General features: G+C 45.6%; 1 protein-coding gene across 2 annotated transcripts; it reads left to right on the top strand.

Annotated features, from left to right (window-relative positions):
• Positions 1-49,801: 49,801 nt before the first annotated feature.
• LOC144770593 (tetraspanin-4-like) lies at positions 49,802-261,967 on the top strand. Of its 2 annotated transcripts, XR_013598946.1 has the most exons (10): positions 49,802-50,903; positions 50,948-51,231; positions 165,732-165,810; positions 195,789-195,980; positions 213,425-213,499; positions 221,166-221,267; positions 239,099-239,227; positions 251,053-251,136; positions 259,200-261,725; positions 261,767-261,967. XR_013598946.1 is itself a non-coding variant. In XM_078655250.1 (9 exons), the coding sequence occupies exons 3-9, from the start codon at positions 165,742-165,744 to the stop codon at positions 259,266-259,268; spliced, it is 720 nt and encodes a 239-aa protein (XP_078511376.1). In that variant the 5' UTR covers positions 49,802-50,903; positions 50,948-51,231; positions 165,732-165,741; the 3' UTR covers positions 259,269-261,967. The 2 variants fall into 2 exon arrangements, 1 of the variants encoding a protein (XP_078511376.1); XM_078655250.1 differs by having other exon boundaries at positions 259,200-261,967.
• Positions 261,968-288,358: the final 26,391 nt, after the last annotated feature.

Raw genomic sequence — 288,358 nt, 5'->3', positions numbered from 1 at the left:
AGCAGGCTGTCAGGCAACACAGGCATACCATCAGGGCCAACAATGACACCATCCTCGCCTCTCTGGCGACAACCAAATTTTCTCCGTCGTTCCTTTTCCTTTGGTGTCACTGCATTCTGTAAATCTTTCAATTCTTCCCAGGTAGGCACATCCTCAAACACCATCAGTTGGCAGCTGTTTCCATATCCCCCAATTTGATATTGACAGACATTCGATGTCTGGCACAATGTTGGGCTACTTGGTCAGCATATTTATTACCTACTGTCACATTGTCATTGCCAGATTTGTGAGCAGCACACTTGACCACTGCCAATTCTTTTGGTAACTGGATTGCGTCCAGTAATTCTTGTACAACTTTCCCATTTCTGATAGGAGTACCTGAAGAAGTCAGAAACTCCCTTTGCAGCCACAATTGGCCGAAGTCATGCACAACTCCATAACCGTACTGACTGTCAGTATATATGGTTACTCTTTTATTTTTCCCAATTTTACAGGCTCTTGTCAATGCAACCAATTCAGCTACTTGTGCATACTTTACTCCAAATAGACAGGATGCTTCTATAGTGCGTGATACCGTGACTACAGCATAAGCAGCACTTAGGCCTACAGTTTCATGTCTCAGACATGAGCCATCAACAAACAGCTCGTAATCTTCTACAGGCAGGGGCATTTCCTTGATATCTGGACGTGGTTTGGTACTAAATTCAGTCAGGTCAATGCAGTCATGCTCGACCTCTCCCTTTGCTTCAGCAATCAGTGACTCAGGTAATAATGTTGCTGGATTCAATATGTTACACCGAGTAATGACTACATTTGCAGCACCTACTAGAATCCTCTCATACTTAGTCAGCCGACTAGGTGTGAGATACTGGGTCTTTGTTCTGGTCAGTAGGATTACAACTGCATGTGGAACATACACAGTTACATGATGTCCCATGACAATGGATTCACTCTGTTCAAGACTCATGCAAGTTGCAGCTACTGCTTTCAGACATCCAGGTAATCCAGCAGCCACTGGATCCAAAGTAGCAGAGAAATATGCTACTGGACGTCTAGTTAAACCATGCTCTTGAGTTAGGACTGACAATGCACAATTATCTCGTGTGTCACAAAACAGTGCAAATTCCTTTGAATATTCAGGCATTCCCAATGCTGGAGCTGTACATAGACATTCTCGTAATTTAGTAAATGCTGTCAGGCTTTCCTCGTCCCATTCCACTGGGTCTTTTGCTCCTTTCTTTGTCATTTTTATCAATGGTTTTGCTAGGACTGCAAATCCCACAATCCATTGCCTGCAGTATCCTACAACTCCAAGGAACATTCTGATTTCTTTCTGAGTATTAGGTAACTGCATGTTTCGAATTATCCTAATTCTTTCTGAAGTAACTTTCCTGACTCCCTTTTCTATCTGGTGCCCCAGATATTTTACTGAATTGGTACAGAACTGTAGTTTGTCAGGGGATACTTTGTGTCCTCCTTCACCTAAATGGTTCAGTAGGGCAATAGTGTCAACAACACAATCTTTCTGACTTTTAGACGCCACCAAGAGGTCGTCTTTATATTGCACCAAAACTGCATTTCCAGGTAAGACTAGGGATTCAAGGCACTTTTTCAGAATCTGATTAAAGATTGAGGGGCTTTCTGTGTACCCCTGGGGGACACGATTCCAAACGAACACGTGACTGTCGAATGCAAATGAGAAAATAAATTTGCTGTCTGGATGCAATGGGATCGAAAAAAATGCGTGACATAGGTCAATCACGGTGAACCACTCAGCATCCCAGGGAATTTGATACAGGATCACTGCAGGGTTCGGAACAATAGGACAGCAAGGAACAACAATTTTGTTTACCTTTCTCAGGTCCTGTACTACCCTGTATTTGCCACTAGGTTTCTTGATTCCAATTATGGGTGAGTTACATGGGCTACTCATCACTTCTTGTATGATGTTGGCTTCTAGCAATCTTTTTATTTCAACGGCCACTCCTGCTCTCACTTCTGCACTCATTTTGTATGGCTTAGTATTGGGGTAAACTGCATCTTTTTTTATGGCTATTTTAATTGGGTCTACATTTGCCATTAGTCCTACATCTTTTCCAGTAAAATCCCATACTTCTAGTTTCACCGTCTGTTGAAGTTCTCCAGGTAAGTCTTGTATTGTCAGTCGTTTAATTTCTGAGTCAGGTCTTATTAACATTAATTTGTATATTCCATCTTCGTCTGGGGTTTGAATTTCAACGTCCTAATAAGTTTACAGGACTGGTATCACAGACAACAAATCTATCCATTTCTTTGAAATTCCCTATTGTAATCTCCATGGGTTCAGTAACTGGGGTACTAATCAATTGATTAGATACACCCACTACTTGGATTGCTTCTCCCGAGAGGGGTAGGTTTGGAACATCTGCTGTTCTTACAGTAGACCGGGTAGCTCCAGTGTCCAACAGAAAGGTGACATCATTGCCTTCAACCTTTCCTTCAATGTGTATGGCCCTGACTAGTCTACCGGCAAGGAGGCGCCAAGTACGCACTTCTTGTCCTCCCCCCTCAGGCACCGTCAGTAAGGTTCATCACAGAGGAAAATGTCATTCAACAGAAATTGCGAAGTTGCTGCATTTCTATCCTCCTTACCTCCCCAAATTTCTATGTCTTCACCTTGCGGTGTCTTTCCCTTAAAATTCGGTCTAGGTGCACGGGGCAACTGACTCGCTTTTACCTGTTGCTGGTTCTTTCTTGGTTTTTCATTCTGCGTCTGTGGATTTAAATCAGGGGTTTGGGGGTTATTATCTTGTGCGTATGGACACTCGTCTCTCCAGTGCCCTATCTGTCCGCACCCGTGACAGGGGAATTTCTTTTTGGCTTCTTCTCGACTCATTTTTACTCTGGGCTTCCCTCCACCCCCAGAACCTTGATTTTGGGAATTACTATTCATTTTACCCAATTGTTTTTCTTGTTGTTCAGCTAGTTTGACTTGTGCCCACATAACCTTTTCCTTCAAAGCCTTTCGCTTATCAGCCATCTCGTCTTCGCAATACTTTGCGTATCGCAAGACTTCATCTATTTTCTTAGACTGCCAACAGATTTTATTGTCTTTGATCCATTGACAAATTTCAGGTCTTAAACCATTTAAAAACCTGTAAATATAGTGGGTCATATCCTTCATCTCAATGTTATCTATACCGCTGTATGTTTTAAACACCTGTAACAGTCTTTCATAAAAGGAATGCACAGTCTCATCTCTTTCCTGTGTAGTTCTATCTATTCTGGTCCAATCAGTTTCCTTTGCAGGCACCTTTCCCTTCAGGTATAACATTACTTGCTGGTATTTTTTCATTACCACATCAGAAGGTGCTCCCGTATTAGAGTCCCTCGGGTACTCCTCACTAGGCCAACCAATGGCAATTTTACAGTCTGTCCATAAATCTACGGGAACAACTATATCGAAAAACCCATCCAGATCTTTCCACAGGCATTTTTGTACTTTCACAAACCTTTCTACCTGCCTGTACCAATCCACTGGTTTCTCTCGTAGTTTTGGAAAGTCATTAGTAAAGGACACAATATCCTGTCTGGACCATGGAACGTGCACATACTTCCCACCTGGCACTTCTCGCATGGGGTATAACTGTTCTGGTTTGTCTGCTTCCTTTAAAACAAACTCAGAAGTCGTCTGTTTGGATCTAACCTCTTCCTTTTTCTTTGCCCACCTGGCTTTCCATTTTTCCAAGTCTCCCCATTTTTGCAACACGGTCAACAATTCTTTGATCTGCACCTTTTTCCCTGACACATTCATATTTTCCAGATCTTTGTCTAAGAACTCAGCTCTATAGGGTTTTTGTAATGGCTTTGATTTCGAAATATCTATTCCCATACTAGCTGCAGTGTCTCTTAATTTCTCATGGAGCACTCTGGTATTACGGGTAAGACTCTTGCAGATGAACAGCAGCTCTTCCTCAGAATAAGTATTTAATCTGTCTAACCCCACATTTCCAGCCCTCAGTTCTTCCATTTCTATTCTCAATTTGTAAATATCTAATGGTTTTGTCTGAGGAGTTTGCCTCTCTAGTTCTCGACTCCATCTCTCAATTTCTTCAGGAGTCACCAATGTGACACTTTTGGTACCTGAAGTCGATTCCATTTGAATCTCTCTCGTATTGAAAGGATTATGTCTCTTCTGCAAACTCCTTCCTGAGTCCCTAATCGGTAAATCCATTAAAGAAACTTCAGATTCACATTCACTTGTCTGATCATCTACAAATAAGGGCTCTTTTCTTGGCTGCACTACAGTTGGGGTAATGATCGGAGTCTTTGGACTCCCCTGTCTATCCCCATACAAAGGAACAACTGGTCCAATAGTTACTGGGATTGTCAAGGCTTCGGGGCTTGTATTTAACTGGGAAATTTTCTGAATTATTTCGGTTCTTTGTTTGGCTAGAGCCTCTCGCTCTCTTTCCTGCAGTATTCTTTCCAGGCGTATTTCAGGTACTATTTGAGGAGACAATGTTGGGGCAGTTGGATGCGTTATACTTGGTCCTTCACCATAATTTGGTTTTGGGAACAGGCTTCCTGTGTTTAAGGATTTCGGTTCTTCCTCATAAGGAGGTCTTGGACAAAAGTCTCTTTCACCTGAATATCTTGATTCTCCACTAAATGGTGGTCTTAGACAGGTGTCTCTGGCACCTATGGGTCCTAGGCCCTCATTATAGGAAGGTATTTGACAACTGTCTCTTGCGTTCACAGATCTATTCCCTTCCTGACACGGGGGTCGTTGGGAAGTATCCCCTACACTAGAGGATCTGGGTCCTTCATTATAAGAAGGCGGATTTTTCATAAACATATCATCCAATAAATCGTCATCTGAATCCCCACTGGACACCCAATGCTTGGTCTTTTCGGTCTTTTTCTCTCCCGCAGGACCACCCATTGGCATCATTGGATACAGTCCTTCTACAATCATATTCTGTCTCCACTGTTTCATTTTTTTATCTCGGGTCTCTTGCTTTAATTTCGGATACCATTTGGTTAACCCTTTATCCATTCGAGGCTTATCTCTTTCAAAAGCCTCTATCTCCCACTCCTCTAATGCTTCGTACTGTGTCAATCTAGGTCTGGGATGTAAATCATTCATTCACGTTCTCAAATTAAATAAAATCCTTCCATTAAATGTACCTTCTAACGGAAAAGCCAAAATTCCGTCATCCTTTGTGTACTCCGCCCAATTTTCCAACCACACACATGAGTGGTACCCTTTATCAAACATCATAAAAGATGCAGGAGTATTAGGTGGCGGTATGACAACACCTTCTCTGGTTTTGATAGGTTTATCCTTTTTGAAATAATTCTTCACTTTATTTACAAGGGACAATTTTCTCTTATTTCCGTACATAATGCTGGTGTTATGACCTTTCCACTGATCGTTCTCAAATCCCAAATGTCTTGGATCAGGTCTAGTTACTGGCCTATACGTATGCCACATATAACTTCCTACAAGCGACTTTGTTTACAAAATCACTCCCAATCCAAATGCGGCTTTTATTTTCGTGCAACCAATCAAATGCACGGTTTCAAATAATCTCGACCAATGGGTGCGCGGCCTTTTCGCGAGACAGGTTCTCACGCTTTGGCACTCACCCCTCCTTTACAATTCCAGCTCCGCTACACACCCGCTGTTTCGACCAATACCAGCGCGGCACAGAGTGACGTCAGAGCAGCTCCGCAACTGACTCCCTCCTTCACAAGGTAACGGAAACTTAATTTCTTTCTTAAAGTGCAAGTGCTTTAGTTATTTAACAACGTGAACACATTCGCCACTGTACTCGAGTGTCTAGAAAGAAAAGATACTTTCACTACAAGTAAACTACTTCCATTTACTACGAGTAGAACCCTTCTGCCTACCCTTCACTCAAGCGCTAAGGAACCTGCTACTTCTTTGACTCATCCACTTCTTTTCGGGATATATACTGAGTCTAAAGTTTCACTAGCGAACCCCTTTGCTATCACCCAAGCTCAGACGAACCTGCTGCTCCTCCCGTGTGACCCTTACTAGGTTATATCACAATAGAAGTTTTGTCAGTGAACTCTTTGCTATCAGTTATTCAAACATACATTCCGAAAAACCCTAATTAGTGCTTCCAGTTCTGCCTAACCTGCACCAATTTTCCTCTAGCCAGTGACCTCAGTACGGCGTGAATTCTCCTCACCACCCGTTATTCATTTCCCCGGGGATTCCAGACAACATATAACATTCACTAACAAGTGGATTAGTACATATATCAATATAACAGCAAGAAAAACAATTTAAAACATTTCATAATTTTCAAAGCAATAAAACAATTGCAAATGCGTTTAGCAGCAAAAGTTTCACAATTAGCAGCAATAACTTTTTAGCAGCATCCGACCTACCTAGCTATCTTAACTAGTCCCTAACCATTTCTTTAACTAGTCCCAAAACCATCCTCTGCTACCAGAAAAATACTGATAGAGCGCGCAGGTCACCCGACCAACCAAATTTACCATATACGTTTCGGGCCCATATATTTCAATTTACCATATTCATTACTCAGGTAACCTTACGCTCTACTACCAGTATCCCAGTTCCTTCCTATATATTTCTCTTGTACCCGACTTACCAATCCACCGTTACGGGTACCTAATGACCATGATGAATCAGGGAGCTAGCTGTGAAGAAAAGGCTAACAACACAATACTAACTTTATATCCTTCTGTATTTCATAAAAACCACAGACTCAGGGGAAGTTTTAAAGATTTTATCTAGATTTCAGATTCGGAAAGCATGAGATTTATAACAAGTAAACAATCAATAACCAAGATAATAAAGAGTACATATCCATAAAGGAAATAGATCAAGCTGATCATTTATGAGTCTAAGGAAAATTAAGAACAGGGAAACTGCTTAATCGGAAATCTCAGAGTTAGTCTTTAACCGGGAACACTAAATATGGGAAAGAATTTTAGAACACACTATAATGTCACAAGTAAAAACCCTATACCTGGGATAAATGGAAATGTGAAAGAACTTTGAAATTTGAATTACTAGAGCTCTAAAATAACATATACCTATGGGAGGGGAAGAAGTGGAACATACTAGAATTTCAGAACCATCATTGAGTCAGCTTAAAGGTAAAGATCAGACACATCTATATTTAATGAATGGTATCGAGAAAATGTACTTAAGGAAAAGGGAAAAATAGGAACATGCTAGATAACAACAATAACGTATGAGCTTTTCATTCAGTTGTTTGCGAAAAAGCATGGAAAATCAATATATGCAAAGATATGTCTTTATTAAAGCAAAAGACAGAAAAATAGAAAGGTGCAGTATAGAGTTTCAGCACTATATTTACCTAGAATGGTGTGAAGACCAACCCTGGCCACAGGTCAGTTAAGAACGGGAGGGACCCCAAAGGAAACCCGTCATCAGTAGGACAGCGGGTGCAGAATGGACACCCCAGGACAGGACAGGAAACCCAGATTAGGATCAGGACAGGACCACCAAGGCAAGACCAGCACCCGCAGTTTGGAAGAAACGCCTGCACTCCACCCTCTCTGCAGCTATCGGCCAGAACCCCGATTGGGTTATCGATTTCCCCAGCAAAGTGCTCCGCCAGCACTTAAGGTTTAAAACCTCTCGAGTCTATGGAAATTTCGAACAGAGTGCTCCGCAGCCCTCTGTATCAATCACCTATTGAGTGCGTTGGGTCAGTGACAGGTCAGCTATTCAGACAAGTCGGACAATTTCTCTAGCTAAACTTAGGCTAGTTATACTGTTTTCGGGTCAGTGTACCACCCCCCAAATGTTGCAAGTGTCAGAATCCCCACTTTCGATTGGTCCCCAAGTAGGATAGGTCAACACACCAATCACATTTCAATTCTACAAGCCTCTATTTACATATTCTGGGACCGCCTATTGATTTTGGGGTTCCCATGACATGTTCTACTGAATACAATGGATAAATTACAAATGTAGCATTTGCAGAACAGTTCAGCTTCTTCTGCTAGGTGAGGGTGCATCTTCCCAGGCACATTTCGCTGAGACCTCTGGTTGCTAGGGATTCAATGCCACTGGCAGAAGACTGCCATGCGCAGAAAGGCTGTTCAAGATGGATTCACGAGTGTCTCTCAAACCCTCAAGAACGCAGTACATGAAAAGTAAGCGAAAACAAATTAAAACACAGAAATAAATGATTACACTGTATACCATGAATAGCTACTCTATACCCCTTACTTTATATAAACTATTGGCATTAAGGTTTAGTGCAAATAAACTACAATACGAAAACATCAGCGCAAGCTTCACCATGTGAGGACACAAAGCAGCCATCTTAATGCAAGTGCGCAAGCGCAAAGGTTCCCACCAGAACTGCAAGTACGTCACGTCACATGAGTGTGACTAACGCATGCGCAGAAGAAACCCCGCCAAGCAGCGGCCATTTTTATGGACAAGCGTTATTTGAGTTAGTAAACACATAGGCAAGCGTCTCTAGGGCGTTCCCAATGTCAAAACAAAAAGGAAATTAGTAAGACAAAACATGTTGGGTTACTCTGTTACATGTTATTCGAGGTTCGTGAATTCAAGCAAGTCGCGTAACGTGCGAATCCTTGCTCCATCAGTGTCACATGACTGAAGATCTCGACCTTGTGTTTTTTGCCCAAAACCTCCAAGCACATCAAGTGGACCACATACTGCATGACTTCCCCCATCTATTTCAAGGACTTGCGTACCTAAAAAGGGCCCCCGTACAGCTACACAGCTATATAACAGTGAAGCCAGTAGCCCTGCACCACCACAGAATACCATTCCACCTACGGTCCCTGATTGAAGAAGAACTGGACACGCTTGAGTGACTCAGTGTCATCGAGGTGTCAGGCCCCACCAGAGGCGCAAGCCCCACCAGAAAAAAATTCGGGGGGGCTGAACCTTTTATTAGTAGGCAGAGTGGAGCTGCAGGGGCTCTTAGATGGGGTGAAACAACTGGAAGGCCTAATTAACATTCAAATGGTCTGTTAAAGACCTGTGAAACGTTCGGGTGCGGCTCTGTGTGTGCCCGGGATCTGTCTTATCCCGGGCTGCCACACACGACGGGGGGGGGGGGCTGAAGCCCGGTGAGTCCAATGGGTGTTGCGCGCCTGGGCCCCACTCCCTGGGTATCACGGCCACAATAGGCTGCCATTCCTAGGAAGCTGCACACCTCGGCATTTGTTGGAGTAGGCGCTTGTCTGATTGCCTGAGACTTGCGAGGGTCAACCTAGATGCTGTCTTATGTGAACACATACCCAAAGAATTCAATTTTGTTTTGAAGAATGAACACTTCTAGTCGTGGAGGGTCGGTCTGTAGTCACTGAGGCGTTTTTTTTTGTTGTTGTAAAATAATGTATTTACATTTTGTTATTTTACAAGGTTCACATTTTATGAAATCAACATTGCAGATGGTTAGTACATTAATTATAAGCATTTTTTGTTCTCGGATTGTATAACATTAACTATAAGCATGAGGCATTCTTCTTTGTATCTAGGGGTGAGGTACACGTAAAGCCCGTGCGAACATATGTTGTCCTCTGTCGGATGTGCTATTACTCATGTGTGGACCTTTTACTCTGGTGCTGCTGGGTAACACCGACTATTCTATTTTCTCATAATATAAATATAACTCTTCAACGTGGGTAATTTGAACTGGGATTCACTGTATAGAGGTGCTCGTGTGTTTATGAGGGCTAGGTAATCCAATGTGTGGCGTCGGTCGCTCGGTTCTGTATGGCAGGGTGCGTGTTGTGAAAGACTATGTGGAGGGTGGCGGCGGCCTCCTATGGTCAGATTGAGGGTTGCATGACACTGAGGGACCAATTTAGGGGGGGTATCCTGTGTGTCCTCCTGGTGTGCCCCGTGTACCAGGGGGATAGTGGCCTGCGTGGGTGGCTCAGCCGTTCCAACTTGTGTGAAGGCGTGGAGCAGTCAGTGTCGCCCATTGCATGGAAATAAGATGCTTGGTGTGCCTTGGATTTCTTCCGAGCCAAGCACCTCTTCCTCAGAGGCCCCCACTTTTTACCTGCGCCTCGCCATGCCTCATCGGATGCCCCCCCTGACGCTCTCCAATACATGGCTATGCATCTCTTCGCCAGGAGGATCGCCAGGGAGACAAAGCGTGTTTCCACTTTTTGGTGCTTTCAGCGTTTGCCTATGCCCAGTGCGTATAATAACTTGCTCCAGGCATCAGGTACGTTCTTAATTATTTATTAGCAACAGTAAATCAGCTTCCTAATTCACTAGTCCATAACTATAACTGACTTGTACCTACTTGAAAATTCCCCAGCCTTCTATTCTAGAATTCCTTACATCAGAGTGTGCATGCATTACATCACATCATCACATTTCGCCCCCCTCCCCGGAAAGAAAAAAAAACCCAGAAAGAAAAACACATTTAGCAATGTTCAATTAAGCGAACAGGTTTCTAGAAAATTCTTTCAGATCTTCTGCTTAATTGTTTGTCTTGAGAAGTATTTTCACATCCAGTGAAATTGGCTTTTTAACAGAATGTCTTATTTCTTGTTATGGTCTTGCTTTCATTTTCTGCAGTTAGTGCTGTTCCACGAACTTTTGTTATTTCTAATGGCATTGGGTGAAATCTACTTTGTGACTTTTTTATTTGCTGTTGTCGAACCAAAACCAAATCACCCACTTGGTATTCTTGGCTGTGACACTTCCTTTTACTTTCTGCATAATATTTCATTTTTAGGTCTCGCCTACGCAGTGCATAGGCGCTGCTTAGGAGACCTTTAGCCGTCGTGCATCTCTTTTTCAAAGCACATACTAATGCTTGTGGCGGCATACCGCTTGCGGGAGTGCAAAGCAGCGCGTCACAAGCACGAGTATGTGCTTTGAAAAAGAGCAGACTGCTCTCCCCAGCAAGCGCACCACTCGCGGGTGCATCCCTCCGCCTCTCTCTCCCGCTGCAGCCTGCAAGTACAAGCAACTTGCTCATAGTGTCAATCAAGTTAACTGCTTTTCCCACATCACATCACGGCACCCAATGAAACAACCGTTCGTTCCCTTAGCCCGCCTACCCATCAGCAAACAGCCTCTGCTGAAAGACTACGCGTGGCGCCCTTCAACAGCAGAGTCATGGCATCACTCGTTTTCAGGATGGGACTTGCAAGTCGCAGGAGCTTCTTGTGAGTTTTCATATTTGACTGACAATTGTGGGTGGAAGTGATGCTTTACTTTGCCCCTGATATTGGCCTCATCTCTCATACTGTAAAATTTGCGAAATACAGTTGAATCTCGCAGGGTCGCAGTGTAAAACACAGTTTACGACAATCTGTTTACACTGTACAGTGCTTCAAGGGGCATGGTTCTAGTTTGTGCTTTTCTGCCCTACAGGCAGGGCTACGGCTCACGCAGGCTTTGTCAAAAGACCAATAGAATAACCTTTAATGTAGATGACATGAAGTTGGTGTAATTTACAGCAGCATCACTCAGCACCACCACAGCATCACTCAGGGCCACCACAGCATCACATAGCACTACCACAGCATCAGTCAGCACCACCACAGCATCACTCAGTACCACCACAGCATCACTCAGGGTCACCACAGCATCACTCAGCACCACAACAATATCATTCAGCACCACCACAGCATCACTCAGCACCATCACAGCATCACTCAGCACCACCACCGCATCACTCAGCACCACCACAGCATCACTCAGCACCACTACAGCATCACTCAGCACCACCACAGCATCACTCAGCACCATCACAGCATCACTCAGCACCACCAAAGCATCACTCAGCGTCACTACAGCATCACTCAGCGCCACCACAGCATCACTCAGCACCACCACAGCATCACTCAGCACCACCACAGCATCACTCAGCGCCACCACAGCATCACTCAGCGCCACCACAGCATCACTCAGCACCACATCAGTATCACTCAGCATCGCCTTTGCACTAGTACACCACCACCACTACCACCTCAGCATCACTCAGCACCAACGCAGCCTGCTCTCGGAATCTGGCATCTGTTGATTCCCCCCAAGCGTCTGGCCGCTGCTAGTGTTATAATACAGGTACTAGTTCCCAACCTTCACCCTCCGATTGTTTATGCCCCCTCAAAAAAAAGCGTTAACAAACAACCATTGGAATAGGCAGAAACAAGTTGGCAGCATTGCAAGAACAAAAGAAAACTGTGAACATTTTTACATAATGCCTTCTTGGTCATATATAAGGTAACAAAAATGCTTCTGACACTTTTTTATTATAACTTTTCAGCATGCTGCACAGCAGCCACGCTTCTCTACAGCACAGCTTGAAGACATTGGCAAAGTCTGGCTAAACACTTATAAGGCCCTAAAGGCGAGACCCATTGGCTATGCCAATGCTTGTTTCTTTTGACTCCTTGTCTTTTTTTAGCACTTCACTATGAGTTTCTGGCGGGTTTGCTGGCAAGTGCGGTAGACGAGTATGCCTTGATTGTCCAAACATTAATTGCGATGGACACATTCCAGTAGATGTGTGGGGAGTATTCCTATAGTCTCTTAACACTTGGCCTCAAGCTTGATTTATTGAGAATTGTGTTAATTTCGCTCTTTGCACAGCTTTCTTAATGGTGGCCATTAACCTTTGTACCATTCCATAAGCTTGCGGCCACATAGGAGTCACTCTCCAATGCACAATCCCCAGATAATTCATACTTTTTTAACACACTTCCACTGAAAGGAGGACCATTATCGGTTTTTAACACATTGGGTATTCCCCACGTAGAGAAAATTTCATCAAGAACTGGAAGCACTAATGAAGTCGAAGTTGACGATACCACTTTAACAATGGGAAATCGAGAATACTCATCAATTATGGCTAATAGATAATGCCCTGAATCCAAGGGGCCATAAAAATCTGCTGCCACATTAGCACATACAGCATCTGGCAATTCTGACATATGAAGTTCTTGTGTTTCTGTTTCTCGTGATGTGCATTGGCATATGTGACACGATTGAACTACTTCTTCCACTTGCTGGTCCAACCTTGGAAACCACATTTTCTCTCTTAGGAAGTTTTTAGAGGCGGATATACCTCTATGGCTTTCGTGAGCTAGATCAATAACTTTCCTTTGTAAGCAAACTGGGACAACTATTTTGTTTCCTCTCAGCAATATGCCAGAAGAGGCTACAGATAATTATGCTCGTAAATTTTTATAAGCCAAAATATCATTTTTTTTACCATTTGGCCTAAATTGCTTGCAGTATTTATCAGTCTCCAGTTATTTTTATGTATACTTTTGATTACTTCTTGAATGGTATCATCTGAATATGCGGCTTCAATCAGTTCTTTTTGCGAGACAACTTCAGTTATTGGTAACTTTATTATAAAACAGATATATTCTTCTGCCTCCAATTGTTGTCTTTCCTTTGAATCACAGATAATCTGCAGGATTGTATTCTTTTCCAGGTTTATGAATAATTCTGAAATCGTAATCCATTAATCTCATTCCCCATCTTTCTATTTTTGGACGCATCTTTGTTTTTGGATTCCCGAAAATGGAAATGAGGGCTTGGTGATCGGTTATTAGTACAAAAGGCTTCCCATAGATGAAATCATGATAATGTTTGCATGCCCATATGACCGCTAAACTCTCTTTCTCAGGCTGAGAGTATTTTTGTTCAACCTCTGAAAGACTTTTGCAGGCATGAGATATTACATATCTTGGAGTTTCTCTTTTAGGCTTATGTTGTATGAGCATAGCACCTAGCCCTGCAGGACTGGCATCCACTACCAATTCCGTACATAAATTTGGATCAAAGTATTTTACATTTGCTGCCGTAGTTATTTGTGACTTTATTTCTTGGAACACCTGTTCACAGCTTTCATTCCATTCAAATCTTCGACCCTTTTTTGTTAAACTCCCTGAGAGGCGAGCTTAGAGTTGCAAAATTATTAACATATCTCACACAATAACTGGCCATTCCCCTGAATGATCTCAATTGTGTTATGTCCTTGGGTTTTTGCATTGCGTTCAGCGCAATTATTTTCTTAGGATCAGGCTTCATTCCGTCATGGGAAAATATATGCCCATAGAATGTTAGTTCAGTTTTGTTTAGTTCACATTTTTTTAGGTTTAGAGTCAATCCATCTTTAGGAAGTTGTTGACATACATTATCAAAGGTCTGATCATATTCTTCTTGATTTTTTCCAAAGACTAAGATGTCATCATTATAGTTCATGCTGTTTGTACAGGCCTTATGATGTTTTTTATAATTTCGTGAAATATTTCAGCAGCAGAGCATGTACCAAAATTGAAGGGTTTATATCTGAAAAGACCCAGGTGTGCTGAGAATGTTGTAATGTATCTCGATTGACTATCAATTTCTAGTTGATTATATCCCTTACATAAATCAAGTTTCGAAAAGACAACTGCACCATTATTATTGCTCATCATATCATTTAAATGAGGGCCTGGGTATCTCTCTCGTTCAATTGCAGTGTTTGAAATTCTCATGTCCACACAAATTCTGATGTCCTCAGTGTCTTTTTTGGGAATAATCACAATGGGAGATACCCATGGCGTTGGACCTGTTGCTTCTTCAATTATGTCTTTGTTTAATAATGCTTTAATTTTATTTTCAACTTTCACTTGCATGTGAACAGGAACTCTTCTGTGAGACTGAGCTACATGCTTTATTGTTTCATTTATATGTAGGGTTATTGCTTTGTCCTTCAATTTCCCTAAACCATCGAACAGTTTGGGATATTTTCTAAGAATAAAATGATCTGTTGTTAAATTACAGGTGACTGCTGGTTCCCCCATAAATTGAGCAGTTAAATTACTCAGTAAACATGGCCCTGGAACCTCTCCTTGTAGAACATGTATTTATTTTTTACTGCTTATTTGTTCATGTTTTAGAATTTCTTCAAATTTTCCTAGACAAGAAACAGGATGTTTTGCTCCCCATTAAAAAAACACTTACATTTGATGGTTTGAGGGGGGGTTGTTCAGTCATTTTTAGGTCTCGCCTGTCGATGTGCATGCGCATCGAGCTTGCGAGCCTATTGCGGCTTAACCACTCTTTAACTAACAAGCAAGGAATCGTGGCGATTCCTTGCAGTGCCCGCGACTTTTAAGCTCAATGCGCATGTGCATTGAGCTTAAAAGCGCGTGCACATCAGTTCCCTCAGCCGCAATCGCCGTCTGTTCCCTCAGCCGCATTCCTCCGACACCTTTTGAAGTGAAGCTTAGCTTCACTTCAAAGGCCCCGGCTTCTTCACACCCACATGCCGCTCTCCCCGCTCCGCCCCCTCCCCTGCCCGCCGTGTGCATTTCTCCTCCACCCCCTCCCCACAGCAATGCCCTCCCCTTATCTGCCTTTCCCTCCGTCTTGTTTTTTTTTTACCCGCTCCGCCCCCTCCCCTGCCCGCCGTGTCGCATTTCTTTTCTCCTCTTTGCGCCCCCCCCCACCAGGCTCTCCCGCCCCCATCCGGCTTCCCTCCGCGCAGCCATCTGCCTGCCACACTTCTCCCCTCGTTCGCATTCCCGACCCCCCCCTCTCACCCCCCCTCCCCCCCCCCCTACGGCTTTCCTTGTTTCGTTTTAAGCTTTCTCCTCTTCTTTGGGTACAGCTGCTTGGACGTCGCGCTTTATTGGCCGCTTCATATTTACAAAAAGCTCTCACTGTACACGCCCGCTCCCCATCCTTGGCTACAGCTGCTTTGGATATTGCACATTATTAAACGCTTTTTATATTTACAAAAAGGGCATGCTGCGACATCTCGCTCTAACTTAAAATATGGTGGCCGCAACTCTTGTGTGGCCGCTTTATATTTACCAAAAAGCACTTGCCTGGACGTCGCACTATAACTTTAACTATTTTGTTTTTATTTTCAATGCGACACAACATGCTTTAGATTTAACATTTCAGCTGCGCACCTTACTTTTGTGCTGCGCGGCTCACCTAAATCCACTTTTAAAATATTCGTAATTCTTTTCAACAGCGCACCTTGCCTTGCTTTAACTTTAACTATGGTACACTTTAACTATGGTACCCATGCGTCTATTGTCAGCAGCTCACCGGCCCTTTACGATGCATGCTGTCCTCAAGGCCTGCTCCTCCAATTGGCCACTGCCTGGGCTTTTAAATTCTGACTTACGTCCTGCTGCAGAGACCACCCACAGCATATACCTCTTCGGCTTTTCAGCATTTTCAAAACCAAGAGCTTTAACTTTCACAAATGCGACACCTATGCTTGTATTTGTAGTGACTGATCCAACACAGATCGGTAACCAAAATTAAACAAGTATTTGCATTGAAATAGGTCTGCATTAGTGAAATTTCAACATGGCGGGCGCCTGCCTTCACTTTCTATTTTTTAATTTGTATAGCATTGACGGCACCCCGCGCTTTAGCTTTAAGCATATAAAGTTAAAACGCGGCACACCGCAAAGGCTATAAAACCACTCAAAAAACGCTTGTCCTTGTGTAAGTCTTTCCTCCTGCACTCTCTGTTGTTCTGTCACCCACCGGCTTCACCCTGATTCCTCTCTCTTGCGCTTGTCCATGTGCTCTATCCACGGCTTCCACCACCGGCGCCCTTTGTGCAACTTATCACCTTGTTGCTTCCACATACTCTCCACCTCCCCCCTTTGTTGCTTCGTTCTCTCGCCCCCCCACCCATCACGTTCGCCCTCAGAATCACCCATCCACTTTAAAAATGAAATAAAACCACTTTCATATGTTTTCTTCTATTTTTAGTCACTGATCCGACACGGATCGGTAACCAAAATGTAACAAGTATTTGTAATGCAATTGGTCTTGCATTAGTGTAACTTTGAGCTATTGCCATTGCCAATGCTAATGTTTTTTTGTTTTGCTTTTTACGACACTGCGTAATTCTATTTCCATGTTAGGTCTCAAGGAAAGGGTGCAGTACCACAGGCTGTTACTAGGTGTCCCTGTAGAGTTGTGAAGTACTGCACCCTTAATGCAAATATAAACAGATACATTTATTAGCAGTGACATTTTTGTTAGCTTGTGTTTTGAAAATGCACAATTGTTTTTATTTAACTTTATTTCACAAACAAAAATAAATAAACAACAATTTTGCATTTTCAAAACGCCACTCACCCACGCAACGCCACTCACCCACGCAACGCCACTCACCCACGCAACGCCACACCACTCACACACGCAACGCCACTCAAACACGCAACGCCACTCACACACGCAACGCCACTCACCCACGCAACGCCACTCACCCACGCAACGCCACTCACCCACGCAACGCCACTCACCCACGCAACGCCACTCACACGCAACGCCACGCCACTCACACGCAACGCCACTCACACACGCAATGCCACTCACACACGCAACGCCACTCACCCACGCAACGGCACTCACTCACGCAACGCCACTCACACGCAACGCCACTCACACGCAACGCCACGCCACTCACACACGCAATGCCACTCAAACACGCAACGCCACTCAAACACGCAACGCCACTCACCCACGCAACGCCACTCACCCACGCAACGCCACTCACCCACGCAACGCCACTCACCCAACGCCACTCAGACGCAACGCCACTCACACGCAACGCCACGCCACTCACACACGCAACGCGACTCAAACACGCAACGCCACTCACACACGCAACGCCACTCACCCACGCAACGCCACTCACCCACGCAACCCCACTCACCCACGCAACGCCACTCACACATGCAACGCCACTCACACACGCAACGCCACTCACACATGCAACGCCACTCACCCACGCAACGCCACTCACCCACGCAACCCCACTCACCCACGCAACCCCACTCACCCACGCAACGCCACTCACACACGCAACGCCACTCACACACGCAACGCCACTCACACACGCAACGCCACTCACACACGCAACGCCACTCGCCCACGCAACCCCACTCGCCCACGCAACGCCACTCATCCACGCAACGCCACTCATCCATTTGCAAAACGAAAAATGTTAAACTCTTCTATTGCGAGACCTATTGCATTTTCAATGCTTGTTGTATATTCAGTCACACACATTATATTGCAAGTTGCTCCACTATCTAAGACAAAAGGTACTTTTTGAGAACCTACCAAAATATCAACTGCGGTTGTCTTTTTAATGTCTTCTTTTCTAATCATGTTTAATTGCTGAATTTCATCTTTTTCTTGCATCATGTATAATCTCTCACTATGTTCAAAATCTTCTTCAGATTCATCTTCTTTCTCAATTGCTTCCATTTCTCTTATTTGTTTCACGTTTTCATTTCTTTTTTCTTTATTTAATTTAAATTGTTTATTTCCATTTTCTTTTCTTGTCCAGTTTCCTTTTTTTCTTTTTTAAATCTGCACATACTTGAGAAATTATTATGTCTGCCACATTCTTTACATTGCTGTCCCTTAGCTGGACAAAATTTTGGATGAGAAAATTGAAATCCACATCTATAACATAGTCTTTTCTCCTTGTAATGTGTCCCCACTTTCTTTTCACTGTTTATTTTTGATGACATTTGTCTCACTTGTTCTAGAGTTTTTATTCTTCCTTCTTCCATGTTTGTGGCATGTTTTTTAGCTTGTAGTTCTGTTCTTGCCATATACGCAAAATTTCTTGAAGATCCTATATTTTCTCTAAGAGTTTCTTTCTGAATTGTTTTGAGCAACAGCATTGTATAATTCTCAGTCTTATTGCTTCTTCGTTATTAAATTGATCAAATTCACAAACTGTTACTAGTTTTTTAAGTCTGGTGACAAAATCATCCATTGTTTCATCCTCTTTCTGACATTGTAATATTCCATCTTGCACGTGTCACTTAGAATTGTTATGATTCATTGCCATCGTCACATTCTTAGATGTAGAGTGTTGTAGAGTGTTCTATCAAGCTTCAGTTGAGCTTGTGGATTTATCCATGGTGGTTGTGTAAGCTGTCTTCCACGAATAAACCTCCTTCAAGAACTTCCTACATTTGTGTATTTACTACACAATTTGGCGACGATCGGGATATTCGAGCATTTAACTCAGAAAAGACCCGCGCTTTATTTACAAAACGAGGTTTGGAGACAGCGTTCACCGTTTCCAGCGAAGACTATATAAAGGTATTTCTTAAAAATTCTTTTAAGTGTATATGATAGCACCAGCGGCAGCTTTCACCACCCTATGTGCTTTGATTGCACCTGCGGCTGTTCCCTAATTGCAACTTTTATTAGTACCGGAGCTTCCCCGCTCTAACTGTTCAACTAATTTTATCAATTTTTACATCTCTGGTTCCCATATAACCACGCGAAGCCTCGCTTCGTTCTCGTTTCATTCCTCTTGTGGCTATGATCGCTGTTTACCCGTAAGTTATACGAAGCATTTTTAAAAGAAAAAGTAAAAAGAAACGGTAACCTTTTCTTCCACACGAACATTCTCTGCTGAACATTCCCTGCTGCTGAGCGCACAGACACCGCGCACTCCACGATCCAAAGCGCATTCAAGTCACGGCCGCTCACCTCATCATAACGTCCCACAATGCAATTGCCTAGCGTGCTTACCTCATCACGCAACGCTGCGCTCCAGCAACCATCTTAATCCCCATAGAAACGGAAATCGAGTCGGTCTAGTCCTTATCGATTATTTTTCTAAATGGCCAGAATTAAAAATTGTTGACAAAGTTGGGTCAACTCAAGTGGTCCAATTTTTAGATGAAGTCTTCTGCAGAGAAGGCATACCTGCAGAAATTGTATCGGATAATGGACCACAGTTCGTTAGCAAGGAATTCACCTCTTTTGTTCAGAGATGTGGCATAGTGCACAAAAGGGTGTCCAACTACAATCCTCAGGCCAATGGTCAAACAGAACGCTTCAATAGGGTCATCAAAGAATCCATCCAGTTAGCTATTAAGAGTAATCTAGATTGGAAAAAAGCTTTACGTTCTACCTTGTTGTCATATCGGACCTCGCCCAACTCGGTTACAGGTGTATCACCATTTGAGTTACTTAGGGGTAGGAAACCTGGTTCAAAACTTCTTCCCTGGTGGATGAAAATCAAGTTTCCTAATGAGTCCTTAGTGAATCCTGACAGCGTTAAAGACAGAGTACTAAGATACCAAGAGAAAATGAAAACTAGATTTTTATCTCAAAAAAGTTCAGGCCAGAAGATCAAGGTAGGTGATTTTGTACGAGTCAAATTAGGCAGGGCCTTTGATAACAAGTGGAACAAGTGGTCAGATCCTTGCAAGGTTACTGAAGTATTTTCCAAAGCAGTGAGGGTCGCAGATGGGAAAGTGTGGAACTTCAGGAGGATTTCTCTGTATAAGGGTTTAAATCATTCATCCTCCACCAATGATCATCCAATTCCAAAATCTTATGTTTCAGTCGAACAAAATGATGCATCTTATTCTCCACTGTTTGACACTTTTAGTCATGAAAATCAAGATGTGAACAATCCCGTTGTAAATGACAATGAATCACCTAATGCTTTGCAAGTTAGAAATACTGTAATTAACGAAAATGTTCCTATGCAATATCCTGATGTTTCAAATGATAATTCTGTTCAAAGGAAAAGTGTACGAGTTAAATTTGCTCCTGTTAAACTGCGTGATTATCTTCTCTAAGTTTTTTTTTTAATTTTTTTGTTTTTTTTAAAGGGGGAAGGTGTGTAATATTCCATCTTGCACGTGTCACTTAGAATTGTTATGATTCATTGCCATCGTCACATTCTTAGATGTAGAGTGTTGTAGAGTGTTCTATCAAGCTTCAGTTGAGCTTGTGGATTTATCCATGGTGGTTGTGTAAGCTGTCTTCCACGAATAAACCTCCTTCAAGAACTTCCTACATTTGTGTATTTACTACACAAATGCCATGCTAAAATTGTTTCTTTCAAAGTCTAACTTTCTATGAAGATCAAATTTGTCATTTAGACATTTCATAAGTCCCTTACAGGTGTTTCGTTCCTGTTGAGGAAATGTAATTATAAGGTCTTCCACTTCATCTCCTGCTAAATTAAGTAACAAGTCATTTGCCTGTTCATCAGTGTGATTTTTGCACGTTGCATTTAAAAAATGCTCAAATCTCCTTGTGCATTTCTCCCATCTTTGGGCAACATTTTGTTGTTCTGAAAGATCTAATGGCAGAGGTCTCCTAAAAACAGTACTTGATATTTTCCTGCGTCAATTTCTTCATCATTGATATCGGAATTCATACTTATTATTGCTTCTCTATCTGTTGTAATAGTTGTTGTTGTTTGCTATATGTTAATAAAGGTTTATTATTCCATTTGTTTACTCATTATTAATGAAATGCTTATTTTCACTTATTTATTGATGTACATATAGCTGTGTACATCAGCGTTGTTAACTATTTAAAGTTGCTGTGTGTATCAGTGCGTTAGATACATCATTGTTAATACTGCCCACACAGTTTTTTACTTGATTGTATTATAACGATATGCCTGACTTTAAAATGGCCGTACATCACGCACGCGCATTTGTTTGGCCGAAATTCAAAGTCCGATTCAATTTTCCTTTTTATGCGCTTCTATACGCTTACTTGTCCTTACTTGCCACAGGCGCGTATCCACCGAGCGACTGTGCTCTTCAATTCAAAAACAAAATTGGAGCATCACTCACCACATTGAAGTCGTAATTAAACGTTCAAGAGAAACAGTGCATCTCACCGCCTTCAGCTCGCCGTAAGCCCGGTGATCTCTAGTAGAGTTGCGTGTTTTGCTGGACAATCCCAAATCTCAGAACATGTGCAGTAAAGAGGCCCCGGGCATCTACGGCAGGTGAAGTGTGAGTTGGGGTAATAACGCTGTAGCATTTCTGGGGTCAGACATGCCCGATGTAGCATGCGGTATTGTATGTTTTTAAAACGGTAGTTACGGGACACCTTCTTTGGGAACTCAAGGGGGCATTCCCACTCTTGATCATAAAGGGGCCATTGGAACTCCACCTCCCATTTTTCCCGATCGTAGAGCACCTCCGGGCACTGACCAAAGATAACATGAAGCGGATCTGGGGCCCCATGGAGGCGAAGTCTTTTGAAAAAGTCAAGAACATATTACTTGGCAACATCACAGTGGCCTTCTTTGACCCTGAAAAACTGACAGAGCTAATTGTAGATGCTAGTCCCATGGGGCTAGGTGCAGTACTGACCCAGGAAACTCAGCCTGGGAGATGGGCACCCCTCGCAATCGCCAACCAAGCTCTTACCTCAACCTAGGCAAGGTCTGCTCAAATTGAGAGAGACGCTCTCACCATCACATGGGGGTATGGTAAGTTCCATTTATACCTGTGGGGATGCCTGCTCCGTATCATCATTGTCCGTGTTCAAGGGAACAACACCACACTCATGCCTCCCATCGAATAATGGGCCATACAACTGCAACAATACCAGCTGGAAGAGATATACAGACAAGGGTCAAGGAACCCGAGCGACATCTTATCATGCTATCCTGTGCCGATGGAAACACACACCACCACTGACAATGCACAGACAGAGGAATATTTGAAGCTGGTGAGCCAGGGAGGCTACCCACAAGTGCTGGTCCTGCAAGAAATAAGCCACACCACAGCGTGGGATAGTGTCCTTCAGAAAGATGTCAGCACCCTACAAGAGGGCACTTGGTAGATGTTGGTGAAGGATGCCATCAGTGGGTCAACCCTGAGAGAGACAAGCTAAAACAACTATGGAGGGTCATGCAACAAGCTAAGTACCACAGCTGACGACAGGTGCGCAACACCCATAGGGCTCACTCGGCTTCAGCCCCCCCCCCCCCATCGGGTGTGTCAGCCCGGCCGAGTCAGCTTCTTGGGCTTGCGACCCACTAATTGCAGTCGCACCCGAGTACTTCACAGGTCTTTAAAAGACCATTTACTTGTTAATGAGGCTTTTGTTGTGTTTTCACACCTTCTTAGAGCCACTCTGCCTACGGCTGAAAGAATTAGCCTCACCCCTCCCCCTCCGAAATCTTTTTCAGCTCTCCATTCCCCCAAATTTGGCTCCAGATGCCAGCCTGGCTGACAGGTTAGTGTTGAGAGGACATCGGCTAGTAATACCATCTACCATGACCCAAAGGATCTCCGAGCTAGCCCATAGCGCGCATCAAGACGCCGCCAAGAAGAAACGCTATTTGAGCGAGCGCGAGCTGCCAGCCAACAGTGAGTGCAGCTGGGTGTTCAGGCAGTCTCAGATTCATCTCCGGATCGAGAAGAGGTGAATTTACCATGCATGACAGGTCAAGGGCAATGCGAATATGTGGTGCAGCGGTGACCAAGGCTTCCAAACGGGATTTGTACAGGCAGAATTTCGGGAATGTTTTCTCTCCCTAGGCCTCTGTTCACAACTTACTGGGCCACAATGTTGTCTTCCCCTTCAGAGTTGCTGTTGAGGATTTCAATTTTGAAATAACAACGAAAAACTGTTCGCTAAAGTTGTTTTGTGCAGCAAATGAGGTGTGAAAGGTCTGTGAGTTGCCACTGGGCATAACGGTTCATTCATTTGATCATTTTTTCTAATATAATGAGACATGGTTTGGCTACTATCATTGTGACCCTTATTGTTATGATTTCTTTAAATACCTATGAAAAGGCTGGCTTGATTTTTATAGGGTTTCATTTAGTGTTTTCTCTAAGAGGTGCATGTTTGCAATGCCTTAAGGACTACAGTTTATTTTCACGAACCCTTCGTTCTTACCAGACTGAGGGTGCCAGTCTGCGTAGCAGTTAATAGTGGGTTTATTCTTTTCACTTAAATACTTGTTGAGTGGGATATGTGAGTGTTCACGATCAGCATGTGGAATACAAAAAAATCTACGATGTGGCACTTTTTTATGAGGCGTCAAAGCACTTTTTCGGAGTGTAGCACTCTACTCGGGAACCCAAACAGGATTATTGGGAATTAGTATAGGTAAATATGAACGCTGACTTGTATAATCTGTTAAGTTTCTGTAGGCGAAGTTTTTCTTGATTGGTGTTTGTTTTGAGCCAGGCAAGTTGCAGTTTTCTAATTTGTTGTTTATCTCTGCATTTCTCCAAGGTGCCTGTTTACTTTTGTTGTGTTGTGTAATTTTTAGTGGTATTAGGATATCAAAAGCTAACTGTAGCCACTCAGATAGTTTTTTTTTACAGAATGTATTGTGTCTAGATTGGTACTGGATGTTAGTTTTGTTTCTAAGTGTTCCAAATTGAGTTTGTTCCATGGTCGATAAGTGAATGCACGTATGGTGGTTTTAGGTGTGTTGCTTTGGTTTGGAAAGCAAGCAAATGGTGGTATGACCATGTGACCAGAGTCATTGTTTGAAAGGTAACTAGTTCTGTATTTGCAAAAATGACATCTATGATATGTCTAGCAATGTGTGTGGGCTTGTGGACGATCTGATGCAGGTTCAGACCGTCTAGGCCAGTGATGATTGTTTTCGGATGGGGCAAACCAAATGTTGAGGTCACCCAGAATGCATAAGTTGGAGTGTAGTGTTATCAGGTTTGAAACAGTGTCTAGACATGTGTCTGGGAATGCTACATTGCTTGGTGGAGGTCTGTAAAGGAGCAAGAAGTTATAGGAGGAAGATGGTGTCGGCTTGCATCTGGTGAATAGGGCCTCACAACCTTATACGGAGATGCCGTCAGCTTTAGTGATGTTTGGCTGAACACAACAGCTAGGCCACTTCCTCCTTTACCTATACGATTTTGCTTGATAGTTTGATAACCTAAAGGAACGGCTTCATGCAGGACTGGAGCCATATCATCTCCCAACCATGATTCAGTTATGAAGAGTTTGTCAGGTTTTGTGTCACTGAGAAGGTCGTAGATGTGATGTTTGTTTTTAGAGAGCAAACAAGCATTTATTAGTAGACAGTTTAGAGAATGTGCTTTGGTGTAGGTGTGACTTTGTTTTGTAGAAGAGTCAGCAGTATTTTGTGGGCTTTTAGCAGGTGTGTATGAGGATAGCAGTCGTGTAGATGTCTGTTTTGTATTCCTTGTCCAGCAGGTTAAGAAGGCATATTGATGGGTCTGCATGTGTAGGTGGTGGAGATGGAGGTTGAGAGTGAGTTGGTGAGCTGTGTTGTTTTTGTAGTGTAAACTTGTTGTGCAGTAGACATGGAGAAGCGAAATTGTGAGGAGTGTCATATTGCTTATTTTGTTTGCGTCTGTTTAACGCGGAAAGTGTATGAGTTAGGGGTGGTGGTGCAGCATGGGTCATGTAGTAAGGTTCTAAATTGTCCAATGGATGAGAGGAGGTTGAAAGAGAGTTGATGTGTTACTGTATATGTGTTAGGTGTATGGGAAGAGAGAAAGCTCGGCATTGGAGTTTGTTCATGGTGTGTATCATTTGTGTAGTCTAGAAGGTAGGAGTGGATGCATGTTTGTAGTTTGTCATGGAAAGTATTATGTGTTGTGCGTGAGAGATTTTGTTGAGCTGGTGTGTATGTTATGTTTTGTTTTTGAGGAGTAGTGAAAGGAGGTGATGATGTATTTGTTTTCTGAGAGGGATTTGTATGTAAAGTATTGTAGGTGAGGGGAAGTTGTAAGTTAAAGGGGGTGGTGATGTGTTTGTGACTAGAGTGTGTGGGGTGTGTAAGAGGGGATGAACGAGAGCTAAGAGTTTGTGTTAGATTTGTTTGCTGAAAGAGGTAATGTGTGTGGTGCAGTGGAGTGTAAGTGCTGTGTGCTTGTGTTATTGTGCTAGAATGAAGAGGAGGGTGTTGGTGGCTGTAAAGATGGAAGGCTGAGTATAGGTTTGTTAGTGACAAAAAGGGGTCTGTTAGGAGTAATTAGAGTAGGGAGTGTATGTCTGGATCGGCTATAGTTATGTATGGTGTGGAATAGGGTTGTGTTAGTAATGAGTGAATTGGTAAGTGATATAGGATAGAGTTATGTATTATTTGTAAGTAGCTGGGATAGAAGGGTGTATAGGTGTGGTTTCTGGGGGTTTGTAGTGGGTGCTGAGACATTGACTTTTGTCTAGAGTACGTTTGTAGTAAATGAGTAGAGTACATTTGCTGTGCGTGTGTTAATCTGGTTGTGGATGGGGTAGGGTGGGTGCTGGTGAAAGTATATTTGAGCAGCATTTCTGGTCCTAGTCCTGACCAGGCTCGAACAGGCTCAAACAGGAATTTGCCCATGGCCTCTCCACCCTTAACCTTGATGCCCATGTCGGGATGCCTTAAACTCTAGTAATCAGCGGACCCCTTCGGCCAATAAGAACTCTAGCCCTAACCCTATCCAATCATACCACTAGCCCTAAGCCCTGGGATCAATAGGAGACCAGACCCTTACAGGCAATCACAGCCCTAGTCCCAGCCATCAATCAGAAACCAAACTGTAAGTCCAATAGAAACCAAATAAAAACCATAGGCCCAGCCCTAGTCCCAGCAGCCAATCATGCACGAAACCCTAAGCACCTGATCCAATAGGAACCCTAGGCCTGGGAACCAATCAGCAACCCTAAACCTATCCAACAATAGGAACACTAACCCTAATCCAAAAGAAACACCAGATACAGCCACCAATCAATGCACAGATGTAGCATCCAATAGCAGCTTATATCAGGTGTATGTGACCTCATTCACAGGTTACTAGGCAGGGGGCTGGAAGCTGCTCCTCAATTCAGAATCTCCTAGGAGACAGACAGTCTCAATCCACACTCTGGAGTTCTGCAGGTAAGGGTCTAAAACTTTGTTCTCTAAAAATACAGTTTTTTCAAAACTTAGCTCACTCTCCTAGCCAAAAAACGAGTGTTACATTCCCTTTCCCAACACAGCTTAAACGTTTTTTTTTATTTCTTTATTGGCATTTTGAACATTGAAATAGACAATGCCAACAAAGTACAATATTTACAAATGGTAGTGGTGGTCTTATTGGTAGCACATCACTCTCAGTGTGCATTATCCATTAACATCACAGTATTGGTGCCCTCAAGGTTAGAGATTTACACCCCATTACCTAAGGTGTCAACCCACTGTGGCCCCAATGAACCCAGTAGTAATATCAAAACATATACATAAACCTCGGCACTCTAATCAATTTAAAATTGATTCATAAAAACTTCTCAATGTAGGTCAATTTGAAACACCAGCAAACAAAAAGTTTTTTACTTGCTGTTCAATTTAATATACAAATGGAACATACAGATTTAGGCCATATAATTGGAAGCAATAACATTGTATTTACACGATGGAAGGCTTGATACAATGATCCTTCTGTCAGGCGTTAGACCGGCAGCCAACACGTGTTTCTTTTCAAATAAACTTTTTCAAGGCCTCAGTAAATAATGGATTACTTCCCAAAGTATTCCATAAACATTCAGGTCTTCCAGTAGAGATATTCAGTCTCTATTCAAAATAGTATTTTCATCTGTAACAAAAGTGACGCCCCTTGTATTAATCATAGATTCGTCAGCAAAGAACGTCGGGCTATGATATGCCCCTATCTTTGAGCATTCCGCCGTCCACCGAGGCCGTTCCGAGTAGGTCAAGGCGGAAAAAAACATTTTGTTTGCTGGCGTTTCAAATTGACCTACACTGAGAAGTTTTTATGAATCAATTTTAAATTAGAGTGCCGAGGTTTATGTATATGTTTTAACACCAACAAAGTAGCTAGCTAGTTCCAGTCTCAGTACAATCCAGCTATTTGTGAATTATGACAAAATATCTGTTACAAACCGGAGTCTACACATCTCCAGTGCTAGAACACAAAACATATTATACATTGTACATCCAGTTAACAGTTGGTATTAGCTCTACCGATCAAACACCATTGCCCTTGATTTTTTTCCCAAGATAAAGCCCATTTGTACTTTCCAATATGAACCTGGATCATTTTACAACGACCAAACCTCTATGTAAGCTCCTTATTTGCCCTTAGGCCTACATAGGCATGCCTACTGGTCGACAGGTGCCCCTGAGGGGTCTGCTATCTCCTGTTGATGTGTGAGTGCCCACTCGAAAAAAGGTCCCCATATGTCCCTTGGCATGGATGCCGATGGCATCAGCTCCCAAAAAGTGGTCAATTGTGTGTGGCTGAATGTTAGATCCTGAATCCATTCGTTCATGAAGGGGGCACCCCTTCTCCCCCAGTGCATAGCCACCCGCCGCTAAGCAAATAGCAATAACATGGCATGGAACTTTCGGGTGCCAATTGGCGTGTCTTTGACATATCCCAAAATTCCCATGAAGAGATCCGGGTCGCCAGCAGTGCCAATTATCTCATATATAGTAGTAAAGATTGTAGACCAAAAAGTGGCTAACCTAGGACAACCCCATGCCATGTGTAGGAATGTAGCTGGGGCGGATCTGCATCTCCAGGAGCCATCATCGGCCTTGATCCCTAATACGGTGAAGCTGAGAAGGGGTCCTGTAGAATCTATGGAGACATTTAAAATGAATCAGGTGCAGCTTGTAATTGGGGGACACAGTCGTTAATTAATTGCAGCAAAATGCCCACTGTTCCTCAGTTAGCGGAGTTGGCAATTCAGCACTCCACCCTTGAAAGGCCTTGGGTATCAACAGAGGTGCGGAATTCTGCATATTATTATAAATCCTTGTAATGAGTCTACAACGGGAGTCAGTCTTTAGCACGTACTCAAGGGCAAGCAATGTAGGGGGAGGGTTGGGGAATGTGTTGTGCAGTGCCCTACATGTGGCCCTAATTTTTGTGTTAGAAAAATAACTTGGAGAAGGATATAGCGCGCTCTTCGGGGGGGAGCTCTGAACACCTCCCCCGGGTAGAGGTCCGCATAGGTTCGTATTCCTATCTTCTGTGCCAGTGCTCTGCTTGCACCCTCCCCCATGGTGGGCAGCATAGGGTTGTGTGTTAGGGGAATGGATGGGGCATATAGAATTTTGAGCTGTGCTCTTTCCCGTAGTTTATCCCATGCCCTCCTCAATGTTTCCACCGTATCAATGTCTATGCGAGGTCGTTTACAGGTCTGACATAGGGCCACCTGGAGAGGAAATGGAGCCTCTACATCCATCTCCACAGCCGTGTGCAGCTGAAAAGGGGTTGGATGTGCCCAAAAATGTAAAAACTGTGCCTGTGCACTGAGAGCGTACAGTTGGATGTCCGGGGCACCCATACCACCCTGGTACAAAGGTAAGGTCAAAAGTTCCCATGAAGTCCGTGCCTGACGGCCTGCTCAGACCAAGGAGATTAATAATGATCTAATGGAATTTTTAAAAAGTTTACGTGAAGGGAATTGGGATATTGACAAATAGATACAATACAGCAGCTTTGGCAGTACCACCATTTTAGCAATGGCTATTCTCCCAGCTAGAGACAGGGGAAGCCCAGCCCATGCAGTAACCTTATCTTCCAGCCACAACACTGTACACCCTTAATTCATGTCCCAAATTTCCTGCATGTTTCTGCTAAGCCAAACTCCGAGATGTTTTACCGGGCCAGTGGCCCATTTTAATGGGTAGTCGAGAGGAAAGGGCGTGGTAGCATCAGTCAGGGGGAATATGGTGGACTTTGTCCAGTTTATAGAGACTCTGGACAGACCACCAAATTTAATCAATTCATGGAGTATGGGAGCCATATTCGTCTCCGGATCGCAAATGTATAAGGTGACATCATCGGCATATAATGAAATTAAGAGGCTCCGCAAGCTAAATCCCAAGCCTCTAGCCGTGTGATGTTGCCTGATTCGAGCCGCTAATGGCTCCATTGCGATCGCAAAGAGTAAGGGAGACAACGGGAATCCCAGCCTCGTGTCCCGCGAGATAGTGAACGGGTCCAATAGCATTCCGTTCACTCTGATCCTAGCATAAGGCCTCGTAGAAAGCAGTCGCACAAGACTGAGAAAAAGGGGACTGATCCCCATGTGGAGAAGTGTGGCTTAGGGGTTAGAGGCGGCAGACCCGGAAGCTGAGATCGGTCCCGGACCAGGGTTCAATTCCCCGCCTCGGCGGGTCTCGGGCTCAAAAATTCCACGGACTCGACAATTCTCGCTCTGGTGCCTACTCGACTCACGGGTTCACACTCTGCGACTCTGGGCAATAGCTTGCTTAATCTCCACAACGGCCCCTCGCGGCGGGATGCCTGCCTTTCACCTTGTGGATACCCTGCCGGGGTTATCTCACAGGGGAATACCAGGATGGGTTCCCTAAGCAAGCGCTTAGATACCGACCTCGGTTGGTGATTTGCGCTATATAAATACATGTACATTTACATTTACATCCTCTCCAGGACCGCATAGAGATATGTCGACTCAAGTGTGTCAAACGCTTTTGTAGTGTCCAGGAAATCCGCGATGGCCTTCGAGTCCAGATGGTGATAATGCACAACAGAAAAAAAGGTCAGAAGGTTGTGAGATGTGGAATGCCCGGGGATAAAACCTGATTGGTCTGGGTGGGCGATCAGCGGGAGAAGAGGCTGCAGTCGATTGGCGACCAGTTTAGCCAGAATTTTAACATCCACATTTATCAGCGAAAGTGGTCGGTAAGAGTCGAGTTTGTCTTCGGGTTTCCCCGTCTTAAGCAGGGTGATTAAAATGGCCTTTCACATTGAGGGTGGTAGTATACCTGTGGTTTGAGCCTCCGCGTAAAGCATTATGAGACGTGGGGCCAGTTCCTCTGCATACTCTTTATAAAAAGCAGTGGTCAACCCGTCTGACCCCGGAGCCTTGTCCCATGGAATAATCCTAATCACTTAGATCACATCCTCCACTGTAAAGGAGACGTCCAAGTACTCCCTATACCCCCGTCCCAGCCAAAGCAGCTTGAGAGAGTCCAAGAACGGCTTGAGATTGTCCTGCACCTAGTCATGGGTTGTTGTGTATAGTGTGGCATAAAACTGTGTAAACGTATTCAATATTTCCTGGGGGCCTCTGGTCACTTGAGGGGGGTCACCCCTGACCTCCGTAATGTAATCAGTCGTACGTGGGGCACAAAGCATAGTCGCCAGGGTTCTCCCAGGCCGGTCCGCCTGACTTGTGTATATTTGCCTAGAAACCTTACTTCGGGCTGGGCCTCCTCTTCAAACTCCAACAACTTCTTCTTCAATTTCGCCACAAGAGTGGAATCATCAGTGGTGTAAAATTGTGTTTCAGTCTCCTTAATCTGTTTCTCCAAAGATGCCAGAGCACCCCAGCTTGCCGAGCTATACATTGACCCCTAATTACCACCGTAGATGCCTCCCATAGGGAGGCCTGGGTTGAGACCGAGCCAGCATTAAGAGCGAAGTAGTCAACTATGTCCCCTCTTATCTCCTCCTGAAAGGCCTCATCAAGTAGTGCATTAGGGGGAAGCTGCCAACTGACTATTTTGGTGGGGGAATCTGGCAGCACAAGGCATAGTAGACTTGGTGTGTGGTCTGACAAGGACCTTCGGAGGTGAGACACTGCACATGTCGATGTCGCAACGTCCCTCGACACCAACCAATAGTCCAGCCTAGACCAGGCCTTTTGGAATTCTGATATGCAGGTACCTTCCCTAACTAGGTGGTGGTGATGACACCATATGTCTACTAGATTACCATCAGATATGATAGCATTTAGTGTAGCACTTGCGTTAAGATGTAGGGTTCGGGACTGTCCATTCCTGTCTAATGTATCATCTAGTATCGCATTAAAATCCCCCCCAAGATGATGGTGTCGCACTCCGTCGCACTCACCTTGGCCCATATACCCTGGAAGAAAGCTGGCGTATCCACATTGGGCCCATAGACTGCCACTATAGCCGCCCGGATCCCACCCGAGGCGTCCAGTAATATGGTGTACCTGCCCTCTGGATCAGCGTAGGATTAGCTCTCGTTCCAATATAGTCCCCGTCTCTCGAGCACCACCACCCCACGGGAGTAGTTAGATTATATGGAGGAGTAGACATGTCCCCAACGTCTGTGTTGCAACCTAGTGGATGGTGTGGCATCACATTGATGTGTGCAACAAGCACAGATCAATGTGATGCCTTACTAGGTAGGAGTGGACTAGACGTGTCTTTCTATGATCATTTAAACCCCAAATGTTCCAGGTTAGAAAACTTAGACTCATCATGTCAACATCCTTTTGGTCCAATGAAGTTCCATGACATGGGCCCCATAGGCATCAGTCCCCCTAGGAGCAATACGGTGCAATGATATATTGCGCCTGGTCGGATGCCAACCATCTGCATTTATTATTGGGTACTGGAGGAATATAGACCTCGATGCACAAGCAAGGTATTCTAGACTGTGAAGCATTAAGCTGGCCAACAACAAAACATTAACCTCCCCCCTCCACCCACTCCAACCCCCGAAACAGGTTGTGTGAACCCCTTCAACATTTACGAATATAAGTTGCACCCCAATTAGGGCAAACCAGCAAATGGGAAATCTCACTCAGGGCGCACTGTCGCCGGCTTACACCCCCGCCGAGAGCAGGGTGGCCAAGAATAAAGCAGAGGGTCAAATCAATGTAACATAGCAAAGTGCACAGTTCCTCTAACAACTCGCCGCAGACATTGCACAAACTAAATGTCCGACCTCAACAGTAAGAACAGTGCTGTATCTGGCTGGACCTAGAGAGGAATAAACACCTTTAAAGACTTAGATAGACCCTGCCCAAACTAATCATTGTCACTCAGCCTGTCACCAGATGCCTCCTCGGCACAGGGACCTTGTGCCTCCTTTTCTTACCCCCAACATGTTTAGCAAATTTTAGTGCGGATTTGGCGTTCGTAAAAAACTGTGCTGTGCCCTCATAGGACACCGTGAGCTTGGCTGGATACAGCAGCGAGTAAGGGATCTTGGCCTGTAGCAGAATACAGCTTAAACATTTAACAGCAGATTACTGAAGTCTCAAAGCACACTCTGCTCTGTCTCAGAGGTATAGGATGTCTTTTTCTTGGGTGGTGCAGTGTTCAAACTGGTTTCACTCACTTACTAATACAAAACAGGAGCTGGGGTGGATTGCTTAACACACTGTTCTGAGCACAGATTAAGGGAGAAACTAGGAAGTAAAATCAGGTTGTCACGGGAAATTGCAAAACAACAGATTTTGGACTATAAAACCCACAATGGTAAAATGAGGTAGGACAGGCAGGTAAAAACTTCAATATTTAAACTGTAACAATCACAAACAAAATAGGTGAACATTATGCAGTCACAGGTAGAGATATGGCATCTTTGGTGGTTGACATAGATTGAAAGGTTTCCTAGAAATCGTAATGGAACTTTCAATTCTATTAAGGACAAGGAGGCAAGGACTATTCCCACCCAGGCAGGGCCGGCGCTCGGCATGGGCAGTGTGGGCAGCATAATAACATGGGCCCCCGTTTCGTGTGAAATACCACACTTTCACAGGCAGCCCTCCTTCTCCCGGAGGCCCCCCTCCCCAACCCGATCACCTTGCTAATGTATTTATAAGCGAGGTGTCTTGACCTCGCTGTTCAGGGCATGGTGGCATTCCTGGGTGTGAAAGGTGGGGGGAGGGTAAACAAGGGGTAGAGGACGTGAAAGCAGCAAAGCCAGTAGTTACCTCAGCATTCTGGAACAAGGGCGGGGCAGCACCTCTGTTAAAAACCTGTGGTGAAGTACTTGTCTGCCCTTTGTGTATTTCGTCTCCAGACGACAGAAGGCCCTTTTGTTTCCAGGGGGGCCCTGTCCTTGGCCTCGCAGCACTACTGTTAGATTATTCATTTTTATTTCCCAGAGAGACTAGCATGTTTGCTTCCCAGTCTAGGCCACCAGTGATAAACCTGAACGGTTGTCTAGTAAATGCAGCTAAGTGCGTACAAATGGATTACCATCCAATTTCCCCAGCAGGAAGCTCCGTGGCCCCTCTTATCGCGAATGAAGCAGATTGACTGCTTTGTGACACACTTTGAGCCCCTCACTTATGTCAGAGTGGCAGGGAATTTCTTGTCCATTTAATTACTTGTAGGGGATTTCATAGATATTGTTTTGACAGCCCATGTTTGTGCTGCACCTGGGTCTTGTTTAGCAGGGCAGGGAAGGTGGGGTGGGGTGTTGTGGGGTAGAAGGCAGAAGGGAAGTACTGTAGCTGGACAAGGTTTCTCGTTGTGAAAGAGTGTGACACGCTGTCAGCTAATAACCATGAAAACATCTTGTCTGCCTTTTCAGATGTAGAAATGACAAGCAACTTCATTGATATTATATAAGTTCAAAGACATTGAAAAACCTATTCAGTGTAATGTGCAAAGGAATAAATGTATTCCGATGAACTACTCCCGTCAGAGCACCCTTTATCCGTAGGCCCTTGTCCCCAATCAGTTCCTCAGAAAAGCAGCAAGGGTCCTTAAACATCCATCTTTTTTAGCTCTTCCTTTTGATCTCTGAAGATAGCAAAATGTGGCTGCGCACGTGATTGTTGAAAATCTTTTAGTGCTACTCTGACCCTTTTTAGGGTTGTGCCTGCAAGAGCATGCGCTACTGCATGCGTCTTGCTTGCGAGACACTGTTGTATGCATAAAAGGGCTTGGAATCTGCCCGTTGCTTACCACATTTTGATTTGCGTGGTACTCTTCTTTACAGCCTCATAATTGGTCAAGGCAGATCTAACATCACTTCCTTTACTCTCTGTGGAGGAGGGACCAGGCACTGATTAATTCAACTTAATCAGTGCCCGTTTGCTGCTCCGAATGTGATTGAGGTACTATTTTATTCTGTTGAACTTTTAGTGTCCTGCAAACAGAAGACGAGAGACCGGTAAGAACGTGCCCAGCAGGACAAACAAAGTTCCAAAGAGTTATTTTCTATAGTTACGTTTCTTTTATTTTGCCTAATCTTCTTTTCTTACTTTTCACTAATGTTTTCTTTTGTTTTTGCTTGTGTACGCTGTTCTCAAATATTATTGCAAATTGACAAGGTTTTGTTCTTATGTGTTTTTTTCTGAAAAATGCTTTAACACATAATAGTTCAGTACACCTCCAATCGGTCCCACTCTAATCCACGCCAATCCATCCCACATCACCCCACACCAATCCATCCTACTTAATCCAATCCACCCTAGACCAATCCAAACCACTCCACTCCGCTCCACCACACTCCAATCCTCTCACCCCACACACCAATCTGCCCCACTTCAATCCAAAACAATCTGCCCCACTTCAATCCAAAACAATCTGCCCCACTCCAATCACCGAACTCCAATCTGCCCCACTCCAATCTCCGGACTCCAATCTGCCACCCTTCAATCTCCGCATTCCAATCTGGCCAATTCCAATCCAAAACAATCTGCCCCACTCCAATCCAAAACCATGTGCTCCAATCCAATCAGCGCCACTCAAATCCAAAACAATCTGTCACACTCCAATCAGCACCAATCCAAAACTATCTGCCCCACTCCAATCTGCACCACTCCTGTCTGCCCCACTCCTGTCTGCTCCTCTCCAATCCAAAACAATCTGCCCCACTCAGTTAAATCCCTCTCCAATCCAATCCGCCCAACTTCAATCCAATCCACCCAAATCCAATCCAATCCACCCAAATCCAATCTACCCCACTCCAATCTGACCCACCACACTCCAATCCAAACCACCCCAATTCAATCCGATCCACCTCACCCCACCACAATCCAATTCACCTCAATTCAAGCCACCACACTCAATAAAATCCACCCCACTGCAATTCAATCTACTCCACTCAATCCACCCCACCCCAATCTAATTCACCACAACCCATTCCACCCCACCTCACTACATTATACCCCACTCTAGTTACCCCCACACCACTCCACCCCACTCATGTTCACTCTTCTCCACTCCAATCCACCCCACCCCAATCCAGTCCTCCCTTCCCATTTTAATCCACCCCAGTTCAGTCTAATCTACCACATTCAGTCCACCCCTCTCCACTGCAGTTCAATCCACCCCACTTTACTCCAATATACCCAACTCTACCCCAATCCAATCCACCCCGCCCCAGTTCAGACCACCCCACTCAGTCCAATCCCTCCAGCCCACCACACTCCAATCCACCCCACCCCACCCCACCCCAAACCAATCTAACAGAACCTACTCCAATCCACCTCACCCCATTTCAATCCATACCACTCCAATCCAATCCACCCCACCTACCCAGTCCAACTCACTCTACTCGCTCCATCCCAATTCAACCCAATCCACCCCAATCTACTTCAATCCACTCACTACCGCAGTTCACCCAACCCACTCCACCGATTCCACCCTACTCCAATATACAGCACTCCACTCTATGACTCTGAACTTGATGACACTGCACTCTATGGCACTCTCTGACACTGAACGACTAAACTCTACTCCGCTCTACTCAACTGTATGACACTCTACTCCCCCTATTCCACTCTACAACTACTACTCTAAAAAATCCAGTCAATTACACTCTATTCCTATCACTTCACTCAAGGACACTCCATGCCACTAACTTTTAACCATGCTGAAAAACAGCCACACTGGTGTACAACACAGCAACTCAACATTGCCAAAGCCAATATTTGTTCTAGGCAAGACTGATTGGCTTTGCCAATGCTTGTTAATGGTGATGTTATTCTGAGCCTTTGCCTAAAATATTTAGCATGAAAAGAGGCACACAGCACATTGGATATTAACCTAGTGGTGAAACGCACAATACCTATGTGGTGGTGTGGCAAAGGTATTTTTAGCTGTCATTTGAATTATCCCGTACATATAAAGGTGTTTCATTCCACTTTTTCTAAGGAGTTACTATTATATTATTTATTGATGCTCAGATAATGGATCCTGGAAGAATGATTGTGTCTTGCATAGATTCAAACTACTGATCAGCAGTTATACAGCCAGGGTGCAACTCACAAAACTATTATGCTATCAACTGTGAACAAACTGAGGCCTTTGCTTGCCTCCTCTCCAGGCTTTGTTTGTCAACAGATTTACTATCCAATCCTAGGCCCCAATTATTAGCAACAACACACAATGATAAAGGCCCGGCAAGTATTTAGCCATGTTTGTTGAATGTACTGAGTACAAATCCACTTTACGGAGAGATCAGAAAGAAGATAGACATTGTGCAAGGGGTTCCTATTGTCCTCGCATGTAAAGGTGTAGCCATAGTATTGCAATGGTGCTCACTAACTCATTCCTTAATCCCCATCTTCAGAGTTTGGTTTTGGTACATTGGCAAGATGGCAGCCATTTGGAGCTTTCCATTTCAAAGGTTTATCTTTGAGAAACGTAATTTGTAGTGTTGCGAAAAGCATACATTACTGTTACCAAGTTTAAGGATACGTTAATTGTAGGCTGGACAGCCTGTTAAGTGAGTAATTAAATAGGTACACTTCTGAAATTCTACATGAAAGGTGAGAGGTCTGAACTTCCATGCCAACCTTATGTCAGCTAGCCTGCTCCAGGTTGCACACTGATTACAAAAGACATTACGTTACCCCACCAAGCAGCCTTTTAGATTAACATTCAATGCTGTGTGATCCACAGCAGCAATTTGGAAGCATTTCTAATTCATTTGAATGGGATTTTAGCTTTTCAAGTGTCTTACTTCGATGTGTCCAATTAACATATTGTATGGTATTGTAGCATTTGTTTAGTGCTTACTATTCATGTGTGAGGCGCTGAAGCACTTACCAACATAGATACCAAGCTACAACATGTGTGTGGTTGGAAGGGTGTTGTGTTGTTTTGAGCTTATGTGTAATGTTTTTATGTCCTGCTTGATGGTACAGCTTACTTTATAGGACGCAGCACCAGAGGGTGAGGGTATGTGAGAGGGAGACTCACAAACTGTAATTATAATAAGGAATTCCCAGCTTAGCCACAGTGATAGGGAATGATGTGTGCCTGTTCCCCAAAAAGGGTGATAATCATAGAAGGCCCAGTAATCCACATGGCGACATGTACCTGGAAGCAAAGGCTTTCAATGAGTAAAAAGATGCCCTAATTGCTAGAAAATATTAATTGGTGACATAAGCTGTAGCCATGCACTATTTTATATATTTATTTATTTAGAGGCAGAGATACGGCCTAATGCTAAAAAAGTACACCTAATTAAGGAGGAAGGAAGCTGAAGAGAAATCAAGGCTGACAACCTCAGCAGACACAAAACATACTTTAAAACATCCAAATTCCACCGAATTCTAAGGGCCGAAGGAAGCCAAGATTTTTAGCAGGACTTCACACAAGCCTCTCTCAAGCTGCAGAAGGCTGTCAAACGCAGATAGTCACCAGTTGGACGGGTCTTATTTGGATTGTGGTTCAGACCTCAGACACACTGGTACCCTGCGGGGATATGCTGCACTAGGATCAAGTGCTCTCACACACCTGTATGCGTGTCATGCTTCTTCATCGGGGAAAGCTCCATTTCAGGTCAGCACTGCAATGCCCAATGGGCACCCACAAGGGGGTGCTTTACCGGAGATCTTTTCATAGAACTTTTGGATCATGATATATATGGAGCATGTATGCTGGACCTAACCACACCTAACACCTTGTGATGTCACAAGCAAATTAGAGGGGCCTCACATCTTCACTTTCGCCCAGGGCCCCACAAGTCCTAGGACCGGCCCTGCACCCAGGTTTCTGTAAACTTCTAACCCGGAATGGTTCACTCATAGAAAATGTGGTCAAGAAGGTTGGGATTGTGGGTCACTTGGTCGTAAGGTCTATGTACAATTGTTCTTCCTTACCTGAAAGTTCTGTGTGTTTTGCATGCTTTCCTGAAATTGATTGTTCATCGTTTGCATTGCAACTTTCATTTGGTCCCGATGTATGAGTTATGGCTCTTATTACTTCCCAGGTTCCAAATTAACTTAAGTGGAGTAACGATTGGTACTGGAAAGTTTTGGTCGCACTCAAGAAAGAGGGGGTTGAACAGGACACAGTCGGTGCCATGGACGTGACTCCGGCTCCGATAGACTGAACCTCTGCTGCAGTTCTCCCCGGGGTTTGATGGGAAAGGTGGTCCCCAAAGTTGACCACTCCTTGATCGAACAATAATCTTCACAGATATCTTCTGCTATGTACCTTTTTTGTTAGAAGCCGATATTTGTAACCTGTTGGTGGTGCAAAGATCGTGTCTAGGCAATAATTGTATTCTCTACTTGTTTTATTGTTTGTATAAGGGTCACAATTTTTAGTGTTGGAGGTTTATGCAGGAGAAGTGTACTTTGTTCTGTTGTGTGAGTGAAATGTACAGGAGCTCGCAGGAAGAGATTGTGGTAGGAAGGGTAAACCTCTTATTGTCTGGTTGGTTGTGTGGTAGTTTTTAAGACCATAACAAAAGAATTACATTTTTATTTATTTATTTTTTTATTTTTTTATTTTATCATTACACAAAGGGGGTTATTTCTACAATGTATTTAATCATAGAGATGTAACTACTTCGTTCTTCTAGCGCTAGTATATCACTCGGCGTGTCACACATAAGGCACCAAAATGTCATACTAAGCACCCTGAGAATATGGAAATGTCACCCTTATGCAAAGCAAAAACCTGGCAGCTATGTACATGCCAACATGCCAATCCTTTTCCTACAAAATTGATATGGGGACTTGGTTGCTTAAGATTCTATTGTATTCCTAACGAATTTCACAATCAATTGAATTCACAGTGTAATGTGTGGTATTTAACTGTAGGAGCATTTTTCGACCCTCCGTGCATTTGCAGCCCACTAAATCAGAAATCTAGTTAGGGATGCTGAGTCCATGGTAAAGAAAATGCAAACTTCACAGTACACCCTTATGCGCTGTCTTATTTGTGTGGATGGTACCTAAATCCCTCTACACAGTGGTGTGGAATGTAATAAAATATCTACTTGTCTATGTGACAGGTTGCTTCATAAATCTACTTGTCCTGTAAAAAAAATCCACTGTCCCTTTTGCACCTCGTAGTGTGGTGATAAGTTAAGGCAGCAATCTCATTATATAAGTGCTCTGATAATAGCCTGTTGCCTATGCCAATTCTCATACAATAGTAGTACAAAAGCATGAATTCCAGCAATTCATGCTTTTTGCCACCTTTCCATGGATCTACATACTGGGGCAGGAGGTAGGGTTAACCAATAGTTTCAGGGTTGGAATCCACTTTGGTGTCTGTGCAAACTAATAACGTGCATGTTTTAGGGGTTTTCGCCAGCTCTTTTCTAAGAAAGGTTTTAATTTACTCCTGACAAGTTCTTCCACGGTTGGCAAAAAAAATAGTTGGAGGGAAAAGCGAACTCGTAAACGCTCAACAGATTTTCGCATGAGCAAATCTACCCATGCATATTTGCTTGTGCTAAAATGCAGTACACAAATAATTTGTAGGAGTACGATTTCCTGGCCTACTTCTGTGAATTATTGTGAATTCAGAAAATCTGTAAATCTGCAAATCTGCACTAATGCATGGGCATACACAATGGATGCAATGTTGTCACTTATTTAAGAATTGGGCTCTTATGTAGGTCTTGAGTTAACTAAAGCCTTTTGTTTTTATAAAAATTCTGTCCCTACGTACCTACCTACCTATAGATTAGCTTCACTGTGAGTGATGGCATTCTGCTTTCACAAGGAGCATATCGGCACACCTTTTTCTTTGTTTTTTTTTTCTTTCTTCATTGCCAGAGACTACTGTGGCAAGGTGTGATTTTTGAGAGCAAAACGTTATTGCTTTTTGCCAGTGCTTGTTATAATGGTGGAGGCCCAGCAGCTCCCACAACAGCTTTAACAAAAACAAAAAGCTTACTACCAATGTCAGACGTATTGGCTTTGCAAAGGATTGTTTATTTTCATGTTTCCCATAATAAACTAGAAGCACGGTTTCTCCATAATGATTTTTTGTTGCGAATACTAGCATGGATCAACACATTTTGCAAGATGATTTTCCAAAGAAATGGTACTTAAACTTTAATTATAGTTTAGTGAAACATTTTTTCCTAGTTGTGTTTTATGTGTACATTTAATTTGAAAGCAAGGACTCGTCAATCTTGCTTTCAAACTTGTGCAAATATTTGCATCTAATCTGAGAGCATTCTGTGAGCATTATACTTAGCCTCATATTGTTAAACTTTTCAAACGTGTGTAGATATTTTTATAGTGGGGCTGCTGTCAGCAGTGCAGTCTAAGCTTACAGGTCAGCTCGTCATGAGCTACGCGCTCCGGTGCTCATGACGAGCTGAGCTCATTATGGTCACACCCGTTCCCATGGAACGTTCAGCACTGCAGGGGAATCAGCCCAGCATGCGAGCGTTCCAGGGAACGGGCGCGGTCATGACGAGCTCAGCTCGTCATGAGCACCGGAGCGCCGTTGCTCATGACGAGCTGACCTCGTCATGAGCATTCAAGGGGTTAACAGGTGTTTGCTGCACTATCAATGGGTCTGTAAAAGGAGATGTGAAGCAAATTTCCTGTTTCTGACTCGCAGCTTCTAAAATAGCATGTTAAAGAGACAGGGGTCCTTTAAGTGTTTAAAATTACTGCAAATCACAAATTATTTTGGCGTTTGTGTCACGGAGGTTGTGTTTTGGGTGATGTGAACGTATTGTTGTTACTCTAGTCTTGAAGAAAGAGGTTGGCTTTTATTTGCTCTAGTCTTGTTACTCTTAACTTTTTAGGTTTCGCCCTGGCGTTGCAACTGCGTAGCAGTTGCTCCGCCCAGGGCGAAATCTAATGTAATCTCAATAGTGGGGACTTGAAACCGCCCCTTCTTCCATTGGCTAGCTCCATAAATGGAGGCTAGCCATTGGAAGACACAGTTGTCCATCACTCTTTCCCGGTCAGAACGCGAATCGTGGGTGTTTCTGAGTCTTTTTTTAAGTCCCGCCCCTTGTTGCCGTGTGTCCCAGGCCGCGCTGTGATTGGCTGCCGGCCCGGGACACCCCCGTGACGTCATTCCCCGGGCCGCGCTGTGATTGGCTGCCGGCCCGGGACCTGACTTGTTTTTCCTGTGGGCTCCTCCAGCGCTGTGCCACTATGGGACGGTAAAAACAGCACTGCGTAAATACTAAATAGAATTTCTAAAAGGTTTTTTACTCGGGTCTCTGAAGCCTTCGCTCCTCGTGGCCCTTCCAATATGTGAGCCATCTCCCTTGTTTAAGGGACTATTGCTTTTACTAGTGTATCTCGCCCTCCTACTCCTACCCTTTAAGTGGTGTGTATTATTTGCGATGACAACTAAGGGATCGTGAAATGGGCGAAAGGATGGCCTTTGGGGGGTTTTACTCGTTGTTCTAGTCAACGTTTCTTCATTTCTGTCCGCATTGCATTGTGGCCCTCTTAACAGAGAAGTGCATTAAGCCCTGTGACCCAGGAACAGTTAGGGTACTGAACTACCATAAACCACGGAGCAAACCCAGTTGCACTCTTTCACCGGCTTCGGGAAAAGTGTAGATTATATACTGATCTCGGCAGCAGGAACGTTAATCACTTAAGCTGCCTTTTCGCTGTTACTCAGCGTCTTCTGTCTTGCTATGTACCCTGCTAAATAGACTATGTGGATCAATTGCGGCCTTTCGCAGAAAAAGGTCGTCAATTTCCCAAAAGGGTCCGGTACTTTTGACCTCACTCCGATCGTCCTCTTCCTACTTCATTTTAGGTTTACTCAACATGGCTGGGGTGGCGTGTTACATAACCTCAGATGCCCTGTTATACTATCCCCCGCCCCAGGGAGTGCTGATGAGCTCCAGTCCGGGGCCAGTGGTACTGTGCGTGGTAGTTGGGGTAAGAAGTCGGAAACAAGCATTTTCAATGCAATGGTTTCGCCTTTGGAAAATTTAGAGCTATTGGCATTGTAAATGTCAAAATTTGAATTTATGTGTTTGTTTTGAGAATAGCAAAATAGATGGCATTGTCATTTACATTGCCATTAGCTATAACGTTTCCAAAGGCGAAACCATTGCATTGAAAATGCTTGTTTAAAGATGAAGTCTCTTTTAAAGAGCATCTGAACCACCACTTGGATGTCTTTGTGTGCCATTTAAAAAAAATATATATCACAGCAAAACTGGAAAACATTGATTAAACTAACTAGTAAAACATTAATATCGAAAATGTAAAGAAAGGATTGAAGAGAACACATTACATCTGGTATTTGTGGAAGAGATGTGTATTTAAATTTCACCTGAAAGTGTCAAGCATGGGTAAAAATTCTGATGTTACAGGCTAAGAAGTTCGAGAGATTTTTAAGTTTTACCTTCTGGCCAATTCTTTTAACCACAGATTCCCCACCTTCAAAATATCCAAGTCATCAGACTGGATCCAGAAAGTTCTCCCAGCATTGACTTCTGCAGGTGGTACAGTGGCAATCTTGCACGCCCCAGAAGTGAGGGGACTGAGCCACATATAGTGTGCTGATGTCAGTTCTTCTCTTTCAATACCATTCAACGTAGATCTGCTCTGTTTTCTGATGACTCTCAAAATAATTTAAAGCCAATGGATGATGTTTCAGCTGAAAATGTCAGGATTCTAATGATGCCAGGAGTTCAGAAAGCAAATGTCTCACAGACTTGAACAACCTGTGCGTTAGGTGCATGGGCTCCAGGAACTTCTCGAAGTCAAGTGAAAAGTGTAACATCATGCACCTGAAAGTTAGCAGGGAGTGGGAAGCATGGCTGTATATCACTGAAGAGAAGAGGTGGTGTTTGAAGGGTAAATGGTCTATATATCGATTCCAAAATATCGAGTAACCTAAATATCGAGTCCAAAATATAGACTGGACAAAATATCGACTGGACAGAATATAGTCATCCAAAATATCGTTTTGAAGGTAAGTACTGTAATATCGAATGTAAAAATATAGACAGTCAAAATATCGAAGTACATAATATAGGTGATTAAAAATATCGACTTTTTAATAATGTCAATTTTTTTAAAGTGTTTTATATGTTAGTTTATGTGTGAAAAGTGTATATTTATTTGTAATTTATTGTAAGTAATTAATTTTATGTTATTTAATTTTTGCGTAATTTAATTCTGTAGCGGGTTGTGGGTTTATAGGGGAATAGGGTGGGAAGTAATTTAATTATAATTATTTAAATTAGTTAATTAATTAATTGGTATTTATTTTGAATTAATTGTTAATTAATTTTTAATTGATAATTAATTAATTGTTCATTGATCATTATTTTTTATTAATTGTTTAATTGGCAATTATGTGAATAATATTATTTTATTTTCTGTAGCGGGTTGTGGGTTTATAGGGGAATAGGGTGGGAAGTAATTTAATTATAATTAATTAAATATGTTAATAAATTAATTAATTGGTATTTATTTTGAATATATTGTCAATTAATTTTTAATTGGTAATTAATTATTGTTAATTAATAAATATGTTTTATTAATTGATTATTTGATAATTATGTGAATAATATCATTTTATTTTTAGTAGCGGGTTGTGGGTTTATAGGGGAATAGGTTGGGAAGTAATTTTATTATAATTAATTAAGCATATTAATTAATTAATTGGTATTTATTTTGAATAAATTGTCAATTAATTTTTAATTGGTAATTAATTGTTAATTGATAATTAATTTTTATTACTGGATTAATTGATAATTATGTGAAGAATATTATTTTATTTTGAGTAGCGGGTTGTGGGTTTATAGGGGAATAGGGTGGGAAGTAATTTAATATTATTAATTAAACATGTTAATTAATTAATTGGTATTTATTTAAAATAAATTGTTAATTAATTTTTAATTTGTAATTAATTAATTCTTAATTGGTAATTAAAAATTATTAATTGATTAATGTATATTTATGTGATTTATATTTTTTTTCACTAGAGTGGGGATATTAAAATTTACCTCTATGCTATCCAACGCTTTCCCTACTGTTGCACTCTCCGGAGTGGGAATAGTAATTTTTACCTCTACGCTATCCAACGCTTTTCCTACTGTTGCACTCACTGGAGTGGGAATAGTAATTTTTACCCTTACGCTATCCAACGCTTTCCCTACTGTTGCACTCACTGGAGTGGGAATAGTAATTTTTACCCCTACGCTATCCAACGCTTTCCCTACTGTTGCACTTACTCGAGTGGGAATAGTAATTTTTACCCCTACGCTATCCAACGCCTTCCCTACTGTTGCACTCTCTGGAGTGGGAATAGTAATTTTTACCCCTACGCTATCCAACGCTTTCCCTACTGTTGCACTCACTGGAGTGGGAATAGTAATTTTTAGCCCTACGCTATCCAACGCTTTCCCTACTGTTGCACTCACTGGAGTGGGAATAGTCATTTTTACCCCTACGCTATCCAGCGTTTTCCCTACTGTTGCACTCTCTGAAGTGGGAATAGTAATTTTTACACCTACGCTATCCAACGCTTTCCCTACTGTTGCACTCTCTGGAGTGGGAATAGTAATTTTTACCCCTACGCTATCCAACGCTTTCCCTACTGTTGCACTTACTGGAGTGGGAATAGTAATTTTTACCCCTATGCTATCCAACGCCTTCCCTACTGTTGCACTCTCTGGAGTGGGAATAGTAATTTTTACCCCTACGCTATCCAACGCTTTCCCTACTGTTGCACTCACTGGAGTGGGAATAGTAATTTTTACCCCTACGCTATCCAACGATTTCCCTACTGTTGCACTCACTGGAGTTGAAATAGTAATATTTACCCCTAAGCTTTCCAACGCTTTCCCTACTGTTTCACTCACTGGAGTGGGAATAGTAATTTTTAACCCTACGCTATCCAACGCTTTCCCTACTGTTGCACTCACTGGAGTGGGAATAGTAATTTTTACCCCTACGCTATCCAACGTTTTCCCTACTGTTGCACTCTCTGGAGTGGGAATAGTAATTTTTACCCCTACGCTATCCAACGCTTTCCCTACTGTTGCACTCTCTGGAGTGGGAATAGTAATTTTTACCCCTACACTATCCAACGTTTTCCCTACTGTTGCACTCACTGGAGTGGGAATAGTAATTTTTACCCCTACTCTATCCAACGCTTTCCCTACTGTTGCACTCTCTGGAGTTGGAATAGTAATTTTTGCCCCTACGCTATCCAACGCTTTCCCTACTGTTGCACTTCCAGGAGTGGGAATAGTAATTTTTACCCCTACGCTATCCTACGGTAATAATATTGTGTATTTTTTATTAATGGTATGTTTATATATATATATATGTTTTAACAGATATGATTGTATTTTTTCTTTTTTATAAGTTAAATTAATTATTTAATAATTTTAAGGTAATTTAAGTATTTTTAAGTATATTTTAGCTATTTATTTTTAATAATATTTTAATTTTACATTATTTTTAACAAATTCGATATTTTTACAATGTATATATATATAAACGATATTTTGGACTCGATATTTTGGTACTTACCTGTTTGTAGATAGCAATTCGATATTTTGTCCGTCGATATTTTGGCGTCGATATTTTTGGTAGTCTATATTGTGTCCGTCGATATTTAGTCAGTGATCCGTTTGAAGCTGTGGGCCCATTCCAAGTCATGGAACCACTCCTGATCATGAGGCCGGGCCAGAGCAAAAGTCCCATTCTCATTCAAAGTCTTCAGGTAAGTCGAAAACATACAACACAAGAATACCAAGTTGGGATCAATTCCATTCCACCACATGATCTCAAATGAGAGATTAGGAGGGTGACACTCAAAGGGTCCTGCAAATCCAGTGTCTTCTGACACTGATCCAGTCCCTCAGCTAATCCTAGCATGCCCTGAATTTATTTCCCAGGCCATTCTGAGCCCTGCAGTTGATGAAGGCCCCTCTTGGACCTCTCAGCTGCCTTTGACATGGTTGACCATGACACTCTATAACAAAGACTCTATGAAGCCGGAATAGAGGGAACCGCTCTGGACTGGATCATGTCCTACTTTCAGAACAGAACTAATGTCATCCATACCCCACTTTTCTCGTCAAAACCGTACTCCACAAAAGCAGGGGTCCCTCAAGGTTCTATGATCTCGCCCATGCTTTTCAACATCTACATGAAGTCATTACCTGTACTGATCAATAAATTTCACCTTATGTGCTATAACTATGCAGATGACACGCAAATACTCCTTCAACTAGAATGCCCCAAAGAAATTGGAAAATCACCAATTTTCAGCTGTCTCAGAGCCGTGGATCAGTGGATGACTTGGAGCCATCTCAAATTGAATGCTTCAAAAACTGAAATACTCATGTGTGGTGAATGGAAACATTACAACCCACTTGCCGTATGGCCTAATGAACTGGTATCGAAGGAAGTAAGAAACCTCGGAATGACCATGGACTCCAAGCTGTCGATGAATGCCCAAGTGAATAAACTAGCAAGATCAATCTTTGTCACTATAAAACACTGCAACAAATTTTCCCTCATTTGGGATTTCCACACAAGGTCAACAGCTACCATCTCCCTTGTTCTGTCCAAACTCGATTACGCCAATAACCTCTACCACGGATCACCTTTAACGACCATAAAAAGACTACAACGGATTCAGAACTCGGCTGCCAGACTACTCTTGCGTATCAAACCGCGAGACCACATCTCCCCTGCCTTGAAAGCCCTGCAATGGTTACCGGTTGCCAGAAGATCTACGTTCAAGCTGCTTTGTATCACCCACAAAGCAATGGAACCACTCTTCATCAGGAATAAAATCACCAAACACATTCAACAAAGAAACCTCCGCTCTTAAGGAGCATCTCGCCTCAAAACCCCACCATACAAGAAAAAAACCATGGGTGGCACATCCTTCTCTGTTCAAGCAGCCAAACTATCTAACTCTTTACCCCCTTACATAGGGTCCACCAACAACCACCTTTTCTTCAGAAAACTACTAAAAATGTGGCTCTTCCCCACATAAGCACCATACACAAACAGAAATTTACAGCATATTCCTCTGTATATAATCATTTGTGTTCACTATAGATATGTACGTATCTTTGTGTACTACTTTGTATAAACATGTAAAATAATTATGTTGCTGAGAGAATTTTTTTTTAATAATAATAATAAATAAATAAAAATCATCGTTGGTCTACATGTACATACTTTCATTGTGCATCTATGTACCTTCCATGTACTGAATCTGTGTTTCTTTTCTCCTGAAAAAGCATATTCAATGCACTACCCTATTTCTCATCCTGTGCCTCCTATCAATATTTTTAATCTACATATACTTACCTCCTTTACGTATCTATATACTTTCAATGTACTTATGGATCTATATATTTATCTATTTCTTCTAATTTGGCATTTCCAATGCATTACCCTATTTCTCAGCCTATACTTCGTTCAATATATCTTCTAGCCCGACCTTCTGACTCATCTCAAACTTCTTTCTACTACTCTTTCCAATGCACTCCCCTATCTCTCATCCTATACACCTATCAATATATCCTCTACATCCAGACTCTAATTTATCCCAAACCCCATACCACTACTATGATCGCCAAAATAACCCTTTCTACACTCTTTTATCCCTCCACTATCCTTTTCAATCAAGATTAACAGACTAACATGTTCACTTCTCAAATTCCATATTCAACTATACTAATTCACCACTAATCCTTTATTGGGTTCCAGAGTAGCGTGCTACTCGCCAATAAAGAGTCTCAACACCCCATCAGGGTTACAAGTGCTATATAAATGCAAACCTTTTTCCTTTCCTACCACTCCCCAACCCTTTTTAATCCAAATAACTGAATAACATATCCACCACTAAATTACTCTCATGTTTCACCATACTAGTTCAACACTAATCCTGATGGGTTCCAGAGTAGTGTGCTACTTGCGCTTCAAAACCCCATCAGGGGTAGCAAGCGCTATATAAATACAAACCTCTTTCCCTCTTCTATCCTGCCACCTCCCTTCTCTACCCAAATAACCGAATAACATATTCACTACTCCAATTACTTCATATGTTACTATACTAATTTTCAACACTAATCCTTTATGGGTTCCAGAGTGGCGTGCTACTCGCCAGAAAAGCGCTTCAACACCCATTAGGGGTAACAAAGTGCTATATAAATGCAAACCTTTCTTCCCCTTTTATCCCTCCACTATCCTTCTCACTCCAAATAATCTGACTAAATATCCACCACTGAAATTACTTCATATTTCACCATATTAATTCACCACTAATCCTTTATGGACTTGCTGAATAGCCTGGGTCAACAAGCGCTATATAAATACAAACCTTTTCCCTCCTCTATCCTTCTGCTATCATTCCAAATCCAAATAACTGACTAACCTATCCAACACTTAAAATGTACTTGCACGTTTCACTATACTAATCCTCTGTGGGTCCCGAAGTAGCGTGCTACTCGCCGAAAAAGCGCTTTGACGCCTCGTCAGGGGTAGTAAGCGCTATATAAATGCAATTACAATACAATAAATAATAATAATAATAATAATAAATAATTTCCCCCGTCGACTTCTACTGAAGCAGAGGCAATTTTAGGCGGGAGAGCTAAAATATAGACATTTTTGGCTTCAAAAGTCGGGAGTATCCTGTCTTCTGAATTGGGTATGTTGACATTTATGCCTATAGGACCTGTGCATTTATTGTATACCACCCTCAGAAGAATGTGCGCGCACACACTATAAAACTATTGGAATGCAGAGGGTGCGCATGTATAGCATAATACTCCTGCAGCACAGCCTGTGCACGTGCAGGTTAAAGTTCGGGCACAAAGTGTGCAGAGAGCCAACATAACACAATGTACAGGGTTTATGCATCCGGTTCCAGGACAGTTTACAGTAAGAAGCCCCCGCCCGCGCCACCCCATCCCCGGACATCACACCCGCAGTCCTTCCCAGACTCCAGCCCTCGCATGTACCGCTGTAAAACTCCCCCACACCGCACCCCTCCCCCGCACAGCCAGCCGAGGGATGCACACATTTTTCACATTATTCCAGCGCCGCCCATTTCCTCCCTCCGAGTCACATGAGCCCCGGACCCCCGAGTGGAACAACTTCAGGAGAACGGAGCAGAGTCGGGAGCTGAGAGGGACGGGCAGCGAGACAGACCATACTGGCCGAGGCTCGGGGGCAGACGAGGCTCGGGGGCTGAGAGGGACATCCGCGGAGCCCCTAGAGCTGCTGAGGCACGAGGTGGAGTGCGAGGGACAGCGCTGCAAAGTAAACTCGCGGCAAAAACACGGGCTTGAGGCGCAGGGGCACCGTGGGACGGTGGCCATTTCCCAGAAGCCCTTGGGCTCTGAAGAGACAGCGCATAGACAGGGCCCTTGAGACAGGAGTCTGTTGCGGCCCTGGTGTCTTGAAGCAAAGAACGCAAAGCGGGGAAGACCTGAAATTTAGAACCCTGGGGACAGGGGAGCTGAATATCTCGGGCCTCAAAGGTACACTGCCGAGAGTCACTCTGCAGGGAGGAGACTGGAGTCAAACCAGTGACCATTCAGAGCATCTCCACATGCGAAGGAAGAGTAGCTCCCACAGCTCTGGTCACGTAGGAGAGTGGGAGTGTGAGCTGCAGACCCCTTCCTGGCAGAGCTCAAAACAGGACAGACAACCTGTGACCCCCACATGAGCTCCTCAGGTCTGTAGCAGGGTCGGGAGGTTCACTGAACACAGAACAGGACCTGGAAATGTGAGACGCCCTGGAGCTGGTCGTGCCAGAAAGGACAGAGGAGTCTGAGAATCTACATCAGAGCTGAGCAGAGTACATAAGGAACTTTGAGACTCTATCTACAGCTGGGCCGAACAGAGGACAAAATCATCGTTGAGACTGCAGCTGGGCTGAGCAGAGGACAGGCGGATCTGGGGCTCTTCAGATCGTCTGATCAGAGGGTAGGAAAATCTCTGAGAATCTACAGCTGGTCTGCCAGAGAGGACAAGAGAATCTGAGATTCTACAGCTGATCTGAGAAGAAGAAACTATATTGCAGTCTGTCCCCCCGACGGACTGGAGAACTCAAGTGACTGTATAGCTGGTCTAGCACAAGAGGACAGGGGGGCCCCCACAGCTGCTATTGAAGGCCAGAGAATTCTGTAAAACTTTATCCTGGCTCAGACCAAAGAGCAGAATCGGTGAGAATCTGCCGCTGGTCAGACCCAAAAGGACAGAGGAATCTGTGAGACTGTACCACAGGTCAGACTCAAAAGGACATAGGAATCTGTGAGAATCTACCGCTGGTCAGACCCAAAAGTAAATAGGAATCTGCTAGACACCAGGTCTGATCTGACCCAGGAAGCCAAGAGAATCTGTGAGATTTCAGCTGGTCTGCAAACAGGGCAGGAGAACCTCAGATTTCGGAACTGAATTGAGGGGAAGCAAGTGGGTGCTTTTTGTGCAGGTCATACCTAGGGCCCCTCTGACCAGCAAGAAGGATCCACGCGGAGCCCACTTCAGTGTCCGTGGGACAGTCCAGAAAGGTGAGCTATGTTCCTTTATCTTTCTTGAGCCTGTGGGGTGGATGACTCCTATGAGTTTGAAAATGGAGGCCAAAGCTGGATGGAGTTGGAAAGGTCGAAGGGGTTATCTTGATTTCTTGAATGGAAATGGAGCTGTAGATGTACTAGACATGCACTTATGCAGGCTTCTCAGTTATATTAAACTCTTCAGTCACTGACTTAATATTTCTTTGGGTCAAGCAACCCAGACGCTTAGAATGCGGCCACTGTGTGCTGCAGAAGTCTGGTTGCAGGGTGGAGGGTGTTACGTTTTCTCAGGAAAGCAAATGATAATGCAACAGGAATTTTGGTATCTGTGGAACTTCTTTAAAGTTAGGTACTTACCAGGAAATATGAGCATCTTCAAAATAACTGGTCTGATTTACAACTTTTGCTGACTCTGTGTGCTTACTGTGTATGCAGGGGCTTGTATCTTGAAACGGGCTGGTTGTGGTGAAAAGGGGCTATGGTAAGTTAGCTGGAGATGGTAAGGCCTACCGAGAAATCTTTAAACTTAGTATGGCAGTGACCACTGGTAGCGGTGGAAAGATGCCTTGAATGGCCAACCTTCTATAAGTATTACCAAACTGGGACACACCAGAGAGTGCCCACAAGTAAGACACAGTGACAGACCCCCAGGAATGGGGTGGTCTTCCCTGCATTCCTAAGCACTCTACAGTGTATAGATGACAGCCAGGACTGGCAGTGGAACAGCATGAGGGCTTTGCCAGGTATTCACAAAAAGAAGAGAGTCCTCTGTGGATAGTGCCAGCCTCCCATGCAGCGTCGGTGATAACTGCAGGCCCACTTGCATGCTTGCCATGGTGTCACAGTTCATTGGAATCCACCACAGCTTGGTCCCATTGGTACTCCTGATCTACAGAGCAGCACAAGTAGGTGCCCCTTGAATCTTGATGGCTGCCTGGGCCTCTCTGGGCTTCGGTCTCCTCCAGGTGGATATTTGGCAGGCTTCTGGCATCCCCTGGCTTGGCCATAGCTGGCAAGTGGGACACCAATGTTCCATCTCTCAAAGAACATCTCAAACTAGTGCTGCAGGTCAAAAAGTGGCCCTGTCTATATTCTGTTTTTGGAGCTAGATAACAGAGATTTTTAAGGCATGGGCAAAGTGGGATCTGGCCGGGGCCACAGCTATTCAGGGGGCCCCCAGATAGAGCCAGCTGTGTTCTACAGAGAGTCTTGCCCTGAAGACCTTGAATAATTCTTAAACAGATTGTTTTAAATACTGTTTCCCTATAATTTATTTTTAATGTGGGTGATGTGTGACAGTCTATTACAGACAATTTGCAGAGAAATTATGTGTTTGTTTCTTGCAACAGCCATAAAAACGTTACTTTAGATCAAAACAGAATCTGACATATGAGAAATGGGAGGCGTTCACAGAGATTATTAACAGTAATATTAGTGAGCTGCTGCTGCGTCACAGTATTGAAAACATATCACAATCCCTGAATATTAGATGTAAACACATTTTGTCTCTGTGCACTGTGAGTGACATGGACAAAGAGGGCATGAAAGAGCAGAAATTGGATCAAAAGAAGAGGGGCCCCCAAAATACGTTTGGCCCAGGGCCTCCAAAATCCTTAAGATGTCTCTGGCTAGACACATGTGCAGCTTCAAGTCAGTCACTCAGTTACAGAGATCCATGCCATGTCCAGTTATACAGTACTCACAGGATTGGACAGCTGGCAGTACAGATGTTTGTCAGGACGCACAGATCTCGGAAGCTCGGGCTTCTGACAGCAGAGTGGCCCTTTCGGCTGTATCTATTGCAGACTCGAGCATCTGGCAGCACAGCTGTTTCACAGGATACCCAGATGCTTAGGACAGCACGGCTTTATCTCAGTTCACAGAGATTTTATAGGCCCAGTTTCCAGCTGTAGTACTAGTCTCCAGTTTACAGAAGTATTTCGGCCTCGAGGCCCTGACAACAAAGCAGTGCACAGATGTTTGAGGTTGAAACTCTGGACAGCAGCCTTATCCCTCAGCATGTGGAGAGTTTACAGAACAGGGTCTAAAGACAGAAGAACTAAGGTACACAGAGACACCTCTTATCAAGCTGTTCTCAGGGTACACTGATTTTACAGACAGGGGGGCTTCTAGCCGCACAGCTTCAGGTTACTGATTTGCAAAAGTATCTAGAATCCTGGGAGATATGTAAACTGAGTGGGAGATAGGTATTGTAAGTGGAAGGTGTGTATTGTAAGTGGAAGGTGTGTTTTGAAAGTGGGAGGTATGTATTGTAAGTGCGAGGTATGTATTGTAAGTGGAAGGTATGTATTGTAAGTGGGAGGTATGTATTGTAAGTGGAAGGTATGTATTGTAAGTGGAAGGTATGTATTGTAAGTGGGACATGTATTCTAAGTGGTTGTCAAAAGGTACATGTAAAGCGCGATTCAGGGTGGCAAGCTTTCAGAGGCGTCGAATAATGACAAAGTGCAATTGCTACACTACCAAAACTCCCTGAGTAATAATAGATGTAAAACAAGAAGTATTCTAGGTCCAACACATTTCACAAATTTTACATAGTGAGTACGTACGACTGATATTGAGAGTCTTTAGCAGTAGAGGCAGCCATAGACACTGTTTTGTTTCTATTTTAAAGCAGACACACAACGAGCAAAGTCAAGTTTTTTTAGTTACTAAAAAGTTGTGGCCGTGGGCTTCACCCCCATTGGCCCATGCATGCTTAAAATGTCCTTGCGTCTAACTCAGTCTCTGTTCTTGTTTTGTGAAATGTGGAACTGATAGTACACTCACCAGCGCTGCTTTTCATTCGAGTTTGACCTTGGTATATGAATCTTTTTTTGTGTGTGCTTAGGGAAGAAAATACATGACGTCCAAAATAAAAGTTTCGTTCTGCAGTGCTCTCAGCAAAGCCAGATGGCTGCAATGCACTCCGTAAAGGTCACAGAAAAGACACGCTGAACTAAATGCAGTGTGCAGCAGTGTGTGTAGTACTCTCTGGATTGACAACCGATATCAGGGATGGGGGGCTGAGGGGTGGGGGCGGGAGCTAGTGGCAGGTCCAAAGTCTAGATGAAGACTCTTGGAATGGAAGGGGAGTTACTTTATACTCTGATGCTCCGACTCTAAAACCTATCAGACACATATAAAGTGCAAGTTCATCCTAGTGCGGCCCCCTGGCAATATAGACGTGTCATAGATCTTTAATGTTACCCAACCTAAAGGTACTCGTTTTATTGATCTTGGAAGGATGAAAGGCCGAGTTGATCCAATGTGATTCAGATGTGTTACTCTGTTTACAAACACAGGTCCCTGCAGTGGATGCATTAATCCACTTAACCATTGCACCCAGAATATCCCCTGTCAACAGTTAAGGGGGTTGATCGGTTGTCGCTCTGGTTAGTATAGAAGGCACTGGTTGAAAGTAAGACTGTGTCTGTATCTTGTCTCTCTGATGTAATTGTCTGGAGCGTTTTGAGACTTCACAGATGTTAACGTGCTACAAGAATTGCAAAATAAACGTGTAATAAAGAAACACGGAATTTTAACTGTCACACAGTGTGACTCACATTTTAGTGCCAAAAGGTCTGTTGGTTTTGTTCATAATCTTTACAGAGCTCGCTTAGACCTCTTTTTGACTTCCCACTCGAGTCCTCGCCCCCACATTTATTTTAATTCGTAAAAGTCCAGGGCTTCTGGTGTCAAACGCAGAATCCTCAAGCTATTTGATAATGGAAAGATAGATGCTAGATATTGGTGATGTCTCTGTCCTTGTAATTCTTGAGCTCAGTGGCTTATGACACTGTTGACCGTAGGGCCCTTCTGTTCACTTTTGCCACCCTCATGGGCTTGAGTTGGGTCATAGATTGTTTTTCTCTTTTTCTCCTTGGATGTGCCCATGAGTTCTTCCAGTTCTTCCAGACATATTGCTTCTGATGGTTGCTTTCACGACCTGTACTAATCTGCGCGCTAAAAGACCTGGAGCCAGGAGGAAGTAACTATTGCAGGACTCATTTAGAGTTTGGTGGAAATTGATAGATATCTCTACTCCACACTAGCCTCTCCCTGCCTCATTTTGAGTGGGAGGGACTGCTAAGTTTCTGGTGAAGTGAAGCTTCAATTGGCTCTGCCACCAGAAACTCTTATTTGGCGACCTCCCCTCCAATGGGCCTGTGGCTTTTCTGCACCCTCCTTAGTGAGGTATTTCCGCTCCTCAGGAGGGCAGAGCTTTCCATAGGACACAGTGGTAAAGAACAGGAAAAAAGACAATGTTGCCCACATGCAGGAAGAAAACGCCCTGTGTGTCAGCGCATTACTGTTTTGTGTTATGGAAACAAAGACTTTCCTCAGGAGGATGTTTCCTTAAAACAAATACAGTTCCAAGCTGCCCATCATGATAAATGAGCCCACCAAGCAATTCATTTTTCTCCAAAGTGGGAGCACTTTCAGAAAAACATCCTATATAGTATTTTGGATCTTCTCCTGCCTTCGCGGTTTGGCAAAACCACCCGCTGTCCTCTAAAGGACACAAGGGCAGGAGTATTTCTAAGAGAAATGCTTTGTTTGGGACGGCGGAGCCCTCTCAATTGAGGCAGGGAGGACAGACATCAATCTATTCAGATGATTATGGTTCTCTTCAGGAAGACAGTGGCCTCTTTAAAGCGAGGGTCTTTATATGAAAAAAAAGGTTCATTTAAGGGGGTCAGGCTGTCTTCAGGGTGGGAATGACACACTGGAAGAGGGCAGAACTCTCTTCCACTGGACAGGACTTTGTTTACAAAGACACAGTCCTCTTTAGGAGGGCACAAGTTCTTCAGTAGGACAGAGCTCTCCTTTGAAGGACAGCTGCCTTTGGGAGGGCAGTAATCGTTTTAGGAGGACTGCAGGACAGAGCTATCTTTAAGAGGGGTTGGGTTCCTTTAGTAGAACAGAACACTCCTCAGGAGCGCAGGTCCCGCCTTTTGACGGCATCGATACATTTAGGCGGACAGCTGTCTTTGGAAGCACCGTAATCCTTTTAGGAGAACAAAGGCCTCGACAGGAGGCAAGAGCATTCGTCGGGAGGACAGAGCTATGTTTAGGAGTGCGTGGATGCTTTCAGGAGGAGAGGGCCCACCTTAGGAGGCTATGTATACTTTTAGTAGCAAAGAGCTCGCCTCAGGAGGACAGTGCTTTGTATAGGAAGTCATGGTTACCTTTAGTTGTACAGAGCAGTCCACAGTAGGACAGCCTCTTTGGGATCCCTTTAGGAGAACAGAGATCTCTTTAGCAGGGCATGGACCCTCCTAGGAGGATAAAGCCCTCCTTTGGAAGGCATGGATCCCTTTAGGAAGACTGAGCTCTCCATAGGAAGACACACCTCTCTCTAGGAATGCATACATCCATTTCAAACGCCTGAGCTCTCCTCAGAGAGCAGAGCTCTCTTTAGGAGTGCACGGGTCGATTTAGGAGGACAGAGCTCTCGTTAGGAAGGTGCGGATCCATTTATGATGGCAGAGCATGCTTTACAAGGGCATTGATCCTTTCAGAGGGCATAGCACTCTTTAGGACAACAGATTTCCTTAGCAGGGCAAGGAACTCCTTCGAAGAGTGTGGATTCATTCTGTAGAACAGAGCTGTCTTCAGGAACAGGCTCTCTTGGGAAGGACATGGATCTCTCCAATAGGGCAAAACTCCATTTAAGAGGATATAGGTATCTTTAGGAGGGCATGGCTCCTTTAACTGCACTGACATTATGAATGTATGAACCCTTTTAATTAGACAAAGCGCTCCCCAGCAAGACAGCATTCATTTTAAGAAGTCATGCTAACCTTTAGAAGAACAAAGCTTTGCTCAACAGGAAATGCATAGCTCTCTTTAGGAGAACAGAGTTTTCTTTAGGATTGCAAGGATCTATTTAAAAGGACAGAGCTCTCTTTAAGAAGCTCAGATTCATTTTGGGCAGCAGAGCACACTTTTCAGGGGCATGGACGCCTTTAGGAGGATAGAGCTGTCTTTAGGTGGACAGCGTTCCTTAGGACGGCAACAATCTCTTTAGACGGGCATGGATTCTTTCAGAAGAATAGAGCTGTCTGCAGCAGAGCAGTGATCGCTTTAGTAGAGCTTAGCTCTCTTTAGGTGGGTATGGATCCCTTTAGAAAGCCAGATCGCTCTTTAGGAGACCATGGATCCCTTGATAAAGACAGAGCTCTCCATAGGAGAACAAAGATCTCTTTAGGAAGACAGAATTCTGCGTAGGAAAGCGAGGATCGCTTTAGGGTGACTGCGATCTCTTTAGGAAGAACAGGAATTTTCAGGAAACGCTGGACTTTCTTTTGAACACCATGGCACTTTTTAGAAAGACAGGGCTCTCTGTAGAAGGCAAAGAGTGACACTTTCTAGCTGGCAAGAATCTCTTTAAGAGCATTATGCAATTTACAGGAGAGTAAAACTTTCTTCTAAAGAGCACGCGTCTCTGTATCATAGCGGGGGTTTCTTAAACAGGGCCCAGTTTGCTTCAGAAGACAAAGACTGTCTTCAGGCCGGCAGGGCTATCTCGAGGGAACTGGCATTTTTTCAGCCTGGCAGTGCTCTTCGTAGAAGGCTGTTTTTTGTTTGTTTTTTTAAATCTTTTTTATTTTCCAATAGTCAATACATTCAATAATCAATATTACAATCATTGGTCGCATAGAAACCCTGTCCTTTTCAATAGAAACCCCTGCCTTCCCCATGCTGTATGTTACATTTGTTCAATACCATTGCTCATCTCATATCCGTTACACTCCCCTGTGGACCCAGAAATAAGGATAGACTGGGAATCTTCACCAGTAGGGCGGATCTTCGTTGTTTACCCTATGTTTCCTTTGTGTATTTTGTGACATGGAATGTGTCATATCATCCCACGGGTCAAGCCCAAAGTGTCGTCTCCACAGACCCCATATTTTGTGATTTTTTTTTTTGGGCCAGCCCCTACTTTGGAATGTGGTGCGATCAGTGTCCGTATAGAGGTCGATCCCATTTGTCCATTCCTGGACCGCTTGGTTCCCCGTCACTCCCCACCGTCTAGCCACATCTCTCTTAGCCACCACTAATCCTAGGGAGGCGAAGATCAGTTGTGAAGACTGTGGTTTTGATCACCGGGGCATGTCACGGCGTTCACTGGAAGGGCATCTCTGTCTTCTCAATGGCATGAGTATCTTCAGAAGGCCATGACTTGCAAAGGACATGGAATTCTTCAAGAGAACAGTCTCTCTTGAGTTCTTGATCTTGTGAACTATCCGAAGTAGTATCTGTGAGTGCCTGATGCCTCCAGTAGACCGTGTCCATATTCTCATGCCCGGCTCCATCTGGATCCCTGGCCCACGTGCGCCCGGATTCCTCCAGCCCTCATCCTTGACTGTGTGCACTGTCTCCTGTTGGATCTGTTGATCCCTCCTCCTTCACTGCTGCTGATGCTGCCTCTAGCCAGCACATCTGGGATGATGGTTAATGCAGACTAATATTGATGTTCCAGCTGCCGCAGGGTCCTGGATGCCGCTAGCCCCTTGGCCAGTCTCCCTGGAGCCAGAGCTCGCTGGGCTGCATAGGTCTGTGCCAGTGGGCTGCAGTGAGTGGAAAACGCGGGGCTCGTCAAATATCTTCAGTATCTGCTTTTTGAGTTAAGATGCTGATAAAAAGTTTCTATTTTTTTGTACTGTTTTTCATCGTAACCCATCATGTGACATGTGCATGTTGAAATTGCATTCCAAAATGTTTTTGGAATGTAAGTCTCTCTTTGACCTGCCTCCATTTTCCTTCAGTTAATACAGGTTTGACTGGTTATGGATCAATCTACCTCCATTTGTAACATTGACGAATTGGGCTTCAGATTATCCAATATTTGTTTCGACAGGGCCCTCCAGGCGATCCCACCTCATCCTCCTATTTTATGCTTAAGTTGGGGTGTGCAGAGAGGTGCATACTCCAGTGCACTAGAGCCAGCACTTACAGAGGTCACGAGACCAGCATTCCAGTGCTGAGCCTTCCTTCCTGGCGCACGCGCAGTCTCAGAACAGCGGGTGTGTGGATCTGTGTCTAAGCATGAGGTTTGCTAACAGTGGCCACATATCTTTATTCGGTGTGGCAGCAGAATATTGTAACCAAAATATCGTCCAACAGAACTGTTATGTCCTTGGTATCAATTACGTCATTTATAGATCTAAAAACCAGTGACTACTTTCAGGTGGTCACTGATCACATCAGAATGACGGCAGACAGGGGTGGTGTAGGACCACGCTTTACTAGTACGCATGCGCCAGTTGTTGGAACACGAGGAGGGGGACTTGAAGGAAAACATCATGGGAATGTAATTTCCCTCTTAGCTTGCGTTGGAGTGAGAGAAGTTTTGAGTGGCAGACAGCTAAAAGAAGCCATACATTTTAGGTTAAAAAGTCTCCCGTCTAAATTGAGAGTGTTGGCATGCATTCTGCTGGTTGTCTCGGTGGTGCGGGTGAGTGCCGGGTCTCCTGAAACGGTTCTGGTCTTTTTCTTATTATTTTATTAAGATGTGACATTTTTGCTCTGCCTTCTACCCTAAGCTGGGGTTCCCAGGCCTTGTGTGTATTATCGACTAATTAGCGTGTATGGCAGTGCAACAGCCCTCTCCAATTCTTTGTGCTGTGAGGGTGCGTGAGAGGGGTGAAGCAGGCCTCTGGTTCTCTTTTTGCACCACTTATATAGTCTACACTTTACATTTAGGGATATTAGGAAATCCTATACAGTGAGTCTGGAGAAGCAGGCCGGTCATATACTTTATACATTTAAGGTGCTTGTCAGGAGAACAGAATCCCTCTCTTACACTGTGCAGCAGCGGTACCTCAGATGTGCAGGGGTGGCCTCTCCTGGCTGCACCTGAATAGTATGTGTGTCTAAAGACCCTTTCAGCTTATTCCCCATGCGTTCTATATTTATTTATTTGAGAGTTTTATATAGCGCTAGCTAGACCCGAAGGTATCTATCCCACACGCGTTCTACATTTATTTATTTGAGAGTTTAATATAGCGCTAGCTAGACCCAAAGGTATCAGAGCGCGTTACCAGTTCAACTTAACCCACAGGCATTCTATATTTATTTATTTGAGAGTTTTATAGAGCGCTAACGAGACCCAAAGTTATCAGAGCGCTTTACCAGTTCACCTTATCCCACACACGTTCTATATTTATTTATTTGAGAGTTTTAAATAGCGCTAGGTAGATCCAAAGATATCAGAGAGCTTTACTAGTTCAGTTTATCCCACATGCATTATTTATTTATTTGAGAGTTTTATATAGCCCTAACTAGACCAAAGGTATCAGAGCGCTTTACCAGTTCAGCTTATCCCACACAGGTTCTATATTTATTTATTTGAGAGTTTTATATAGCGCTAGATAGACCCGAAGGTATTAGAGCACTTTACCAGTTCAGCTTATCCCACACGCGTTCTATATTTATTTATTTAGTTGAGAGTTTTATATAGCGCTGGCTAGACCCGAAGGTATCAGAGTGCTTTACCAGTTCAGCTTATCCTACACGCGTTCTATATTTATTTATTTGAAGTTTTATATAGCACTAGCTAGAAACGAAGGTATCAGAGCGCTTTACCAGTTCAGCTTATTCCACATGCGTTCTATATTTATTTATTTGACAGTTTTATATAGCGCTGGCTAGACCCAAAGTTATCAGAGTGCTTTACCAGTTCAGCTTATCCCACACATGTTCTATATTTATTTTTTTGAGAGTTTTAAATAGCGCTAGGTAGACTTAAAGATATCAGAGAGCTTTACTAGTTCAGTTTATCCCGCATACATTATTTATTTATTTATTTGAGTTTTATATAGCGCTAACTAGACTAAAGGTATCAGAGCGCTTTACCAGTTCAGCTTATCACACACACGTTCTATATTTATTTATTTGAAAGCTTTATATAGCACTAGCTAGAAACGAAGAGCGCTTTACCAGTTCAGCTTATCCCACACACGTTCTATATTTATTTATTTGAAAGTTTTATATAGCACTAGCTAGAAACGAAGAGCGCTTTACCAGTTCAGCTTATCCCACACACGTTCTATATTTATTTATTTTAAAGTTTTATATAACGCTAGATAGACCCGAAGGTATTAGAGCACTTTACCAGTTCAGCTTATCCCACACGCGTTCTATATTTATTTATTTGACAGTTTTCTATAGCGCTAGCTAGACCCGAAGGTATCGGAGTGCTTTACCAGTTCAGCTTATCCCACACGCGTTCTATATTTATTTTTTTGAGAGTTTTATATAGCACTAGCTAGAAACGAAGGTATCAGAGCGCTTTACCAGTTCAGCTTATCCCACACGCGTTCTATATTTATTTATTTGAGAGTTTTAAATAGCACTAGCTAGAAACGAAGGTATCAGAGCGCTTTACCAGTTCAGCTTATCCCTCACATGTTCTATATTTATTTATTCGGAAGTTTTATATAGCTAGCTAGACCCAAAGGTATCGGAGCGCTTTACCAGTTCAGCTTATCCCACATGCGTTCTATATTTATTTATTTGAGAGTTTTATATAGCACTCTCAAGACCCGAAGGTATCGGAGCGCTATATCAGTTCAGCTTATCCTACACGCATTCTATATTTATTTATTTGAGAGTTTTATACAGTGCTAGCTAGAAATGAAGGTGTCAGAGCGCTTTACCAGTTCAGCTTATCACACACGCTTTCTATATTTATTTGAGAGTTTTATATAGCGCTAGCTAGAAATGAAGGTATCAGAGCGCTTTACCAGTTCAGCTTATCCCACACGCTTTCTATATTTATTTGAGAGTTTTATATAGCGCTAGCTAGACCCAAAGTTATCAGAGTGCTGTACAACAGTAAATGTTCACACCAAAGATAACAAGTGTGCACAGAGCTTCGTTTTTGCAGCTGTATTCAGTGCACACCTGGCTTAGGTGTGTTCGAATGATGTACAATGGATGCTAATGGCTGGAGTATCTGAAGGTGTACAGCAGCGCCTCCCCGGCAGTGTGTTTGCAGAAGATACGAGTACGGCTGGGCTCTACTGCACCGCCACCGTTTGGGTCTCAGCGGTAAGCTGAGTGTAGAGTTATGTAGTCCGAAAAGAGTGCATCAGGCCTCTGCTGCACGCGGAGAGGTTGGTTCGAATCCCCTCAGACGTCCTGTGCATTCAGCATGCAGGAAAAGCCTGCAGCAGTCTGACTTGTAGGGTGCACGAGTTGACTCTGAGGCCTGCTGCACCGCTGAGCCTTAGAGTGTGCACGAGATGAGGGCTGCTGTGCATTGGGCATGATTGAGTACCCTGGGCCTCTGCTCTGCAGGTGTGTGGGGTCTGACATGAGCCTAAAGACCTCTCCTGCTCCCTGAACGGTTGACTGCGTTAGGTTCAGCAGGCCTCTTCTGGGTACAGCAGGACTTTCCTGTTATACAGAAGCCCTCTCCTGTGTACAGCAGACCTCTCCTGTATAGAGTAGGCCTCTCCTGTGGACAGCAGGCCTCTACTGTGTACAGCAGGCCTCTCCTGTATAGAGTAGGCCTCTCCTGTGTACAGCAGGCCTCTACTGTGTACAGCATGCCTCTACTGTGTACAGCAGGCCGTTCCTGTGTACAGCAGGCATCTTCTGGGTACAGCAGGCCTCTACTGTGTACAGCAGGCCTCTCCTGTATAGAGTAGGCCTCTCCTGTGTACAGCAGGCCTCTACTGTGTACAGCATGCCTCTACTGTGTACAGCAGGCCGTTCCTGTGTACAGCAGGCATCTTCTGGGTACAGCAGGCCTCTACTGTGTACAGCTGGCCTCTCCTGTGTACAGCTGGCCTCTCCTGTGTACAGCCGGCCTCTCCTGTGTACAGCCGGCCTCTCCTGTGTACAGCCGGCCTCTCCTGTGTACAGCTGGCCTCTCCTGTGTACAGCCGGCCTCTCCTGTGTACAGCTGGCCTCTCCTGTGTACAGCCGGCCTCTCCTGTGTACAGCAAGCCTCTCCTGTGTACAGCAGGCCTCTCCTGTTTAGAGCAGGCCCCTCCTGTGTACAGCCGGCCTCTCCTGTGTACAGCAAGCCTCTCCTGTGTACAGCAGGCCTCTCCTGTTTAGAGCAGGCCTCTCCTGTGTACAGCAGGCCTCTCCTGTGTACAGCAGGCCTCTCCTGTTTACAGCAGGCCTCTTGTGTGTACAGCAGGCCTCTCCTGTGTACAGCAGGCCTCTCCTGTGTACAGCAGGCCTCTCCTGTTTACAGCAAGCCTCTCCTGTGTACAGCAGGCCGCTCCTGTGTACATCAGGCCTCTCCTGTGTACAGCAGGCCTCTCATATGTACGGCAGGCCTCTCCTGTGTGCAGCAGACCTCTCCTGTGTACAGCAGGCCACTCCTGTGTACTGATGCGTATGGAGCCTGTGCACTGAGTTGTGTATGGAACATGTGCACTGAGATGTGTATGGAGCCTGTGCACTGAGATGAGTATGGAACCTGTGAACTGAGATGTGTATGGAGCCTGTGCACTGAGATGAGTATGGAACCTATGCACTGAGATGCATATGGAGCCTGTGCACTGAGACAGGTATGGAGCCTGTGCACCGAGATGCGTATGGAGCCTGTACACCGAGATGGGTATGGAGCCTGTGGACCGAGATGCGTGTGGAACATGTGCACCGAGATGGGTATGGAGCCTGTGCACTGAGCTGTGTATTGACCCTGTGCACTGAGATGGGTATGAAGCCTGTGCACTGAGATGGGTATGGAGCCTGTGTTCTTAGATGAGTATGGGGCCTGTGCACCGAGATGCGTATGGAGCCTGTGCACTGAGATGCGTATGAGGCCTGTGCACCGAGATGAGTATGGAGCCTGTGCACCGAGATGCGTATGGAGCCTGTGCACCGCGATGCGTATGGAGCCTGTGCACCGAGATGCGTATGGAGCCTGTGTATGGAGTATGTGCACCGAGATGAGTATGGAGCCTGTGCACTGAGATGCGTATGGAGCCTGTGCACCGAGATGAGTATGGAGCCTGTACACCGAGATGGGTATGGAGCCTTTGGACCGAGATGCGTGTGGAACCTGTGCACCGAGATGCGTATGGAGCCTGTGCACCGAGATGAAAATGGAGCCTGTGCACCGAGATGAAAATGGAACCTGTGCACCGAGATGCATATGGAGCCTGTGCACCAAGATGGGTATGGAGCCGGTGCACCAAGATAAGTATTGAGCCTGGGCACCAAGATATGCATGGAGCCTGTGCACCGAGATGTGTATGGAGCCTGTGCACAGAGATGGGTATGGAGCCTATGCACAGAGATGTGTATGGAGCCTGTGCACGGAGATGCGTATGGAGCCTGTGCCCCGAGATGAGTATGGAGCCTGTGCACCGAGATGCTTATGGAGCCTGTGCACTGAGATGCATATGGAACCTGTGCACTGAGATGCGTATGGAGCCTGTGCACTGAGATGCGTATGGAGCCTGTGCACTGAGATGCAATGAGATGGGTATGGAGCCTGTCCACTGAGCTGAGTATGGAGCCTGTGCACCGAGTGCGTATGGAGCCTGTGCACTGAGATGCGTATGGAACCTGTGCACTGAGATGCATATGGAGCCTGTGCACCGAGATGGGTATGGAGCCTGTGCACTGAGATGCATATGGAGCATGTGCACTGAGATGAGTATTGACCATGTGCACTGAGAGGAGAATGGAGCCTCTGCACTGTGGTGAGTATGGTGCCTGTGCACTGAGATGAGTATGGAGCCTGTGCACTGAGGTGAGTATGGAGCCTGTGCACTGAGATGCGTATGGAGCCTGTGCACTGAGATGAGTATGAAGCCTGTGCACTGAGATGAGTATGAAGCCTGTGCACTGAGACTAGTATGGAGCCTGAGCACCGAGATGCGTATGGAGCCTGTGCACCGAGATGCGTATGGAGCCTGTGCACCGAGATGCATATGGAGCCAATGCTCTGAGATACGTATAGATCCTGTGCACTGAGATGTGCATCGAAACGGTGCACTGAGATGCGCATGGAGCTTGTGCACTGAGATGGTTATGGAGCTTGGGTACTGAGATGAGTATTGAGCCTGTGCTCGGAGATGCATATAGAGCCTGTGCACTGGGATGCCCATGGAACCTGTGCGCTGAGATGCGCATGGAACCTGTGCACTGAAATGCGTATAGAGCCTGTGCACTGAGATGCACATGGAACCTGTGAACTGAGATACGCAAGGAACCTGTGCACTGAGATGCATAATGAGCTTGTGCACTGGGATGGGTATGGAGCCTGTGCACTGAGATGAGTATTGAGCCTGTGCACTGAGATGGGTATGGAGCTTGTGCACTGAGACACAGCGAGATGGGTATGGAGACTGTGCACTGAGATGAGTATGGATCCTGTGCCCTGAGATGAGTATGGATCCTGTGCCCTGAGATGAGAATGGAGCATGTGCACTGAGATGGGTATGGAGCCTGTGCACTGAGATGGGTATGGAGCCTGTGCACTGAGATGCATATGGAGTCTGTGCACCGAGATGCGTATGGAGCCTGTGCACCGAGATGGGTATGGAGCCTGTGCACTAAGATGGGTATGGAGCCTGTGCACCGAGATGGGTATGGAACCTGTGCACCGAGATGGGTATGGAACCTGTGAACCAAGATGCATATGGAGCCTGTGCACCGAGATGTGCATGGAGCCTGTGCACTGAGATGGGTATGGAGCCTGTGCACTGAGATGAGTATGGAGCCTGTGCACTGAGATGCGTATGGGACTGTGCACTGAGAGGTGTATGGAGCTTGTGCACTGAGATGGGTATGGAGCCACTGCACTGAGATGGGTGTGGAGCCTGTGCACTAAGATGGGTATGGAGCCTGTGTACTAAGATGGGTATGGATCCTGTGCACTGAGATGCACTGAAATGGGTATGGAGCCTGTGCACTGAGATGCACTGAGGTGAGTATGGAGCCTGTGCACTGAGATGCGTATGGAGCGGTGCACTGAGATGCACTGAGGTGAGTATGGAGCCTGTGCACTGAGATGCGTATAGAGCCTGTGCACTGAGATGCACTGAGATGAGTATGGAGACTGTGCACTGAGATGCGTATGGAGCCTGTGCACTGAGATGCGTATTAAGCCTGTGCACTGAGATGCGTATGGAGCCTGTGCACTGAAATGCGTATGGAGCATATGCACTGAGATGCGTATGGAGCCTGTGCACTGAGATGTGTATGGAGCCTGTGCACTGAGATGCACTGCGATGAGTATGGAGCCTGTGCACTTAGATGCGTATGGAGCCTGTGCACTGAGATGCACTGAGATGAGTATGGAGCCTGTGCACTGAGATGCGTATGGAGCCTGTGGACTGAGATGCATCTGGAGCATGTGCACTGAGATGCGTATTGAGCCTGTGCACTGAGATGCGTATGAAGCCTGTGCACTGAGATGAGTATGGAGCCTGTGCACTTAGATGCGTATGGAGCCTGTGCACTGAGATGCACTGAGGTGAGTATGGAGCCTGTGCACTGAGATGAGTATGGAGCCTGTGCACTTAGATGCGTATGGAGCCTGTGCACTGAGGTACACAGAGATGAGTATGGAGCCTGTGCAGTGAGATGCGTATGGAGCCTGTGCACTGAAATGAGTATGGAGCCTGTGCACTGAGATGCGTATGGAGCCTGTGCACTGAGATGCGTATGGAGCCTGTGCACTGAGATGCACTGAGATGAGTATGGAGCCTGTGCACTGAGATGCATATGGAACCTGTGCACTGAGATGTGTATGGAGCCTGTGCACTGAGATGTGTATGGAGCCTGTGCACTGAGATGTGTATGGAGCCTGTGCACTGAGATGCATATGGAGCCTGTGCACTGAGATGTGTATGGAGCCTGTGCACTGAGATGTGTACGGAGCCTGTGCACTGAGATGGGTATGGAGCCAGTGCACTGAGATGGGTATGGAGCCTGTGCACTAAGATGGGTATGGAGCCTGTGTACTAAGATGGGTAAGGATCCTGTGCACTGAGATGCACTGAAATGGGTATGGAGCCTGTGCACTGAGATGCACTGAGGTGAGTATGGAGCCTGTGCACTGAGATGCGTATGGAGCCTGTGCACTGAGATGCACTGAGGTGAGTATGGAGCCTGTGCACTGAGATGCGTATAGAGCCTGTGCACTGAGATGCACTGAGATGAGTATGGAGACTGTGCACTGAGATGCGTATGGAGCCTGTGCACTGAGATACGTATTGAGCCTGTGCACTGAGATGTGTATGGAGCCTGTGCACTGAGATGCGTATGGAGCATGTGCACTGAGATGCGTATGGAGCCTGTGCACTGAGATGTGTATGGAGCCTGTGCACTGAGATGCACTGCGATGAGTATGGAGCCTGTGCACTTAGATGCGTATGGAGCCTGTGCACTGAGATGCACTGAGATGCGTATGGAGCCTGTGCACTGAGATGCGTATGGAGCATGTGCACTGAGATGCGTATTGAGCCTGTGCACTGAGATGCGTATGGAGCCTGTGCACTGAGATGCGTATGGAGCCTGTGCACTGAGATGTGTATGGAGCCTGTGCACTGAGATGAGTATGGAGCCTGTGCACTGAGATGCGTATGGAGCCTGTGCACTGAGATGCGTATGGAGCCTGTGCACTGAGATGCACTGAGATGAGTATGGAGCCTGTGCACTGAGATGCATATGGAGCCTGTGCACTGAGATGTGTATGGAGCCTGTGCACTGAGATGTGTATGGAGCCTGTGCACTGAGGTGAGTATGGAGCCTGTGCACTTAGATGCGTATGGAGCCTGTGCACTGAGATGCGTATGGAGCCGGTGCACTGAGATGCGTATGGAGCCTGTGCACTGAGATGTGTATGGAGCCTGTGCACTGAGATGCGTATGGAGCCTGTGCACTGAGATGTGTATGGAGCCTGTGCACTGAGATGAGTATGGAGCCTGTGCACTGAGATGCGTATGGAGCCTGTGCACTGAGATGCGTATGGAGCCTGTGCACTGAGATGCGTATGGAGCCTGTGCACTGAGATGCACTGAGGTGAGTATGGAGCCGGTGCACTGAGATGCGTATGGAGCCTGTGCACTGAGATGTGTATGGAGCCTGTGCACTGAGATGCACTGAGGTGAGTATGGAGCCTGTGCACTGAGATGAGTATGGAGCCTGTGCACTTAGATGCGTATGGAGCCTGTGCACTGAGGTGCACAGAGATGAGTATGGAGCCTGTGCAGTGAGATGCGTATGGAGCCTGTGCACTGAGATGAGTATGGAGCCTGTGCACTGAGATGCGTATGGAGCCTGTGCACTGAGATGCGTATGGAGCCTGTGCACTGAGATGCACTGAGATGAGTATGGAGCCTGTGCACTGAGATGCGTATGGAGCCTGTGCACTGAGATGTGTATGGAGCCTGTGCACTGAGATGTGTATGGAGCCTGTGCACTGAGATGCGTATGGAGCCTGTGCACTGAGATTCATATGGGACTGTGCACTGAGAGGTGTATGGAGCTTGTGCACTGAGATGAGTATAGAGCCTGTGCACTGAGATGCGTATCGAGCCTGTGCACTGAGATGCGTATGGAGCCTGTGCACTGAGATGGGTATGGAGCCTTTGCACTGAGATGAGTATGGAGCCAGTGCACTGAGATGGGTATGGAGCCTGTGCACTAAGATGGGTATGGAGCCTGTGTACTAAGATGGGTATGGATCCTGTGCACTGAGATGCACTGAAATGGGTATGGAGCCTGTGCACTGAGGTGCACTGAGGTGAGTATGGAGCCTGTGCAATGAGATGCGTATGGAGCCTGTGCACTGAGATGCACTGAGGTGAGTATGGAGCCTGTGCACTGAGATGCACTGAGATGAGTATGGAGACTGTGCACTGAGATGCGTATGGAGCCTGTGCACTGAGATGCGTATTAAGCCTATGCACTAAGATGCGTATGGAGCCTGTGCACTGAGATGCGTATGGAGCATGTGCACTGAGATGCGTATGGAGCCTGTGCACTGAGATGTGTATGGAGCCTGTGCACTGAGATGCACTGCGATGAGTATGGAGCCTGTGCACTTAGATGCGTATGGAGCCTGTGCACTGAGATGTGTATGGAGGCTGTGCACTGAGATGTGTATGGAGCCTGTGCACTGAGGTGAGTATGGAGCCTGTGCACTTAGATGCGTATGGAGCCTGTGCACTGAGATGCGTATGGAGCCGGTGCACTGAGATGCGTATGGAGCCTGTGCACTGAGATGCGTATGGAGCATGTGCACTGAGATGCGTATGGAGCCTGTGCACTGAGATGTGTATGGAGCCTGTGCACTGAGATGCACTGCGATGAGTATGGAGCCTGTGCACTTAGATGCGTATGGAGCCTGTGCACTGAGATGTGTATGGAGCCTGTGCACTGAGATGTGTATGGAGCCTGTGCACTGAGATGTGTATGGAGCCTGTGCACTGAGATGCACTGCGATGAGTATGGAGCCTGTGCACTGAGATGCATATGGAGCCTGTGCACTGAGATGTGTATGGAGCCTGTGCACTGAGATGTGTATGGAGCCTGTGCACTGAGGTGAGTATGGAGCCTGTGCACTTAGATGCGTATGGAGCCTGTGCACTGAGATGCGTATGGAGCCGGTGCACTGAGATGCGTATGGAGCCTGTGCACTGAGATGTGTATGGAGCCTGTGCACTGAGATGCGTATGGAGCCTGTGCACTGAGATGTGTATGGAGCCTGTGCACTGAGATGAGTATGGAGCCTGTGCACTGAGATGCGTATGGAGCCTGTGCACTGAGATGCGTATGGAGCCTGTGCACTGAGATGCGTATGGAGCCTGTGCACTGAGATGCACTGAGGTGAGTATGGAGCCGGTGCACTGAGATGCGTATGGAGCCTGTGCACTGAGATGTGTATGGAGCCTGTGCACTGAGATGCACTGAGGTGAGTATGGAGCCTGTGCACTGAGATGAGTATGGAGCCTGTGCACTTAGATGCGTATGGAGCCTGTGCACTGAGGTGCACAGAGATGAGTATGGAGCCTGTGCAGTGAGATGCGTATGGAGCCTGTGCACTGAGATGAGTATGGAGCCTGTGCACTGAGATGCGTATGGAGCCTGTGCACTGAGATGCGTATGGAGCCTGTGCACTGAGATGCACTGAGATGAGTATGGAGCCTGTGCACTGAGATGCGTATGGAGCCTGTGCACTGAGATGTGTATGGAGCCTGTGCACTGAGATGTGTATGGAGCCTGTGCACTGAGATGCGTATGGAGCCTGTGCACTGAGATTCATATGGGACTGTGCACTGAGAGGTGTATGGAGCTTGTGCACTGAGATGAGTATAGAGCCTGTGCACTGAGATGCGTATCGAGCCTGTGCACTGAGATGCGTATGGAGCCTGTGCACTGAGATGGGTATGGAGCCTTTGCACTGAGATGAGTATGGAGCCAGTGCACTGAGATGGGTATGGAGCCTGTGCACTAAGATGGGTATGGAGCCTGTGTACTAAGATGGGTATGGATCCTGTGCACTGAGATGCACTGAAATGGGTATGGAGCCTGTGCACTGAGATGCACTGAGGTGAGTATGGAGCCTGTGCAATGAGATGCGTATGGAGCCTGTGCACTGAGATGCACTGAGGTGAGTATGGAGCCTGTGCACTGAGATGCACTGAGATGAGTATGGAGACTGTGCACTGAGATGCGTATGGAGCCTGTGCACTGAGATGCGTATTAAGCCTATGCACTAAGATGCGTATGGAGCCTGTGCACTGAGATGCGTATGGAGCATGTGCACTGAGATGCGTATGGAGCCTGTGCACTGAGATGTGTATGGAGCCTGTGCACTGAGATGCACTGCGATGAGTATGGAGCCTGTGCACTTAGATGCGTATGGAGCCTGTGCACTGAGATGCACTGAGATGAGTATGGAGCCTGTGCACTGAGATGCGTATGGAGCCTGTGGACTGAGATGCATCTGGAGCATGTGCACTGAGATGCGTATTGAGCCTGTGCACTGAGATGCGTATGGAGCCTGTGCACTGAGATGCGTATGGAGCATGTGCACTGAGATGCGTATGGAGCCTGTGCACTGAGATGCGTATGGAGCCTGTGCACTGAGATGCGTATGGAGCCTGTGCACTGAGATGTGTATGGAGCCTGTGCACTGAGATGAGTATGGAGCCTGTGCACTTAGATGCGTATGGAGCCTGTGCACTGAGATGCACTGAGGTGAGTATGGAGCCTGTGCACTGAGATGAGTATGAAGCCTGTGCACTTAGATGCGTATGGAGCCTGTGCACTGAGGTACACAAAGATGAGTATGGAGCCTGTGCAGTGAGATGCGTATGGAGCCTGTGCACTGAAATGAGTATGGAGCCTGTGCACTGAGATGCGTATGGAGCCTGTGCACTGAGATGCGTATGGAGCCTGTGCACTGAGATGCACTGAGATGAGTATGGAGCCTGTGCACTGAGATGCATATGGAGCCTGTGCACTGAGATGTGTATGGAGCCTGTGCACTGAGATGTGTATGGAGCCTGTGCACTGAGATGTGTATGGAGCCTGTGCACTGAGATGCATATGGAGCCTGTGCACTGAGATGTGTATGGAGCCTGTGCACTGAGATGTGTACGGAGCCTGTGCACTGAGATGGGTATGGAGCCTGTGCACTAAGATGGGTATGGAGCCTGTGTACTAAGATGGGTAAGGATCCTGTGCACTGAGATGCACTGAAATGGGTATGGAGCCTGTGCACTGAGATGCACTGAGGTGAGTATGGAGCCTGTGCACTGAGATGCGTATGGAGCCTGTGCACTGAGATGCACTGAGGTGAGTATGGAGCCTGTGCACTGAGATGAGTATGGAGACTGTGCACTGAGATGCGTATGGAGCCTGTGCACTGAGATGCGTATTGAGCATGTGCACTGAGATGCGTATGGAGCCTGTGCACTGAGATGCGTATGGAGCATGTGCACTGAGATGCGTATGGAGCCTGTGCACTGAGATGTGTATGGAGCCTGTGCACTGAGATGCACTGCGATGAGTATGGAGCCTGTGCACTTAGATGCGTATGGAGCCTGTGCACTGAGATGCACTGAGATGCGTATGGAGCCTGTGGACTGAGATGCATCTGGAGCATGTGCACTGAGATGCGTATTGAGCCTGTGCACTGAGATGCGTATGGAGCCTGTGCACTGAGATGCGTATGGAGCCTGTGCACTGAGATGCATATGGAGCATGTGCACTGAGATGCGTATTGAGCCTGTGCACTGAGATGCGTATGGAGCCTGTGCACTGAGATGCGTATGGAGCCTGTGCACTGAGATGCGTATTGAGCCTGTGCACTGAGATGCGTATGGAGCCTGTGCACTGAGATGCGTATGGAGCCTGTGCACTGAGATGTGTATGGAGCCTGTGCACTGAGATGAGTATGGAGCCTGTGCACTTAGATGCGTATGGAGCCTGTGCACTGAGATGCACTGAGGTGAGTATGGAGCCTGTGCACTGAGATGAGTATGAAGCCTGTGCACTTAGATGCGTATGGAGCCTGTGCACTGAGGTACACAAAGATGAGTATGGAGCCTGTGCACTGAGATGCATATGGAGCCTGTGCACTGAGATGTGTATGGAGCCTGTGCACTGAGATGTGTATGGAGCCTGTGCACTGAGATGTGTATGGAGCCTGTGCACTGAGATGCATATGGAGCCTGTGCACTGAGATGTGTATGGAGCCTGTGCACTGAGATGTGTATGGAGCCTGTGCACTGAGATGGGTATGGAGCCTGTGCACTAAGATGGGTATGGAGCCTCTGTACTAAGATGGGTAAGGATCCTGTGCACTGAGATGCACTGAAATGGGTATGGAGCCTGTGCACTGAGATGCACTGAGGTGAGTATGGAGCCTGTGCACTGAGATGCGTATGGAGCCTGTGCACTGAGATGCACTGAGGTGAGTATGGAGCCTGTGCACTGAGATGAGTATGGAGACTGTGCACTGAGATGCGTATGGAGCCTGTGCACTGAGATGCGTATTGAGCATGTGCACTGAGATGCGTATGGAGCCTGTGCACTGAGATGCGTATGGAGCATGTGCACTGAGATGCGTATGGAGCCTGTGCACTGAGATGTGTATGGAGCCTGTGCACTGAGATGCACTGCGATGAGTATGGAGCCTGTGCACTTAGATGCGTATGGAGCCTGTGCACTGAGATGCACTGAGATGCGTATGGAGCCTGTGCACTGAGATGCGTATTGAGCCTGTGCACTGAGATGCATATGGAGCCTGTGCACTGAGATGCGTAAGGAGCCTGTGCACTGAGATGTGTATGGAGCCTGTGCACTGAGATGAGTATGGAGCCTGTGCACTGAGATGCGTATGGAGCCTGTGAACTGAGATGCGTATGGAGCCTGTGCACTGAGATGCGTATGGAGCCTGTGCACTGAAATGCACTGAGATGAGTATGGAGCCTGTGCACTGAGATGCATATGGAGCCTGTGCACTGAGATGAGTATGGAGCCTGTGCACTGAGATGCGTATGGAGCCTGTGCACTGAGATGCGTATGGAGCCTGTGCACTGAAATGCACTGAGATGAGTATGGAGCCTGTGCACTGAGATGCATATGGAGCCTGTGCACTGAGATGTGTATGGAGCCTGTGCACTGAGATGTGTATGGAGCCTGTGCACTGAGGTGAGTATGGAGCCTGTGCACTTAGATGCGTATGGAGCCTGTGCACTGAGATGCGTATGGAGCCGGTGCACTGAGATGCGTATGGAGCCTGTGCACTGAGATGTGTATGGAGCCTGTGCACTGAGATGCCCTGAGGTGAGTATGGAGCCTGTGCACTGAGATGAGTATGGAGCCTGTGCACTTAGATGCGTATGGAGCCTGTGCACTGAGGTGCACAGAGATGAGTATGGAGCCTGTGCAGTGAGATGCGTATGGAGCCTGTGCACTGAGATGAGTATGGAGCCTGTGCACTGAGATGCGTATGGAGCCTGTGCACTGAGATGCGTATGGAGCCTGTGCACTGAGATGCACTGAGATGAGTATGGAGCCTGTGCACTGAGATGCGTATGGAGCCTGTGCACTGAGATGTGTATGGAGCCTGTGCACTGAGATGTGTATGGAGTCTGTGCACTGAGATGCCTACGGCTGCCAGCCTCTGCCTCTCTAGTCAGGGATGCTTAGACAAACCAGATTTATAACACAGGTCCTGTGACTCTCCCCTGCCTCTTCACAGGTTGTCCTGCCACCACTGCTCTTCTGAGACGCCGCTCCTCATCTGTGTTATAGTAACCAGAGCGTGGAGCAGTGGAGGAGTGTGGCTCAATGGTTAGAGAGGCAGACCCTGATGCAGAGGTCTGGCCTGGGACCAGGGTTAAATTCCCGCCTCGGCGGCTCTTGGACTCAATTTCCCCGGACCTGATAATTCTCGCCTCGGTGCCTAGTCTAATCATGGGTCCCACTCTGTGACTCTGGGCAATAGCTTGCTTAATCTCCACAACGGCCCCAGCAGCGCTTGGATGCCTGGCTTCACCTTGGGGGTGCCCAGGAGTGGACATTTCACAGGAAAGCCAGGATGGGTTCCACAGCGGTATGAATACAGCGCTGCGAGACCTCTGGGTAGAAGTGCGCTTTATAAATACAAACACACATCTTGGGCCTCTGAGGCATAGGTGCCTCTCCAGTCTTGCAGAAGAGTGGCCTGAGAGTGGCAGATCACCGGACAGCACAGTACAATGTAAAACTAAAGCCGCTGGTATGGAAGGTTCCCCCAGCCTACACCTCTTTCCTGCCACAAGCAGCATATATAGGATAAAGTATCCCTGGCCTTCAGCTGCGGTCCAGGCAGGTAACGGCGGTGGGGCCTTGTAAGGGGGGATTCCGAGGAACGATGCAGAGGGAAACATTAAAGACATCATTATTTTTCCCTCTGCACCGTCCCTCGGAATCCCCCCTTACACACCCCTGCCCCCCACCCCCCACAACCCCACACTCCCGCCCCACCGCTGTTACCTGCAGAGACTGCTGTTGCTGGGCTTACATTATAGGGATATTCCAAGTCACCTTTAAGGTATGTGACCATACAGAGGAATGAGGTGTGGTGTGTCTTGCAATGTCATACCTTCTTTATAGGGTCAGAAGTGGCTTGCAGTACCCTTTAAATAAATATACAGCAGAGGGTATTTTATTTCTTATGATACATGGTCACATAGGGCCAGATGTAGGTAGCCAAATACCGGTCGGTAACGGCCGAATTCGGCCGTTACCGACCGGTATTTGGCTTTTGACATGTAGGGGGAAGGAAAGAGGCCAATTCGGTAGTTTTACCGAATCGGAAAATATACCGGTCTGTAAATTTACCGACCGGTATTTTTACAGAATCGGTAAAATTGAGATGTAGGTGGGACTCTTCTGAGTCCCACAAGCCCTACAAATTCGGTATTTTACCATCAAATTCAATTTGATGGTAAAATACCGATTCAGGTGTGCATGCACATGTGTGCATGCACACCTGTGCCATATGACAGGCAGACCTGCCCTTAGGGCAGGTATGCCTGCCACATGGCCCCCGAACCTTTTTTGGGGGTGCTAGAGGGTGTCAAAGTGACACCCCCTGCACCCTTGTCAAAATCGGTATTTACCGATTCGGTAAATACCGACCGGTAATGCCCATTCATTCCTATGGGCTTCAAAGCCCATAGGAAGGAATGGGCATTACCGGTCGGTATTTACCGAATCGGTAAATACCGATTTTTACCGATTCGGTAAAAGGAACATCTGGATGTTCCTACATCTCCCCCCTTCTTATTTACCGATTCTTATTTACCGAATTGGTAAAATTCGGTAAATAAGAATCGGTAAATTTTCCCTACCTACATCTGGCCCATAATCACCTTTCGAAAGATATTATAATTAATGGGGTCTTGCTCTTTTATGTGAAAGAGATAGGATGGTTTTAGACATGGGGGAAAAGGCCAAATCTGTAGTGCGAAATTAGATACATCAAAAAACTGTTTCATGTAAAGCCAGTTCACATTTTATTATTAATTTTGCAGCTGTAATTATGCTCTGTGTTATGCTCTGCATATGTAAAAAGTACAGTTGTGAATGCAAATAGGAAACATAAAAACACAAGCAGAGCTACAAACACCGGCAGACGTCTTCCTTCCCTCTTCCCAATCCAACTCGCCCTTCCAAGGTGTCGGAATCCGAGTGCTGCGGCTTCATTCGCACCACTTCGGAAGTGCTGCGGCTTCATTCGCACCACTTCGGACTACTTGGAGTGCCCAACTTTGCCAGCTTCTCACTGCTCAGCAGTGCCAGTTGCTCACTCACCATAGCTGGTCTCCCCACCAGTGACTGCTCTCTAACTCTGCCAGCCAGTGCCCACTGGTGCTTGGTTCTCACAGTACCAATCCGTGCCCACTCTTTGGCTCCAAAGATGCCTACTTTGGGCGGCAGAGCCTCAAATAGGGTGACCAACCGTCTGTAAATTTCACGGACAGTCCGTAATTTTGGCCGTCTGTCCGTTGTCCGTGAAGGATTCTTTAACGGACGCCATTTGTCCGTCATTTTAGCCGGCACCGGTCGCCTCACCCTAACACCGGCACAGCTTGCCCCCACCTCCCTTCTTGACTTCGATGCTGCATCAAAGCTCAGATACCCGCAGCATTGGAGAGGCACTGTGGAGTGGCACCCCTCATACCTCCAGCCCTTGATGACATGTTAAGAGGTGATCGATGGTGACTGAGAGGGAGGGGCTGCAGGTTCAGGAGCAGCGACATCTATTCAGATGCAAACAGCCCTGAATGGTCACGTCTCTGCAATTTAGAGGGGCCTCACACATTCCCCTCAGCCCAGGGCCCCAAACATCCTAGACTCGTGGTTCTCTTCAAGGAGCTTAATTACTGTCACTAAATTGTAAGCAAACCTCAGTTCTTCAAACATGCAGTCTATAATGTAATAAAATTAAGAAAAGGCACAATCGCACCCACACTGATTAACAAAGTATGGAGGACAATCAGTTCAATCAGTTCTCTTAGAGTATCTCCTGTAAGTACTGTACATCACAGTGGGGGGTGGCATTTTGGACAGAGAGCCCGTCTTCCTTGTCTTGTGCAGGAGGGGGCGAGGAGCCCAAGATGATACAAGAATACTGCATGCCCTCCCCTGTGCCCACCCTGGTGGATCCTGTTCCCCCTCCTCCCACCTGTGATGGCTCCTGTCCCCCCCCTGTGATGGCTCCTGTCCCCCCATGTGGTGGATCATGCCCCCCCGCCTGTGATGGCTCCTGCCCCCCCTGTGGTGGATCATGCTCTCCCCCCCCCCCGCCTGTGATGGCTCCTGCCCCCCCTGTGGTGGATCATGCCCTCCCCTGTGATGGTTCCTGCCCCCCCTGTGGTGGATCATGCCCCCCCGCCTGTGATGGCTCCTGCCCCCCCTGTGGTGGATCATGCCCTCCCCCCCCCCTGTGATGGTTCCTGCCCCCCCTGTGGTGGATCATGCCCCCCTCCCCCGCCTGTGATGGCTCCTGCCCCCCCTGTGGTGGATCATACCCTCCCCCCCCCGCCTGTGATGGCTCCTGCCCCCCCTGTGGTGGATCCTGTCTCTGCCCTGGGTGGCTTCTGTCCCAGTCCTGGAATGGCTCCTGCAGCGAGGGTGGAGTTTTCGATGCGCCTCTTCTCAAAAGGGCTCAGCTCAAAATTAATATGGAAATGTGGGTGAGTAAGTAAGTGAAGGGATAGGTGGATGGCTGGATGAATTAGTGAAAGGGTGAATGGATAAATGAAAGATTGAACACATGGATAATGAGAGAGGATGGATTGATTGAGGAGTGAGGGGAAAGATGGATGAGGGGAAGGATGGATGGATGGATGGATGAAAGGAAGGATGGATGAGGGGAAGGATGGATGGATGAGGGGAAGGATGGATGAGGGGAAGGATGGATGGATGAGGGGAAGGAAGGATGGATGAGGGGAAGGAAGGATGGATGGATGAAGGGAGGGGTGGGTGAAAGGATGGATGGATGATGAGGGGAAGGATGGATGGATGGATGATGAGGGGAAGGATGGATGGATGGATGGATGATGAGGGGAAGGATGGATGGATGATGGGGGGAGGATGGATGATGAGGGGTAGGATGGATGGATGGATGATGAGGGGGTGGGTGAAAGGATGGATGGATGATGAGGGGAAGGATGGATGGATGGATGATGAGTGGGTGGAAGGATGGATGGATGGAAGGATGGATGGATGGATGATGAGGGGAAGGATGGATGATGAAGGGAAGGATGGATGGATAGATAATGTTGAGTGGGTGGGTGGAAGGATGGATGGATGGATGATGAGGGGAAGGATGGATGAATGATGAAGGGAAGGATGGGTGGATGGATGATGAGTGGGTGGGTGGAAGGGTGGATGGATGGATGGATGATGAGTGGGTGGAAGGATGGATGGATGGATGGATGGATGGATGGAAGGATGGATGGAAGGATGGATGGATGATGAGGGGAAGGATGGATGGATGGATGATTAAGGGAAGGGTGGATGGATAGATGATGTTGAGTGGGTGGGTGGAAGGATGGATGGATGATGAGGGGAAGGATGGATGGATAATGAGTGGGTGGGTGGAAGGATGGATGGATGGATGGATGATGAGGGGAAGGATGGATGGATGAATAGGGGAAGGATGGATGGATGAGTGGGTAGGTGGAAGGATGGATGGATGATGAGGGGAAGGATGGATGGATGATGAGTGGGTGGGTGAAAGGATGGATGGATGGATGGAAAGTGGGTGGGTGAAAGGATGGATGGATGGATGAGGAGTGGGTGGGTGAAAGGATGGATGGATGATGAGTGGGTGGGTGGAGAGGTGTGGCGCCGCGGCCAGGGCGACTGACGCTGTAATCTGGGGACAACGGTTCGATCCCCGGCTCCGGCGGCAGGTTAGCCCAGCACCATGTGACTCTGGGCAATAGCTCGCTTAATCTTCCCGACGGCCCCCAGCGCCTAGAGACCCTTACGGGTGATTGTGCGCTTTACAAATGTGGACTTTACTTTACTTTATTAATGGATGAGTGGATTGGTGAATGGTGGATGGGTGAAAGGGTGGGTGAAAGGATGGATGAGTGGATGGGGGGATGGATGAGTGGATGGGTGGGTGGGTGGGTGAAAGGATGGATGAGTTGGTGGGTGGGTGGATGGTTGGGTGGATGATGGGTGGGTGGGTGGATGAATGAAATGATGGATGGATTGATGGATTGATAAGTGCAAGGGTGAATGAATGGACGTATGAGTGAAAGGGTGGATGTAAGGATGGATGAGTCAGTGAAAGGGAGGGTAGATGCACAAAAGGATGAATAGATGTGTGAAGGAGTGAAATGATAGATGGATGAGTGATAGGGTCAATGGATGGATTCATGAGTGGATGAGTAGATGGATGGATGGATGGGTGGGTGGATGGATGGATGGAAGGAAGGTTGGCTAAGTGAAAAGGTCGATGGAGAGAGAAAGGGAGGATGGATGACTAAAAGAGTGGATGGGTGGAAGGATTAGTAAGTGAAAGGATGGCTGGATTGGTGAAAGGGTAAATGGCTGGATGGATGAGTGAATGGATGGATGGGATGAAGAGTGGATGGATAAGTGTACAGATGGATAGGGTGAAAGGGTGGATGGATGGATAATGGATGGATGAGTGAAAGGATGGATGAGTGAAATGATAGATGGAAGGATACATGATGGATAGGTTTGCAAATGGTTGAATATGTTTGCAAATGGCTGGGCTTACTTATATACTATTGCGCGACCTCTGATGTGTCTGTAAAACTTACCTATTGTCCTGAAGTTTTGTCCTGAATTTTGACCTCCTGTCCTGAATTTGTGTCCTGAATTTTGACCCTTTGTTCTGAATTTTTACACTCACTGTCCTGAATTTGCACCAATGCCAGCCTCAAACAGCGGTTCAGGGCTGCATGACCAGAACGGACATTGAGCTGAAAGGACTGTAGAACGAGATTGTGCCCTTGCATCCCAGCAGGCCGCGCGCTTCAGCGTTTATTGGCCTCAGCCTGTGTAGTAAAGAGCCTTTGTTCTGCTTTCCTGTTGGCTCCAGGAATCTCTGCAGCCATTTCCCCTAAGGCCCAAGGCCTCGGGCTGGAATGTGAAACTCTGTTCGGCTTGTAACCAGTCTGCGGCGCTGCCGTAGATGGCTTTGTGTGCGCGCATGCGTGCTTTACATCTGAGGGATGCCAGGCCATCTCCACAGAGAGGAGTCTGCTCTAGCGCCTGAACTGGGAGCATGTAGCGCTTTATGATATAATTTTGGAGGTTTCTATCAGACGTTTTTCAAATGGGAAAAGGTTATTTTATTTGAGAGTTTTACGGCAATTTTAGAAATAGAGCGAATCCCATATAGCAGTTTTTAAGCCACATACAATAGTAGGGCTGCCTACATTATATTACAATAAGCCGGATCTTATTCCATTTATTGTGGGGCTTTCTGATTTCTGCTGCTGCCACTCAGGCAGCAGCAGAAAATAGTGATGGACAGGGCACTTTAAAGTGCGCATTTATTTGTGACTGGCTGTCTTGCGATGGCCAGTAAGACATGCACATTTTAAACCTCTCTTACCAGGCTATCTTTGACAGCTGGGTTAGTAGACACAGTATAGTGCTCCAGTGTTCTCAGGAGCGCCAAAGGAAGCCGCTCCCTCCACTCCTGGTGCTCTTTTCATGCTGCATGAGAGCAGCGCCAGGATTGGTTACTGCAGTTTCCTGGGGCCTGCCTGTCCTGGAGAAGGCCAGAGTGAAGAGGACGTCGCAACAGGAAGCTAAGTGGATTTTTTTTTAAGTAGGTTTACTTTTATTTTTGTCCTTCCCAGCTCACCACCCACCTCCCTCCATGCATGCAAGCCGCCACTGCAGCTGAGAAGGTTTAACTGAGATGGGATGGTACGTCTTTCATTAATTTGGATTTATAGATGCTGTTTTCAGCAAGAGTGTTGCTCCAGCTTTTTCTAATGAGCCAGAGATGGAACCAGTTTGGAACGAGCTATTCATTAAATCAATGGTCATCGGATGAAGATTGTCTCTTTATTCTGTGATAAAATTAGCAGAACAGGCATCATCCACCTCGCATCCTCGGGTGTGATTTTATGGAATTAAAAGGAACAATTGCTTCTGAATTTAGCAGGAGTCTCTTTTCGTTTCAATGGTACGAAAGACCCGCGGTCACATTTTCAGTGGAGATCTTTTTCAAGATGTTTACTGTTCTGTTGGAAAATAATTTTGCAACCCGTGAAATCATTTGAATTAGCTGAATACCATCCTAGCCCTGTACAGGGGATTTTCTAAAGTTTGCTAAGTTTTCAACAGATTTTGCAGGTATTCCAGCCTTGAGTAACACATTTTTATGGCCCTAGTAATCGCTGTTTAGTACTCTTTATAATGAGTACATTTCCACAGCGTGGCCATTTGTTTGCAGGGAACGCAGACATTTTCTGTGTTTAGCAGTAGGTGAAGGTGATGGTACATTTTCCAGTCGAACCAGAACAAACGCAAGACGATATTGGGACAGTTCTCAAGAAAGGCTCTCACAGATCCTAGGATCTCCGGCTTGTGCCTTCATCACAAAGGGGACAGGCCTCCTGTGAGCAGCAGAGCTTCTAGAATGTTAGATAAGTTGAAGAATAGAATGGAAACAAAGATAGTCAACATGCCAGATCTAAAAGTACCGTACTATGCTCAAGCCTGACAGTTTTAGTTCCTAAAAAACCTAGTAATGACACACGTGGGTTATTGTTTCCTAATTGATGCAATCAAGACTGATGTCCATTCCATAAAGAGAGAGATATGAATTGCTGGATCAGTTATGAGTGGTGGTATTCCAGAGTATCTTTGATATTGGCAGCGGATAATGACACCTTTCCCTTACTCATGGTGCTAAGCGAGACATTTGCACACCAGTGCGTCTCTGCCAGTTTGTTTGTTTTGAGTATTGCGTTTCAGATAAGCAACACCTGCCACTTTCTGGTCACCCGTGTTGTGCATCAGCTGCCTCATCCTACTCAACCGCTGCACCTAACCTCCACTGCCATATGTGGTAGACCTCGGGGTGCTGGCCCAGCCTTCTTTATGCGTGTATGAGGATGAAGGAAGTGTCCCAAAGCAAAGGTTTAAATTAGCTAAAACCAATTCCATTGGTTCCTTGTGGTTCCTTTGATAGCAAAACATAAGCATGGCGGGAGGATGTGCGTCTTCCTACTCAATGCTTGTTCCATTGTACCCAATAGCCTTTGAGCCTTTCGTTGAACTTCTCAACTATACTATTGGTTTGAAGGTGATAAATAGTTGGAAGAATTTTTCTTCAACCTCATCGCACATCTGAGATGTTGGAGGGGATCTTTGACAACAGGCATTGATAGATACTAGCCCTGCTTCCAAGGGATATTTGGTGCTGTCCTCCTCTGCCTGAAATAGAAGGATAGGTGTCTGTGGATGTCTGGTTAAATTCTACCAGTTTCTTTTCATGGTGTCCTACTCCGCACACTTGTAGCCACTGTCAAGGTTAGGTTTAGATACTTTCCCTAACTCCTTTTACAACTGGCGTCCTGCTGAACCGACCCATTCTACCTAGGCTTCTGGGAATTAAATTGACCACGCTTAAGGTTCTGGGCTGGTTGATGACTTTTGTCTCCATTTGCTTTTAACAACTGAGAACCATGCCCCTTGGGAGCTAAAAGGTACCCTGAAATGCAGCCATGCCACATTTTATCATAATCAAACCTCCTACAATTACTGGATTGGAGAAAGTGTTAACACATTTCATGAGGCAACATGTCCCCCGCCTTAAGGCACCTCCCAAAACATCAAAAACTATCAAAATACAATCTATTAAAATAGATTACATTGAATGAGCAATCAATAACTGATTTTTAGATCAATGAAAAATTAAAGGGTTTGATGACAACATTTGAAAATGAGTGGTACAGAATCAATACCATGAAGGCTCTCAATTGCAGAGTTACACAGAGTGTGCAAAAGCCAGGAAATATTTGCAATGGGCAGGGAAATCAGAAAGACAGCATCCTTAGTAGAACAGGAAAGTCTTCTGGCTCACCCCCATAATCTAGGGTTTTTATACAACATTCTTTCATAGAAAATAAGAACGTTTGCAGAATCATCATGGTGTGAGTGAATGTATCATTTCTTCAGCAAATCAGAACACAAAAAATAAAAGTTGCATTACCTTAACAACTAAGCACTATCCCATTGTATTGAATTATTCAAAATCCTCTGTGCGAATACCACCCAGAGATATTTGAACGAACTAGGAACAGTAACAGAAAGACTTTCATCGCATGAATAGATCTAAGTGAAGAAACTCAAGATGTGGTTACATGTTGCAAATTACATCCGAACTGTGGAAGGTTCACCATGAACAAAATAACAGCAATAAAATGTATCTATTATGATTTCAGCTTGACTGTGTTCTGTGCAGCTTTTGGGGAGAGGGTGTGTGCAGTGGGACGAGCATAGTTGCGTGACAGAGATAACTTCCACCTTAGTTAAAATGGCGATTGCATAGAAATGTGGCCTGAATCAAATATGTTAGAAAATACACTTTTACGCATGATTGAAAACTTGTTTCAAAAGCAGTTCTATGAAGTCAGTCTTTAGAGACGAAATCGTGTGTGAAAATGCATATTGCATATTGTTAATGATGCACAGAAATATAAATCCATAAAATGATTTTACTCCCTTCTGTCTCACCCACTTCTCAGCTTTTGCTGCAGGTTTTATGGGTCAGTCATCTGCGAGTCAGTCGAGTGATGTGGCAGCTCTGCTGCAGTAGCACTTGGAAATACCCAAATTAAATCACCATCTAAAGTGGTTAACTTGTTTCCTTTCACTCAACAATCCAAACTTTTGTTATGAGATCATGTTTCCTATGAAGCATACTTCAACTTCTCACCATTCATAAACTTATTACAGTATTGGGCTGAATGATCCCGTCCCTTGGACTCACAGCCTCACTCATGCCAGCAGACTCCTTCTGCTCCCCATAATAGTTGTCATTGATAGATTTGACCCTCAGCAGCACACTACTCATTAGAGCAGCTGCTTTTTCCATCATTGTTTAGTTTGGCAGGTCACATGTTGGGTCAAAGGACCTCAGCCACACTGACAACCCAGCAATGTAGGTCCACTGAGTTCTTTGGGGGCCTGAGAGGGATAGAGCTTGCTCTGCACAGGTGTGAGATATTCCAGTGCTGAATATTTTAACACAAGGAGACTAAGGGCCCAATTACGAGTTTGGCGGTGTGGTCGCGGATCCCTGGTGGTTGCGGCTGTCCCAAAACGGTCCTACTGCCGAACTCCTAATACAGCAGTCAGAACACTGGTACAGCGGTCCCCAACCGCCACTGCATGTCCACCACGGTTTTGGCGGTCCAATGGATCGTCAAACTCATAATCAGTCCCTGGAATTCTCTTTCTGGGAGTTTGGGGTGTTAGGCTGGCAATCCTAATCCCTTTTTGCCAAAGCTATTTTTGAACTCTTTACAAATCGGGGTTTATCCCACTCAGACTCCCTCCGCTGAGCGGTCACTACCTAGGGTATTCACATCCCGCTAGGTCATTATGTACATTGTATCCTGGCCTGAACTTTTCATTGACTAATTCTTGAGTTCAGAAGTATTAGTGTACTTAGTTCAGGTGAAACAAACTAAGACTACAACACCCAGAATGCATTAGGCGATGACACAAAAGACCAGTGCTGGAGGGAGGTGGTCACCGTATCACTACCTCTTAGTCATCTGCATGCCAATCAGGTTGTATTTTTACCCTGCAGTCACAGTTGTCTACTGGAACGTTATCTCTATGCATGGCTTTAACCTCTCCTGCTCAGGCGTTAATATTTAATGGCCATTCATCAGTACTACTTTGCATCCATGTGCAAGGAGATTATTTTTATAATGTTTTTCCAAGTCTCATACTCAAGCTTTTAGAGCTCCAGAGCAGTGCTTTCTCCTCGTTGTACAGATACAGTGTAAGAAATGGTGGCCTGTGCATTTTAATGAATGAGTTTAGTCTATCATTAATTAATACCATAACAATTCAATTCAAATAATCTTTATTTCGATCGTTACAGATCCTAAAAGATATACACAAAATCACACCATAAAATTTATAAAAGAGATTCGGTGTTGAAAATTTAAAAGTTCATAATTACAGTCTAAAAAGGCATGTACATATTAGATTGGGATTAAGAATTAGTAGAGCGTGCCTCATTGGAGTCCTTTATGATTCTTGTGCGAACTCTCCACATTTCCGCCAAAAATTTCGCCATTACAAACACCGTTGGAGCTGTTGTGTCTGTTTTAAGCACTCTGTAGGCTGGGGCATAAGTTCGAAAACCCAGATTCCTTAAATAGGGGACCAGCCAATAGCTCCTAATCTTGCTATATGCTCTGCAAAACAGGACCACATGAAGGTCACTTTCCAGTTTGTAGTTGCATGCTGGACAGTTGGCCAACTCCAAGTTACCATCCCAAGATTTAGTAAAAGACCTCAGCGGAAGCGAGCCGTATCTCCATTGCAGAAAAATCTTTCTTACATACACGGGGGACATGGCATCCAAGACATACTCAGGGCTATAGAAGTCTTTCGCTTGGATAAATGTGTCCTTTAAGGAGCCTTCCCGAGTTAAGCTCAGAGATCTCTGAAACATAAAGCTATAAAACAGTCTGGAAAGTTCTTTCCTCGGAAGCCTAGTGGACATCACTTCCGGGTTACACCATAGTTCAGGGACTCCAAGGGTCGTACACATGTCCCTAATGTATTTCAGCCAAGGAATTTTGGACACATGTATTGACCTAAGTAGCTCCTGTAATTCGCTTCTGTAGTGGCCCAGGTCCTGACTGCTCCACAGACGTCTCCAGTATGTCAAAGGTTTGAGGCCCAATTCTTCGGTGATAGGGCGAAGTGCCAAGTCCATTCTTAAGGGAAGAAGAGGGCTACTCAGTGGGAGGGCCGCTAATTGTCTAATAAAGTTATTTTCTGCGACCTGTATAGTCTGGAGCGGTGTATGTCCCCATAACTCGGCCCCATAGGTAATACCTCCTCGAGCTTGTGCTTTGTAGATATGTACTGCAGGAGTCAGAGGGCGCAAATAGGATTTATTGGCAATTCTCATAATAGCACCAGCCCTCTGAATTAGTTTAGTGGTTGCCTTTGTTTTGTGTGGTAGCCAAGTTAAATTCTGGTTCAGGGTTATACCCAGGTACTCAATTACAGAAACTCTTTCTAGGGATACGGATCCCAAGCGGGGATTTGGGCAACTTTTGGGTTTTTTGCTAAGAATCATAAATTTGGTCTTGGAGGGGTTTATTTCTAGTCCCCTTTCAGTACAAAACTCCAAGAACCCATTCAAAACCCTCTGTAGCCCCATTGGTGTTTTTGACAACAGCAGGGTGTCGTCCGCGAACATAATCGCAGGCACCCTGCTGTTGTTTAATTGTGGTGCGTCAACATTAGGGATCCTGCTTAGATGCTCTATTACCCCGTTCGTAAATAGACAGAAGAGGGTCGGGGCCAGCACACATCCCTGCCTTACTCCTCGTTGGACAGGGAACCTATCTGTCAGCCGACCGCCCTTTCCATATCTTACACAGGCGTAATTGTCTGTATGTAGCCTAATTAGAATCTGGAGTATGTCCCCGGGTACGCCCATGTCCGCCAATACCGCCCACAACTTGGCCCGGGGGACCAAGTCGAAGGCGGCGCGGAGGTCCACAAAGACCGCATACAGTGATCCACCTTCTAAATGCGTCGTCTTCCAATACAGGATGTTTAATCTAAGTATTTGATACCATAACAATTAAAAAATATGTAATAAGCCATTAAGTTTAAACAACATGCAAAAAACTTTAGTGTAGTAATAATAGGGATCAAGTGTCTATGATTAAAGCACGTTGCCTATGTTACAGAAAGTAAAAATTGAGTTAGTCATAGCGGCCTCCAGGTTCAAAATCAGATCACAGCAAGTTACTAGTTAACATTAAAAAAAAACAATTTCAATAAAAATGCCTACAATCAGGTACCTGTATAAAATAAATGAATGATGCTTACTGACGTAATACCAAGTTGGTTCTTATATAACTGATATTGGCTAAAACCTCTACAAATTGGCTTAACAGCAGCAGGCTCTCGTTTTAGCTGAATCAGTATGTGACGGGTTACATTCGGGTGAGCGCCTAGACTGTGCAGTACCAAAAGCGCAACAGGTTCGGACCTGCTGTACTTTCTTGTCTCTGTGTACCTCAGGGTCAAAGAGACCATGGTGTATTAGTATGTGACCTAACTTAACAACCAAACGATGGAGCTCAGTAGGTGGCAGTGTTCATAGTAACTTTGCTACACAACGTTGTTGTGCATTCTGATTCCAAACTTAGTTGAGTAATTTGCATATGTTGTGGCTAGCACCTGCATTTAGAATGTAATTTTTAAATTATTCCAAAGAAATACCTTGTTCCCGGGTTGGTCTCATGCTAAGTTGCATATCCAACAAGCATTTTTAATGCAATAGGTCTCACGTTTGCGAGCGTTTAATCTATTGGCATTGTAAATGACAATGCCTTTTATTTGTGTGTGTTTTTAGAGCAACACATATATAAAAAGTATTTTCATTTTTAATGCCAATAGCTCAAACTCTTGCAAATGCGAGACTACTCTCTTTCTTTAGATGCTGCTCGCTGTATTCAAGTTACAGCGAGCAGCGTGTAAAGAAAGGGGCGCAGCCAACATTAAAGTGAAAGCTTGTATAGTGCGCTTTAACCTAAAGCGATTTTGTTTTTAATTTAAAAGGTTCTGTAGTGTGGCTGCTAAAGTGAAAGCGGCCCGCACTGTTAAATAAAGGAATAAGTGTGGCCGCTAAAGTTGAAAGCTGCCCGCGCAGTAAATTAAATAATTAAGCACGGCCGCTATAGTTAAAGCAAACCGTGCTATCATTTAAATACAAATAATATGAAAGCCGGTTGCCTGCTGCAATGTCGTGGGTGGAATAGGGGAAGATCACTAAATCATTAAAGAAAATAGTGCTCACCAACTTATAAAGCAGACCGTGTAACTACACAATTAAAAAGTTAACTCCAAGGTAACTTTGCCATCTTTCACAGCTAATTTTAATTTTTGCCTGCCTGAGTAAGAGCGCGCTGCGCGGTAGCGCATTTGATTCTCTGTGCAGTATTTAATATTTTATTTGCGCCGTAGTTTTGGGTTTGTTTTTTAGTGAGACCACTTACCTGCATTTAAAAAGGAATTTCACCGCTGTTTGGCGGGTCCCGGGTCCTGGGAGACAAATCTGGGTGGGTGACATCTTGGGGGAGGAAGGGTCGTGTTTGGCCGCCATCTTGGTCAGCACTCTAGCTCTAGCGGGTCTCGCCGGACGCTTCACCGCTACATAAGATGGATTAGAAGAGGGCTCTTCCCTCCAAGGTAACTTTGCCATCTTTCACAGCTAATTTGAACTTTTGCCTGCCTGAGTAAGAGCGCGCTGCGCGGTAGCGCATTTGATTCTCTGTGCAGTATTTAATATTTTATTTGCGCCGTAGTTTTGGGTTTGTTTTTTAGTGAGACCACTTACCTGCATTTAAAAAGGAATTTCACCGCTGTTTGGCGGGTCCCGGGTCCTGGGAGACAAATCTGGGTGGGTGACATCTTGGGGGAGGAAGGGTCGTGTTTGGCCGCCATCTTGGTCAGCACTCTAGCTCTAGCGGGTCTCGCCGGACGCTTCACCGCTACATAAGATTGATTAGAAGAGGGCTCTTCCCTCCAAGGTAACTTTGCCATCTTTCACAGCTAATTTTAACTTTTGCCTGCCTGAGTAAGAGCGCGCTGCGCGGTAGCGCATTTGATTCTCTGTGCAGTATTTAATATTTTATTTGCGCCGTAGTTTTGGGTTTGTTTTTTAGTGAGACCACTTACCTGCATTTAAAAAGGAATTTCACCGCTGTTTGGCGGGTCCCAGGTCCTGGGAGACAAATCTGGGTGGGTGACATCTTGGGGGAGGAAGGGTCGTGTTTGGCCGCCATCTTGGTCAGCACTCTAGCTCTAGCGGGTCTCGCCGGACGCTTCACCACTACATAAGATGGATTAGAAGAGGGCTCGGGGGGAGGAGCCAAGATGGCGACCGGAGCGGACGCGTAGGCTCCCGGCTCCGCCAGCCCTTGAGCCCCGTCACGCTATCCTGCCTACCATCCTGCCCGACCCGTCGACTGCTTTGACGGGGGCGAAGCGCTGCATTCGCCCGTGATCCGCCGGACTCTCAGCTCGTCCGGAAGGCTTAGATAGCCGGGTGCCCGTCCCGACGCCATTGCCCCAGCGCTCCTCGCCGCTCACTACCGGACCTCGGCATAGTGGGGACGAGAAACCTGCCTGCAGAGCGCCCGCATCCTGACAGTGGCGGCTTTCCCTGGAGCGTGGTCGACGGCATCCCGGATGCCGCAGAGTGCCACACATTGTGATCGGCAAGCACTGCAGGGATGACCGCACGGCACTCCGGCTCCTTTGTTTCGTGCTGAGAGGGGGTGACTCGAATCCATTGCGGGACTCTCCTGAATCTGGCTGACCGCCCGTTTGCCCTGAATCTGCTGACGGGGGCTCCTCACTGGCGACGCTATATTTTAACTCGCAGCGGTGGGAGACGGAGTGACTGCTGCCCCGTGTCGCACCCCCCAGGCTCCTGCTACTGGCTTGTGGGCGCCATGGATGTCCCCGCTGATTTGTGGGACGGGGGTGGCCGTCCGCCATTGCCCCTTGCTCGTGATATCGTGGCTGTGCCGGGGATCGCCTTGCCTGCTCCCACCGGTGTTATGGGCAGTGGGGGCGCGCTGCCTACTCTGTCTTATGGAGATGTCCTGTCGGCCCTGTGTGACCTGCGGGCGACGCTACTGCGAGGGTCCCAGGGGTTAAGTGACACGCTCGACGACATTGCCTTGGACCTGGCGAAGATTCGGAAGGGCTGCTCTCGTCAACCGCTGATCGCTCCCTTGATGATTCCTGCTAATGACACTGTGTTGCCAAGTGTTTCCAGTTGGACTGAGTTTAGTTCTGCCGTGACTGGCGTTTGCGGACGATCGCACATCGACTCTGCCTGTGACACATTGTTCCCACAATTGGCTGCGGTTTCATCGCCTTCGCTGGTATTACCGGAGATGGGACTGCTGTCTGTTCTACTCCTGGCCCCCTTGAAAACTATCTCGTCAGAGCCTCCGCCTTTCCCACTGTTGTATCTGCTTTCTCTGAGTACTTTTGTGACTCTTTTTGTTGTGAGCGATACATTCGTGGATGTGTGGCGCCGTCCATTTTGTATTCGTGAGTCTACCCCCTCCTTTTTGTTTCCATCTTATTCCTTTGTTGTGGAGGGGATCGACACTCATGGAGGGCTATGTACTGGAGGGCGTCTGAAATCGGGCCAGGGTTAGGCGGTCTCTTTGCTGTACTGTTCTCTTACCTGATGGGGGTTGGGTTCGAGATGTTGTAAGGGGTGCTGTGTGACCGCACGCAGAGCGCGCCTTGATTTTCCAGCTGGTTGGATGTTATTGGTTATGGCTCAGCTCTCGCTCGCAGTGCATCCATTCTACCATAGCACTCTTGTCTGCGGCGTAGTCGGCGCTACAACGGGTTATCCTGGTACCTAGCGAGCCGCCGGCTCTGTTGCAATAGTTTTGGGTGCCTGACTTGCCGGCCATGTTCCGTGGGACGGGGGGTTGCCTGTACAGGGTGGCGTCCATTTTATTTCTCTTTGTCTCTGCACTGCCTGGGGCGGCCATCTTCCTCTTTGTTCTGGCTGGGGCGGGTTTCGGGCGGGTACCATGGTGTGGTTATCGTTTGCGACTTATATAGGGCTAGGGGGTTCCGGTTGTTCACTTGCATTGGCCTATTTTCTGTGGTTTATAACTGTGGCGCCTTTTTGGCGCGTTTCAACGCTTCAGCTCCTCACATTTACTTTGCTTCTTGTCTATCCTGACACCTTCGACTGTGGTTTGGAGCTGCTCATATCCTGTTGTCTACTCTACACTTGGGGTGGTTTTTTCTAGATCCGGTTTGCGCTCTTGTGTACCGCGTTTGTAACCCCCTTGTTTTTTAGGCCTTTGTCCTTTTTCGATTCTAATGGCGTATGGGTCCTTTTTGGCTGGGTGTCCGGGAGTTCTGTTGTATTGGCTCCTCCCCCCCCCTCTTTAATGGGAGTTCTGGGACTGTCCTTCCTTGCTCCCTTTATCACTTGTGAAGGTTTTTTCTTTACCTTTTCTCCTCTTCATGAGTGAGAATCTTTATTTCTTTTCGTTTCTTTCTTCTCTTCTCTATATTTCGGGTTCTTTAGAGGGCGACAGGCACTTTACCGGGGGGGGGTAGGCCGTAGCCTCCGGATTGTTGTAGGGCGGGGGGATGGATTTAGTTTTTCTTTTTAGTTTCTATGGGCCTTGTTTTTTCTATCGTTTCTGCGCTTTCTTGTTCTTTTTCTGCTCTGGGTCTGACATGGGATTAGTGGGGAGTGGGTGGCGCCGTAGGTGGTGCATAAATGTGTACTGATACTCCTGTTGTTTTGCATTGTACTGCCATACCATGGGGTGTTTATCTCTACTGTTGCTTTTAAATATGCTGCCTACCCGAGTTGTGAAGCTACTGTACGGACTCAGCTCTTCTTGAATCTATTCTTCACTGATTTCTATTTAGATCGTATTTAAAAAAACTTAAACCTCATTGCTCCTATCCTTGGCGACCTGTTCCCGTATAGTGTAACTGCTACTAATTGATGCTGTATTGTCTGATGCCGCTGGGGAATTGCATTGTTTCCATCTGTGCCTACAGTATCGTGGCCGGCCTGCTGGTTGTAGGCCCGTATTTGTTCTCCTTTTCACGCACAATAAAGGTTTTTGAAAAAAAAAAAAAAAAAAAAAAAAAAAAGAAGAGGGCTCTTCCCTCCAAGGTAACTTTGCCATCTTTCACAGCTAATTTTAACTTTTGCCTGCCTGAGTAAGAGCGCGCTGCGCGGTAGCGCATTTGATTCTCTGTGCAGTATTTAATATTTTATTTGCGCCGTAGTTTTGGGTTTGTTTTTTAGTGAGACCACTTACCTGCATTTAAAAAGGAATTTCACCGCTGTTTGGCGGGTCCCGGGTCCTGGGAGACAAATCTGGGTGGGTGACATCTTGGGGGAGGAAGGGTCGTGTTTGGCCGCCATCTTGGTCAGCACTCTAGCTCTAGCGGGTCTCGCCGGACGCTTCACCGCTACATAAAGCTGCCAATGCTTACGCGCAGCGTTTGCGCGCAGCGTGCGAGCCATAGGCGCGCCGGAGGCGAGCCCATCTGCGCCCATCCGCGACCAGCCGGGGCCTGGGGCCAGGACCCCTGGATCCCGCAAGCTGTACACTAGAGGTGAGCTGCTGGACATAAATCAGGGGTATTTATATCCTAGCCAGATATGTATAGACGTACTTAGCCAGGAAGGTCTGTTGAAACGGCATGGTGTTAACATAGATCCTAACACAGATTGCCCGGCACAAGATAGATGAGCAGGGGCCCCGTGGTACACTGAATCCCTTAGGGGGAAAAAGAGGGCACTGCGTAAAGCGGAGAGAGCATGGCGGAAGGGCCACAGCCTCAACGCACGGAGCATGTACGTGCAGGAGCTTGCCTCGTACAAGCAGGCGATCCTGATAAGAAAAGCTGAGTTTTTTACGAGGATAGGATCTCTAGGGCCTCAGACCCACAGAGAGAAAATTTTAAGGTCCTTAACGAACTTAGGAAAAACAAGGAGCAGAGTCCGGATTTTAAGCAAGAAGATTGCCAAAAATTCCAGGACTATTTCTCCAAAAAGATTGAAGATCTCCTATCGGAAATTGCCATCACGCCGATTTTAGACTGCCCCTTACAGACAGTCCCAGTCATCCATCGGGTTGATGACCCTTTGGTTATCCTGCCCTTGATTACAAAGGACAGACTGACTAATCTGGCGGGGCGGGTTAAATCTGGCTCTCGGGCCGACCCTTGTCCCCCGGAGGTCTTCAAATTAGCCATGCCAGGCATTGAGGAAGAGGTCCTAACTCTTCTTAATAGCTCCCTGCAATCAGGTCAGGTCCCCCCCCTCCTTTAAGGAGGCCCGGTTGATCCCCCTGCTGAAGAAGCCGGGGCAGACGTAAAGAACCTAAAGAATTTTAGGCCGATTTCTCAGCTTCCATTCTTGGCCAAGGTCTTGGAGCAGCACGTCCTTACGACTCTTACTGACCATATGGAGAAAAACGGCCTTCTTGAGCAAAATCAGGCTGGGTTCCGTGCACATCACAGCACAGAGTTAGTGATGTTATCCATCTTAGACGAGCTACGGAACAGAGCTGACAAGAAACTCCCTGGGGCCCTGGTGCTATTGGACCTCTCCGCGGCTTTTGATACCGTATGCCACAGCCAATTGCTGTTGCGGTTGAGGGACTCTGGTATCCAGGGTTCAGTACTTGTCTGGCTATCCTCCTTTCTCGAGGGGAGAACTCAGAGAGTTCAATTGGCAGACTTGTCTTCTACCATATTGCCAATTACCTGTGGTGTTCCACAGGGCTCTGCCCTTTCCCCCATTTTATTTAATGTTTATTTGCAACCTTTGATATCGTCCCTCAATCAGATGGACTGCCAAGTCTATAACTATGCCGACGATACCCAGATCGTTATACAAATGGAGGACTGTCCGGACGCACATGCAAGAATGCAGAACATCCTAAGATACACCACGAATTGGATGTCTCAGAATTCTTTAAAAATTAATCCGGACAAGACAGAGGAGTTGCCAATTACAACTGCTGGCAACCCATGGAGCGACCGGTTCTGGCCAGAAGATCTTGGTACACCTCCAGAACCCGCAGTAGTTGTAAAAAGTCTGGGTATCTCCCTCGACGGCAGTTTGTCGCTGCAAAAACAAGTGTCTGGGGTGGTGGGCACCTGTGTAGGCCTGCTGCGACAACTCAGGAAAATCTCTCCACTCTTGTCCTTTACCACCTTAAGACGTGCTGTCTCTGCCATGATTCTAGGGAGGATGGATTATGGAAACTCATTGTATGCAGGGCTCCCTCAAAAACAGCTGAGCCGTCTTCAGATCGTTATGAACGATGCGGCTAGGCTGATTTTTAGGAAACCTCGGAGATCGCACGCCTCCCCGCTATTGCGCGAACTCCATTGGCTTCCGGTCAAACAGAGGGTCCTGTTCAAAGGGCTTTGCATCACGCATAAAGCCCTGTACGGGAAAGCACCAGGGTACATCAAAGCTTGTCTGGCCTTATACAAACCAGGCAGACAGCTGCGCTCCACAGATGCCTTTCTGTTAGCTCAACCGCGCTACAAACTATCTACCCTTGGGGGTCGCGCCTTCTCTAACATCTTTCCAGCTGTTTAGAACAATCTACCCACTGAATTGCGCAAAGAATCCAACTTGCTGCCATTTCGAAAGAAATTAAAAACAGTGCTTTTCCAGCAAGCATGGAGTGTGAGGTAAATCTTGATGATTGTCTGTGGAATTTGGGTGGCCTTATTTACCAGGAAAGCGCTTAGAGACCCCGGGGTGATTATGCGCTATATAAATTTAATAAATAAATAAATAAATAAAAAGTCCAGTCGTTATGGGAGGTTACAAATGCAGACAAGGTGGTACCAAGGAGGGACTACTAAGCCTAGTCACAAATGAAAAGCAACCATTTCACAAGGACAGTAACAGGAGCCAATTGAAAAGATGGGCGGGAAATGGGCAGAGCTTCTATGCCGTACCTCAATACAGCATGCCTCGCAGAGCAGCGCATGCGCTGCCTAGGCTCGACCTAAAATGGCATAGGTGCGCTCCATCTGGGCGATACAACATGGCATCCTCTTCTTTAATATTCCCATGCAATACCACTTTTATCCCTGTACTAGGACTAACACTTCGCACTGCCCTTTCCATTTTTGGCTCACTGTGCCCACGGTATTGTGTTTCAAGGCACCCCACCACATTCTTCTCGGACCTGACCCACTCCATAGGATACCTTTTTTCACCCACAGTTAATTCAACATTACCAAGTCCTCTTTAATGTTCTCCAGGAAAGAGAGGCCCAGCAGTTCCATCAGGTAATTTTCCCCAAGATGTATTGTAGTAAATGTAGACATCCTCTGATCACCTCCGGCAACCACTGCCCCCCCCACTTCTTCCCACTCATACCCCAACAAAACACCTCATGTCTGCTGCTTCATAATCCAAATGAGCGGCCATATGGATGGCTGTAGGGGGCGGCGTACTATGCTGCCCTCCAAACCAAAGAATGCCCTACAATAGACTTCATGATGGGACTTGTACACACCCAAAAATGCAACATAAAGTACATAACCAAATCATACTATGCCTTCAAAATCAGACAATCCTACCCCCTACAAATGTACTTGCTATGTGCTTAGCCAGCGCCGGTAGTGTGAACACCATCCACTGCAACCACAATTCTGAATAAATCTTCCCCCCGATACAGGGCTTGTCTGCAATGATGCGCAAACGGGTACTGAATTCCTCATTGTATCTATCCCATGCTAAGCCCCGAAATCCTGCTGTGCTTTCCGAATAACATCAGTGTGGATGAACAAAGCTACAGCTCTATCAGCGTAACTCTTGCAGTGTACACTAATGTAAATTAAAAACACTGACGTCCATGGTTCGATATTTACAAGGACTCTGGATGCCTGGCCAGTTCCCATTCTTCTTCCTGTGATCCTCTTTCGCTTGTGTCTCCAGGCCTTGAAAAATCAAAACAATGTACTAGACCTGCAGGTCTAGTGACTTAAATAATCTACTCAACCTAATTGTAATGCTCTTGACCCATAAACTGGTTTCATATGATGGGATCCTGGGAATATATTTTAATTCACTCAGCAGCAGATATCTTCTCTATCACATATGAGTTCACCTTAAAGTATGAAAAGTTCAGCATGTCTGCTGTACAAAACAAGCATTGGCATAGCCAATAGGTCTCGCCTTTGGGACCTTATACGTGTCATCAAGTGTTGCATTGCTAAACACTTGTAAGGTCCCAAAAGTGAGACATATTGGCTTTGCCAATGCTTGTTTTTAATGCAAGCATAATCCTCTATTAGTGGATATCTTTTATTCTAGTTTTTTCCAATGATGATGCTTTTCACAGAATGTTCTTTAATGGGACCGCCTGAGCAGAAAATGTCGTGTGCTGCACGAGCAGGGTTTGCAGCAAGACTGTGGAAAGCCTATGAGCAATACACTGAGATGGTACATCCAATGTCACCTTTGGGATTGTGGGGGCCCCCCCAGCAAGAATAATGTTGAGGCACCCATAGAGAACAACTACGTTTTATTACCCAAAACCTTGGGATACCAAACAATATTTACTTATTCAACACGGTTGAGATATAGAAAAATAATAGAAGAGAGAGATGGAGACACATTTCGATTTTACAGGGACCCCTTGGAAGGTGAGGGCCCTCGGCAATCGCCCTCATTGGACACATCTCTGGGTATCTTGCCTACAATTTGCACACTAGGCCATATCTCCGGTACAATTGACAGGAGAACGGCACTGCACAAGTAATAGCAGTATACCGTGAACCTTACAAGAGTTTCTCACATACTAAAAGCAGAAGTATTTAATTTTACAGCCAGGATCAGTGAAAACATGGTACTATTTGACTGAAAAGCGGACGTCTTGATTCAGGGCCTACAGCTCGTACTGTGAAATTGTTACGTTACAAAGCAAAAGGGAATTTGGCACACTAAAGAAAATAATTATGACTTGGAAATAGATTAATGCAATGTGCCACTAGATTCTGTAGCCAGGTACAAGGATACCGACCTGGCAAGTCACTCACTTTTACTTATTGCAGCATTTTATGCTTAAGTGAGAAATGAGAATTCAAAATACAATATCTGAAAAGGATTGCTTACATCAACGACACAAAAAGAAACAAGTTCCCGCTTCCCGCCGGGCCGCCGCGCTGCCTGCGACGACCCGGAAGCGGTTGGGCAGCCGGCCAATCGCAGCGCGGCCCCAACCGGAAGTCCCGCCCCCATCGCGGCGCGAGAGAGAAGCCACTGTCCGAGGAGCCCCGAGGGCTCCTGATCGAGTCCCGGTCCCGAGATGGGGGACCGGGTGAAGAGCGGCCGGGCGCATGAAGAAGGCGGGGCTCTCATGTGGTGAGAGAGCCCCGCAAAGCGCAACCGCCGCCCGAGAGGCACGCCGAGCACCCCCAGAACAGGTGAGTGTGTTGCGGAGGAGGAGGGGTGAGTGGGGGTGGGGTGTGCGCGTGTGTCTGTTGTAGTGTGTCTGTGCGTGCGTGTGTCTGTCTGCGCGTGTGTCTGTTAAAGGGGGGGTGCGTGTGTGTGTGTGTGTATGCAGTGTGTGTATGTGCGCATGCGTGCGGGAGCCTTTCTGTGCATGGGAATAGCAGGGACGGCGACGCGACGTGCGCACTCACGAGATACAATCGCCAGGAGGACAAGCTCATCACAGTCTGCTGTCTACATTCCCCGGAATCCCTGGAAAGTGGCGACATAAGTTGTCTCCCTAGACAGCAAAAGCTTCGCTTTTGCTTTCGTCTAGGCGAGACCTAAAAACTCTTTTGTTTGATTTAATAGACTAAACTTGTTCTCCATGTATAATACAAATCTAGCCACATATAGAATACGCCTCTTAGTTCATTAACAGCATTGTCACCAGGGCACGGGCAAGCATGTTCTTAAATTATGTTTAAAACCTATCACTTTTAATAGATGCACAACTAAAGCATGACGTGGTAGCACACTGTCATTTGCAATCAACAGATTTTACATTGAAATGGCCGCAACATTTCTCACTGACATGCCATTTTACTGATAAAACTATATAGTGTATAAACAATAACATTTGGAAATAGAGTTTCTGTAAATATGTTTCATTAGCACATCACCAAGTAAAGTGTTCTGATTTGTTTTGCTCCTATTTAAATATGTTTTGCATCACACTTCTCAATTACAAAAAAGTGTGCTTTCATAATTCCTGATATATATTGAAATATTTGTACTATTCATTTACAATCTATTTAAATGTAATGTGTTAGAACAAAAACTGGCATCTTATAGCTTTTTGTTTCACAATAATTGTCAGACAGCTCACTTGACAAAAACCTCTAACTGTAGCAAGAGAAAGAAAAATAAACTCTGTTTTCCAAGAAGCAATTAATAAAAAGACAAACTGACATTGACCTCTTTCCTTGAACAGACAGCAAATGTGTCAAGATAAAAACAAGATTTAAAGGCATCTTTATTGCTCATCCACTTTCTGGATGAAAAGAACACCTGTTCCATTCCAGATTATGTTCATTTACCAGAATGGACCAGTAGGTTCTAAAAATAGCGTGACCTAATAGAATCTGACTTGCCATTGGGAGTGGGTGGGTAGATTTTTCTAGCAGTGGGCGAATAGATTTTTCAGGCCCAATCTCCCTGTGTAATAAATTGTATAATCCACAAATTCTCCCCACCATATCTTCTCCTTCGTTTTATTCGATAAATGCACTACCAACGACATTGTTAGTGCCATGTAAGGCAACCTATTTTCTTTCGCATTCTTCAGTACGATAGCTCCGGTAGCCCCTTTCTTGTCTTCCTTCCTATTGTGCTCCCCAAACTTCACCTTTAAATCTCATCAGTGCCTTTTTCAGTCTATCTCCCTTGAAATCACTTACTTCTCCTGGCCCCCACAGATGTTTCCACTTGGCCATTTTCTTGGTTGTGATAATACCATCATTAACTCCAACCAATTTTCATTTCACACCCTCTCTACCTAGACACCCCAACATCCATACCCACCACATTTCCCCCCACTTGCTTCAAAGGCATTTTTTCTCTTTCAATCCCTTCAGGTTTGGAGGATACTTGGATTTGCAGTTGATCCTGGGAGCAAAATTCTAAACGTATTTGATCCTGTGTTGTTGATTGAGAGGGAGTGAAAGTGTTTACATTATATGAGCTAAATCAAGCTTTTACATATCCCTGAGGGCTAAGAAGTCATATTAACATGGTCCCTCTGTGGTTCATAGTGATGTTTTGAGCTGCCCTGTGTTACCAAGCTTCTTTATGGTGGCTCTATGATCTGGTACAATCTTTAAGTGATTACTGAAAGATTGTCTTTCTTGTGATAAAATATCTTTAATGAAAATGCGACGGCACTTATTAGCCATTGCCGTGGTAGTTCTGTAAATGTTGACAGCCAGTAAATGTATTCCTGTTCTAGACAGGGTTATATGTAGGAGGCTAGAGCCTCCTACATGATGATGCAGTTGTGCTAAATACATTCTCTGCCATCTCAGCCTGTCGTGTAGTAGCTTAGATGCAGCCTCAACACTTTATGTAACTTTCTGAGCTCTAGCACCACCTTTCAGATTTCCTTTTAGATATTGGTTTCCCATTCTGATTATTGGCTAGATGTTGGGTGAGCTCCATTTTACTGACTTCTATTGTGTGATAACATGCAGAAGACTTTAACATTGAGGCACCGTTGTTATCACTGGTGTGAGATCTTTTCTTCAAATCATGTTAAAATCAGTGATTTCCTATCAGTCTTTGTGTGAGGAACAATGCAAATGGGAATGTCCTAGTATTTTTTGGTGTTGATATAGGACCTCAAAAATTATTATAGGGTGTCACCATCAAATGCTACCAACAGTATGAAAAAAAGTCTTTACATGTCCATAAACCAATCATCCAGGACTTTTCAGTAAGATACCGGACTTGAAAAGAGGCCGACCATCTAATGATCTCAGATGTGTATTTTGCTTACAAACATCCTCGAGTCCCGGCTTCTGTTGCTGGGACATTCTGCTCATTAACACAAGAAGACAAGACCAAACATATGCTCAGTGAGCCTGTTGTGGCTTTCAGCTATGAATTAGCAGCCCATCGCCACACTGAGAAAAGCAATACAGGGATAGAAAAAGAGGGTCCCTTTTGGGTGCAGTGTGCCTGGGCACCAATAGATAGGCTTCTTAGAAAAGAGTACAGGGGAAAAGACTGACAAGCTTCTATCAATTATCAGTTTCTGCACATCACTGTCAGCTACTTTATAAGGCTATGGGGCCGTATAATGGATGGGAGTGAAAAGAACACTTTAGGTATTGTGTAAAAAACGATGAGGGCTTATTCAGTCAGTGAAAAAGATATATTGACATATTGTTAGTCAATTGAAAATGTAAAGTGTTTTTGTGAGGTAGAAGATTTGATGTTAAAAGAGATCACACATACCTTTGTTTTTTTCTGAAAGGCAAAGTTGCCCTCAATTATATTGCGGGCTTCCTTCTAAAATATTACGATACCAGTTTGATGTAGATTTATTCCCAGGCAGGTGAAACATGATGCGCATTGTTTATCATGTTTACCTGGGGGCGTAGAATGTGAAGCAGAGAGTGAGTTGGATGAGGAGTCTTTAGGTACATCTGAAAGTTGAAGTCTGTTTCTGAGCTTGATTGGTTTTCACCTATCAAAAAGGATAAAGATGTATTGGTGGTGAAAAAAAGTTGTGGGTCATTAGATGGCCACCTGGAAAGTTAATTGAACAATGTATTCAACTCCTTGTAAACATTAATGAAGTGAAGTCGATTGAAAATAACATTGCCTTGCCTAAATTACAAGTTTGTGTTGCCAGTGGCTTTGAGAGGTAAAATTGTTGATCTTGGTCACAAGAGTCACTTACAGTTAACTTTGACAAGGTGCTGGGTGGAAGCAGAGTATTGGCTGTCCCCAAATGGCCAAAGTATTTCGAGAATGTGTTAAAAATGTGTGAGTTCTTTAATTAGTGATATAGATGTATGACTGTGGCACCTTAACAACCGCTTGAGTAACCAGAAAACAAATGGAATGAAAAAGCACTTGATTTCTTAGTCCCTTTTAGTGTATTGCCTTATCATCAAATACATGCATTGGTCTTAGTATATTATCTCACCAAATGGTGCTGGATCATGTTTGTGTCAAAGCCTAATTGTATGCATGTGTTTTTGCTGTTGTATTTAGATACCTGTTAACAGTTTGTATCCTGAGAAATACAAGGTTTTGTGGAAGAATGTAGCTTTTGACATCGATGGTTGGCTTTGTACCACTCTCGAACTAATGGGTAAATGGAGAAGTTGAACAGTATTCTGGTTTATTGAGTGTAGATGGCAAGAAAACTGGTTTGGTGTTCTTGGAACATATTCAAAGTTTGTTATAAGCCCATAGAATACCTCTGACCCCCTCAACCCGCTAAAAGGGATGCAGAATTGTTTCACTATGTGTCCTAGTTGGATAAAGTGGGTTGATTGGAAAATAGTTATAAACGAGTTGGGTGCACAAAGTAATGAAATATTCGAGCAGGATAGATTAGTCTAAATTTAGAGAATGTGTTGTGGTGGAAGGTGTCAGTGGCAATGCTGTTATAGTTCTAGATAGGGGATGGTGGAATCTGCAACAAGTTGTTAAGGTGGAGAGAAAGTGATGTTAACAATTTAGTCAAGGTGTAGGTGGACATTAACACAAGTTTAAAGGATTTTGAGGACAATTCAGATAGTTAGATTATAGGACTAATAAGGCAAAAAAGATAAGTATAAGAGTTTGTAAGGTTTCAGTTAGATTTTGTTGGCTGAAGTTGACTGCCTGTGGGAGGTTTGGTGTTTTGCCTATAATTATGTGAAATGGGGTATCTGTGTCTGTCTCTTTTTATCTTTGGCTCGTGTTTGTGTATTCCATGTCTCCATGGTGTTTTTGTGCCATGTGTGGGGTTCTGGAACTATGGTATTTCAAAGTTTGTCTTTTTAACTGTTGACGTTTGTGATGCACTTTTGATGAATAAAGACTTTTGAACAACACATTGCCCAATGGGCATCACAGGACACTAGTACAGCCATGGTAACCGCTATTCATCTCTGCAGGATAAATCCTCCTAGGAGGGAAAGTGGTATTCTTGACAGATCCATTTCGAGTGCCTTTTATTTATAGTTCAACCTAATTTAACTCACTCTTTTAGGAGAAAAAACACTTTCTTACTAAATAGCCATCCTATCAAGTCAATGTTTTTTAATGGAAAGTTTACTCTGAGTTCACATTTTTGTCAGATTGAGAGTTAATGATCACAATGAAAATGGTGTTATTTGGAAGTCTCGAAAGGCCCAAACTAAGGCATTGGTAATGCAACAGCAATATCTTTTTATTATACAAACGTCAACACTATTGACTGCTTTGTCAAAGAATGTGTAATCTTGCTTGTGTTTTCCGGTTAACTGTTTTGCCCTCTCTGTGGTTATTTCCCCAAGATTGATGTAGAGTTTTGCCTTTTCTGATAGACTTCACCTAATTGTCTTTGCATTTGTGTAGAGTTGATAAAGTATCTCTCAGTTCCTACTTCTTGTAGGCCACATAATTGTGTGTTTCTGTTCGAATTGAGGTTTTTGGTGCTATCTGTAATGTGTAATCTGAATGTCCATTCTGTGGTTACTTAGTATGTATTTGTTGAGTATTTGCATGTGATTTGTGTTCCCGAACCATGTACCATTCTAGTTTGTTGTATTGCCCTCACTGCACCACCAGCAGACTGTACAGTGGCTGTATTGCTTTTTTTGGGTTCCTGGGAAGTCTCTCTTCCCTGGTGTGATTACATTTAAGTAATGAAAGGGTGGCTGATAGTGGGTCTTTTGGACTCTCTGGTTGGTGCCTCTGGACAGTAAGAAGTTGATATTACTCTGTGCTCATAGTTTGCACAATTTCTCTGCATATGTAGCAGAGTACAAGAGGTGCAGAGTTTTCCAAGTGTTTTTCCAGTCCAAGCATTGTATGTCTAGTCAAACTTGTCATTTCCTAAGGTTAGTCCAGTGGCAAGCATGAGACGAGTATATATGTATATAATTTAATGTTATAATAATCCTAAATTGTACAACATGGCTAAAAAACAAGCCAATAGATCTCGCAAGGATAGAGCAGCAATTCAAAGAATAGCTCTACTCTCACCTACCGATGGTGGATAACTCTACTTTTTGTCCGGAACAAGAGGTTAGTCCACTGAGCAAGAAATTGCTCTGCCAAAGGCGGATAGCCGTGATGTCTGTAGCAAGTGGGGGACAGCTTTGCTGACTTTGGCCAGTGAGGGGCAGCAAGAAGATGAAGAAGGGACGGCTCCGCTGTCTGTGGCAAGTGGGACATTTGCACTTTTGTTCCTGATTCTGCAGGGGGGGGGGGGGCAGTTCCTTTCCTGTCCCTATGGTGTGTTCTCAGAACTTTACCCAGACAGAATGCATGGGTATGTAGGGCTTCTTGCTTCCCTCACTAATTGGTGTATTTATTAGCCCAGAGTTGCAGAGAGAGTTTGTAAGAGGGGAAGCTAATGGTGTTTCACTTGCTCATTTCCCTACAGAGTTCTTGCTTCAAGGAGGAGATGGACACAAGGGTTTGAGACTTGGGTCAAAGTCCAGCTGTTGAAGGATGGGTTGTGGCAGTATCCAATGTCGGGGCATCGCAGCCTTGGCTGCTAACAGCCTTGCCCTGACCCTAGGGTGCAGGTGTGACTGCTCCAGTGAGTGAGTTGTTGCCTAAGCTCGATCAGTGCTGTACATTGTTCGGATGTGATAAGAACCAGGTTCAATGTAGGTTTTCGGAGACGACAGATACCCGTACCGGGGGGGCTGCCAGCCTCCAGTGCTAGAGCGTCAAACACACTTGTACAGAGACATACCTGCACACCTACCTCCATTCCTAGCCGGCTTCTTCCAGCCCCAAGTGTGCAGCAACCGCCTCTCCCACCATTGTTATTCTTAGACACCCTGGGATGTCTTCTCCAGGTGTCAATATTAATCCCATAAAGTCTCTCTCCAGGTAGCTCTGACAGTGCTGCAGCCATAGTGATTTTACAGACACAAACCAGCCCCTATATTCTCCCAACTGCTCTCATGATTCATAGAGTGATGGATGGCTCTTCCTATGAGCACCTCCAGGCCTGCGGTGCTTCGGTGAGCATCATTCATTCCCCCCCTGTAGCAATAATGTACAGTCAGCCCTGTGTGTCGTCTGTGGATCGAGCAGTGAACATCTGTTCCCTTCTGTGCTTTTAATACATTGCCATGGCAGGGTGAGATGTGGCAGCAGTTCACACATCCGCAGGGAATTTCCATTGCTTTGCTCAAGAAGAAACATTCTTGGTGGAAACGTACATCAAATCTGCTGAGAACATTCCTCCACCTCGTGTGTTCATTTGGCTGGAGTCGTGTTCTGCCTTATCAGTTGTGAAGGAATTCTTTCGGGCAGCGGTCTCAGCTGTCCAGGCAGCAGATGTGTTTTATGATCAAGTAACGTGTTGTACTCTTGCAAAGATTGGGTAAGCCCTGGCCGCCCCGGAAGCCAGTTTCAAAGCACATGAATCACAAGCAATGCTTCTTCTTCCAAACTGATTGCATCTGTAATAAACAACATTGCATTTCTAAGATCATGAGTAATTCTCCTAACATTTCTATAACAGTGCAAATAGATTGTCACCCAGCCCTATAAGGGTGTTAAACCTCTATTTATAATTACTACCCCTTCTGAGCTAGCGGTAAACAGCCATAACAATGCAGGCATTACCCCGCGCTGCTATTACAACGCTGCTTTTACAACGCAAGCCGTTACCACGACTTGCACTGGAGGGCGCTGTTGGATAGGGAATAGTTTAACTTTCTATTCCAACACCTTCCCTACTGTAACGTGGGCTTGAGTTGGAATAGAAAATTAAACTATTCCACTATCCAGCGCTTACAGCGCAAGTCGTTGTAACGACTTGCGTTGTAAAAACAGCGTTGTAATGGCACGCGGGGTAAAAGCCCGCGTTGTAATGCCATACAACCAAGCTAGCCCAGTACTGCCAGTAGATTGGAGAGCAGAGTCCAAGGCCCGGGGTCACCACCAAGGCAATTCAAGGCCTGGAGCGGTTGGTTCACTGTCGCCTTCCTCTGTGGGAAGGGCCATAGAGCGAGACCCTGAACTTATAGCAGATGCTTCTCTTTAAATGACCAATCCCCTTCAATGGAGCGAGCACCGGCTGCTGCCTCCCATGGCCCTCCTTCTTCAGGAACCTGCATCATAGGGCCCACTTGTGTCATTCCTTCTAATGGCGCCGACCTTCAGCAGAACAAGATCTAAGACCTTCATTTTCGAGTGACTCAACTGTTTTAGCAGAATGAAACCCACGATCTATGATTTCTCATTAGGATTTGCACCCTTCTACGCAATAAGACCGATGACAGAGACGCAAGACCTCTCCAAGCTGATTTGTTATTTAATCTGCATAACACCCATGCCAGCAAGACCTCTCCAAGTTGATTTGTTATTTAATCTGCATAACACCCATGCCAGCAAGACCTCTCTAGGTTGATTTCTCATCTAATGGTGTACATCATTCTGCACAACACCCATGCAACTACACCTATCCAAGTTGTTGCTTCTCAAGGTGCATGTTATTCTGCACAGACGGACACAAGAGCTCTCCAAGTCGTGTCTTTTGTTGGTGCATGTCTTTGTGTGTAAGATTCTTTGCCTCTCCCCTGTGTGTTTTCTTGTAAATGTGTGCCTCCTTGTGTAGACCAGATCAGTCACCTATCCCAGGTGAAGCTCCTCTTCCTATAACAGAACTATGAAGCAGATCGGGATTGGGAACCCATCCCAGTTGTGTCTTCCAAAGGCAGACTTCCTTCCGCTGGGTAAGTTCAGTGACCTATAAGTGACTTCTTCTAACCTCGATAGAAAAAGGCAGATTACATCATTGAAGGAAGGAGGGTGGAGTGAACGGAGAATGGGCCAGTGGAGTCTGGGCTGTGGACTAGGCAGGGCTTCTAAGCTCCCAGACAGATGAGGTGCATGTCTCTGGCAGCAGGTTCAGCATTTCATGGGGAGGCTGAGTAGTAGCAGGGGGTGCAGGACTTCATCTCACAACTACTTTTGGTTGTATTTTCTCACTGCTAGTACATACATAACCAACAGACCTGATTCAGATGGGAAGTTGTCTTATACACTAGGTTTTCGCTCACTATGACCATTTTCTCCATTCCTTTCTCTTGGTTTTTCTCTGTGGCCCTTTTTAGGGCTCGCCTGGCGTTGGAGCGCGAAGCGCTCCCGCCAGCGAGTTCTATAGTCGCCGTGTTCAATGCCAAGGGAGTCTAGAGCTGTGCACGAGCCGCTACTGGCCTGTGCACGAGCCGACTCAGCTCTGTGGACGCGCACGTCTCCGGAAGACGTGCTGCGCCCGAGCCGCCTCCCGCTTGTTTTATGACAGATTTATATCCCGGCGCCCTTAATGTCATGGACTAGGTTAAGAAGAAACTCAGCTCGGAGGCGAGTGCTTCATCGAGTGAAAGAAGTCCCTTGATGAGGTAAATATTTCAGATTCACTCACAAACGAAAGGTACCTGCATACACTGCAATGCGAAAGTGCACAAAGTTCGTAATGCACATCATTTTGGGGCATAGTGCAGCATCACTTAGGGTTTTAGTTTCATTTTTGCGTTAAAAGCCGAAATTGTTGCCTTTCAGAATATTTGCAGCCGGGCCTGGTATTGTTCTGCAGCTGTTGTTTTCCAGTTTGAAGACTATATTGACATCTCAGTGAACCACAAATTAGCGCGCACAGCTGCTCTCAGTAGGGCCACTTGAAGGCCCCACAATAGCACTTGTCAGCAGAATGGCGGCCATGGTGCAGTCTCGAAGAAATAAAGTGGTATATGTCTTCTTGTTGATATAGCTGGCGCTGTAGGATCTTGTGTTCAATGCGCACTTCTGTTTCATTCATGGAGAGGATTTAAACTGGAGTATTTCATGTGACTTTGGGTAAATAGGCGCTGTGTATACCAGAGAGATGTAGTTTAACTTAAAAATTCTTAAAATTGTAACACTTTCTCTGAGTTAATCCAGATTCAGTAATGTTTTTCCTCGTCATGAAAGCTAATAGGAAACTGCCAATCAAAGTAACAATCACAGGACATGTGCAGGGTAGTTAGCTTACGATAGTCACAGTGGTCTCTTATTAATAAAATAAAATAAACACTTTAAGGTGTCGTTATATCTGGCCATTATGTTTAGGGGCCCAGTTAATTTGGTAAAATCTACCAGCGCTCACAGAACAACTTTCTTCTACAAGAGATCAAGAGTGAATGTGTCCCCAAAAGTCAGTGCACTTGATGCTCTTTTTACCTGATTTTTTTCTGCCGTTTATGTCTCCTTCCTTCTTGCCCTGAGGCCTGTCTGGAATTGTGGGTGCAGATTGTGGGTGCAGATTGTGGGTGCAGATTGTGGGTGCAGATTGTGGGTGCAGATTGTGAGTGCAGATTGTGGGTGCAGATTGTGGGTGCAGATTGTGGGTGCAGATTCAGAGTGCAGATTGTGGGTGCAGATTGTGGGTGCGGGGTCCGGTTCCGAGGATTTTTGAAGGTTAAAAAGCGGGTTGTGAGCGCTGAGGGCGATGTGCCAGGCAGGGTGCAGATTCAGAGTGCAGATTCAGAGTGCAGATTCAGAGTGCAGATTGTGGGTGCAGATTGTGGGTGCAGATTGTGGGTGCAGATTGTGGGTGCAGATTGTGGGTGCAGATTCAGGGTGCAGATTCAGAGTGCAGATTGTGGGTGCAGATTGTGGGTGCAGATTGTGGGTGCAGATTGTGGGTGCAGATTCAGGGTGCAGATTGTGGGTGCAGATTGTGGGTGCAGATTGTGGGTGCAGATTCAGGGTGCAGATTCAGGGTGCAGATTCAGGGTGCAGATTGTGGGTGCAGATTGTGGGTGCAGATTGTGGGTGCAGATTGTGGGTGCAGATTCAGAGTGCAGATTCAGAGTGCAGATTCAGAGTGCAGATTCAGAGTGCAGATTCAGAGTGCAGATTGTGGGTGCAGATTGTGGGTGCAGATTGTGGGTGCAGATTGTGGGTGCAGATTCAGAGTGCAGATTCAGAGTGCAGATTGTGGGTGCAGATTGTGGGTGCAGATTGTGGGTGCAGATTGTGGGTGCAGATTCAGAGTGCAGATTCAGAGTGCAGATTGTGGGTGCAGATTGTGGGTGCAGATTGTGGGTGCAGATTGTGGGTGCAGATTGTGGGTGCAGATTCAGGGTGCAGATTGTGGGTGCAGATTCAGGGTGCAGATTCAGGGTGCAGATTCAGGGTGCAGATTCAGAGTGCAGATTGTGGGTGCAGATTGTGGGTGCAGATTGTGGGTGCAGATTGTGGGTGCAGATTGTGGGTGCAGATTCAGAGTGCAGATTCAGAGTGCAGATTCAGAGTGCAGATTGTGGGTGCAGATTGTGGGTGCAGATTGTGGGTGCAGATTCAGAGTGCAGATTGTGGGTGCAGATTGTGGGTGCAGATTCAGGGTGCAGATTCAGGGTGCAGATTCAGAGTGCAGATTCAGAGTGCAGATTCAGAGTGCAGATTGTGGGTGCAGATTGTGGGTGCAGATTGTGGGTGCAGATTGTGGGTGCAGATTGTGGGTGCAGATTGTGGGTGCAGATTGTGAGTGCAGATTGTGAGTGCAGATTGTGGGTGCAGATTGTGGGTGCAGATTCAGAGTGCAGATTCAGAGTGCAGATTCAGAGTGCAGATTCAGAGTGCAGATTCAGAGTGCAGATTGTGGGTGCAGATTGTGGGTGCAGATTGTGGGTGCAGATTGTGAGTGCAGATTGTGAGTGCAGATTGTGGGTGCAGATTGTGGGTGCAGATTGTGGGTGCAGATTGTGGGTGCAGATTGTGGGTGCAGATTCAGAGTGCAGATTCAGAGTGCAGATTGTGGGTGCAGATTGTGGGTGCAGATTGTGGGTGCAGATTGTGGGTGCAGATTGTGGGTGCAGATTCAGAGTGCAGATTGTGGGTGCAGATTGTGGGTGCAGATTGTGGGTGCAGATTGTGAGTGCAGATTGTGAGTGCAGATTGTGGGTGCAGATTGTGGGTGCAGATTGTGGGTGCAGATTGTGGGTGCAGATTCAGAGTGCAGATTGTGGGTGCGGGGTCCGGTTCCGAGGATTTTTGAAGGTTAAAAAGCGGGTTGTGAGCGCTGAGGGCAATGTGCCAGGCAGGGTGCAGATTCAGAGTGCAGATTCAGAGTGCAGATTCAGAGTGCAGATTGTGGGTGCAGATTGTGGGTGCAGATTGTGGGTGCAGATTGTGGGTGCAGATTCAGAGTGCAGATTGTGGGTGCAGATTGTGGGTGCAGATTGTGGGTGCAGATTGTGGGTGCAGATTGTGGGTGCAGATTCAGAGTGCAGATTGTGGGTGCAGATTGTGGGTGCAGATTGTGGGTGCAGATTGTGGGTGCAGATTGTGGGTGCAGATTGTGGGTGCAGATTCAGGGTGCAGATTCAGGGTGCAGATTGTGGGTGCAGATTGTGGGTGCAGATTGTGGGTGCAGATTCAGGGTGCAGATTCAGGGTGCAGATTCAGGGTGCAGATTCAGGGTGCAGATTCAGGGTGCAGATTCAGAGTGCAGATTGTGGGTGCAGATTGTGGGTGCAGATTGTGGGTGCAGATTTAGAGTGCAGATTCAGAGTGCAGATTCAGAGTGCAGATTGTGGGTGCAGATTGTGGGTGCAGATTGTGGGTGCAGATTGTGGGTGCAGATTGTGAGTGCAGATTGTGAGTGCAGATTTGGGTGCAGATTGTGAGTGCAGATTGTGAGTGCAGATTGTGGGTGCAGATTGTGGGTGCAGATTGTGGGTGCAGATTGTGGGTGCAGATTGTGGGTGCAGATTGTGGGTGCAGATTCAGAGTGCAGATTCAGAGTGCAGATTGTGGGTGCAGATTGTGGGTGCAGATTGTGGGTGCAGATTGTGGGTGCAGATTGTGGGTGCAGATTCAGAGTGCAGATTCAGAGTGCAGATTGTGGGTGCAGATTGTGGGTGCAGATTGTGGGTGCAGATTGTGGGTGCAGATTGTGGGTGCAGATTGTGGGTGCAGATTCAGGGTGCAGATTCAGGGTGCAGATTGTGGGTGCAGATTCAGGGTGCAGATTCAGGGTGCAGATTGTGGGTGCAGATTGTGGGTGCAGATTGTGGGTGCAGATTGTGGGTGCAGATTCAGAGTGCAGATTCAGAGTGCAGATTCACAGTGCAGATTGTGGGTGCAGATTGTGGGTGCAGATTGTGGGTGCAGATTGTGGGTGCAGATTGTGGGTGCGGATTGTGGGTGCGGATTGTGGGTGCGGATTCAGAGTGCGGATTCAGAGTGCGGATTCAGAGTGTGGATTCAGAGTGCGGATTCAGAGTGCGGATTCAGAGTGCGGATTCAGAGTGCGGATTCAGAGTGCAGATTCAGAGTGCAGATTCAGAGTGCAGATTCAGAGTGCAGATTCAGAGTGCAGATTCAGAGTGCAGATTCAGGGTGCAGATTCAGGGTGCAGATTCAGGGTGCAGATTCAGAGTGCAGATTGTGGGTGCAGATTGTGGGTGCAGATTGTGGGTGCAGATTGTGGGTGCAGATTCAGGGTGCAGATTGTGGGTGCAGATTGTGGGTGCAGATTGTGGGTGCAGATTCAGGGTGCAGATTCAGGGTGCAGATTCAGAGAAAACTCAGCAGCACCACCACCACAGCATCAATCTGTGCAACCATTCAACAACAACTGGTTCAATTATGTTCTCTCAATGTTTCAAGCTTTATTACAAATGTCACAAAAAGATGTTATTTCACTTCTGTTCTTGGATTTTCATCACAATAAAATACACTGAACATAATCTTCACAAACGTTATTTACAAAAGTTTAAGCTATTGCCAATATAAATTACAATCACTTTTATTTAAGTATTAATTATTTAAAAAAATTAAATGCCGTTGCTATTTGTAATATCAATACATCTAAGTCACGTAAATACAAAACATGTTGCATTACAAATGCTATAGTCGTCACATGTGCGAAAGTTATAACTATTGGCATTGAAAATGACAAAGCTATTAATTTAGCTATTTTCAAAATCAACACATAAATAAAAAAATTGTCATTTACAAGACCAATAGCTCAAACTTTCATAATGCGAGACCTATTGCATTGCAAATGCTTGTTTTCTTCTTTTTCATCATGCCAGTCTTTTTAGGTTTCACCTAGAGCATGGGTACTCACAAACCTTCTCTCAGGGGCCAAATTTACAGTGTGGTTTGTGGCCGAGGGCTGCACTGGTGGGGGCGGGGTCAGTGAGAGAAGGGGCGGGGCTAGAGCAAGAAAAACAACTATGACCATGAGGTTGAACACAGGCCCCTGCAGCGGATGTCTCCAGATCCAGCATACACACATATCTCTCTCTGTCTCTCTCTCTCCCTCTCTCTCTCTGTTCCTCTCCCTCCCTCCCTATCTTTCTCTCCCTCCCCCCTCTCTCCCTCTCTCTTGTCTCCCTCCCTCTGTCTCCCTCCCTCTCTCTGTCTCCCTCCCTCCCTCTGTCTCCCTCCCTCTCTCTGTCTCCCTCCCTCTCTCTGTCTCCCTCTCTCTGTCTCCCTCCCTCTCTCTGTCTGTCTCCCTCCCTCGCTGTCTCCCTCCCTCCCTTACTCTCTGTCTCCCTCCCTCACTCCCTCTCCCCCCCTTTCTCTCCCTCTCTCCGTCTCCCTCCCTCTCTCCATCTCCATCCCTCCCTCCCTCTCCCTCCCTGTCTCCCTTCCTCCCTGTCTCCCTCCCTCTCTCCCTCCCTGTCTCCCTCCCTCCCTGTCTCCCTCCCTCTCTGTCTCCCTCCCTCTCTGTCTCCCTCCCTCCCTATCTCCCTCCCTCCCTGTCTCCCTCCCTCTCTCTCTCCCTCCCTCTATGTCTCCCTCCCTCTCTCTGTCTCCCTCCCTCTCTCTGTCTCCCTCCCTCCCTCTCTCTCCCTTCTTCCCTGTCTCCCTCCCTCACTGTCTCCCTCCCTCCCTGTCTCCCTCCCTGCCTCCCTCCCTGTCTCCCTGCCTCCCTGTCTCCCTCCTTGCCTCCCTCCCTGTCTCCCTGCCTCCCTCTCTCTGTCTCTCTCTCTGTCTCCCTCCCTCTCTCCGTCTCCCTCCCTCTGTCTCCCTCCCTCTCTCTGTCTCCCTCCCTCTCTCTGTCTCCCTCTCTCTGTCTCCCTCCCTCTCTGTCTCCCTCCCTCTCTCTATCTCCCTCCATCTCTTTCTGTCTCCCTCCCTCTCTCCCTCGCTCCCTCCCTCTGTCTCCCTACTTCTGCCTCCCTCCCTCCCCCTACTCTCCCTCTCTTTCCTTTCCCTGACTCTCCCTCTCTCCCTCCCCTGACTCGCCCTCTCCCTCCCTCCCTTCCTCGCCCTCCCCTGACTCTCCCTCTCTCTCACTCCCCTGACTCTTTCCCTTCCCTGACTCTCTCCCTCCCTTGACTCTCTCCCTCCCTCTCTCTCCCTCCTTTGCCCTCCCCTGACTCTTCCCTCTCTCGCCCTTCCCTCACTCTCCATGCCTCCCTCGCCCTGCCCTGGCTCTCCCTCTCTCTCCCTCCCTCGCCCTGGCTCTCCCTCCCTCACCCTGGCTCTCCCGCCCTGGCTCTCCCTCCCTCGCCTTGGCTCTCCCTCACTCTCCATCCCGCCTCGCTCTCCCTCCCTCTGACTCTCTTCCTACCTCGCCCTCCCCTGATTCTCCCTTTCTCCCCCTCCCTCACCCTCCCCTGACTCTCCCTCTCTCTCTCCCTTCATCGCCCTCCCCTGACACTCCCTCTCTCTCCCTCCATCGCCCTCCCCTGACTATCCCTCTCTCTCCCTCCTCTGTCTCTCCCTCCCCCGACTTTCCCTCCCTCGCCCTCCCCTTTTCACACTGTTAAAAGTAGGTTGTGAAGGACAGCCCTGCCATCAGCCAGGGGCAAGCAAGCTTATGTATGTGACCACCAGAAACCTGCGTGCCAGGTCAAAGCCCTGTAGGAAATATATGTGTCACATACAGGCGTGCAACACCCATTGAGTTTAAAATCGCCCCACCCCCTTGTCAGCCCGGGATGAGACAGCTTGCCTAGCGCGTGCAGAGCCGCGCCGGAGCATTTCACAGGTCTTTAAAGACCATTAACTTTTTAATGAGGCTTTGTTGTGTTTCACCTCTTCGGAGGCCCCTGCAGCTCCACTCTATGGCTGGAATCTCTCGGGCCCCAGAGAGCAGAGCCTCTCGGAGTCCAGGCTGCTGCAACCAGTGGTGTTTACTGACACTCAAGATTTTTTTTTTTTTAAACTGGTACATGTCTGTAAGGTCCGCAGGCCGCCAAGGAAGGCTTGCCAGGCCGCGGGCGGCCCGCGGGCCGTACTATGAGTACCCCTGACCTAGAGAGTGCATGCTCTGTCTCTGCAAGACTTGTTTGCATATAGTGGGCCTACAGCCCGCTCAGAGCTTACCATTGGTTAGCTTCAGCGATGCGCTCATTTGTTTCGCTCCAGTTTACCACGACATGAGGGCGTCATGTCCACTTCTTGTGCCAGGCCCTCCCCTGGAGAACGGACCAATTACTTTTGTCCATCCACTTCTCCTTTTTTTGGAGCTACTTTTCTCTTTGTGTTCAAGCACTCAATTTAATTGCTTGTGTTTTCATTCCGTCTCCCATATCCCCGTTCATGTTGCTTCTATTCCCTCTCATTTGTCCCCCTTCCATGTTGCACTTTTCCCTCCCACACCCTAAGATGTACTGTACACCACTGCACTTTACGATGCTCCACTCTTCACCACTCCATGCCATTGACGCTCTGTTCTGCACTACTCTACTCTATGCCATTGCACTTTACACCACATTACTGTACTCTAGAGCCCAAGGACTTTACACCACTGCATTCTGCGTCACTCCACTCTATGCCATTGCACTCCACTCTACTTTGCATTACTCTAATGTACGCCACTTAACTCTGCATCACTCAATGCTACTGCACTCTACGCAACTGTACTCTACTTTGCCCCACTGTATTAAGCGCCAATGCACTCTATGCCAGCGCATTCTACACCACTCTACTCTGCACCACTGCACTGTACGCCACTGCAATCTACTCCACTGTACTCTACGGCACTCTACCCCACTGCAATTTATGCCATACTGTTCTACTCTGCCCCACTCTTCTCTATAGCACTGCACTCTGCAACGCTTTACTCTGCACCACTGAACGGTACACCACTGCAATCTAATCTGCACCACTCTACTCCACTGCACTCTAATCTCCATCACTTTACCCCACTGCACTCTGCTCTGTGCAATTCTACTCTGCACCACTCTACTCTGCACCACTACACTGTACCCCACTGCACTATAAGCCACTCTACTCTACACCACTCTATGCCACTGCACTTTACATCATTGCACTCTACTCTGCACCATTCTATGCCACTGCATTCTATGTAACTGCACTTTACCAGTCCACTCTTCTCTACGTCACTCCAATCTACTCTATTCCACTTCACTCTGTCACTCTGCTCAATGTCACTCCACTCTAATCCATGCCACTCTACTCTACCCCATTTCACTCTCCCAGACTTCACTCGATGCCACTCTACTCTACGCCACTCTACTCTCTGCCACTCTACTCCATGCCCCTCTACTCTATGCCACTCTACTCTATGCCACTCTACTCCAAGCCACTATTTGCCACTCTACTCTGCACCACTCAGACCAATTTGAACTCCATTTTTTTAAACTGGATCTCAGAGACCGATTTTTGTTCACTTGAGTTCAACCTAGTCTCCAAATGAAGTATGACTTTAATAGGTTTGGTAGAAGTCATTGGGTTGAAAAAAAGGCCTAGTGTCTGTACAGCATGAGGCATGGCGAGGCTTTTCCTGCAGTATGGTCAGTTTGCCAGGGATGGAAAAATATGGGTCGAGCCACATAACGAGTGATTTAAATTCACTGGCCAATGAGGGGTGAATCCTTAATTTGTAGATCATGCAGCTATTTAGTTTTAGTTTTAAGTCATGTGGTCTGCGGATTAAAATACATTCCGTTTTTCCCGGATTGTGTTTGAGAATGGCGATCACATCCAAAGATTTAGGAGTGAGAGTCACTTCAGAGCACAAATGTCCTGGATTGATCCCCTTGCTTACCAGAAGGCTCTACTCACCAGATCATTGCTCCAGCAAGTGAGATACGTAAGTAGGAATGAGCTAGCAATTCACTACTCAACAGCCTTAGGTAGCTCAGTCTCCTGGTCTGTCTGCTGTTGTCAGCATGATGATCAAAGAGATTGCTTCCTGTTTTCGGGACCTCCCTGGAGACTTAAACATTTTTTGCAGAGCTCACTGCTCGAATGGCACATTTCTTCCAGACAGTTTCCTCCTGAGTACCTCTTCTAAGCAAACCATATTTAGGGATATCTAGATCTCACCTTTAGTTAATGTGTGCTGAGCTCAAGGCTTACAGTGGAGGGTGAGGGGGGGTCAATGCAAGGAACAACTAAAATAACAAGGCAGTTAATTAAATATGCAATGTAAGGTGCAAACAAAATTCATTAAAAAAGATGGTACCAGGTAACTCCTGCACGATTAAAAATGATAAAGGGAAGCTTGGGAAAATAAGGGTAGCTCTACAAAGGTGAATTTGTTGGCGTGAGTATTAACATTGAAGACTTCATTGTATCGTGTGTGAAATAGTTAAATTGTCACATGACTAGTTTATTTATTTATTCTATAAGTTTTATAAAGCACGAACATGACCCATACGGATCTCAGAGCGCTGTTATGACTGTGTCCTTTAAACGGGGCGTTGGGAAAGTTAGGATGACTTGTGAGAGTAACCAGACCACTTAGCTGTGGTACTTTGGCCCACTTAATAGGACTTCAAATCTTCGGAAATTTTGCAGCCTATCAGCTGAGGTGGTGGCGCCACTGCTTCCAAAGAGCCAGCCACAGCCTTTTTTGAAAACGACAAAAATCAATGCCCTCATTTGGTGGGAGTTTATTTTTAATCTTTAAAAAGGGCTGATTTATTGTTGAAAGGTTTGCTGTAAAGATGGTGGTCTTTTGACGCTGTCCCATCCGGCAACTGCTGATCACGCTGTTCTGATGGCGGACTGGTTTTGGGCTCTTCTTTGGACTCAGTGTCACATCACTTCTAAACAAGGTTGCGGGGTCTGAGAGGTCGGCTAACACATCTGTTACTTTTTGGTGGATGCCCATTACGCCTATCCTTGAGTGAGGCCATCGGTCTTCTTTATGGACCTCGGTCCTTGCTAAACAGAAAGACTCAAGTCATTTCTCCCTGGTACAGTGGCACTCTGAAAAATGCTTCATTTGTTACCGACACAGTTGTACTGTGATGTTTTGTAATCGTACAAACCACACATTCAGCTTCAACAGTATGTCACACATTTGAAAGGTTCTACTCTCACTGGTGCCCATTTCTAGCAACAAAGATACCTTAATTCCCTAGGCACGTGCACACCAACTTTTACAATATTGTGGCATCACCAAATGTTCATAGATTCGGTTGGAACCTGTCCAGATCACATAGTCAACTCCCTTTCAATTCTGACACGATACAGGTCTTTCTTTTTGGCAAATCCTATTTCTGTCCTTCGAAGGGAATGCTAATTGATGAGTGGGAAGAAGAGGATAGCCCCGCTATTCCAACAGAACTTTACAAATTTGCTGATCACCATTTGAGTACGCCAATTTAGGACGGGCCCATACAGGTATATTTGTACAGGATCTTTAGTTGCAATTTAATTTAGATTTAAGATTTTCACAAAATACATTCAGATGTATGGGTGTAAAAAAATCGAATTATTTTCCTAAATAAGGTATTTTTAAACTATATATTATTTAACCTGCAAGTTTATCAGTAGCAAGGACTGAAGCGTTCAGTATGTTCCATTCATTTACGGCCAAAACGTTGTGGCCAGGCACATGCCGTGAGGGCAAATTTCTCTCTCCCTGACCATTTTAAATGTAGCTTATTTTTATCCACATGCTTGCAATCTCTTTCTAAGGTACACTTTGCATACAAAATGTGCCTCTGTATTCAGATAACCTCACCTCACTCATTTTACAAGTGTGGTTTCACAGTCGTGAAAGTAAGGTCCATTTGTCAGGCGTACGTGAGATGCGGAAGCATAGACCTCAGTCCTCGCCGTAGGTCATAAGGAGAAGCAGAAATGCAAAAGGTGTAGGGATCTAGCCAAGTTTTTGTGGGATGTTTCTACCATTAGTTACAATAAAGAATAAACAAGTTGATCTTGAGGCAGAAAATAGACTATGTTTACTTTAACTACACACTAAGAATAGCTATACAAGCAACTGTACCGGTGCTTTCCAGTTCCAAGCCTTATTGGAGTTGTCAGAGCACCATACTTCTTATCCAGTACTTTGTAGTTGGCGACTCATAACACTTAACTCCATATGTGTTGGTTGGGTTCAAACAGGACGGTCAGACCTCTCCACCGACTATTAAAATCGGATTATTAAAGGGTTTGACTCCCAGCTATACTCCAACGTTGGTGGGACACAAGGTCTCTCGCTTCTGTAATCTCTGATTCACTAGTGAAGACTAAATAAAAAATCCCTGAGTTTTGGGAAGTTAAAATTACTGGATGATGATTGTGAATCAACATCTCATGATAATTAAACACCAGAATTATTTATATATAATATATATACTAAAAACATACCATGTATTTTCTCTTAGGTGGCAAGTCCTACATGAAATTACGTGATACACTGTTCATGTTTTTATCAGCTGAACATGTGAGGTCTTTATTGGGGTCATATATTAGAGGATTGCATTATGTTTTTTGTATTATGGTTGTTATACAGAGTTCAGAGGGTTCCTTGCTGGTGGTATGAGCATTTTCACAAGTGTACGTTTATTTATTTTATTTATAAAGTTTTGTATAGTGCGAACATGACCCTAGTGGGTATCAGAGCGCTTTACATGACGAGGAGTAGGGTATAAATTGGACTGGTAAACAAAAGATACATGTGTGCATGACAAACATATTACGAAGGTACATAGAATAAAAAGCTTATTCTCAATTAAAATCGGTAATAAGATGGTCAATCGTCATAGAGAAGTTCATATGGTTACATTTACATAGACACAGATAAATTGTCTTAGGGTAAAAACTTAGTCAGCAAAAAAGATTTTGTTTCTTTTTTGAAGGTGGCGGTAGAGGAGATTAGGCGAACCTCTGGTAGTAGAGAGTTCCATATCTTAGGAGCAACAACAGGGAAAGCTCTGGCACCCGTTTTCCTTTTGTAGTTTCGTTGGGGTTTCAGAAGCAGGGTGTGCGCACTTCGCAAGGGTCTGCATCCCCCTGATTTTCTAGCTTTTTAACCAGATATCTGGGGGTATTGAAATGTAGCGCTTTATGTGTCAAGCATACAATTCTTAATTGGATTCTTGCTTCATATGGTAACCAGTTCAGGGATTCTAGGGCTGGGGAGATATGTGTATTGCTTTTTGTTCAGGAGACAAGTTTTGCTGCCGCATTGAGGGAGGCTCTTAGAGGGGCCAACTTGTATCGAGGTAAGCCACATAGTGTGGCACTACCATAGTCCAGTCTGGGCAGTACAAGAGCTTGGAACGCTTGTTTTAGGTCTTCAAGTGGAAGGTAGGGTTTAGGTTTTTGCAGAATGCTCAGTTGGTATTTCGCTACTTTGGTGGCAGCATTAATGTGTTCCTGCATATTCAAATGTTTGTCTAATGTAATACTCAAGGATCTAGCAGAGTCTGTGATGAGAGTGGAGTAGTTAAGGGCTGTAAGATGTTTCTACCAAAGCTCGATCTTGGGGAAGTCATGCGGCGGTGAGATGAGAAGGAATTCGGTTTTGGCAGTGTTAAGTTTGAGATGATTATCCGTGAGCCAGAAATGTGTGTTTTGCAAGATGAAATTGAGGGATATAATGTCCTCTGGGTAGGCGATTTTGAGATGCAGCTGAGTATCATCAGCATGCATATAATAATGGATGTTAGCAGATTTTTAGTGGTTTGCTAGTGGTTCCAGGAGTACATTGAAAATACCTATCCATTTTAAAAATGAACCCCATTACTCCTAGCAGGGTCATCTTCTTTTCTGTGTTGATCACCAGCATGGCCGCCATACCTTGAGCAGTTTTCATCTTAAGCCGGGGACTTGCCACGAGGCACCACTCCTCCAGCCAGTGGTGGCCATCTTTGGCCTGCCGCTGCTGGACCGCTGTGGGCCACAGAAGCTCCATCCCAGCTGCATCTTCTGGGTTTGTTGCAGCGCAGCTTCGGGTACAATGGACCATCATTGTGATCCACATCAACCATCATCTTTCTCAACACCATCATTTATCATCATCACCATCACCTTGAATGGCGCTAAACCTCCTGGATGGCTTCTATGTGCTAATGGCTTAATACAGAACCAAGGAATCACACTCTTACAAAGGATTTAGCACCTTCTGTCAGCTGATAATACTCTATTGAAGGCTAGCTGTTCCATTATCCTATCTGAGACTCTTAGCCATTGTCCTCTTGTACCTGATCTGAGCACCAAGAAACCACTGCTCGGCGATTTATGGCCCTTTAAAAAACTATCAAATTTAAATAAGTAAACCCGGAATAATATTAGGGCGTTTTAAATGTTCATCTGATGACTTCTACGCTTGATGTACAAGAATTAATTCAATATTTTTGTTGGCAGCTCCCTTTATGTCTGAGATGGGCTAACAGAATTTTCCACTTGAGCCCAGTGTGGAAAAGTAAATTTTGCCATGTTATGTGTCCCTACGTGTTCCCCACTTTATGTTATATGTGCATGAGTAATATGCATATGTATTCCCCTCTGATCGATTAAAGACGCAATTATAGTTGTGTCCAACTCTAGTATGCCAGTTTCCAGTTCTCGTGAAAACAACGAGTATAAGGCCTATGTAAACCTACGTTGCCACATTTCACAGTGTGCACGTTAATTCAGTAAAGGTCCCCGTTTCTAGGCCTCAAAAGGGCCCGGACACCAGATTCAGCTCCTGTCTCCTGAACCCTTTCCAAGGAGCGATACAGCCCCCACCTGCATCCCTGACCCTTCACTTACTTCCTGCCTCACAGTGCCCGGCTCGGCCTGGCTCTGCCTCCCAGTCTGCCAAGAGTATGTTATGTTTCTAGTTATCAGTCCAGCCCTCCTTCTCTGCATTCCTAAGCTACTGAATCGCATCAATAGTTTCAGCCATAGTCTAGCCTTTCCGTCTCCATGTAAGAGAAATACTGTATTATATTCATAGAATATTCCTCGCACACGCAATACATGTAGAATAATGCATGCACCAGTCTTAGTGTCAAGTAGCCTTTACCCTGATAACTCTTGGATTCTATCAACATGTTCTCTAAACACCAGATACCAGATAGGCTTTAGGTACATGTCGCTCTGACTCCGCAGACTTTAGTCTCCTCTTCTAGCGCAGAAGTCATAGCCCCCAGTTCTCCCTGGTAACACGTCATTGCCCATTTGCGCGCACCACTAGGTTAGAGGTCCCGGCTCCTCAGGTAGCCCCCTCCATGTTTCCGCCCCATTTATGACACTTCTGTTACGTTCACATCACATGTCTATGTATACGCCCTGTACACGCCTCTTGTTACACCTACTCTCTGCCTTATCTTTCGCGACTGCTACTAGAAACGCCCACTGCTACGCCTACTGTATTGAATGTAATGCAATTGTTTTAGTATATATATGTTATGCACTGTTATTAAAAGTTGCTAGCCATTCCAGATCCTGCCCCCGGCAGCTGCCATCCTATCCCCATGCAGGTTGTCCTGTTCCTGTCCTTTATGCTTTATTAAAACCTGCAGACTCAAGATACCTCGAATCCTGACTCTTATTTATTGAGCTATCTGTTAAATATGAGAATCCTGAAAAATAGAACCGGTATTTAATTATTTATTTACCACATAATGGCGCCCAAACAGGGACTTGCCCTTTCCCCACGCGCCGGCGAAGCCACGCAGGCCCCCTGATCCTCTGCAGCCGTGACGGAACCATACCGTGCACGTGCAGATATTTCTGCTTCAAGTATCCCTCAGGCCCACGGAGGAGACGGAGGTTGCGGTCCAGCATCCAGACGAGGCGGTGTGGAACGCGGCGAGTCCCGACCAGAGCCCAAGCCGAGAGTACAAGGTCCGAGGTATCCGGAGGCCCACCTGTAACTGAAGTCCGAAGTTCGTAGTCCGTCGTCGTAGCAAGTCCAGTCCAGTCCGAGGCCTTCCGTTCTTGCTGCCCGGTGAGTACCGTTGCTGGGGTAGTATCTAGACAGGGTCAATTCATTTGTCTCTGGTCCGTGGGTTTGGGTACGCAGATCCAACACGAAGTGTCCACCTAGGTGGATGCGGGTCCTGACGTGTCTCTTTATGGGACCGGTATGTTTCGTACTGTTTTAGCAGTGCATCTAGTAATTCTAGTAAGTTCCGTTCTCGAGAAATTCATGTGTTCTGTTCTCAGTATTCCAGGTAATATTCTGTTCGAACTGTTATTTTAAATGTTATTTCAATGTGTTTTCAATGTCGTGGTATGAGTGATTTGTTTTTCAAGTTATTATTGTGCTTATTGTGTATTGTATTGTGTCTAGATTCCAGTCTAAGTCATGCCTTTATTCTCTAAATTACGTCAGTTAAAGACTAGAAAAGGGCTGCTCGAGGAAGCAGTCCCTGTCCCTCCTAGGGACAGTCCAGGTCATTTTATGTATCATAAGCATGGCTTAAGTGCCATAATATATCTAGACTTATGGTCAGATTATACTAAAGATCTCGAAGAGAAATATAGATGGCCTGTATCAGGCACATGGGATGCCGAGTGCATCATGCGAGTAGAAGAAGCATTATGGAAAAAGAAAGCCAGACAGTCCCAGAAAGATGCCATCGAGTTATGGCGCAAAGAATCTCATAGAAGAACGGAAAAAGAAATCAGAAAAACAGAATTAAGTAGGGAATCCTCAGAGAAAGCCCAAGAAAGGGAATTAATCGAAATAGGTGAACGAGTTAGAACAGAACAGTCAGACAGACAGAGAAATGCCCTTATTAAGGGTATGTATCCTCTTCTTGCCGAGGGCTTGCCAAAAGCAACCCCGGAAGCATCCAGTAATTTTCCGCCGCCATTAGTTCCGATTAAGCTACGTCACAAACAGACCGCAGCTGATATTTTTCTCTCGTCCTATTTGGACGACACAGTCCCAGAATACGCCAATCCTGTTCCGCCAGCTCCCGTAAATAATGTAATTCCTGTTCCTCCAGCCACCGGGGCACCCGTTACAGCACCTGTTACGGTACCCCCGGTCCAGCCTACAGTACATGTACCCGCTACATCAGTCACTCTCCCAGCCCGTACAATACCCGTCGACGATTCTAGTCAAGGGGCCTCGGGGGGAAGTCCTCCTGGAACCCCGCCTCAGCATAGACGTGTGACATTAATCGAGCTACATGCCCGAGCGTTACAGCGTTCGCCCAAGCATCAGTCCGTTGCAGATATCAAGCGAGCTCTTACCGAATGCCGTTATGATCCAGTCCCAGGTGATGATAATATGGTCATATATTCACTGCGTGTAAGACGGGTGACCGAATATTTGGACACCCTGCCCAATATGAAAGGTTATCTAGACAGAATATATCGTTTCATCCGTACAGGAAGAGATCCAGAAAGTATTGGCGACACCATGGTCCAAAGAAAAGTCGAGATTCAGCTCATGATTTTAAAGTTTTTAATTAACTGTTTAATAAGAGAACAAGATTATCCAGGAAAAGATCCAGAAGAAATGAAAGTCCTGACTAGGTGGAGTGATCATATAGCCGAGGGAAGACACAAGACCCAGAACTGTATAGAAAGTATGTACAAGAAAATACGTAGGGAAATAATAAAGTTACACGAGAAACGAGAAGCATTACAAGCAACCGAGAAAGAAGACGCCTCTGATACAGAAGAGATAGATAGCGAGAATCCCTCCAGAATAGCGTATGTAGGTAGAACTAGACTTCCCGACCGACATTCACGCCTAGATCACAAGAAAGTTTTTCCCTCTCCAGCACCAGAACAAGGTTCTCTAGAACAAGTATTCCAAGCTACCGATCACATTCTGAAATCACGAATAGGTTATAGTGAACTTAGTACCATGCATGAACAAGAACTAGCCCGATCAGCAGTCCGATGGACTACTGATTCTACCACTTTTCTAGACAAAATAGTGGCACAAATGTTTCTGAAACTGCCCCCAGCCGAACAGCGACTGGTGGGTATGTATATGATCCAGCACCTCATCACACTGTATGAGGGACAGCATTCTGATCCAGGTCCACTACATGATGTATTAAACGAGCTACTACAGTATAGATGGAAAGGTCTAGGTACCGATTTGATTAGTATCATTCTAGAACAGCGCCACAAATATAGAACGTTTCTGAATCCGCATTTGGCTCATGTCTCACCCCCCGAAAGTAAACCATTTTACATAGATAGACAGCATCCGTTACGAGAAGTACACCCAGTTAGGACAACGGGTGGTGATCTAGAACGAGTATTTGTTTACACCCCTATTACAAAGATGGAACTCTTAGAGATGAAGAAATTAATTCCCTGTCATGACAAAGATCCAGCAGGGTTCCACCGTGAATTAAAAGACATGCTCCGTATGGGAGAATACACGTATCCTGATATCATTAAAATGTTAAAGGTCCTGTTGCCTGCGGGCATATATGAAAAACTCAAGGAAAAAGAATGGGAGGTGGGAGAGAAAAAGATAGATTGGACAGCTCTAGAAGCTGAAGACACTACACGAGTACCAGGTACCGGTCTTGGAGATAAATGTAAAGAATTGCCCGAACTGTTAATACAAGTTTTGCCAAGATTACTAGCCACGAAAAAGGAAGACTGGGATGCCATCTCAGCCTGTAAACAGAAACAAGATGAAGATACTAGTGATTTTTATTCCAGATTCGAGAAATGTTTTATCATTAACAGTGGTTTGAAAACAAGTAGCGAGTCATACCCTCATCTTTTTGTTACTAAACTAGTCGAGAATTCAAGTCCACAAGTTAAAAACCGAGTCCTGAAAGTCGAAAGTACCTGGCAAGCTAATACTCCGTCACAAATGCTTCAAATGCTCCAGTACCACCAGAACAGAATCAGGGAAGAGCAAGAACACGAAAGGAGACGTATGAAAGACACGAAAATGAAAGTATTAGTTGCACAATCTGTTCCCCAAGACAGTCAGAAGAGGGGTCCGAATCAAGTCAGTCATCCTGCAGCTCCCGTTAAAGGGACCTGCAATTACTGTAAACAGCCAGGTCATTTTATAAACGAGTGTGCAGTTCTGAAACACAACATAGCTACTGGTAAGACTAAAGAAAGACCACGTCCGCCTAGACAAGAACAAGTTACACAGACTTCTCAGTCACCACAGAATGCACAACAGACAGTTACAGTACCGCAGCCTATAGCTGCAACACAGCATGTTACACAGCAGATGTACCAGTATGCACAGTCCGAGTATCCAGATTATCAGCAGTATTCATGAAACAGCCTAGAGAGGGAGGTAGGCTTGCCTCTCATCGAGATACCTGTAGATCAAGAGGGTCCCTACGTTCACAGTCAAGTATTAGGGAAAGACAGAAAGTTTTTGATTGATACAGGGGCAAGTAGGACTACAATCAGTCATGACGAGGTTCCAGGGGCTTCGCTCTCAGGCTCTAGAAATGTTTCCCTTGGATTTTCAGGAAAGCCTATTGTTAATGAAATTTCGAAACCAGTTTCTCTAGAAGTTGGTCCATTGTCCCGAACTACTGATTTGTTACTTACGAAGTCTTGTCCTGAAAATTTGTTAGGCATTAAGACATTAAAAGAATTAGGTACAATTATATGTTGTTCCCCAGAAGGAGTTCGTTTGTTCCTTAGAGACTTTAAAGGTCATTATGTATTACGTGATTTTGATCCAAGATTATTGAATGTACCACAGCATTTATGGGCGCAAGGTCCAACTGATGTAGGATGTATGCAGATCACACCCCATCGTGTGACTCTGAAGCAAGGTATAGTTTTGCCACGAATCCGACAGTACAGATTGCCACCTGAGGCTGTAGCAGCCTTATCCAAAATTATTGACGAGCTTATTGCTCAAGGAGTGGTTGTAGAAACTGACTCCAATGTATGTAATTCTCCTATCATTCCAGTCATGAAACGTAGCGATCCAAATGCACCTCCAGTATATCGATTAGTGATTGACCTTCGAGAACTTAATAAATGTATTATTCCTCAGTACCCAGTAGTCCCAGATATTTCATCCCTATTGACAGCCATTGATTCTGAAGCTACGTTCTTCACAGTTATCGATCTCAAGAACGCATTTTTCAGTGTTCCCAGTCATCCAGACAGCCAGTACCTTTTCGGATTCTGTTTAAATGGAAGGAGCTATAAATTTACACGAGCTCCTCAAGGTTTCACAGAAAGTCCTAGCATTTACAGTCAAGCACTTAAGAGACAACTAGACAATATTCACATGCCAACTGACACTGCCCTGCTCCAGTATGTCGATGATCTACTGATCACAGCCCGTTCTGAACGTGACTGCGAACGTGCGTCACTTAAAGTCCTGTATTTTCTGGCCGAGATGGGGCACAAGGTGTCCCCTTCCAAATTACAATTCTGTGTCCAGCAAGTGGTCTACTTAGGACACTTACTGTCCAAGAGGGGTAGGCAGTTGACACCTGACCGTATCCAGTTAATAGCGAGTCTTCCACAGCCCAAGACCCAGAAGGAGGTACGAGCTTTTATCGGCCTCACTTCTTATTGCAGACAATGGATTCCTCAGTATGCATTTCTAGCCAAGCCACTGATACAGTTAACGACACAGGAGGCAGCCGTATCGACTGTCCTCCCTTGGACCCAGGAACATACACTTGTTTTTAATGAGTTAAAGAAAGCCTTATGCCAAGCACCTGTTCTAGCAACACCGAACTACAGTAAGCCTTTTACACTTTTTGTCACAGAACGTGATGGTACTGCATTATCCGTTCTCACACAAGATCAAGCAGGACAATACAAGCCCTGTGCTTATTTTTCGAGCACATTAGATCCAGTGGCCCAGGCTCTGCCTGCGTGCCTCAAGTCAGTTGCAGCCACAGCACTAGCTATCAGACAAAGTGATTCCATAGTATTAGGACACTTCCTGACAGTACAAGTTCCACACTCCGTGGAAGTTCTTTTAAACCGAACACAGACTCAGCACTTGACAATTGCACGTTTAACAGGTTATGAACTGACACTGTTCCAGCCACACATAGAAATCAGACGCTGCAACATTCTAAATCCTGCTACACTGTTACCGTCAGTTACTTCAAATCCTGCCACACATGACTGTGTGGAAGTAGTTAACACCATGACTAAGCCAAGACAAGACTTGACAGATATTGCATTACCTAATCCCGACCTGACACTTTATGTGGATGGTTCATGTATGAGAACAAGTACAGGAGAACTAGTAGCCGCGTATGCAGTGACTACTGAAACCGAAGTTATAGAGACACACCGTATTGACACCCTGTCCGCTCAAGCAGCAGAGCTAGTCGCTCTGACCCAAGCCTGCATACGTGCCAGGAACCTGAAAGTAAACATATATACAGATTCACGTTATGCATTCGGAGTCGTACACGACTTTGGAGTGCTCTGGCAAGAGAGAGGTTTCATGACTTCTCATGGAACCAAGATTCAGCATGGTCTCCTCATTCAAGCTTTGTTAGATGCAATACATTTACCGACAGCTATTGCTATCATGAAGTGCAAGGCACATACGAAAGTCACTGATATCATTTCCCAAGGTAACGATCTAGCCGATCGAACAGCCAAGCTTACAGCTCAGACTCCAGACGTTCCAGTTAACATAACACTGACACACACTCCAGATCAGACTACTTGTATGACTGTTAAGGACCCTACACAAGATGTCATAGACATACAGTTACATGCTACTCCTGAAGAAATCAAGAAATGGTCCGAACAAGGAGGGGTCCAGACAGATCAGGGATGGGTGACGAAGGGAAAAGCCACATGGTTTCTCCCCGACTCTATGGTTCAAGTCATTATTAATACCGCACATAGTCCAGCACATTTAGGAGAAAAAGCTATGTTAGACAGTATCCAGAACATTTGGTTCAACAAGCATTTACGAGCTGCAGCCAAGCAGAAAGTCCGTACCTGTATGATATGTTGCCAGTTCAATCCAGGTAAAAGTGTCCCGGTGGAACAAGGTGGTTTCCAACCTCCTGACCACCCTTTTGAAGTCCTCCAGATGGATTATATTCAGATGGAGCGATGTCGAGGTTTCAAGTATGTCCTCGTGGTTGTATGCGCTCTGTCCAGGTGGACAGAGGCATATCCAGTCCCAGAGTACACAGCCGCGACCACTGCCAGGCAGTTGGTTCGTGAATTCTTTCCCCGTTATGGACTCCCTAGGGTCGTGTATTCAGATAACGGCCAGCCATTCTCATCTGAACTTATGAAACATGTTTCCCTTCTGTTAGGGTACCAGTGGAAGTTCCATTGTGTACGCCATCCTGAAGCAGCCGGTCTCGTAGAGAGACATAACCAGACTCTGAAAATCCGAATTGCCAAAGTATGTAAAGAGAAAGGTGTAGACTGGCTAGTTGCCCTGCCAGTTGCTCTATTTTATATGAGGATGGTTGCACATTCCAGATCAGGTCTGTCCCCGTATGAGGTCGTATTCGGCCGTCCCCCTAATATGTGGGGTACACCTAGACCCCGAAAGATTACCGATGTTTCCAGTAATATGCTGACAGATTACCTAGCTTCCTTGATGTCTGCCCTACACTCTTGTCGTTCACAGGTTGCCGCCGCATTTCCAGACAATACCGAGGTGAAACCGCATGAAATCGTTCCTGGCACCCTAGTACTGGTCCGCAATTTTGATCGTTCAAGTCCGCTGGAGCCCCGTTGGAAGGAGCCTCGTCTAGTCTTGCTTACAACAAGGACTGCGGCCAAGCTGGAGGGAAGGAAAGGATGGATCCACCTGTCCCACATAAAGAAGTTCCACGGAGTGCGAGAAAAGACATTTGCTAAGGACTGCCGCATTTCTAAAGACTGCCTAAAAACAGACTCTGAACTCAAAGTTCCCCTGTCAGAGAAAACTCCGCAGCAGGAGTATAAACAGAAACTCAGGTCTAGTAAAATAAGTCAGCCAGTTTAATTGTCTAAGTCCCTCTCGGGTGAAACGGTTAGACAGGTTTCTGACATGTATGAGATAGACCCCCACAGTGACAGAGTTAGTCAAAACTCTAAAAGTTGTATCGTTATTTTATGTTTTTTGTTACTCTTGAGTCTAATGGTTACCTGCACAAGTTATGCTTTATATTTATGTTTTCCAATCTCACATGTACATATGTTTTCGAATACTACAGTAGAGCACACATTTAGTGATCTGCCTCCTCACGAGTTATCCTATCGTCTTGCTATGCGAAATAATACATTCATCAGAATGTTACACTATTCACACCAGACCAGCAATGCTACTAATTGTTGGGTGTGTGGTCGACTCCCCCCTTTCCAGACACCAAAGGGAGTTCTGCCACTCTTTCCTTATCCATTTTCACATAATGGTTCATGTGGAGCGTGGTCCACGTTCACGTCATCCTCAACTGACATGTCCCTTCTGAATAGAACATGTTTCCCAGACAAGCAAGGTCTCACCCATAGAACAGGGTTACATCTAGAAAATGAAGTATATGATTTAGGTAATTATTCTTCGAATTTCATGGTCCTGAATGTTCAGTCCGATACTACTCCAGATCTGCCTGCTATATCAGTACTACCAGTCAAAGGCGAATTATGTGTCAGAAAGAATGGTTCCGCACATGTAGGACATAGTGATTGTACTACTATTGTCAAGTATAGTGACAGTGGGAAATCTATTTTCAAAGCCTCACGTCATTCTTATTTTGTTTGTGGTCAGACCGCATATGTTCGTCTGCCCCTCGATTGGGATGGAACATGTTACATTGCCTTCCTACTGCCACCAGTTTTTTTAGCCCCATCTGATTATCATAGAAACACACATCTAGTACACATTAGACATAAAAGGGAGATCGAGTCCCCAATTGTCGATCAAACTGAAACTGCTCTAGAACAGTATACAGACTTCAATAGAGGTTTCTTCTTCTTTATAGGACCTATCCAGAATAGTAAGTTAATACGTAGGTTAACCAGAACCCTTGAAGCAGTAGTGAATGAGACTACTTCTGCTCTAGGTAACTTAACCGAAGAGCAATCTGCTATGAGATTTGTCGTGCTCCAAAATCGTCTCGTTCTTGACGTCATACTGGCCGATAGAGGAGGAGCATGTAGAGTAATCGGATCTAGTTGCTGTATTTTCATTCCTAATAACGCGCCGTCTGTTTATTCAGCTATAACCAGACTTCATAAAATTGCCCATCAGTTACACCAGAATCCAGGCACCTGGACATGGTCCGGTTGGCTCTGGAGTATTATTTCTGCCTGGGGATGGAAAGTATTGTCATTCCTAGGTATTGCAGTAATGATTATATTCAGTTGCTGCCTCTGTTTACAATGTGGCCCTGCGATTTGCGGCATTTGTGCTACCTCTTGTATTCCTAGTCCTAGTCCTAAGTCCCGTTCCAAGACAATTCGAGACGAGCAAATGATGCTATATGAAATGATAGATGGTATCATGAATATTGATGTTTCCTGATGGAAACGTAGGGCACAAGGAGGGAATGTGGAAAAGTAAATTTTGCCATGTTATGTGTCCCTACGTGTTCCCCACTTTATGTTATATGTGCATGAGTAATATGCATATGTATTCCCCTCTGATCGATTAAAGACGCAATTATAGTTGTGTCCAACTCTAGTATGCCAGTTTCCAGTTCTCGTGAAAACAACGAGTATAAGGCCTATGTAAACCTACGTTGCCACATTTCACAGTGTGCACGTTAATTCAGTAAAGGTCCCCGTTTCTAGGCCTCAAAAGGGCCCGGACACCAGATTCAGCTCCTGTCTCCTGAACCCTTTCCAAGGAGCGATACAGCCCCCACCTGCATTCCTGACCCTTCACTTACTTCCTGCCTCACAGTGCCCGGCTCGGCCTGGCTCTGCCTCCCAGTCTGCCAAGAGTATGTTATGTTTCTAGTTATCAGTCCAGCCCTCCTTCTCTGCATTCCTAAGCTACTGAATCGCATCAATAGTTTCAGCCATAGTCTAGCCTTTCCGTCTCCATGTAAGAGAAATACTGTATTATATTCATAGAATATTCCTCGCACACGCAATACATGTAGAATAATGCATGCACCAGTCTTAGTGTCAAGTAGCCTTTACCCTGATAACTCTTGGATTCTATCAACATGTTCTCTAAACACCAGATACCAGATAGGCTTTAGGTACATGTCGCTCTGACTCCGCAGACTTTAGTCTCCTCTTCCAGCGCAGAAGTCATAGCCCCCAGTTCTCCCTGGTAACACGTCATTGCCCATTTGCGCGCACCACTAGGTTAGAGGTCCCGGCTCCTCAGGTAGCCCCCTCCATGTTTCCGCCCCATTTATGACACTTCTGTTACGTTCACATCACATGTCTATGTATACGCCCTGTACACGCCTCTTGTTACACCTACTCTCTGCCTTATCTTTCGCGACTGCTACTAGAAACGCCCACTGCTACGCCTACTGTATTGAATGTAATGCAATTGTTTTAGTATATATATGTTATGCACTGTTATTAAAAGTTGCTAGCCATTCCAGATCCTGCCCCCGGCAGCTGCCATCCTATCCCCATGCAGGTTGTCCTGTTCCTGTCCTTTATGCTTTATTAAAACCTGCAGACTCAAGATACCTCGAATCCTGACTCTTATTTATTGAGCTATCTGTTAAATATGAGAATCCTGAAAAATAGAACCGGTATTTAATTATTTATTTACCACACCAGACACCTGTATTTTAGTTTTTGCTTCAGATATCTTAGATTTGGAAGCCATCCTAAGATGTAAAGAGTGAACCTTGCCCTTCGCAGACAGCCGGTGCCCAGGTTAAAGGACAGGTGTGATGAGATCTAGGTGAGAGGTCAGACACTGCTCTGCTGTTCTATTTTCATCAACCTGATGCTGCCTTTTTGCAATATTGTGGTGCACATCGCCAGTTCATTCACTTGTGATAGCCTTTTAGAATTGCATTCTATGCTTGTGCCTAGTTTGACCTTAGAAATAAATGTACTTTGTATATTTTGCAAACTTTTGCTTTGCTAGAGTGTGCGGTTTTATTTGATAATGTTGACTTTTATATATCAATGTAAATTATACTTGATAAAAGTTTGTTCTGGCAAGTCAGTAATTTTTTTAAGGGGTTTGTTCTGCCCACAGTATACTTTTCTTGATAGAGGTATATTCCGTCTCCCTCTTTTTTTCACCTCTATTTTAAAAAAAAAAAGACTTTCATTTGTGTGTTTTTAATGTATTTTCTTGCAAATCTGACATTTTCCCGCCCTCAATTTTAGCATCACTTGCAGTAGAAACTGTACTTTATGTTTCTGATGTGCAACTGAAGCACTTCTTTGAGTGTTGAACAATATGATGTAAGAAAGTGATTGACGTTTTAAGGTCTCGACCTCCAGGCATATTTGCTGTCTAATATCTGCAATCCACTATACACATAGTGGGCTTCAGTCAGCTCCTTGCCCCTGAGCGGATAGCTTTCTTGTCTTTAGGTCGAGCCTGGGCAGTGCATGCGCTGCTCTGCAAGGCATGCTGTATTCAGGTATGGACTCGAAGCTCCACCCATTTCCTGTCCATCTTTTCAATTGGCTCCTGTTTCTGTCCTTTATAAATCGTTGCTTTTGATTCATGAATAGGCTCAGTAGTCCCACCTTTGTACCGCCTTGTCTGCATTTATAATCTCCCGTAAGGACTGGGCTTTTTACTTGTGTTGTTACATGGTCTCCTTTATCTAGTCTGTGAGCACTATTTCTTTAATGATTTTCCCCTTTTCTACCCATGACATGCTTTTCTATAATGCACTCCGTCCGCTTTTATATTTTTAGGTCTCGCGTCTGCGTTGCAGTGCGCAGCATTGCTCGCGCAGTGCGAGACCTCTTGTACGGGGTTTACAAAGCTACCCACACGCTCGTGCGTGTGGGTTTGCTTTCCCCATCTGGCATTGGCTTGCGCGTGCATTTAAAAAAAGAAAACGGCACGTGATTTGACAAAGGCGGGACAGAAACGCCCATTCCCAACCGTGGCCAGCACGTGCAGCAGCGCACGTTCGCCTCGCTGCCGCTGCCGCGCTCCCTCCCCCCGCCCCTCTGTGATGCGCACGCACCACTAGTTTAATATTGAAACAAAGTTATCAAAATTAAATACTTCCTTTCAAATACGACAGGCGGAAAATAATGCAAATTATTGGGATTTACAAAAGGAAGACTCAGCTGCATTCTTTAAAGGACAAACAATACCGTGCTATTTTTATTCATTTCAATTTAAAAAAAAAAAATCAAAAGTATTTATGCCTAATTACCTCAAAGGAGCGGGACTTTGAAACGTTTTAAAGTTGTGCGTTAACAGAGTGTCCCACCTCCCCGTTGCTAACTGCTGCCTGCAGAGAGACTGGACTTTGCTTTCCCATTTCTGTGACATCTTTTAATTACTCTTGAACGCTCGTCCTAACTATTCTTTATGCCTCACTTGCGTTGCAGTGAAGTTTCTTCCTTTGTGAACAGCACTACCGGCGTGGCTTCCACATGTAGCGGTGTCTTCTGGAACCGTAGAGGCCCCTCCAGTGCAGGACTATTCCGGTCGGACCCCCTGCTGCCAGTGGCATCCAGCGCCCCCACCCCCGGCAGCAGCAGCGCGGTGAGCGGCATTAGCACCAGCGGAGGCAGCAGAAGCCCCAACCTGCTCCCCAGCAGCGGTGGCATCAGCGGCGGCGCCTGCACCCCCGGGCTGGCCGTAGCCATCAGCACCACCTCTGCGGCCGGTGGCGGCGCCGCCCCTCCCGAGAAGCCGGTATATTCTATCCCGTCGCCAAAGAAGAACACTCCGCAGAACAATGAGTGCCGCATGGTGGAGCTGCACGGAGACAAGGTGGCCTCGTTCACAGTGGAGGGCCGCGAGCTCATCTGCCTCCCGCAGGCCTTCGACCCCTTCCTCAAGCACCTAGTGGGCGGCCTGCACACCTTCTACACTAAGATCAAGTGGCTGGAGATCACCCCAGTGGTGTGCAACGTGGAGCAGGTGTGCATCCTGCGCGGGCTGGAGGCCATCCAGCCTGGCTTCAACCGCTGCAAGATCATCTCCCGCCGCGACTTCGAGATGCTCTACAACGACTGCACCAACGCCAGGTAAGAAGGAGGCGCCACTGCCCAGAGCCTGCAAACCACCCGCGGCATACAGCACCACACCTGCCCTTCAGTAGTAGACACATCAATACCCTGCAAACCCACAGTAACCTGCATCACTGCCACTCCAATGTCAGCAAAACTAACACAACCCCAACCCCCTGGTGCCACTCAATAACCTCAGCACCTCCATCGCCTGTAACCCCGCCAAAACATTCACCACCCCCCTTTGCACCACCACAAAACCACCCTTAAGCCTTCAGCGCCACCTCATATCCCGCACAACCACTCCATGGCCTTCAGCACAAACCCATAACCAGCAGTACTATCTCAGACTACCAGGCCATTTCAGGGCCCGTAGCAGAATGTTTGTGGTACCGACACCATTCTACAGTGCTGTAAAGCCATATTAAGGGCACATGTGCGCTACAAAGTTTCTGATAAGACAACAGAGAACCCACAGCACTCTCTTGTGCTAGGACCCTTTAGTCTTTAATTCCACCTAAAGTCTGTAACACAGTCATGGAGCCCGTAATGCCACCTCGGTGCCACCCAGACCCTGCAGAGAAGTCCCAACGCCTATCCTTCAGTATCACCCAGAGCCTTCAACTCCACCTCAAACCTCACAGCCACAGCCAAAGTACAACCACCGAGCTTACAATCATATTCTAGAGCTTTCAGCATCTCACTAGATTTCACAGCTAAGTTCCAGAGCCGAAGTGCCACCTCAGAGCTCACAACCATATTCCAGTGCCTTCAGCATCACCTCAAAGCTCATAACCGTTTCCAAAGCAGAAGTGCCACCTCAAAGCACAAAACCTTATTCCAGAGCCAAAGTGCCAACTCAAAGCACACCTTATTTCAGAGCCGAAGTGCCCCCTCACAACACACAAACATATTGCAGAACAGAAATTTCACCTCCAAGCACACAACCGTTTGCTAGAGCATTCAGCACCACATCAGAGATCACGACCCTATTCCAGAGCCGAGAAGCACAGCCTTATTTTAGAGCCCTCAGCACCACCACCGGGGTTGCAACCTCATTCCAGAACCGAAGTACAGCCATCGACCTCACAGCCGTATTCAATAGTCTTCAGCACCACCTCAGAACTTATTCACATGGCCGAAGTACAGTTGCCTGGCCTTCTGCATTCTCCCAGCCAACCCTGTCATAAGGTGCACCGTCCACTGCAGCCTTTCAACTGGAGCACGCGTGCGTCCCATCTTGAAGTCGCAAATTTAATGCAAAAAAGTCCAACCTGCTCCCGACATTTTCACGCACCATCCCATCCTGAAAGTAGCTATGCGGACCCACGTGCTTACCTCTCACTAAGTTAGGGTGACCAGGTATCGCGGACTTACTGGGATAGTCCCAGTTTTCATCGGCTGTCCTTGCAGATTTCTGCACATTTGGCTCATTCCCCAGTTTTCACAGAAGATCGACTTGAGAAAGTGTGAGGCAGGTTCTGAGTCCCTCTAATGAGAAGCATTCATTGAATCATCGCAATAAACTCCACCACTGTCTAAACAAGCATTTGCAATGCAGTAGGTCTCGCATTATTAAAGTTTGAGCTATTGGTGTTGCATTATTTAGCAATGCCAATAGCTCAAACTTTAATAATGTGAGACCTATTGCATTGCAAATGCTTGTTGTTAGTAGTGGTGGTCCATTTTAACTATAGCGGCTGCGCTTCTTTATTTATTTAATTTGTCAGCACGGTCCGCTTTATCTATATCAGTATTTTTTTTGTCAGCGCTGTCTGCTTTAACTTTAGTGGGTGTGCTACGGAACCTTTGTTTTTTTTTATTTTTGAGTGAAAGTGCCCCATACGGTGCTTTCACTTTAATGATGGCAGCTCCCCTTTCTTTAGACGCGGTCCACTGTAACCTGAATACCGTGAGCAGCATCTAAAGAAAGAGGCGCGGTCGCTATTAAAGTGGTCTCGCCAGTTTGAGCTATTGGCATTGTAAATGACACTGCCTTTTATATGTGTGTTGGTTTTCAAAACACATAAATAAAAGTCAATGTCATTTACAATGCCAATAGCTTAAACTCTTGCAAATGCGAGACCTATTGTCTTGCAAATGCTTGTTTCAGTTCCCTACTCCTTATTCTATGACTTGCCTCTGCATATTTTTTGACCCGCTTCTGGAGCATTCCTTATTTATTTCTGATAGGTTGACCTATAGGCTTCTACTGCTGGCGTGAGGTGTTTTTATGTTATTTAGCTTTCAGCATTCCATGGCAATGCAAGGTTTTGTCACTACTCTCCCCAATTTCAAGATCACCACCCCCATATGTTTAATTTATTTATTAATCTATCTTCAATTTATTTTTTAGTATTCAATATTTTTATTGAGCAAGAAACACAGTACATGCATCAACAATCAAGAGGTCAAATCAACCGTATCTTCCGGAGCTGGGGCTCGATCTCATCAGAGGGGTCGGGAGTATGCAGTATGTCGCAATACGAGATTATACACAGCAAGCCGCCTACAACCCATGACGGGCCGGCCGCGTTTCAAACAGTGCGACGGTATTCAGGGGAGTTCCAAGTCCACTTGCTAGTTCAACCCAACCCTCGCCCATGTAGAATATGGCACACCCCCACAGCTCGGTCTTGCAGGTCGCCAGCACCCTCTGAAACTTTCACCCACACCCCCCTTGACCTGAATCAACCTACCCCTCCCCAATTCCCCCTCCCCAACAGATCCAACCCCCTACCCCAACCCCTTCCGCACCCCTCCCTTCTCCCCCCCCCGGTCCACAGTCTCGAGTCAGTTGATCCCACCTCAACACTACCCCGATGTAGGGATAGGTACGTTGTTCCCTTCTTTCGGAGCTGGCTCTGTCAATCTCAACAGGCAGAGATACCTCGGACAGGTGACTTCTACGAACTCCGAGGACAGGAGAGCTAAAAACGGCTGCCACAGCTCAGCATACTTTGCCCCTTCCCCCGCTTTATATAGGGAGAGCCGTTCCATACCCAGGACCATCCACAGACGATGGAGCCAACCCTGATATGTGGGAATATGGGTCGTGCGCCAATGTGTTGTGATATTTTGTATCACCGACCCTAGAGCTATGGCTATCAGGCGACCCCTTCGTGAGCGCAGTGGGTAGGTCAGCGCATTTGGGAGCCCCAGGATGACGTAGGAAGGAAAGCGTGGGATTTCGGTGTCAAAGGGCTTGTCCACGTCGTCCAGAACACGGCCCCAGTACTCCTGCAGGAGACTACATTCCCATAGTGTGTGTGTGAGAGTGCCTAGTTGCCCGCAGCCCCGCCAGCACAGGGGATCCCTGCTACTGTCCATTTCGTATAGTCTTTCAGGTGTGTAGTACCAGTAGGTCACCACCTTCGTCCGAGTGTCAGTGAGCCCCATATGATACGCCGAGTGCCGAGCTCTATAATATATATCCTCCCACTCCTTGCGCGCTAAGGGCCTCCCCATCTCCCTCTCCCAGCGGGCCCTACTCGCGCTATAAGTGTAGTCGTGTTTGTGTGTGAGCATCTTATACAGGTCCGAGATTAGCTGCTTGTCCGATTTGCGAGTGATCAACCAATATTAAAAATCTGTTAGGCGCCGGTCCGCATCCGCTCTGACTGTCTTGCTGAGGGCCCAGTGCCTGACTTGGAAATAATGGAGCCTCTCGGTCTCCGGGAGGCCGAAGTCCTGGCGCAGTTGCGGAAAGGAGAGTATCCCCTCAGAATCATACACGTGGCAAAGGGATCGACAACCGGCAGACTTCCATCGTTCGAAGGCTTTCTCGTCTAGCCCCGGCTGGAAGTCGGGGTTGTCAAGGAGCGGGGTGAGAGGCGAGATGGTAGTGGTAAGACCGAGCTCCAGACCAACCCGGTCCCAGATCTCAAGGGGGACCCGGGTGATGTAGGAAGCGTACAGGTTAAGGGGCCTGTGTATCCTGCGCATGAACGGGATTTCTTGCAGGGTGCGCCCCGCCACCGCCTGGTCCTGGAATAACCAGTGCTTCCCGGACTCCCATTGAACCCACTCCGCCAGAAAGCGTAGTTGTGCCGCCTGGAAGTAGGCAGTGAGATTCGGAATCCCGATCCCTCCCCGTTCCGGCGCGAGCATCGCGATCTGGGCTTTCATACGGGGCTTCCTCCCGTTCCAAACAAATCGTGAAAGTTCCGACTGCATCATTTTGAGCCAACCTTTCGGAGAGGCGAGAGGTATATTGCGAAAGACGTAGAGGATCTGAGGTAGGATCGTCATCTTGATCGCCGCCACCCTGCCCAACCAAGACAGCGGGTAGTGCTTCCATTGTCCCAATTCCTGCCTCACTTTCCGCCGAAGTTGATCGTAGTTAACGTCCACCGTGGTTTGGAGGGAGGCCGCCAATCTGATTCCCAGGTATGGGACCGCCTCCGTAGCCCACTGAAGTGTAAAGTGTGACTGTAATGAGGCGCGCGTGTCCGCGGCCAGGGATAGGTCAAGGGCCACCAATTCCGTCAGGTTGACTTTGAAGCCCGACACGCTACCGGACCTATCAAGGTCGGCCATGCAAGCGGGAAGAGAATTCCGGGGATCCGCGAGCGAGAGCAAGACGTCGTCCGCGTAGAGACTGATGACGTGGACGTCAGCTCCAAATTTGATGCCTCTGACGTCCTGGTTAGATCGAATGAGCTGAGCTAGCGGTTCCATGTAGAGGGCAAACAGGAGAGGGGATAGCGGGCACCCCTGCCTGGTGCCCCTTTCAATCTGGAAACGTGGGGATGACAAGCCATTAACTCTAACCGAGGCCGAGGGGGATTTATAGCAGTTCAGAACCCTGGTCCGAAACTTGGGTCCCATACCTGCCTTCTGCAGGACCTTCTCCAGATAGGGACAATGAACCCTGTCGAAGGCCTTCTCTGCATCGATGGCCAGCATCATGTATTCGCCCCGTGTGCGGGCCGCCTTCTCGATAAGATGGAGGGCCCGTTTGGTGTTGTCAGAGGTCTGGCGCTCCGGGATGAAGCCCGACTGGTCTGGATGAATGAGACCTCCCATGCAGGGGCCCAGTCTGGAGGCGAGGATCCCCATGTAGAGCTTAAGGTCAACATTCAAAAGGGAGATGGGCCTGTATGCCCCACAGTCGGTGGGGTCCTTGCCAGGCTTGGGTATGACCGCAATGGAGGCCTCTAGCAGGTCCCGGGAGATCGCCCCATCTTCCGCAAACGAAGTAAAAAGTCTGGCCAAGAGTGGTGCAAGCTGAACACAAAAGGTTTTGTAGAAGCACGCCGGGAAGCCGTCCGGCCCCGGCGCCTTCCCAAGTTTGAGCCGAGAGATCGCGGAGATGACCTCTTCCGGACGTATGTCTCTCTCCAGAACCTCCACTTGCTCCCGAGTCAGGGCAGGCAACGGAATGCTGTCGAGAAAGGCAGATTCCGCCTCAGGGTCAGGTGGGTCAGCGCTGTATAGAGTGGCATAGAAGGCGCTAAAGGCCCCCGCTATCGCCCGATCCTCGGTGACACTGGTGCCGTCCCGCCGTTTCAGTTCCTTCACCTCCCGTTTCTGGGCAACCGTTCGGAGTTTATGCGCCAGGAGACGCCCGCACCTGTCCCCTCCAGTGTAATAGGCATGTTTCAGCCGCAACGCAGCGTATTCCGCCCTGTCCATGTCTAGTGCCGCCAACTGTTGACGGGCAGCTCGCAACTGACGCCAAATTCTCGGGGCCCCCGTCCTTCTGTGGATGTGCTCTAACTCCCTGGTTTTGTGGGTGAGCTCGTCCCTCTTGGCCTGGCGTTCTGCGTTTTCAGCGGCGGAAATCGATATAAATTCACCCCTCAGTACGGCCTTGAGCGCAGCCCACTGAGTGGCCAGTGCGGTGTCCCCATTGCTGTTGTGGGACAGGTAGTCTTTTATGGTTCTTTGAATTCTGGTAACCGCATCCTGCTTAAAGAGCAGAGAGTCCCAAAGCCGCCAAACTCTACCCGAGCGCGGTGCCCGCGGCCCTGTCAGGGTGATCATGACTGGGGCGTGATCGGAAAGGGACGCCGTGCCGATTTCAGCATTGCTGACCAGTGTGCGCGCCGCTGTGGAGACAAGCAGGTAATCTAGGCGCGCATATGTTTTACGCGCTGCTGAGAAGTGCGTGTATTCCGTGTCACTCGGGTGAAGCTCGCGCCAAGCGTCCACCAGCCCCAGGTCTTTCAAGCGGGCCAAACCAGATGCTGACAGCGCTCCAACTTGACTAACGCGCTGACAAGAGCGGTCGAGCAGATTGTCTAGAACTAAATTCAAGTCTCCCCCTAACAGGATATGACGATCTAGTGTCGCAGTCGCCTCTGTAAGTGCGGAGTGTAGGAACTTCTCTTGACCCTCATTCGGCCCATATATTGAGCCAATCGTGTAGTGTAAGTCTCCCAGTGTGAACTTGTAAACCAATAACCGCCCCTTAATCTCCGCTATCTTACCCAGTATCTTGCCCTTAAAAGTGCGCGCTATCAGAATAGCCACTCCGGCCTTCTTCTCGGTGCAGGAGGAGAAGAATTGCTGCGGGAACTTAGGAGAATGGAGGCGGTGGCAATCTTTAGCCAAAAGATGCGTTTCTTGCAAGAGGCAGATGTCCGCCTTGGAATGTTCTAGAAACAGGAGCACTGCCTTGCGTTTCACTGGGTTATTCAGGCCTCTTACATTCAGAGTGAGAACAACAATGTCACCCAACGCCATCAAACAGGATAAAGATGGACAAATAGCTATGAGGGCAGTGCCCAGCGCACCGACAGGCAGACTCATCCAGCCCCCGGGATCGCCCCCCCCTCCCCCCTGATAGCTGACTCAGCACCCCACCCGTCGACCATGGACCGTAAACCCCCCCCTCCCTCCCTCCCCTCTTCCCCAACTCCCAGGAACTCCCCCCCCCGCCCAACTCGCCATCCCCCTCCCCCCAACTGCAAACTTGCAATGCATACCCCAAAAAATGTCATTGTCTCTCATCCAAGGACGAAAAGAAGAATAGGAGGTAAAGTAAGGTAGTCTTACTGTGTAGTTCGGGAGTCTTCCTCCCGCCAACGGCCCAATGACCAGAGCAAACGGTCAAATCAAACAGCGTCGTGGAACGTTCATCCTGGGGGACCGGTGCCGCCGTCCGCAGCCACTGCATCTACTGCCGCGCGTTGTCCCGCCTCGATTTCCGTCGCCTGCGGCTTCCTGACCCGCCTCCGTCGCCGTTGTTGGGTCCATTGTGGCCTCCTTCCCTCTGTTGCATGCGTCGGCCCCGGGCCCTCCGCCTCTTCCTTTGGAATCTCAATGCCAAGCAGGGAACAGGCTTCGGAGACTGAAAGGAGCTGGTACTGCTTATTCTCCATCCTGAAGACGAGGCGGAAGGGATGGCCCCAGCTGTACTGGATGCCCTTTTGCTGCAGGAAGGAGGTGACCGGTTTGAAGAGCCGGCGCTTGTGAAGCGTGAGTGCCGCCAAATCCTGATACAATTGCGGCGAGGTGCCTTGAAACATAATCGGATGATTCTGGCGCGCCTTTTGCAGTATGTCCTCCTTGATCCGGTAGTCTTGAACGCACACCAGAATGTCGGGGGGAGGGGCAGTAGCCGCGCGGGGCGGACCCGTCCTGTGGGCCCTGTCTAGCTGTAGGGGTGAGTCCAACGGTCTCCCCAATACATGGTTGAAGAGCTCCCTGGCATATCGAAACACATCCTGAGTGGCATCGGATGTGGCCACATTGCGAATGCGGATATTATGTCGCCTGGAGCGATTTTCCAAGTCTTCCAGGTGAAGTTGCAAGTCCACCTGTTGATCGTGTAAGCGGATGATCTCCTGTTGTTGGGTAGAGAGTTCCGTCTCCCTCTCGTCGCCCTTGGCCTCCAGGTCCGCCACTCGTTCTCCTATGCCATCCATTTCGCGCCGACCTCGCGGATCTCACTGGTGAACTCAGTCTTGAAGGCCTGGATATCATCACGCAGGGAGGCAAAGAGGGATTCCAAGAAGACCTTCGTTATGGGCTCCGTGCCCTCCCCCGCGGCCCGGTCCGCTCTCTTCGTCGCAGGGTCCACGGCGTCTTTCTGTAAGGGGGATTGCGTCTTGGCAAACATTTCTTTTACTGTCTTGCCTCGGGGAGGCCTTCCCGTGGACATCCCTCTGTCTCGGCGGTCCGAACGCCCCCGTTCCCGTGACCAACCTGCGGACCACCGGTCGTGTGCCGGAATGCGCTCGCCAACGTGTGAGGTGCCCCCACCAGACCCCCCTCTCGGTGGGCGTCTTCCCTGGTTCCCAGGCAAATATGGCGGCGTATCCTCTCAAACCCTGACACTGCGGCCGCTGTGTGTTCGTTGCGGCTTCGGGGCTCCGGGAAGCAGGGTGTCCAGGAATCGATGAAGGCCCGCGGGGCCGGGGCCGAACGCCACCGCCCACCAGACGTCCGCTGACCACTGTTCCTAGGGCTGGTGGGCCATCAAAAGGGGCCTCAGGCTTCTCAGGCGGGGGACCACGTGGCGCGGTCAAAGTCCACAACACCACGCCGCGCGTGGTCAGGCCCCCGGGGCCGGTGTGGGGGCTCGCAGTCCCAAACTGGTGTCCTTGGTGTGTTTCAATGGGCCTCCCTCAGCTGCCCCCCCTCGAGCGCCGCCACTCACACGAGGAGGGAGGGTGCCCCAGCTATGGCCAGCAGGTGTATTCTATCATGATGAGTCAAGGGCCCCCACCTCGCCGGGCTCTCCGTGTGGGAGCAGGCAGCGACAGGGAGGCGAGCCCGCAGGGCGCCGCAGGCCTCGGGCCGATATGCCCGCCGGTAGGCCCGCCGCCGGGTCCCCCTCACCACAGCTCAGCAGAGAGCAAAGCGCCGCCCACCACGCTCCCGGGGCCGCTCTCACCTCCCGTCCTGCGGTTCTCAGGCCCCTCAGCGGCTTCGCTCCGGTGGGCTGTGTCCTTGGCGGCCGCCGGCCACGCTCTCAGGCCGGAGGGGGGGATGGGCACCTCTCGGTCGCAGACCTCCGCGTCTTCCGACTGCAGCGCCGAAGGCTGCCGCAGTCCTCCGCCCCTGGCGGGGCCCCCGTTGGTGCTGTCCGGCCGGCTGGCCCGCCTCCTCCGCTGTCAGGCCCGCAGGGCCCTCCGTCGTGGCTGCGGTTCTCAGGCCCCACAGCGGCTTCGCTCCGTTGGGCTGCGTCCTCGGTGGCCGCCGGCCACGTTCCCAGGCCGGAGGGGGGATGGGCACCTCTCGGTCGCAGACCTCCGCGGCTTCCGACTGCAGCGCCGCTAGTACCCCCAGAGGGGTCCGCTCTGGTGCGAAGACGGCTCCGGCAGCCCTGGACACCGACTGCGGTCGGGAAAGGCGCCAGAACCGGTGCGAAATGCAGGCCGTTGGCAGGAGCTACGGAGAGACACGTCCTCTCACTCCGCCATCTTGGCCACGCCTCTTCAATTTATTTTTTATTGTATTTGTGTGTGCTCGGCTGCTGCACACTTCTGCCAGGCTCCTTGCCTATCCACCTATTTGCAACATTGTGTGCATAATTTTTTTAAATGTAGCATTCAGAGCTAGGCAGCCGCCACCCTGGAGAGTCAAATAATAAAAAGATGGCCGCTGGGTTTGCATGTGCAGCGGGCATGTATGAAGAGCAACCATGCACGAAAGGCAGTCATCTTTGAACACACTCTTCTTTTGCTTTCAGAAAAATCCTTTAGAGGTAACAGCCATACACGCGTTGACCCAAATGTTGCAATCATCTAGGCGAGAAAAGCATTTCACACAAAAGTTTATACGGGCAAGACCTATTGGCTCTGTCAATGTTTGTTGCAGTTTATTGATATCACATTTGTTGTAATTTTTATTGGGCATCATGAGTGTCACTTCCCTTGGTGTGGGGATATTTCACTACACGTTTTAAGCGCCACTAACTGCAAAACTATTTTTCTGAATAGGTGTGTGACAGATGCATCTTCTACTTCAAGGTCACCTTAGAATGTGCCATTATTCACTCCTTGGTCACCTTAGCATATACAGTGCTTGACATGAGTCATATCTCTTATCCACCTTAGGATTCAACGTAATTGTGTGGTGAAGTTATTATTTCGTATTTAAAGAAAACAATGGTTCCGGGATGGCCTAATAAGGTCCTAGAGAGGCCATATAAAGTGTGTAATTAATTGACACTTAGGGAGCTAAGGGTGTAGGTAGACATAAACTCATTAGTTTATTTCCTTTTTTTGCATATAAAAGAATCAAAAACGTTTCAGGTGCTCATATGAGTGACATAGTGCAGAATGTGACACGTCACACAACAACAAGGTATAAACCACATAAATATATACACTAGAGTGGGGGTATTTCCTTGAATGGGTCGACGACGTTTCGATCTATAATGATTTTAGATCATCCTCAGGACTGATGAGCTTCCTGAAATCTCCAATTGAATTTGGGAGCTTGAAAAATCAGCCCGAAATAGGATCGGTGTCCTCGAGAAATCCAAAGCGGAGTAGTCAGATTTCTATCTTATTTTATATACAATTACAGTCAAAGTCCAGCGGTCATTGGGGTAGTTGTTCTGCAGTGGTGATGGAGTATTTGTTCTGTAAACTTAGTCAATGATAATTCAGGATTCTATGATTCTTGGATAGTTAAAATTAATGGTAGTATGTAGGTCTCTGGAGTGAATTGTATTTAGACCGTAGTCCGTAGTTGGGGGTCCGGATAGCGGCTTAGTCGCTATAAAAGAGAATGATTCGTCCTAGAAACAGTTCGCCTCGACTTAATCGAAGCGATTCGGGGACTGCAGAATGGGGTCCGAGCGTCTCGTTTCCTCGCTGTTATTATTTCAGCATTTTATAAAGAAGTCTGTGAGTACTATGACTAGTCCAGAAAGGTTGTATGGCATTACAACGCGGGCTTTTACCCCGCATGCCATTACAACGCTGTTTTTACAACGCAAGTCGTTACAACGACTTGCGCTGTAAGCGCTGGATAGTGGAATAGTTTAATTTTCTATTCCAACTCCAGCCCACGTTACAGTAGGGAAGGTGTTGGAATAGAAAATTAAACTATTCCCTATCCAACAGCGCCCTCCAGCGCAAGTCATTGTAACGACTTGCTTTGTAATAGCAGCGTTGTAATGGTAGCGCGGGGTAATGCCAGCGTTGTTATGGCTGTTTACCGTCCAGGAGAAGTGGACAGGTGCAAAAATTGACTACAGATTATAACCCCTAACAAACCTGGCCGATATTAAGAAAAAAAGTTTAACAATGGCTGTCAGTTTTGGAGTCAGACTGAACTCAAGGTTTCCCCTCCATAGTGATGTGGGTGAGATAAATACCGTTTAAAACAGTAGAAAGGAGTGCATCCATTCAAGATAAACTAAAATTAACAAAAAACAATTAAGATACTTAAAAAGCAAAAGGGTATCAACCAATAACTAACAATACTACCAATACATATAGCCACCAAAGCAATCAAATTAATAATGTCTGAGAGATATGCATGAACAGTTAGTAAAAAAGAAGAAAGTTGCCTGTGTGTCTTCCTAGTAGTTCTGTGGGCGAGCTGTGCGGTTGAGACCTCTTCATCTTTACTTCACGCATCCTGAAGCATTGAGTTCACCAGCTGGGGCTTCCTTGGCCATCTCCAGAGAAACAAGAAGCAGAAGTTCCTGATGAAGCCTCCCCACTTCTAAAGGGTTCCACTTTCAGCCCAGTGATGTCTCCACGAAGTGCTACATTTAGATGTGAATCCACCAGCAACGTAGCCTTTACTATATCGCTAGCATGGTGGAGGAGATTTATCCAGTCAATTCTTCTCCAAATTTACCATCATACTCCAAACCAGACGCTTCATTTCTGGGCAGTGTGGGTCTAGGGCAGTTTGAAGAAAGGCCACCCTATCTGGTCTGTTGAAGGCATTGTGGAAAAGTCAGCCCATAACACACCTGATGCCCAGGCTGCTGGCGCAGGACGCCTCTTAGTTCCCATCTTGAACAATTACCAAATAAAGAGACGGGCGCTGGGAGCAGGAAGACAAGAATAGAGTTTTATTTCTCATGAGGAGAGCCTGTCATTTCGGACACTCGCATAGTGTCTTCAGGAGGTGCTCTAACAAGTTTCTCTGAGGCTTCGTCTTTTATACACAGGTTTATGGCACACAGACATTCTTCATTACAATCAAGACATTGTGAAGTATGAAGATATTCCAACACGTGGCTACAGTAGGGGCCCTGATCCTCCATACAATAGGAGGGGGCTGTCACGCAGCTGAGTGTTCTGCTGATTCCTTTGGAATGTGTGCGCCTGATCGAATCTCAGGGGGTGGGGCGGTCATGATCAATAGTAGCCCCCTTTGAAGAGGGGCGAGTGCATACAGTAATGGGCAATGAACTGTATCCTCAGGCTGAGGGATGACCAGCGGTCCGTGCAGACAATCAGGCTCAGAGGAAGGGGTCATAAAAGGAGGGGTATTCATGGAAGAAAAGGAGGTGTTGGTCAGGCGCGGGGTGTGATTCCCAGAGACAGAGTCATGCGGGAGGGGAGGGTTCACGACTTGTGCATGTGAGAGCGGGGGCGGTCAGGGTGCATGGGGGATGCTTGCAGGGTCAGGGAAGGGGCTGATGATCGATCGCAAACAGAGAGACCATGGTACCTAAAATGGCTGTTGTATATATGTGTGCATGGGTCTATGCTGGCGGGATAACACAGTCAGTGTTTTGCAATATCCATTCTGCTTACGACAAGAGGTACAGCGAACACAAATGAACGCCGCTTATGTACACATACATTGCCATTTTCAACAGTCGCCGCTTTTTTTACATAAGCAAGTTCAATTCTATATAGTCGATACGATAGGCAGAATGCAATACATGTGAATTTACATTTGTTGGGTTCTTCATACAAGTCTAGAGATCGATATTATACTTAGTCGGGGTTAATCAAGAAAAACGTTCAGACACATTATAGAATCATGTTCTGACTTTCTCTCCGGTGACATCAAAATACAGTAGAAAGAGCTCTTATACCTTCGGGTCTTGTCAGTGCTATAAGAGACTTTTGGAAAACTAAATGCATGAGTGATCGATGAAACATTTTAGAAAGCAATACAAAATGGCTGAGGGAGGAGTTCAATTCGATACAAGCAATTTAGTCAAGGGGGTGAGTAGAAAGTTCAGGAAGGGGGTTTTCGTCACAATGTCTTTTTTAACAGAGTCCGTCTTCTTTTGTTGGCGCTGTTGAGCACCGGCGGTGGAGCTATAGGTCCAGCTCGGATGCATCCTTACACGTTGCAGGGTGCGATCAGTCCTCTGCTGTTAGATCACAGTCCTGTTTCTTAACTGATTTTCTTAGGGGTGCCTCATGCTGGGCACCTACGTGTCTTTCTTTTTCCGTGGCAAAACCTCATTCTATAGTCAAAAGTTATGCGAAAAGTGTGATGTTGTCGAATAATCAAGGGAAGAGAGGGCGGAGTGGGATCAGATCTTTGAGCACATCAAGTGACCAAAAGGAGCAAAAGATGACGAGCAGGCAGGCCCATCAGTCGGGCTCAAAAGGGACGAGGACTTCAGGCACGAGTGGGTCAGCAAATCGAGGGCTTCAAAGCAGCCCTTCATTCCTTAATCTGCCGAGTTTGAGAGTGGTGCCTCGTCCCGCGTCTCGTTGCTCGGTGGCTCCACCTTTGGTCGCGGTCACACGTGCTTCATGATCTGCGGCCAGGCTGTGCGTCACGTCCAGCTCCTCTCCTCCGGTGATTGTATCTTTGAATGGGTAAAAATAAGTTTTCGAAAAACTTGCAGGAGAAGACATTTATACATCTCAATTCCGTCCTCAATCCTATGTAGGTGGGGGATAAGTTCATCGGTCACAGTCAGAAGTCATCACTTATGGAGTATGTAGGAGGGCATTACCATTGAATTCATAAACCTGTTTGGCGTTCATTCGCGACGTATGTGGAGAGAAATTGGACTTTTATACACAGTGTATTATATTAAACTCAAAATCGAGTCCTTATGTAGAGGCTCGCCCTTTTCCTTTTTAACCCAAGTACCGACAATCTTACATTTCCCTTCGGGGTCGGCTAACTCTTGCAAGCAGGGGCGTTATCGTCATGAGGTAGGGGGAGGGGGGCAGGTGTTAAACATGGTTTTCTTGGGGAATGACCGTTAATCAAGGTCACCAATTACGTTTCGAGGGTAGCTGACATGAAGCTGGGGTTAATCGGGGGAAGCGGGGACGCTTTGGACAGGGAGCTGGGGTCAATCGGGAGAAGCGGGGGCACTTTGGACATCCGCACTTAAGTGCAGAGGGGTGAAGTGATCGGTGCATTGGGAATTGCGTTTCTAGCAAACTGGAAAACAGAAGGCCATTGACGTTATAGTCCCCCTATAAAAGGCCAGATTAGGGGACATCCGTCGTCTTACCTGTCCTTTCCTTCATTACCAACTCGGGTTCTATCGTTTTTGCAGAAAGGAGAGGTAGTAATATGGCAAGTCACAATCGTTTTTAGTTCCTGTCAATTTTGCCGAACACCTTTGTGTTCGAGGAGACCCAATTAAGTTTTGTGCCGGGGGGCACAACGTCACCATACAAAGAAAGAGGGAACAGGGGCTTTTGGAGAGAGAGAGAGAGAGAGAGAGAGAGAGAAAGAGAGAGTGAGAGAGAGAGAGAGAGAGAGAGAGAGAGAGAGAGAGAGAGAGCGCACTCTAAATGGTCCACTCGGTACACGTATGACATGGAGAGAGAGAGAGAGAGAGAGAGAGACGTGTACAATCATGGGTCATTCAGTGCGCGCACAACACAGAACAACAGGGGTTAAGTAATACGGAAACACAGGCAGAGGGATGACGTAGCTCCATACATTACGTACACACATACTCAGGTGAGGGAGACAGTACATGTATTATATACAAAAATCCAAGACAGGACATATAACCGTTATTGGCCATAATGATCTCTTCCTGTATGCTGCGCATCCTTAGCATCCTACGCTCTTTTTACCCTTTTCTTTCCTTTTATTGTCGGCTGCCTTTACTGGTCTTTGTGGTTGTACACACTTACGCCTTTGGCAACCAGTCAAGAACTAACCTGGTCGGGCTAATGTGTTTCCAGGCTGAGGCAACAGTGGGTGTCAGTTGGGGCGAACAATAGGGCAGCTTTGAGTTTCCGGTCCATGAGGGTGCGGAAAGGACGTAGTAATTTCCAAACACTGACAACATTCCTAGTCCTCCAAGCGGAGGGTACTAGAGTAAACCTCACCTCAGAATATTCTTTAAACCTTTCCCTATTTAGTTAAGTGTAGAGTGCTTAATCATGAGTGCACATTATTTTTGGTTGTATTATTCGGGGTGCCAAGCGAAGTCCCATTTTGTATTTTCGCTTCAAGCTGTCCTCTCAAGCGTTAAGTTCAGGGAGGAAAAATAGTCATGGTTTGCTTGTTGCGGTTAGGTACCATAATCAAACCCTCTTTCCCGTCTCTTCGTCCGCTAGATCACCATTTTCGTACATTAATTGACATTCCGATGCGACCTGCAGAGAGAGGGAAAAAAGAAGGGGGCAGGGGCTACATTGATAGACACATTTGCGCGCATAAACCCAGAAAGGCTTTTACTTACTGCATACTCGGCCTATCTCCACGGGATGCAGTCCCTGCCAACTGGGCGTTCAAGCCCAGGTGGACCGTTAGTGTGACTTTTCTTATACAGGTAGCACATAAAGTATAGGCTAAATACCAGGATCTTTAGCGGTTGTTTTTGGCTGTACAAAAAGGGAAAAATACACAACTAAAACTTGGACCCTTCATATCTGCAATATCTCTATATATTATACCTTTTAACCCTTAACTAATCGAGCTGAGTCATTTCACCTGTATTTTAGTTATATCGGAAATAGTGATCATTTATTCGAAACGTATCAATCTACGCGTGACAACTACGTTTGCTTTTTCCAAAGATCTTTAATAAGAATGTCGGTGCACAAATACGGGCCTACAACCCCGTGGGCCGGCCACGGAGCAGGCTGGAACTGTAGATGTGGGGATACTTTATTAATGAAAAACCTAATGGAGTCGGGGGTTGTATATTTCATAATAAAAAGTGCGACAAGTGCAATAAAAACATGTCGAGAATTCAGTGTGAGCGAGTATCATAAGTGTTGAAATTCGAACTTACAATAATCACGAGGCGCCAAAACTTAACAACAATTCATTGTCCGAATGTTCAATCAGTACCCATCTGATGTCAATTCACTGTCTGAACACATAATCAGTACCCATCCTATATCAATTCATTGTCCGAACATATAACCAGTACCCACCCCATATCAATTCATTGTCCGAATGGACAGTACACATCCCATATCAATTTACTGTCTGAACATATAATCAGTACACGTCCTATATCAATCCATGTGTTTTTAAAAAACTGCATACATATCTCATGACACCAGGGCTGAACAATCGGGGTACAACAAGGAGTTGATAGTTTCATTTGCATCGGCGCCATTTTGGGTGCAGTCAGGCATATCCAGGCATAGTCTAAATCTCCACTAACTCGTGGTTAGCCCAGAGCTTCTTTTGGCAGCCCAAAAGTTCCGTTAAAGGGCGAAAGAAAGGATCGGTGGTCTGAACCATCAGTCAAAGGAGGAGGGAGGCAACAATTTTCCTACCGGGTCATACTGGGTTTTCACCGGAACTGATCCGAACTGTAGTCTGCAGGATTCTAGTCATTCAAGTTGAGGCTGGCGTCAGCATGGGAGCGCCGACGTCCCGCGGCTACATTTTCATCGTTCCGCGGGCAATCATGGCAGTCATTCCCCATCGGGGGTATCTGCGGGGGTCGGGGACTCCCGCGGCTCCTATAGAATCTTCAAGGTCGAGGAGAACTTTCATGATGGTGGAGTCAACAAGCAACCGGGCCATTCCTTCATGCTGGGCCCGCTCTTGCAAGGTCGACCGCCATTTTGAGAGTTCGGCAGCTACCGGCAATCGCGGGGTCAAATGAGCAGACGGGCTCCAACCTGTCGGGCGAGGCGTCGCAGCATCGCCACAGTGGACAAACCCTTTGCCGGGTGCGAGGAGCGTTGGGGGTGCAGCTGGGGAGCCTTCACCTGGGGAGGTGGGAGAGGCTCGTTCGCGCCGCCTCTCCCTCCCGGTGCACCCCACGGCGTCTTGCTTGACATTTGTTATGGCCGGACCAGGCGATGAGGACGAGGGGGGGGTCGGAGGCATGTGCAAGACATCCCCCCCCCAGTGTTGTCGCAGCCATTATTGAAGAAGTGGGGACGCCTGGCACGTTTCGGGCCGGGCCCACAGCCGATGGCGGCCGGACGCTTCTTCGCCCTGGCCCCAGGAACGGGTCTCTTGGTTCATCCTGGGGACAGACCTTGGCACGTGGTGCCGTCTTCAGGCTATTCGCGTAGTGGCCTCTCCACCCCCAGGCCTCTTATGGAAGCCGGCCTAGGCTGTCTGAGAGGGGGGGGGTCGGGGGCATGGACATTCCCCCCTACAACTCTCCAGTGTTGTCGCAGCCGCCACCGCGGCCGGATCCCGTCGGCCCCGGCCTCTCCTCAGGCCCACCTCATGCGATGACCTCCGGCCGACGGCTGGCAGCAGGACCCGTCCTACATGTGTTGAAGCTCTCGTCTTCCGGCTGGGCGTAGCCGCAAACCTGTTGCACTTTGGGAGTTTCCAGAATGGGGGCGGATGTCTGCTGACTTGTATCTTTCCCAGGTTGCCGTTATTGGGGCGTGGCAGGCGGTGGGACAGACATGTTTGGAGCAGTGAGGGGCGATGAAGCCTCGTTGCCTCGTGGCCGTCGCAATGTCAAGCCTGGCTTCTCTTATCATTTTCATGTTTCCTATTAGGGGCTTATTTCTAACGTTTCTTGTTTCTAGGACAATCATATGTTTTATCATTAAGTATTGTTATCGTTTCCTTATTCGTTATTTAATAAAAATTTCATCAGTGGCCTACTGATTTCGTTTTCTTATTCCTTTCTTTCTAGTTTGTTTCGTGCTAAAGTTTCTGTTAACAGGATACAGTGATCACTTCGTTATTATTGCGTATGTCCTTTTCACTAAGGGTGCTCTCTGGTCGGGCCAGATGACCTACCTCTAGTAAATGGTCCGGGTGGAACTGGTTTATCAATCAGTGGGGAGTAGATAGGCATGACAGATTACAACGGGGGACAAAGGTCCGCATTACCTACCCTTCACTACTTGCAAAGACTAGACAGAGTATTTCTTTTCTATGTTATTTGCAAACAGAGAATACCTAAAAAAAAAAGAACAAATTCCAAACAGTCAATGTTCGGACAACCAATCAAATCAATGAGGAACGAAATAGGCACGACGGGTTACAATGGGGGCAAAAGCCTGCGTTACCTACCCTTCACTATCTGTAAAGGGAGAGAGAATATTCCTATTCTTCCCCGTTTGTAGGCAGAGAAGATCCTTAAGAGAACCAACTTCGAACAGTTCAATGTTCGATCAAACAATCAATCAATGGGGGAGAAAAATAGGTATGACGGATTACAATGGGGACAAAAGTCTGCATTACCTATCCTTCACTATCTGCAAAGGGAGACAGAATATTCCTATTCTTCCCCGTTTGTAGACAGCGAATGTCTCAAAGAGCAACCAATCAATCAGTGGGGAGAAAAATAGGCATGACGGATTACAACGGGGGACAAAAGTCCGCATTACCTATCCTTCACTATTTGCAAAGAGAGAGGAACGTTCCTATTCGTCGCTGTTTGCAAACAGAGAATGTCTCCAAGAGAACCAATACTTCAAGTAGCAACCGAGGCTAAATGAACCAATCAATGAACAATACCAGTATTTCAAATACTGATTTCAAAACAATCAATCAATCAATCAGATGGATAAGCCATCCTACCAATCAGACGTAAAGACGTCCTACTTAACCTTACCCGGACCGGACCATGTGGGCAATTCTTCGCCTTCCTTTTTCCAGCGCCCCATCGTTCTCTTTTCTCCATGTTTTTACCGCAGCATTCCTGTGGGATTCCAGTCAGGACAGTAGGTCACTTGAGAGAGGTCCGTTCAGAATCGGTGAAGTTCATTCAATCGGCAGCCGGACGAGGGCCCTCTCAAGGCAGGTATACTCCAATCGTTTAGATGTTCACCCCATCGCCTGGACCTCTCTTACCGGACCTTATGTCGCTGATGGGCCCCACGTTGGGCGCCAATTGTGGAAAAGTCAGCCCATAACACACCTGATGCCCAGGCTGCTGGCGCAGGATCTTGAACAATTACCAAATAAAGAGACGGGCGCTGGGAGCAGGAAGACAAGAATAGAGTTTTATTTCTCATGAGGAGAGCCTGTCATTTCGGACACTCGCATAGTGTCTTCAGGAGGTGCTCTAACAAGTTTCTCTGAGGCTTCGTCTTTTATACACAGGTTTATGGCACACAGACATTCTTCATTACAATCAAGACATTGTGAAGTATGAAGATATTCCAACACGTGGCTACAGTAGGGGCCCTGATCCTCCATACAATAGGAGGGGGCTGTCACGCAGCTGAGTGTTCTGCTGATTCCTTTGGAATGTGTGCGCCTGATCGAATCTCAGGGGGTGGGCGGTCATGATCAATAGTAGCCCCCTTTGAAGAGGGGCGAGTGCATACAGTAATGGGCAATGAACGGTATCCTCAGGCTGAGGGATGACCAGCGGTCCGTGCAGACAATCAGGCTCAGAGGAAGGGGTCATAAAAGGAGGGGTATTCATGGAAGAAAAGGAGGTGTTGGTCAGGCGCGGGGTGTTATTCCCAGAGACAGAGTCATGCGGGAGGGGAGGGTTCACGACTTGTGCATGTGAGAGCGGGGGCGGTCAGGGTGCATGGGGGATGCTTGCAGGGTCAGGGAAGGGGCTGATGATCGATCGCAAACAGAGAGACCATGGTACCTAAAATGGCTGTTGTATATATGTGTGCATGGGTCTATGCTGGCGGGATAACACAGTCAGTGTTTTGCAATATCCATTCTGCTTACGACAAGAGGTACAGCGAACACAAATGAACGCCGCTTATGTACACATACATTGCCATTTTCAACAGCAGGTGCCACCTTGAGGCATATTTTCTGCCTACATCTTTGGTAGAGCAAATGCTTCTTCTGGATTCATTGTAATTCTGCTGGGGGCTGTGCGTTTTGTAAAAGTTTGAGTTTACGTCTAGGTTGTGTTCTTGTGCTGTGTATTCCTGAGATGAATGAGGCAGTGCGAACACCGACATGAAGCTGTGTCACTCTCCACTGTAGTCAGTCTTCTGTCAGCTAGAGTTGAATGATCTTACCCAGCTGGGAGAGGTCCTGTTGATCCCAAACAGTAACTGAGGGGCTAATTTTTTGAAAAATATACAGGTCCTTGTGGCACACATTTCCCCCTCAAAATAGCTCCAGTATGCATGGCAGCATCTGCTTTGGCGAGAAATAGTAAATATGACGTGTCATGCTGACATGACGGATTGGCCTCCATTTACGTGACTCTAGGAGTCCAATTTAAGAGTCACATAGCAATGATTCACCAGAATTTCTCCAAGCACAATTTTTTTTTCTGTTTGAGATTACCATGGTGGTCCCGGAAAAAAAGGGGCATCTGCAGAAATTACATTGAAAGGTCTACCCTTATTTGGCAGTCCGTCCAGCGTTTTTCTGTGGAGGGCTGGGCTATAGAAAGTGTCATGCCAAAGCATGTGTAGCTCCGCCCTTGGGCTACCACAAAGTGCACTCTGTATATGTGGTGGGGCGAACGGAACTTATACCGAAAAACCCTCCTCAAGACGAGGTCATAAGCCTTGAATTCTTGTTGCCATGATAATTCAGGCTTCTCTCCATGACTCCAATAGCAAGTAGCACTATAGTACTTACGGGTGATGGGTGACGGCACAGTACAATGTCCACACACTTCTCGCTGAGTGGCACTCTTTGGCACAACTGTTGTTGGCAAGGCAAACATTTATGTCCAAATGTGTTGCACAGGCTGGTCGTGGAGCAGGTGTTTATGCCGAAAAGGGCAAGCCAGATTTTCTGCTTAGTATGGTTTCATCACTTTCAAGAGACTTCAAGAATAGGCACCTACATTTGCTTATAGTGGAATTGCCTCTGTGAATTTTGTGACTCTATCAGTCCCTAACTGGACCAAGAAATCTTTCACAAGGTGGAAGGAAATTCCTCGTTTTGGATGATCACCCTCAAAGTGTTGGACTGTTGCTGCTCCTTTTTTATATTTACATTGCTTGTACCCAATTGGCATAAGTTAACACACCTTTAAGCCCCTCATATATGGTACCATGGATACCCAGGGCCTGTAAGTTAAAGTGTCCCTCGAGGACTGCAGCACTTATTCTGCCTTCATGAGTGTGACAAAGTAAACATGTCTCCCAACCTTTCACTGCTGACAGGTAGAGTAGTTTTAAACTGCTAGCTCGAGTTTTCCATTTGAACTAATCAGAAAGTCCAGACATCCCTTTTTAGGGCGAGGCCTCCGCCCACGTAAGTGGGAGGAGTTTCGAGATCCTAATGTTAAAGAAGAGAAAAAAAAAGTATCTCCTAGGGCTTTGGCGAGACAAATTCCACACATTCCTTACTGTGTTCTGTCATCTGGCCAGTGATTCGTCTTCGTTGTGTTGTCGTTTTAATAGGCTTGAAGTGATAGGGTAAATGTAGTTTTGTTCCGCCATCTTGGGCATTTTTCGTTCGTGCTCGCGCAAAGAAGAACATTAATTATAATTAGGAGCTGTCAGGGTGCCTCCGTAAGTGAATCCAGATGGCCGGGCGCGTTCACCATTCAGCAGCGCTCAGCGCGCAGCTGCTCCATGCCAGACCGGGAAAGGGCTTCATTAGCCTCACTCATCCGGCGCTGAGACAGGCCCCCTCCCTCATCTGTATCGGCGAAACAGGACAACTGGGGGGGGGGGGGTTGCCTAAAATATCCTGTTAAACGAGGTTGCTGAACTTGTAATAAACTGCGTTTTGCTGGACCCATAAAGGAAATGCAGTTGTTTACTATTCCATGGGTGAGTGTGTTGAAAAACATGGATGTAGGTTCGTTGTTATAAAAAATCCTGCTTGTGCAAGACTAATGTTTACTTGTTTTTATATGGTGTCTGGTGCCCTGGCGTTTAGATTTGCATCGATATAAATACTATTTGGAATTCCCTACCAATTCGGACTCCGTGATTATCGGCATTGACCAGAATGGAATGGAAGATGGAGGCCGCCTGCTCTAACTCAAACCCAAGGCACCCCAAGTCATCTTACCACCCTAACACTTAATCCTCCTATTATGTTGACATGGGTACCGGAAGCCCACTTGGCTGGGAGAGGCTCGTTAATGGTCTCTGGCATCTCCAAGACTGACCGCGCGGCCGGCCCGAAGCCTCACAGTAGCGCTCCAATGGAAAGCGCCTGCTTCAAAGCGCCCGCTCTTTCTGAAATGTTGGCCCCGTAAACTCGCTTGGTGTCACATGTTTGGGGTAATAATATATGGCTGTAGTTTGTAAAGGCAATGCCTTGTTTACAGCACAGACCATCAAAGCCCCCCCCCCAAACCTCCTCGGGGGACTCCCCACTCCACTGATGCCAGCAATAAACAGATTGTATGATCGGCTCTCCCCCGTTTTGTGTTTGTGGCTGCAGCGCTTGACAATGCTGATCCCAGACGCTATCGGGGGCACCACACCACAACAGAGGCGCTTGTTATGGGGGCGGGGGCGTAGGGTCAGCTGTCTGAGACGAATGGGGAATCGAAAGGGGGCGTCTCTGTTCCAGTCATGAGACCGAGCCTGAGGGGCTTCACCTTTAATGTCGTAGATCGCGGTCACTGGTACATTCACCCTCTGTGACCTCCGTCGAGAACCAATGGCATCCTTTACAGCCCGACACGTCACTAATAAGAGGCCCCATTCGCATGGATCTTTAACTTGTACACGTTCAACCCTGTTGCCTCGTGAATATACAAAGATTGGAGCAACATTAACCAACTGAGCTATCTTACCCGGATACGAGGGTGTGATCTGCAAATTAAACACGGAGCTTAGAGAATGTACAGTCGCTCACCTAGGTTTGTCCATTGGATTCTTCCCTGAGACCTGCAGGCTACACCCATACCTCAGCAGCAGGAGCATTAACCCTCAGGACTGTTTTACCAGCTAGTGCGCTTCCATTTGTTTTCGGGCATAGCCGCCTGCGTGTGATGGGACTATGGGCAGTGCAGAGTGCAGAATCAGAGTGCAGAATCAGAGTGCAGTTTGAGAGTGCAGAGTGCAGATTGAGAGTGGAGAGTGCAGTTTGAGAGTGCAGATTGAGAGTGCAGTGTGAGAGTGCAGTTTGAGAGTGTAGTTTGAGAGTGCAGTATGAGAGTTGAGAGTGCAGATTGAGAGTGCAGTTTGAGAGTGCAGTTTGAGAGTGCAGTTTGAGAGTGCAGTTTGAGAGTGCAGTTTGAGAGAGCAGAGTGCAGTTTGAGAGTGGAGAGTGCATATTCAGAGTGCAGTTTGAGAGTGCAGTTTGAGAGTGCAGTTTGAGAGTGCAGTTTGAGAGTGCAGTTTGAGAGTGCAGTATGAGACTTGAGAGTGCAGATTGAGAGTGCAGATTGATAGTGCAGATTGAGAGTGCAGAATGAGAGTGCAGAGTGCAGATTGCAGTTTGAGAGTGCAGTTTGAGAGTGCAGTTTGAGAGTGCAGAGTGCAGTTTGAGAGTGGAGAGTGCAGTTTGAGAGTGCAGTTTGAGAGTGCAGTTTGAGAGTGCAGTTTGAGAGTGTAGTTTGAGAGTGCAGTATGAAAGTTGAGAGTGCATTTTGAGAGTGCAGTTTGAGAGTGCAGTATGAGACTTGAGAGTGCAGATTGAGAGTGCAGATTGATAGTGCAGATTGAGAGTGCAGAATGAGAGTGCAGAGTGCAGATTGCAGTTTGAGAGTGCAGTTTGAGAGTGCAGAGTGCAGATTGAGAGTGGAGAGTGCAGTTTGAGAGTGCAGATTGAGAGTGCAGTTTGAGAGTGCATATTGAGAGTGCAGAGTGGCAGTGAGTGCAGACTGAGTGCAGAGTGACAGTGAGTGCAGACTGAGTGCAGAGTGACAGTGAGTGCAGACTGAGTGCAGAGTGACAGTGAGTGCAGACTGAGTGCAGAGTGACAGTGAGTGCAGAGTGACAGTGAGTGCAGAGTGACAGTGAGTGCAGAGTGAGTGCAGAGTGAGTGCAGAGTGAGTGCAGAGTGACAGTGAGTGCAGAGTGACAGCGAGTGCAGAGTGACAGCGAGTGCAGAGTGACAGCGAGTGCAGAGTGACAGTGAGTGCAGAGTGACAGTGAGTGCAGAGTGACAGTGAGTGCAGAGTGACAGTGAGTGCAGAGTGACAGCAGAGTGACAGTGAGTGCAGAGTGACAGTGAGTGCAGAGTGACAGTGAGTGCAGAGTGACAGTGAGTGCAGAGTGACTGTAGAGTGAGTGCAGAGTGACAGTGAGTGCAGAGTGACAGTGAGTGCAGAGTGACAGTGAGTGCAGAGTGACAGCAGAGTGACAGTGAGTGCAGAGCGACAGCGAGTGCAGAGTGACAGCGAGTGCAGAGTGACAGCGAGTGCAGAGTGACAGCGAGTGCAGAGTGACAGTGAGTGCAGAGTGACAGTGAGTGCAGAGTGACAGTGAGTGCAGAGTGACAGCAGAGTGACAGTGAGTGCAGAGTGACAGTGAGTGCAGAGTGACAGTGAGTGCAGAGTGACAGTGAGTGCAGAGTGACTGTAGAGTGAGTGCAGAGTGAGTGCAGAGTGACAGTGAGTGACAGTGAGTGCAGAGTGACAGTGAGTGCAGAGTGACAGTGAGTGCAGAGTGACAGTGAGTGCAGAGTGACAGCAGAGTGACAGTGAGTGCAGAGTGACAGTGAGTGCAGAGTGACAGTGAGTGCAGAGTGACAGTGAGTGCAGAGTGACTGTAGAGTGAGTGCAGAGTGAGTGCAGAGTGACAGTGAGTGACAGTGAGTGCAGAGTGACAGTGAGTGCAGAGTGACAGCAGAGTGACAGTGAGTGCAGAGTGACAGTGAGTGCAGAGTGACAGCAGAGTGACAGTGAGTGCAGAGTGACAGTGAGTGCAGAGTGACAGTGAGTGCAGAGTGACAGTGAGTGCAGAGTGACTGTAGAGTGCAGAGTGACTGTAGAGTGCAGAGTGACTGTAGAGTGCAGAGTGACAGTGAGGGCAGAGTGACTGTAGAGTGAGTGCAGAGTGAGTGCAGAGTGACAGTGAGTGCAGAGTGAGTGCAGAGTGACAGTGAGTGCAGAGTGACAGTGAGTGCAGAGTGACAGTGAGTGCAGAGTGACAGTGAGTGCATAGTGACAGTGAGTGCAGAGTGACTGTAGAGTGCAGAGTGACTGTAGAGTGCAGAGTGACTGTAGAGTGCAGAGTGACTGTAGAGTGCAGAGTGACAGTGAGTGCAGAGTGACAGTGAGTGCAGAGTGAGTGCAGAGTGACAGTGAGTGCAGAGTGACAGTGAGTGCAGAGTGACAATGAGTGCAGAGTGACAGTGATTGCAGAGTAACAGCAGAGTGACAGTGAGTGCAGAGTGACAGTGAGGGCAGAGTGACTGTAGAGTGAGTGCAGAGTGAGTGCAGAGTGACAGTGAGTGCAGAGTGAGTGCAGAGTGACAGTGAGTGCAGAGTGACAGTGAGTGCAGAGTGACAGTGAGTGCAGAGTGACAATGAGTGCAGAGTGACAGTGATTGCAGAGTGACAGTGAGTGCAGAGTGACAGTGAGTGCAGAGTGACAGTGAGTGCAGAGTGACAATGAGTGACAGTGAGTGCAGAGTGACAGTGAGTGCAGAGTGACAGTGAGTGCAGAGTGACAGTGAGTGCAGAGTGACAGTGAGTGCAGAGTGACTGCAGAGACAGTGTGTCAGGGTGCACATTGTGTGAGTGTGCAGAATGAGTGTGCAGGGTAAACAGTGTGTGACTATGCAGGGTGACATTGGGAGTGTGCGGGTGAGCAGTGTGTGAATGTGTAGGGGCAGTGTGTGAGTGTGCAGAAAACACCACACACACATACACCACACACACATAACGCACACACAAACCACACACCTCAGACTCTCAACACCACACACTTGTCACCACTCAACACAGTGAGTGCAGAGTGAGTGCAGAGTGACAGTGAGTGCAGAGTGAGTGCAGAGTGACAGTGAGTGCAGAGTGACAGTGAGTGCAGAGTGACAGTGAGTGCAGAGTGACAGTGAGTGCATAGTGACAGTGAGTGCAGAGTGACTGTAGAGTGCAGAGTGACTGTAGAGTGCAGAGTGACTGTAGAGTGCAGAGTGACTGTAGAGTGCAGAGTGACAGTGAGTGCAGAGTGACAGTGAGTGCAGAGTGAGTGCAGAGTGACAGTGAGTGCAGAGTGACAGTGAGTGCAGAGTGACAGTGAGTGCAGAATGACAATGAGTGCAGAGTGACAGTGATTGCAGAGTGACAGTGAGTGCAGAGTGACAGTGAGTGCAGAGTGACAGTGAGTGCAGAGTGACAATGAGTGACAGTGAGTGCAGAGTGACAGTGAGTGCAGAGTGACAGTGAGTGCAGAGTGACAGTGAGTGCAGAGTGACAGTGAGTGCAGAGTGACTGCAGAGACAGTGTGTCAGGGTGCACATTGTGTGAGTGTGCAGAATGAGTGTGCAGGGTAAACAGTGTGTGACTATGCAGGGTGACATTGGGAGTGTGCGGGTGAGCAGTGTGTGAATGTGTAGGGGCAGTGTGTGAGTGTGCAGAAAACACCACACACACATACACCACACACACATAACGCACACACAAACCACACACCTCAGACTCTTAACACCACACACTTGTCACCACTCAACACAACACACTCACCACCACACTCACTCCCCAGGCTCACCCCCACAGACTCACCACCACACACTCACCAGCACACAGAAAACAACACACACAACAACACACCCCCAGCCGTCAATGAATGCTTTCACCATGCACAAACACCAACAACCATCATCCATCTGTGCACGCTTTTACCAAGCACACACCCACCAGCCGTCAGTGCACCCTTCCACCAGGCACACACACCTCCAGCCGGCAGTGCACTTTTCCACCAAGCAATCGCAGTATGGTACACTTTACTTTTAAACATATTCATATAAAGCACAGCATGCCACCATTGGTAAAATTACAATTCAACCAAGATACTTCCACTACACACCACATGCACACAGTCCATAACACATGGCAAAAAGACATTGGCATTTACAATGCCATTAGCTCAAACTCAAATAAATCCGAGCCCGATTGCATTTCTAATGCTTGTTAATATATATGTCATCTCTAAGGTAGGCCTATCGCGGCAAGGTGCTGTATATGGATAAAAAGTAGGACATCTATTTCCATATGTCCTAACAATAAAAAAAACAAATTGTCGTTTTACAGACAGTACTGGGTTACACACCGACAGCTTAGCTGTACTAACTGCTAAATGGGACTACTCAAGTTAGTGCTTCAAGGTATCAAAAGAACAGTTACATTAAACCTGGCATGAAAACCAAATCGAATATAATATAACGTTTGAGTTAAAGGAAACTTTAGAAAGTTAACATTCTGTTGCCCTAGTTTTCCAGTGTCCATTTGCAGATGCTGGCCACATGACAGTCATATGCCCTCCTGGGGAGAGGTGTGAACGACTCTCAGGAAAGGACACAATAGAGGCCTGTCATTGGGAAAGGTGTTACCTCTCCCTGGCAGGAAGCGGCACAGGGTGTGAGCCCAAAAGGCGAGCTTCAAAGAGGAAGCCGCCTTTGAAAGGGCAAATGGCGGACATACACAAAAGGGATGCTCTTTTGTTCTGGTATACAGGTTGGCATTGAGGACAGGGGTAAACAGTTGTCAAACCGTTTTTTTTTCATGGGTGTGTAGCCTGGGGACAGAAAGGGGTAAACAGTTGCCAATCCATTTATACATGGGTGTGTAGTCCTCAGGTAGCCACACCTCTTGGGTTGGCTACCAAGCTTCCCAACCCGAGAAAGGGGTTTTGCCATCTTATGAATGGGCAGAGTATTCACTCTGGGATAGTTAAATACCATACATTGCAGGAAGTCGTCATTAGACCAGAGTGGACCTGGTAGGTAATTGGCTAGTAGTCACTGCGTCCCGAGGGAAAGTTGTGGGTATAAACGTGGCACCTCTGGTACCCATACCTCATTTCACATCTGTACTGGAGAGAGGAATGTAGAATAGCCGCCCTGCTGTTCCCTGAACCTGGCAAAGAGAGGCTGCACCAAAGACTGGACTGCACCTGATGCAAAGACATGGGTTCCTTGCTCACTTTGTCACTGGATTGAAGCTATCCTGTCTGATGAAGGGTGACATACCCTGAAACCGGTCCCAGGAGGCTTGTTTCCGGTCCAGGGAGAACCTGGCTTGGAAGTTTGGTCTGGACGGTTCCCATGGGGCACAGGGTCAAGACTGATTTGCATATGGCTCGGCCCAAACTGGGGTGGCGTAGTGGGCAACAAAACAAAGGATTTAACCCAGATCTTTTGACTGGGGGAGAATGTTTGCATTGTCAGCATTCCGTCCATCATTAGTTTGCTGTAACGCCTTTCCATGTCGGGCAGTCCATCACACGCTCCACTTTTTTCTCTCCCCCACTACCCTCTAAGAAGAAGGAAAGGCTAGGTTTTGACCTCAAGAGAGCCCTAGTTTCTTTATCGATCAAACTAAGGAGCTCAAAGTGGACAAGCAACTCTTTGTTGAATACACTGATGCAAAGAAGGAAAGGGACGTTCACAAACAGACCCTAAAAGATCACTTGTTCTCTCTAACAAGGCCTGCTGTGCCTTTGCCAAACAAGAGCCACCTTAAGGGCCTTTGGGTTTGTTCAGCCAGAGCCAAAGCTGCCACTATCGATTTAGCTAAAGGTGCTCTAGTGCTACAGGGGCATACATCTACATCTTCACCAGCCACTATTGTATTATCTCTCAGGTCTACAGTGAGGGCTATTATTGCCCGATCGGTCCTGCCTGACTTGCTTGTGTTAAGTCTACTCCCCAGCTCCACCACCTTTGAGGAGGAGATACCTGCTTTGGTATCTATGAAAAAGGTGAGGAATCTGTGGGTTGGAGTATCCATCAGAAAAGCAAGTTATTTACCTTCATTAACCCTTTTTCTCTTGGATGCCATATGTCACAGCAGAGAGTGCTGTTGTATGCCAGAATATTTTCTGAGCTGACATGTTCCTTTGGTTGTTGTTGTAGAGTCTGTAATAAAGCAGGTTTGGTCTGTGACCAATAGATTTTTGATATATCTGTTCTGAGTTGGATATATGCAAAGAGTTCTATCTAATGTGTTTTGTATATGGATGTTTCTTTGGGGGTTGTTTGTGTTCTTCTTTGAGTCTGGTGCTGTTGTGAGCCATGACATAGCCCTTAAACGAAATACTTGTGGCATTTCGGGTGTATGTATGATGTTCTATCTGATGCATTCTGTATTATACTAATTCTGATGCAAGTTGGTGTGTATTGTTTTTTTACAAATGTATTACTGTTTTGAGTCACATCTTAGCACCTATATTTAGCAATTTAGGAAAGAGTTGAAGACTCACCTCTTTAAAGAACACTACATTATAATGCATTAACTGTCGACAACCTAGCTACCTCTCCTCTTTAAAGAACACTACATTACAATGCATTAACTGTCGACAACCTAGCTACCTCTCCTATCGCTCGTTGACTTTACGCTAGTCTTTTAGCCAGTGCAGCGCTCCGCTGACTTTTGGCTATGTTTGCCCCATACAAAATCCATATACATACATACCTCTGTGTCTAATGTGTTCTGTTAGATGTTGTTGCATCCTGTGGGATCAGTGCAGAGAGTACACAATATTTCGTAGCTTACTCGGATGGATATCCTCCTGTTGCTTATGATACCAGCATTTTCTCATGATGGAAGGAATTATTTCAGATTTTAGGCAGTGCATTTAGTTTTAATTCAACAACCATAACATACCACAGTTTATTGTGATATTTTACGACATTTGCCTATTTTTTTGCTAATTTGTTTTATAATGAGATTTCAAATTTTTTGTGATGTAGCATCTCACAGAGTAAATAAATGTCCTAATTTTACAATATCCTAGCAAAAATGGGCCGTTTTGTTTCCTGAACCCCACTAACGACTGTAGAATTCTAAGTAGTTAATGAGTCAATAAAAGGTAGAATGGGTAAAAAGATGATGCTTGGGAATTTAGAAGTTGGCAACCCTTTGATAGACAGGCAGTAACAACGATTGTAGGTAGTACAGGTTCTTAGTTCTTGTTGGGTCAGCAGTCAGGGCAATTTCATGGATGCGGTTTAACAAGGAATACAGAGAGTTACTCAGTTCCACCGTATGATATTTGTGTTGTTCATCATGAGGAGTGAAGACAGCCAGGCGCAACACTGGAAATGGCCAGGGATGGTGGCACTAGTGGAATTGGTCAAACACCCAGCCGAAAATGAAGGGGGAGGGCCAGGTGGAGGTGGCGACGAACGTGCTGATGGAAGCAATTGAGGCCTGACGGGGTTAGAGGGAGACGGAACTGGAGGGGGGCGAACACGGATTCCCTTGCGGTTACCGGACCGCATTAGGTTGAGTGCTGTGCGGCATGTATGTTGCAAATGCAAGTGTGTTAGGAGGCAGATTGAATATTTTAATGGGCCAGCTGCATGCCTGGGAGGGGGTGGGGGTAGAGGGGGGTAACTACTAGTTTGGGGGGTTGGGTACTGGAGGGGAGGGAGGGATGTTGGGGACTTTCTTTTGGACCTAGTTTTTGGACCACACTCAATGCGAAGAGGGACCGAGCCATATGCTGCTCTGTCTACGAGGGGAGTGAGGGAAGGTTAAGCAGGGTGCCTGTTCAGATCGGAGCATATACCGGCAGCTAGCTCTGGGAAGGGCCTCAGGTTGTTACTGACTGTAATTATAAGGTATATTGCCTTCATCCTGTTTTCCCCACATTGCCCATGGGGCTACGTCTATGATGTATTGTTTGCTTTTTCCTTTGAAAACTAATACAAATCTTTATTTTTTTTAATGAGTGAAGACATTCAGAGAGGTTCTCAGTTACAGGGAGTTATTTGCAAAATCCACACATGTGAAGTATGGGAACCTCAGAGGGTTAATTTGTTGCCCTGAAGATGGATGTGAGGTCTACTTTGATGATTAGCAAGGGGAGTGAACAGAGAGATACTTAGGAGCTCCACCCAATTGAGGAGCAAAGGAAGTCAGAGAATGGCTCTTTTTTCCAGGAAGGTATTTGTGAGGTTTACCAATGTGATTTAAGAATAAAACCTAAAAAGACATTCAATTAATTTTTATCTTTGTGAGAAAAGCCTGGTTGTGTTTAGATAAACCTCTTCATGTTAAAGAGAAATAGATTAGTGGGGTGAAAACACTTCTGAGCTTTGGTAGGTAGGTAGAGAATGGTAGAAAGTAACCTGGATGTCTTCTCCACAAAGAGATTATAAACTCTCAGGTGTGATGGGGAAATGTGAATCTGGCACTTATGGCCCATAAGACACTGTTAATACCCCTATCTGAAGTATTGCAGATATTTAGTCGGATGAGCGGCAGATGTGGAAAGGTTTTAGACAATTTGCATTGCTTCCTTGTTCCTCCACCCTCCCCGCTTGGTGGAGTGAGGTTGGTCATTAGGAGACTGGGTTCTAGCAAGAATTCCTCCAGGGCCAAAGAGGGAAGTTGCCAGAGAGTCATTCTTTACATCAACCACCCTATTATCTGAAAAACACACAGGCAGATAACTCCCAACAAAAATCACTGCTTGACTCTCAAAACAGAGGGGCCGATTCACAGAACTAACTTAAGACAAAATCCTAAACGTACTACCTTTGGTATTCACAGAAGGCATTTAGTAGTAGTAAAGTTAGGATTTTGTCTTAATTTTGACTTAAGACAAACTGAAGACAGACTTAAGACAGACTTAAGACAAAATCCTAACTTAAGTCTGTCTTAAGTCTGTCTTAACTCTATCTTAAGTTTGTCTTAAGTCTGTTTCACACCTTCTCCGCTACATATGTAGGTGTGGCATTCTGGTCACTCTGCCATATACTCGGGTGTACCATTTCTTCAATCCCTTCACATGCTTTCCTGCACCCTCCCGCCTCTGTCGGCTGCCAGCCTCTTCATGGTGACAGGATCAGTGATCACATAGCAGAACAGGAACGTCCTGGATAACTAGGTGCCCTAGATGCCTGCTTGAGGTCACATAGGTGGTGATGTACATTGGAATAATGAAATATCTCCTTCTGTATCATGCCTGTGTTTCTCTTTCAGAGCTGCGAAGATGGGACTGTCCAGGGGATGTCTTCTCTGTATCAAAGTACAGATGTTCATCTTCAACCTCATCTTTTGGGTGAGGAGCCATCATGTATATGTGTATCTGTGTTGTTGTGCTCATACACCATCTACCTCTTTGTGTAACCACAAATGTGTTTATGTACCCAATATATAGATTCTGTCCACAGAGTGCATGGGTATGTATGGTATGTGTATTTCTGCATCTGTCTACCCTATATATCTGTACCTACGTGTGTGTACTCTATATTTCTGAGTAGATGTGTATTTGTGCACAGCTGTATATATTTACATTTTATATCTGTGTATATTCACACCTGCGTACCCTATATATATATATATATATATATATATATATATATATATATTTAGTCACCAAACTGCTCCGTTACCGGGGCACACTCTTAGTCAGCCGGTGCAAGTTCCAGGGACGGGCTTTCCCTGTAAATTCAATTTACCACCAAAAGAAATACTCGCACTCCACCAGAAGTATTGTTATGCAGGTTTAATTATTCAGCTTTAACCAACGCGTTTCACAGCATCCGCTGCTTGATCACGGTTCCAAACATTGGTCCCTTTTCAGTTTCATCTTTTTATACCAGGTATTCACAATCGCCTGATTATGAGGCATTGTGGTCCTGGTAGTTTAATATTTACATTTTTATTTTTTAAACAAAACAAATGACGTTTTTTACTTGCATGTATTTACACATATTTACATGTACAGGTGATTTGCAAATGTAAAGTACTAAGAATAGTTCTTTGGGTAATTTGTTACTGTTCGTAAAGTCATAGTTTCAGCACTGTGTTCTTTGTAAAACACTGGAAAGCTCATAGTATCCACCTCTCTGTATTTTTTGTGTATATATGTATAGGGACTTAGTGCCCTTCTTGTATACAGATATAGGATCCATTGATTTGTCACTCTATCATGATGAGTAAGTTTTTAAACTTTCATGTGTTTTCAATTTGAGGGCTAAGTGCCCTATATTTACCCAGACATTGCATATTGTTAATATCTATTTGTGTTTCTATCTTTTAGCCTTTCACAAATGTACATGAAGTTCCTCGTCTCCATTGAGGCCCCCGGGAGTCTTAGTTTTAAAGCGAATGATCAGCCTCGATTCCAAACGCCGCAGCATCATCAGTCTGTTTCCCCCTCTTTCCTTTATCGGAATTGTTGCCAACCCACTGTATGTCATATCTCTCCAGTTCTTTTTTTCTTTTTCATGAGTTAGCATGTGTTTTGCCATAGCATAGCTCATATCACGGTTTTCTATGGCTCGGATATGTTCTAAAATCCGTTTCTGGAGGGGGCAGATGGTACTTCCAATGTATCTTTGACCACAAAAGCACTGTAGCAGATAAACCACATGAGTGGTTTTGCAGTTAATTTTGTTTTCTATTGAGAAAGTTTTTCCTTTTGGGTCCATTAGTTTGGTAAGATTGCGTCCAATTTGGCAGGCTTTACATTGACTGCATTTGGTGAATCCATTTCGTTTTTTCTCTAGCCAATTTTTTGATTTGCTTGTTCTTTCAAAATGACTGTTGACTAGTTTGTCAGATAGAGATGGAGCTTTCCTGTATGTTATTTGTGGGAACTTGCCCATCTCCTTCCCTATATCAGGATCCTTTTCCAAAACGTGCCAGTATTTCTGTAAAGCTTTGCGTATTTTGTGGCTTTCTTTTGAATAGGTTAATATCATTCTAATTGGCTCCCTGATTGTGTTCTGTGTTTCTTTTCCTTTTTCTTGATCCCTTTTCGGAATTAATGTTTCAAGTCTACTTTTTTCTCTAGCTCGTTTTTCACCTTGATCAATATCACACTGTTTGTATCCTCTTCTTTTGAATCTGATAGCAGTTTCTTTGAATTTTTTGTTCATTTCTTCCTGATTGGAGCAGTTTCTCCTCATTCTTATAAACTCCCCATAGGGAATGTTCTTTTTCAGAGTTGCTGGATGGAAGCTTTGCCCATGTAGGACACTATTCGTGGCTGTTGCCTTTCTATGGACTGTTGTCTCCAGATGACCATTTTCAACATATACTCTGGTGTCCAGGAATATTATTTCTTTCTTGCTGATGTTATGGGTGAATGTCAACCCTTCTTCATTCTCATTTAGAATTTTTAGATATTCCAAGAATTCCTCATTTGAACCGTTCCAGATTATGAACAGGTCGTCTATAAAACGCAGCCAGAGAACTACTCTGGCTGTGTAGTGGTCGTTTTCCTCTCTCCAAGCTACCATTTTCTCCCACCAACCCATCACTAGGTTGGCGTAGCTTGGAGAGAAGGAAACTCCCATGGCTGTCCCACACGATTGGGTGTAATATACCTTGTCAAAGAGAAAGACATTGTTGTTCAGGCACATTTCCACCATTTCCATGATCATTTTGCAATGCTTCAGTTGTTCTACAGGTTTCTGTTTCAGGAAATATTCAGTTGCTTTCAGTCCAAGTTGGTGATTGATTGAGGTGTAGAGAGAGACTACATCAATGGTTACCAGCCGGTATCCCTCTAACCATTCTATATTCATTAGATGCCTCAAGAAGTCCCCCGTGTCCCTTATATATGATGGTAATAAGGGTACCATAGGGGCTAAAAAGTGGTCTACATAATTTGCCAAGTTCTCGTAAAGTGAACCACAACTCGAGATTATCGGTCTTCCGGGGGGTTTGTTTAGAGTTTTGTGCACTTTCGGGAGAAAGTAGAGTGTACTAAGACTCCCGGGGGCCTCAATGGAGACGAGGAACTTCATGTACATTTGTGAAAGGCTAAAAGATAGAAACACAAATAGATATTAACAATATGCAATGTCTGGGTAAATATAGGGCACTTAGCCCTCAAATTGAAAACACATGAAAGTTTAAAAACTTACTCATCATGATAGAGTGACAAATCAATGGATCCTATATCTGTATACAAGAAGGGCACTAAGTCCCTATACATATATACACAAAAAATACAGAGAGGTGGATACTATGAGCTTTCCAGTGTTTTACAAAGAACACAGTGCTGAAACTATGACTTTACGAACAGTAACAAATTACCCAAAGAACTATTCTTAGTACTTTACATTTGCAAATCACCTGTACATGTAAATATGTGTAAATACATGCAAGTAAAAAACGTCATTTGTTTTGTTTAAAAAATAAAAATGTAAATATTAAACTACCAGGACCACAATGCCTCATAATCAGGCGATTGTGAATACCTGGTATAAAAAGATGAAACTGAAAAGGGACCAATGTTTGGAACCGTGATCAAGCAGCGGATGCTGTGAAACGCGTTGGTTAAAGCTGAATAATTAAACCTGCATAACAATACTTCTGGTGGAGTGCGAGTATTTCTTTTGGTGGTAAAAAATATATATATATATATATATATATATGTATATTAATATGGAGGCGGCATTGGACATTTTTAGTGAAACAAATAGTGTTGATAGTCCCACCACATCGGGACAAGGTGCAGATCAACCATCTGAGGGAACCACCATCAAAACTCTATTAAGAGACTTTGAACGATTCAGAAAACGGGAAATTTCAAAATGGTGGGAATGTACATCATTGGGTCAATACTTGGAGGTGGGTCGGGTACCTCGAGGACTGAGAGTATTGGTAGTACCGACCTATGAAAACCCAGATCCAGCGATGCTGCAGGAATGGGCAGATAACAACTCCCAGTATTCCAGGAATTCACTACAAATATTGGTAAAATATGCTGCCACTGATTGAGAGAAAATTCTGGCGCAACTGGAAGTTGTCAGCAAAGAACTGGAGAGTCATGTGAACCAAGTAGAAATTAACAAAGCTATGGTGGATATTAAATCAAGAGTGGAAAAATACGAGCAAACCATCAAAGAACGTAAGGCAGTCAAATTTCAAAGAGACCGCAATGATTATCTAAAAGGAAGGATCTATACTTTCGCCCGAAAGTTCGATAATATCAGAAGGCAAAAATTACCCACCATCACGGGCGATTCACAAGAAGGATCTGTCCCCAGCGAATCAGAGGCGAGCTCTGGAGCAGAATCCGACCCAGGCACTGAAGCCACTCGTGGTCCGTTACAAAACGTGCCAACTCCCGTGGATGAATTTGTTTTTTTACGGGAAGATCGCCTGAGAAGTCTCAGGTCATGGCAACCACGCCCAGAGTACAACAAGAAAAACAGAAATCAAGGTGCAGACGGCGCAAGAACAGAAGATGGGGTAAACAGAAAACAACAAACAACAAAAAAACAGACATACAGGGCGAACAGGAGACAATAAATATAGACAATGAATATAACAACACAGTGATAAACTTATCAGATATGGCGCTCTCAAACAAGGATGAAATAATTTTGACAAGAGGTTTGTCGTATTGTAAAAGAACTAATTTCGACTACATACAAACCCGCATAGACTTGCATCAGTTTATAAGGAAACTGAAACTGCGCAAACACTACATCAACACCAAAGACAAAAATATGAATCGGGATAAGGAGTTAACATCTGTTAATGAACAAACTAGTTGGACAGTGGCAGACATGGATTTTATCCAGGAGATGGCTGAATTGGATAAAGATGGAGGAAGCCAAGAGTATTTGTGGAACACAGAAATGGCAGCACAATATGCCGGTATCAACATCTCTGAATCCGCTAAAACATCCTTCAGACCAAAATCAACCTTTTGTCCACTAATGCCTAAAGACAATTTAGACATCTTTTCAGATAAGGTGATCAAAGATTTGAAACAGTTGTCCCTAGAAAGCAGCAATGACTTTTTGAAATCAAGGAGAAATGAAAGAACCGAATACGAGAGTGTAATGAATAAAATCAAGGCGAGAAAGGACATTATGGTACGAATGTCAGACAAAGGTGGGAATGTGGTCTTATGGCCCCAAGAAATGTGCAACAAAGAAGCCTCTCTGCATCTATCTGACAGAGAGTGTTATGTCAGAATCAGCGCCACCAACGTAACAAATATACAGGAAAGATACCATCAATGTTTGTACACTTGGAAATCTGCAGGACTAATCTCAAAGCAAGAATTTGATTTTTTAAGAAACAACTATCCGGTGACACCGCACCTGTACCTCATTCCCAAAATTCATAAAGATGAACTGTGCCCCCCGGGGAGGCCCATAATATCGGCAATCGGGGGGCTCTTTGAGAATACCAGCAAGTTCATCGACTTTTTCTTACAACCCTTTGTACGTAACTTGCCCTCGTACATAAAAGACAGTGGTGATTTTTTAACAAAAATCTACGATACTGACTGGCATTCGGACCTTGTCCTGGTAACTTTAGATGTGCAAAGTTTGTACACAAGTATTCGACACCATGATGGGCTGCACGCAATAAAACATTATCTTGACACTAGGGACATAACACTACACCAGCACACAGCCATGTTATTACAGATGGTGGAATGGTGTCTCGAAAACAATACATTTATGTTCAACAGGCTTCTCTATCGTCAGATTCAGGGGACTGCCATGGGTACTTGCTTCGCCCCCAGCTATGCTAATTTGCAAATGGGCTGGTGGGAGGAGCAAGTACTCATGGCAGAACACAGCACAGAAATGTCCAACAATGTGTTGAAATACGGTCGTTATATTGACGAAATGTTTTTGCTGTGGAAGGGCAGTGAAGAAAGTGCAAGATTATTTGCTGAGAAACTAAATGAGAATTCTTTGAACTTAAAGTTCACATGCAACACCAGCAAATCTTCTATTGTTTTCTTGGACTTAGAACTATTTGTTTCTGAGAACAAGATTCAAACAAGAACTTACAGAAAACCCACTTCCGGCAATACCATCTTACATGCCGGATGTTTCCACCCACACAGCCTGATTTCCAGTATCCCCTATGCTGAGTGTCTCAGAATGAAACGAAATTGTAGTACGCAAGAAGGTTTTGAATCATCCAAAGATCAGTTATTCAAGAGACTACGTACAAGAGGCTACTCAGATAAAGTGTTAAAAACAGCAGAAGATAAATGCTTAACGAAGAGTAGAGAGAGCCTGTTGTTTCAGAACAAATCAATCGTAACATCTATAGAAAAAAATGAAACACCTAGAATTATCACAGGGTACAATGCCTACCATACCCGAGTACGTAAAATCTTGTACAGGCACTGGCCCATAGTGCGTAGTGATCCTGCATTAGGAACAATATGTACCAAGTTGCCGCAGATTACCTACAGAAGGGCAAAATCCATGAAACAGGAACTGGTATCGAACATTCCGAGCCAACCAAAAAACACCAATTGGCTCTCCAATAAGAAAGGATTTTTCAAGTGCACTAAGTGCAAAGCTTGTCAGTACGATGTCAATGTTAACAAAGTACACCTTCCATTAAGGAAGACACCATTAGAGTTGAAAGGGGCCTACAATTGCAAGACAGATTACGCAATCTATGTCCTTCAGTGTACTTGTAAAAAGCGTTATGTTGGAAGCACTCTACATCCGGTCCATGTAAGAATTTTACAGCATTTGAGAGCAGTGACCAATGACGATCAAAGCTATCCGGTGGCTCGCCACATTAACGCTTTTCATAAAGGGAGAACAGAAGACCTGCAATACTTTGTGATCGATAGTATTAGCAAAACAAGCATTGGCATAGCCAATAGGTCTCGCTTTTGGGACCTTATAAGTATTTTGATATGCAGCACAATATCGCTGGTGCAACATCAATTTTTGCGTGGCTAAACACTTATGAGGTCCTAAAGACGACACCTATAGGCTATACCAATGCTTGTTATTTTTTGTTCTTGGGGAAACCGGCTAGTGCCAGGAGGGTTAAGGGTGAGTGCCAGGGAGGTGAGGAGTGAGTGCCAGGGAGGGGCAGGGTGAGTGCAAGGGGCGAAGGGTAGCTGCCAGGCCAGGGGGGTGAAGGGCTAGTGCCATGGAGGTGAAGGGTGAGTGCCAAGGGGGCGAGTAGTTAATGCCAGAAGGGACATGGGTGAGTGGCTGGCAGGGGAGGGGCCCACTCAAGTGGGAAACACTTGAGCGCATCAAAAAGCAGGGAGGTGACTGCTGAAGGGAGACGTATATTGGCACAGAGAGGCGGAGCAAGGCGCGTGCACTTGGGAGAGCGAGAGGAAAGCCAGATGGCACCTCCGCTCGTGCCTGTACATGTGTAAGTCGGACGGAGAGAGGGAGGGAGTGAGAGAGGGAGGGAGGGAGAGCAGGAGGGATGGAGAGAGGCAGGGAGGGGGAGAGGGAGAGGGAGGGACAGAGAGAGGAATGGAGGTAGGGAGGGAAAGAGGAAGGGACGGAGAGAGGGAGAGCGTGAGGCAGGGAAGGATAGAGAGGGGGTGGGAGGGAGGTGGGGAGATAGGGAGGAACAGAGAGAGGAAGGGAAGGAAAGAGAAAGGGAGTAGAGAGGGAAGAAGGGAAGAAGGGAGAGAGGAAAGGAGGGAGAGGGGGAGGGACAGAGAGAAGGAGGGATATAGAAAGGTAGGGTGGGAGAGAGGGAGGTGCGGAAAGAGGGATTGATGGAGAGAGGGAAGGGCAGATAGAGGAAAGGAGGGAAGGGTAGGAAGGGACGGAGGGCAGGTGGGAGGGAGAGAGGTTGGGATGGAGAGAAGGAGGGAGGTGGGGAGAGAGAAAGGAACGGAAAGAGGAAGGAAAGAGGAAGGGAGAGAGAGAAGAGGCGGAGAAGGGAGGGAGGGAGGAAAGTAGGTAGAGGGAGGGAGGGAGAGAGGAAGGGAAAGAGAGAGGGAAGGAGGGAGGAAGGAAGAGGGGGAGAGAGGAAGAGAGAGAGGATGAGAGGGAGAGAAGAAGAGAGGATGAGAGGGAGAGAGGAAATGAGGGAGGGAGAAAGGAAGAGAGAGAGTAAGAAAAAGACAGAAGGAGAAATAACAATAAAGTGAGAGGGTGTATAAAGAGAGAACAAAGAAAAGGATAAGAGCTAAAGAGAGAGGAGAGAAAGCAGAATGGAAAGGGATAAGAGGAAGAGAGAGAGAGAGAGAGACACACATCTAGAGCAGAAGCGAGACAATGTGAAAGAGAGCAAAAGAGACCGAGAGAGAGGGAGCAGGACAGCGAGCGAGCGGGAAACAGGAGAATAAGAGAGATGACCAGCCAGAGAGGGAGAAAAGAGACGAAGAGAGAGGGGTGTAGACTCTGTGTACCTTGTGAGAGAGAGGGGCAAGTAGACGCCACAGGCAGCAGAGCTGAAAGCACTCACACAGATCCGTGTGAGAGGCACAACTTTGCAAGCGCTATGTTTCATAGTCTAACTAAATACGAAACAAAGGGCTATGCTACACAGTCTAACTAAATACAAAACAAAGCGCTATGTTTCGGGCGGCATCAGAACTGCGCACTTTTTTTGTTAAGAAGAAAAACATTTAAAAAAGCTCATCAATGGCATGCAGGCATAATTGGAAAAACAAGAGAAGGCAAGCTATCAGAAGGGGCTGTGTCCTGTGTTGTGGCCGCGAACCGGAGCACCGGCTGTGTTTGTCAGGAAGGTTACTCAGCTTTGAAACGCTCTTCTAACTTGGTTTTCTGCACCTCAGATAAATGCGTGAATGTGCAGTCTGCTTTGAACTCTTCAAGGATGAGCCTGTCTGATCAAAAGATCCGAGCTGGAGCTGCAAGCAGTGATCCTGTGCTGTGGCCGCGCGGACGTGGACAAGAAAACAAGATAAAAGAATGAGGGGTAAAGGTGGATTCGTGAGAGTGAGGAAGGACGGACATGGCGGCCAGCAGAGTGGAGTCGAAGGGACTAACATACGAGGCGGGAGAGAGGAAAGGAGGGAGAGGGGGAGGGACAGAGAGAAGGAGGGATATAAAAAGGTAGGGTGGGAGAGAGGGAGGTGCGGAAAGAGGGATTGATGGAGAGAGGGAAGGGCAGATAGAGGAAAGGAGGGAAGGGGAGGAAGGGACGGAGGGCAGGTGGGAGGGAGAGAGGTTGGGATGGAGAGAAGGAGGGAGGTGGGGAGAGAGAAAGGAACGGAAAGAGGAAGGAAAGAGGAAGGGAGAGAGAGAAGAGGCGGAGAAGGGAGGGAGGGAGGAAAGTAGGTAGAGGGAGGGAGGGCGAGAGGAAGGGAAAGAGAGAGGGAAGGAGGGAGGATGGAAGAGGGAGAGAGAGGAAGAGCGAGAGGATGAGAGGGAGAGAAGAAGAGAGGATGAGAGGGAGAGAGGAAATGAGGGAGGGAGAAAGGAAGAGAGAGAGTAAGAAAAAGACAGAAGGAGAAATAACAATAAAGTGAGAGGGTATATAAAGAGAGAACAAAGAAAAGGATAAGAGCTAAAGAGAGAGGAGAGAAAGCAGAATGGAAAGGGATAAGAGGAAGAGAGAGAGAGAGAGACACACATCTAGAGCAGAAGCGAGACAATGTGAAAGAGAGCAAAAGAGACCGAGAGAGAGGGAGCAGGACAGCGAGCGAGCGGGAAACAGGAGAATAAGAGAGATGACCAGCCAGAGAGGGAGAAAAGAGACGAAGAGAGAGGGGTGTAGACTCTGTGTACCTTGTGAGAGAGAGGGGCAAGTAGACGCCACAGGCAGCAGAGCTGAAAGCACTCACACAGATCCGTGTGAGAGGCACAACTTTGCAAGCGCTATGTTTCATAGTCTAACTAAATACGAAACAAAGGGCTATGCTACACAGTCTAACTAAATACAAAACAAAGCGCTATGTTTCGGGCGGCATCAGAACTGCGCACTTTTTTTGTTAAGAAGAAAAACATTTAAAAAAGCTCATCAATGGCATGCAGGCATAATTGGAAAAACAAGAGAAGGCAAGCTATCAGAAGGGGCTGTGTCCTGTGTTGTGGCCGCGAACCGGAGCCACGGCTGTGTTTGTCAGGAAGGTTACTCAGCTTTGAAACGCTCTTCTAACACGGTTTTCTGCACCACAGATAAATGCATGAATGTGCAGTCTGCTTTGAACTCTTCAAGGATGAGCCTGTCTGATCAAAAGATCCGAGCTGGAGCTGCAAGCAGTGATCCTGTGCTGTGGCCGCGCGGACGTGGACAAGAAAACAAGATAAAAGAATGAGGGGTAAAGGTGGATTCGTAAGAGTGAGGAAGGACGGACATGGCGGCCAGCAGAGTGGAGTCGAAGGGACTAACATACGAGGCGTGCTTTGTGGTGGGGGAGGGGGAATGGCAAAATGCAGACGCCGAGTGTGGCGGCCAGCAGAGTGACACGATCTGTGGTAGGGGAGGGGGAGGAGAAATGAAAGGAAAGGCTGTGTTTGCGGGGAGAGAGAGGGGAGGTGCTGGTGTGGGAGGGGGAGGTGCTGGTGTGGGAGGAGTGCTGCTATGGCAAGGCTGTGTTTGCGGGGAGAGAGAGGGGAGGTGCTGGTGTGGGAGGGGGGAGTTGCTGGTGTGGGAGGAGTGCTGCTAGGGGAGGAGAAGCCCTGGCCGTGAATGCTCGTGCATGTTCACGTGAACTGCAAGAAAACGCCGGGCTGAAACCCCTTAGTTTGAAGAGGATTTTGCCGACATGAATTCGATCCTATCCATTCCTGCGGAATGGGACAGGCTCGACCTAAACATCAGAGGTGGCAATAGACTCCTAGCACTTAGGAGGCTGGAGTCGAGATATATTATTCTTCTCGACACCAAAACACCAAACGGGTTAAATTCTGACGAAGCTTTAAGTGTACACCTGTAACATCACATTTTATTGGAAAGTAGCCCGTTACCTGTAATCTCATGAGTAGATTAATATAGATTGGCTCCATGCTAACTCACGTATCCCACTCCTCTGAACCTTCACAGTGTGGATACTAGTGTAATACCAGAGTATCAGCACACTTCAATTAAAAAACATTAGGCACTCTTAATTTCAATAGTCGTTAGGAGCACATAGGGTAAGTAGAATAGGAAAATCACGTATAATGATTCCACACAATTTTGTACTGAATGGTCTTAAATTATCATGAATTATGGTGTATACATGAAAGCACATAATGAGCCAACAATGATTTTGCCCACTGGGGCTTAATTCTATTTCAATAATTCTATTGTCACTTTGAATTAATTGTCAGAATTATAGATGATTTACATGGTAGTAATTTGCAAGGCATATAACGTTTAAGTACTGAGACAAACTCAAAGTGTGGTTTGATTATTCTGTAACAATGCAATTAGTCACAGTTGGTGTTTATTTTTAGCACTTTTAAAATTATTATTTTGGCTGTTGGTCGCGTACATATATGCATCTATATTGGCACGTGCATTTGTTAATGAGTTCATCATCATTGTTTTGGGCATAGAGTATTTAGAAATATGAGATTTTGCGATGTATTGTATCTGAGAAAGTTGAATTAATTTACAATCATGTATAATAATCGCAAACTGCACTTGCAGTAGATTTCATTCATAAAGTAATGCCCAAGCATGACAAAATCTTACATTAGAATCATGTGTAAAAAGATTTCTTCCATGTTTATTAAACAGCCGATGTAAACAATGAACGTCATCAAACTGCTCCGACGATCGAGTTGTGCATATGTATATAAACTGTCGTTTTTATATGGGAAGTTGTTGTGACCAAGGCGGTTTGTCCGCCGAAACGCGTAAAGCCATCTGCACAGGGTAAATAAAATTCCCTTTTCGTGAAGCTCACAGAGTCAGCGCCTTTTCTTTTTATCTCAACGTTAAAGGTTTGGATGTTATATATATATATATATATATATATATATATATATATATATAAACGCTCCAAGGTTGTCCCAAACTTTGAAAATGCACTCCAACTCTCACCGATTACGGGTGAAAGCGGTGACAGCACACCGCAGGTAGCAGCAGCATCTCGATCTTCCTTCTGCTTAATTCGTGACGCCTGACGCGTTTCAGTGCCTCCGCACTTCTTCAGAGGCGTGGTCTCCACATGCCCGACCATTTCAATACCACTCATCCAATGAGCGGCTCGGTTGAGCTCAGATGGCATTCTGGGACATGTGGTTTAGTTGTGGCATGTTGTACCGCTCACAATCCCTTTATTTGTGAAAGTTTGTCCATATGAGACTCAGTAACATCTGGAGTCTCATGGTCCCCACTTTAGCGAGGCGGTGCATTTTCTGCGGCAGGACGGCCGCAATGTATAAACGCTCCAAGGTTGTCCCAAACTTTGAAAATGCACTCCAACTCTCACCGATTACGGGTGAAAGCGGTGACAGCACACCGCAGGTAGCAGCAGCATCTCGATCTTCCTTCTGCTTAATTCGTGACGCCTGACGCGTTTCAGTGCCTCCGCACTTCTTCAGAGGCGTGGTCTCCACATGCCCGACCATTTCAATACCACTCATCCAATGAGCGGCTCGGTTGAGCTCAGATGGCATTCTGGGACATGTGGTTTAGTTGTGGCATGTTGTACCGCTCACAATCCCTTTATTTGTGAAAGTTTGTCCATATGAGACTCAGTAACATCTGGAGTCTCATGGTCCCCACTTTAGCGAGGCGGTGCATTTTCTGCGGCAGGACGGCCGCAATGTATAAACGCTCCAAGGTTGTCCCAAACTTTGAAAATGCACTCCAACTCTCACCGATTACGGGTGAAAGCGGTGACAGCACACCGCAGGTAGCAGCAGCATCTCGATCTTCCTTCTGCTTAATTCGTGACGCCTGACGCGTTTCAGTGCCTCCGCACTTCTTCAGAGGCGTGGTCTCCACATGCCCGACCATTTCAATACCACTCATCCAATGAGCGGCTCGGTTGAGCTCAGATGGCATTCTGGGACATGTGGTTTAGTTGTGGCATGTTGTACCGCTCACAATCCCTTTATTTGTGAAAGTTTGTCCATATGAGACTCAGTAACATCTGGAGTCTCATGGTCCCCACTTTAGCGAGGCGGTGCATTTTCTGCGGCAGGACGGCCGCAATGTATAAACGCTCCAAGGTTGTCCCAAACTTTGAAAATGCACTCCAACTCTCACCGATTACGGGTGAAAGCGGTGACAGCACACCGCAGGTAGCAGCAGCATCTCGATCTTCCTTCTGCTTAATTCGTGACGCCTGACGCGTTTCAGTGCCTCCGCACTTCTTCAGAGGCGTGGTCTCCACATGCCCGACCATTTCAATACCACTCATCCAATGAGCGGCTCGGTTGAGCTCAGATGGCATTCTGGGACATGTGGTTTAGTTGTGGCATGTTGTACCGCTCACAATCCCTTTATTTGTGAAAGTTTGTCCATATGAGACTCAGTAACATCTGGAGTCTCATGGTCCCCACTTTAGCGAGGCGGTGCATTTTCTGCGGCAGGACGGCCGCAATGTATAAACGCTCCAAGGTTGTCCCAAACTTTGAAAATGCACTCCAACTCTCACCGATTACGGGTGAAAGCGGTGACAGCACACCGCAGGTAGCAGCAGCATCTCGATCTTCCTTCTGCTTAATTCGTGACGCCTGACGCGTTTCAGTGCCTCCGCACTTCTTCAGAGGCGTGGTCTCCACATGCCCGACCATTTCAATACCACTCATCCAATGAGCGGCTCGGTTGAGCTCAGATGGCATTCTGGGACATGTGGTTTAGTTGTGGCATGTTGTACCGCTCACAATCCCTTTATTTGTGAAAGTTTGTCCATATGAGACTCAGTAACATCTGGAGTCTCATGGTCCCCACTTTAGCGAGGCGGTGCATTTTCTGCGGCAGGACGGCCGCAATGTATAAACGCTCCAAGGTTGTCCCAAACTTTGAAAATGCACTCCAACTCTCACCGATTACGGGTGAAAGCGGTGACAGCACACCGCAGGTAGCAGCAGCATCTCGATCTTCCTTCTGCTTAATTCGTGACGCCTGACGCGTTTCAGTGCCTCCGCACTTCTTCAGAGGCGTGGTCTCCACATGCCCGACCATTTCAATACCACTCATCCAATGAGCGGCTCGGTTGAGCTCAGATGGCATTCTGGGACATGTGGTTTAGTTGTGGCATGTTGTACCGCTCACAATCCCTTTATTTGTGAAAGTTTGTCCATATGAGACTCAGTAACATCTGGAGTCTCATGGTCCCCACTTTAGCGAGGCGGTGCATTTTCTGCGGCAGGACGGCCGCAATGTATAAACGCTCCAAGGTTGTCCCAAACTTTGAAAATGCACTCCAACTCTCACCGATTACGGGTGAAAGCGGTGACAGCACACCGCAGGTAGCAGCAGCATCTCGATCTTCCTTCTGCTTAATTCGTGACGCCTGACGCGTTTCAGTGCCTCCGCACTTCTTCAGAGGCGTGGTCTCCACATGCCCGACCATTTCAATACCACTCATCCAATGAGCGGCTCGGTTGAGCTCAGATGGCATTCTGGGACATGTGGTTTAGTTGTGGCATGTTGTACCGCTCACAATCCCTTTATTTGTGAAAGTTTGTCCATATGAGACTCAGTAACATCTGGAGTCTCATGGTCCCCACTTTAGCGAGGCGGTGCATTTTCTGCGGCAGGACGGCCGCAATGTATAAACGCTCCAAGGTTGTCCCAAACTTTGAAAATGCACTCCAACTCTCACCGATTACGGGTGAAAGCGGTGACAGCACACCGCAGGTAGCAGCAGCATCTCGATCTTCCTTCTGCTTAATTCGTGACGCCTGACGCGTTTCAGTGCCTCCGCACTTCTTCAGAGGCGTGGTCTCCACATGCCCGACCATTTCAATACCACTCATCCAATGAGCGGCTCGGTTGAGCTCAGATGGCATTCTGGGACATGTGGTTTAGTTGTGGCATGTTGTACCGCTCACAATCCCTTTATTTGTGAAAGTTTGTCCATATGAGACTCAGTAACATCTGGAGTCTCATGGTCCCCACTTTAGCGAGGCGGTGCATTTTCTGCGGCAGGACGGCCGCAATGTATAAACGCTCCAAGGTTGTCCCAAACTTTGAAAATGCACTCCAACTCTCACCGATTACGGGTGAAAGCGGTGACAGCACACCGCAGGTAGCAGCAGCATCTCGATCTTCCTTCTGCTTAATTCGTGACGCCTGACGCGTTTCAGTGCCTCCGCACTTCTTCAGAGGCGTGGTCTCCACATGCCCGACCATTTCAATACCACTCATCCAATGAGCGGCTCGGTTGAGCTCAGATGGCATTCTGGGACATGTGGTTTAGTTGTGGCATGTTGTACCGCTCACAATCCCTTTATTTGTGAAAGTTTGTCCATATGAGACTCAGTAACATCTGGAGTCTCATGGTCCCCACTTTAGCGAGGCGGTGCATTTTCTGCGGCAGGACGGCCGCAATGTATAAACGCTCCAAGGTTGTCCCAAACTTTGAAAATGCACTCCAACTCTCACCGATTACGGGTGAAAGCGGTGACAGCACACCGCAGGTAGCAGCAGCATCTCGATCTTCCTTCTGCTTAATTCGTGACGCCTGACGCGTTTCAGTGCCTCCGCACTTCTTCAGAGGCGTGGTCTCCACATGCCCGACCATTTCAATACCACTCATCCAATGAGCGGCTCGGTTGAGCTCAGATGGCATTCTGGGACATGTGGTTTAGTTGTGGCATGTTGTACCGCTCACAATCCCTTTATTTGTGAAAGTTTGTCCATATGAGACTCAGTAACATCTGGAGTCTCATGGTCCCCACTTTAGCGAGGCGGTGCATTTTCTGCGGCAGGACGGCCGCAATGTATAAACGCTCCAAGGTTGTCCCAAACTTTGAAAATGCACTCCAACTCTCACCGATTACGGGTGAAAGCGGTGACAGCACACCGCAGGTAGCAGCAGCATCTCGATCTTCCTTCTGCTTAATTCGTGACGCCTGACGCGTTTCAGTGCCTCCGCACTTCTTCAGAGGCGTGGTCTCCACATGCCCGACCATTTCAATACCACTCATCCAATGAGCGGCTCGGTTGAGCTCAGATGGCATTCTGGGACATGTGGTTTAGTTGTGGCATGTTGTACCGCTCACAATCCCTTTATTTGTGAAAGTTTGTCCATATGAGACTCAGTAACATCTGGAGTCTCATGGTCCCCACTTTAGCGAGGCGGTGCATTTTCTGCGGCAGGACGGCCGCAATGTATAAACGCTCCAAGGTTGTCCCAAACTTTGAAAATGCACTCCAACTCTCACCGATTACGGGTGAAAGCGGTGACAGCACACCGCAGGTAGCAGCAGCATCTCGATCTTCCTTCTGCTTAATTCGTGACGCCTGACGCGTTTCAGTGCCTCCGCACTTCTTCAGAGGCGTGGTCTCCACATGCCCGACCATTTCAATACCACTCATCCAATGAGCGGCTCGGTTGAGCTCAGATGGCATTCTGGGACATGTGGTTTAGTTGTGGCATGTTGTACCGCTCACAATCCCTTTATTTGTGAAAGTTTGTCCATATGAGACTCAGTAACATCTGGAGTCTCATGGTCCCCACTTTAGCGAGGCGGTGCATTTTCTGCGGCAGGACGGCCGCAATGTATAAACGCTCCAAGGTTGTCCCAAACTTTGAAAATGCACTCCAACTCTCACCGATTACGGGTGAAAGCGGTGACAGCACACCGCAGGTAGCAGCAGCATCTCGATCTTCCTTCTGCTTAATTCGTGACGCCTGACGCGTTTCAGTGCCTCCGCACTTCTTCAGAAGCGTGGTCTCCACATGCCCGACCATTTCAATACCACTCATCCAATGAGCGGCTCGGTTGAGCTCAGATGGCATTCTGGGACATGTGGTTTAGTTGTGGCATGTTGTACCGCTCACAATCCCTTTATTTGTGAAAGTTTGTCCATATGAGACTCAGTAACATCTGGAGTCTCATGGTCCCCACTTTAGCGAGGCGGTGCATTTTCTGCGGCAGGACGGCCGCAATGTATAAACGCTCCAAGGTTGTCCCAAACTTTGAAAATGCACTCCAACTCTCACCGATTACGGGTGAAAGCGGTGACAGCACACCGCAGGTAGCAGCAGCATCTCGATCTTCCTTCTGCTTAATTCGTGACGCCTGACGCGTTTCAGTGCCTCCGCACTTCTTCAGAGGCGTGGTCTCCACATGCCCGACCATTTCAATACCACTCATCCAATGAGCGGCTCGGTTGAGCTCAGATGGCATTCTGGGACATGTGGTTTAGTTGTGGCATGTTGTACCGCTCACAATCCCTTTATTTGTGAAAGTTTGTCCATATGAGACTCAGTAACATCTGGAGTCTCATGGTCCCCACTTTAGCGAGGCGGTGCATTTTCTGCGGCAGGACGGCCGCAATGTATAAACGCTCCAAGGTTGTCCCAAACTTTGAAAATGCACTCCAACTCTCACCGATTACGGGTGAAAGCGGTGACAGCACACCGCAGGTAGCAGCAGCATCTCGATCTTCCTTCTGCTTAATTCGTGACGCCTGACGCGTTTCAGTGCCTCCGCACTTCTTCAGAGGCGTGGTCTCCACATGCCCGACCATTTCAATACCACTCATCCAATGAGCGGCTCGGTTGAGCTCAGATGGCATTCTGGGACATGTGGTTTAGTTGTGGCATGTTGTACCGCTCACAATCCCTTTATTTGTGAAAGTTTGTCCATATGAGACTCAGTAACATCTGGAGTCTCATGGTCCCCACTTTAGCGAGGCGGTGCATTTTCTGCGGCAGGACGGCCGCAATGTATAAACGCTCCAAGGTTGTCCCAAACTTTGAAAATGCACTCCAACTCTCACCGAGACTCCAGATGTTACTGAGTCTCATATGGACAAACTTTCACAAATAAAGGGATTGTGAGCGGTACAACATGCCACAACTAAACCACATGTCCCAGAATGCCATCTGAGCTCAACCGAGCCGCTCATTGGATGAGTGGTATTGAAATGGTCGGGCATGTGGAGACCACGCCTCTGAAGAAGTGCGGAGGCACTGAAACGCGTCAGGCGTCACGAATTAAGCAGAAGGAAGATCGAGATGCTGCTGCTACCTGCGGTGTGCTGTCACCGCTTTCACCCGTAATCGGTGAGAGTTGGAGTGCATTTTCAAAGTTTGGGACAACCTTGGAGCGTTTATACATTGCGGCCGTCCTGCCGCAGAAAATGCACCGCCTCGCTAAAGTGGGGACCATGAGACTCCAGATGTTACTGAGTCTCATATGGACAAACTTTCACAAATAAAGGGATTGTGAGCGGTACAACATGCCACAACTAAACCACATGTCCCAGAATGCCATCTGAGCTCAACCGAGCCGCTCATTGGATGAGTGGTATTGAAATGGTCGGGCATGTGGAGACCACGCCTCTGAAGAAGTGCGGAGGCACTGAAACGCGTCAGGCGTCACGAATTAAGCAGAAGGAAGATCGAGATGCTGCTGCTACCTGCGGTGTGCTGTCACCGCTTTCACCCGTAATCGGTGAGAGTTGGAGTGCATTTTCAAAGTTTGGGACAACCTTGGAGCGTTTATACATTGCGGCCGTCCTGCCGCAGAAAATGCACCGCCTCGCTAAAGTGGGGACCATGAGACTCCAGATGTTACTGAGTCTCATATGGACAAACTTTCACAAATAAAGGGATTGTGAGCGGTACAACATGCCACAACTAAACCACATGTCCCAGAATGCCATCTGAGCTCAACCGAGCCGCTCATTGGATGAGTGGTATTGAAATGGTCGGGCATGTGGAGACCACGCCTCTGAAGAAGTGCGGAGGCACTGAAACGCGTCAGGCGTCACGAATTAAGCAGAAGGAAGATCGAGATGCTGCTGCTACCTGCGGTGTGCTGTCACCGCTTTCACCCGTAATCGGTGAGAGTTGGAGTGCATTTTCAAAGTTTGGGACAACCTTGGAGCGTTTATACATTGCGGCCGTCCTGCCGCAGAAAATGCACCGCCTCGCTAAAGTGGGGACCATGAGACTCCAGATGTTACTGAGTCTCATATGGACAAACTTTCACAAATAAAGGGATTGTGAGCGGTACAACATGCCACAACTAAACCACATGTCCCAGAATGCCATCTGAGCTCAACCGAGCCGCTCATTGGATGAGTGGTATTGAAATGGTCGGGCATGTGGAGACCACGCCTCTGAAGAAGTGCGGAGGCACTGAAACGCGTCAGGCGTCACGAATTAAGCAGAAGGAAGATCGAGATGCTGCTGCTACCTGCGGTGTGCTGTCACCGCTTTCACCCGTAATCGGTGAGAGTTGGAGTGCATTTTCAAAGTTTGGGACAACCTTGGAGCGTTTATACATTGCGGCCGTCCTGCCGCAGAAAATGCACCGCCTCGCTAAAGTGGGGACCATGAGACTCCAGATGTTACTGAGTCTCATATGGACAAACTTTCACAAATAAAGGGATTGTGAGCGGTACAACATGCCACAACTAAACCACATGTCCCAGAATGCCATCTGAGCTCAACCGAGCCGCTCATTGGATGAGTGGTATTGAAATGGTCGGGCATGTGGAGACCACGCCTCTGAAGAAGTGCGGAGGCACTGAAACGCGTCAGGCGTCACGAATTAAGCAGAAGGAAGATCGAGATGCTGCTGCTACCTGCGGTGTGCTGTCACCGCTTTCACCCGTAATCGGTGAGAGTTGGAGTGCATTTTCAAAGTTTGGGACAACCTTGGAGCGTTTATACATTGCGGCCGTCCTGCCGCAGAAAATGCACCGCCTCGCTAAAGTGGGGACCATGAGACTCCAGATGTTACTGAGTCTCATATGGACAAACTTTCACAAATAAAGGGATTGTGAGCGGTACAACATGCCACAACTAAACCACATGTCCCAGAATGCCATCTGAGCTCAACCGAGCCGCTCATTGGATGAGTGGTATTGAAATGGTCGGGCATGTGGAGACCACGCCTCTGAAGAAGTGCGGAGGCACTGAAACGCGTCAGGCGTCACGAATTAAGCAGAAGGAAGATCGAGATGCTGCTGCTACCTGCGGTGTGCTGTCACCGCTTTCACCCGTAATCGGTGAGAGTTGGAGTGCATTTTCAAAGTTTGGGACAACCTTGGAGCGTTTATACATTGCGGCCGTCCTGCCGCAGAAAATGCACCGCCTCGCTAAAGTGGGGACCATGAGACTCCAGATGTTACTGAGTCTCATATGGACAAACTTTCACAAATAAAGGGATTGTGAGCGGTACAACATGCCACAACTAAACCACATGTCCCAGAATGCCATCTGAGCTCAACCGAGCCGCTCATTGGATGAGTGGTATTGAAATGGTCGGGCATGTGGAGACCACGCCTCTGAAGAAGTGCGGAGGCACTGAAACGCGTCAGGCGTCACGAATTAAGCAGAAGGAAGATCGAGATGCTGCTGCTACCTGCGGTGTGCTGTCACCGCTTTCACCCGTAATCGGTGAGAGTTGGAGTGCATTTTCAAAGTTTGGGACAACCTTGGAGCGTTTATACATTGCGGCCGTCCTGCCGCAGAAAATGCACCGCCTCGCTAAAGTGGGGACCATGAGACTCCAGATGTTACTGAGTCTCATATGGACAAACTTTCACAAATAAAGGGATTGTGAGCGGTACAACATGCCACAACTAAACCACATGTCCCAGAATGCCATCTGAGCTCAACCGAGCCGCTCATTGGATGAGTGGTATTGAAATGGTCGGGCATGTGGAGACCACGCCTCTGAAGAAGTGCGGAGGCACTGAAACGCGTCAGGCGTCACGAATTAAGCAGAAGGAAGATCGAGATGCTGCTGCTACCTGCGGTGTGCTGTCACCGCTTTCACCCGTAATCGGTGAGAGTTGGAGTGCATTTTCAAAGTTTGGGACAACCTTGGAGCGTTTATACATTGCGGCCGTCCTGCCGCAGAAAATGCACCGCCTCGCTAAAGTGGGGACCATGAGACTCCAGATGTTACTGAGTCTCATATGGACAAACTTTCACAAATAAAGGGATTGTGAGCGGTACAACATGCCACAACTAAACCACATGTCCCAGAATGCCATCTGAGCTCAACCGAGCCGCTCATTGGATGAGTGGTATTGAAATGGTCGGGCATGTGGAGACCACGCCTCTGAAGAAGTGCGGAGGCACTGAAACGCGTCAGGCGTCACGAATTAAGCAGAAGGAAGATCGAGATGCTGCTGCTACCTGCGGTGTGCTGTCACCGCTTTCACCCGTAATCGGTGAGAGTTGGAGTGCATTTTCAAAGTTTGGGACAACCTTGGAGCGTTTATACATTGCGGCCGTCCTGCCGCAGAAAATGCACCGCCTCGCTAAAGTGGGGACCATGAGACTCCAGATGTTACTGAGTCTCATATGGACAAACTTTCACAAATAAAGGGATTGTGAGCGGTACAACATGCCACAACTAAACCACATGTCCCAGAATGCCATCTGAGCTCAACCGAGCCGCTCATTGGATGAGTGGTATTGAAATGGTCGGGCATGTGGAGACCACGCCTCTGAAGAAGTGCGGAGGCACTGAAACGCGTCAGGCGTCACGAATTAAGCAGAAGGAAGATCGAGATGCTGCTGCTACCTGCGGTGTGCTGTCACCGCTTTCACCCGTAATCGGTGAGAGTTGGAGTGCATTTTCAAAGTTTGGGACAACCTTGGAGCGTTTATACATTGCGGCCGTCCTGCCGCAGAAAATGCACCGCCTCGCTAAAGTGGGGACCATGAGACTCCAGATGTTACTGAGTCTCATATGGACAAACTTTCACAAATAAAGGGATTGTGAGCGGTACAACATGCCACAACTAAACCACATGTCCCAGAATGCCATCTGAGCTCAACCGAGCCGCTCATTGGATGAGTGGTATTGAAATGGTCGGGCATGTGGAGACCACGCCTCTGAAGAAGTGCGGAGGCACTGAAACGCGTCAGGCGTCACGAATTAAGCAGAAGGAAGATCGAGATGCTGCTGCTACCTGCGGTGTGCTGTCACCGCTTTCACCCGTAATCGGTGAGAGTTGGAGTGCATTTTCAAAGTTTGGGACAACCTTGGAGCGTTTATACATTGCGGCCGTCCTGCCGCAGAAAATGCACCGCCTCGCTAAAGTGGGGACCATGAGACTCCAGATGTTACTGAGTCTCATATGGACAAACTTTCACAAATAAAGGGATTGTGAGCGGTACAACATGCCACAACTAAACCACATGTCCCAGAATGCCATCTGAGCTCAACCGAGCCGCTCATTGGATGAGTGGTATTGAAATGGTCGGGCATGTGGAGACCACGCCTCTGAAGAAGTGCGGAGGCACTGAAACGCGTCAGGCGTCACGAATTAAGCAGAAGGAAGATCGAGATGCTGCTGCTACCTGCGGTGTGCTGTCACCGCTTTCACCCGTAATCGGTGAGAGTTGGAGTGCATTTTCAAAGTTTGGGACAACCTTGGAGCGTTTATACATTGCGGCCGTCCTGCCGCAGAAAATGCACCGCCTCGCTAAAGTGGGGACCATGAGACTCCAGATGTTACTGAGTCTCATATGGACAAACTTTCACAAATAAAGGGATTGTGAGCGGTACAACATGCCACAACTAAACCACATGTCCCAGAATGCCATCTGAGCTCAACCGAGCCGCTCATTGGATGAGTGGTATTGAAATGGTCGGGCATGTGGAGACCACGCCTCTGAAGAAGTGCGGAGGCACTGAAACGCGTCAGGCGTCACGAATTAAGCAGAAGGAAGATCGAGATGCTGCTGCTACCTGCGGTGTGCTGTCACCGCTTTCACCCGTAATCGGTGAGAGTTGGAGTGCATTTTCAAAGTTTGGGACAACCTTGGAGCGTTTATACATTGCGGCCGTCCTGCCGCAGAAAATGCACCGCCTCGCTAAAGTGGGGACCATGAGACTCCAGATGTTACTGAGTCTCATATGGACAAACTTTCACAAATAAAGGGATTGTGAGCGGTACAACATGCCACAACTAAACCACATGTCCCAGAATGCCATCTGAGCTCAACCGAGCCGCTCATTGGATGAGTGGTATTGAAATGGTCGGGCATGTGGAGACCACGCCTCTGAAGAAGTGCGGAGGCACTGAAACGCGTCAGGCGTCACGAATTAAGCAGAAGGAAGATCGAGATGCTGCTGCTACCTGCGGTGTGCTGTCACCGCTTTCACCCGTAATCGGTGAGAGTTGGAGTGCATTTTCAAAGTTTGGGACAACCTTGGAGCGTTTATACATTGCGGCCGTCCTGCCGCAGAAAATGCACCGCCTCGCTAAAGTGGGGACCATGAGACTCCAGATGTTACTGAGTCTCATATGGACAAACTTTCACAAATAAAGGGATTGTGAGCGGTACAACATGCCACAACTAAACCACATGTCCCAGAATGCCATCTGAGCTCAACCGAGCCGCTCATTGGATGAGTGGTATTGAAATGGTCGGGCATGTGGAGACCACGCCTCTGAAGAAGTGCGGAGGCACTGAAACGCGTCAGGCGTCACGAATTAAGCAGAAGGAAGATCGAGATGCTGCTGCTACCTGCGGTGTGCTGTCACCGCTTTCACCCGTAATCGGTGAGAGTTGGAGTGCATTTTCAAAGTTTGGGACAACCTTGGAGCGTTTATACATTGCGGCCGTCCTGCCGCAGAAAATGCACCGCCTCGCTAAAGTGGGGACCATGAGACTCCAGATGTTACTGAGTCTCATATGGACAAACTTTCACAAATAAAGGGATTGTGAGCGGTACAACATGCCACAACTAAACCACATGTCCCAGAATGCCATCTGAGCTCAACCGAGCCGCTCATTGGATGAGTGGTATTGAAATGGTCGGGCATGTGGAGACCACGCCTCTGAAGAAGTGCGGAGGCACTGAAACGCGTCAGGCGTCACGAATTAAGCAGAAGGAAGATCGAGATGCTGCTGCTACCTGCGGTGTGCTGTCACCGCTTTCACCCGTAATCGGTGAGAGTTGGAGTGCATTTTCAAAGTTTGGGACAACCTTGGAGCGTTTATACATTGCGGCCGTCCTGCCGCAGAAAATGCACCGCCTCGCTAAAGTGGGGACCATGAGACTCCAGATGTTACTGAGTCTCATATGGACAAACTTTCACAAATAAAGGGATTGTGAGCGGTACAACATGCCACAACTAAACCACATGTCCCAGAATGCCATCTGAGCTCAACCGAGCCGCTCATTGGATGAGTGGTATTGAAATGGTCGGGCATGTGGAGACCACGCCTCTGAAGAAGTGCGGAGGCACTGAAACGCGTCAGGCGTCACGAATTAAGCAGAAGGAAGATCGAGATGCTGCTGCTACCTGCGGTGTGCTGTCACCGCTTTCACCCGTAATCGGTGAGAGTTGGAGTGCATTTTCAAAGTTTGGGACAACCTTGGAGCGTTTATACATTGCGGCCGTCCTGCCGCAGAAAATGCACCGCCTCGCTAAAGTGGGGACCATGAGACTCCAGATGTTACTGAGTCTCATATGGACAAACTTTCACAAATAAAGGGATTGTGAGCGGTACAACATGCCACAACTAAACCACATGTCCCAGAATGCCATCTGAGCTCAACCGAGCCGCTCATTGGATGAGTGGTATTGAAATGGTCGGGCATGTGGAGACCACGCCTCTGAAGAAGTGCGGAGGCACTGAAACGCGTCAGGCGTCACGAATTAAGCAGAAGGAAGATCGAGATGCTGCTGCTACCTGCGGTGTGCTGTCACCGCTTTCACCCGTAATCGGTGAGAGTTGGAGTGCATTTTCAAAGTTTGGGACAACCTTGGAGCGTTTATACATTGCGGCCGTCCTGCCGCAGAAAATGCACCGCCTCGCTAAAGTGGGGACCATGAGACTCCAGATGTTACTGAGTCTCATATGGACAAACTTTCACAAATAAAGGGATTGTGAGCGGTACAACATGCCACAACTAAACCACATGTCCCAGAATGCCATCTGAGCTCAACCGAGCCGCTCATTGGATGAGTGGTATTGAAATGGTCGGGCATGTGGAGACCACGCCTCTGAAGAAGTGCGGAGGCACTGAAACGCGTCAGGCGTCACGAATTAAGCAGAAGGAAGATCGAGATGCTGCTGCTACCTGCGGTGTGCTGTCACCGCTTTCACCCGTAATCGGTGAGAGTTGGAGTGCATTTTCAAAGTTTGGGACAACCTTGGAGCGTTTATACATTGCGGCCGTCCTGCCGCAGAAAATGCACCGCCTCGCTAAAGTGGGGACCATGAGACTCCAGATGTTACTGAGTCTCATATGGACAAACTTTCACAAATAAAGGGATTGTGAGCGGTACAACATGCCACAACTAAACCACATGTCCCAGAATGCCATCTGAGCTCAACCGAGCCGCTCATTGGATGAGTGGTATTGAAATGGTCGGGCATGTGGAGACCACGCCTCTGAAGAAGTGCGGAGGCACTGAAACGCGTCAGGCGTCACGAATTAAGCAGAAGGAAGATCGAGATGCTGCTGCTACCTGCGGTGTGCTGTCACCGCTTTCACCCGTAATCGGTGAGAGTTGGAGTGCATTTTCAAAGTTTGGGACAACCTTGGAGCGTTTATACATTGCGGCCGTCCTGCCGCAGAAAATGCACCGCCTCGCTAAAGTGGGGACCATGAGACTCCAGATGTTACTGAGTCTCATATGGACAAACTTTCACAAATAAAGGGATTGTGAGCGGTACAACATGCCACAACTAAACCACATGTCCCAGAATGCCATCTGAGCTCAACCGAGCCGCTCATTGGATGAGTGGTATTGAAATGGTCGGGCATGTGGAGACCACGCCTCTGAAGAAGTGCGGAGGCACTGAAACGCGTCAGGCGTCACGAATTAAGCAGAAGGAAGATCGAGATGCTGCTGCTACCTGCGGTGTGCTGTCACCGCTTTCACCCGTAATCGGTGAGAGTTGGAGTGCATTTTCAAAGTTTGGGACAACCTTGGAGCGTTTATACATTGCGGCCGTCCTGCCGCAGAAAATGCACCGCCTCGCTAAAGTGGGGACCATGAGACTCCAGATGTTACTGAGTCTCATATGGACAAACTTTCACAAATAAAGGGATTGTGAGCGGTACAACATGCCACAACTAAACCACATGTCCCAGAATGCCATCTGAGCTCAACCGAGCCGCTCATTGGATGAGTGGTATTGAAATGGTCGGGCATGTGGAGACCACGCCTCTGAAGAAGTGCGGAGGCACTGAAACGCGTCAGGCGTCACGAATTAAGCAGAAGGAAGATCGAGATGCTGCTGCTACCTGCGGTGTGCTGTCACCGCTTTCACCCGTAATCGGTGAGAGTTGGAGTGCATTTTCAAAGTTTGGGACAACCTTGGAGCGTTTATACATTGCGGCCGTCCTGCCGCAGAAAATGCACCGCCTCGCTAAAGTGGGGACCATGAGACTCCAGATGTTACTGAGTCTCATATGGACAAACTTTCACAAATAAAGGGATTGTGAGCGGTACAACATGCCACAACTAAACCACATGTCCCAGAATGCCATCTGAGCTCAACCGAGCCGCTCATTGGATGAGTGGTATTGAAATGGTCGGGCATGTGGAGACCACGCCTCTGAAGAAGTGCGGAGGCACTGAAACGCGTCAGGCGTCACGAATTAAGCAGAAGGAAGATCGAGATGCTGCTGCTACCTGCGGTGTGCTGTCACCGCTTTCACCCGTAATCGGTGAGAGTTGGAGTGCATTTTCAAAGTTTGGGACAACCTTGGAGCGTTTATATATATATATATATATATATATATATATATATATATATATATATATATACACTTAATAACTGAGTATGTCTGCATATGTGTAACCTGTATTTCTGCATATACCAGCCCCATATCTGAAACGTATACATTGTACATCTGTATAGCTGCATGTTTACAGCACAGGTCTGTATGTATCTGCAGGTATGTATCAAGTTTATCTTTATATTGTCTTGAGTGTAGAGCATGCACTTGTGTTCATCTACATATATGTACCTTGTAAAACATGTGTAGCTGAATCTATTCTGTATAGTATTATAGACTTGCAAGTGTGTAGTGTGTGTGTGTGTATGCCAGTGCATGTCTGTGTCGGTCTACATCTGTGTGTATGCACGTTAACACTGCACATGTGTATCTGCTCCCATGTGTGTGTGTATCCTACATAAGTGTAGGTGTGCATCCCATATATCAGCTTGTGTGTACTCTTTATCAGGGTATATCTAAATGCACATAAGTGTATATATCAATTTCTTTGTGTATTCCTCAAGTGTACGTATTTGCTTAGAGTTTTAATAGAGAACTATGTGCCTTCTCCTGGTTACACTTATGCATTGGTGTGCTATTCAAATGCAGTGAAGTGAATTTATGTTATGTTACGTTATGTGTATTGTAAAGTGCACCATCACCCACAAGGTATCCTGGTGCTGAGCAGGTGTGTGTGTGCAGGACACATAGCTTGATTAATTGAAAAGTCAGGTTTTCAACTTATTCCCGAATTCAAAAAGAGAAAAGGCTTTGATGTGGAGTGGGAAGTCATTCCATGATGTAAGAATGATGTAAGAGAATGCCTGTCCTCCTGATCTGGTTCTGTCTATGCTTGGAATGTGTGTGCGAGTAGGAGTCCTGCAGAGCAGATGTGTGTGGGTGGTTGGCAAAAGGAGATGCAACTGTTCAGGTAGGAGGGGCCTAAGTTGTGTAGTGATTGAATGTGTGCGTGATAAGTTTGAGATGAGTGTGTTTGTGTATCGAGAGCCAGAGGAGCTCCCTGAGGTGTGGTGTGAGTTCTGTGTGGGAGGCTGAGGATGAGCCTAGCAGGCAGGTTCTGGAGGATTATCTAGTGAATTGCTTTGTGATCCCGGCTTAGAGGGTGTTTCCATAGTCCAACTTGCTGGTGACTAGAGCATGAGTGACAGTTTTTTAGTTCTACTTGGGAGCCATTTGAAGATCTTCCTCAGCATCCTCACGACGTGGAATTAGCAGTCGAGGCCCGCTTGACTTGTTGGTGGGGTGGGGGGGGGGGGGGGGGGGGGCACGGGGCTTGGCGCGGGGGTTTAAAAAAACATTTTAAAAAAACTTACCTTACAGGGTCCCGCACCGCCTCTGTTCCTGGCCGGGTCCTGCTGCTGGAACAGGCAGGAAGCATGCATCCTCCCTCCCATAAGCAAATCACAACTCTGCAATGGCGGCATTGTGATTGGTGCAGACAGCACCCAGCCGGGCTCCTGTAGGGAGGCCATTTTCTCTATGTAGGCAGCCTATATAGAGAAAATGTGGAGTGCGCATGACTGGTTTGGTCGGCCCCAGAGGGCTGACCAAACAGTCAGGGCCACAATAGTGGGCAAGCCACTCCTCCCCAACCCGATCACCACCCCCCACCCCCCTGCCCCTAACCAGGCATACACTCCTGGCCACCCCCAACCAGGCATAACCTGCCTTCTGCTTTCTCGTAGCGCGAGAAGCAGTAACATAAAATGGTATTTAAAATACCATTTTATGTTTCTGCTTCTTGCACTGCGAGAAAGCAGTGGGGCGAATCAGGATGCAGTGATGCATTGACTTATATAGGTCATCTCCAATTTTCTGTCAGTAACCACCAATAATACAGATTTCTTTCTTGGCACAATTCTTTTAAAGTAAATGCGTGATTAACACATGACCCAGGCAGCTGTGTATGTTTAAAAGATGAAAGTGGACTTGAGTGCCTCCAGGGTACATTTGGAGGAGCCCCTAGTGCTGCTGTAGTAGCAGTTTCTGCCGGGCACCACACGTAGATTTTTAGGACCAGGCATGAAAGGGATGATGTGTGTATGTGTGTTTGTGTGTGTGTAAGTAAACTGTGTGTCTGTAAATAATACACTTAGGATTGAGACATGAGTATGCATTTGATCGAGGCCATGGTATGACTTCCAGTCTCGTTAGGGCACATGGTTTTTTAACACTTCCACCTAAAATGTTATTGAGTGCTGTAATGAGAGTGGGTGTCGTATTGTGGCCTTCATCTGATGGAAAATCAGAGTTTTAGATGAGAAGTCACTAATAAGCCACTTTTAAATTCACCTATGCTTGAAATAATTGAGGAACCAAAACCTGAAACACCCAGTTTAGGACAGAAGTGTTACTAGAAACAATATAGCTTTGAGAAAATGGTACTTAAACCTCAAAATGTGTTGACTGTTTCTGTGTCGAATGATTGATTGACACCATGGCGCTGGCAAGATAACTGGTGCATTGTTGAGTGCACTGCCCGGTGGGCCTGCATCGCCTGTTCCTTACCTTAAGTCTCCTATTACGTTGTGGGTCTATTTTAGGCCCACATATGGGCCTATCTGCATATGTTTAAGTGTGGGCTTTTTTGGCGTATATTTAACAAGGACCCCCTGAAAACATAGATACTATAGTTCCTAGGTCAGGGAAAAGAGAGCAATTGACAAAAAACAGCCTAGGCAACCGATACTTTGAGCAGAACACAATATAAAAGGACAATTGACTACAACTTACTACAAAACTGGGTATTATATTAATGGTTTAAAAATAAAAAAATCAATGACATATTGCAGTTTTCAATTCACATGAAATAAAATAACGACGAAATGACAAAATTAAAATCCTGCATAGTATATTACCAATGAAAAATACATTACAAAACTCTACACAAACATAAGTTAAAAAATGGCAAATAAGTGGCACAATGATTCTCTACGCGCGTTTCGGCGACCAGCGCCTTCTTCTGGAGCAGCCACGTAAATTCTACAAAATGAAAATACATACAAGAAAAATATATAATTACACACTGATAATACAACACATTATACAGATAAGATCATAATATCACGAGTTTTAGTTTAGTAGCCAATTAGTACCTTTTAAGTGTGAACATGTGTTCATTTGTGATCCTATATTTGTTTGGTTGTGGATCCTTTGTCTTTGTTTTCGCGTCCTTGTTAGTGTGTATTTTAGTAGTCTTTCTTCCTGGTCATGTCTGTGCCATTTGCCGTTTGGGTGTGTACGGTATCTCATGTATGAGTGCATAGTATCAGATGCAGACAGGCCATATTCCAACTTTGCTTCCAGAGTTACAGCAGCCCCCATCATTGTAAACCTCTTTCAAGCATGCTCCTTCAATGATTTGGTCTCCTGACAATACAAGCTTTCTAGGAAAGTGCTGGATTTGTTGTTTGCCCATAGCTGGCTCAGGTGTGAGTCGTGATCTCCCAGCTATTACTGTTATGGTGAACATGCTAACTCTCTTCTTGCCTTCCTCTAGCTGAGTGGTTGTGGCATCTTGGGTGTCGGCGTGTGGCTGGCCGTCACACAAGGGAACTTTGCAACATTGTCCTACACCTTCCCGTCTCTGTCGGCGGCCAGCCTCTTCATGGTGACAGGATCGGTGATCATGGTGGTGGGCTTTATCGGCTGTCTGGGTGCGGTGACGGAGCGTCGGTGTCTGCTGCTGTCGGTAAGACATTCATTTAATATCTTGTGCTGGGATAGAAGTGGTTTGGGGGAAGCTTAGCTTCCAAAACCTCAGGATCCAGTGTGCCATTGTGATAATGATCCAGCGGCCTATAGAAAATATGTCATAAACTACGCTACCTAACTTCACCACACACTCTAAAATTCACCACTTAAAAACATGGACCCATTAATAAAACCTGACATATTTTGACCAACTGAATCATGTGGCCTAATTAAACTTATATACAACTTATATACATTTATATACATCCGCGGTAAATAAGGACATCACTCAAACAAATCCTAACTATTTAATTGGCCACCATGGCGATGGCATCTAGCTAATGATAACCTGCACTCCTGAAATAACAAGACCAGCTTGTTTCAAAAGTAAGTTTTTATTAGCTATTTGTTTGAATTATAAGAATATAGTTTTATTTATGCATTTTTATTAGAATCATTGTAAGCATATTTGAAAGCATCATATAGAATTCAGATTATTTGCAAAGAATTATAAGTTTAGCATTTTCTCAAAACCTAAGTCCCTAAATTAGCTAAATAAATGGAAATAAGGTAAAGTCTTCAGAGTATCTTACGTGCTCCAAGCAAAGTCCGACAGCACGACACCCTCATCCAAAGGTTAGAAAGCAGCAGCGTGACCCATCCACAGGACATGGGTCTTTATACCTTTCTGCGCTAAGCTAATCTAAGTAAAAGTAAAACTTTCTGCAAAAGTCGATGTCCCATTGGCTCATAAGTGACAAGTGACATGTCACCCCATAATTTCAAAACATCAGTTCCGTCACTTTCTTAGACTCCATTGTCTCTACTGTACGTGCTCCGAGGCTTCCTTTGCTTGCAACAATTTTGCCATAGTTTTTCACTGGTTTCATTTCACTTCCTCGGATGCCAAGTTATCAAATGATCCTTCTGCCGGTTCCTGACCTTGGCCACGTCAGACCAGAATAATGTCAGAGCCTCATCGCAGTTCAACAAATGTTACTTCGATGGAAAACTTTAGAAAGGACATCTCAGACTTCGTGCAGAAATTAAATTCATCTTTTTTAGTAAACTCGAGTGAACCAGGCCCAAAGCAGTTAACTTAATTTCTCTAATGTATAAACAAACACAAGAAAATAATTAATGAAAGAAATATTATTCATTCTGTTTCCACCCTTTGTTTGCTAATTATTTAACCCACCCATTAGTCTAATGTTACCTAGCACAAAGCAAACAAATAAAGCAGCATTTTATATCTACCAGTCTTCATTATTCCACGAAATCCTTTATGCACCTATAGAGAGTAGAATGACATCACATAGACAAGGAAAGCAAAATAAGCACATGCCACTTTTAAAATTCAGCTGCAGTTAGTTATGACATGACAGAATGACAAAATTAATTTATTATTTATACACGAACAAAAAGAGGCAACGGTAACGCACATTTATGAGCACATGTGTTAATATTCCCGCGTGTATAAGTTTAGTCTAAGTTGATTTAGTACAAATACATCAAAAATCATTAATAGAATTATTTTAATTTATGGAAGTATGACTTCACGAGTTGGAATAAAAAGTTATTCTCTATCTCGCTCCATCAACTCCCTCATCTGGTGATTAACAAATCACCACACCACACCCAAATTTTAGAAAATTTAAACTAAATAGAAAATGATTCAAATTCACTTGAGTTAGTATTCTAAAAATTCGTTTCTGCAAAATCTCTGCAATTATTATAACGAGCCCTATGTAATTCTTGTAATTCTATTTCATTTTCTTCTTCCTTTTTTATTTTATAAATTCTCTTCTTTTCTTTCAATTGTTTCTTTCTCTTATGTAATAAACAACCAATTTTTGTTAGAACTATTATAAATATTATCACAATCAAAGGTGTTAAAATCTTGCCAAGAACTGAACCACCTATTTCTTGAAACCAGGTTTTTATAGCTTGAAACCTTTTTGAAAGTCGTTCTGAAAAATCTTCCTCTTCTAATGGAACAATCTCTGAATGCATTTCTGTAATATTCTTAATGTACATATCAATATTTTTACTTTCGTCAGGTATGTAGGTACAACAATGTTGTACATGTAAAATGCCACAAACTCCTCCCTCTTTTGCTAAAAGTATATCTAAAGCAAGGCGATCTTGCATCTCCATAGTTCTAATTGCAATGACTTCAACATTCACTAATTGGAAACCATCTGCTGTATCAGTGGACAATCTATCGACAATTGTGGATAATTTTCTAATTTTCCCTGCATTCAAGGTTATACCTACTATGGGTATCACTGCTTCAAAAATATCTCCTAAAATTTCTGTGAAACTTTCTCTTCTGTATCTATTTACATGATTATTAATTTTGAACAATCCTTCTGTATTTCTATCGACATGAAATATCTTTGGAAAAACAATTCCAACAAAACAAGTCCCATACCAATGATCTGGAAGATTATAATAAGCCTTATCACCACAAATAAAATAAATCCCAGGAAAAATTGGATCCTTGCCACCTTTGAATCCCCAACCTCCCATAATCTGATAAGTGTCTTCACAATTACTAGCACCCACAAAATAATTATCAAAAAGTGTATTATCTCTTCTAATGCACAGCTTACCATTAACTGGTTTATCTATGTGAATTGCAACATTATCAAAAGTTTTGCCATTAAGCTTCTAATCTTCTTTTTGCCAGAATCTAGATTTAGTCTGCTTAACTAATTCGTTCCTTTTATAAATTGCTCTCCTCTCCTCAACAAGGTTCAGGAAATTCTTTCCTTCAGTACTTAGTTTACAAGTTAGATTATTCTTATAAGCATACTCATAAGTGAGTTCATTAGTTACTAAGAAAAATTCCCTCATCTGTTTGGCTTTTTTATGTTTATTCAAAACACCCTCAATTTTTAAGTTCGCAAATATTTCATCAAAATTTGAATAATAGTATTCTAAACGTCCAGTCTGATAGAACAAACTAGCTAACACACTACATGGTATACCATATGTAAGAGGAAGCATATTATATGTTACTCCCTCAGAAACAGAAGCAGGTAACTTTACACAAACATAGCAGTCTTTAGCGTCCATTACTTTAACATATTCTCCTAAAAGCCTTGTGAATGTATTGCTTGAAAAATCACTAATAGATTTGTCCTGATGAATTTCAGGTTTGTGTTCAATAACTTTGCTTGTTGCACTATGTTTGTTTTGACTAATTGAAGCTTTGCTTGTCATATTGACTTTGTGTAAATTTTTGTTGATTTCAAAAGGAATAACAACAGCTAAAACTAACCAGAGCAGAATTAACACGAGCACACACACCAGGGTCATCTTACAGCATCTCTTGAATATCGAACATTTCGAAGTACTCCGTTCTATAACGTAAGGCATTTTTTTTTTTTAAACTTTGTCTTAGAAGATAAAAAGAAACAAAAATTATTTTAAAATATTAATTTCTAAAATGTACACCCCCCTTTTAAAAGAATTTTTATTATTTTTTTTTTTAACTTAACCCTAACAATGTATCTTCGACCTTATGTCACAAAAATTTCACAGCTAAACAAGTTTTCTTCGACCTTGTGTCACCTAACAAAATTTCTTCGGCCTTTTGCCAAATAATAAAAATAAAAACCCAATTCAATAAATCAGTACTTCAATCATTGTCACTAATTTCTTCAATTTCATCTTCCTGACTACTACTATTAATCTCAATAACAGGAGGAATTATCAGATAAGTCCATTCAGGAGACCTATATTTCTGATTTGGCTTCACAACTCTCTTAGTTTTTCTAGACACTACTTCTATTTTCCTCCCTTTTTCAGCTTTCTTTTCAGGCTCGTTTTGACTAGTGATTTCATCCACCTGCTCCTTAGAATTTTTAATTATCCTGACTCTCAATCTTCCACTTCCGCTTGGCCACAAATCACCTTTTCTCAAGATCTTTCTTTTCGGTTCTGAAACATTTGTTTCTGACTTCCAAGATCTTTTCTTTACTTTTCCATCTTCATCATTCACGTCACTTTCTCCAGAGTCACTGTCAGAAATTTCGATTCTTGACACATGAACTTTTCTACTCTGCAGTTTCACTCCGTTAGGAACTATACTTTGTCTTCCATCACTGGTACTTGGTAATTCGTTCTCCTCCTCTTCTTCAATTACCTTTATCTTCCCAGTTCCTGGATTACCATTCCTTCTTTCAGAGTCTAGTTTCTGCTTTTCGATACTCTCCTGGTCAGAAATTTCTATTGTCTCAGTTTCTCTGTCTTCAAGATTTTTAATATATTTTACTCCATTTACTTTCTTGACTGTTTCTTCTGCTACTTTCTTTTCTAGCAGATCTTCATTTTCAGAATCTATTTCAATGATTTCCAAATCTTTTCTTGACAACTCTCCATTCACAGGTACAGTTCCCAGATGTCGACCTCCTTGTCGATCTTCAAAATCTGGAACTCTCTCACTTTCTACTTCAGAATCTGAATCTTCTGTTGAATCACTTTCTTCATCAGAATTATCAGGAGTTTGCACTGGAATAGTATGACTGGGATGAATCCACCTTTTCAATCCTTTACATTTTACTGCATTTGTAGTGACTAGAATTATCTGCCTAGGCTTCTGCCACCTAGGGACCAAACAATTTCTTCTTCGATGAACTTTTGTCCTGACCCAATCTCCAGGTCTCAGATCATGAGTCTGTATTTTTTCATCTGATTGTGCTTCAGTTCCCACCTGATTAGACACAGAAGTCACTACGTCAGACAGTCTCTTGCAATATTCTAAAATAGCACTGTCATTAATGCTCAACAATTTGCCAACTGGAACAAAAGCTTGCCTCATGACCCTGCCCATTAAAATCTCATGAGGACTCAGACCTGTCATCTTATCAGGTGTACTCCTTAATGACATTAGAACTAGTGGAAGAGCATCTGTCCACTTTACACCTGTATCTAGACACATTTTTCCAATCCTGTTTTTAATTGTTCCATTAATCTGCTCAACAACTCCAGATGCCTCTGGTCTGTATGCACAGTGTATTTTCTGCTCAATATTTAATGCTTCACAAATTAATTTCATAAGTTTGTTATCAAAATGGCTCCCTCCATCACTTTCAATAGTGACAGGAAAACCGTACCTTGGAATGATTTCTCTAAGCAACAGTTTTGCAACTGTAACTGAATCACAATGTCGAGTAGGAAAAGCTTCTACCCATCTTGAAAATAAACAAACAATTACAAGAACATATTTCAAACAATTGTGTAGGGGCATCTCAATGAAATCCATTTACAATCTGGTGAAAGGACCACCCTCTCGACCTATAATTCCTGTACCTACAACTGACTTTCTGTTTGGGTTCATTTGCTGGCAAGTTAAACACCTCTGACAAAAAGACTCAGCAATAGTTCTAAATTTGGTATTAAACCAAATCTCTTTAAAAAGTCTGATCATGGAATCTCTTCCAATATGGCCAGGACCATGATATAATCTGGCCATGTCAGCAATTAAACAATTTGGTAAAACTACTCTGCCATCTTTGTAAGTCCATACTCCATCCTCATCAAGTGGTCTACATTCCGCTTTTAACCACGAATCCTTTTCCACATCATCAGCTTCATTTTGCAAATCCCTGATTTCCTGCCATGTTTCCACTACTGATGTTAGCATTAATGAATTTGAATCACATTCTTTGCTTTTTTCCCGATTGTAAGCACGACAATTTTTAGCACAGTACTTTGCTGTTTCGTCTGCATAAGCATTACCTTTGGAGATAAAATCCACACCTTTTGTATGTGCTGCACACTTAACCACAGCAATTTCTTTAGGTAATTGTATAGCGTCAATTAATCTTTTGATAAACACTGCATTTTTAATTGGTGACCCTGCTGAAGTTAAATAGCCTCTCTGAGACCAGAGCTGTCCATAATCATGCACAACTCCGTACCCATACTGGCTGTCAGTAATTATGGTAACTCTCAAATCCTTTGATATTTCACAAGCACGAATTAAAGCAATTAATTCAGCCACCTGTGCGGAACGAATTCCTTCAAGACATGATGCTTCTTCAACATCTGCAACTGTGCAAACTGAATAAGCTGCTTTTAAAACACCTCCTTCTGACCTCAAACAAGAACCATCTACAAAGTAAACAAAATCTGATTCAGGCAAAGGAACATCTTTAATGTCCTGCCTAGGCTTGGTGCAATATTCCATAACATCCAAGCACTCATGTTCCACATCATTTTCATCAATAATTTCAGAATCAGGTAACAATGTGGAAGGATTCAGATTCACGCATCTTGCAATAGAGACATTATCTGCTCCCTGAATAATTTTTTCATATTTAGTCAATCTACTGCTAGTTAAATGCTGAGTTTTACCTCTAGTCAGTAATATTTCAACTGAATGAGGCACAAAAAACTTTCACAGGAAATCCCATTATTATTCCTTCACTTTGCTCAAGGCTGACACTTGTTGCAGCAACTGCTTTTAAACAACCTGGTAAGGCTTTTGCAACTGGATCAAGAACTGCAGAGAAATATGCAATGGGCTTCTTTAAATTCCCATGTCTTTGAATTAACACAGACAAAGCACATCCCTCTCTTTCACTGCAATATAGTTCAAAACCTTTCTCATAATTTGGCATGCCTAGAGCTGGAGCTTCACACAAGCTTCTTTTTAGATTTTCAAACTCAGCTTCATTTAAAACAATTGGGTCTTTTACATCTGATTTTGTCAATCTCTGTAGTGGTTTCGCAATTACCGAACATCCACTTATCCATTGTCGACAGTAACCAACCATTCCCAGAAACATTCTGACCTGTCTTTGTGTTCTTGGAGGTTGCATTGCTTGAATCATTTTAATTCTCTCAACTGTCACTTGTCTCTTTCCCTTTGCAATTCTGTGACCTAGATATTTTACTTCCTGTTTACAAAACTGCAATTTAGCTGGAGACACTTTATGTCCCTCATCTGCTAAATGATTTAGCAGAATAATCGTGTCTGTCACACAATTTTCTCTTGTTTTAGCAGCTATTAACAAATCGTTAATATACTGCACCAACGTTGACCTGCCAGGTAAATCTAGATCTTCCAAAGATCTTTTTAACAGCTCATTAAAGATAGAAGGACTTTCTGTATACCCTTGAAGAATTCTACACCATGCGAGGGTCCTACTCTGGAATCTGAAAGCGAAAATTTCTTGACTCTCAGGATGTAATGGTACAGTAAAGAACGCATTGCAAAGATCAATAACAGTATACCATTCTGCATCATGTGGAATCTGGTATAAAATAACTGCAGGATTTGGAACCACAGGACAACATGGTATAACAATTTGATTAATTTTTCTCAAATCTTGAACTATCCTATATGTTCCATTTGATTTCTTTATTCCCATAATCGGTGAATTACAAGAACTGCTCTCAATTTCTTTTAAAACACCTTGTTTAATGAACTTTTCAATTACAGGAATAACTCCCTCAATTGTCTCTGCTTTCATTTTATACTGAGGAATATTTGGAAATTCTATTCCCTGCTTTAAAGTAATTTTGACTGGATCGACATGTTTCATCAGACCCATCTCATTTCTAGTTAGATCCCAAATTTCAGCTTTTACTGTTTCTTTGAGCTCATCTGGTAAATTATCTTTTTCAAATGTAGGAAACAATTTAGATTCTTCTGTTTCTACCAACATCATAGTCATTCGATACAAACCATCTCGATACAAAAACTGTTTGTAGTTCAACTCCCTCAGGAGAACAATATATTCTGCAATTCATTTTGCACAATATATCCCTCCGCAGCAAATTCACCGGACTGCTGTTACAAACTACAAATCTGTGTTTGTCTTTAAAATTTCCAATTTCAACTGGTACTGGATCAGTTAGGTCCGTTCTGATCTGCTGATTACTTACTCCAACTACTTGGATGGTTTCCCCAGAGAGAGGTAGGTTTTCAATTTCCACTGATCTAACAGTAGAACGGGTAGCACCAGTGTCCACTAAGAAAGTGATGTCTACATCATTAACTTTCCCATTTACAAATGGACCAGACTGGTCAACCTCAAGAGTGGCTCCAATAACACACTCTTCCCCCTCTCTCGGGCACCGTCAGAAGTAATCATCAGAATCACTTTCTTGTTGCTCAGTTAACAAAAATTGTCTTGAAGCATTTTGCACAATTTGCCTTTGTGTTCTGATTACCTGATCATCTCCTTGAAATCCCACACTTGGATTATATTTTTGACTTCCCCCACAATTTAGGGAAAGGAGGTTGCGGGATTTGATTTTGCTGGTGATTCAATTGGTTTTGCAGCTGTCGCTGAAGACTCAAATCATTTAAATTCTGTTGCAACTGTAACTGTCGCTGCAGATCAACATCACTCTGCATCTGTGGATTTAACAATGGACTTTTTAAATTTCTAGGTGGTTTCTTACACTCGTCTTTCCAATGTCCAATTTCTCCACAATTGAAACAAGGTAATTTCTGTTTTAATTCCTCAACTTTAGGATTAAATTTTCTATTAATATTAAATTTAAATTTTCCTTGACCCTGATTTGAATTTTGAGTTTGAATAAAATTAGTATTTTTATTTCCAAGACTAGCAATCTGTTGTTCAGCCACTTTCACTTGAGCCCACATCGCTTTTTCTTTGAGCTTTTTCTGCTTCACTTCTAACTCATCACTGCAGTATTTAGCTTTTCTTAAAATGTCATCAACTGAAAGTGATTGCCAACCAACAATATTATTTCTGATCATTTCTCCAACCTCTGGTCTGAGACCATAAACGAATCTATAGATAAAATGACTCATATCCTTTTCATCCAATTTCTCATAGCCACTGTATTGTTTAAAAACTAACAGTAACCTCTCATAAAATGAATGAACTGATTCTTTCGTTTCTTGATTAGTTCTATCTATTTTAACCCAGTCAACCTCTTTTGGTGGAATTTTTTGTTTTAACCATAAAATCACTTTTTCATAAAAATCCATTACTATTGGAGCTGGAGCACCTGTTTCTTTATTTCGCTCAGGTTCCTCTTTTGGCCAACTTATAGAAATTTTACATTCTGTCCAAAGATCTGATGGGACAACAATGTCAAAAAATCCATCCAGATCAATCCACAGAACTTTTGAAACTTTTATAAACCTGTCTACCTGACGATACCACTCAACAGGCTTTTCTCTTAATCTAGGAAAGTCATTTGTAAACAACAGAATGTCCTGTCTTGACCAAGGGATATGAACATATCCTCCACCTGCAATCTCTCTCATTGGAAACTGTTTTGACAATTTTTCTAATTTCTCATCTTCCTTCTTTCTTGTCCATTTTACTCTCCACTTACTCAACTCACCTAATTTTTTGATGTAAACAATTAATTCTTTTATATGCATTATTCTTCCCATTGAATTCAAATGTTCAATATCCTTTTCTGTAAAATCTAATCTATAATGTTTTCCAAAATTCTTTTGCCTGTTTAATTCAATTTCAAGTTCTGCTGCCAGTTCTTCTAATTGATCATATTTTTTGTTTTCCACTGAATACTCTTACAGATGAACAGGAGTTCATCATCACGATAAAATTTTAAACTATCAGGACCAATTGTACCAATAATTAACTCTTCCAAATTAGCTTTTAATTTTGCTACATCAAGTTTGGAATTTTGTTTTCTAATTTCAGAAGTTTCAGCATCAGATTCTGCACCCATCGGTGATTTGGAAAAAGAACCTTCATTAAAAGTCAGATCAGGCATTCTCGTTTTTCCCGAATTAACTTCAGATATATCTGAGTAAAGTTTTTCAGCAACCTTTTGAATTTCAGCATTTAGAGGAATTGTTAAACCTGTTTTGTTAATTTCATTTCGTTCAAAAACAGGCTGAACAGGACCAATCGTTACTGGAACTGTCACAGCTTCCATGCTTTTTGTCATTTGCCGAATTAATTCTTCCTTTGATCGGAAATATTCAGAAGAATTTTCAACTTCTTCAATTTTAACTTCTCTCATATAGTTTTTTGGAGCTTCCCTTTCCCTTGGAATTAGCGAAAAATGTTTACCTCCAATACAGACATCAGCATTTCTCCCAGTTTCTAATTTTTCTGGAGTTTCAAAAGATTCAGAATTATTTGGATATAGTTTAGAAGATCCACTAATCGGAGGTGCACTCGGTGTAGTCTCTGTAGAAACCATCGGAGTAGACCATGATCGAGGAGGTCTCAAAGGCTCATTTCTTTTATTAGAAGTGAACATTTCTTCTAAAACTGCATCTTCAGTCTCACTTTCTAATGGGGCATTATTTTTCTTTTCAGTTCTTTTTTCACTAGGAGATCCTAAAACCATTTCTCTAATTAAATAAAGTCCATCGCTCATGCTTCCCTGTCTCCACATTCGCATTCTATCTTCATGAGTTTCCCTTCTATAGCTTGGTATTTTAGGAGGTCTTTTAATACCACTCGCTTCTCTTTGTAGTTGAAACATTTCATCCTCCCATTCAACTAAAGCTTCAAATTGAGTAGGTCTTGGCTTTGGTACAAGAGCATTCATCTTTTCTCTTAAATTTCTTAAAACTTTTACATTAAAAGAACCATCATCCGGCCAGGTTAAAACACCATCATCTTTTGTGTAGTGTTTCCAAATATCAAACCACAAAACAGTTTGATAACCATATTCACCTTCCATATATGCTGCAGGTGTTTTATATTTATGAAGTAATTTACCACCTCGCGTTTCTATTTTCTTGTCAGGTGAAATAAAAATTTTAAGTTTTTGAAACAACGTAGGCTTTTTCTCAACATGTTTAAAATGATAACTCATTTTTAAGAATCAAATTCAATTAATAAAATTGTTTTAAAATTATTTCCGGGATGTTCCGTAAAATCAGCCAATCCGTGCGCGAAACACACCAACAAGCCAATCAGGATTTAGTTACGTCACCACTTTGCTCACCCAATAGGAATAGATTTTTACTGAAGAGCCAATCAGCTTACAGCTCATCAGAGATTCAAGAGCCAATCAGAACACAGCTTATGACGTATGTCACCCAATCACAGCGCGGCTCTGTGACGTACACAGCAGCTGCGGTTTCTCGCGTCTCACTCTCAGCGCTCACCCCTCCTTCACAAAACCTTTTCACAGCGCCATTTTGAGAACGCCTTTTCGATGAAAATTAATTTTAACAATGACAAGAAAGACTCATCTGTCTGTTTCTCTAATAAGTGATAGAATTTCAATCATACAAGAATTCTATACGTGGAATAGACGACGCTATTCTCACAGAATACACATTTGCCAGTATAGTAATCTTTTTACTCTACCCTTCAAGCAAGTAATTAATGAACTCGTTTTCCCTCCAGAATGCACAACTAAGTGACTTATTTCAAAAGTTCAACTTGAACACAATTACAAAACAATCACGCACTTTCAAACGGAAAGACCCTAAAATCAAACACACATGAAATCCGTATAGGACTCTCACCTGTTTATAGATATCATGCACCGTTAGTAAAATACACGACGTTATCCGTACAGGACTTTCACCTGTTTATAGATATGAAACATGTATCCCTACAGGACTCTCACCTGTTTATAGATAATCATGTACCGACGTTATCTTACCCTTCACTCAAGCTCGAATATATACTATTACTCTTATCACAGTGAGTTTTAGAGCGGGCTCATTGTCCCTATTCTCATGCTGTTCAAATTTCTTAGATAATCCTCACTATGCAACATTCACACCTAGCCCTAACATGTGTTGCACGGCCACAACACTAGTGATACACGACGATACCACAACTCTGAAACAGATCAAATGTACTGTGTGACTACCTTCTCATCACACTATCTGTACCGGTACAACTCACTTATAGCACAAAAAACAAACTCAACATGTGTTAAACATCGATCCTATATCTATACCATAATACATTGATTACCATAGCAACCATCAAATTCTGCTACCAGAAGAATTGATCCAGCGGCCTATAGAAAATATGTCATAAACTACGCTACCTAACTTCACCACACACTCTAAAATTCACCACTTAAAAACATGGACCCATTAATAAAACCTGACATATTTTGACCAACTGAATCATGTGGCCTAATTAAACTTATATACAACTTATATACATTTATATACATCCACGGTAAATAAGGACATCACTCAAACAAATCCTAACTATTTAATTGGCCACCATGGCGATGGCATCTAGCTAATGATAACCTGCACTCCTGAAATAACAAGACCAGCTTGTTTCAAAAGTAAGTTTTTATTAGCTATTTATTTGAATTATGAGAATATAGTTTTATTTATGCATTTTTATTAGAATCATTGTAAGCATATTTGAAAGCATCATATAGAATTCAGATTATTTGCAAAGAATTATAAGTTTAGCATTTTCTCAAAACCTAAGTCCCTAAATTAGCTAAATAAATGGAAATAAGGTAAAGTCTTCAGAGTATCTTACGTGCTCCAAGCAAAGTCCGACAGCACGACACCCTCATCCAAAGGTTAGAAAGCAGCAGCGTGACCCATCCACAGGACATGGGTCTTTATACCTTTCTGCGCTAAGCTAATCTAAGTAAAAGTAAAACTTTCTGCAAAAGTCGATGTCCCATTGGCTCATAAGTGACAAGTGACATGTCACCCCATAATTTCAAAACATCAGTTCCGTCACTTTCTTAGACTCCATTGTCTCTACTGTACGTGCTCCGAGGCTTCCTTTGCTTGCAACAATTTTGCCATAGTTTTTCACTGGTTTCATTTCACTTCCTCGGATGCCAAGTTATCAAATGATCCTTCTGCCGGTTCCTGACCTTGGCCACGTCCGACCAGAATAATGTCAGAGCCTCATCGCAGTTCAACAAATGTTACTTCGATGGAAAACTTTAGAAAGGACATCTCAGACTTCATGCAGAAATTAAATTCATCTTTTTTAGTAAACTCGAGTGAACCAGGCCCAAAGCAGTTAACTTAATTTCTCTAATGTATAAACAAACACAAGAAAATAATTAATGAAAGAAATATTATTCATTCTGTTTCCACCCTTTGTTTGCTAATTATTTAACCCACCCATTAGTCTAATGTTACCTAGCACAAAGCAAACAAATAAAGCAGCATTTTATATCTACCAGTCTTCATTATTCCACGAAATCCTTTATGCACCTATAGAGAGTAGAATGACATCACATAGACAAGGAAAGCAAAATAAGCACATGCCACTTTTAAAATTCAGCTGCAGTTAGTTATGACATGACAGAATGACAAAATTAATTTATTATTTATACACGAACAAAAAGAGGCAACGGTAACGCACATTTATGAGCACATGTGTTAATATTCCCGCGTGTATAAGTTTAATCTAAGTTGATTTAGTACAAATACATCAAAAATCATTAATAGAATTATTTTATTTTATGGAAGTATGACTTCACGAGTTGGAATAAAAAGTTATTCTCTATCTCGCTCCATCAACTACCACCATGTACTGTTGAAAAGTCAAGGTTAGACCTTCCGAACCATGGCTGTGGAGCATTCTCCTGGATCCCCTGGTACCCTTTCGATCAATTCCACACAATCCAACATTCACCTGGCTATCAGCGGGTGCCCTTAGGTCGCACCATTTGTGATCACTATATCAACCTAAACTCAACCTTTCCCATGACGTCATCACCATATCTGACTTTTTTTCTAGATATTTGTATATGAGACAAGAATTTCATCTTCCCCTCACTAATTTCCTCACTCCAATTGCACATTAACAGGCATCCTCTCCAAAACTTGCCTCCAGAAGACCTCTGTTGACCAATGCTTTTGCCCACCAAGACTGCAGCCATCTCTTTCCCACATCCAGAGCACCCCAAACTGTTCCATCGCCGATCTTCTTCCCCTTTTTCCAGTTTTCTTTCCTCTCTGCCCTCAGAAATGTAGTGCAGTAGGCCAATAAACTGTCTCTCACCTGCATCACAACATCTGCTCAACATTTACAGAACCAGTCAATACCTCACCCTATACTCTGCCGCAAGCGTCTTATGTTGTACACCTCAACAAACTGGACATGTAGATATTCTACTTCCTGCTCCCCCCCCCCATTAATTCTGAACTCTTGGAAATGTCATAAACTCTGCCCTCTGCCTTGCCAACCTTTCCCAATAACAACACCGCAGGTTCCCGGCAGGGCAGGGTGAATGCAGAGGGTATAACAGATACCAATACTGGTGGCTCTTGCCCATTTTCAGAGCAGTCCAAGGCATCTGTCCTTTAATATACATCAGCCTGCCCCATACTCACCCAAACTCAACACTGCCTTAATACCTTAAATACGCATTGGCAATTCTACTGTACGACCCTTCTTAGCAACTTAACACCGGCACAGACTCGCTCCTGAATACACTTAACTTTTCATTCCACAATGGCATCACCAGTTGTTGGGCACCCAACTCCCTATCACATCTGTCCTCCCTAACTAAAACTAATCTGACAAGGAACCCCATGGTTACTGCAAGGATTAATGTATGTTGCACTGTGTATCCTGTGTGGTCCTTGAGTGATACTGTTGTCGCTATACACAGCAATGCAAGTTCCATGCACCATTTTTGAGAAAACGTCTGTACAACATTTCTGTTTGAGATTCTGAGCAGATAAATACACAAAGAAAGGAAAAGGGTCTAAGGTTTCCATGGTCACTAGAACAAATGTGCTGTCAAAAGAAAAGCTAGAGGCACTGAGTAAAAGGAACTCATTGTTAATACTAACTTAACTGAGCATTGGAGGAAAGTGTGCTTGTAGATGTGCTGCTGTGTTTAAAGTATGGCGGTGCGCAGTTGTCTCCTCCAGCTCCATGGTTTTGTTTTAAAACTTCATCATCATCAATGTATTAAGATGGAGATGTTTTAAAAAACGTTTGGTGGAAATTTCTGCAAAAAAGAAACCTGTGCTTGGGCTGCAATATTTTCCTTTTTTTTTTTTTTTTATATTTTTATTGATCATTGCAAGAGAGACATCATAAAGCGTTAAAATCTTATACAGTAGTAGGCTGCAATATTTTCCAATCAAAAAAGTTTTTGGGGGATAAATCTCAGTCGACTTGTTTCAACAGATGTGAAACTTGGAAAGTAGCAAAGATTGCCTCCTTCGCAAACCTGTGGAACTTGTCTTATGCTGTGCGGACTCCTAGCTCGCAGACGAATGCTACTGAAATAATAAAGAAAGCAGAATGTGAGAGTATCGCACTCCTGGCACCGACATGTGATTATGACCCTAAATCAGGATTCCTTCAGATATGGTGATTATCACACCAAGAGTTTTTTCCCACTCCATTAGGCCAGGCCGAACGAGCAGTTTATTGATATCAGAACAGAGTTGAACGTGTTATTACTGTCTTGCTATGCTACCATTCCAAGGTACCATCGCAAACATGGTATGACAATATCAAATCCTGTACTATCTGTAACTGCATGCAGTGTTACTACCCCGAGTACCATGGGAGTTGTAATAAGGCCCTAACTTTTCTGTTCCTCCATACAGCACTGATTACTTAGAAAGGAATGTGTCTAGATTTCTGGAACTCAGCACTGTCCTTGAAAAATGCAAGCATGTTCTATTTTCTTCTTGGTTGAACATGAGGAAAAGGAGAAGACTGTACATGCTGGCGTCAGTTGCTTTTTTACTGCGCCTCATTTATGCAGGTCCAGATCTCTCTCTGTGTTTCTCTGACGCATTCCTCAGTATTTTAAAACTGACTCAGTCAAATGACTCCTAATATTTCAGTGGTTAAACCCTGGCACCGATGCCACAGCACACCGTTTTTATCAGACCAACATGACATCTGCAGGTGGTGTTTGGGTTCAGAACATGAAGCTATTGCTTGCAACTTTCATTTTTCGATGCATTCAAAAGCCATATCGAGCAGGGCTCCAGGCAGTTTTTTAGTCAAAATCACAGACGTATGCCGAAGTGTTTTATTTTGCCTTCAGGTAAGTCTCCTAACAAGGAACTATTACAAAAGGTCAGAAAATGGCTCTTAAAGCCCATTATGCAATATCTCACAGCGCATGTAACCTGCATAAAGTTGATGTAAATGTACTGTACCAACGTTGCAATGTAATATCGAAAAGTAATAAAACTTTGTTAAAATTTTTTTTTTTAAAAAGGTCAGAAAAAACGCCAAAAGTGTCATAGGAAGCAGAAACCCCTTTCTCAAAGAAATGTGGTTTGCAAATGATTGGCAAAAGAAAAGGTCAAAGCTTGATTTGATGACATGCATCTGACAGAGCATCTTCCTACTGCCTGAAGATTGAGGATTATGCCTGCTCAAAACATGATGACTCGGAGGCTGATAACCTTCTTTCCGTCATAATACTGATACTGGACTCTTGACAAGAGTCCGGACTTCTTCCTTGAAAATCAGATGCCTTTCCCACTGACCCTTCAGATAGATTGGGAAAAAACTGGACTCCATAGGCTGTCTTCATGTCTGGCAGCTTTGCCTCTCGAACTATGGACCCCACCTGCTTCCTGGGCTGCCAATTCAACACCTTGTGGGAGCTGGCAAAACTTATATTCATCAACCTACAATGCCACCTGAATGAGCCATTTTGCAATTGGTCAGTGGGGGGTTGGATGCCTTCAAACAGATCCTGGAGTGTGGGCTGGACTCTAGAGGTTGTAGCTTGATCCTTGGGCGCCCTATGCTGGGCTGCCACACTGGGATACATTTTTCTTTCTTCTCAGATGTTGCCCAGTGAACGCAATTGACCATGTTGTTAGGACAACTCTTCAAAAATAGCAGCCCTACTAACAGACTGCTTTATGTACAGTCTGTCCGGAACCTATTTCAGATTGACTGTGAATCTGAGATGAATGGTTGTGGCTGGTCAGTGCGCATATTTAAAGTATAGATACTTTAGGAGGGAGGCGCTGTCGCAGAATAATTTTGTCTTGCCAATAAAGGCTGGTATTCTCTCTGCTGAGGGAGGTCCATTGTTCCAAACCAAAATCATCAGGGAAGCAGCCTCAGGGACATTGGTGCACCCAGACAACTGGGCATTCACTGTTTTCTGATAAGTCTGGAAAGCTGAAGAAACATCAAGTTAACCCATGCCTCATGCGACTGACTCTGCCCAAACCCCGTCAGTCTTTTAGTGGTAACAGCCCATAGGGGAATCACCTGATTAGGGCAGTCTCACAGCATTTTTCCGTGTGCTTAATGTTACTTTTCATTTGTTATTTGTCATGATATTTCTTCTGGTGAGATTGCTCAGTAGGTTAAAATCTTAACGGCTGGGAGCTGTGTAATCTCTTGGTGACATGTTTCTATCCTGGAAGGATTAACTCTGCCTTTTTTTCTTAAAATAAGTAGCACATTTGTTTGAGTAATTGTCATTATATATCAAATGTTTTTATAAATCATATATCGTTTCCTCGATTTCTGTCTTATTTCCTTGTCTTCACAGTTCTTCATCATTCTTCTGGTTATCTTCCTATTTGAAGTCGTGGGTATGCTCCTCTTCATCACATCGAGGGACCAGGTACAGGAAACTTTCCCCTGTTTACCCAATGCCAGTCCCCTAGACCAGGAAAAACATTTTATGAAAATATTATAAAAATGTAGTTTATCTGATCCAGTGGGAAAATTATCATAGTCTGTGTCCTGAGATGTAAAGGTTTTGTGATGGGACAGTTAATTTTCTAACTACAGACCCCGCTAATGATGATGAGGTACCCAAGAACTCCTCATACATACTAGAGAAACACGTAATCATTTAACCATTCTTCTCCACCGCCCAATCAGTGGTTTGTAAAGCGCGCTACTCACCCCAGAGGGTCTCAAGGGCTGGGGGGGGGGGGGTGGGGGGGGGTGAATGGCTGCTCCGGTCAGTAGAAGAGCCAGGTCTTGAGGTCCCTCCTGAATGTGTGCAAGGTTGGAGAGCGTCTGATGCTTACAGGCAGTGCGTTCCATGCTATGGCTGCGGTGTAGGAGAAGGCCCTTCCGCCCGCTCTGCTTCCGTGGATGCGGGGAACCTCTGCCAGGGTGAGGTCGGCGGAGCGGAGGTTCCTCTTGGGTGCGTGGAAACATACTTGGTCATTGAGGTATTTGGGTCCGATGTTGTTGAGGGATTTGTAGGCGTGGGTGAGGAGTTTGAAGGTAACCCTCTTCTCGATGGGGAGCCAGTGGAGCTCTCGCAGGTGTTGGGTCATATGTTCGTGGCACGGTGTCCCTAGGATGAGCCTGGAGGCCGCGTTTTGGATGGTTTGGAGCTTACGTAAAAGGGTTTTGTTGATTCCGGCGTAGAGGGCGTTGCCGTTGTCAAGTCTGCTGGCGATGAGTGCGTGAGTAACGGTCTTTCTACAGTTGGGGGGGATCCATTTGAAGGTCTTTTCGCAGGACCCGGAGACAGTTGAAACTGGCGGAGGAGATAGTGATGATTTGGTGGTTCATGGAGAGGGAGGAGTCGAGGATTATGCAGAGGTTCCGTGCATGGTCTGTCGGGGTGGGTGGGATCCCGAGGGCGGAGGGCCACCAGGTGTTGTCCTTGGCAGAGGGGCAAGTCCGAGGATGAGGACCTCGGTCCTCTCGGAGTTGAGCTTCAGGCAGCTGTCCTTCATCCAGGATGCCACGTTTCTCATTCCTTCCTGGAAGCTGAGTCTGGTGTTTTCCGGGTTGTTGGTGAGGGAGAGGATGAGCAGGGTGTCGTCAGCGTAGGATATAATGCTGAGCACGTGCTGTCTGACGATGGGGGCGATGGGGGCCATGTAGATGATGAAGAGTGTCGGGCTTAGTGAAGATCATTGGGGCACTCAGCAGATGATGTCAGTGGGGTGAGAGAGGAAGGGGGGAAGTCTGGCCCTCTGGGTTCTGCCGGAGAGGAAGGATCGGATCCAGTCGAGGGCGGACCCCTGTATTCCCGTATTGTGGAGCCTGGAGGCTAGTGTGCGATGTTAGACGGTGTCAAATGCTGCGGAGAGGTCTAAAAGGATGAGGGCTGCGTTGTGGCCCTGGTCACGCATCATGCGGATGTCGTCGGTGGCGGTGAGGAGGGCAGTCTTGGTGCTGTGGTTGCTGCGGAAGCCGGACTGGGAGGTGTCCAGGATGCAGTTTTCTTTGATAAAGGCGGTCAGTTGGGCGTTCACGAGCCTTTCGGTGATTTTGGCTGCAAAAGGGAGGAGAGAAATAGGCCGGTGGTTCTTAAGGTCAGTTGGGTCGGCCGTTGGTTTCTTGAGGAGGGGTTTCACCTCAGCGTGTTTCCAGTCGTCGGGGCAGGTGCCGGATGCAAGGGAGGAGTTGATAGCATGGGCTAGTTTGGGAGCAATGGCAGTGGCGGCTCTGTGGAAGATGTGCGGGGGGCAAGGGTCCGTTGGGGCTCCCGAGTGTGTTTTCTTCATGGTTGAGGAGATGAGTTCGACGGATGCGGAGTCCCAGGTGGTGATGAGTGGCTTCTCAGTGGTGGTGGGTATTGTGGTGCTGTCTTCTGTCGGCTCCCTGAAATTGTCGTAGAGAGCCTTGATCTTTAGGTGGAAATAGGAGCTGAGTTTGTTGCAGAGTTCCTGGGAGGGTGCGATGTCAGTGGCTTCGCAGGAGGGTTTAGCGAACTGCTGAATGACGTTGAACAGTTACTTCGTGTTGAATGCGTTGGTCTTGACTTTCTCACTGATGAAGGTTCTTTTGGTGTTTCTTATACTCTGGTGGTAGTCCCTCATGGCGATCTTGTGCTTGTTATGAGCTTCCGTGGTCTTAAGCTTTCGCCAGGCTTTTTCAAGACGTCTGCAGGTGCTTCTGGCTTCTTGGAGTTCGGTGGTGAACCAGGCAGCCTTAGGTGGGCTTTGTTTGGCAGTGTCGGAGAGGTGCCAGTTTGTTGGTGCAGCAGGTGACCCAGTGGTGGAATTCCCTGGCTGCAGAGTTGGTGTCGGTTGTAGCCTTGGGGGGGATTTGGAGGAGGGTGGAGTTCAGGTTTTCCTTGTTGACCTTACTCTAGTTCCGTCGAGGCGGGGGCAGGGTAGGATTTGGGTGTGGTGGTGGTATTGGACAGTAAAATGGACGCCGTAGTGGTCTGTCCAGGAGGGCTTGGTGGTGGGGCAGAACGGATGTTTGATCCTTCCGCAAAGATGGGGTCGAGGGTGTGTTCTGCTTTGAGAGTGGGAGTGCTCACGAGCTGTTTCAGTCCCAAGATAGCGAGGTTCTCGAGGAGAGCGGTGGAGTCGGGGTCCTGGCTGTTCTCGAGGTGGAAGTTCAGGTCTCCAAGCAGGAGGTAGTCAGTGGAGGTGATGGCGTGGGGTGCGGCGAGCTCGGCGATGGCGGTAGTGTGCTGGGCGCGGGGTCCTGGTGGTCTGTAGATGAGTGTGCCGGGTAGCGTGGTCCTGGGGCTGGTCTGGATCTGGAAGTGGAGGTGCTCTGTGTTGGAGTGTGGGTCGTTCGAGCTGGATGTGGAGAGTCAGAGGGAGGTCTTGTTTGCGATGGCGAGTCCTCCACCCGGGCGGTGCGGGCGGTCCTTTCTCTGGAACTTATAGCCGTCAGGGATGGCTGTGGCGATGTCAGGGACGGAGGTGGTGTTGGTCCAGGTTTCAGTGAAGAATGCGACATCTGGTGAGAGCGTGTTGATCATGTCCCAGATCTCTACGGCGTGTTGGTGAAGGGAGCGCATGTTGAGAAGGATGCAGTTCAGGGTTTCAGTGGGTTGAATCGTCGGCGATCCTTTGTTGACTGTTGGCAATGTGTAGACGGTGAAAGCTACGGCAGTGTCCGCACGAGAACTGTCCTTGGGTGTTAACTGGCGAGGCTCGTACGCAGTTGGTGAAGGCGCCTGGGTTTGAGCACGTGGAGGCTGGCGGAGTTGTAGCGGTGAGGACCAGGAGAACCAGGGTTCCTGGTGCTGGTCGTGGTCGGGTCGCGGACAGGCGCAGACGGGCTTGCAGCGGCGCCCCCGCTGCACGACCGCGCAGCGGTCGCAGTTATGTAGGGGAGGGAGGCGGGATTCGAGGAGGATGTGGGAGTGTGGCTGGTCAGGGGGCGGGGCTAAGAGGAGTGGGAGCGTCGGTAGAACAGGAGGGCGGAAGCGCTACCGCTGAAGAGAAGCGGGCAGAAGCTGAACATGTATGAGGAAATAGACACGTGCAAAACCAATTACAGTACACACAAGCTGAGGCAATGGGAGACTTCAAGAGCACAAAAACCTGTGGCAGAGTTGGGCGCGAGGCTCGAACTCTGCTTCTGAGGACTGCTGGCGGCAATCAACCAACTGACGGGGCTGCCGGGGAGAGTTCTGCCTGGATCGAGGTCAAGGCGAATAAACGCGCTCCCCTGCAGCGGTCGCCATTATGTAGGGGAGGGGGCGGGATTCGAGGAGGAGGCGGGAGTGTGGCTGGTCAGGGGGCGGGGCTAAGAGGAGCAGGAGCGTCAGTAGAACGGGAGTTGGGAAGGGCTAAGGCGCTGAAGAGAAGCGGGCAGAAGCTGAACCTGTATGAAGAAATAGACACGTACAAAACCAATTACAGTACACACAAGCTGAGGCAATGCAAGACTTCAAGAGCACAAAAACATGTGGCAGAGTCAGGCACGAGGCTCGAACTCTGCTTCTGAGGGCTGCTGGCGGCAGTTAACCAACTGGCGGAGCTGCCGGGGAGAGTGCTGCCTGGACCGAGGTCAAGGCGAATACACGCATTCCCCCGCAGCGGTCGCGGTTATGCTGGTGTCAGGCCTCCCTCTATGTATCTTTACAATTTAAATGGGCTTTGTAGTCTGGTAGGAACAGGACAGAGTTTTTTTTCTTAGGGAGTTCACGGAAAGTAGCTCCAATTGAAAAGAATTAGGTAACTGATAACATTTTGTGGAAATTATACATTTCGAACCAGACAAGCAACAAAAACAGGGTTATTCACTTTAATCACAAATGATTTCTACAGCTCGATCAAACAAAGTATATGCGTATGACGATAAAGTAGAGGGAACACCGCTAGAAAAATTCCAAGTTCTTCAAATTATTTTTTAATGTCCTTCGATTAATTTGTACGTTCAAACAGAAACTAGCAAAAGTGTGAAGATTCATAAAATCCTCGTTTTGTGGGCTGGCTGACCTTTAGAAAGTCTTTTTAACTCAGAAATAAGGGACTGATGCCTTTTCGTTCGACGCTCTGCTACATCTGTGATGCTCTCGTCCCAGGCATTTAGAGAAATAAAAAGATACTGGATGTAATATTAAATTATTCTCAGCCACTAGTAGTTATTTGGAGCTGAATCACAGTCTGTTGTTTTGTGCCCATATGTCATTCCAGACAGACTCTAGCCAAATGCACATCTGGCATGATCCTCGCCCAGTAAGAATTGATCAGCTCGAACTGCTAGCCCAGATCTTCTGTAGACAGGAAAACAAGTCTATAGGAGTTCTGGTCCTGTTGTAGCTCCTCAGTGAAGTGCATCTTGAGTCCTTTGACATACTGAGCACAGGCTCATGTCTGGGTGTACCCATCACACTTAGGAAAACAACAAAATGGTAGGTCAGGAATTCACAGGCTAGGTCCCCTGTAGATAGACTAGTTTTATACTTGTGGTGCCTCCTCAGTGAGGCCGAGCTTGAGTTCTGTGTCATAGTGAACACAAAACCCACGTCTGAGTATGTCCATCACACATGACCCGTCATACTGAGAAAACAAGTGATGGACGCAGCTCTCTTTCAAAGGCAGGCATAATACCAGCTTTCATGCAAGGGGTATGAGAGGCAACATGTATAAACAGTAAATTACAAGTTCTATTTTTTGAAAAACGAGTCCGCGTTGCTGTTTCTAGTCTTGGTGTCTCTTTATTACAGACATTTTTGGTTTTCATAGAGTCACTGCCAACGCATTTCGCCCGGACATGGGCTTCTTCAGGGCGATATAAGGGTGCTGTACTCTCGCCAGGGGAATAACATAAGATCCGCAAATTTTCTGGTCCGTGTCAGGACATAGAATAAGGAGAAGTTAACTTATAGTGAAAAGGTAACTAATGGTCCATAAAGTCAGCGACCATAATTCTCTGTCTCTGCAGCGATGGTCTGTGTCAGAGGCAAGGAATGTCTTTGATGCCGGCAGTGCTCATTATTTCAGGTGCTCGGTAGCAAATTAAGCCCTCCGTTCAACTTTGAACAAAGGCAGCAAAATTTACGCAAAGTTGCGCTCACCCCTTTGCAGTGTGACTGAAGCCCAGTTGCTCTTCAGCTTTCACCTTGTTTTGAACATTTTCTCTGAGTAAACTTTGCTGCCTTTTGTTCAAAGTTGAACGGAGGGCTTATTTTGCTACAGAGCACCTGAAATAATAAGCAGCCTAGGTAAGGTAACTTCTCCATATTCTACGTCCTGACACGGACCAGAACATTTGCGGATCTTATGTTATTCCCCTGGAGAGAGTACAGCACTCTTATATCGCCCTGAAGAAGCCCATGTCTGGGCGAAACGCGTTGGCTGTGCATCTATGAAAACCAAGCATTTCTGTAATAACGAGACACCAAGACTACAAACAGCAACGTGGACTCATTTTTCAAAACATAGACCTTGTAATTTACTGTTTATACATATTGCTTCTCATTCCCCTTGCATGAATGTTTAACTTTATGGTCAAGTGGGAGCTGGCCATCTGAGGTGGGCAATATTTCATAAGAGTAGTGAGTAGGCTGGGCAGAGCAATCCTTCAGATACCCGGCTGCCTTTTCCATCAGTAATAATACCAGCTTTGTCAGACCAGTAAGGTAACACACTGTGCATTAATATAGTCCCAGTGGAGATGGGCTTGAAGAAAAAAAGGCTTTTAGGACAGATAGAAATCCAGACTGCGAAGGGAACAGTATCTTGCGGCTAAATCAAAGGGATCCGCTCTCTGAAAGAAGATGGAATTTGAAACATCTCCCTACACAACGTCACATACACATAAAACACTCTGATATTCAATCACTTACTTTCACAATTACAAACAAACACTATTGCATTATGGCTACAGGTTATGCACAACCACTTCTATTACTAAAGACAACAAAATGGAGGCAAAGGAAGGTAGATGGTAACGAAAGATAGAATGTAAAAAACACAAACATTTAAGCGTAGATTTAGGATGCTCATTCACAGTGGATTAGGACCCTCTGCAAAGGAAGGGATCCTATGGCAGAGCTCCTCACAGGACTGGGCGTCTCAGTTATTGAATAGCGGGGTGTAACGTCAGGGTTAAGGGTCATTGTCAGACCTGTGTCCATGTCCAGGTACTGAAATAGAAGAGGCTGAGGTCTGCTGGCAAGGCTGTATGAGAGTCTAATAATTAAGCATCAGGCAGTAACAGGTCATCATGGAGATAAGAGGCAGAGCTGTGTATGGGTCCCAGTACTGGACCAGAAGGCGGTGCTACAGGTCAGGATGGAGGTATCCTATGAGAGCTGTTTTTGGTTTTCATCAGGGCCAGTTTTCCCATTAGGCACAATCTTTGTGGGCCTAGATGTGCCAGCAGGTAGACGCTTCTTGCTCTAACATATCTTCGGATGTCAGAGCATCAGAGTCGCAGTGATGCCTCTGTTGAGAGGCAACAGACAAAGCAACAGGGGTACGTATGAGAGTTTACATTCCAACTAATGTGTCAGAAAGATCTCTTCCAAGCTCCTAAAACACAGGTAGGAGACCAAAGGCGATGGGTCTGGAGGTACTTGTGGGTAATGTCTGAATCTCAGTACTCTAAAAGTAAGGGTGGCAGGCAGGGTTGAGCTGCATTGGCAGAGGTGTGAGTGGTCTCTCACGCTGAAAATTGCAGGGCTGCTTTATAGCAGCCCCATGGTGCATTAGCAGAGCTGTGAGTAGATCTTACTACAGGAATATTTTTTTGCAGGGAAGCTGAAGTTCAAGTTAGAGGGGCGTTAGTAAATCTGTGTTCCACCACCAGGATTACCATCGGGGCTAGCCTAGATCCACCGTCATCTGCATAACAGGGACCGCTGTTTCTCAGGATATGGTTGAGTTTTAGTTGAATATAGTTTAGTATTGCCCATTCTGGATATAGTAGTAAGAGCCCCCATTTCCCCAGTATTGAATCTTTCATGGATTCACACGCTTGAATCGTTCCTGTCGTTGAGGTGGGACCTTCGACTCCCTTCTTGTCGATGGGGAATGATTCAAGCATGTAAGTCCATGAAACATACCAATGCACGAGGACTGTAGTTAAAGATACATGATCTATTTCTTTTCTCACAGTTTAACAGGTATGCAGAAGACGATCTGAAGAAATCTCTAGCTCTGTATGGTACAGATGGGAACCTGGGATTTACCAACGCCTGGGATATGGTGCAGATTAAGGTGGGCGGAGATGCCTTTATCCAATTCTTTCTTCCCTGCAGTGTCTCCTTTGCTTCTGTGCACCACCCCCTTGCAATCCTGCCCCCCAAATGAGGTATTGTTCTAATTTCTGGCTCATGGTTTTGAAAGCATATTGGTATATAAAACTAACCAAGAACCGTTGTGATTTCATAAACCCTTTACAGAGGTATTAGGACCCTCCATTTAGGATGTTTGCAGAAAATTCATGCAAAGTAGTGTTTTAAGCACCTCCAACCAAAAATATTAGTCATATCTGATAGTAATGAAAGAGATATGTAGTGAGATGTTTGAGTGGTGTCCACTTTACAAAGCAAAGTGAGTATTTAAGTGACTGGTAACACGTATTTCTAGTTTCTACATATCCAGTATGATGTATTGCTCGCTTCAACATGTCCTTTAGTTGGTATTCCCATGTACTTTTAGCTAGTAAGAGATATTGACAGTTCCGTATTGCTAGTAAGTGCAGAGTAAACTATATTACATATGTAGAAATATGGACTAGTGCTACACAGACCTTGACATATTCAATTCATTCAAATGCATTCCTCCTTGTTCATGTTTTATACTTTTCAAGTACGGGCATTTGCATGCAGTGTCTCGGCTCTCGATGGGAGGTGTGCATTTACTTATTCATTATTGATACATTTAGTTTGACATTTTACAAAGAGCTGTGCATTCTCTTTGTTTATTTCAGACCATTGACTATTTTGTAGAAAGGGTTCTCCAATCAGTGGCGTAGCAAAGATGTTATAGGCCCTAATGCAAGTGAGGAAAAAATGCTTCCATGCCCCTGTTTGGGTAGTAAAATAGAGCCATAATTGGAATGCATAGCTCTCCTCTTGTCACTGGGCCCCACTGCCTTTACTTTTGGGGAAAAACCTGGAGTTGCTCATAAGACATGGAACTACATGCCCCCAATGGGCATTCATAACTTCCCCAAAAGAGTTTACAAACATGTTAGTGGTAAACATATGTACACCCATATGGCACACACAATTTTATATACAACAATATTGGTAAGAATTCAGTTTTCGGTTGATGTTTTTCAGTCTTGCTCTTTGGGAGTGCTTTATTGCATTCCATAATATTCAACACATGTTTCGTCATAATCATGACTTCCTCAGGGCTGTATATTAAAGTTCTCTGCACAAAAACTTCGATGCGGTAAGTCATATATAAATCACAATTCCACCCTATCACAGTATAAAACAACTTTTTTTTTGTTTAAATTTTCTTAATTGAATTTTATCGTTTCAGAAAACACACAGGTTAGAGTGATACAAGTCATGTATATCGATTTACACACGCATCAATTTTACAGCTTACAATATACCGCGAAGCTTTCAGAGGCCTTACAGGTTAGACTCGGTATACACTATACAGCAATGTTTGTTATATGCATCATACTGTTCCGACTTCCCATCTGTAGTGTCTCTCGTATTGGGGCGAGACCTCGTGGATTACCCGATTATGGCGCCAAACAATTCCAGACACTTTGACTTTACACCTATAATGTGTACGCAGCGCATTACAGCATTGGTATTAGATTCCTGAATCCGGGTCCAAGTTTACCCAAACTCTCTAGCCTCTCCCCCGTAGTCTGTGTGTGTAGCGGGTTCACGGAGATCCTGGTAAACATATTTTATCATAGACGGATACTGATGTAGTTATCTAATCTACACTTGACAGGTTGGATAACTAAATAATAGAGGTTCAAAGCAGTGTTGAGGTTTTGCGAGGGGACAAGCATGCAGCCTCTGTCATTTAACCAATTCGTTATCACTCTTGAAACAAAATTTGGCTTTAGCCTGTGCTTGGTATCACTCCCACTATTTAAATACACAGCATTCTTAAGATGAGACTATCCAGTAGCTTCTCCTGGCCACATAGCTTCCTGTGACAGCACTTCTGGCGATCTCACTTCCGTCAGGTGTTACGAGGTTGAAGGTCATGCCTTATACCTCAGTTCCCTGGGAAATATTTGGAAGTTGGTTCCCTGATCAAGAGTATACATTTGAGGTGAAGTATTACAACAGAAGTAATACTTCACATCAAATGTTTGTGTGAATCTGAATTGTCCAACTCCCTATTAGTAAAAGTACAAAGAGGGCGCTATTCTTTTTAATTTTATTTGAATAATACCATTTTAGACGTTTTATGCCCAATTCATAAAGGCATTTAAGAGTGCTCAAAGTACTACTTCTAGAGTATTACATCACAGTCATAAATGCCCTTGGAAAGGTGCAGTGATCGAGGTCATTTAAACAAGAGGTAATTGAAATGATCTTGCAATCCTATGGAGTAAAATTCACTCCTAGATAACACTGTCAAAATATTTGCTAAGCTGGCGATGCTATGACTTGAAAACTGAGTAGTTGCCAGCAAAATAATACCATAGGAACATGTGGGATTTTGCACATAGAACGATGGACCATTGTGTCTCACTTTGATATCTGCAAAAAGAACAGATGATGGACGGAATGCTGAACGAATCAAACATTCACCCCCAGTCACAGATCTCGGTGAAATATGGGTTAAATCCAAACTGGGCTGGCATGGTTGGCAAAATAGCAGCCCTAGCGATTGCCAGTGGCTAAGATTAATTAGAGCATTCCATCCATCACGTTGCTGTTTTTGCATTTGCTACCCCAAGTGTGCTGGGTATGTCCAGACGTGGGTCCCATGCTCACTGTGCCCCTGGATTCAAGTTAGCCTGGCTGATGAGGGGTCCCAGGATGCTTGTTTCCAGTCCAGGGAGGACCTGGCCTGGCAGTTGGGGCTGAACTGTTCCAGGGTCAAGACTGATTTGCATCACGGACAGTGATAGGGCCCTAGTTGACCTGCTACTCACCGCAGCTGTGAAGATAATTCTGAGCAATTGGAAGGACACCCGTAAAGCCTCCTTTAAATGTTGGTTAAATTGGGTCACTAATCTGAGAGGGGCTGATAATATCGCACTCCAAAACACCCCTCGGCGCCCTCCCCATAGACAAATGTGGATTTCACTTGATAACTACTTCAGCGTACATAAACCTCCCTGAACTCATAACACACTCCATAATCTACGAGCCCATGTGTCCACTCATATTTTCCAATGGGCCTATTCTGTAACTTACTGAATGGATCCGTGTATTCTCTCTCAAGGAAGTTTGCAGACTGTATCCCTATGTCCCCTACCCGAAAGAAGATACTACACACATTATATATGTTTGTTGTTATATTGTTTTCATTTCATTGCTTTAGGTATGTCTTAGTTCTAATTTCCCTTCTCTTCTTGCATATGCTTGTCATTGCCCACACAGATATTATTCCCCCTTTCAGTTATTTTACTCTTCATCATACTATTTGTATCCATCAATGACGCTTATGTTTCACTGTATGTTTCTATATGTTTTTTCTTCTGTTTTGGAAACTACCAATAAAAACATTTGAACTTAAGACTGATTTGCATGTGGCTGGGTGCAAACTGTGGTGGCATGGTGGGCAAAAAAACGATGCATTCGGATGCAGCCTGAGCGATTGCCAGTGGCTGAGATTAATTTAAGCATTCCATCCATCACCTTGTTTTTTCACTTTGATATCTGGCTCAGAAGACCACTCCTACAGCTGGGAACAAAATCAAGACTTCTCCAGTCTCTTGGCCTGCCTGGATCTGATCTTGATGGAAACAGGCTACTAACATAGGCTTGCTCCCTGCTTGTTCACTGTGTCTTCCAGAAGTGCATGTGAATTATGAATTACTGACTTATGTGAGCCAGTTTAAATCATTCTTTAGGGCACTAGCAGGATGCCGGAGCTAGCCTGTGTACTAGCTTGTTTGAAAATTCAAAGCATTCCTCCTGTCCAGTTCTTTCTTGGACTTTCCAGAATGGCAGGGAGAGGACAGGCTGTTCACCACTGGTTAAGATGCTTCCTTACTTAGCAATCTAGACCACCACAGCTCAGCGCAGCAAAGAGTGAATGGTTCATTTATCCTGAGGAAAAACAGTCTTGCCAAGAAAGGATTTGCAACTTCCCCCAGGTCAACAAACACAAAAAGTTTTGTAGCAAGGACCCCTGAACAGAGAAAGTGAAGGTTATTACGTACGCATAGGATGAAGGCAACAAGCAGAGGAGCCAGCATTTAATACATACTTATTCACTGTATTGTGGTCCTTCACACAGCAAGTTTAAGGCATAACACAGTATGCCACACATACTACATATACTCAAGGAAAGACAGGAACGCATGTTATGAGCGACTGGTTGAATGCAACTAATACCCTTTTCCACCAACTGCCAGTAACCCTATAACCTGGTTTGAGGGGGTAGTGCCCATCCAACTACAGGTAATTGTATTGCACCTTCTTACAGCGGAGCCTACATTTAGCTACTTGAGTTTGAGGAAAAAGAATGGATTATCTACAATAGACTGACAGTTTGGTGAGATTCCTGGGGAGAGTGTAAGACAGGCAAGAAAAAATTAACAGTGGAGGTTGGGACAATGTTTCCAATCCCTGCTAGGACTTCTGTTCATAGACTACCATAGCACTCACAGAGGAACGTCTGCAAGCATCCAACACTTTTGCTATCCCTGGCCTCAATTGTGTAGTTTATTTATCGTTGGTGATTAACAGTGTGTCACTTCTTTTAGGATCTTTGGATTTTATATATGTCTTTTAAGTATTGAGAAACCAGCTACATCGTCTCAAAACCACTTAGCTGCAACCCTTGCCCCATAATTTGACTAGCACTAGTAATTCTCTTCTCTTCTGTGTATCAAATTAATCATACACCTGCAACATTTTTTCTGACTCAGCCTCACTAACGTTGATTTATAATCTGGTTGCATTTGTGTTTGTGTTTTGTATTCATATTATTTCTGCATTGATAACCTCTCATGCAGTGTAAAGCGAGCACAAACAGAACATAAAGCAGAGATACGGCCACTCCTCGCTAATGCCCAAACTTTAAATGTGGGACAATGTTGGCAGTAAGCCACGGATATGAACATGTCATCAATTAAACATGTTGCTTTACCACTAATAAATGTGACCATTGCCTGTTGATTCTGACTAAATTCCCATATAAGGAAGTACTTTCTAATACAGCAAGCATTTTAATGCCTTACAGCTTTTTTGCGTTCATCGTTAACTCAGCAGACACTGCTTCAAGAATGTTAAGTTCTTTGATTCTTCAGAGACAGTTGTAGTGTTAACTTTACCTCCCACTATTACTATAGAATCAAGAAATGCAGTCTTAATCCAGAGGAAATCCCATTCTAGCATTTATATTGCTGTAAAGGTTTCTTTATCTTTAGCTGATTATTATTGAAATAGTAAATGACTTCCCCGATATCTTTTATATAATGCCATCTCATTTACCACTGAAGAACAATGAGACCTCCGTACATTTTGTAGAGTAGTGTATATATCAACCATACATGCCCCTTCAGTTATATTCTGGGAAAGGGAACACACTCAGAGGAGCCCATGGAAGTCTCATACGTGTTTAATGGCACAACGTATAGCAAGCATTAGAATTGTCTACATGCGAATTTTCAATGCAAGGGACCGACGCGACTTGTATGAGCCACTGGAGCACACATTGGTAAATGTGCTTTTTTTCACTTTCTTTTATACTTTGCTCATGGGAAGAAAGGGAATGTCTTTAAAAAGAAGAGACAGTGGTGTACATACATTACGAAGGTGACTTCACTGAATCCGCGGTTTCTCGCTTGTCTGTGCCACATTTAAAATGAGGCTGCTTTTACTCGAACAGCCAGGCTAAATGTGTCATTTACAATTCTGAAATATAAAGTGGCAGTGTGTTTAAAGTGGGTGTTAATGTACAGTAATAAAAATATTTCGGTAGTACTTCAGGCTGGTATAAAAACAAATTAATGGGTTATTACAAGCAGATATACATGCGTTTTCAAATCTCACCCTGTATACAATTTCTGGGTCCCGATTATTGGTAACTTAGTTGACTTTAAGTTCCACAACCATAGCTTCAAATAAAGAGCGGGACCTCATCCCTACGTCACTTGGCATGTATGTGTTGGCAGTGACATTTTATTTCGACTGGGGCAATGAATCTTTTTTCATCCCAGAGAGCTCTCACTCAGGGTCCAAAATGTACAGAGGAGCCCTAACCGTCCACTGACGATGCTTCTGTGCTGTCTCAGGGGCTTGTGTCACAATATGAATGGGGAAACGCTGTTTGGAGCCTCGTGACCTGTCGCTGGGGCTCGGGGAGAGAAGTGTGCTGGTGACTCCCTCGCTGCCGCCGTCGCGGCTGGGCTTTGCTCCGTCCCCCCCTCCCGCATCCTACCACTGACTACCTGCGGGTGTCCGGCCGGGGCTTGGCTCCGCCGGCCCCGCTGGGTACTACATCGCCCAGGATCCCTCTTCCCAGGACGACCCTTCACCGTGCGCCAGGAGGCGCATATAACCACGCCTGGTGGGGAGCCTGGTGGGAAACGGTGTTTGGAGCCTCGTGACTTGTGGCTCGGGGAGAGAAGTGTGCTGATGACTCCCTCGCTGCCGCCGTCGCGGCTGGGCTTTGCTCCGCCCCCCTCCCGCATCCTACCACTGACTACCTGCGGGTGTCCGGCCGGGCTTGGCCCGGCCGGCCCCGCTGGGGACTACATCGCTCAGGATCCCTCTTCCCAGGACGACCCTTCACCGCGCGCCAGGAGGCGCATATAACCACGCCTGGTTCCTCGCCCCGCGAGGTCGCGCGCGGGTCACGCCGGGCTAAGCCCGGGACAAGGGCGGGGCCATCTGCGGCCATCCGAGGCCAGAGGAGGCCGGGACGGGGCCATTCCCTTTGGCTTCGATCTAAGAGAGGAAGGAAAAGTATTAAAGGTACTGATACCCTTTGCCTATCCCCGCTTCCTCATATGTCCTTTCCATTGTCATCATAGTGGATCTGTTGAACTGTTTTCCTTGGGCAGATGATGCTGATATGACCTGCAAGGGGGATACCAGAAATATCTCCCCCCAGAGTGACTTGTTCAGGGGAACGATGGATTATTATATAAAGAGCGTAACGCTCCCCATTGTCAGAGAACTTGAGAGAATAGAGCGATCCCCAGCCATGGATAGTCCTCCCACTATGTGCTCTCCCTTACAGACCGCCAATGTAGCCCCAAATATATCATTACTGGAGGAACTAAATATATTGTGCAAATCCACGTATGCTCCTGTGGACCCAGACAATGTACAAATTAGTCCCCCAATCTGCGTCACAGCAACGAGCAGTCCCCTGGCCAACAGTCATCTTCAACTAACCCATAGTTCACAGGATACTTCATTTTTACCACGACAGGAAGAAAAATCGCTAGTTGCAATTACCCCTCAGGTCACTATTGCTAAAAGGAAGAGAGATGGGGCCAAACAATTGGGGAGTCAGGCCAAACATCTAAAGCTAAACCCAAATCCCCCATCGCCCAATAAGCCCAACAAGCCCAGCAATGCCATTCCGATTGCCCCTACTCACGCTTCTTTAATGGCCTCGATTGAAAATATGATTAAATCTATAATATCCCGTTGATCGATAAAATGGCTAGTTTAGGGGATAGGCTCTTTGGTGTTGAAGAAGCAATCAAGGCCAATCCATTGCTTGTAAAAACTATGGCGGTTCCTACTCAGCCACAGCGCCCAGCCTCCATAGAAATGTCTGAAACTCCTACACAAAGCAATACCACCCGCAACCAACGAATAATACCACATGTGAAAACTTTTAATCCCCCTGCCACATTTGTACGGAGGTCTCATCCTAGAGTAGGGCCAAATAAGGAATTGCCATTACGCAAAGGAACAGCGGTTAATCATGACAATACGCTATTTAAATCTGATCATCTACATCTGCCTCCAGAGGCCGCCCCTATTGTGTGCGTCCTTTCGGGAGTACCAGAACTTATAAAGGGGAAACATGAAAGCCATCTGGACCTAAGAAACAAGGTTGTGTTTTGGCTAACCAAAAATAGACCCCTACCACCCAACATTGATGGCACCATATTAAATGTCAGAAGGGCGGGTTGGCTAGGACCTCTCCCTAAGGATATAGCGGGCGATTTGGTACTCGTCAAATTCAGGTCTAAACACGTCGTTCCATTTCTCCAATCCTGGCTGCCACAAATAGGAGATGGTCCTATATCTATTTGGAGCATAAGCGACTTTTACCCCAGATCATTATATACCCCGTGGAAATGTCAGAAAGCAGAGAGCAACCTTTTGACGGCCAGGAGTGGCCATGTATTGAGTGGCCGTATCATCTCCACGCCCAACCAATTTGACTTATTATCTCGCTCTAAAATGATGAGCTGATTTATCTTTATATTTGAATAATGTTTGCTCCCTTGATGAATTGATCCTAGCACTTGCTATGTTCGAATTATGTGCCCCTATTGAAGGCTTATGGTTATTTGGTCTAAAATAGTGTGAATATGGACTTTAAATTTTGGTTTTTAGTGTTTTAATTTATAAATGTGTTCATAACAAATTTTAATGATTGTGATTGAACTGTATGCTTTTATGAATTGTTTTTACATTTCGAATAAAGCTTTTTGAACTGAACTGAATGCAATTGTAAATCACTTCAGTGCAACTTTGGTCTCTTGTAACCATGCATAGGGATTTCAGAGTACCCAATAGCTTACTTTGCCTAAGTATCAGTTGCCTCCATTACTGCTGATGGGGCCAGACATGTCCCAAAAACAATATGGTAGTCATACATCTTGGATTAAGCTACCTCTGACACTTTCTGTGGTGGTGTAGAGCCTAAACTTCTCATGATCTGTAGGGCTTGTATGGTACAGGGCTATAAAAAGCATGCGTATAGTCAAATACTGATACAGAGAAGAAGCTAGCACACCCTCACTTTGTTCTGTTAGTGGTTTTGGTGCCTAATATTGGAGCAGTAGAGGTAGTATTATCTATCACTAAAATGTTCAAATTACAATGTATTCCGGTTGCAACTTACGGGGCAGAGGTTTGGGGATATTGAGGTTGCAAGGGTATCCAAACTGAGGAAAATAGATTTTGCAGGAAACTGCTAGGAGCCCCGAGCACCGCATCACAGTATATCTGTCATGGGGAGTTGAACTTGACATACATAGAAGATTTCACCAGAGCCCTGCCAGCTATTATCTGGCTTAAAGTGTGGCAGAACCCTTCAGCAATACTAACATGAAGTATAATTTCTGATTACCTCACTTGCGATAAGAGGATGGACATACCATGGCTCTCGGCTGTACGAGAAAGTCTGTCCAGCGTAAATCTCGAGCACCTTTTTCTGAACCCTAGTGATTTGGGTAGCGTAACTAAAAAATCACTTCAGGGGATGTTGTATGGAAAGTATAATACGTTAAGACAGGATGAAGAGATGTCCAAACCGTCAGTAGCAAGGTACATGTTAATAGAGAACATTTCACCTAAATTGCCATCAGGTTATCTCCTGAAGAATATTAACCGATGGGAAAGAGAACTATTGTTTCGGTTAAGAGTAGACACTATGAAATACATGCTTTGTTTTCCATTAGGGCATAACACTAAACTCGAGCAAATGACGTGCCCATGTGATAACCATAGCAAACAAACCATGGTACATTTCTTATTTTTTTGTTATTTTTATCAAATGTACATCAAACTGTTTTTATCCCGTATTTTAAGGAAACTGTCATTATTTACCATAAAACAGCTTATACTAAAATTCTTAGTCTGGAAGAAGAAGCTTTGGTCATTCGAGTAAGCTCCTTTTTGAAAGCAGCTGCTCGTGCACGCATTACTATGGGCTATGAATGAATGATGGATGAATTTTAGTCTGTGTCTACAAAATATGGCCATAAGTGAATGGTAATAACTAACTTTTGTGCATATCCCCACACGCCATCCTCTTTTTCTTTTTTGAGCACTGTATTTCTATGTATTTTATAGATTTTACAGTATTCTGTATAATCGATTTATTTGACCTGTGCTTTTATGGATACGATATATGAATCCAAATAAAGATCTATTGAATTGAATTGAATTGAATTGGAGCAGTAATCTTACTGTCTGAGCCAGCAATCCCTCCTGGCTCCAAAACCTGAGCAGGAACTTGTCTCTCAGAACTGCTGGGAGAGGGCAGTCGACCAGGTACCTAGTTTCACACAAACTTTGTATGCCATTTTAAAATGTTTTGCTGTAAAATTCCATTAATGATTTAGTACGCTAATGACCTCCTTCATTCCTTTGGGAAGTTTCTCCATTTGTGTTCTGGGTTGCACAAGGTTTATTTTTGTAATTCAGCTGGTGTTTATTCCCTCTCACCCATTTCACCAGCAGAGTAGGTCATCTTTATTTTCCCAGTCGTAGGGAAGGGACTCTGGCCACTAGGGACTACATACATTCTTTTGAACATTGCTACAAACAAAAGGGCACCATATGTATTGCCAACATGCTTTATGCTCCTGCCATGCTTTTGCGTCACTAATATGTTGCATCATTGTGCTTACTTGAAATAAAGGAAGTAGGAATCATGGTGACACGTGACCAGTTGTGGCAGTGGGTGCCAATCCCTCCAAATGTCTCTTCTCCCGCTGCCCATCGATATTGTTCACTCAGTGGTTGCCATTCATGAAGGCATGCCATTGGTGGGTCAGATGCAGCTCTAGTCTGACAAGGAGGGTCTGTGCAGTCGAGGCGACCCTGAAGTGCAGTCTGATGTTGACCTGGCCTTGATGCATGCGTGGGCATAGAGTGAGGTGCCAGTAAGGAGCACGGAGGAAGGTGCAATGCTGCATAGGGGAATTGGGCAAAGAAGAGAGCAGGAGCGTGGGAACAGGTAGTAGGGGGCCGGACAGGGAAGAAATGGTGGTGCACCAAGGCAACATCAACATGCAACTAAGATTAATGCAGCTGAGCATTTGCTTCAGAACTAGTGAGCAAAATGCCAAGTTGATAACACACCATAGTGATAGGACGCGGGGGTGTTTTGGTGAAAAGAGAAGTACAGACACATGGTGATGACACGAGTGAAGATTTCTGGGGTGGCATTTTAATGCAGATTCAAGCTGTGACTTGTATGTGTTGTGGAAAGGACTAAATGTAGGTTTTGTGTTGGTCCTCGAGAGGCAGGATAGAATGGAAGATTACTGACTGTAGCACATCATTAAGGTGAGCTTGTGGGTGAAGTATCATTTCTGCAGACAGTTAATAGGATTGGTGTCAGGTTCTGGGACTGTGCTTCCCTGTAAAGTGATACATGGCCTGACAGTCTTTTCTTTGCCTCTGTGGGTGTCCATAACCTTTCATCAATACCTTGCAAACTTTAAAACAGTTTTAGGTACTTATAGCCCTTAGTTGTGGCTCTAGTGCTCCTGTGATACTGTATGAAACACGATAAATCAAAAATGTCAAATATGATGTGATGGAGAAATATCTGCTACTTACCTGTAACATGTATTTCCAGCATTCAATTTTGCATAGCATGGCAAGGAGCTCTCCAGTCCTTGATTAATTCTAATGCATTGTTCGACCTTTCATGTTACTCAGGTGTGCACGTTTCATGAAAGAACAGAAACTTGGGCCCTGATGCACTATTTCCAATTGCAAACCAGCCAGATTGTAGACAGACTGGTTGGCGAATAGGAACGCAATCTGCAATATGCCTTCTGTAGTAGTAGTAGTTGGCATTCCAAATTGCCTATTCACAGGGCAAACAACATGGCCCCCCCACCCACTATAACAAACCGTTATGGAGAACCAGTTACTGCTCTCTTCTCAGAGGCCCTTAGACACTTTAATACCTGATAATTTGTTTTCAATAATGAAACACTTCGTTTCATATGCCCACATTTTAAGTGACTTCTTTATCGAATGCATGAAGAAGATCAAAGCTCGGGGTCTATAGCGGTCTGATTGTTATGTTACCTTATGTGTATTTGTATAGTGCACAACTCGCCCCGAAGGGTATCCTGCCGCTGCTTGTAATCCTCCTCCTCCTATAGATGCCCTGGAGAATGTCATCCACATTCTGCCTCCCATGTCTTCAGTTTCTTTTAGTAGTTGGCGTGCTAGCCTTTGCATAACATTTTTTTAATTTTTTTTAAATTTTGTTAATTTATAAAACACTGTCTACTGAAGAGACAATGGAGCACTGTACGAACAATTGTAAAATGCTACAAACCAAAAGAAATAGACGCAAAAAATCATAGCTGTCTGCAGGAATGGACGTAAACAACATTTTGTCAGACCATTAAAACCATGCAGGAATCATAAAGGTGCCTTGAGATGTATTCAATAGATTTTAGAGATACTGTCTTGTTGTGCAAAGGTAACCCGCTAAGAGAAAAGCGAATAGGTGTGATCTAATCAAATTTGGAGATGCCAGGGATTGGGCGCGAAGTACAGTTTTTAAATGAGAAACGTTCGAAAGGATGGCATTACCCACACCCAGTCTTGCAAAAAGAAATGTCTGGATGGTGGAGTGAAAAGTCAGCAGGAGGTAGCAGACGCTTGATTTTCTCTAGAAGTGAGAGCTGAACTGGAAATGCAGAACCAGTGCGATGATCTGTAGTGTGAAGTTCAGAGGAAAGTCAAGAATTAAATCCAGAGACTTAACAGAAGAAAATGGAGTTATAGTGATACTAAAGGTAACGAGGGAGAAGAACCATAAGGAAACTAAAAAGGCCTCAGCAGAGGAGGAGAAAGGAGGAAAGTCATCTGTAGAGGACTTGAACTTCCAAAGGTGAGTGGACACCCACCCGATTACTACCAGCAAGCGAATAAACACTCGAAAATGGGGAAACATCTGGTGAGTATGGACTAAAAAGTGAGTAAAAGGGAGGGAAGCATCTTTGTCAGATCATCGTATGTTCAATGGGAAGTTGGAGGTTTCCTCCTTTCATCTTGTGGTCAATATAGTCCAACATGGCAGGCGAGCTAGATACATTTCAAGGTCATATCAAGAGATATTGGGCCCAGATAGGTATAAAAAAGTAACGGCCACTTCCCCTGACCTTTGGGGTCTGACTTTGGTGACACATATGACAAATAATCATTTGGGGTTGTGGTTGTGAATGCATAACACTGCTTCTAACGACCACGTTATATCTGTTCTCTTATTGTTTTAAAACTGTACAGATGTCTGCAGTGTTATTTAATGACGGACTGGATGTCTGGACATACTGAACACTTGATGCATTCATTCGAGACCCAATGAGTAAAATTGTAATTTTATTTGTGACCATGTTGAGCCCAGTTATATAAAAAATGTTCAATAAAGAAATATTGGGGAAAATGTAATAGAAAACAACCTAAAAAAATAAGTTTTTTTGTAATGAAACCATAAATAAAAGTGATCTTAAACAAAACTGAAATTGGGACTTCCATCAGAGGAATGTTCATAATACATGGCCCAACAACAAGCTCTGACAGCTCCACTGTGGGACATTAAGTACACTAGGGCGCCTCCATGATCACATACGCAGCTTCATGTTTCGATGACAATAGAAGCTCGCTGGTTGTTAAAAGATTAGGGTCAGTTGCTGCTTCCATGTCCAGTCTCAATGCATTTTGTCTACTGCAGTTATCTATTTACAAACTTTAAAGCCCGTGCCTAGACATACGTGCGGCCAGTATAAGTGTGGCTATGACATGGATTTGGTCGAGGGTCTTCGTGGTTCCATTTTTTATCATTCATCAGGCATTTGTCATCACAAGATTCCTAACACCGTTCCACATAGATCATGTATTTTCGGCCATGCATGCAATTTCAGATTTATTGCGTTCCAAGTTCATCTCAGGACTGATCATATATAGGGGAATATCTTATTTCTAGATTGTTGGTTCTTTGATGTTTCCTGGCTTCTTTTGTGTGATTTTACCATACAGATGTATCAGCAGGAAAGGGCATGGAGATGCCTTCTGGTGGTTGATGCTTGATGCAAGGTTGTCAGATTGCTGCAGTTAATTCCTTAGATTGTATAGATGCGGAGCTAGGACAATAGCAAATTTGTTCAACCAGAATTTGTTCGTCATGCTTTTGCATTTCAAACGTTCATTCCTGCTAAATGGAATCCTTCCAACCTTGTCTGGATAGGGTACCTGAAGAAAAAGTTCAGCATCCACATTTTGCGTCCCCATTAAAGAAGAAATACCAATTTAGCCCACGTTAGTACCAGAAATATGATGTATAGGCTCTGTGGGAACTCATCTGCTTGGCACATATCTGGTTCTTTAGTCTCCTTCTGTTCAGGGCTGGGCTGGACATGTCAGACATGGTGCAATCCGTTAAGAAGCTGGAGGTATGGAAGCTGCTTTCTTAAGTCCTGCGGCGGCTTCAATGGAACCTGACTCTCAGTTCAGGCACTGCTGTCCAGGGACTCGTTAAGGCGTATAGTGGTTCAGTTCTTACTATATGTCCAGAAAGGCACCTTAGACATTCTGGTACCTCTATCTTGAAATCTATTGGTCACTACAGAGATTTTATACCCACGGAAGTCCAAGGTGACACCAGTAGCTGCTGCCAACTGGTCTGGATAAAGATACGTTAGACTTCAACTATAAACGGCAATTGCTACGGACATGTTAGGGCTAGAACTATGATTCATAAGAATCCAGAATCAGGGCGCCCTTCTTCTGCCAGTAGTTTCAAACCCAATGCTAGGGGTTCGGATCCTGGCGGTCTCCTAGTTCCTTCAGGGTTGAGGAAAGGTGATCAGGTGCTACCTAGAGGCATGAAATGGGCCAGGGATGCTGCAGTCTCACACTTCTCAATTTGTGGATGTGATGGAACAGCTCCTCGAACCATAGGCCCTTTTTGTGCTGCCCCGGGCAGCGGCACTGGCATGAAAACGATGTTCTTCTGCAGTCCCTTTCCATTAACCGGTCCTAAAATTGGGCCTTGTTGATCTTCCTGGCAATCAGGCCACTCCTGGCAGAAGGTGCCCAGGTCCTAGTGGGACGAGTATAATGCCAAAGAAGCTGCGGATGTCTGGATAAAAACTGCCGCTAAAGCGGCGATAATGGGTTTGATAATATGCCCTTAGAAGCCCAGGTTATGGTGTTAACCTGGGCTTCTATGGGAATTCACAAGGGCATATTATCAAGCCCATTATTGCCGCTTTAGCAGCAGTTTCCTGCCGATAAAAGCGGCGATAATGTATCGCTCTTGCTTGATAATATGGCCCTATATGCCTGTCACATTACCATATCATACTATCATTCAAGTCAATTATTGTGTGTTTATCCAAACCTGATGAATAAAGGTTTAAAAAAAAGCCTTGGGCACAGTCAGGAGGAAGACTGGCAGCCAATCAGGGAGTCCATTCCTGGACCAGTGTCTTCTTTTGTTCACTGCTGTGCAAGCTTCGTTGGCATCAGGATGACTGCAGTGTCCAAACCACTGACTTAGGGGCCCAGCACTTTTGGCCTCCTGGTGGTTAAGGTGGGTGACCAGATTTATCTTCCAGACAATGGTGTCCCTGCTGGTACTGTTCTCCTCATGGAACCCATCTGACCTGCATTAGTGCAGTGATACTCAAAGAAGCTTGAGCCCTCCTGGCCTTCACATGCAGCCTCCTGGACACTATCAGCCCTCGGCCGCTGCTTGCTTCACTCAGCACTAACATTCAGAAAGAAGACGTTAGATAAAGGGGCAAGTATTTATTTACAGATGAACTGAAGTTAAAGAAAGGAAGTAACTAAGGTGCCCTGCACCACTCAACTCTAGGAACACCTTCATTTCTAAAGACTTCCTGCAACAAACGTGTAAATATGAAAGTTTATTCAAAAAGTGTATTTCATTAACATGCAAACACATTTTACTTTAGTACATCAGATCACACCAGTGCATTGAGAAATATTGGGGCATATTATCAAGGGGGTTTATCTCAGCTTTTTTGGCTTTAAAAGCCAAGAAAGCGGAGATAAAATGATCTCCCTATTACCTAGCTATTGCTAACACCAGTTAGCGACAACTAGCAGGAGATAGCGACCATCTTGGGCCCGCTTTGCATGTCAGTGAAATTTATCACTAATGACATGCAAAGTGGGCGTGCCAAGATGTTAGCGACTGGAAACAGTCGCTAACATCGCTATCTCCTATTACCAACTTTTGGAGATATTCGCGCTAAGCGCTATTATCTCCAAAAGCTAACACCTGCCCCTGAGCAGTTCTTAGCCATGTTATCCAATGGTAGGTGGATAACATGGCTAAGAGCATTAGCTCGGTAATGCATGAATATCGCTGACTTTTCAGCGATATTCATGCATTTCGGCCGATTTTTATCGCTTAGGAGATAAACCTTGATAATAGCAAGGTTCCTAAGCGATAAAAATCGCCGCAGCTCGGCAATAAAAATATTGCCGCCAAGCCAACATAGCGATAATTATCGCTAGTTGTTGGTAATATGCCCCATTGTTTTAAAGTGATAGTTTTCTAACATGAAATTAGCAACATTTATGCCCCCTGCCCCCAACACAACGTCAGTAGTGAACTAAGCCAATTTAGTTGTCATGCGCACCCTCTGGGTGGCCTTGGTTGATATTATACATGGACAACACTATAGTTTATTAAATCAAACACAAGAAGGTTTTGTGCCGCGCACATCCTGAAAGGAGTCAAAGTAAAAAAACATTTTAAAAAAATGCCTAGGATCACACAATTTGGTCAAGTGGGAAAGCTGGAATTGAGCCCAGATTTTCTGGCTTCACCATGTGCTGTTCAGCCACTAGAAGTACATGCTTCGCTTCCCCTCCCCCCACCTTACAGCTGGTCCTAACCCCAGACCATCATCCTGCTGCCATCAGTGTGGCCTTCGATCACACCACGGACCATCATTTTTAGCCCCTTGGAAAATGTTAGCGAGCCCTCTTGCTATAGTGCATGTTTTAATCAATCACAGAAAGCGGTTGCCACTGTTGACGAAAAATGATGAAATCAGGTACAGAGCTCGTCGCATAGATGCCAGTGATCTCGAGCACAGTGAACATATGAAAGCCCACCACATCTGTGCGCCAGAAGGAAACGCAGCAGCCACATTTAGAGACAGAACCGGTACAAGCACAGGTTTCGTACACAAGAAAACGGCCAGTGAAAGAATGCAGGGGCATATTATCAAGACAGGCGATAAAATTATCACCGTTTTAGCTGCCGAAAACAGCCGCTAAAACGCCGATAATGGGCTTGATAATATGCTCTATGGAATTCCAATTGAAGCCCATGTTAAATGTGAAGGATATTTCACATGGGCTTCAATTGGAATTCCATAGAGCATATTATCAAGCCCATTATCGCCGTTTTAGCGGCCGTTTTCTGCCGCTAAAACGACGATAATTTTATCGCCTGTCTTGATAATATGCCCCGCAATTACACAACCGTGGTCAGACATCCATTTGTAGGTCAGGCGGAGTACGGGGGTGCCTGGAGGACCAAGAGTGAATAGAGAAGAACTTTGTATATCGTGTGTATTCACCAGTATGTATCCGTAGCGCGTGCTGCAGAGACAGGTGAGATATCTTTACTCTGCAGGTGATAACTATCTTCAGTCTCTCCTTTAAGAGATGCCGCTAAATCAGGGGCACAGTCACGACTGGTGCAGCAGGTGCAGTGCACCGAGGCCCAGAGCCCTGAGGGGCACACCGAATCCTGATACCTGCTGCATTTTACTACCCCCGCAGCAGTCAAAGGGGACATTGTGTTGCTTGCATCAGGGCCCATGGCATCTGTGCTATGTTACTGAGCTGCACGTGGGCTATCTGTGGGTGTGAAATGGTTTCATGCTTTCTTCTCTCTGTTTTGGCTCATGTCGCTCACTGTCCTGACTTCTCTTGTTTATCTAGTTCCACTGCTGCGGGGTCAGGGGTTACGCAGATTGGGGAGATGACACTGGTAAAACTACCGTGCCCAAGTCGTGCTGCATGGAACTCACCGAAACGTGCACGACAGACACTGAAGCCTGGTGGAAGAGGGTGAGTATGACGGGTTGTACCCTGGCAGTCACTGAGTACACTGTTACGAACTGCACTGCTCACTGTAACCCACTGCATCGACTGCCCCAAGCAGCACTGGATTTGAGGTCACTATAACCATCACCCATAGTAGTGACTAGGGGTCACAGCACTGACAGCTATATATAAAGCTGACAGTCACTCACTGCACTTACCGTCACTCTTTACTGCACGGACTGCTGCACACAGATATGCATAACGAAGACGGTCATGCACTGCACAGTACTGAAAGATATGTACAAAGCTGACAGTCACACACTGCACTTACCATCACTTTTCACTGCACTGAAAGCTATATATAAAGCTGACTGTCACTCACTGCACTTACCGTCACTCTTCACTGCACTGAAAGCTATATATAAAGCTGACTGTCACTCACTGCACTTACCGTCACTCTTCACTGCACTGACTGCTGCACACAGATATATATAACGAAGACGGTCATGCACTGCACTTACCGTCACTCTACACTGCACTGACTGTTGCCTACTGAAAGATATGCACAAAGCTAACAGTCACTCACTGCACTTACCATCCCTCTTTACTGCACTGACTGCTGCACCTAGTACTGAAATAAACAAATAAAGAGGACATTCATGAACTGCACTTACCGTCACTCTACACTGCACTGACTGTTGCCTACTGAAAGATATGCGCAAAGCTAACAGTCACTCACTGCACTTACCATCCCTCTTTACTGCACTGACTGCTGCATCTAGTACTGAAATAAACAAATAAAGAGGACATTCATGCACTGCACTTACCGTCACTCTACACTGCGCTGACTGTTGCCTACTGAAAGATATGCACAAAGCTAACAGTCACTCACTGCACTTACCATCCCTCTTTACTGCACTGACTGCTGCACCTAGGACTGAAATAAACAAATAAAGAGGACATTCATGCACTTCACTTACCGTCATTCTACACTGCACTGACTGTTGCCTACTGAAAGATATGCGCAAAGCTAACAGTCACTCACTGCACTTACCATCCCTCTTTACTGCACTGACTGCTGCACCTAGTACTGAAATAAACAAATGAAGAGGACATTCATGCACTGCACTTACCGTCACTCTACACTGCACTGACGTTTGCCTACTGAAAGATATGCGCAAAGCTAACAGTCACTCACTGCACTTACCATCCCTCTTGACTGCACTGACTGCTGCACCTAGTACTGAAATAAACAAATAAAGAGGACATTCATGCACTGCACTTACCGTCACTCAACACTGCACTGACTGTTGCCTACTGAAAGATATGCGCAAAGCTAACAGTCACTCACTGCACTTACCATCCCTCTTTACTGCACTGACTGCTGCACCTAGTACTGAAATAAACAAATAAAGAGGACATCATGCACTGCACTTACCGTCACTCAACACTGCACTGACTGTTGCCTACTGAAAGATATGCGCAAAGCTAACAGTCACTCACTGCACTTACCATCCCTCTTTACTGCACTGACTGCTGCACCTAGTACTGAAATAAACAAATGAAGAGGACATTCATGCACTGCACTTACCGTCACTCTACACTGCACTGACGTTTGCCTACTGAAAGATATGCGCAAAGCTAACAGTCACTCACTGCACTTACCATCCCTCTTGACTGCACTGACTGCTGCACCTAGTACTGAAATAAACAAATAAAGAGGACATTCATGCACTGCACTTACCGTCACTCAACACTGCACTGACTGTTGCCTACTGAAAGATATGCGCAAAGCTAACAGTCACTCACTGCACTTACCATCCCTCTTTACTGCACTGACTGCTGCATCTAGTACTGAAATAAACAAATAAAGAGGACATTCATGCACTGCACTTACCGTCACTCTACACTGCACTGACTGTTGCCTACTGAAAGATATGCGCAAAGCTAACAGTCACTCACTGCACTTACCATCCCTCTTTACTGCACTGACTGCTGCATCTAGTACTGAAATAAACAAATAAAGAGGACATTCATGCACTGCACTTACCGTCACTCTACACTGCACTGACTGTTGCCTACTGAAAGATATGCGCAAAGCTAACAGTCACTCACTGCACTTACCATCCCTCTTTACTGCACCGACTGCTGCATCTAGTACTGAAATGGACAAATAAAGAGGACATTCATGCACTGCACTTACCGTCACTCTACACAGCACTCACTGCTGCCTACTGAAAGATATGCGCAGATCTAACAGTCACTCACTGCACTTACCATCCCTCTTTACTGCACCGACTGCTGCATCTAGTACTGAAATAAACAAATAAAGAGGACATTCATGCACTGCACTTACCATCATTCTACACTGCACTGACTTTTGCCTACTGAAAGATATGCGCAAAGCTAACAGTCACTCACTGCACTTACCATCCCTCTTTACTGCACTGACTGCTGCATCTAGTACTGAGATAGACAAATAAAGAGGACATTCATGCACTGCACTTACCGTCACTCTACACAGCACTCACTGTTGCCTACTGAAAGATATGCGCAAATCTAACAGTCACTCACTGCACTTACCATCCCTCTTTACTGCACCGACTGCTGCATCTAGTACTGAGATAGACAAATAAAGAGGACATTCATGCACTGCATTTACCATCATTCTTCACAGCACTGACTGCTGCACACAGTACTGAAAGATGTACACAAAGCTGACAGTCATGCACTGCACTTACCATCGCCCATCACTGTACTGACTGTTGTGCACATCACTGGCCATTATCTTATATAAAGCTGACACATATTGCACTGGCTGTTACACACTGAACTCGTTTTTGCACACTCAACGTACTCATGCACTGAACTGATTTACACACAGCTGTATGACTTGCGTTGTACTTACACTTGCAACCTGCACTGAAGGACACATATTACTGTCACCCCTACCACGGGCTGTCACACACTGCAGTGATTGTCACTACACTGTCACATACTCTCACTGACAAACACTGCACTGCCGTTAAATTTACATCCTGTGCCATACTGTGCACTGACCTTTGCACATCTGAGTGTTGCATGTGGCACACACAGTTGTGACTCTTGCACACTGCTGTAACTGCTGCATACTGCTTACATCGCACACTGCCCTGTCACCCACTTTACTAACTGTTGCGTGTGAGTGTGACCCACAGAGTTTTGACTATTGCCCACTGCTGGAAATGCATACTAAAACATCAAATGCTGCCCTGACTCTGACCTAATTTACTGACTGTACATATGGCTCACACAGGTGTGATTCTTGCACACTGCTGTAACTGCTGTGTACTGCAAACATCAGATGCTGCCCTGTCACCTACTTGACTGACTGTTGCATATGACACACAGTTGTGACTCTTGCACTCTGCTGTAACTGCTGTGTACAACAAACATCACACACTTCCCTGTCACCTACGTCACTGACTGTTGCATGTGACAGAGTTGTGACCCTTGCACTCTGCTGTAACTGCTGTGTACAACAAACATCCCACACTTCCCTGTCACCTACGTCACTGACTGTTGCATGTGACACAGTTGTGACTCTTGAACTCTGCTGTAACTGCTGTGTACAACAAACATCACACACTTCCCTGTCACCTACGTCACTGACTGTTGCATGTGACACAGTTGTAACTCTTGCACTCTGCTGTAACTGCTGTGTACAACAAACATCAATATCGTTGCAATAGGAATCATCAGTGAGGTTCCATCAGGCGGCGCTGCCTATTATTCACCTTGGATTTAAATCCAATGGACCAATTTACTTGTATAAGTGTTCTCCATTTTTTCTCTTTATTTAAACAAACATTTTTTCCATTTACTCCCATATTTCTTATCGATTCATTATATTTAAACGAAGGTATTTCACAAAAGCTCAGGAGTCGGAAGTGGGTTCCACAAGCCGTGACGTTTATTAAAAACTGCCCGATGCATTTCGGGAACATATTTCCATTCTTCGGGGGCATCTATAATATATAGAAATAAAGTAATTAAGATAACTTTATCCTCTTTCATACAGCAATTCATTAAATGCAGAATAAACAGGTATTTCAATTATTCACCAACAACTTGCTAAATGCATGATATACACCAGCCTTTAAACATATTCTTGCCGTAATGGCTAACTCATGTCATTCATGTTCCCTGGTTTTTTCACAATGTTTATCAAAAATTCACCCAATTTATACGCTACGCAGTCATTATTGTTACTCAAACATCTACGAAGTACACGCTGTTTTGCTCTTACCCGAGCTTGTGTTCACCCCGTTTTAAAAAACGAATCCACCCGTCTTGTCTTACAGCGCAGTGAAGCGCTCCTGATGTCGATTAAACCAATGCTGCAACAGCAACCTCATTTGAATAGTCACCCGTATTCGACGTCAGACGGAAATTCAGTGCACGTGATTACCTCGCAACTACGCAGTAAACATTAACAAGGGTCTACCTAAACTTAAAAACCTGATTTACATATTACATTATGAATTTAGCTAGCGTTGCTCGTGAAAATGTGGCTTCTATACCCATTCTTTCATAAAACGTTTATATACTGGTTTATACCAATACATGTGTTTTTATATGACAATTGCTAAATGATTTAAACAGTGTATTTATAGTCAAATGTTCGACATAGATGAAATAAATGGAAACCCCACTCCTCGATTTTTCAACTTCTGTAATGTGCCTGTAGTCATGTTCATTCGTTGTAAGTTTATTCATCCTTAATCCGTGGGTGCAATCTCCGTGTAGAGACGATTAAGCATAAAACAATACAAGGAGAAGAGATGCACTCCGTGTGTACCGAGTTGTAGTCGTTATTTTGATTGATTGTGCTAGCAGTGGCGTGCTCAACCTGCATAGCGCTTCGTCTCTGTAGCGCTGGATACATGAATATCGTTGCAATAGGAATCATCAGTGAGGTTCCATCAGGCGGCGCTGCCTATTATTCACCCAATTTATACTATACGAATTGGGTGAATTTTTGATAAACATTGTGAAAAAACCAGGGAACATGAATGACATGAGTTAGCCATTACGGCAAGAATATGTTTAAAGGCTGGTGTATATCATGCATTTAGCAAGTTGTTGGTGAATAATTGAAATACCTGTTTATTCTGCATTTAATGAATTGCTGTATGAAAGAGGATAAAGTTATCTTAATTACTTTATTTCTATATATTATAGATGCCCCCGAAGAAGGGAAATATGTTCCCGAAATGCATCGGGCAGTTTTTAATAAACGTCACGGCTTGTGGAACCCACTTCCGACTCCTGAGCTTTTGTGAAATACCTTCGTTTAAATATAATGAATCGATAAGAAACATGGGAGTAAATGGAAAAAATGTTTGTTTAAATAAAGAGAAAAAATGGAGAACACTTATACAAGTAAATTGGTCCATTGGATTTAAATCCAAGGTGAATAATAGGCAGCGCCGCCTGATGGAACCTCACTGATGATTCCTATTGCAACGATATTCATGTATCCAGCGCTACAGAGACGAAGCGCTATGCAGGTTGAGCACGCCACTGCTAGCACAATCAATCAAAATAACGACTACAACTCGGTTCACACGGAGTGCATCTCTTCTCCTTGTATTGTTTTATGCTTAATCGTCTCTACACGGAGATTGCACCCACGGATTAAGGATGAATAAATTTACAACGAATGAACATGACTACAGGCACATTACAGAAGTTGAAAAATCGAGGAGTGGGGTTTCCATTTATTTCATCTATGTCGAACATTTGACTATAAATACACTGTTTAAATCATTTAGCAATTGTCATATAAAAACACATGTATTGGTATAAACCAGTATATAAACGTTTTATGAAAGAATGGGTATAGAAGCCACATTTTCACGAGCAACGCTAGCTAAATTCATAATGTAATATGTAAATCAGGTTTTTAAGTTTAGATAGACCCTTGTTAATGTTTACTGCGTAGTTGCGAGGTAATCACGTGCACTGAATTTCCGGCTGACGTCGAATACGGGTGACTATTCAAATGAGGTTGCTGTTGCAGCATTGGTTTAATCGACATCAGGAGCGCTTCACTGCGCTGTAAGACAAGATGGGTGGATTCGTTTTTTAAAACGGGGTGAACACAAGCTCGGGTAAGAGCAAAACAGCGTGTACTTCGTAGATGTTTGAGTAACAATAATGACTGCGTAGCGTATAAATTGGGTGAATTTTTGATAAACATTGTGAAAAAACCAGGGAACATGAATGACATGAGTTAGCCATTACGGCAAGAATATGTTTAAAGGCTGGTGTATATCATGCATTTAGCAAGTTGTTGGTGAATAATTGAAATACCTGTTTATTCTGCATTTAATGAATTGCTGTATGAAAGAGGATAAAGTTATCTTAATTACTTTATTTCTATATATTATAGATGCCCCCGAAGAAGGGAAATATGTTCCCGAAATGCATCGGGCAGTTTTTAATAAACGTCATGGCTTGTGGAACCCACTTCCGACTCCTGAGCTTTTGTGAAATACCTTCGTTTAAATATAATGAATCGATAAGAAACATGGGAGTAAATGGAAAAAATGTTTGTTTAAATAAAGAGAAAAAATGGAGAACACTTATACAAGTAAATTGGTCCATTGGATTTAAATCCAAGGTGAATAATAGGCAGCGCCGCCTGATGGAACCTCACTGATGATTCCTATTGCAACGATATTCATGTATCCAGCGCTACAGAGACGAAGCGCTATGCAGGTTGAGCACGCCACTGCTAGCACAATCAATCAAAATAACGACTACAACTCGGTACACACGGAGTGCATCTCTTCTCCTTGTATTGTTTTACAACAAACATCACACACTTCCCTGTCACCTACGTCACTGACTGTTGCATGTGACACAGTTGTGACTCTTGCACGCTGCTGTAACTGCTGTGTACAACTAACATCACACACTTCCCTGTCACCTACGTCACTGACTGTTGCATGTGACACAGTTGTGACCCTTGCACTCTGCTGTAACTGCTGTGTACAACAAACATCACACACTTCCCTGTCACCTACGTCACTGACTGTTGCATGTGACAGAGTTGTGACCCTTGCACTCTGCTGTAACTGCTGTGTACAACAAACGTCACACACTTCCCTGTCACCAGTGATGTATGTAAGGTCTCCTGAGGCGGAAAGCCGGGAGCTGTGTTTGTGTAACTTTTAAATATCTTTTAAACTTTGAGAGTCACTTAACTTTGTGGACTATTCCCCCCCATCCCCCTCCTGGCACTTTGACTCTGGGCATTGCCTCACCTGCTCAGGCTGTGCAGCGGAGTTCAGCGCTGCCGCCATTCCCGGCGTTCTTCGAGGCCTCGCCCCCTTCGTGAGGCCACACCCCCTACATCTACCACCTGCCACTATAAATCATGTGCTTACCTCGGAAGCGCAGCGGGCGCGTCGTTGGCGCGTCGGAGGTGCGCCAGAGGTAAGCCCGTCTGCGCCCGTCAGCGCTGAGGAAGCGCCAGACGCCAGACACCCTGACACTTACCAAAACGGTAAGATAATGTATTCTAAACTAGAGCTACTTAAACTACATCATCCCAAGCAAGGATGCTCCAACTTCAACCTGGCCAACACAAATGCGCCCCAAGCTTGCTTATGTGGGTTCTCTCTTACAAATCCAGATCGACAAACATCCCATACCGTTGCCAAGCCCTCAGTGATTAAAATTGGTCAGTTGAATGTTCAATCTATGTCGAAACATCATGCCGAAATCCACGATCTAGTCACTAACCATGCCCTCGACATTCTTTTTCTCACCGAGACGTGGCTTAAAGATGACATGGACACTGTCCTTAATCTGGCCACCCCTACAGGATACACCACCCACACGGTCAATAGAAACTCCAGAGGTGGTGGAATTGCCATAATGACCAGATCGCATCTTACGTGCCAGCTAACTAAAGCAGATATTAAAGATAGCGAGTGTGCACGCTATAACATCAAAATCAATCCCCAGCTTAGCATGGTAGGACTCCTGATATATAGGCCACCAGGAACGGATGTTAAATTCACTAACTCACTCCTCGAGTACCTATGCTCACAGATCACTGAAACTGCCAACTTCACTATTATTGGAGATTTGAACATCCACTTCGACTGTAAGGGAGACTCAAAGATCAATACTCTACTAGCTGATCTGGAGGCCCTTCAACTAGACCAACTTATACAAGGCCCTACCCATAGTGGCGGCCATCTCCTGGACCCCATTTTTACGAACATAATTAATGCGCAGGTCGAAACGCCCCGCCCTATGACCTGGACTGACCACTGTCTAGTAACTATGTTAATACCCTGCAAGAACATCCTGTTTACTAAGCCCACTCAGCAGGTTCGAAAAAGACCCTGGAGAAAGCTCCATATAGAGGACTTCCATGCACTCCTCACTACCCATCCCCCCCACCTAGCGGAGATCCCGATCATGAATACGACAAATTTTGCGATTGGATTAACCAAGCCCTAGACACCCTTATCCCAACTAAATGGATCAAAGCTCGCGCCCACGATTCCAGTCCCTGGTACAACAAGGAACTCTCCGCACTAAAAAAAGAGTGCAAGAAAGACGAAAGATGCTGGAGGAAAAACGATGACCCCGCCCTTAAAACTCTGTACACACAATCGCAAAAAACTTACCACCGTAACATATGCAGGGCCAGGGCAGCCTACTACACCACTGAGATTAAGAACAGTCATAATGCCTCTAAAACTATCTTTAAAATTCTTAAAGAACTCAGTGCTAAAAAAACAGTGGCTAATCCTAACACCTCATCTGCATTATGCGATACCATGGCCTCTTTTTTCTTAGAAAAAATTCGGAAAATTTATATCACCTTTCCCTCCACCTCTGACCTCATCCCATCCAATGACCCCAGCAGACCCAACCTCGCTAACATCCCGGCCCTAAGCTTAGAAGATTTTACTAAAATCTGTAATAAAATCAAGTCTGGCTCACCGGCAGACCCTCTCAAACCTGAAACCTTCAGAGAAGCTGACATGACTGTCCTAGGCCCCCTGCGAGACATCATTAACAAATCTTTCTCTACAGCTATAATCCCTTCCAAGTGGAAACAAGCCTGGATATCACCAGTCATCAAAAAACCTACGCTGGACCCTAACATTGCCGAAAACGTTAGACCTATATCCCTCCTACCATGGCCAGCCAAGGTAGCAGAAGCCCATGTAAATACCATCCTGACCAAATACTTGTCATCTAATAACATCTTAGATTGGTCACAACATGGCTTCCGGGCGGGACATAGCACGGAGACAGCCCTACTAAGTGTGACAGAACACCTCCGCACCATTTTAGACTCTGGTGGAACGGCAGCACTGATTCTACTTGATCTCAGTGCTGCCTTCGACACGGTGTCACACGAAGTTTTGCTGTTCAGGCTAAAAGAGGTTGGGATATCAGGACTCGCTCTTGATTGGTTTAGAGACTTTCTTTCTGGCCGATCATTTCGAGTCTCCACCCCCCCTACCTCTCCACGGAATGTCCCATAGAACAGGGCGTACCCCAGGGGTCAGCTTTTAGCCTCACCCTGTTCAATGTGTATGTCCAGCCCCTGGCAGAGGTAGACAGGAGACACGGAATGTCTCTTGTATCCTACGCTGATGATACGCAGCTGGTGGTGGCATTAAACGATGAAAGTGGTCACAGCGCCCAAAAATTCCAACAAACCCTCATTGACATCACAGAATGGATGACAGCAAACTACCTCCAGCTCAACGCCGGTAAAACAGAGGTGTTGTTGGTGGGAAAAAAGACAAACACTTGGGGGAACAACTGGTGGCCAGAAAACCTGGGACAACCACCTGAGCCCAAAGACTGTGTCAAAAACCTAGGAGTATGGGTAGACTCTGCCCTCAAATTTACTCACCATACTAAAAAAGTGGCAGCAACTTGCTTCGGCATTTTACGGAACCTTAGGCCCATCTTGGGATTCTTTGACAACCAAACCCGTCAGACGATAGTCCAAGCAGCCATCCTCTCCAGGCTGGACTACGCCAGCTCCCTTTTGCTAGGAACGAACGTTGCAGAAAAAGCTAGACTCCAGCGAGTCCAGAACGCTGCCGCCAGGGCTCTGGTAGGTCTCCCTCGCCACACGTCTGTGGCTAGCGTCCTTATCAAGCTCCACTGGCTCCCAATGGAGAAAAGGATATACTTCAAAACGCTATGCCTAGCTTTTAAAATCCTAAAAACGGCCCCCCCCCCCATGCTTTGCCCACTCTTGTCAACCTACATCTCTCGCAACGGTTCCTCGTATCAAAATATCCAGGATGGGTGGTCGTTCCTTCAAATACCAGGCCGCCAAATTCTGGAACGGCCTCCCAGACCAGATCCGAGGGATACAAAATCTATTGACCTTTAGGAAAGCAATAAAAACACACCTCTTCTGTTAACATCTCCCTCCCCTTCTACTTCCTATCCTCTATACCCTTTCATACAGTAAGCGCCGGGACGCCCCTTTGCTGGGGCAGCTGCGCGCTATACAAGCACATATAACATTAACATTAACATTAACGTCATTGACTGTTGCATGTGATAGAGTTGTGACTCTTGCACTCTGCGGTAACTGCTGTGTACAACAAACATCACACACTTCCCTGTCACCTACATCACTGACTGTTGCATGTGACAGAGTTGTGACCCTTGCACTCTGCTGTAACTGCTTTGTACAACAAACATCACACACTTCCCTGTCACCTACGTCACTGACTGTTGCATGTGACAGAGTTGTGACCCTTGCACTCTGCTGTAACTGCTGTGTACAACAAACGTCACACACTTCCCTGTCAACTACGTCACTGACTGTTGCACGTGACACACAGAGTTGGGAGCCTTGCACACTGCTGTAACTATGTGTACTGCAAACATCAAATGCTGCCCTGTCACCCACTTCACTGACTGTTTCATGTGACCCACATAGTTGTGACTATTACATACTGCTGTGTACTGCAAACAGCATACACTGCCCTGACTGTCACCCACTTCACTGACTGTTGCATGTAGTGCACACGTTTGTGACTCTTGCACACTGCTGTAACTGCTGTGTACTGGAAACATCACACACTGCCCTCATTATCACCCACTTTACTGATTGTTGCAGGTGGCACACACAGTTGTGACTCTTGCACACTGCTGTAACTGTTGTGCACTACAAACATCTCACACTGCCCTGACTATCACCTATGTCACTGAAAGTTGCATGTGACACACAGAGTTGTGACACTTGCACACTGCTGTAACTGTTGTGTACTACAAACATCTCACACTGCCCTGACTATCACCTATGTCACTGAGTGTTGCATGTGACACACAGAGTTGTGACTCTTGCACACTGCTGTAACTGCTGTATGCTGCAAATAGCACAAGATGCTCTGACTTGCAAACTGCTCTGACTGTCATTCATGACTGAGTGCTGTACATTGCACTGTCATGTGCCCCACTGACTGCCCTACAGTGTGCAGACTGACGTGTAGGACACTGGCTTGCACACTGCTGGGGTTGTTACTTCACAGGCTGAGGTATGGCTGTGGGGAATGCTCCCTCACATACACAGCAGTGGATGAGGTGGTTGGATATGGCCTCCTCACAGGAGTAGGAGGGGCTGGGGTGATTAGATCGGAGGGGGGGGTTCTTTAGAAATGAGGGGTGGTGGTGGTTGCCTCCTCATAGGGATAAGGGGGGCTGGCTGGTTGGAGATGAGGGTCTTTGGGGGGTTGCCTCCTTGCAGGGCTGATAGGGGTAGGGGGTCCTAGTAGTAACACTTCTGCTTTCCTCCCCAGGGATGTTACGCCACTGTGCAGGAGTACGTCAACGAGAACATCTCCTTCGTTTGGATCTTTGCTGTCTGCATCATCATCATACAGGTTAGACCCCCTCGACCACGGTTTGGGGGGCAGACGGGCTGAGGAGGCTATAGTGGCTAGGAGGACCATGTTCTCCAGAACCTAAATCTTCCCTGTATGACTCTGCCCAGTGATAACAGGGGTGTGTGGGTGTTTGATTCTATCTTCTTTTGACAGGTGAGCTGCTCATCTAGTGGTCCATGTGCGACGTTTGTGTGGAAGTGTTTGTGTGATTTCCCCTTGCACTGACAGGCGTGTGTGATGTGTCTTTAGTGTGGCAGGTGTGTCTGTTGGTGATTCTGACTGTGAAGATTCTTTTTACATCAAACACAAAAGGTGATGGGGGATTTTGCAAGAGGTCACTGTCTAAACATTGCCAATCACTCAGGATAGCATTCCAACCCATTATTCGCTTGCCCACTAGGCCACCTCAGTTTGGACCCAGCCATATGCAAATTAGTTTTGACCCTGCTCCAATAGGAATAGTCCAGCTCAAGTCCTCTCTGAACTGGTAAACAAGCAACGTAAGGCCGTTTTACCCTCATTGGGACTCGTCAGTCAGGTGTAGGTTGGTTTCAGTGGCACAGTGAGCACAGGACCTGGGCATACCCTTGGTTCTCACAGAGGTACATCAAACAAAATTGCACTGGCCTTGGGTTGCTTGTGTTTCGATTCAGAGAGGACCTGACATGGCATTGCGGGCAAAAAAACTATCAGTTGGAATGCTACCCGAGCGATTGCTATGGTTTAGACAAACTGCAAGCATCCTCCCGTCACCCTTTGTGTGTTTGATATGAATGATTTTACTTCATGTCCCTGGGCAGTATCCTCTGTGGCTGTTGTTTTCCACTAGTGTGGTGTTGGGGGCCTCCAGTACTGCTGCACAGCAATGTTAAGAAATCAAAATCATTCCCTTTGGTGACTTGAATCTCTACTGGCAGCAAAGTATAGAAGTCAAAAGACAATGTTGAGCTAGTCTCATAACTTCATAGAACCGGGCTTTCAATTATGGGTATGTAAAAAAAGAACAGCAAAAAACAGTTGCTGCTTACACCTTCCTTGGTTATGAGAAGACCCCAAAGGCAGTACACTGTAATATTTGTATTGTTTGGTTCTATCCAAGCATAAATACATAGCAAGCGCAGAACCCGCCTTTAAGAGCTCACACTTACCCAGGTTGATTAGTTACCAAACGAAATAGGGACATTGCATGTCCTTTTCAAAGTCTATATTGACTATATTTGGTAACAGTTGGATATCAAAATAAACATGGTAAGCATAACCAACTGTACTCTCATATTTTTTGGTAGGACCCTTGCTGGAATATACATCCATCACATAGCTAAGAGTACAAGGCTAGAAGTAACTTGTGGCATCTAAGCTGAGCGACTCTGCCAATACCTCCCTCGCTTCCGCCGCCTCTGCTCCATCCATCAGTGATTTGACACTCCTGAGCCAACCGTCTTAATCCCCAGCATCTCTGAACATGTTTTCTTTCTCCTTATACGTCACTCAGAGCTTCACTGGTTGGAGCAGACGCACCCGCTCTCCTTGGGTTATAGATTTCTGTGTTGAGGATCCTCTGTTTGCGGATTGTCTCTGGTGGTGCACGGCCTGGAAACAATGGGCCCAATGCCCTTGGTATTTGATATTTCTTTTAGCTCTTCCTTCTGTCAGGAAACTCTTCCTTTCTACCCAGTCACTTTAAAGGCACTGCTGCCTCCTTCTTTGTTTGAGCCCCTGCTGTATTTTATTCTGACGCTTGGATCTTTCACCACATTGAGTTCCTCTTTGTTTACCAGCTTGTTAAGAAGTGTGGAGAATCCTGGCCCTCTACCGTAAGACCTAGAATTCTAACTTGGTTCTGTCTTGCTGTGTTTTTCTGCATTTCCTTCCTACTGGCAAGTGATCAGTTTTCCTTTCTCAGCTATTTGTTTTCTCATGCTGAAGAGTTTGGGGTTATTGCTCATCAGCTAACAACCACCACCAGTTTGCTGTTCATGTCGCCCATCGTCTTCTCCAGTGTGGTCACTCCTGCATGATGTTTGTTAAACTTCCCACTCCTCCTAGCTTTCAACATTTCAATGTATCCCAGAGCTACTGTTGCAAGGTCGCTCCTTCAGACATGGACCATCAGCGATCGGTCTCCCCCCCCCCCTCTCCCCTGTGAGACTGACGAAACCAGTTTCTGCTGCCCTCTCTTTCCTTTCCCCCTGGTTGCCTCCATATCATCTCTGTACACTTCCGGCAAGCTCTCTTCTTACTTATTTCTTGAGTCCCGCTTCAGGACTGTGTCTCAGTTTGCACTAGCCAGTGCCTTGCGTTTGCGCAATAAGGCTACATTTCTTTGCAACGAGCGGGTCCCCGTCTTTGCCGTGAAGCACCCCTGTGCTTACAGTCCCAGACGAGCTGTGTGCCCCTTCTTTGTATCAGTCTGGATCGTTTAAATCTCCCCCACAAACTTCAGTTCACTCTGTCTGGTGCTTATTGATTGAGTGCCTGGCCCAGTGGTTGATTTGTGCCTATTGTTGCCTGTAGGCAGCACCAGGACTTAATTTAGAGAACCATGGCCCATATTTATCAAGGTTTTGTGTCGCCCTTGGTCCGCGCAAGGAGACGCAAGGGCGACGCAAAACCTAAGTGAGATTTACCAAGCCACGCCAGGCCTCCCTGCGCGGTCCAGCATGGCTTGATAAATCTAGAGCAAGCTTCTTCATTGAGTAGCTCGCAAGCTACTGGTAGTTTCCTATAAGTAGCTCTCTTATGTGCAGCCCAGCCTACTAGATCAGAAGATTATGCTGGGTTGAATTAATATATGTGTAGCATATTTTAAAATTGTCTCACCTCTGAAGGAGGCCGGATGCTGAGTTGATCAGCCACTCAGCAGTTGAAGAGATATCTGGAGTTAAAGGAGGGAAATGGGAAGACAGATTACGAATGGTTAGATGGACAGCACATTTTAGGTAGGAAGATGAATATGCTTGAACAGGGCAGGTGTCCAGTGGGCTGAAGCGGACAGGAAATTTAAAGTGGGAAAGGGTAGTTTAAGTTCTGTATCAGTGAGCTGTGTGTTTAGGCTGTAAGGTGATAGGCTAGGTCTGCATTTTTGTAAGAGCAAGCTTTTCATATTAAAGTTGGCTTTTACACACTAATTTCCTGTCTCACCCAATTCAGTGCAACTTTAAGTAGTGTATACATCAGGGGTTATGTGTGACTAGCCGTTAGGTGAGTGGAGGGTTGGGTGATAATTGTTCTAGAATTTATAGCGGCAAAAGGTTTGTTTAGTTAATCACATTGTTCAGTTAGAAAGTAGTTGGTTGACCCAGTCACTGTCAGACCCAATTTGGGAGGCCCTCCAAGCAGGAGCTGCTGGGCCTCATCTGTGAAGGTTGAAATCATTTACAACTGATGTCTCTGGGTCCATCCTAGCTTTCAATATGCAGGTAAGATAAAAAGGGGTGACCTGTGGTTCACCGTGGCATTATAGAGTTATGATTTTGCATATATATAAGTAATGGCCCACAAAAATACTTACACCATAATATGCACTAGTTAGTAGAAGATTGTGACTTACACCTCTTAGATTCATGTAAGACATATATGATATTAGGGGTGTCCTTCGCCAGCACTGTACAGCTAAAAACCAAACTTCACCAATGAGCAGGTATGGAATGACTGAAGAGACCTGTCACACTTTGCTGGACAGTATAGTCCCCCACTGCGTCCCTTAACATGATAACCGCACCTCGGTGGCCATCTTGCACTGCATGGAAACATTTTGCTACATAGGATCAAAACAAAGACTACTTGCATCCATCCACGCAACCTACACGGTGAAGCATGCTACCCATGTAGGCAAACTCTTCTGCGCATCACATAGGAGTAGGAAGCGCTGTATAAATGCAGCGATACAATAGAGTAATATTGCTTTGTAAATTGTGCCAAGCAGAACCCCTTCATCACTTGACTGTCAGTGGTAACGATTACAGCCAGTCAGGGCTTTTCAGGAGGTAGTGTGGAGGTGCGAAACTCAGCCCAACAATCACCCAGCAGCGCAGTAACTGAATGTATAACTCAGTGCTTTAATTTGCTGAAAGTCCTTTAATCTACCCACTTATAATGTAATACTTCACAGCACATAAAACAGTAACTATTTTTGCCCTACTGTTCATTATATTCACCCAGGCTCGCCCCACTCTCAGGTGTCACCCCATTTATTTGGTAGGTCGCCCCTGGGGCTTAAGTGTCTCAAGTCTTAGGTGCATATTACCCCAGAATCCAGTTCTAGTGCTCAGTCCTCAATCAAGTCTATGCTATTGTATTCTCACCATAGCGCTTGCATCAGAGCCACTTTTCTGGCATCCGGCAAGGACCTGCAGCACGTGTCTTACTTCACTCCCACGTCTGGGTGGAGACATGCTGCCCGCGTAGGGTGGCAGCAGGATGACTACAGGAACCTCCATCAGCCCTCTACGCAGGTAGGCAGTGACCCTGGCTGGCTGGACATCCTTCTCGGTTATCTTTGAGGTGCAGGAGATGGACTGCCAAGGTCAAAGGTCACAGCGGCAGGAGGGTAGCCAAAGAGTGGGTGTCTTGCTTGCAATGGCACGACACATCTTAAGCATAGACTCAGTTGGTGGTGCATGGTCTGCCCAGGCACAACATCTGGATGGCAACAGACTCTGCTGCTGGCACAATCTTTTCAGCAGTTCACTTTGCCTTGGGCAACACTCACTGCCTCAGGCACAAACTTCTTGATGGCAGCAGTAACAGCCTCTGCTTGCACTTTCTTCCTGGAATGCTTTCATGGGCAGATCGTTGCCCACAAGCCTCGGGTATGCAGATCACTCTCCCCAGTCTTCCGTTGGCCGGTGGACACATACGGCACCTGGGGTCAAGCTGCTCTAGCACTTCAGGTAAGTCACACCTTTGCAGGGTTGGCAAGCTCATTCCTTCTCTCAGCACAGCAGCAGATTGAGCTTCAAGCCAAGCAAGGCCAGACTTCAGGTGATGTTCCCTCATCTTAGGGAAGCTGACTGCCAGTCAGGCACCAGCTCCGTCTGCAAACAAGGCATGTAGATTCTCTGTCTGCACTTTCAGAACTGGTTTCGGTTGGTTCTCTTTTCATATGTCCTCTTCCGGCAGTTCTCCTGGCACAGCCTGGGTGCACCCGCACCATCTAACGAATAACAGTGCTACAGGAAGACTAATCAGCAGCCCCTATTAGCAGAAGGCCTAATTGAATTCCTAAAGGAGTCCTATCTCCTCTTCCCACTTCAGTGTGTAAGTCTCCTCCCCCCGTCTTCAGTAATATCCGGTATACATTTCCATTGTCTGGGAAAACAACCAAACTTTCAACTTCTTCACAGGAACAGGCTTGGGGCTTCCAAAATGGAACTCACAAGCCTCTGCTACTCTGGCTCATTCATTCCAGTGGCTCCACCGGCCACATACACGCACATGCGTAACATGCACTTGGGATGATAGCATCAGGACCTAGGTTCGTGCACTTTACACACAGAGCTCCACTCCAGTGAAACATAAACAACTACTTATCTTCAAAATATGGTATGATGCCACCACTGATCTACATGGCATGACAGGGACGGTAGTCCACTGTCAGTCAAACATTGGCATACTTGGGGCCTCATTTATGAGCCCTTGCGTCACTTTTACGCCGCTGGTGCGTCACTTTTAGTGACGCACCAGAGGAGTAAAAAATGTGCCTTGTTGCACCACATTTACAAAGTGACGCATCTAAGCAGATGCGTCACTTTGTAAACCCCTGCGCCACATTATAGCTGCGTCAGTTATAATGTATGCAGAGGGGGCGTTCCCCCGCAAAAAGCCTCGTAATAGTGATGCAGTGAATTCTATGAGATTTCACTGCGTCACTTTTAGGACGCTGTTGCGTCAAAATCTTGCGCCTGCCTCACAGCAGGCGTAAGACTGACGCAAGCCCTTTCACATGGGGCTTTCCCCATGTGAAAGGACGCATTGCTGGAGTTGCGTCACTTTTGTGACACATTCCAGCAATGCGTGACTTTTGCGCTTACAGATACGTCAGAAATACTGATGTATCTGTAACTCCTTGCGACATGATGCGTCATACTGTAAATATGACGCATCATTGGTGACGCAAGGAGGGTGCAATGAAAAGTGACGCATCGCTGCTTTCACGCAGCGATGCGTCACTTTTCATAAATGAGGCCCTTGGTGCGCCCCTCCAGGTCACAGAACCTCATTCATGTCAATGGACAGGCGTAGGCCTTTGCGCACACACTAGGTGAATGTGAGGCGAGGACAAAGCCAGAACTGCTACTAAAGCCAGATACTCACAGCCTGGCACTCCCGACGGGGAACACAAATGTACACCATGCAGGGGATGTTCCTGTCCCAAGTCGCCATGCAGAGTGAGTGCATCTGGCTCTTAAGCTGCATGTGCCTTACATGGACCCAGGGGACAGTCTTTGGATAGGGGGTGTGTAGCGTAGGGGTAGCGAAGCAAAAGAAGACAGCTGCAGGTGTATCCAGTCGTAGTCTTTGTTAATTTAAAAATAGGATACAAAGTAAGCAGCAGGGAGAACTTCGCAGCTCAAGGCTCAAGGACGGAATGCTCCTTGATACAAAAGGAAATACATTCTAGAAGGCCATGAGGCAAGGGAGAGAACGCATGGATTAAAGGGGAAGAGAAACAAAAGGAGGAAGAGACGGCAACATCAGGATATTACAACATCTCCCTTCCCACAAATAATTAAGTCATGACAAAATCATTGTAACGCGCTGGCAATCTAAAATTCCTTTAAGAAACATATTTTAGTAGGGCATAAGGCAAGGGAAAGAACACAGGGATTTAAGGGGAAGAGACAGAGAAGGGAAACAACAGGAGGAAGAGATGGCAAAGTCAGGATATTACAGAGTGGCTTGCTAAGTTGGAGAATTGACAAGGGATTTATCTCAGCTTTTTTGGCTTTAAAAGCCAAGAAAGCGGAGATAAAATGATCTCCCTATCAGCAACAGGGTGCTAACACGCAAATTCGCATGTTAGCACCCTTTTTCTCTACGCTTCCCCTTGCATCTCTAATGAGATGCAAAGGGGGCGTTCCAGAGAAAAATAATAGGAGAAATGTTGTTAAGCGACATTTCTCCTATTATCAAGGATTTCGCTAACCCTGTTAGTGATAAAAAAAGCAGCGCTAACCACGGTTAGCACTGCTTTTTTTACACCTGGTATTTTCCTGACTTAGCCATGATATCCTATGGAAGGTGGATATCATGGCTAAGTTTGTGAGCCCCTATCATCAAGCTAACGAGTAACTTCGAGAGATTATCGTTGGTTTTCCAGCTATAATCTCTCATTTGGCAGTTAGCGCGAAGATTTTTATCACTTCTGAGATAAACCTTGCTAATAGCAAGTTATCTCTGCAATAATTTCCGGCGATGCTTAGCGTTAAAAAAATCATTGCTAAGCCTCGTTAGCGATAAATATCGCTAATCGTTGGTAATATGCCCCTGAGTTCTTTATGTCTCTGGTGAGCCACCTTAGCCAGAAAGTTCCCGTCTTTTCTCGTTCCGATCATTTTTGTGCTGGTGAATCCTTGAATGGATACTGGAGGGGATTCACAGGAAGCCAGTCCTGTTCTCCAACATATCATTCTATAATGGTAGTTCCTGGAAGTAAGGTCTCTCATTCTCACAGCAGATCGCTTTGGAAATCAGAGGTATATGAATTTGCCCTGCAGTGATATGTGTGCATGATTCTGACATCAGTCGATGCTGGGTGTGACTGTGACCTGCCTCGAGGGAGGTGATGAGGGGAGAGAGAGATGGATGGGTTAGGATGCATTTGCCATCTGAGTTGACGTAATGAATGCATAACTCTTATCTGGGGGGATTACTATGCATTGTGATTCTGACATGGGATAAACGAGGTGTGCGATTTTTGCTACACTTGTGAGTGGTATATTCATGGGTCATACACGTTATGATTATGACGTGGTTTTAAATGTATGATTCTGATCAGAAATTACATGTACCACATATGTGCTGCTTGCCCTCTAACCTCTCCTATTTGACCTTTGCAGGTCCTGGGACTTGTATTTTCCATGCTCATGTACTGCCAGGTGCTGAAAGCTGAGAAGAATTATGATTGAAATTACCAGCTGTCCCATCCATTTTCAGTGGAGCCGAGGCAAGGCACTGGCGGGGCGACCCCTCCCCCTGACCTGAACTCAGGCCCCAGCCGTTTGCCCAATTTTAACTGGGCTCAGGCACCAATTTTCTGTCCATCACCTGAGGTTAGGCACTAACTGCTCGTCTACCCCCGGAGGAGCTCATGCGACCTTTGTCCATCAATCATGTGAATTCCGGCTACAGTCAGTCCATTACAAACTCACCTGTTCTCGAATCACCTCAGGTGCTACGTGGCTACCCATTTGTAGAATGACTGAGACAACTGCGGGCCCACTGTGATCATCTGAGCTCAAGTGCCGGCCGGCTACCTATCTTCAGCAAGCTTAGGCACCATCTGGCTTGCATCCTGAACCACGTTCAGGTACCAATCTACTGCCCATTTTCATCGCAGAACTGGAACCAGTTACCCCCATTTGAGTTACCAAGGATACCCAAGTCCATTCCTTCTGTCAATTATCTCTTGTGTACTAGGATTGCTATATAAACCTAGTGCTCACTCTCATACAAGTACTAACCTCCAATTCACCAGTGCACTAACCTCCCTCTCACCATAATTTGACCTATAACTAACCCAAGGACTGACCTGTTCATACAGGACCCACCTCTGACAAAGTAGGGCTCAAATTGCCTCCCATGCACAGCAAAACATATCTCACATGAGCAAAAGAAATGACTTCCTGCCCCATCACTAGCCATTCACCCAGTAGAAACGACCTCCGCAGAGCGCGGCTTGCCTCGAATCCACTTAAACCAGAGAAATCACCTCTCACTCATGACTGACCTTTTACACACTACATACCTGGCTTCTTGTCCATCCTAAGACTGACCTTGAACTCACACAAGGTCTGATTGTAACTGCAGAGACTGACTGCTCGCCGAGAACACCGCAGAGGGCTCACCTGCTCTCTTTCACAACTTAGCTCTGTTTACTTCCCCTCTCAAACCACAGTTGTCTACCTCCCCCTAACTTTTTATTCACCAATCTCCCTTTCTTTTTTCCTAACGTCCTTCCTTCAGTCCGTTTTTACCCTCCTCTGTGGCCTCCTCTCCTCTTGCTTTTATCCCTCCATATTCTCCTCTTCCCCTGACCTCATTTATTATTACTCTTTTTTCTCCACTCCCTCTCCACTTCTGTTAATTTTCTCTCTCTGGATGGGGATATTTTCATTGTTGCTGTGCTCGAGGTCATGTACCGGCTGCCTGCATGCTTCGTTCTCTTCCACAGCCTATCTGGGCTGCGCTGCGTCCCTTGGCCCTGAAGGACGCCCTTTGTTGGGCTTTGGCGTTTCCTTGCATTGCGTGTTGTTTCCTGGTATTGTTCTGAAGCTCTCTGGTTCTGTCATCGCACCTTCCTGCTTGTCTGATGCCCAAAGTGCTTGGTTTATTTCGGTTTCTCATGCTTTATTCCTCACTGCATCCATTCTAGAGACCTTGCGCTGTGATTATGAGTCAGACGGAACACAATTGACCGATGACGACTGCCCAGTATTACCTTACCAGGGGGCATATATACAAGCCCTTAGCGCCACCGGAGCATCTCTTTTATTGACGCTCCAGTGGCGCTCTATGCTAGCCCATATTTACAAGGCCGTTCTAGTGACTTACCGTGGTTAAACACAGCCTTGTAGATATGGCCCTCTGCAATGCAGTTTTTTATCACAAAGGGGCATGCAATGCGGGTTTCTGTGGGCGTTCCCAGCAACACCCATAACTTTGTGACACTGCGTCAGATTTACAAGGCTCTGTAAATTTGAGGCAGCGCCAAGAACGTAAGCCTTTCGAAAGAAGGCGTTAATTTGGTGCAACAAGGAGAAATTCTTTTACTTCTCTCTTTTTTTTTTTTCTCTTTATGTGTGCAGCATTCTCCAGCATACATAGCAGGAGCAAAACACCATTAATGCTTGTTTTTGTGCAGGAAAGTGTCGCTTCCTGCACAAACACAATCATCCCTGCAATGTAGGCACATTTGCACCACGGTGCAAGGGTGCCTGCATTGGCGCTAGGCAGCTTTTTCAGCGCAGGGGTGAGCACAAGGATGCACAGTATTCTTGTTAATAAGACACATCCCTGCATTTGAAAGTGACGCAGCTCTGCACAGTAAAACTGCTTGCGACACAGCGTTGCGCCATGTTCATGTAAATATGCCCTCTGGTTTTTGGGAACATCCCAATTTTGTCTGCCGTAAAGCTCGATGCTTTAACTGCAACAGTCGGGCCTCGGAAACCAGCCCGCCTGACACTTTTTCGTCTGTAAAGGGATCATGGCAAGTGGGAAGCATGCAACGCTCCCCCTGCCAGAACCGTTTTTATCCTGTCTTCTCCAACCCTTGCTACTCCACTCCTCTCCTCAGCCCCACAGACAAGCCCTAACAGACAATTACTATTTGCCAGAGCAGGTGATAAATGTGTTGGAATAAAGTTCGGAATACCACATTGCAGTAACTCTCAGAGGGGTTTAGCTTGTGAGTGCATGGAACAGACAGTATGTTACCACACAACAACAGTAAATGTATATGCTTAGTTTGCACCCTGTCAGTACCTTCCAAGTTGTAATTGGGCCCATGGTGTGCAGAGTGCTGCAGAAACAGTTTTTAAAAATTTGTATTAATGTGCAGTATCAATAATAAATGTAACAATTCAGGTCATTTTCTGGCCCCCAATCTTTAGTTTTTAGATGTGTTGCTTCATTTTATCAATAATGTACCTCAACTCTCTTTTATTTTCATTTGAATACTTAGGGGCATATTATCAAGGACGGCGTTAAAATTATCGCTGGTTTAGCGGCAGAAAACTGCAGCTAAAGCAGTGATAATGGGCTTGATAATATGCCCTGGAGAATTCCAATAGAAACCCATGTTCACACCAGAACATGGACTTCTATTGGAATTCTCAAGGGCATATTATCAAGCCCATTATCGCCGCTTTAGCAGCAGTTTTTTGCCGCTAAACCGGCGATCATTTTTAACGCCGTCCTTGATAATATGCCCCTAAGTTGTGTCAGAAAAAGGGATTAGTGGTACCATGAAAAGCCTAAGCCAGGAGCGCCACTTTCTGCAATACAATTTTCAGCCACATTGTGTTGCACCCATTGCCGTAGTACCAGCATCAGCCAAGAGGGTGTAAAGCTATCAACAACCAATAGGATAGAAGCACCACCTGCTGTAGTATGAAACGCACGCCGCTTCATGCATACCAACAACATCTACTGGTTGCTGCATTAATTGCCACCATACCAGCATCAACAACAGAATGGAAGTGCCACATCTAAAACAGACCTAATATGTAAGGACTCATCTTTTGCAGTAGCTGCAACAACCAACCACCCACAGCTTCAGCCGACGAAGCTATCAATGCAGAATCAACAATCCCCTACACATATAGCATGTATGTTTTTCATCTCTCCACACGTTTTTAGATACAGCCACTGTGTACATGGCTGAACACTTGTCAGAGGCTCAAACACATCAGATGTGGCCCAGTTAAGCCACTCTTTTACTGCACACTAAACTTACACAGTTACACTAAATGCCACCCCACCCTTGAGGCTTGCTTTAACTACAAGGTAGCACTATTAGACACTAGAGCAAATAACAACAGCATAATATGAAATGTTGGCATCACAGCAGCAACAGCCACAGAAGGGTAGTGCCAACTGTTGTAGTGTGAACAGCTGCAGTCAAAGAATAGAGGCTCAGAAGCAGATTAATATCAACAAATCATGTCTAATACTGACTGCGTTCCACAAGACGTCAAGACGATATGCTGACTCTTGACTACCCGATTAATGCTGTAACCTCATTGTTCATCAAGTTCTTTCCAAAGAGATGCTGATGGTTGATGGCAAGTATACGGCATGAATTCAAAATTCTTTAAAGAACCAATAAACGTATGGTTCTACATTGATTTACTTCCCAAAGGGTCCTTTATTCTACATAAAAACTTTCTGTCCTGAAGATGGTCTTATAGATGGATTCATAACAAGACTGAAACATCGACCAACATACCCAATTTCACTGTTTAAATAACTTTTGTGTATAATAAGTCTGTTGTTCAATGTTTAGCAAACTTTATTTGAAAGTAGTGATTAGAAATAGGCATTTTACTTGAGTGGAAAGTAGATTATGGATTGAAGTATTGTTAATCTCTGTCATTCTTGTTTATGAGAATATCTTTGTACCTTTGAATCAGATTTATTTGAATATAATTTTTACCAAAAAAGAATACACCCGTTTTTTTGTTTTGATCTATTCTCTATATTGGATTGTATGAATTTTCTGAATCTATATGTTTGATGCCACTGTTTGGGTACTCTTAACAGCCAGTGTGAAGCAATGTTTTTGTATATGTAAATTAATTCCCTTGTAGGCACCTTTACCTGACAAAATAATATGAGATGTTGGCATCACAGTAGCAACAGCCACAGAAGGGTAGTGCCTACTGCTGCAGTGTGAACAGCTGCAGTCAAAGAATAGAGGCTCATGAGGATGTTTATAATGCCCCTGCAGCACTTTTATGCCGCCAGAGCGTCACTTTTGTGACACTCGGGAGGCACAGTGTGCCGACCCATATTTACGAGGCCACGCAAAACCACAATATGGAGTAAGGAAATGCCTAACTCAGTGTGGAAGGGGCGTTCATGGATGTTTTGCTGTGGGTGTTCCCTCACAGCACCAATGGTTTTTGACACTGTTCCAGATTTACAACGTGTTGTAAATCAGGGGCAGCACCAAAACCAACGCCTTCCCATAGCAGGGATAACAAGGAGAAATGTTTAAATGTCTCCTTGTTTTTCCTCTTTCTACGTTTGCTGCATTCTGAGGCACACATAGAACGAGGAAAACACCTCCTTTAATTATTTTTGAAAAAGAAGTTGTCTCTTCCTACACAAAGACAATCATGCCAACAACACAGACACCCTAGCACCACAGTGGTTATTTACCAAATAATGCGTTATCGCCCACTTATTACCCCTACCAATCTGCATTTGTCTCCCTTTCCATTGCCCCTTTAACTCCTATCATGCGACGTGCTTATCATGTAATGTATTTTAATATTGTGTGCCAGCGCCATTGTTGAAAATCTGAAGCTCGCCACTCCCTCGTCCTCCCCAATCTTACTGACCCAGCTACACCCCTGGCAGGGACCCCTCTGTTAATACCAGCAGCAGCCACAATGTGTCACCTGTGCAATTTCAGCAAAATAGCAGCACCTTCCTATACAATACAGTCAGAAACCACTGGAAGGCAGAGCTAACTGCTTCAATACCTGCAACAAACAGTGTAAAGCACTGCCGGCTTATGTGCCAGCCTTATCAATGGCAAGTTGGCATCAGTGCTGGTAATGTGGCAAAAGGAATACAGCACCACGTTCTTCAGGACCAGCGACAGTCGGCACAATTGTCTGGAAAATCCGCTATGTCAATGCTGCAATAGCCATACACAAAGGTGCCACCTTCTGCAGCCCAAGCTGCAGCCAGTCCCTGCACCAACCAGATCCTGCTGTGGTACCAACAAATACATAGGATGGTAACGCTGCCAGCTGCAATCCTACCCACAGCCACAAAGTAGCACTAAGAACATTTTGTGATGGACATTTCAAACTGCAGATTCCTCACTTTGTGAATCGCCCCAGTTGCCAGACTGGCTCCGAAAACATCTCAATAGCCCCATCATGCTGGCAGGTGTTATCTTTTTTTTTAAAAATCTTTTTATTGTGCAGCAGAACAAGTTAGTGATACATTTACAATGATTATATAAAACGTCTCAGCAATTATCTACATTGGTTATGATACCCATCTTTTCAATTTGTTCATCATTAGTTCCTTCAGTATGGCTGCCGGGCGCATCGGGCGAGGATCCTACATCGCTGTTAGCGTAGGGCCTTGAGAAGTCAGAGTGCATTGCCCTCCCCTATGGGCATTCCATCCTCCCACAACTGGTCCCATTCCTTAGGGCATCCCCTGCTTATATAGACTGTTTTCTTGGCTACCATGGCCCAATCCGTGTCATTACATCATTCAGTGTGGGTTGGTGCAAGCTGAACTCTCCAGTACTTGGCAATGTTGCACTTTGCGATCATCATCAGTGTTGCCCAGTTCTGATTTTTACAATTTAGGTCTGTCGCCTCCCAGTTGTTAAGAAGGCATCGTTTGGGTTCTGGTTAAACTGGGACCCCGCATACCTGTGTAATTGTGTGCATGATTGTTTCCCGCTAGTTCCAAATCTTTGAGCATTCCCATATAATATGGTAGAACGTACCTGTCCTACAAGAGTGGGGAGTCAGCTCTTCCCATTCTAACTGGGTTTCTCTGGTTAGGTAGGTCCTGTGGAGCCCTATAGGTTGTATTAATCTCAATTTGGAGGGTATTGCCACTTCGCGCGGGGGCAGGTGTTGTCTTTGAACCACATTTAGGTACCATCCCTGTGTGTTAACATCAGTTCTGCTTTTTCTGTCCCCTTGTGAAATGGATCCCGATTTCTACTCCTAGCAGTTTCAGTAGTTACCGAAGTCTTTTTGAACTTCAAAATTTCTTGGCCTTTTGCAGGTATTTTTCTCCTGAAGATGGCAAGTTTCAATCCATGTCGCACGTACTTTCCTTGGCACCAAACAATAACCCAGGTCCTGTGACAAATCCTCCAAGATGCACCCCACGACCATCAGGGAGTGGGAAGTCAAACTCTGTCGCAGAGCAAAAAGAGAGGTTGATCCTGATGTAAATGACGATGGCGCTCAGCAGGTAAGTCAAAGCCGATGGAAAGTCAAAAAGGAAGCTTAGGTAAAGTGAGTACGTTTCAATGTCCATATGCTCCTGATCTCAGGAGAGATCTCGGTCAGCATTCCAGGAACCCGACACCAGCTTCGCCTTCCTTTTTGAACCCCATGTCGAACCATGAGCTAACTTTGAGTTTCCCAAGCCATCATTGACTCCGCAGCAACTTTAGGCCTTCCGAGAGATTATACTGCAGATATTCGAAGAGCTATGGCACCAACAAAGTCCAGTCCACTCGAGCTCTGTCCTGTGTGAAGCCTCATCACTTGTTCCTCCAGCACCAAGGCAGTGCCAGTGCTGGATTCTGTATGGACTCCAGATTGGTATCTTTCTTCATCCAGGGTTCCACCTATTTTGCACTGTATAATCACAAACATGCAACCAGATGTGGAAAGCACCTCTCCAGCTCTTCTACCTAGGCATCACTACTTCAGAAGGCTTCTTCGAGGCTATTTTGGTTCTCAGTGATACTATACGTGGTCTTCAACCTGTACAACATGATGATAAAGCGGAGGCAGATAACTTATCACCCCCCTCATTAATCTGATGCTGGCTTATATCTCGATTTGTAGAATGCCACAAGCATATATACCTCTCCATAATCTGCCCTTTAGAGTCTCTGACCGAAGAGAGTGCCTTCTTCGCTGTTGAGGTTAGGAGGGTGGCAGAAGTGGTAGAACTACCCCTTCCCACTCTGGAGACTTAAGATACATCTTCATGAAGTTTTGCAGCCTAGACAGTCTGTGTTGGAACCTCTGCTCACCTTCAATGAGGCTCTAGTTGACCCTCTAATGTTGGTCCGGTCAAAACCATTTCTGTACCAACAGTGAATTACCTCATTGCCAGGCCCATAGACCAGCACCTGATGATCCTTTTTGACAGAGAATTCCACTCTAGAGGGCCTTGTGGTAAAGGCCTCAGCTTCTAAGGCGAACCCTAACTCTTTTCCTGCGGTTGCTCCTGACAGGGAGTTCAAAAGAACTGATGATATGGGAAGGAAAGGGGCCATCTAGCTGATGCTGAGTGTTCTCTGTTCTTGGATATAGCACAGGGCATCTTGGCATGGTGGTGTGGACCCTTGGCAGACATTTTTGACACTTCCAAAAACATTAAAGTGTTCTTCTAAGAGATACTTTCAGTCTTTGGTTGGACTTTAGCCTTCTGTATTCCTTTCCACCCCTGCCTCGGATACGGCGGTGCTGAAATAAGTCAGGACTGAGCACGGCTCATTGTCCCAGCTCTGGATTAGGACATGAGAGTCTGGTACTCGGATCCTGCCTGTGAGCATATGCCCTCTACCTCCATTGCCTCTTCAGGAGGATCTCGTCTTAACTGAATGGCAGAGGCTTACACCCAGACTTTCACAATCTACATGTCCTTGTGGGGAAACAGAGCAGACTCAACTAAGAGGTTTCAATCTTCCTAAAAAAGTGGGGGATCTAATTTTTCCCTCCCACCAAGACTATATATCCGAGCTTAATTTGTCACTTGGTGTGAGGAGAAGCAAGTCGACCCCTGTCAGGTAAAACTGCCTGATGTTCTGTTGTTTATTGTGTCTCAGTCTCTGCAAGGCTTTTGCGTTTTTTTCATTTGCCATTAATCAAATCACCGGTTGTGTTCCTTTTTTTGAAAAGGGTTTTCACAGATGTTCCCGTGCTCCCTTCATTGTGCTGCAGTTGGACCTACATTGGGTTCTCTTTTTTCTAATATATACTCTCTTTGAGCCTCTCTACAGCTCTCCTCCGAGACCTTTGACCCTGAAAACTGTGGGGCATATTATCAAGGAGGTTTATCTCCGCTTTTTTGGCTTTAAAAGCCAAGAAAGCGGAGATAAAATTATCTCCCTATTACCAAGCTGTCGCTAACACCAGTTAGCGACAGCTAATAGGAGATAGCGACCATCTTGGGCCCCGCTTTGCATGTCAGTGATATTTATCACTAATGACATGCAAAGTGGGCGTGCCAAGATGTTAGCGACTGGAAACAGTCGCTAACATCGCTATCTCCTATTACCAACTTTTGGAGATATTCGCGCTAAGCGCGAATATCTCCAAAAGCTAACACCTGCCCTGAGCAGTTCTTAGCCATGTTAACCAATGGGAGGTGGATAACATGGCTAAGAGCATTTGCTCGATAATGCATGAATATCGCTGACTTTTCAGCGATATTTATGCATTGCGGCCGTTTTTTATCGCATTTGCGATAAACCTTGCTAATAGCAAGGTTTATCTGCGATAAAAATCGCCGATGTGCGGCGATAATTTTTGTCTCTAAACAAGTTAGAGACAAAAATTATCTCTATTGGTTGGTAATATGCCCCTGTATTTCTTATTGCCATTTCTTCTGTTTCATGTCTGCGACCTGTAGCCCTTTTTGGTTCAATCTCCGAATACTGCTTTATTCCCTGATAAGCTTGTGCTTCGAACAAGTGCATCCTTCTAAAAGTGGTGTCTTCTTTCCACAAGGGGCAGTCGACCATATTTCTGGTGTTCTTTCCTTCACCACATCCATCTAAAGTGAAGAGACTACTCCGACTAGGCTCGCTGTGTGCCCTTAGTGTATACTTTGATAGGACTAAGGTTTACTGTGTTGTACTCAACTGTTTGTTGGGTTCCCTAATGTGAAGAAGAGAATGACGGTCCAGAAACTGACCACTTAGTTTATTGGGGTTGCCCTGTGTCCCTCAGAACGTGGGTAAATAATTAAAACTACAAGTGGTTCGGCCGGGTGTCACAGTTCTGGTGGGAATTGTGAGAAATGTTATTTACTAAGCATGGCTATAAAGTGTCCAATAATTATCCCTATCAGTCAGAGTGTGAGAGCTTCTATTAGTGACTTCTATCAAGCCTCTGCACATTGAAATTCTTACTGTCCACAAACCACGACACAAAGAGTAATTAATCAATAACGTATTATTCAGCTGTCCATAACACATTGATTACATATAATACAATAGATTAAACTGACATAACAGAGAATCAAGAGTTTACAGTGTTCACATATACAGACATGAAAGCATAAAGGACCCATGTAGTCAAATGTCCACACTTATGAAGCTCAAGGTATCCTTGATATGTTGCGGTCCTATTGATCAGTTGGACAAAACCTACATTATCGTCTGGTGGGGATGGCTTTGAGGGATAAAGATCTGGGTCTGTTAAGTCAGAATCTGTGCTATAGTCCATCCATGGATCTGGGTCCTGTGGGGGATCATCATTGTCATTATTATGTTGTGGGATTATATTATCATCCCCTTGTCCGCCCCCATCTCCATTATCACTATCATCGGATTGTGAGAGTGGAAAAGTGTGTTCTGGAGAGTGCACAGGAGAGATAAGTAAATTGGGACCAAGAGGTGGAGGAGGAGGTGTAGGGGGTGGAGAGGTGCTAGTGCCCATGTCCATTCTTTTAGCCGGAACCAATGAATCTTGCAAATGGTCCAGGTTCTTTTTTGTATGTTCTTTGGAGAGAATATGACCAGTTTTTAGATGGACATAAATTGTTTTCTGGTTTGGATTCAAGACAAAAAAGTTATTCGGAGCCGGTGTTCTTTTTCGGTGCCAAAGATTTCTCTCGGTGAAGAGTCTTAGAGATAGTGTCCGGTTTAGCAGCGTTTTGTGGTTCCGAAGACTTCAGTGCTGATTGTTTCGGCTCCGGAGTAGTTTGCTTCGGGGGTTTAGGCGTCAAGGGTTTTTCCTTGGATAGTCTTGGCTCCGACGTCTTCGGTGTTGAAGGTTTCTCCTTTTGCTTCGGCTCCAAAGGTTTTTCCTTCAGTTGTTTCGGTGCCAGAGGGTTTTCCGGTGCCAATGGAGGAGGGCGTGGCATATCGGCGGCCTTGGACTTCGGTGCCGAAGGTGGTTTTTCAGTATAGGAGTGTGGTTAGCTCGAGCCAGATGGCTTCTCTTTGGTTTTCATAGCCGGGCCCGGGGGCGAAGCATCTGAAATGTTCGAGCAGTGTGGACCTAGGCCTTGTGACTAAGGTGTTACCGTAGCCTTTGGTATGGGCTTTGGTGGGGCAGGGGTCTCGGTACTCACGGTTCGCTGAGCTGAGGTGACTTCGTCTTCGGAGTCATCTGTGGAGACTTAGACCGGTTCCTTCTGGGCTTGTTCCTGAAGGCTGTCTGGGCCTGGATGGAAGATGTCTGGAATGGAGCCGCTTCCTCAGGACATTTTGTGGTGTCCGGCCCGGCGATCATGAATGGTCTTCTTAGACTTGAAAGATAAACAAGCCTCACAGTTATCCTCTCAATGCTTCGGAGAGAGGCAGAGATTGCACACTGGGTGTAGATCCAAGTATGGGAATTTAGCACCACACTGGGGACATTTCTTGAAGGGAGTCCGTTCCATCAACTTCCGTCAGTATCGGTGCGGGTAGGCGCAACGGCCCGCATCGAAGTTTTTTTCGATTGTAGAAGATGCGCATCGAGAAAGGGAAACGCGATCAAGACAATACCGTCAAGTAATAGTGATTTCGCGCCGAAGGGGGTTTCGATAAGGACATCGACCCGGAGCGCAGTAAGTCTCATCCGAACCCGATGGCGGAAAAAAATATCTGGGGATGGAGTCGACGCCCATGCGCACGTTCACCATAAGGAGGAGTCACCTATCTCATGACTAACAAAGACTTCTTCGACAAAAACAAACTGCAAACATCCGAGCCCAACACCAGATGGCAATCTATGCTAACGTATAGAATCTACAGCTCATATGCCTCGAACATAGCATTTCTCACAATTCCTGCTAGAATTGTGACAAATGAGAGAACAACTTGTAGTTAATAATCAGAAACTGACCACAGTAAAATGGATTATCCTTTGCCTCTATGGGTGTTTAATGCCTTGGCCCTGAAGGACCCCTTCATGCCTTTTTGGCTCATTCTTCCAAGTTAAAAGTGCCTTTCCGCTTTGGACATTTGCTAGGCAGCCCAATTGATTTCTGTCCATAATTTCACCAGGCTTTAGTGCACTGACTGTCAAGTACACAGGGAGGTTCATTTGGACCACTCGGTCCTCAGCATTTCTTCACTGCAAGGCCATTCCTCACACCCACCTCCTGGGTGGAAGTATTGATTTGGTACTGATTCATAAGCTCCATCCGAAGAATCAATTACTTACCTTCAGTTATGCTCTTCTGGTGAATACCCCATCTAACGGAACATTCCTCACCACCCACCCACCTTCCACCAGTTTCTTAAAATTGTCCTTCCCGTATAATAACGTTCCAATTTGTTTTTTGTACATTGTCAGTTGAATTGAATATTGTCAGCCATGCTCTGTGTCTGAGGGCATAAAAAACTTTGGAAATAATTGACGTCAGCTTGCATGGGTGTTGCCTAAATGTTGCTCCGTGTCGTCAAGTCCAAAGGCGGGAATGGAGTCATGAGGTCGAAGGCACCATCTGTCGGCACACACAGAAACAACTGCAGTCGTTTTTCAGATAAGTATGGTGTCTGGGGAGATTCACTAGTGAGGAATCTGTGTTTAGATAGAGTATCCACCAGAAAGAGCATTAATGAAGGTAAGTAAATAACTTATTCTTCAGTACCACAATCTGCATTATTCGTGACCATAGTGGCATTGACACCTGCTGTAATACCAGAAACCACCAGTGGTTAGCAAGGTGACGCAATAAAACAATTGCAAATTAAAAATGTTTGCGGCATAATGACATTCAAAAAACATATTTGTGGGAAAATATTATTAAACACTGGTTGACTTCTAATGACATGAGCTCTAGTATCCTAGTTCGATTGGAAAATGATGGGCTTTATTTTTTATTGAAGGCGGGACTCGTCAATACCCGTTGGCTATACAGTATACAAAATGAGGTATTTGCGAGTGTCAAAGGGGCAAAACCTGTTTATTTATGCAGTATCAGTTGTTCAGAAACCTAACTACGTGCAAAATGGAGAAAGTGTGATAACAGCTCATGGATAACAACTGCAACATTTGCACCCTTTATTCCCCGCATTTAAAGCAATAATAACTTTGATGCAACAACATGGAGGACACCTATCAAGAATGTATTTTGCGTGAGGGAATATTTGTGCTCCTATTTAGCTAGGCCGTCTCAAGGATGCCCTTACAGTAGTAGGAGCATCACTTTTAATAGAGGGTTGTAAAAGACTTGATGATGTATGCTGTTAAGGTTTTTATATATTACTCATATCAAAAGTTGTTTACTAGAATGACTTTTTTTTTAATTCAAGTGCCAAAGGCAGGATTAGAACTCTGACTTCATCCATATAAAGGACCACATCTGCTTCTAGCCATAAGTACAGTCTTGTTGAAAAAAAGTTTGAACGTCTTTCTGCATCAGTTTTCAGTTAAATGAATTATGTGTGTAAATATGCAAACTGAGGCAAGCAGCAATGGTGCACTGCATGTGGTCTAAGACAAAGACAGCCAATGTGTGATTAGAGGGAAAGATGGTATTTAAGAGAGAACGTGGGGGTATATTATCAAGGACTGGTGTTAAAATTATCACTGTTTTATCGGAACATGGGCTTCTATGGGAATTAACAAGGGCGTATTATCAAGCCCATTATCGCCGTTTTATCTGCAGTTTCCTGCCGATAAAATGTCGATAATTTTAACCTTGATAATATGCCCCCTGGACTGTTACAGCATCATGATGTAGTGTTGTCTAAAGGTGTGTCTTACGCTCTTACCTAAATTGGAACAGGATTGGGGCAATCCTGTTGGATACAGAGATGTCTCACAGACGGGGACGGCCTGTTGCCTTGTTGGTTTTATTTGTGCACTACTTTTTTGGCAGTCTGGTGGTGTCCTGGCTGCAAATGTTCCTAGAGTCACCGGCAATGATGAGCCCGTCAGTCAGAAATGCTGTTAGTTTTGAAGATAGCGCTGGCTAGAAAGGTCAGCCAGTGGATTTCCGTCACAATGGAGGCCATGTGGGCATATTTCTACATACCCTTGATGAGGCATACTACTGTCCAATGCCTACCTAATGCCTAAATACTTTCATATTTCACTATACTAATTTTCAACACTAATCCTTTATGGGTTCCGTAGTAGCCTGCTACATGCCAGAATAGCGCATCAACACCCCATCAGGGGTAACAGGCGCTATATGAATGCAAAACTTTATTTCCCTTCTATCCCTCCGCTATCCTTCTCACTCCAAAAAACTGACTAATATCCACCACTCAAATTACTCTCATATTTTACCATACTAATTCACCACTAATCCTTTGTGGGTTTCTGGAGTAGCGTGCTACTCGCCCAAAAAAAGCGCTTCAACACCCCATCAGGGGTTAGAAGCGCTATATAATTACAAACCTTTTTTCCTCTGCTATCCTTCCGAATCCAAATAACTGACTAACATATCCACCACTTAAAATGTACTTGCATGTTTCACTATACTAATTCAACACTAATTCTCTATGGGTCCCGGAGTAGCGTGCTACTCGCTAAAAAAGCGCTTTGACGCCTGGTCAAGGGTAGTAAGCGCTATACAAATGCACTTACAATACAATACAACACCTGAATCTCAACCCAACCAAGACAGAGTTCCTGTATTTTGATAATAACAGCAAGCAAGAAGCAGTATCAACCTTTCTCAGTGACATAAACCCTGGGGTCTTCGAACCCCAACTTTCTTCGAATGCCAAGTCACTTACACTCATCCTAGACACCAACCTCATTCACAAGTAGCACATTGACAAAAAAACACATGGCCTGCTCTCTTATAAAGAAAGTGAAATATTTTGTTCGAGAAAGATACTTCAGAATCACTGTTGAGGCCCCAGTAATCTTGCATCTGGATGGTGGTAACACCCTCCTTTAAGGACTCCTAGACTCCACAATGGCACCCCATAAGGCATTCAAACCACAGCATGCTTCATCTAGAGTCTGGAGAAATATGATTACATGACCCCATCCATTTGGAACCCCATTAGCTCTGCTTGCCGCCCTACACTACCTTCAAAATGAGTTGCTTCATTTACAAAGCACAATACAAAAGGGTATGTAGTTCCTAAATTTTACAGGAGGACAAGAGGGTTAGGTGGTCATAAGTTATAGGGGAATAGGGAGCTCCTCCTGTTGGAATTAGGGCCCTCACACACCTGGCTGGGTGTCATGCTTCATCATAGTGCTTGCTTCTCGTCAGGTCGGCGCTGCAGTACCTGACGGGCACCCTATGAGGGGCTCTTTGCCGGAGATCTTTTATCCCAATTAGCCATTTGGTGCCGTGGGGGTGAGGGGCCTAGAGGTGTAGACGGAGGGAGTGGAGGTGAATAAACCATAGGAAGTTAAAATAGGAACTGGAAGTACCAGAGAGAACAATTGTAATCAATAGGGCTTCCAACCTGATTAAAAACTGGGTGGCGCACTTCTGAGGTAATGTCTCAGGATTGGTGCTCTGCCAGATGGTCAACATGTTTCTCGCCTAATAGTCATACGATCTAGCGGCGATGAGTCCGGACCAATATACACAAATCTATCTACACGAAGGTGGTTGTCTGGTGAAATGTTATTATTATTATTATTAATGAGTTTTGTATCGCGCGTGGTTACCCTTGGGCATCCCAGCGCTTATCCAGAGAGAGCGGCCCTAACAGAAACGACTCATTAGGCAGGGAACAGGTGAGTCTTTAAAAGTTTACGAAATCGTAAAGTGCTGGTTTCAAAACGCAGGGCAAGCGGAAGAGAATTCCACAGCGCTGCCACGTTAACAGAAAATCTTCTGCCACCAGACCTGGCCTTTCTTACTCTTGCGACTTGCAGGAGATGTTGGTGGTCTGAGCGAAGGGCGCGGGGGGCCTTGTAGGGTTGAACCATACCCCGAAGAATAGGAGGCCCTTTCCCCTGCAGGATTTTGTGGGCCATGCAGAGTGCCTTGAACTTCACCCTCTCTCTGACTGGAAGCCAGTGAAGTGCCTTCAGCGCCGGGCGGGCTGATTGCCACCTGGGAAGGTCTGTCAGAAGCCTGGCAGCGGCATTTTGTACTTGCTGCAGTTTGTTCAGAGTGGATTCTGGCGCCCCCAGGAACAGCGCGTTACTATAATCCAGCCGGGAGATGATGAGCCCCTGGATTAATAGCCTCCTGGAGGCCATCGGGAGGAGGGGTAAGATCTTCCGGGCTGATCGGAGCAGGCCAAAGCACACGCCTGCGATCTTTTTGGCGTGTGACTTAAAAGAAAGGTCCTGCTCCAGCCACACCCCCAAGCTCTTAATCTCCTGTTTAGGGGTAGGTGGCACTCCCAGACAGCTGGGCCAGCTGCTTAGGGGCAGGGAAGGAGAAGAGTTCCCCAACATCATCAGCTCGGTTTTAGAACCTGATAAACCAACCTAAACAAGCCTACAGTGTAGTACCTGTAAAAGGATGACCAACCCGAATTGGGTCTGTAATTTACAGCATTGACACCAGGCAGGTAAGACACTTGGAATTTCCTAGTGTCGTTTACTTAGTAGCAACACAGTCAGAGGACCTACCCACTTGCTGCCGGGGACCGGGAGGTGTTGATGCTGTAAATTACCGACCCAATTAGGGTTGGTCACCCTTTTACAGGTACTACACGGTAGGTTTGTTTAGGTTGGTTTATCAGGAACATTTCCCCAGACAACCACCTTCGTGTAGATAGATGAATCGCCGCTAGATCGTATGACAATTAGGTGAAAAACATGTTGACCATCTGACAGAGCGCAAATCAGTCTTGACCCTGTGCCTCATGGGAACAGTCCAACCCGAACTGCCGGGCCAGGTCCTCCCTGGACCGGAAACAAACATCCTGGGGCCGGTTTCGGGGTGACACCCCTCATCAGCCTGGCTAACTTGAATCCAGAGGCAAAGTGAGGAAGGGACCCACGTCTGGGATACCCTGCCAACTTAGGGCAAACACAAGGAGATGATGGTCGTAGTGTTGAAACTTATCAGATACTGACCCCCAGTCACAGATTTGGGTTGAATACATCATTGTTCTTTAGCTCACTTCGTCACCCCAGTTTGGCCCCAGCAATATGCAAATCAGGCTTGACCCTGTGCCGCAGTAGAACAGTCCAGCCTGAACTGCCATGCTAGGTCCTCCCTGACCAGAACAAGCATCCTGGGACAGGTTTCGGGGTAACACCCCTCATCAGCCAGGCTAGCTTGAATCAAGTGGCAAAGTGATCAAGGGACCCACGTCTGGGCATACCCTGCCAACTTAGGGCAAACAAAGCAAACTCAAGGAGATGCTGGATGGAGTGTTGAAACTTTTCAGCACTCACCCCATGTCACAGATCTGGGTTGAAACCATCATCGTTCTTTAGCTTACTTCGCCAACTCCCCCCAAGTTTGGACCCAGCCATATGCAAATCAGTCTTGACCCTGTGCCTCATGGGAACAGTCCAGCCCGAACTGCCAGGCCAGGTCCTCCCTGGACTGGAAACAAGCATCCTGGGACCGGTTTCGGGGTAACACCCCTCATCAGCCAGGCTAGCTTGAATTTAGTGGCACCGTGGGTTAGCGCATTGTTGTTTACTGACAGCACATTTTCCATTGAGAGGGCCGCTAAATGTACACCGTTTTACTGATAAAACTATATTGCACACTAATGAATATGTGCAGAAATCGGGTTTCCATGAATATTTATCATTTGTGCATTACCAAGTAGAGCGTCTTGATTATTTTGAGTTTCCATCACCTTAGATTTAGAAGAAAATGTGCTTAGTGATTGCTTTCCTAACTGCTGCATGTGTATAGTTCGTTTACAAGTATTTGTTGTGTTTTGCAAAACAAATGACACCCTATAGCCCTTCCTTTCACACTTTCTGTACCCTAGCAAGACTGTCACATAATTCACTTTACTTTTCTTTCTCTGACTGCAGTGAGAGGAACTTGTAAACACCAAACTCCATGTTAAAAAATGTAAGCAGCAATTTGTCAGAAAACATAACCTAATATTTGACCTTTGTCTTTAAAGCGCAGTAAATACCACAAGATAAATGCAGAATTTAAAGGCATCTTTATTGTTTGAACTTTTGCAACCAACCAAAAATTGGCAAGCAACCCATCAGTGGGTCGCAACCCATAGTTCACAGTGCGTGAAACTGTCCACAACCCAGTTACCTCTCCTATCACTCGTTGACTTGATGTTCGTCTTTGACCCTATACAGCCCTCCGCTTGCTGTGGGCATAGGTTTGCACTATAAAAATACCATATACATACAACATGGCGAACCAGCCGCTATCTGTCCCTTCCCAGCTCCGAAGCGTGTCTGTTCTGCAGTTTGGGTTATTTCAAGCCAGTATCGGTCTGCTTCCAGGCTCCTACTGCACTGATAATGTTATGTTATAACAATTTATATAGCGCGCTAATACCCTTAGGTGTCTAGGCGCTTATGGGCCGATGCTGTAAGAGGGAAGCTATGCCATTTAACTGACAAGTGCAAGGCCATCAATCAATCCTTTGCTCAACAAATAGGAAAAAAACAAGTGCCTGATCGATAGTACCATATACTGAGGTAGACTTCCATATTTTATTCTATTCTGGAGAGCTCCAACTGCCGGAAATCCTTACAGGAGGTGTGGAAGACAGGCGGACGCTCCGCGCTGCAAAGAAAACAAAGGAGACCCGCGCCCGCTAAAGCAGGGCGCCAAGGGACAAACATGAGGCCAACGGCTGCTAAAGCACACCACAACGCATGCGTGAGTATTCAAAAAAGGCACAGACGGCAGCTAAAGCGGGCCGTGAAAACATGCACCACGCAGCATAAACAAAGAACCAGGCAACGGCTAAAGGAGGCCGGCAAACAATAAAAAACACACAGTAAAAGGATCGATACACTCACCGAACCCACGTCCTGCTTGGCAACGAGTCTGCGAAGGCCCAAAAAAATTAACAGGAAGTGTTGTAACGCACTTCCCCCCATATGCTCGCCTGATTGGTGGCGCCATATTGGGGGAAGTGCTAAAAAAGTTCTGCTAGGTATAGGGTTCTGGGGAGCAGACTAGCTGCTCACTGATAAGGAATGGGACGGGAAGACTGGACAAGGAGGTAATGAGCATAGCTACACGACGGGCCTTCCAGACCTAGAGACAAAAACATCTGCCACAAGAATCATTGCACATCTATGAGACTACCTAAAAAAGGAAAGTCTTCGAGTGTTTCCTAAAACTAAATTCCGACTGGATCACTCTGAGCTCCACTGGGAAGTCATTCCGCAGTTTGCAGGCTAAGTGGGCAAAGGTGTGTTTATCGGTCCTGGTGTTCTTAATCCTTGGGACCAACAGAAGCCTTTGTTCTGTGAGCTCAAGGATCTCCTGGGATTGTAATGACAACAATTGCAGTATACGCTGTGGGTTCTTCATATGCATATCTCAATGAGCTAAACAGAGGGTCTTGAGTTGGATTCTCTTATGCACCAGTAACTAGTGCAGAGATGCTATGGCCAGTATGAACGACTAATACTTTTGAATTTTGAAAGGAATCCTGGCTGGCTCACTTGAAGCCTCTTCACCACAGACTTGGCACTCCCCAGGTTCAGAGGGTTTCCATAGTCCAAGTGTGAAATCATTAGCTCTTGCACTACAGCTTTCCGAGAGGAGCCCAACAGCCAACTTAGCAGCTTTCTTTGTGTCCTTAGAAGTCCAGAGCAGCTGCATGTAAGTTTCCTAGCCTGGACCTCCAAGGAGAGTTTGTTGTCAATGGCGGACATCCAGTCTGTTACTTGTTTTAGGCAGGCATTTAGTTTAGAAACTTTTCCTATACGCAGGCTAAGAGAGATGATAATCTGAATCTGTGTGTCGTCTGTGTAAGACACCAGTGAAAAAAGATTGGGGGCCTTATTTATGAAGGCATAACGCCACCAGTGCATCACTTTTCAGTGACACTGCAGCGGTGTAATCAATGCACCATACTGCGCCCTATTTACAAATTGACCCATTTAGGCAGGTGTTTAACTTTGTAAATGCCTGCGCTACGTTATACCTGCATCAGGTATGATGTATGCAGGGTGGGTTTTCCCACATAAAAAAAGGCTTGCAGAAGTAGTGCAGTGAACTCTATCAGATTTCACTGTGTCACTTCTTCGACTTGACTGCAGGCGTAAGAGTGACACAGGACCTTTCACATGGGACTCGCCCATTTGAAATAACACCATTGCTGGAGTTGTGTCCGTTGACAGACACACTCCAGCAATGCGTCATTACTGCGCCGACGTATCTGGTCAATCCTTGCGACATGGAGTGCCGTAGTGTAAATACGGCGCATCCATAGTGTCGCATGGAGGGCGCAATGAAAAGTGTTGCATCGCTGTTGTTCCCCAGCGATGTGACACTTTTCATAAATGAGGCCCTGTGAGCCTGCACCATCTCCGCCAGAGAGAGCTCATATAGATTAAAAAACGTGGGGCGTAAAGAAAAAATCCATGGGACCCCGACTTTAAGGGATGGGTCACAGAAAACAGGCACTTTCCAAATACTTGGAAACTTCTGTTTTCAAGAAAGGCTGCAAACCTTTTAAGCACCACCCCAGAAATTCCGGCCTCCTTTAAATAAGCATGGGATAGACATAAGACATTAAACTAGGCATACCCTTAAATATGCTCGGACATTCAGACCTTGCTGACCTCTTCATCACACCAAAAGCTAACACACTCGAAAACAACACCCTGCCATCCAACATCATTGTAAAATCACTCTTCAGGATGCTAAAATCCAGGCACAACTGTCAGATGCATACAGAGGAATTCTGAACAACTGGCTTACCCAGTGTGGTGCAAGTTTGCGCCACCATGTAGTGCAGGAATACATGTGTTCCGTTTATTTGCAGCGATAGCTTGATGACACCCAGAGTAAATGGAAATTGCAAGTCTCCTCCAGAAATGTAATGTAGGTCCTAGTATGATGTGCTGGTTCCTACTGTTAACATGAGACTTGTTGCAGTGGATGAATTTTCCAAAACTAAGATACAGTGGAAGCTCCCTCTTACTGCTATTGTTTACACTGTGCTGGAAATGCTGGCAGATATGCCTTGTGCTCAGTGTGGGGAGAACAGCATGAATTTGGTAGGATAGACTCAGGTTGTCGCTCAGGAAAGGCGGCAACCAGGAAACTGTCTGTGACCCTGAGCTACATTTTCTGAAGTTTCTTGCCACAATTGAGAGACAACGCACATTGTCCGGAGTACTTGGGGCCAGATGTTTTCAATGTTCATGCAGCGCAGCGCGCCAACTTGCTGCACTGCATGAAAGGGAGAGGGCATGAATGTACCATATCTTTCAAGATGTAGCACATTTCTGTCCTCTGCCTGCACTTGATGCACAATCTGCAGCCTAGAGTCATCTCAGGCACCCTTGCGCCATGGAGCAAGAGTGCTTGCATTGTAGACTGGCTTGTTTTTGTGCAGAAAGAAACACCTTCCTGCACAAACCAATCCTGAGAGGCATTCTTAGAGTGCTGCACACCTAGAAAGAGGAAACAAGGACAATTACATATATTTCTCCTTGTTGTGCCTCTTGTGGGAAGGTGTACAATTCTGATACATTCCCAATGATACCAGTGTTGGTAAATCTGGAAACAATTCAGAATAAATGGGTGGAGGGGTGGGAGAACCCATGATCCACCCATGTAACACCCCCACCACAAAGAGTAAACCAATGCAGCAACTTTCCCTGCCTTGCAACACTCCAGATTTGCTAGCCGCGCATGGCCGCGCAAGGTGGCCTTGCGTGGCTTGGTAAATCTCCTTCTAGGTTTTGCATCGCCCTGTGTCCCCTTGTGTGGCGCAAGGACAACACAAAACTTTTATAAATCTGGGCCTTAGTGCCAATCTTTGCCAGTCACCAGAACAAACACATATTTGATGGCACTGAAAATCTTAGTTCCCCCACACAGGGTTGTCTGAATCAAAATTCCTATGGTGGCTTCCTGTCTTTTCCCTCCAGGGCCAAGCTTTCATGCAGGGCAGTGGCTTTTAGTATGATCATGATGATGAAACCGTCATGTTGATGCTTTTGATCTGGTCCCGTGGCTATGTGACTACCATCAAACCCATTATCGGGATTGCCTATCATCACGCCTCTGCCTTGCCTGTGAGTGGTTAATTTCAAATGGGATGGCTCAGCTATGGCAGAATGGGTAGCAATGCGCAGTGTGGCCGCAGCTGGCAGGGCATGTTCTGCCCAGTACTCCTGTCTTTATCCGCAGGTCTGCTCTGCCCCATTAATCTGCCTGTGCCACCTGCAAACCCCACTACAATCCTGGCAAACCAAGTTCAGCCTAGTCATGGACTCTCCACCCAACTTGCGATCAATCTCCTGATGTCCAGAGCCATCAGCACAGAGTGTGACAGAAAGATGAGTACTGTCACGTCAGCCTACATTGAGTCAAATCAGCCGGCAACAGCTTGGTTATGACAAAGCAGGAGTAAGTTGCCAACCAATCGGAGCCCAGTAGCTGAGCAGCACCGTCCGCATGTGATCCTGACCAAATGGCACAACAGCAGGGTTGGGCTTGCACCATAGTCTGAAACATTTGGTAGTGGTGACAAGAGCTGTGTTGAAGAACCAACTGCAACTGACAATTGTGCACCCAACAATTGCACATCCTAGGTCTAACATTTAATGATTCAGATACAAAATGTTTGTTGTATACAGATGAACTAGCACCCACCGTAGACACTTCTGTACATGCTTAATCTCCTGAAAGAGTACTGCAAGACGTGCTCTGGAGATAAACCTTCAAAAGACCAAAATTATGATTTTACAGACAAAGAACAACAACAGAAACAATTTTTAAATTATTTTATTGGCATAGAGATATTGAGCACAGCACAAACCAGAGTTACCATGGACTTACAGTATGCACATTCAGAGGCTGGCAATAAAGATATTTCAAGAAACTTCTCTGATTTCTTTGTATGGGATTACAAGATGGATAGCATATTTTAACCCACCAGTGGAGGTAATTGTTTCACAGCATCATCTCCACAGTCTTACTTTATGAAGTAGCAGCATCGGCTATCCAATCTGACTTTCTGGAAGTAACTGCATCAGCTCATAACCACATCATCTGTACAATCTTATTTTATGGTCGTAACCGCGTTCTCTCATAACCACATCATCTGTACAATCTTACTTTATGGTCGTAACCGCGTTCTCTCATAACCACATAATTTGTACAATCTTACTCTATGGTAGTACATTTGTCATCTCGTAACCACATCATATGTACAATCTTACTTTTTGACAGTAAGTGTCATCTCCCAAATTTTTCCTTTTAAAAGTAATAGTGTAAAGTGTCCACTCTTACTTTATGGAATTAACAAGGTAGTAGATTAGTAAAAAGTTGTTCTTTTTTTTCTTACTTGTGGATTAGTTGTAGTGTGATAAGTTAGTACTCATTAGGGCATATTCACAAGGTCTTACCTCCGATTTATGACCATCTTAACGCATAAAAAGTGGAGATAGAACTAAGACCCCATTCACAAGCTGGTGCAAACAGCAGACATCATCAGAATTTCCGCAATAACAGCCCCAAGACCTAACACCACTTCGGACACCACCAACTAACGCTAATGAGACGCAGAGTAGGCGTTCCCGTGCACCACTTTCACAACGAACTGACAGATCCGCGAAGCAAACCAAAAATATGCAATAAGCCGCGGTAGCCGCAGGTATTTAACACCTGCCTCAAGCAGGTGTAAAGAAGGACGACTACCTGCAGTAGGCAACGGAGCCCCGCACACAGCCACACCCGAAGTACAAAATGACGCCATGAAGCTACTCATCATGCAGCTCGGAGCCCCAACAGGGCCACTACACCCACCGCCACCACTCCCAGGACCTGGACCCCCACCTTCTCTGGACCACTACAGAGGCAGCGCAGAGTAAGACAGCGGACCTACCGAAAATGCACCACTCTCGCAGACCTAACGCCCTAGGAAGTCATTGCCCACTATAGGCTCAAAAGGACAACCATTCACGGCATCATGACCCACATCGCCCACAAGCTGACGGTCCCAACACAGCGGAGAACCAACATCCCTCCGCGGACAAAGCTGCTGGTTGTGCTGCATCTGTTGGCCTCTGGTACCTTCCAACCAACAACTGCCAGAGTCGGACGGGTCTCACAGCCAGCCCTATCAAAGTTCATCACACCTGTCCTGGATGCCATCCTTAGCTTCATAACCCAATACCTTCACTTTTCCAACACTGCGCATGAACAGCTGGAGACAAAGCAAGGCTTTTACGGCATAGCTGGATTCCCGGCCATGTTGGGGTCAATCAACTGCACACATGTCCCACTTGTGCCCCCTGCGGATACTGCACACCACTACCGCAACTGAAAGCACACACATTCCATCAATGTGCAGGTAATAGTGGACCACCGGGGACTCTTCACCAATGTCGTCGCCAACTACCCAGGCAGTGTGCATGATTCCTTCATCTTCCGACAGTCCATCATCAACCAGCGCTTCCAGGATGGCACATATGGAACGGGACTGTTCGTTGGTAAGTACCAAGTCAACACACCACACATCCCAATGCCGCCAAAGCACAATGCACCACTGTGGGGATGGACACGTGACCAAACCACTATCAACATGTCAAACTACACAACCACCTACCAGACACGACCACACCCCTCCATGGTCATCCTGGCCTACCCCTGCACCCAATTCATTCATTTCATGGCACCACAACCACACAACAGTTGAAAGTGTGGAGACGCGGATGCAGCCATAACACATTTGAAGCACTGCTCTGCCCACATGACCCTACCCCAGTCTCCCGCAGGTCAGCGGTCTCATGGCAGTGGGCCCGTGTCGCCCGCTGTGCATCCGGGGCCACTAGCCCTGTGCGACTCGTGTCATCACCCCTTGTAGTTCTGACATTGCATTTCTGAGTGCCTGATGACTGTTGGTGTAGTTGCCAGGATCAGCTACTCCCTGCGGGTTGGCTTACACTCACCCCACACACAGCCAGCAAGTGCGTCACTGGATTGGTGGACCTGCCGTCACATTCTGCCGAACCAAGTATTGACTCTTTTCTCCCTGCACTGTCACAGGTGATCAAGGATATGCACTCTGCCCTTGGATGATGACACCCCTCCGAGACCCGGCCACACCCGCCCAGAGGTAGTACAATGTGGCCCACATACGCACCAGGGCCATCGTTGAACGGACATTTGGTGTTTTGAAGTCACGTTTCAGGTGCCTGGATGGCACAGGTGGGGAGCTACTGTCCAGCCCGGACATCATGTGCAAGCTGATCGTTGCATGCTGTGTGTTGCCCAACATCTGTGTTCGCACCAGGGCCCCTTGGATCCCAGTTCCAGAGGTACTGGCCGATGATGGTGGGGATGGGGCAGGTGGCCCACATCTCACTGCAGCAGCAGCAGGAATGGCCCGTAGGAATACTATCATTGACACTTACTTCTCATGAGCACGTCACATTGTGACCGTCCATGGCAATCAAGCGACAGTAGAAAATGTCCAACTGCTCTGCATGTGTGAATAAAACATATTTGCAGGTTTCAGCTTGTACTTGTACATTTTAATGTTACTTTTCCCTGCGATTTCAGATGTGATTTGGCAGGTTGTGCACATTGGCTGAACCATCTGTGTCCTGTGTTCAAATGTGGTGGGGGTGCTGTTTGTACCGGGATGTTGTCAATGTCGGGGTGCACTCCTGCTTATGCTGCACGGTGGGTGTGTCGCTCCTGCGGCGCTGATTTGTCTGCCACTGGTCTCTTTCGTGCAGGGTGCCGGTCGGTTCTATTCTTCCATGGTGCTTGGATGTTGTGGTGTACATGATGTCCTCTGCAGAGTATTGCTGCCCTCGCGCTGGTTGTCACTGTTTTCTTTTAGCGCTTTTGCCCATCGCAGGTTATTCAGTTTTGGGGTTTGTCATTTTATCTCCGTTGAGGTGGTTGTATCGCAGACATTGTCCGCGGTGTCGGCAAACTATGGCATGCTACCGCAGTGATGTGAATCCCACGTTGTCATGGAGTTGTTTTCCCGCGATGGGCTGCCATGTTGAAAGTTACGTTACGCTACTCTTGCAGTAGTTATCACATGTTCTTACGAATATACCCCATTGAGTGCTCATACATTTACTGCAATTGCTTTGAAAGGGATGGAAGGAATTAAGTGGATTAGTAAAAGGAAGAAGTTACTTTTTTTTATAGTGGTGGACATGTGCGACTGGTAATTAGATGAATTGGATAGAGGGAAGAGTTTGGAAAGGGTGTTTGGGAGTCTGTAGTAGTTGAAGACGTTTGGGATAAATTAGAGTGGGGTATGGGCAGAGGTTGGGATGGAAATTTTTTTTTTTTTTTTACTCACCCCAGTCTAGGAATTAAAAAATAAATATCTAGAGACATAGAGTCCCATCTAAATATATGGAAACATGTATACATACACACATAAAAACATTATAATTGTGTACTTTTATGTACAAGGTAACAATTCCACTATATAAACACCCATATCTTTGTACATGTAGAATATTTACATGCTTAGATATTCATGTGTGTGTGGTGCAGAAATAAACATATTGTTCGTAATTCCATACTTCTACAATCTAGTATTGGGCTCAAATGTTTGCAACATATTTTTCTTTGAAGAAATGTTTTGAGTCACAAGATTTCGGTGGCTCCTCCTCTGGTCATTTATGCACATGGCCACTGACTCCATTGTAAGATTGTTATTCTATGGCATTGGGTTCAGTCGAGTATTAGCATTGCTCTTGGTCCTGACGAGTTAAACATTTCCCATCACACCCAAAGGGCCCTTTGTCTTCCTTCCCATTGCCCAGAATATGTCTGACATCTTTTCTCTTCCTACTATGTCTACTCCACCCCTCTAATCCGTCGTAGAAGAGCAACCAGGACACTAGAGCCTTGAGGGACACCTGCTTTTATGCTTAACAGTTTGGACGAGAAAGGAGGAATATGGATGACATTTATTCTACACTGTAAGTAGGATGTGGTCCAAGTGAGGTTGGTACCCTCTATGGCAGCCTCATCAAGTTTTTGAATTAGTGTGTCATGAACAACTGTGTCGAAGAGAGCTGAAAGGCCAAGATCAGGAGGACAGCATCCCCATTTTGATGTTTTGAAGGTCATCCCAGATGGTGATCAGGATAGATTTAGTGCTGCTTCCTGGACGGAATCCTATTTGGAAGTCGAAAGGTAGGCAGTTTTCTTCAATGAATGTTGACATTTGGGCAAAGACTGTTCTTTCTATAATTTTGCTCTGGATTGGCCTGTTTGCTAAAGGTCTGTAGTTAGGATATTGAGGATTCAAGTTTGTTTTCTTTAATACTGGGCATGTGTATGCCTTTTATAAATCGTCTGGAAAAACTCCTGTTGTTAAGGAGTTGTTTATCAGTGTGGAGAGTGGGGTGGTGGCTGAAGTTGTTAAAAGAATTTATTTAAAGATTTATGGAGGACAAGGATCCGAGGGGGCAACTGGCTGGCTTACTTGCCTCGACAACATCCAGAAATTCAGTCGGTGGCAACTCTTTGAAGGAGTGGTGTTTGTTGGAAATGGGCTGGTGCTGTTTTTTTCTTGTGTGTTAAACAAGAATCCAACATGTCTACTTAAGTTGTATAATGATTTGCCAGTTTGTCTGAAAATTATTGAGGAGTGGGTTGGGTCCCTCCTGTGCAGTTCGTTTTACAAAAGTCTCCGAGTCATTTATAAATGTCTTTCTTGACGCATTTTGCATTGTGGATTGAGCTTGAATAGTAGCTTTTACGATTACTCTATGGAAGTAACTGTGCCATCTCCCCAATCTTACCAGATGGAATTAACATGTGTTTGCCCAATCTTACTTTATTGAAGTAACCCCATCATCTCTCCAATCTTACTTTGTAAATGTAAATGTAAATGTAGTTGAGCTTATATAGCGCACAGTGGGTTTCCCGGCGCTTGCTTAGGGAACCCTTCCTGGTATTCCCACTTTATCAAGTAACCCCATCACCTCTCCAATCTTACTTTATGAAGTAACTTCATCATCTCTCCAATCTTACTTTATTAAGTAACCCATCATCTCTCCAATCTCAGTTTGTGGAAGTAACTCCATCATCTCATCAATCTTACTTTATGGTAGTAAAAATGTCATCCCCCCGATCTTACTTAACAAAGTAACAGTATTGTCTATTTAGTCTTATTTTATGGAAGTAACCACATCATCTCCTCAATCTTACCTTGTGGAAGTAACAGTGTCATCTACGCACTCTTACTTTATGGAAGTAATAGCATCATGTGTTCGGTTTTACTTTATGGAAGAGACAGTATCATCTGTCGAATCTTACTTTATGAGGCACAGCAACATCTTTATAGCTTTGTTCAGCCCGACACCTTCACCAGTTCTATGTTTGTGTTGCCATTGTAATCTGTTAGTAGTTCTCATATTTATGTTTTCAGACCTTTAATTGGGCAAGTCAGAATTTTAAATTGGCCTTAGGAACATGTTTGTTAACCAAAAGGAGATGAGTTTGAAGTGCAAAAGAAGACCAAACACAACAGTGGCACCTGCAGAAACAAATCCCAATGGCTGTCCTCATGCAGGTGTATTTTCAGTAACAATATGTCTGGAGAAGGTGGGAAAGAGGTAAAATATGATAGGTGGAATTAATACTAATTATATACTTAGAACAGCGAGCAATAAGATGCTCAAAAAGGTATCCATGAATTCGATTTTTTTTATTTCAAGAAGCAACGTTTCCCTGGAATCATCGCTAATTCATGGTGTAGGCAGAATACAACTGGGGTTGCTTGTCTTATCCTGCAGTGTATGTTTACTGGAGCACTAGATAGATGCATCTTTTGTTTCCTGTGTGGACCTAAGACCTTTATATATAAATCACTAAAAATGTCACATTACACAGTGTCCAGTTCTGGGAGGTCAGCCATCTCACACTTTGAATGTGGCCTGCAGCAGTGTTTCTGAGACCCTCCTGTGAGTGTCTTTGCTGTCTGCTGCGGATCTACCTCACGTCAGGCTGTGCTCAGTCACTCTCTACCTTTCTAAAGTGCACTCATATAGGGCAACCTGTGTCCCAATGTTTCTGCTTTAACATGTTCCCAAGAGGATAAGTGAGGTATACAGTGGGTGGTGCCAGAGATAAAAAATGGATGGCGACAGCAGTTGTAGTGCGGGCCATATTTTAACTGTTTAAGTATATAGAAGTCTGTTTTGTGGTGTGTGGCTTTTCCCAAAGTGAGCATCCATTCTGGTTTGTATTAAACTCATGTGCAAAGGAAAGGAATGTTTTAACTAAACGGTTACCTAATTTGATCACTAACTAACAGGGGTGGTATTAC

Source organism: Lissotriton helveticus, chromosome 7, assembly GCF_964261635.1.
Source record: "Lissotriton helveticus chromosome 7, aLisHel1.1, whole genome shotgun sequence".
Classification (NCBI taxonomy): domain Eukaryota; kingdom Metazoa; phylum Chordata; class Amphibia; order Caudata; family Salamandridae; genus Lissotriton; species Lissotriton helveticus.
The sequence above is the reverse complement of the archived record's forward strand: the minus strand, read 5'-3'. Positions and strand labels throughout refer to the sequence as shown.

Excerpts from the sequence above, each read along its gene's own strand:
- LOC144770593 (XM_078655250.1), top strand. The coding sequence starts at position 165,742 with ATGGGACTGTCCAGGGGATGTCTTCTCTGTATCAAAGTACAGATGTTC. Across the intron at positions 195,981-213,424 it reads GTCGGTGTCTGCTGCTGTCG|TTCTTCATCATTCTTCTGGT; the intron begins GTAAGACATTCA and ends TTGTCTTCACAG. Across the intron at positions 221,268-239,098 it reads GGGATATGGTGCAGATTAAG|TTCCACTGCTGCGGGGTCAG; the intron begins GTGGGCGGAGAT and ends TTGTTTATCTAG.